At 44.5% G+C, this 268,507-nt stretch overlaps 9 protein-coding genes and 2 pseudogenes across 38 annotated transcripts; 4 read left to right on the top strand and 7 right to left on the bottom strand.

The window, feature by feature from the left end:
- Nucleotides 1-29,833: 29,833 nt before the first annotated feature.
- On the bottom strand, nt 29,834-30,799 carry LOC311596041 (small ribosomal subunit protein uS5-like; annotated as a pseudogene). The gene has a single exon. The product of its transcript is annotated as a small ribosomal subunit protein uS5-like (transcript).
- Nucleotides 30,800-39,596: 8,797 nt separating this feature from the next.
- Nucleotides 39,597-50,314, bottom strand: HBEGF (heparin binding EGF like growth factor). 3 transcript variants are annotated; one of them, XM_084779280.1, is made up of 6 exons: nt 49,977-50,314; nt 49,617-49,784; nt 47,022-47,199; nt 41,966-42,121; nt 41,187-41,277; nt 39,597-40,945 (listed from the first exon to the last, which is right to left on the bottom strand). In XM_084779280.1, exons 1-5 carry the CDS (start codon nt 50,020-50,022, stop codon nt 41,205-41,207), a joined length of 621 nt encoding a protein of 206 aa, XP_084635406.1. In that variant the 5' UTR covers nt 50,023-50,314; the 3' UTR covers nt 39,597-40,945; nt 41,187-41,204. The 3 variants fall into 3 exon arrangements, with proteins under 3 accessions (XP_084635406.1, XP_084635407.1, XP_084635405.1); XM_084779281.1 differs by having other exon boundaries at nt 39,597-40,802; XM_084779279.1 differs by having other exon boundaries at nt 39,597-40,906; nt 49,977-50,313.
- Nucleotides 50,315-61,824: 11,510 nt separating this feature from the next.
- SLC4A9 (solute carrier family 4 member 9) lies at nt 61,825-96,221 on the top strand. Of its 13 annotated transcripts, none has more exons than XR_014778927.1 (22): nt 61,866-62,138; nt 62,573-62,733; nt 63,099-63,212; nt 63,510-63,559; nt 63,702-63,859; nt 64,088-64,175; nt 64,903-65,057; nt 65,303-65,419; nt 65,590-65,764; nt 66,357-66,490; nt 66,647-66,903; nt 68,211-68,269; nt 68,499-68,687; nt 68,797-68,910; nt 70,597-71,021; nt 72,918-72,990; nt 75,750-75,818; nt 76,017-76,190; nt 77,714-77,869; nt 78,210-78,306; nt 95,401-95,596; nt 95,729-96,219. XR_014778927.1 is itself a non-coding variant. In XM_084780381.1 (22 exons), the coding sequence occupies exons 1-21, from the start codon at nt 61,939-61,941 to the stop codon at nt 78,261-78,263; spliced, it is 2,736 nt and encodes a 911-aa protein (XP_084636507.1). In that variant the 5' UTR covers nt 61,866-61,938; the 3' UTR covers nt 78,264-78,306; nt 80,900-81,098. The 13 variants fall into 13 exon arrangements, 11 of the variants coding, with proteins under 11 accessions (XP_084636500.1, XP_084636507.1, XP_084636502.1 ...); XM_084780381.1 differs by lacking the exons at nt 95,401-95,596; nt 95,729-96,219 and adding an exon at nt 80,900-81,098 and having other exon boundaries at nt 70,597-70,758; nt 70,843-70,919; XM_084780379.1 differs by lacking the exons at nt 95,401-95,596; nt 95,729-96,219 and adding an exon at nt 80,900-81,098 and having other exon boundaries at nt 61,867-62,138; nt 70,597-70,758; nt 70,843-71,021.
- On the bottom strand, nt 84,755-100,229 carry LOC311596260 (large ribosomal subunit protein eL8-like; annotated as a pseudogene). The gene is made up of 3 exons (XR_014783617.1): nt 100,113-100,229; nt 99,790-100,029; nt 84,755-85,633 (listed from the first exon to the last, which is right to left on the bottom strand). The product of XR_014783617.1 is annotated as a large ribosomal subunit protein eL8-like (transcript).
- Nucleotides 100,024-212,358, top strand: LOC311596681 (ankyrin repeat and KH domain-containing protein 1). 9 transcript variants are annotated; one of them, XM_084780368.1, is made up of 36 exons: nt 100,024-100,461; nt 114,025-114,175; nt 118,103-118,259; nt 121,638-121,785; nt 122,834-122,981; nt 129,082-129,315; nt 131,428-131,522; nt 135,404-135,641; nt 135,873-136,064; nt 140,485-140,594; nt 147,468-147,555; nt 149,223-149,350; nt 150,013-150,156; nt 150,843-150,945; nt 166,464-167,222; nt 173,935-174,080; nt 174,223-174,334; nt 175,175-175,320; nt 176,771-176,913; nt 177,128-177,341; nt 179,630-179,805; nt 179,980-180,142; nt 184,224-184,319; nt 186,255-186,371; nt 188,936-189,107; nt 190,907-191,360; nt 191,686-191,826; nt 192,906-193,055; nt 193,376-194,988; nt 200,031-200,204; nt 201,614-201,868; nt 202,944-203,092; nt 204,071-204,235; nt 207,013-207,122; nt 211,722-211,895; nt 212,034-212,358. In XM_084780368.1, the coding sequence occupies exons 3-36, from the start codon at nt 118,219-118,221 to the stop codon at nt 212,035-212,037; spliced, it is 7,302 nt and encodes a 2,433-aa protein (XP_084636494.1). In that variant the 5' UTR covers nt 100,024-100,461; nt 114,025-114,175; nt 118,103-118,218; the 3' UTR covers nt 212,038-212,358. The 9 variants fall into 9 exon arrangements, with proteins under 9 accessions (XP_084636494.1, XP_084636497.1, XP_084636490.1 ...); XM_084780364.1 differs by lacking the exon at nt 100,024-100,461 and adding an exon at nt 100,503-100,951 and having other exon boundaries at nt 118,145-118,259; XM_084780366.1 differs by lacking the exon at nt 100,024-100,461 and adding an exon at nt 100,503-100,951 and having other exon boundaries at nt 201,665-201,868.
- A 1,146-nt stretch (nt 212,359-213,504) lies between these two features.
- On the bottom strand, nt 213,505-217,486 carry SRA1 (steroid receptor RNA activator 1). 4 transcript variants are annotated; one of them, XM_084780417.1, is made up of 5 exons: nt 216,977-217,486; nt 216,735-216,860; nt 215,237-215,439; nt 214,018-214,126; nt 213,505-213,908 (listed from the first exon to the last, which is right to left on the bottom strand). In XM_084780417.1, exons 1-5 carry the CDS (start codon nt 217,035-217,037, stop codon nt 213,703-213,705), a joined length of 705 nt encoding a protein of 234 aa, XP_084636543.1. In that variant the 5' UTR covers nt 217,038-217,486; the 3' UTR covers nt 213,505-213,702. The 4 variants fall into 4 exon arrangements, with proteins under 4 accessions (XP_084636543.1, XP_084636544.1, XP_084636545.1 ...); XM_084780418.1 differs by having other exon boundaries at nt 214,018-214,123; XM_084780419.1 differs by having other exon boundaries at nt 213,712-213,924.
- A 152-nt stretch (nt 217,487-217,638) lies between these two features.
- Nucleotides 217,639-224,332, bottom strand: APBB3 (amyloid beta precursor protein binding family B member 3). Its single transcript, XM_084780398.1, has 12 exons — nt 224,198-224,332; nt 223,755-223,918; nt 223,595-223,671; nt 222,689-222,749; nt 222,373-222,519; nt 222,126-222,253; nt 221,617-221,731; nt 221,420-221,504; nt 220,941-221,024; nt 220,573-220,688; nt 220,243-220,434; nt 217,639-218,150 (listed from the first exon to the last, which is right to left on the bottom strand). Exons 1-12 carry the CDS (start codon nt 224,244-224,246, stop codon nt 217,914-217,916), a joined length of 1,455 nt encoding a protein of 484 aa, XP_084636524.1. The 5' UTR covers nt 224,247-224,332; the 3' UTR covers nt 217,639-217,913.
- Nucleotides 224,333-224,694: 362 nt separating this feature from the next.
- Nucleotides 224,695-227,582, top strand: LOC311596699 (SLC35A4 upstream microprotein). Of its 2 annotated transcripts, XM_084780429.1 has the most exons (4): nt 224,695-224,831; nt 225,678-225,776; nt 226,484-226,721; nt 227,395-227,582. In XM_084780429.1, exons 1-3 carry the CDS (start codon nt 224,817-224,819, stop codon nt 226,679-226,681), a joined length of 312 nt encoding a protein of 103 aa, XP_084636555.1. In that variant the 5' UTR covers nt 224,695-224,816; the 3' UTR covers nt 226,682-226,721; nt 227,395-227,582. The 2 variants fall into 2 exon arrangements, with proteins under 2 accessions (XP_084636555.1, XP_084636554.1); XM_084780428.1 differs by lacking the exon at nt 227,395-227,582 and having other exon boundaries at nt 226,484-227,020.
- SLC35A4 (solute carrier family 35 member A4) lies at nt 227,074-228,800 on the top strand (the record flags this gene model as incomplete). The annotated part of the gene is made up of 1 exon (XM_084780406.1): nt 227,074-228,800. One exon carries the CDS (start codon nt 227,074-227,076, stop codon nt 228,046-228,048), a length of 975 nt encoding a protein of 324 aa, XP_084636532.1. The 3' UTR covers nt 228,049-228,800.
- A 1,940-nt stretch (nt 228,801-230,740) lies between these two features.
- On the bottom strand, nt 230,741-243,186 carry LOC311596688 (uncharacterized protein). Of its 2 annotated transcripts, XM_084780396.1 has the most exons (16): nt 242,303-243,186; nt 241,841-241,926; nt 241,719-241,766; nt 240,750-240,869; nt 240,039-240,116; nt 239,698-239,780; nt 238,931-239,017; nt 238,747-238,845; nt 237,379-237,515; nt 234,944-235,152; nt 234,795-234,872; nt 233,874-233,931; nt 232,964-233,031; nt 232,413-232,574; nt 231,197-231,355; nt 230,741-231,118 (listed from the first exon to the last, which is right to left on the bottom strand). In XM_084780396.1, the coding sequence occupies exons 1-16, from the start codon at nt 242,439-242,441 to the stop codon at nt 230,948-230,950; spliced, it is 1,782 nt and encodes a 593-aa protein (XP_084636522.1). In that variant the 5' UTR covers nt 242,442-243,186; the 3' UTR covers nt 230,741-230,947. The 2 variants fall into 2 exon arrangements, with proteins under 2 accessions (XP_084636522.1, XP_084636523.1); XM_084780397.1 differs by lacking the exon at nt 241,719-241,766 and having other exon boundaries at nt 242,303-243,185.
- Nucleotides 243,187-265,454: 22,268 nt separating this feature from the next.
- CD14 (CD14 molecule) lies at nt 265,455-267,686 on the bottom strand. Its single transcript, XM_084779624.1, has 2 exons — nt 267,316-267,686; nt 265,455-267,224 (listed from the first exon to the last, which is right to left on the bottom strand). Exons 1-2 carry the CDS (start codon nt 267,316-267,318, stop codon nt 266,112-266,114), a joined length of 1,116 nt encoding a protein of 371 aa, XP_084635750.1. The 5' UTR covers nt 267,319-267,686; the 3' UTR covers nt 265,455-266,111.
- Nucleotides 267,687-268,507: the final 821 nt, after the last annotated feature.

Here is a 268,507-nt window from a genome sequence, read left to right as displayed (position 1 = left end):
ATAAAGTCCTCAGCTGCGGGCAGACCAGTACACCTCTCGGAAGGTATGGTTGGAATAGTCATCCAAAAAGAACTTAATTCTGCTGACGCCTCCTCAAAGACCTTCTAGACACAGTGCTTCTCACGACAAGCCACGTCCGTTTGTTGAACTCAGACTCCTGGAGGCAGAGTGCTTGCCCAGCACACTTGGAACTCTGGGACTGATCCACAGCACCGCACAACACAGGTGTGGTGGTGCATGCCTGTGATCCAGTGCTAGGTATGTAGAGGCAGGAGGACCAGAAGTTCAAGGTCAGGTCAGAATGGTCCAGGCAATAAAGGTGCTTGCCGCCAAACCTAACTACGTGAGTTCAATTCTGAGAACCCACGTGGTGCAGCGAACTGATTCCCGCCGTTATCCTCTGACTTCCTTCCGTGCCTGTGAACACACGAGTACACTAAATAATTTCAAATGTTTAAAACTGAATTTAAATTAGGAACTGGAGGCATAGGTAGGCAGTTAAAGAGCATGCACTCCTCTTCCGAGGCTAGTGTTTGGCTCTCAGCGGAGGAGGAGGGGTGGGCGGGCGGGGGGAAGATCCAACATCTCTAGCCTCTGCAAGCAGCTCTTTGTTGGTCTGATGTATTTTGATGCTAATTAATAAAAAGTCTTCACACCTGGGCAGGGCAAATGAGATAGGCGTGGCTAAGGTTCCCTATCATTGGGAGACAGAGAGAATCTTGGGAAGAAGAGAGGCTGCCATGGGTTAGATGGAAGAGAAGCGCATGGCCAGCGTGGATGGAGATTTGGCTCAGATGAAGAACATTAGCAAGCATATGGAATCATGGATGGGAGGTAGCTTGATAGAAATTATTAGAAGCAAATGGCATGGGGTTGGGGCAGGTTTAGGGGATTAATATCTGCCCTGCCCCAGGTTAACTAAAACTATTTTAAAATATAACAAGTATCTGTGTCTTGATTGATTGCTATCAGGTTATACTACCATAATAATAATTACAGGCCTGATAATAAACATTATTAGGCCCTACTGGTAGACTAACAAGTGGCGCTCGATGTGGGGCAATTATTAGGCAATACTGATATTTTTAAAAAAGATTTGTTTATTTATTATGTATACAGTGCTCTGCTTGCATGTACTCCTGAAAGCCAGAAGAGGGCGCCACATCACATTACAGATGGTTATGAGTCACCATGTGGTTGCTGGGAATTGAACTCAGGACCTTTGGAAAAGCAGGCAGTGCTCTTAACCACTGAGCCATCTCTCCAGCCCCTAGGCAATACCGATAATTCAACAGCAACACCTCTACTTATATGCTCACACACATGCACACATGTGTGCATAATTAAAAATAAAAAGAATAAATCTTTTTAAACCCTGTCTTGAAAAAAATAAAATAAGGATAAAAATAAATAAAAGGCCAGGTATAACCGGTTAGTGATGACGCACACCTTTAATCCCAGCACTCGGGAGACAGAGGCAGAGGCAGCTGGATTTCTGTGAGTTTCAGGCCAGCCTGGTCTACAAAGCAAATCCAGGACAGCCAAGGCTACACAGAGAAACCCTGTGTCAAAAAACCAAACCAAAAGAAGAACAACAACAAGAACAAGAAAGCTTTTCTCTGGGGGGAAAAAAAAGAATGAGAGAAAGGAGAAAGGCTCCCTCTTCCTCTTCCTCTTCCTCTTCCTCTTCCTTCCCGATAGACTGTGGACATGGTCATGCCAAGTGGTTTGGATCACATGGGTAAGACAGAAGGAGCCTGGACATATTTACCTTACAGTGCTTATGCTTGCATGGCTGTGGCAGAGAGAGAAAGGTTCTATCCTATTTGAGCAGTGACTATTTTGGATACCTGTTACAGCAGCTGGATTTGTATTATACTAATGCTTCTTATTCACAGGGGCAAGAGTTATTATTTCTACAGAGTGGACTGAGACTGCATAGATGCCCTAAGGATTATTTTTTTCCTTGTCAGGAAAGTAGTAGTTTCCAGTAGTTTGACTAGGTCAAAAACTTAGCAGTCCTTCCATTTCGAGACAGAGTTTCACTAAATAGTCCAGGCTGTCTCTAAGAACCAAAACAAACAAACAACAAAAACCCACAACAACAAAACACTTTAAAGCATTAAATGAATAAGAAGAATCACATTAAAATGAGCAGATGAGGCTGGAAGATGGATCAGAAATTAAGAGCACATACTGCTCTTCATGAGTTGGTTGCTTGAACAGGAATGGCCCCCACAGGCTCATATACTGAAATACGGTATATTGAATATTATATATTGAATAGAACTCTTTGATAAGATTAGAAGAATTAGGTGTGGCCTTGTTGGAGGAAGTCTGTCACAGGGGGAGGGCTTTGAAGTTTCTAGAGCCCAAGCCAGGCTCAGTGTCTGTCTTTGCCTACAGATTGGGGTGTGGCTCTCAGGTACTGTCCAGTGCCTGTCAGGATGCCACCACACCCCCATCATGATGTTAATGGAGTAGGCCTCTGAAACTGTAAACAAGCCCCCAATTAAATACTTCTTTTTATAAGAAAATTTTCTCATTAATTAATTGCTCCCTCCTCTCCTTCCAGTCCCACCCTCTCCCCTTCTCCTCAGGAAAGGGGAACCCTCCCACCCCTGCCAACTCCTCCACTGAGGCCAGAAAAGGTAGCCCAACTAGGGGAAAGTGATCCAAAATCAGGCAACAGAGTCCATGTCAGAGACAGCCCCTGCTCCACTTACTAGGGGACCCTCCTGAAGTCTGAGCTGCCCATCAGCTACATACGTGTATAGAGGACTTTGGTCCAGTCCATGCTTGCTCTTTGGTTGGTGCCTCAGTCTCTGTGTGCCCCATGGGCCTAGGTTAGTTTATTCTGTTGGTCTTGTGGAGTTCTTGTCCCCTCCAGGTACCTCTATCCTTCCCCCAGCCCAACTCTTCCACAAGGCTCCCTGAGTCCCACCTAATGTTTTGGCTGAGGGTCTGAGCATCTGTTTCCATCTGCTGCTGGGTGGAGCCTCTCAGAGGGCGCTTATGTTAGGCTCCTGTCTGCAAGCATAGCAGACCGAGGATCATTAATACTGTCGGGGGTTGGCTCTCACCCACGGGGCAGGCCTCAAGCTGGGCCAGGCTTGTTTGGCCCTTCCCTCAACCTCTTCTCTTGCCTTAGCACCTAAGATGATGGTTCTTCTTCCTCTGCCTCCTCCTTCTGCTCCCCCCTCCTCCTCCTTGTCCCTGTCCTCCTCCTCCTCCTCCTCCTCCTCCTCCTCCTCCTCTTCTTCTTCTTCTTCTTCTTCTTCTTCTTCTTCTTCTTGTTTTTTAAGACAGGGTTTCTCTGTGTAGCCTTGGCTGTCCTGGACTCACTGTGTAGACCAGGCTGGCCTCAAACTCACAGGGATCCGATCCACCAGCCTCTGCCTCCCTAGTGCTGGGATTACAGGCGTGTGCCACACCTGGCTCCATTGATTCTTCTGAGAATATATGTTCCCCTTTGTTTGTCACAAACACCTTGTTTTTCTAGGGATGTGTGTAGAGTGATGGTAGAGAGCCTAGCATGAAGCCAGGCTCTGCATGTGACCCCTGAAGAACAAGAAGAGTGTTCTTTTCTATGCTCCTTCCGCTTTCTATTTCCTGGGATTACCTCCTCTACAGAAGAGCTTCATATCATTGTTGTCTGTCTGTCTGCCTGTCTCTCCTCCCCACCCCCCTTCATGCTTAGGGGTTAAGATGTGAGCTCTCAGCTCTTTCTCCAGCACCGTGTCTGCTCCCACGGTTCCCACGGCAACAGTCATGGACTCACCCTCTGAAACTGTGAGCCCTTAATTAAATGGCTCCTTTTATAAGTTAGAAAAAAATAACTAAGGCACATGTACTCTAGCCACTCAGATAAACTGCTCTCACACCGAGTGAGCCCTGGACAGATAGCTCAAAACATGTTAAAAATCAAGTAACACGGGGACAAGGAGATGGCTTTGTAAACAGAAGAACTTAGAACAGAAACCGATCACTTCCACTACATACGTGTCCTCCATTTCTCTCTCACAGTAACAGAACGTGTGGTGTTTGACCCAGGCACACGGTTGCCTATGGTAATAAGCATGACATTTTCTAGCCTGGTTTGGGCAGATGAGCTTTCTTCAGAGACAAGCTTTCTTCATGTTTGCAAAGAGGTGAGTAGTGGGAAGAGCCTGGGCCGGCGAGCATAGCCTGCATGACACTCCAGTGCCCTGAAGACTGAGGCGATATGAACCCTGGGGCTCTGTGATGACATGGAAACTGAGGCACAGAACATTTCAGTGACTCCACGCTTCCTGGGCTTGCTTCTTACAAAAAAGCCACAAATGACAGCAATGAATGAGGAGGCCAGGCTCCAGCTAGTGCTACACGTGTGGAAGTTGTGAGACACTCAGGGACTTGCTGAAGAATGGAAAGATCTGAAAAGGTACAGAAAAGGTCCGAGTAAATGACCCGTTATTACAACTGAGGTCTTGATGACTCAGTGCTCAGCTACCGGTTGTTAGTGACTCAAGAGAAACATTTGAATGCTGGACTCAGTGGCACAAAAAATACCTGAGAGCCAGTGAGTAAATGTGCTTGCCATTGAGCCTTTTGTCCTGAGTCTGATCCTTGGAACCCACACAGTAGGAGAGAGAGAACCTAGGATTCCTACAGGCTGTCCTCTGACCTCCACACTTACACCAACACATAAATATACCCAAATAAATAGATGTAAAGGCTAAAAAATAAAAAAGTAAACAAGAACAAAAAAGCAAATAAGAAAGAAAGAGAGAGAAAAAATCAAAAAGCCAGAATCTGGTAAGATGGCTCAGTGGGTAAAGACGCTTGCCACCAAAGGAGGCAACCTGAGTTTGAACCCATGGAACCACATGCTAGAAGGTGAAAAGTGGCTCCCACAATTCCTCTGACCTCCATATGCATTCTGTCTTGCATGTGTATACACACATGTATACACACACACACAACACATGATACACACAAAATAAAATAAATCAATGCTGTAATAAAGCTTTTGAAGAGAAGTTCAAATCCAACCTGGGCTATATAGTGGGACCATGGTTTGGTGCAGCTGCATCCAGGGAACGTGTTACTATCTAATGGGGGGACACACACAGTGGTGCTAAGGGTCTGAGCTGGAGGGACTTCCAAGCCAAGCTAAAGAGCTCGAGTTCTCTCTTGTGTCACTGACATCACAGAGGGCTGTGAACAGGACACATTACCCTTTGGAAGGTTGCCACAGGTGCTTTATGTTACATGAGTCCCAGAAGATGAGAAACCGGATCAGGAGGTGGGGTGACCACCTAGACACCAAGCGGCCAGAACTGTGGTAGGTAAAAGCAGAGGCCGTCTTCCGGGGTCATCTGATTTTCAAACTTCTGTGCTGTCTTGGGCTAGTGCTCACTTGGTTTTGCCTTACGGAAACTGCTTCTACAGGAGCTAAGTTATTAGGTAAGGGTGAGCAGAGCGGCTCAGCAGACACAAGTATTTAACCTGTGGACCTGACATTGACCAGGGTCCATGAAAAAAGGTCTGAGAGCCAGCAAGATGGGAGGCAGAGACAGAAGACTGACCTGTAATCTCGTGGGCAAGCTAGTCGAGTTTGCAGTATGGCAGAAATTAAAGAGATCCTGCCTCAGCAAGGCGGAAGGAAAGAACCACTCCTGAAAGTTGTCCCCTGGCCTCCATTCATGTACTGTGGTGCCATGCGTGTACACACACACACATACACACACACACACACACACACACACACACACACACACACACACACGAACCCACCCATGCACATGGACCCCCTCCACACACATGCATGCACTCATAATACTACTATTAATAATAAGTGCAAGCCAGTGGAACAGACCTGTAAACCCAGATGCTGAGGAAGCTGAGACAGGAGGATTGTAAATTCATGCCAGCCTGGGAAACTTGAGACTGTCTCAAAATAAAATTGAGAGTCCAGCACAGGAATAGTACGCTCTCTTGTCTAGCACACAGGAAGCCTGTGATGATTAGCTCTAATGGTCAGCTTGGCAAAACGCAGGGAAAGGTGTCTCAATGAGAGACTGTTTAGATGGTTAGCCTGTGAGCCTCTGGGGTGGGGGGGGGCAAGGTTTGTCTTGATTACATAAACTGATGCAGGAAGGCCCAGACCTCTCTGGGCAGCCATTCCCTAGGCAGAGTGTTTTCCCCTCCCCTCTCACCCCCAGCAGCATTTCTCTGGCTGTCCTGGAACACACTCTGTAGCCCAGGTTGGCCTCAAACCCAGAGATCTGCCTCTGTGTCACAAGTTCTGGGATTAAAGGTGTGTACACCACCACCAAATGTGACAAGTTCTTTTCTTTTCTTTTCTTTCTTCTTTTTTTTTTTTTTAAGATTTATTTATTATCATGTATACAGTGCTCTGCCTGCACATACATGTGCAGGCCAGAAGAGGGCATCAGATCACATTATAGATGGTTGTGAACCACCTTGTGGTTGCTGGGAATTGAACTCAGGACCTCCGGAGGAGCAGTCAGTGCCATTAACCTCTGAGCCATCCCTCCAGCCCGACAGGTTGTTCCTAACTATGTTCTTAACTGGAGAGATGGAGAGATGGCTCAGGGGTTTAGAGTGCTTGCTGCTCTGGGTTCAGTTCCCAGCACCCACATGGCAGCTCACAACTCTCTGCTGCTCCGGTTCCAGAGCTTCTGACACCTCACACAGACATATGAGCAGGCAAAACACCAGTGAGCATTAAACAAAAATAAATTAAACAGGGGCCGGTGGGGGGGAAGCAGTGGCGCATGTCTTTAGTCCCTGTACTCGGGAGGCAGAGGCAGGTGGACCTCTGTGAGTTCCAGGACAGCTACGTGACATTAACAACAACACAGGGGGGAAACTGAGCTGACCACAAGGGAGCGAGGGTGGCCATTTCTCCCTCCTTAGGATGTCATGTGACTAGCTGTGTGCAGTTCCTGTCTGTCCCACAGTGATCACCTAACGACCTGGGATGGTATGCAGAAATAAGCCCTCTCTCCTCTGAGTTATTTTTTTGTCAGGATATTTATCACAGCAATGGAAACGAAAGTAGAGTAAGGTCCAATGTTCAACCAGCGTTACTTGAAATATATGTGAGAGAAACACCTTCTTCACTAACACGCATGTATGGTGCGCTGTTTTGTTGGGACAGGATCTCTCAGAGTCCAGGATGGTTCCATACCCAAGGCTACTCGTGAACCTGCCTAGACCTCCCAAGTGCTGGTCTGTCTTACAAGTTGTGCTGACTAACTTTATGTCGACTAAACACAAGCTGGAGTCATTTGGGTAGAGAAAACGTCAATTGAGAAAATGCCCCCAGCTGATTGGACGGTGGGCAAGCCTGTGGGGTGTTTCCTCGATTGATGTGGGAGGGCACAGCTCCCTGTGGGTCGTGCTAGCCCTGGGTGGGTAGGTGGTCCTGGGTAGTGTGAGGAAGCAGGCAGGAAGCAGTGTTTTTCCGTGGCCTCTGCACAGGTCCCTGCACCTTCAGTTCCCTCTTTTAGTTTCCTGGATGTTGGGTTGTAACCAGTAAGATGATATAAATGCTTTCCTCCTAATATGCTTTTGGTCATGGCGTTTTATTGCACCAATAGAAACCCTAACTAGGAGAGCTTCTTTCCTATTGTGTCTGCCTAAGAGTTCCCGTCATAGCCGGGCGTGGTGGCGCACACCTTTAGACCCCAGCACAATGGAGGCAGAGGCAGGAGGATCTCTGTGAGTTTGAGGCCAGCCTAGTCTTCAAAGAGTCCAGGATATCCAGGGCTACACAGAGAAACCCTGCCTCAAAAAGCCAAATAAGTGAGTAAGTAAATAAATAAAGATTTTTTAAAAAAATCATAACTCCCAGAGCTTTTAGGCAGGGGCAGTGTGGCATAATGGTTAAACCCATTCTAGTGCTAGGGCATGGCTCTGTGGGTAAGGTGCTTGCTGTGAAAGCATGAGTACCCCAGTTTGGACCCCTAGAACTGTCACAACGTGGGGTGCAGTAGCATCTGTAACCTCAGCACTCCTATGGCGAGATAGGAGCCAGAGGCAGAAGGATCCCTGGGAGCTTGAGGGCCAGGTATCATGGCGTACATGCTGGCAAATAAGGTATTGATTGCTCTGCACCTCAGTTTCCCCTAGTACCCCTGTGGGGCTTGGACAGATTTGTATATGCCAAGTGATTAGAATGGTACCTGGAACACTAGGTTTGCGTTGAACAGCTTGAAATTTTAGCTGTTATAAACCTTTACCTCCTGGCTTCTTTCTTAAATTTGGTTTTGTGTTGTTGTTGTTGTTGTTGTTGTTGTTGTTGTTAACTCCATTTCCAAGCTCTGGGTTACCTCACCTAAGAACAGTAAGAACATGTGCTCCTGTGGTACTGGAGACCATCTGGCCTGTGAGTAGCCACTGTGTGTTCAGAATTGAACTAAAGAATTGTGGTTTGTAATCCCAGCTCTCAGAGAGGCAGAGGCAGGCGGATCTCTGTGAGTTCGAGGCCAGCCTGGTCTACAAAGGGAGTCCAGGACAGCCAGGGCTGTTACACAGAAAAACACTGTCTAAAAAAAAGAAAGAAAGAAAGAAAGAAAGAAAGAAAGAAAGAAAAGAAAGAAAAGAAAAACAAAACAAAAAATTTAATTTTAAAAAAGAACTGAGGCTTATGCTACTCTTCCCCTGAATAGGCCACCTTCCAACATCAAGACAGGGGCAAATAGCTGGGGCTACTAACAGGTAAAGTATATGCTTAATGTGCATGAAGCCCCAGACTTGATGTCTAGCACCATAACCCACCCACTGCCCCCAAAAGAATGGGGCAGTCTGTACTTATGGAAGTGAATTCAGTACAACAGTATGCCCAATAATAGGCTAGTAAGGGCTGGGGACATGTGTAAGCTTATATGGTAGCTCTCTGAAGGTCTAAGAAATGGCGCTGAGTGGGAGGAATGGGAGGATACAAGGGATGGGATAACAATTGAGATGTAATATGAATTAATTAATTTTAAAAATGAGGGGGGGGGAGAAATGGTGATGAGCAAGGTCCCTTCCCGAGTGACACATTGCTAAGACACTATGAGTTAGACCTTCCAGCTGACAAAGTGAGTTTGGAACTGGCAAAAGCCCAGAAAGGGGTTGTCACTGTGCTTACCAAATAAAACAGTCATAGGAAACTTTGCAAGGAAAGGAAGTGAGTCGTCAATCAACAGGAACTGATGGTGGCTTTTCCCTGGCATCTTGCCACGTCAATCTGTTTGTGAAAATTCCAAAGAAAGTTAGTGTTTTCAATCAGCCCTGATGATTAACCCTGTGTAAGCCAGGAAGGCACGAAGCAGAACAGAAAGACTGGATTTTAGCACGTTGGTCACCAGAGAAAGTAAGGGTATGGAGGCCCGCTAGAGGTGAGAGGCCAGAAAGAGAGGTTCTGCCTGAAAGTAGGAAAGGAATAAATCAGGAATCCTAAGGCCTGATGGAGAATCCATACCCTCCCCTCATCTCACCGGGGTACTCAGCAGAAAGTCCATCGCAACAAGGCCAAGGATGACACTAGCCCTGAAGTGAAAGCCGGACAAACTCCACAGACACTAACTTCATCAGTAAGCGCCAACACATGCCAGCACAGAGGGCCGTACCTAGGACGGGGCGTAGAGTGTGCACGTGTCCGCTTCAAATTTTTGTTGTTGTTGCTTTGGTTTTGCAGTGCTGTGATTGAACCCAGGGCCTTACACATGTTAGGCAGGCACTCTAACACAGAGGTGCCCCCTAGCCCCAGTTGTAAGTGTTTAACTAAAGGTATCTAAGATTGAAAGGAGCTGAAAAGGGGAGGCAGAGTGACTGTAATGCCTAGTAATCAAGCAAGGAACTTAGATAAAATAAGCCCCAGACCCACAGACCCATCAATCCTGATTTTGGGGTTTTGTTGTTGTTGTTGTTGTTGTTGGTTTTTCACTGCAGGGTTTCTCTATGTAGCCCTTACTGTCCTGGACTCTCATTGTAGACCAGGCTGGCCTCAAACACGCTCATTTCAGAACCAGAGACAGGGGATTGCTCTAATCAGCCAGGTAAAGGTCACACAGTCTCATCTGGAAGATTAGGGGTGTCATTTTTTTTTCAAAAATATGTATTTGTTATTATGTATACAGTGTCTGCCTGCATATACACCTGTATGCCAGAAGAGGGCATCAGATCACATTATAGATGGTTGTGAGCCACCATGTGGTTCCTGTTAATTGAACTCAGGACCTTTGGAGGAGCAGTCAGCGCTCTTAACCTCTGACCCATCTCTCCAGCCCAGGGGTGTCATTTTTACACGGAAGGTTTAGTATATAACTCAGTTGGTGGGGCCCTAATCTACTACTCACAAACCCCTGGGTGCCACATTGGGCATGACATAACCTAGACTTGGTAGCTCACACCTGTAATTCCAGCAGTCAGAAAGTAGAGGCAGAGTGATCCGGGGTACAAGGGCACCCTCAGCTACTTGGAGGGTTAGAAGCCCGCAGGAGACTCTGTGTGAAAATAAATTAGCAAATAAACAAAATGTAAGACAAAAATATAAAGTATGCAGACTAAGGGTAAAAGAGAGTTGACTTTTATTTTCCCCCCTGTGAGACAGGGTTCCTCTGTGTAGCGAGAGCTGACTTTTTGCCAGAAAAGTAAAGTATACCTATCGAGGAAGAGGCAGTACATGTCTGCCAGGGGGCAAAGGCCAGATGTCCACTGCACCTCATGCTACCAACATTTCAACTTTCCCCTTGGCCTTTTCTCATGAGCAGAGCAATTCTATCTCAATGGGCACATGAGGCCTGGCATACTGCCTTGCATCTCTCCTCACATAACAGTGGTTTTGGACCTCAGTGAAATAGCCTTGCTTTGTAGTAGAGCCCCTGGATCACTGGACAAGCATCCCCCTCAAAGGAATGGACCTAGGGCTTTATTTATTTATTTATTTATTTACTTATTTATTTCTTTTGTTTCGTTTTTGTTTTTCGAGACAAGGTTTCTCTGTGTAGCCTTGGCTGTCCTAGACTTGCTTTGTAGCCCAGGCTGGCTTTGAACTTGCAGTGATCCGCCTGCCTCTGCTTCCTGAGTGCTGGGATTAAAGGCATGCGCCACCACGGCTGGCTTGGACCCAGGACTTAATGTTTTTCAGCTCCTCTAGCTCAGAGCCCGTAAACACTGTGTCTCTGTTTCATTAAAGACAAATTATAGCTGCATATGGTGGCACTTGCCTGTAATCTCAGCACTTAAGAGACTGAGGCAGGAGGGTTGTTTTGAGTTTGAAGCTGGCCTGGCCTATATAAGAAAGGCTTGTTTAAAAACAAACAAACAAACAAAAAAGTATAAACCGGGCGTGGTGGTGCACGACTTTAATCCCAGCACTTGGAAGGCAGAGGCAGGTTGATCTCTGTGAGTTTGAGGCCAGCCTGGTCTACAGAGCAGTTCCAGGACAGCCAAGGCTAACACAGAGGAACCTTGTCTTGAAAAACAAAAACAAAACAAAACAAACAAACAAAAAAAGTTGGACATGGTGGCTCAAACCATTAATCCCAGCACTCAGGAGGCAGAGGCAGGTGGATCTTCGTGAGCTGGATGCCAGCCTGGTCTACAAAGTGAGTCCAGGACAGCCAAGGCTACACAGAGGAACCCAGTCTTGAAAACAGCAAACCAAACCAAACCAAAACCCAGTGTGTGTAGACATATAGACAGAGGCAGCCACTGATGAGGGGAGGTGGAAGTCCCCACTTCCTTTTGTCCCCGAAACTAAGGTCAAAGGCCTCTGTGTGGGTTTGAGAAGATGGCAAGCTTGGCTGGCTGTGAAAAATACCCTCAGTGAGCTCATGAGTCTTACGGAAAGCCATGCAGAACCATAAGGAAAATTCTCTGAGGGACCATGTCGGGCCAGGCCACATCTCTCTATTGTGTTCTGCTCTCTGAAATATAGGGCTTTACATGAAATTTCTGGGAAGGAATCCTGGACCTAAACAACTGGTAGGGTTGAGTTTACATCTGTAATCCTACTCCTCAGAAGACCAAGGTGGGAGGATTGTCAGTAAAGTCAAGGCCAGTCTGGGCTATCTACACAGAGAATTATATGCCAGCTTGGATGTCAGAGTGAGGAACTTCTCACTCAAGAGAGAGAACATTGACGTCTGTGTAAGGACTGGAGTCCAAGAGCCTCAGATGCTTTTTCAGAGTCCTTCCTGTTCTACCCTCTCGAGAGAGAGGTTTTTTGGTCTTTTTCTAGACAGGGTTTCTCTGTGTAGCCTTGGCTGCCCTAGACTCTCTTTGTAAACCAGGCTGGCCTTGAACTCAAAGAGATACACCTGCCTCTGCCTCCCCAGTGCTGGGATTAAAGGCGTGCGCCACCACGCCCGGCTTGAGGGAGTTTTGATGGGCTGCTGTCTCAATCAAGAAAACTGTTTAGTTGAAACGGAAAATGAAAATGTTTGTCTTGGGTCTAACAGACTCTTCCTTGCAGTCACTTATCCCTGATGGCTCTTAGGAAGGTGGATCTGGAACAGGAAACCCTGAGCCTGGGCCACCAAGGTAAGACAAGACAGACACTCCGGAGATCAGCTCTCTAGAGAGAAACTAACTACTAACTCAATAAGCTCATTCATCGGAAATGTGGATGGGACTGTGGGTACAGGAGCCTGTCCTGTCTCCAGCAGTGTACGCTGTGTGTCTGTACATGGTACTCTGGATCTGGGTGGGCCTGGTCGTGGTCAGTGTCCTATTGCTGCGAAGAGACACCATGACCGCAGGCGACCCTTACAAGCAAGACATTTCATTGGGACTGGCTTGCAATTCAGAGGCTTGGTCCATTATAGTCATGGCGGGAAGCATGGCGGCATGCAGGCAGACATGGTGCTGGAGGGGGAACTGAGAGTTCTACATCTGGATCTGCAGGTATCAGGAAGAGAGAGAGAGAGGGAGGGAGGGAGAGAGAGAGAGAGAGAGAGAGAGAGAGAGAGAGAGAGAGAGAGAGAGAGAGAGAGAGAGATTGGGCCTGACATGTACATTTGAAACCCCTGAGCCCACCTGAGTGACACACTTCCTCCTACAAGGCCACGCCTCCTAACATCATTCCCTAAGCATTCGGATCTATGAGCCTATGGGGACCAATAGCCCCCAGGTTAAGAACTACTAGTCCAGGGGCTGCAGAGATGGCTCAGTGGGTAAGATCGCCGCCATGCACAGGACATACATTCAATTCCCGTGTCCACATGGCAACTCACAACGCAGGCACAGCACCCATACACATAAAATAATAATTAATAATTAAATAATTCTTTTCTGAGCTGGGAATCTCACAATATAGCTCTGACTGCTGGAATTCACTCTGTAGACCAGGATGGTCTTGAATCACAAAGGTCTACTTGCCTCTGCCTCCTGAGTGCTGGGATTAAAGGTATGAGCCATTACACCCAGCTATCCCATAGTTTTTTTTTAAAGTGCTACTTCATAACCCCAGCACTCTGGAGGCAGAGGCAGAGGCAGAGGCAGAGGCAGAGGCAGAGGCAGAGGCAGAGGCAGAGGCAGAGGCAGACAGATCGATATGAGTTCAAGGCCAGCTTGGTCTGCAAAGCAAGTCCAGGACAGCCAAGGCTACATAGGAAAACCCTGTCTTGAAAAACAAAACCAAAAAGTACTATTTCAAAATGAAGTTCCCAAAGATATGACTTGTCATCAATATTACCAAAGAAGTTTTGTCTTATTATTATCATCGGTGTGTGTGTGCACTATGATGGAGTGTGTGAGTGCGTGTGTGCATATGGTCTGTGTGCCACAGTGTGTGTGTGTGTGTGTGTGTGTGTGTGTGTGTGTGTGTGTGTGTGTGTGTGTGTAGGTCAGAAGTTAGCTTGTAGAGTGGGTTCTCTCTTTCCACATTCAGAGGCATAGAATTCAGGTCAGGCTTGAAGGGCAAGTAGCTTATCTGTCGAGTCATCTTACTGACCCAGAAGTGCTGTTTACTTTCATTCTATTTCAAATCGGGGAAAGGTTGGTTGTAAATTACAGTTTCCGTTTGGGCAGGAAAATGTGGAGGAATTTACAGCAGCAAGAGCGTGTGGCACAGTCTCCTTACTTTGTGGCAGACTCAGAAGCCTAGTGTGAACCCAAGAGGTGTTTGAAAAGTGAGGAGCCCCAGCCTCTCTCCTGGATCTGCATAGGGGTGTAGGGCCAGAGAATATGCCATGTATGTGTGTGTATATATATATATATTTATTTATTTATTTTCTGAGACAAGATCTTATTTTGTAACTCTGGCTGTCCTGGAACTCACTCTGTAGACCAGGCTGGCCTTGAACTCACAGAGATCTGCCTGCCTCTGCCTCCTGAGTGCTGGGATTGAAGACGTGTGCTGTCCCCATGCCTAGCTTGAGAGTGTCAGCACTAGAAGAGAATAGTAATAGAGGTGCTTTCTTAGAAAGAAGAATTAAAAATGACCTCAGAGCTTGGCACTTGAAAGTCATTCTGATGTAAATACTTCCGGTGTTTATGACAAGCAGAGGATTAGAATTCTTGGAAAGGGAGCTAGCCCACGAAGCCATAGAAAAAACAGGAAAGCTGAAAAGGCAACCGCGAGCCTATGAAACTGCACTGTGACCACAGCTTCACCCAGGCAAACCAGCTTTCCTCTGACTTGCTTAGCTCATACTTAAGGTTCCTGATGGGAACCATCAGAGACTGCAAATCCTCAACCCGTGGGTGGTAGAGCATTAAGGCAAAGCCCATTACTTCTTGGCAATATCAGTGTCTAAACAAAAACCCATTCATAGTACTGAATTGCTTATTTATGCATGCGACAAGAATGCTTCTTTGGGATGCTAGGCACTGCTGGAGCAATGAACAAAATAGTGTCTTGAGTCTCCTGTGGGCCTTATTGTCCATCACAGGCACAGGCTCATTCATGGAAACCTGGGGTTGAGCCGGGGATGGTGGCGCACGCCTTTAATTCCAGTACTCCAGGAGGCAGAGGCAGGTGGATCTCTGTGGGTTAGAGGCCAGTCTAGACTGCAAAGCAAGTCCAGGATAGCCAAAGCTACACTGAGAAACCTTGTCTCAAAAAACAAAATAAAAATTAAAAGTATATATATATATATATGTATGTATAATATATATTTTCCGTCATACAGTTTCTTTTGGATTCCTAGAACATGTCAAGAAGCTTGTTTTGTTTTGTTTTGTTTTGTTTTGTTTTCAAGACAGGGTTTCTCTGTGTAGCCTTGACTGTCCTAGACTCACTTTGTAGACCAGGCTGGCCTCGAACTCACAGCTATCTACCTGCCTCTGCCTCTTGAGTGCTGGGATTAAAGGCGTGCGCCACCACGCCCAGCTGTCAAGAAGCTTCTTGACTCCATGTTTCCTTCCTTTCTTGTTTATTTTTTAATACAGGGTTTCTCTGTATATCTCTAGCTGTCCTGGAACTCACTCTATAGACCAGGCTGGCCTTGAACTCAGAGATCCACCTGCCTCTGCCTCCCAAGTGTTGGGATTAAAAGTGTGCACCCCCACCCTGTGACTCCAATTTGTCTATATACTGAGTTCTTTGCTAGAATATTCTCTGCATTTGGTCTGGTCACTTACAACTTAACCTGTGGATCTCAACTCAGTGGCCTTTTCATGAAGGAACTTTAGTTGACTCAGTCTCCCAGCTCCCTTCTCGGAAAGCATGGTATAGTTTTCCTTAGTGATGTTTTATTATTGTTTTGCTTTTTGTATTTTGTTTGTTTGTTTGTTTTGTTTTGTTTTTCAAGATAGGATTTCTCTGTGTAGCCTTCGCTGTCCTGGGCTCGCTTTGTAGACCAGGCTGACCTCGAACTCACAAGGATCTGCCTGCCTCTGCCTCCCAAGTGCTGGACTTAAAGGTGTGCACCACTGCCCAGCCTGCTTTTTGTATTTTTGTTGTTGTTTTTGTCTTGGTGGGGGACAGGAATTCATAATGTAGCCTAGGCTGGTCTTGAACTCATAATGTGGCATGGATGGCCTTGAGCTACGGGTCTATCTGCTTGCATTCCCAGGTCCTGTGACCGTAGGCATACACCAACACATGTGGTTTTATGCAGTGCCAGAGGTGGAACCCAGGGCCACATGCATGCTCAGCACCAACCAAGCACAGCTGAGCCACAACCTCAGTTCTACCACTGATGGGTTTGGAGTTTATCTTTTAAAAAATATTTATTTTATTTTATGTGTTTGCGTGTTTTGCCTGCATTTATGTCTGTATACCATGTGCTTGCCTGGTGCCCACAGAGGTCAGAAGAGGGAATCAAACCTGGGTCTTCTGGAATAGCAGTCAGTGCTCCTAATTGCTGAACCATCTCTCCAGCCCAATTTTTATTATTTTTGTCTGTTTGGTTGGTTTTTCAAGACAGAACTCTTATGTAGGCCTGGTTGTCCTGGAACTCACTATGTAGACCTGACTGGCTTCGAACTCACAAAGCTCCACCAGCCCCATCCCCCCAGTGCTGGGGTTAAAGGCCTGCGCCACCACGCCCAGCTGTGTGATTATTTTAAAATTTTATTTGTTCTGTTCGTTTCAGGCTTTACTTTATTTTATTACATTATTGTCATAAATTTATGTAAAGAATTATGTCACTGTGCGTATGTACGTCAGAAGGAGTTGTTCACAGGGCTTGGGTCTCCCATATGGGTAGCAGAGGCTGAGTGCAGCTGGTCAGGCTTGTTGGCAGGCATCGTCACCTGTGGAACCCTCTCTCCTCCCCCCATTACAGGCTTTTTAAAAAGGAGTTCTCTAGGCATGGTGGTGCAGGCCTAGAGGCAAAGCAAGCACTTGATGAACATGTAAAACATTTATACCCATAAATAAAGAAATGGATAAATAAATATTTTAAAAGTTATAAGTAAAAAACAATACTGGGTTTACAGTTTAGAGATAAAGTGTTTACTGAGCATGAACATGTGCAAAGTCCAGTTCATCTCTCGGTACCACATACACACGTACATATACCACATACACACCACACACACACCTGCATACATGCACCACACGCACACCACAACCACACATACATACACACACCACATACACACCATAACCACACATACACCCATACGTACTACACACACACACACACACGCACATATACATACTATACACAGATACACACCACGCACACATATACACCACATGCATACATACATACATACACAACACACACACATAATCACATACACACCACACACACATACACACCACACACACACACATGCACACCTATATATACACACCACACACATACATGCCACACATACATATACACCACATACATATACACATATATACATACCACACATGCACACATAAACACATATATACACACCGCACACACATACACACAATACACACACACATGCACACTTACATATATACACCACATACATACACACATGCATATACACACATGCATACCACACACATATACACACACCACATACAAATTCATATAATACCCACATATGAAAATGCAAACAGTAGCCAGCGGTAGAGGCACATGCCTTTAATCCCAGCGCTCAGGAGGCAGAGGCACCCCACATGGTAGCTTTATGCGTAGTCCTGTGCTCTCCCTTCATCCTGCTATGACAACGACTTCTCACTTCACAACGAAACTGCAGTTCTGGTACCCATGTGTCTCCCAGCACCAGACCACATAGGCCTTGGGGACAGGGACTGTGTTTTTGTGTTTTACTCTTCTATAATCCTGTGCTAAGCAGTCTAGAAGTCCCCGATGAATACTTCCTAACTGCCTATCCATCTGACTATTGGATTCTTTGCAGTTCTCTTCTCAAGCTCTGTCAGTTTGCAGCCTGCCCCTGAAGTTCAGAGTGGTATGGTCCTGATAAAGACCAACAGTTCAAGCCGGGCGTGGTGGCGCATGCCTTTAATCCCAGCACTCCGGAGGCAGAGGCAGGCAGATCTCTGTGAGTTCGAGGCCAGCCTGGCCTACAAAGTGAGTCCAGGACAGCCAGGGCTACACAGAGAAACCCTGTCTTGAAAAACAAAAAACAAACAAACAAAAAGACTAACATTTCCGTAAAGCCCTTTGTACAGAGAAGCACTTCAGCTAATATATCCTGTGTTAGTTACCGTTCTAGTGCTGTGAGGAGACATCATGAACTAGGCAATCTTTAAAAGAAAGTGTATAAGCCGGGCGTGGTGGCGCACACCTTTAATCCCAGCACTTGGGAGGCAGAGGCAGGCGGATCACTGTAAGTTCGAGGCCAGCCTGGTCTACAAAGTGAGTCCAGGACAGCCAAGGCTACACAGAGAAACCCTGTTTCGAAAAACCAAACAAAAAAAAAAAAAAAAAAAAAGAAAGAAAGAAAAGAAGAAAATGTGTATTGGGGGGCTTGTTGCCATTTCAGAAGGTGAGTCCATGATTGTCATAGCAGGGAGCATGGTGACAGGCAGACAGAGTGCTGAAGAAGTACTCGAGAGTTCACTCTGATGTGAAGCCAAGAGACAGACAGACAGACAGACAGACAGGGCACACCATGGCCTTTAGAAGCCTCGAGGCCCACCCCCAGGACACACCTCCTCCAACAGAGCCACCCCTCCTAATCCTTCTCACACAGTTCTGCTGACTGGAGACCAAGCTTTCAAACACATGAGCCTTCAGGGATTGTCTTAGTCAGTGTTCTATTGCTGTGAAGACACACAGTGACTACAGCATCTCTTATAAAAGAAAACATTTAGCTGGGGCTTGCTTACAGTTTCGGAGGTTTAGTTCCTTATGGTCACGGCCGGAAGTATGACGGTGCGAAGGCAGACATGGTGCGGGAGAGTAGCTGACAGCTCTACACCCAAATCTTCAGGCAGCAGGCAAAGAAAGAGACGCTGGGCCTCACTGAACCTGACTTGGGCCCTCAAAAGTTCAAGGTCACCTACCTCCAGTGTCATACTTTCTCCAACAAGGCCACACCTCCCAATCTCTCTCAAGTATGACCACTCTCTAATAACTAAGCATTCAAATATTTAAGCCTATTCAAACTACCACACCTATCTTCATTTCTTTTAACAGTTGATTCCCATGTTTATAATGATGATCTTTCTGAGCTTTTATTTCATCTTCTTTTTTTTTTGAAGCAAGGTTTTTCTGTGTAGCCTTGGCTGTCCTAGACTCACTTTGTAGACCAGGCTGGCCTTGAACTCAGAGCAATCCGCCTGCATCTACCTCCCAAGTGCTGAGATAAAAGACTCGTGCCACCACGCCTAGCCTGAGCTTTTGTTATAATCAAATGAAGTCTTAGAAAAATTCAGTCAGCTGTTCCCCACGCCATCTGTGCTTTTTTTTTTTTTTTTTTGCCATGCATGGTGACTCACATCAGTCCGCATGCCTCTGCCTCCCGAGTGCTGGGATTAAAGACATGTACCACCACACCAGGCTGAGGATAATCTTTTTTTTTTTTAAAAAGATTTTATATATAAAAACCCTATCTGCATGTACACCTGCTTGCTGGAATAGGGTATCAGATTCTAGTATAGATGATTATGAGCCACCATGTGGTTGCTGGGAATTGAACTCAGGACCTTTGGAAGAGCAGTCAGTGCTCTTATCCACTGAGCCATCTCTCCAGCCCCACTGAGGATGATCTACTTCTGCCTCCCCAGTGCTGGGAGGTGTACAGGTGTGTGCCATTGGGCCCTGCTCTTCCTCCTTGTCACATGTGTGGAAATTTGAAGACAACCTCAGATGTCGTCCTCAGGACCACCGTCTCCTTGGTCACAGTAGCTTTTACTGGCCTGGAGCTCATCAATCAGGCTAGGTTGTTGAGCCCCCACAGGTCTTTCTGTCTCTACCTCCCCAGTGATGTGATTCACAAGTATGTGCACCACCACACCCAGCTGCTTGTCTTCTTTAAATAATAGAGACAGATAGACAGACAGACAGACAGACAAGCTGTTACCACATAGCGTAGCTCTCCTGGAACTCATTATGCAGACCAAGCTAGAGTTACACTCAGAGATCCACCTGCTTTTGCCTCCCAAGTACCAGAAGTAAAGGTGCGCACCACTGTACCCATCCTTAAGGATGCATTTATTTATTTTTATTTATGTGTCTATCATTTTCCGCCCACCAGAAGAGGGTATCCAGTCCCCTGGAGCTCATGTTGCTGCAGCTGGGAGCCACACAACATGGGTGCTGGGGGCCAAAACAGCATTTCCACTTGCTCTGGAGCTGAGATTTCAGCTCTTCACACTTGCAGGGTGAGCGCTTTATTACTGAGCTGGCTCCTTAGTCTTTCTGTTTGTTTGTTTGTTTGTTTGTTTGTTTGTTTGTTTGTATTTGGCAGCCAAGGCTGGCCTCAAACTCATGCCAAACTTGAATCCCTATTTTTGAAAAAAAAAAGTCTCTGCATAGGAAGTAGAATCAGGCAGACAGAATTTATAATTCTGTTCAGATATTACTGAGATAATGAGAAGAGAATTACTAGCAAAGTCAAGCTTTTCCTCTGAACAATGACCTCAAATCTGCTGGCTGGGTGTGAAAGAAGTTACAGACCGGACAGCAGTGCTCTCTCCCAGCTGTCTAAGTGTTGTAACCGCAGCTCTTCTATTAACACTTGCTTTCTTCTTTAGCAAAACAGAAACCATTTTGTTTTTAAGTCTCCATTTTGATCATAAGGTAAAATTAAGTTTCGATTGTCAGGCTCTACCTGTCTGGGAGCTTGAATAGCCTTTTACTTACATTTCAACACTTGCTGAACATTCTTCTTGAAATAATGATATCTGTTCTACTTAAACAAAACTGCAATACCCTGTTATGTAATGTTCCCTTCTCCCAGAACAGTGGGAAACTGGAAAGTCACCAAACCCATACCCTAGGCAATCAACTTAAAATGCTTTGTCTAGCTACCTAGATACAATGTACTCAGTACAAAATTGATTCCTCTTGTGTTTAGCTGGTCAAAATGACTAAATCTGCCCTTCCCTTTGCTTTTCACCTGGTTACCTGGTTGTTACCTAGTTACAGTTTTTCTTATAAAAGTCCTGCCATAGAACTTAGAAAAGGCCAGCATCAGTGTTAGGTTCCTGAGTCCATTGTGTCCCTGCTCATGGTCAGTCTTGGGGTATGGTGTTCAAATAAACCATCAAATATCTCAGTGTGATTGGTGTCTATGTGGCTTGTGGGGATATTCTTGTACTGCAACATAAGCTCTGGAACTCTGAACTTTCTTTGTTCGTGTCCCTTTTTTTTTTTTTTTTTTTTTTTTTTTGCTTTTTGAGACAGGGTCTCTCTCTGTAGACTTGTCTTACCTCCTTTTGTAGACAAGGCTGGCCTCGACCTCACAGCAATCTGCCTGCCTCTGCCTCCCAAGTACTGGGATTAAAGACATGCACCACCACACTTGGTTTTTATCCTTTTTTTTAAGGCAAGGTCTCTCTGTGTAGCCCAGGATGGCTCAAATCCTCAGCCTTCTCCCCTCCACCTCCCCGGTTCTAGGGTTGAGGGCACGTGCCAGTACACCCAGCTCACCTTGCATTCTTTTGTATTTGGCCTTTGACTATGCTCTTTCATCTTCCTGTCACCTAGGACTGTAAGCTTAAAGTCCCTTCCCTGGGAAGACATCCACTGGCCTGCTGATGTCACAGTGTCAGCAGCCATTCTCCTGGTACTGTGTTCGTCGCCTTGAATAGCGCTCATTACAGATATGAACTCCCACAGTGGCCCTCATTCACTGTCTACTTGTCTATTTCCCCCAAATTCCTCCCTCATGGTGGGCATTGATCTGGGTACTAGGATGTAGGCTTTGGCCTTTTCCAAACCTTTGAGCTTTTTTAATGCTTATTCCTCCTTCCCAACCCACCTACCTCAGATGTTAGGAAAGAAAGAAGTTAATGGGAACAGGAGAAGTAGACCTTTTTGGACTCGGTTCCTGGGAGCAATTCCCCTGGCGTAATCAGTAGGATTTCAGCAGACCAGCAATTCCACCAAAGTTGCTGCTGGAACCTGGAGCAGCTGCAACCCGGAGCCCCAAAATGTTCTCTGGAGTGGTCTCTCTAGGAGCGTCTTGAAGTGGAGCGATGAACAGCCAAACAATACTAAGACCCAAAAAAGCCCCCGCCTCCTGTTTGGGCCTCATAATCTCCTCTCAGAGTCTGTAGTAAAATGTGTTTCAGCTGGCAAAAACCAAGCCGCCACATGAGGAGGTTCGTCTTCTAGTGGATAAGGCCCCAATCCCAAGGCCCCAAGCATCACCTGATCTCTCACAAGTCTGTTCCCCATCCCACACTTGGGATCAAAACGAAAACGTGTATATCCATTGCATAGGGATCCAGTCATAGGTAAGATAAAACATGAATTCTACTATTTGAGACTGTAGCCTAGGCTAGCCTTGAACTTGATGAATAGCTGAAGATGACCTTCACTCCTGGTCCTCCTGCCTTCACCTCCCAAATGCCAAGGTTACAAGTGTGTGACATCATTCCTGTTTTATTGTTTGGTTTATTTGGGGGGAGGGACGCATACTACAGTACACACATGTGGGAAAAGGTTCCCTCCTTCCACCATGTGGGTTCTGGGAATCAAACTCAAGTCCTCAGGCAGCAAGTACCTGTACATGCTCAGTCGTGTCCGTGGCCCCAGCACACCTGGCTTTTGGTGTTGCTCAGGATGGAACCAAGCAAGGCTTCCTGAATGCTGGATAAGCACTTACCAACTGAGCTACCCAAAGCTTTCCAAACATTGTTTGTTTGGTTTTTTCCTTTCCGTGCTGGGAATCAATCCCAAGGCCCCGTGAATGCTTGCCAAGCAATCTACCGCTCAGTGAGCCATGCTCACAGCCTCCAGACTTCCCTTTTGAAACCTCTAGTCTAGTGAGAGAGGCCAACAATAAACAATTAACGCAGGGATTACTCGTTCTATGGCTACATTTCTAGAGCATTGTGCCCAACACATAGCAGATACTAGTTGTTGTGAGGGTGAATGGCAGGCAGCTGCAGAAGAGCAAAGGTCAGTGATAGCATGGTCAGCACAGCCAGCTCGGTGAAATCATCCTGTCTTGAGGGTCTGCTCAACTTACAGAGGCGCATCAGAACAGCTTGGGACCCTCCCTCGCCTTCTTAGACTTAAAGCCGGCAGGAGAAGGAAGAAGGAGGAAACGGATCTGCCCTTCCTTCCTTCTTTCTGCCCTGTATGGAAATGAGTAGGTGCAAGCCTCAGAGTTCATGTATTCCTGTGGTTTCCTGTGCCAGAGGGAAGTGGCTGGCAAAGCCTTGCCTTCTTTTCCAGGGCTGCCCAGGTAACTGCGGTTTCTCATTCCTTTTGTACAAAGATGTGTGACCTTTGGTGCATTGTCTGCACTCTTTCCCTGTCTGGTGACATTTCAAGCGGTGGAGACAGAAATGGCAGAGAAGAACCAAGGAAGGGCCTGGATGCCTGAGGCTCTCCTTGGGAAAGAGCATCCAACTTGTAACGAGATTTGTTTTATTTTTGAGACAAGGTTTCTCTGTGCAGCCTTGGCTATCCTGGACTCGCTTTGTAGACCAGGCTGGCCTCGATCTCACAGCGATCTGCTTGCCTCTGCCTCCCCAGTTGCTGGGAGTTAAAGGCATGCTCTACTGCACCTGGCTCTTTTAATGAGATTTTTAATTTAATTTAATTAATTTATTTTAAACAAGTTCTTTCTATTATGTAGCTCCAGCTGCCCTGGAGCTCACTCTGTAGACCATGCTGACCTCTAACTCTCAGAGATCCACCTGCCGCTGGCTCCCGAGTGCAGGGATTAAAGATGTACATCACTGCACCTGGCAGAAACACCTTTTTTTTTTTTTAGACATTACCTGCCGGGGAAAGCTTTGCGATGGATCTCTGCAGCTGGGAGTTCTCTGAGACATGCTGGTATTATCTGAATTACCCCCTACCTTGTTCTGCAGGCTAATGACCCTTCTCCAGCCAAAAAGCCTCCCCCCACCCCCACCCCCTAGGCCCTGGACTTAGTATTTACAGCCTGACAGCTATGCACTGGACATCCCAACCTACAAGGTAGTCAGTCACACTCACCACCTGGGACTTAAAGTGGCCAAAGCTGCACTTGTTATTGGGCCAGTGAAACACGCCCCACCCCCAGCCTCTTCCCCACCATAGCCCCTCTCAGTGGATGGCACCTCTTTCCACCCAGGCATACAAGCCTCAAACTTGTATGAGGTCATTCTTGACTCTCCTTCCCCGTCTCTCACCCTCTATGTAGCTTTTATTTGTTTGTTTGTTTATTTATTTGTTTATTTATTTATTTATTTTATTCAGATTACATCTCAATAGTTTTCCCCTCACTTGTATCCACCTGTTCCTCCCTCCCTCCCTTTTTCACCCTACTCCCCTCCCCTAGGTCTGTGACCAAGGAGGACCTCCTCCCCCACTATATGGTCAAGTCTCATCCTGGTAACCTGCTTATGCTTTCTCTGAGTGCCACCAGGCCTCCCCACCGCTGGGAACCCTCTGTGTCTCTTAAGTTCGTACACTCTCTCCTCCAGCACTTCGGCATGAATCATCTTAGCCATAGTGAATCTGTTCACACCAACCCCTTTCCACAATCGCTTAAACACCCTAGGCCAGCTCCCCATCAGTCACCTTGTCAACCCATCCTGACTCTGGCTGCTCAGCCTTGAAGGCCCTGCCTGATGCTGCCTCCTCCTATCTGTAGGCAGAAGTCAAACCAAGCTCCTTTCAGTTCCTCATTCTGTTCCGTGTCCCCTCCGCCTACAACACGCTCAACCTTCCTCTTCACTTGCCCCTTTGAGTCTCAGCTTCAGTCTCACTTTCTCAGAGACACGCCCTCTGACCTCTGACCTCTGACCCAGCACCTCCTGCTTCCCATCCCAACTGTCTTGGTTGTTGATTTGACTGTCTGTGTTCCTTGTTAAAAGACAGAGTCTGGATTCTGGATACAGTCTGTGATCTTAGTCTCTAGGGCAAAGCAGAAATCAGACCGCCTATTAAATGACTACTGGTGAGCAGCGGACTAGAAGAGCCATCCAACAGTTTAAAGTTGCCATGCTAGCCAGTCACAGCGATGCTTGCTTTAATCCCAGCACTTGGGAGGCAGAAGCAGGTAGATCTCTCTGAATTTGACGCCAGCGCTCACCCTCACAGAGAGTTCAAGGCCAGCCAGGGACACACAGTGAGATCTTGGCTAAACAGCAGAAACCTAAAAAAGTGAAAATAAAGTTGTCATACTAGTGCCTCTTGAGAATGTTCTTGGTGACAGTGAATGGTGAATTCTCATTCTCTCTCTCTCTCTCTCTCTCTCTCTCTCTCTCTCTCTCTCTCTCTCTCTCCTCCTCCTCCTCCTCCTCTTCCTCTCTCTCCTCCTCTCTCTCCTCTCCCCTTTCTCTCTCTCCTTATCTCTCTCTCTTTGGTTTTTCGAGACAGAGTTTCTCTGTGTAGCCTTAGCTTTCTTGGACTTGCTTTGTAGTCCAGGCTAGCCTCGAACTCACAGAGATCCACTTGCCTTTGCCTCCCTGAGTGCTGGGATTACACACCCAGCTCATTTTCTCAGTTTCTTTGTGACTTGCTCCACTATTTATTTATTTATTTATTTATTTTTAGGTGTTAGGTAGCTCAGGTGGATTCAAGCCTGTGGCATATCAGAGGATGACCTTGAACTCTATCCTCCATCTCCTGCCTCTGTCTCCTGTGTATTGGGAATACAGGCTTGTACCACTGTGCCTGGCTCATATCCACATAGTCATTTCTTCAGAAAGAGCTCCAAATGAGCAGGTGATTTGCCCCAGGAAGCAATGGAGTGAACCAGTCACCTCTGCCTGCCTAGGCTACAAGACATTCCGGTCCTCCACCTACTTTTCTTGTTCCTGGGCACCAGGCGGAAATGTAATGTCATGACACATTGGGGGATTTCTTTCTTCTACATTTTTCTGATGTGACTCCAGCCTCGGGGGTTGGGGCAACACGGGCCCTGGGAGGAGGGAGGCCAGAAGCAGGCAAGTTAGTTGCTGGAGCATTCCTCGGCGCCTCCGTTTGCATAACTCAGAGAAAGAAGAAAGAAGCTAGCAAGCTTTGGCAGATGTAGTGGACATTCAGCTCCTGTTCCGGCAGCTGCAGAGGCTGCCTGAACACGCTTTCTGCCAAGGCCCTGGAGGCAGGCACTCTCTCAGCCTGGGCTGCCAAGATGAGATAGAAGAGGTCAAGGCCTCTTGGCCTGACATCGGGGAGCACGGAAAGAGACCCCTTCTTTCTGCTTGGCCTCACATCCAGTTGGCCATGAGCCATCTAGTGTGTGTATATAGGGTGGGATTGAAGAGGGATGTCAGCGCTAGAGTATCTTTCCCAGTTGGGGTAGTTCTGCCCCTCCCCCTCCCTGGAGATGTCGGAGGGGGCAGACCCTGGGCAGATGTCCCCACCCAGCTGTGGGGGGGAGTGGTGGGGCGGGGGGGGGGGGGGGGGGGACTGCCATCACATTCCATGGCAGCCTGAGAGCCATAGAGCATGACTCGAGAAAGAGAGCGAGGCCTCCATCACCATGGAAACCAGGCTTCCTAGGAAAAGGTCACATATTTGATGTGGCTGTCATCTGGGCACCTTAAATGCAGCACTGTTTCTGTTTTCCTAAGGACACCGCCAGCAAAGAAGGCCTGAAACAATGGGGGGTGGCAGTTGACCTGCTTGCCTGGCACTAAATAAGCTACAGTCACGATTTCCTTCTCTCAGCAAAGCCTGGGCTGTAGCACAGGCTTGCATGGCCTGACCCCGCAGCTCACAACCTACTGGAACAGCTCTATAGGCTAAGCCTTGAGTCTGGAAAGAACTCAGCTGAGCCATGAGTCCAGAAGAGGAAGTGCAAACAAGACCCAGCATGAGGGTGGAAATGACAAAGGATAGTAAAGTGAAAGTGTGAGAGTGCTTACTTAGTCCACCTGTGCTGTGGGGAGCACTTCGTGTGCACTGTAGTCTCTCAAAACCCTACTGAGAGCACTGAAGCAGGTGAGCACAGTGGTGAGTGCCTTTAATCTCAGCACTGGGCAGCGGATCTCAGTCTGAGGCCAACTTGATCTGTATAATGAGTTAGAGGCCTTACACAGTGAGATCCTGTCTCAAAAAATAAAGAAGAGAAAAAGAAAGCTAAAACTAGAAAAAAATTATATATACACATATTTATTCATCATTGTGAGTGGGTGTGGGTGCTGACATGCTGTAGAGGTCAGAAGATTTTCAAGAGTTTGTTCTCAAGCTGGGTGTGGTGGCGCATGCTTTTAATCCCAGCACTCGGGAGGCAGAGGCAGGCAGATGGACCTTCATGAGTTCGAGGCCAGCCTGGTTTATAAAGTGAGTCCAGGACAGCCAAGGCTACACAGAGAAACCCTGTCTGGAAAAACCAAGAGGGGGGGGCGCAGGGAGGGAGAGAGAGAGTTTGTTCATTCCCACTCTGTGGGTCCTAGGGATCGAACTCAGACCCGCAGGCTTGGTGGCACATGCTTTTACCCACTGAGCCATCTTAACACTCCCAGACTGGCTTGAACTGGCAGCTATCCTACTTCATGAGGCCTCTTCACTACTGATATCGCAGTCAAGATCCAGGACACCCAGCTAGAGCCCGGGCTCTCTTTTCTCTTCACTAATTCATTTATTTGTGTATTAATTTAGTCATTCAATTACCAATTCACTTTTATACAAATAGCCGGGCGGTGGTGGTGCACGCCTTTAATCCCAGCAGTTGGGAGGCAGAGGCAGGCAGATCGCTGTGAGCTCGAGGCCAGCCTGGTCTACAAAGCAAGTCCAGGACAGTCAAGGCTACACAGAGAAACACTGTCTTGAAGAAAAACAAAAAACAAAAACAACAACAACAAAAAACCCCACTTTTATACAAATAAAAAGTTTAGCATGTTTCTATAATGTGCTACAGACTGTACTGGGTGCAGGAGAGCAGATGTGCAAAAGGGCAGCTCCATGGCCTGTCTTAGGGTTTCTGTAATTGTGATAAAACACCACAACCAAAAGTAACTTGGAAAGGAAAGTTTGTTTGCCTATGTTTCCATATCATTGTTCCTCATTGAAGAAAGTCAGGACAAGAACTCAAGCTGGAAGGGGGAGGGGGCAGGAAGAACTCAAGTGGGCAGGGGGCTCAAGCTGGGGATGGGGAGGGGGGCGGGAAGAACTCAAGCCTGGTAGGAACCTGAAGGCCAGAGCTGATGCAGAGACCATGAAGGAGTGCTGCTTACTGGCTTGCTCCTCATGGCTTGCTCAGTCTCCTTTTTATAGAACCCAGGACCATCAGCTCACGGGTGGTCCCACCCACAATGGGCTGGGCCTTCCCTCATCGATTGATGAATAGGAAAATGCCTAACAGGCTTGTCTGCAGCCAGATCTTATGGAGGCATTTTTCTTTTTCTTTTTCTTTTCTTTTCTTTTCTTTTTTTTTGTTGTTGTTTTTGTTTTGTTTTTTTGTTTTTGTTTTTGTTTTTTTGTTTTGTCTCTCTGTGTTAGCCTTAGCTGTCTGGAGGCATTTTTCAATTGAGGTTCCTTCCTCTCAGATGAGTCTAGCTTGTGTTAAGTTAACGTAGAACTCACCAGCACAGCCTCCGAGGGTTCACAGTGGGGGAAATAAGTGAGCAAACCAGGAATGACAGGGCACAGTGTGATGAGAGGCGTGCAAGAGGAGCAGCAAAGCTGCTGTGGGAAGAGGACCAGTTTTATCATGCACTGTCCAGAGAGGTAGGGGACGTGGGGACAAACGGAAGAACGACCAGCTCAGCTGTGGCCGGCATACCTTCTCCATCTGTCCAGGAACACACCGGCAAGAGGAGTCTTGTCTACAGGGTTGGCAAGTCAGGCTTCTTCCACCAGCGCGCACCCCTAAGTTGACTTGATCAGGTCCCCCCACCCCCCACCCATACTGTTTCCTAGTTCTCCTTTTCCCATTCCACCCACTCAGAAAATAAAAAGAAGTCAGACCTTTCGTTGAGCCTTTATCGCCAGCCGATCAGGATCAAGTGTTTCCAGGTTCTTGGCTTCCTCTTCAAGGGACTGAAATAAAAGCTCACAAGCTTCATGTTAAAGCAAAGCAACAGAAGATACTGGAATACAGCTCTGAAGAGACGACTCCTCGGTTAAGTGTGCTGGCTGCTCTGATTCAGTTCCCAGCACCCACACGGCACCTCACAACCAACTGCCCTTCCCACTCTAGGGATCTGACACTCCTCGTCTGGCCTCTGTGTAGGAAAGGCATGCATGTGGTGCGCGCACACACACATGCAGACACTCACATACGCACATAAGATAAATAAGTCATAAAAAGGATCAGAGCACTGCAAGTGCATGGCTGACCACATGAGAGAAGATGTCCAAGGACTCTGGTCATCTGATATTGGGGACTTTTCTTCTGTATGGCTCAAGAGAAAGGGAACTTTGGTGACTGTCATGATTAGCTTTTGTCAACTTGAAATGCCACCATCAGACTGAACTGTAGACAAATCAGCCTTGCTTATGTTTGACTCTTGATTAATAATTGATGTTGGAGGGCCCAATCCATTATGGGCCGTGCCACATCTGCACCCATGGCCCTGAGTCGTATAAGAGTGTAGGATGAGCCGGGCAGTGGTGGTACATACTTCTTTGTTGTTATTGTTGTTGATTTTCCAGAGAGGGTTTTCTGTGTAGCCTTGGCTGTTCTGGATTTGCTTTGTCCCAGAGCTCTGTCTGCCTCTGCCTCTACTTCCCTGAGCATTGGGATTACAGGGGTGCACCACCATGCCAGACTGTGGTGAACACTTTTGTTGTTGTTGTTGTGTGTTTTTGAGACAGGGTTTCTCTGTGTAGCCTTGGCTGTCCTGGAACACGATCTGTAGACCAGGCTGGTCTTTTTTTTTTTTTTTAAACAGAATTAATCCACTTTATTTTTCTTGTAAAAACCCTTATGTGGTAGCCACAGCTGGAGCCTGGGTCCTCTGAACAGACACTCTTGTGTGGGTTTTCACAAGATGATCAGTGAATTTCTGATAAGGAGACTTGGTGAACACAGTTTCTTTCCAGAGGTCGGGTGTCAGGTAGCTGTAGGTCTTGGAAGTGGCATCAAAAGTGGCCTTGGCAAAGTTGCCCAGGGTGGCAGTGCAGCCCCTGGCTGATGTGTAGCAGTCATTAATACCGGCCATCATCAGTAGCTTCTTGGGCACAGGAGCTGAGACAATGCCAGTGCCTCTGGGGGCAGGGATGAGACACACCAAAACAGAGCCACAGCAGCCTGTCACCTTGCATGGAACAGTGTGTGGCTTGCCAATCTTGTTCCCCCAGTAGCCTCTCCGCACAGGGATGATGGAAAGCTTGGCCAAGATGATGGCCCCTCAGATAGCAGTGGCTACCTCCTTGGAGCACTTAACACCAAGACCAACGTGACCATTGTAGTCCCCAATAGCGACAAAAGCCTTGAGCCTGGTCCGCTGGCCACCCCGTGTCTGCTTCTGCACTGGCATGATCTTGAGAACCTTGTCCTTTAGGGATGCGCCCAGGAAAAAGTCAATAATCTCGGATTCCTTAATGGGCAGGGAGAACAAATAAATCTCCTCCAAGGACTTGATCTTCATATCCTTAATCAGGCGGCTTAGCTTGGTGACGGGGACCCACTCCTTGTCTTTGGCTTTCCCTCCACGAGCCCCGCAGCCTCGACCACAGCCACGGCCTCGGCCACCACCGCGGCCCCTAAGGCCGCTGCCGAATCCTCCGCGGAAGCCGCCTCGCCCTCCTAATCCTGGGCCCCCGGGTCCTCCGGGCCCTCCCGCTGCACCGGCGTCATCCGCCATTTGGTGTTTTCCCAAGAAAGAAGAAGCACCAGGCTGGTCTTGAACTCACAGAGATAGGCCAGCCTCTGCCTCCCGAGTGCTGGGATTAAAGGCATGTGCCACCACACCCGGCTGTGGTGACACTTTTAATCCCAGCACTTGAGAGCCAGAGGCAGGAGGATCTCTGAGTTCAAGGCCCGCTCCAGGACAGCCAGGCTACATAGAAAAATCCTGTTTGTGGAGAGAAGATGGGATAAGCAAGCCAGGGAACTGCGTTTCTCCTTGGACTTTGCTTCAATTTCTTCCTCCAGCTCCTGCCTTGACTTCCCTCAGGGGGTATTCTTCTACAGGTCGCTTTTGGTCATGGTCTTTATCAGAGCAGTAGAAATCCAACTAGAGCAGTTACTGAAGGGTGTAGTGAGGGTGGTTCTCTGTTTTGATTGATTAGGTCATATAATTACTTCTCTACTGTGCACATCCCTTCCCATAACTCATCTGGTTTTAATTATATACCTAGTTATGCGTAAGCACAAGATGCTAAATAGGAGGGTCGTCCTAAAAGTTTGAGTAACTGTTTTGCCTTGTGTGTCCCAAACCAGCTCAGGTTGGATGGGCTGCCCCTGCCCTGTACCAGGGGGGATCAGGAATACTTGTGAGTAGAAACTGTCAAAGTTTCATGGTCATTAAAGGAAGGCAAAACTTATCACACTCTTCAGAGAGCTGTGAACATACAGCTAAGTGCAGGTGGGGGTTTGGGGTTGCTAGGTGCACTGTTCCCAGAGGGAGGCATATGCTTAAGTGGTTGTCAAATGCGTTACCAAAAGAGGAGGTGTATACAACCCACACCAAGTACCATCCTGTCCGAGGCTCCTAAACTATCCCCGGTGCCTGTCTGACTCACCTTGAGTAACTGTATGGTTTATGTAGCTTTAAGTTGCACAAAACAAAAAACAAACAAATCACAGGCTGGTAGCTTTTTCCTTCTGTCACATACCCAGGAAAGCCTGCTCACACCCAGGAATAAAATTGCTCACTGGGCAATAGTTAAAATGAAAGTAGGCCCACGTTATAAAGAAACCAATGCAGTGACTTATAGGTTGGGTGAGGAAAGGGGTGACTTAATTCCTCCTGTCTGTCTGGTTCCTACACCCACAGTATATGTCTTTGGGCAACCTCCCACACAGACTCTGACCCACCAACCTCAGCCCTCCAGCTCTGAAAGGAGACCTTTTCCTGAGATTCCCTGCTGGTTAGTAATGGGCAAAACACTGGGAGGGAAAAATAAAGAGCGAAAGGGAGGAGAAGAAGCAGAGAGGAGGGGACAGTCTTTGAAAAGCGAGAGGGCAGCTGGCCTCCTTCACAGCTGTGTGGGTGTCAGTGAGCTAATCCATCAATCAAAGGGGCAATCAAGAAAAAAAAATGTGCAATTTTTAAAAAGTCCAAAAAGGAAAACCAACTGGCAAACAACTACCAAATTCTACCAATTTGGTGGTGGCTGGGGTGGTTCTAACGTCTTCTTCTGCCCCTGCATGGGGTTGGCCTCCAGACAAATTTCCTGCCCTGTGCCCCAACTTCTAGAGGCTTGGCCTGGGTCAGGCACCTCACCACACCAAGGAGGAAATGGTAGAGCCGTGTTCTCTTCTCTCAGGAGAATAGTAGCCAGGGTGATTCATGGTCATTGAGGAGGCTGGCCCCCCCCCCCCCCCGACAAGGTCAGCATTGGGCACAAGTACATTAGCTAATAGCAGCCAAGTACAATTACTTCACCCCTCCAAAGCCCAGGCCTGTCAGCCATTAAATCTGGGCTTAGAGCTACCACCATGTCCCTGGTGCACGTGAGGATCAAATCACGTCATATGGAGAAACCCCCCACAAAGAGCAGAGTATCAGCTACAATGATGGGCATCTGTAATCCTGGTACTTGGGAGGTGGTAGTGGAAAGACCAGGAGTGCCAGGCCCCATATCCAGCCCAGTCCAACAGCATAGCTTAGCATGTGTACCCCAAAATGTGTCCTGCCTCTGAGAATCTTTACCACCTCCCCAGCTGCTATCACTGTCCTCTGCCCAGCCTGGTAAGGTCCTCTCCTAATTTCTAACTCCTGCTTCTCACACTTGCACCCCATAGATCCCGGTCCCCGCCGAGCAGGCCATATTTCTAAGACGTAAGTTAAATCACATCATGCTCTGGGTCAAAGTGCTCCTTGGCTTCCAGGCTGTTTACTGCAGCCCATAAGGGAGGCTCTGTGTGCCCTGGTCTTGCATCTCTTAAACTCTAATAACAGTGCTGCAGCTGCAGGCGCCCTTTCTGTCTCTCTCTCTCTCTCACACTTACTAAATCCATGTTTTTCCCTCTAAGCTTATTTTTAATTCATCACTTGCACATAACTGCTCCCCACTTGTTTCAGATGTTATCTTCTCGGGGAACCCCTCCCTGAGCCCCACCCCATATAAATGAATTCTGTCCCCACCAGCATCAGGAGTTATTACTTATTCCAAAGTCACCAGTTTCTGGAACTACTGTATTTCTTTGCACACATATTGTCAGTCCCTGTGTCAGTGTCTCACTGGCAGGTGATTGATTCTCCATGCACAAAAATAGAACTTGGCATTTGTTGTTGTTGTTTGAGACAGGGTCTCTCTGTGTTAGCCTTGGCTGTCCTAGACTCTCTTTGTAGACCAGGCTGGCCTCAAACTCAAAGCAATCCGCTGTGCCTCCCAAGTGCTGGGACTAAAGGCGTGCACCACCATGCCCGGCGAGCTTGGCATTCTTTAAATGCCCATTTTTAAAAAATGAATAAATGAATGTCCTTGCTCCAAAATGTACCCTCCCACCACCATATCAGGATGCCTTCTTCAGAAGAGACATCTCATTTGCAAAGTTTTAGGGAGGCCTCCACAAAAATTTCCTGAGTGAATGGCGCTAAAGTGAATTACAGCCCAAGGAATGCCACCCTCGGAGGGCCCAGTGACTCCTGGGAATTAGCATCTTCTGCGGGAGCTTGACTTTCAGGCATTGGTGGCAAAGTAAAGAACCTCAGACCAGTGGAGTTGATATGACATGTTTGGACAGAATTGCTGTCTCAAGGAAGGTCCCTTTGATACTTAAATGTGAGACAGTGACTGAAAAGCACTGTTTGCTTTTAAGGTAGAGTGGAGGACTTGAAGAGGCCTGAGTTTCAGTTCTAGATGTGCTACAAATTAGCACCTTGGACAGGTCAAAGAGTTTGAGGCCAGCCTGAGCTATACAGGGAGCTGCGGAACTCTGTCTCAAATAAAGAAAATTCATTAGATAGCTGGGGATGATCTTGAATTCTTTTTTTTTTAAGACAGGGTTTCTCTGTGTAGCCTTGACTGTCCTGGACTCACTTTGTAGACCAGGCTGGCCTGGAACTCACAGCGATCCACCTGCCTCCCGAGTGCTGGGGTTAAAGGTATGCGCCACCACGCCAAGTCCAGCATTTTTTTTTTAAGTTTTTTGAGACAGGGCTCTCTGTGTAATAGCTGTCCTTGAACTCACAGAGCTCTGCCTGCCTCTGCATCCTGAATGCTGGGATTAAAGCCATGTGCCACCAGGCCCAACTATGATCTTGAGTTCTTGATCCTCCTGACTCTCTCTCCCAGTTGCTGGGTTACAGGCATGCATGACCAGGCCTGTCTGTCTGAATCTTTTTCAAATGATTTTTTTGTTACATTATTTCTGGGTATAAAAAGAGAAAACCAAGGATGGGCATGGTGGCGCATGCCTTTGATCTCAGCACATGGGAGGTAGAGAAGGGCACATCTCTGTGAGTTCGAGGTCAGCCTGGTCTACATAGAGAGACAAGGATAGCCAGAGCTACAAAGAGATACCCTGTCTAAGATCCACCTGCCTCTGCCTCCTGAGTGCTGGGATGAAAGGTGTGGGCCACCACACCCGGCTCTAGATGTTCTTTAGGGCTCAGGGTGCCAGTTTCTCCTGATGTCTGATGCTGAGATGTTGATGCAAGTTCAGTAGCTCTCAAGACCATGGTATCAACTACCGAGAAGGCCAGAAACGTGCGGGTAGAACTTCCGTTAGCATCAGGGCATGAAGAGAGGACAGCAAAGAGGCACGGAGCCCTGAGCGTGCAGGAAACATCAAAGTGTGCTCAGAAAGCCCAGATCTGCCCAGTGCAAGGGCTAAGCCTGAAAATTTGGAGGCCAGGAAAAGAGCCCCACAGACAGGCAAAGAAACCCCCTCCCTAGTTATTTCTGCCATCTTTACTATTCTCTGTGATTATCACATTGGGACCCTGGTCCTTCACAGAACTGGACGGAAAGCAACAGCCAGCATCCTTTATCCTAACTGTTGTTTTGCTTCCCCCTACCCCACCCCCGAGACTTTTTGTTTGTTTGTGATAGGGTTTTGTGAAGCCCAGGCCAACCTCAACCTTTTTCTAGAGTTAAGTGTGACGGTGAACTTCCGATCCTCCTGACTATTTCCAAAGTGTCTGTACCAAGCTTGAGGACCTGAGTCTGGTCCCTGGGACTCATGTGAAGATCAGAGAGAGATCTGGAGAGTTGTCCTCTGACCTTCATACCTGCGCCAAGGGACTCCCCTCACGTGCGTAACAGTCACTGAAACTCTTGAGTAAAGTATAACACAGAGAAAAATGTGTAAGGCCATATTTAGTGAAAGTTCTCAAGGCAAAGAGTCCTGGGAATCCAGGCAGCAGATCACGGAGCAACGTTATCACAACACCAGATGTCTTCCCTCTGTTCCTAGTCACTGCTGATCCCAACCAGTATCTCTTTCCAGATTTCTTTCTATAAATTAGTTTTATTTTTAGTACCATGTGTTATTACTGTGAGGCAGCAGGCTCACGCCACTGTTCATATATAGAGCTCAGAGGAGCAATCTGGGGAGTCAGCTCTCTTCCATCCTGTGAGTCTCAGGAATCAGACTCTGGCCGTCAGGCTTGGCTGAACCACCTCTCTGGCCCAGTTTTTCAGTTTTATGTAATTGGATACACACAGGATGTCCTCACTTAGGTCTGGCTCCCTCAGCAATGTTGTAAGATGTATCCACATTGCTGATTAGTGCTTCGTTATCGAATTTTTTTTGGGGGGGTGTGGTTTTTCGAGACAGAGCTTCTCTGTGCAGCCTTGGCTGTCCTGGACTCACTTTGTAGACCAGGCTGGCCTCAAACTCACAGCAATCCCCCTGCCTCTGCCTCCCAAGTACTGGGATTAAAGGCATGCACCACCATGCCCAGCAGCCAGTTTGTTTATGCATTTCATCATCAAATATGAATAGGGTTATTTTGTGTGTGTGTGTAGGGGGTGGCTTTGGTTTTTGTGCTGGAGACCCAGTCTAGGACCTTGCATTTGCTAGCAAAGCACCTTACCCCTGAGTTACAGACCCACAGCCCTATGTTTTTGTTTTGTTTTCTTTCGTTCTGAGACAAGGTGTATGTTGTTTTGAGACAGGGTTTATGTAGCTCAGGCTCAAACTAACAATTCTCCTGCCTCCACTTCCCAAGTCCTAAGATTATAGAGGTATCGTACAACACTCAACTGGTTTCCAGTTTTCAGCGATGGTAAGTGATGCTATGATTAATTTTTTTTATTTACTTACACATTTATATTTCCTGTACCGTGGTATTTTGCCTGCATGTATGTCTGAGTGAGGGTGTTAGATCACCCCTGGAACTGAAGTTACAGATAATTGTGTTGCCATGTGAGCGCTGGTTCAATAGGCCAGGTCCTGTAGAAGAGCAGCCCGAGCTCTTCACTGCGGAGCCATTTCTCCAGCACCCTAAGATCACTCGTTGTTTTAGGTCTCGGTGAATACCAGTATTTGTTTCAGTTGCTTACATGCCTAGGAGTAGGATTCTTGGGTGACAGAGCAATCACACCGCTTTGGCAGTGACTGGTTGTATTAGCTACTTGTCTCACTGCTGTGATAAAATATCTGACACAAGCAACGTGAGGAAGGAAGAGTTTGTTTTGGTTGACAGTTTACACAGTATTTCATGGCAGGGAAATCATGCCGGGAGAGCTCGAGGCAGCCAGATACATCGTATCCTCAGTCAAGAAGCTGAGGGATGAATGATGGAGCCAGTTTGGGGTTCCACTTAGTAGTCAGTCTGGTATTCAGCCATGGGGTGGTGCCACTCACACCTCGGGTGTGTCTTCCTACCTCTGTTAACCTAATCCAGAAATCCCTCACAGACATGCCTAGAGCATTATTCCCTCAGTGATCCTAGATCTTGCCAAGTTGACAGTCAATATAAACCATCACACTGGTGACCAGAGTTTTTAAAAAACACACTCAAAGTGCATACAAGATCTCTGTGTGAGCCAGGTAGAGTGGTGGCCACTCCTAATCCCAGCACTCAGAAGTCTAGGGCAGGAAGGTGGAGGGCTTGGCACAAGCCTGGGCTACACAGCAAGACCCTATCAAAGAGAAAAGGAAAAAGAGGAGGGGAAGAGAAAGGTAAGAAGGAAGGAAGGAAGGAGGGAAGGAAGGAAGGAAGGAAGGAAGGAAGGAAGGTGGGTAAAGGCGTTTGCTGCCAAGCCTGACACCCTGAATTCCATCCCTGGGCTCCCTAGGGTGGAAGGAAAGAACATACTCCCACAAATTGTCCTCTGACCTCATATGTATGTGCCTCCCCAATAAAAATAAATAAACAAACAATTCGTTGTTGGTTTTGTAGTCATGTACCCTTTAGCAACAACTGAGTACTGAAGACACTTTCGTCCAAAGATAGTTTAATCTGCTGGTCACCTTTGCTTTATTAAAAAAGAAGGGGGGGAAGTTAGGGAGGGAGGGAGAAGGAGAGAGAGAGAGAGAGAGAGAGAGAGAGAGAGAGAGAGAGAGAGAGAGAGAGAGATTAGAAGGAAGGAAAGAAAAACATCTCTAATCGCTATTTGGGCTCCCAGAGAAACTTGAGCATTGCCGCTTCTCTCCAAGGAGAGATGGGAAAAAGGAGCGACAACCCAGGACACTTGTACGATGGCTTTCCTTGTCTCCAGCTCACCCAGGACACCGTGCATCATCTAATGGGCCCTTAATTTCACTTTTATCCTGTTGTCCAGCCCACCTTCCCTGGCAGAGGCACCTCTCTAAACCCAACGACTTTCACAGCAACACTAGATTGAATCTGCCCACTTGTTAGTTTTGGATTGGAGTTTAGTTTTCCTACAGTAATGTATGGATGTAACAAATACTGAATACCTCCATCTCGGCTTTATTAGAACAATAAACATCACTGGGCTAACATTCTAGTAGGAACAGATCAACAACAAACAGGGCTGTGTTAGTAGGAATTCAGAACTATAAAGGAATGTAAGCCCCTCGCAGGAGAAAAGGGTATGCTGAGGAATGTTCTGTGTGTAATAGGGCGACCACGGAAGGCCTCCAAAGTAGACAAGATCTGACTTATGTGGAGACTCAAATCTTGGACTTCTTGTAGGCAAAGTTTGTGTTTTACCACTAAGCTGCCGCTCCCAGTCCTGAGTTATGTTTTAAATCAAAGATGGCTAGAGACGGCTCAGAGGTTAAGAGCACTGACTGCTCTTCCAGAGGACCTGGGATCAATTCCCAGCACCCACATGGCAGCTCACAACTGTTTATACCTCCAGAATCCAACACCTTCACACAGACATACGTGCAGGCAAGACGTCAAGACACATAAAATAAAAATAAATACGTGTGGCTGCATAGATACATTCGAAGAGTATCGCTGAGGATAGTGGCTGGCGGATTGGCTGTGGAGCTTGAGAGGAAAGGCCAAAACAGCTTCTTTCCAGGAGCAGTGGCTGCTTGCAAGTACAGTAACCATTAAATCCTGAGTCTAGGGCTTGACAACGGGGTGTCTGCAAGCCTAGCCAACCAAACTTCCTATTCCAAAGGCCCAGGCTTTCTTGTATAGAAGGTTAGTAAACATTAAAACGAAATGGCCAGTCCCAGCTCACTGTGTATTCTTAGTCAAATTACACAACCTAAGACACAATTTCCTCTTTGAGGAAAATGAGATAGTAATAGTCTCCCCACCCCCACCCCCGTCATGGAGTTGTGGATAGTGAGGATAGATAGTATAGACAAACATGTCTGACACTGAGACAGCTTAGAAAATTCCTATGTTACCAGGCAGTGGTGGTGCACTCAAAAAAAAAAAAAAAAAAACAGGAAGAAAGAAACTTTCCATGTTAACCAAGTTCCCAGTTAAAACAAGCAGAACAGGGCTGGGGAATGGCTCAGTCAGCAAAGTGTTTAATACATAAACACAAGGACCTTAGTTTGTATCCCCAGTGCCCATATAAAAGCCAACACACTAGCATGTATCTGGAGTTCCAGATCCTGGATAGTAAAGGCAGACACGGGATAATCCCTGAAGCTCACTGGCCCACTAGCCTAGCCAAAATGAATTGATGAGTCCTGGCTTCAGGAGGAGACTGTCTCAAAAAGTAAGGACAAACCAGGCATGGTAGCTTACATGTCTTTAATCCCATCACTCATGGCGCAGAGACAGGTAGATCTCTGAGCTCTAGGGTAGAGCTATGTAGTGAGACTTTGTAGAAAGAAAGAAACAAAGAAACAAAGAAGAAAAGGAAATAAATAAAAGTAAAGGAGAGCAATTGTGAAAGATACCCAAAGTCAACCTTGGGCCCTCACACCCATGCACATAAAAACAAAACAAACAAGCCAGGTGTGGTGGTACAGGCATTTTCTCCTAGCACTCGGGTGACAAGGCTGACAGATCTGAGCTCAAGACCAGCCTGGTCTACATAGAGAGTTCCAGGATAGCCAGGGATCAATAGTGATACCCTAAACAAACAAAAACAAATGAACAAACAAACGCCAGACCAAAACTAAGCAGACCATGGAGTAAGGGTTATCTTTATTTGGATCACAAAGTATAAATATGAACCAGGTTTTGGACATATAAGTTGTAACAGTTCAGCAATGGCACCAGAAACTTCCATGGGGACTACGATGGCAGACAGCTTGCTTATCCAAAACCTTCCCCACTGCCAAATTTCTCTGTAATAATTGACAGGTAATCAACTACCAAGAACAGTCAACTCCCACATTCCCCGTTCCTCCCCAGCCTTCTTCCTCACTCTAATACCTTCTGCAAACTGTCCTCTGCTTTACCAGCCCTGTATGGAGTAGCACCAGGAGAGCGGCAGGAGTAAGGGAAATGTCTGACACAAGGGAGAGTGGGCCAGGACGATGGAGGACAAGGGGCCAGGGAACTGCAGGCATGGACGCCCAACCTCGAGGACACAGGCAAACACTAAATAACTATTACACGTTGACAGCAGCACCTTGGGCTTCCGAAAACACAAACAGTAGACAGAGATCACCTAGGCAAGACTGCAGTCCAACTTACAGAGTGGGCTCTGCCCAAATCAACCCCCGCTGGGATACTCTGCTCCTGGGATAGCTTCTGAAATGTAGACAGACAATAAATTACTATAGATGGGTTACAGAGCAAATGGGAGTGTGGCGCTGAGCCAGAGGTGGCCAGGACATTGCCAAAGTAACAGTCTAGGCACTTGAAATATTATTGTTAGGTTGTTAAAAACTAAATAAATTAACATACATAGAATAAAATAAATATATAATTTAAGAGGCATTTTTACAAACAAATAACAACAACAACAACAAAAATAGTTGTTATTTTTCCCCTCTGGGTAGAAGTCCCAAAATTCAGAGTTCTTGGGCTTGTGGTATTTCACAGTTAGCTCATCAGATCCAGCGTGCTGGAGGGTCCAAACAGCAGACTCCTTGTGGCTACTTGAACGCATGGCTTTTCAACTCTGTCGTTTTCTTCCAGTCCAATAAATCCTTCATCATTCCTCTCCTTCTTTTCAGTCAATATGGAAACCAGTTGGCACGTCAACCCCAAAGCTAAGTGTTTAAACAAGCCAGTGGGTTCAGTGGACGAGAATCAGAAAGGCCTGAGGGGCCCCCTTGCTTCGACTTCCTTCTGATCCGGATCCCAGTGGGCACAGTCTGTTTGGCACTTGGGAGACTCTGGTATTATTGCAGAGCGATTATGGGAAGCCCAGTCAGAGAAGCACCTGGGAATGAAGACGTACGTGTTCATGGCTGCTTGTGAGGTATTTCCCCTCTGCAGAACTTGTAATGAACCACGGTCTCAGAGGTAGCCATCCCCTGAAGGTTCCTGAAGCACGAGAGGGAGACATTGAAAGCTGAGTCCAACCTTGCAAAATGCAGAGAGCATTAGGACGGGGTGCTGGGGGTGTGGGCACCCTTGTAAGCTAACTGGGAGAAGCCTCACCAGGTCTCTGAAAACAATTTTGCACTAGAACAACTCTGACTCCATAGTCTTCCCGGCCCCCTGCAACCCCTAGTTAGGAGAATTCAAGCACTCACTGAAGCAGACCCCACCCACCCAAGCCTTGGCTCTCCATGCCACCCTGGGCAAAGGTTGGACCATTTACCTAGAGCACAAGTTCTTCTCAGTGGGAAGTACCCATGCCCAACTTCACCGTCTCTTCACTTTCCACGTCATAACCTCCTCGCCTATGGTACCTGAGGAAGATAAGGGTTGTGAGGAAGATGACAAAGTGCAGGTCCCACAGCCAGCCCTCTCAAGGAACTCCTACAATGGCTCTCTATTTCTTGGAAAAGCCCAGAGGGTATGACAAATCATGAATCTCTAGGTAAAATTCAGCTTCCCTGAGGGATTCCTGTCCCTACCAGCAGATAATGTGTGTGTGTGTGTGTGTGTGTGTGTGTGTGTGTGTGTGTGTGTGTTTAGAGATAGCACCTCACAACCCAGATTGGCCTAGCATTTCCTATGTAGCCCAGGCTGGCCTCACACCAGGTATGTACCCATCATTTCTGCCTTTATTTATTTTAACATTATTTGGCCCTCAGACATCCTTATACAGTCCACCCACTGAAAGATTACCATCAATAATATGACCCAGGCCTTAACTACCAACACATGCACTAGTGCTGGGAGAAAGAAATGTTTAAGAGCTATCTCCATGGGTGAGTCACCAGGCCACAGAGGTAGGAAATGAACTCCATGAGGAACTGAGGAACAGAACGTGGCCTGGGCTCTACATGCCGTGTCAGACAAAAGAGCTTCTAGAGAGTACACAGTAACAAGCCCGGGACCTAGGGGCATAAGAAGAGGCTCTGGGCCCTAGGAGGAGAAAGAAGTGAGCGATTCACAGGATGAGGCCAGCCTGCAAGGGCTCCAAACACTCACCTAAACATGAGAAGTCCCGCTATGACAAGCAGACAGACGGACGACAACACTACGGCCACCACAGCCAAGACTGTAGTGTGGTCGTATGTATATAGGGGATTCTCCACTGGCAGGGTCAGCCCGTGACACCTCTCTCCATGGTAACCTGGGTGGCACCTAGAATAAGAATAAGACAGAGTTAACGGTGTCTGCGCCCTCCCTCCCTCTCTCTCTCTCCACCCACCCTGGCCCCAGAGTCCTGCTTCAGGCAAGGAAAAAGCGAGAGAGGAGTTGAAGGTCTCAGTTCGGATGTGTCCCACATGGCTCTCTAATCTATCACATCTGCACTAAGGTGTTCCGCTGAAGTGACTTGGGAGGACTTGGGCACGAGGGAGGGCTGCTGGGTTGCGCTGAGGGGGATTCAGTATCACTCCCTCTAGGGAGGCTCTTCAGCATCCTGACCCAGAAATAAACCCAGCCTTGCCCATCAATGCGTCCAGCATGCAGTCCCTCCCTACCGCTGCTCAGCCTATTAATAGACCCTGTCCCTTTGCCAGGAATCATTTTTTTCTAATTTCCTTCATTGAACTCCTAGCTCCCAACCTGGGAGCTTCGGCTGGCTATATACAGCCCTTCGGCCTCTGAGAGCCAGGCTGTCATCACAGGACAAAGCAAACAAACCCGAGATAACATCTTCCTGCCCAGCCACCCTGTCACAGCATGAAAGAATGTCACAAACAATCCCTGGGCTCTTCTCACTCAAGAAACAAATCACGCGACAGCCCGCCTCTTCAAACACAAGGCATTTCCTTAAAGCTTGGGAAGGCTGCTGAAGGAACACAGTCACATCCCTTCCTTTGAGCACCCCCACCCTAGATCCTTTGATGTAGGTGGCGCCCCATGCTACAGAAAGGTGGTGTGGCTTCCCAAGGCCTGTACCCTCTAACTGCTCACCCAGCAGCTGGGGCAGGGGCCACAGGGTAGGCCTGTCAGCTTGCGGGTGTTAGGCCAGTAGCTGCTGAAAAAGACACAAGAACCCTGCGCCATCTCTGGCAGAGACCTGGGAGGCTCCAGGGAACAGAGCTGTCCACTCAGGCAGAGAGGTCAAGCTGGATAGCACTGCATCCCTGTCCCTCCCTCAGGGCTGCCCTGAGCCTACTTCTGGGTCCAGAGCAGCATAAAGGTTCCTTACTTAAGTCTCTTCAGTATGTCTGGCCCCTGAGTCCAAGTCAGGAAAAATATATCCCTACCCTGGACCTAAAGGAAGCTGCAGGGAGTGTCCCTGGAAAATCATGTGTGCACACAGATAAGGGGCCACAGAGATTAAGTGACCTGTCAGGACTCATAACTGGGAAGCAGCAAGGCCAACGGCAGAAGCCACTACAATTCCGTCCACTCTGAGCAATGCAGGTCTCCCTAAGAAAACAGGTCCTGGGGGCCGCCTGATCTGCTCTCTGACCATAGTATTATTATTATTCACAACTTTAATAATAAATAGCAAATAATAAAGGGCTACTATGAGCCCAGTACTCTGCATCAACTGCTTCACAAGGATGATGATGATGATGATGATGATGATGATGATGATGATGATGATGATGATTATGTTGGTCTTGGGTGCTGAGGCTTGAACTTGGGGGTGGGGGAGTGGGGGGTGTCTTTTGATTTCATTTAATGTTTAAGGTCCGGCCTCCTGTGAAGGAGAAGTTACCACCCCCATTTTGAAGAAACCAAGGCTTAACTTCTGCTAAGTAACATGCCAAGGTTACAGAGCTGGTGAGTACTAGAGCCTGGATTTAACCCAGCAGTCTGGATGACTTCAGCAACTGTGCTATGCCAGAGGGAGGGAAGCTGAACTTGAATCTGTTTTGCACTTCCGAACCATCATTCAAACCCCGCAGGTAGTTACTCAGATGGTAGAAATAAAACTTGGCCTCAGAGTCCTGCAATTCAGTTATATAATCCCCCCTCCTCCCCCCCCCCCCCCGCAACCACCTCCGTCCTGAGTCAAAGGATAATAATGAAAACGTGCTAATGTTACTCAGTTCTCCCTCCCTTCGAAGCCTGGCTTCCCCAGGGAAGGGGGGGGGGCGGGCCTGTGCTCAGTACATTCCAAGCATCCCTGGATGCAGGGCAAGATCACGTGTCTTGCCCCCAGCCAGCACACACACACACATCCTTCAAACTAGGACATGTTTCTCCTCTCCACGTCTGTGACCCACTTCAGGACCTGCATGGCAACAGAAGCTCCTTCAAGAGTCCGGAGCTATCTTCTACGCAATCTTACATGTCTCTGTAGCTACCCCAGCAGGCGGAGGAAGCATCCCGTGATACAGGAGGTCTGAATAAGTGACTTCCAGACTGGCTCTTTCTTTTGGTTTTTCGAGACAGGGTTTCTCTGTGTGGCCTTGGCTGTCCTTGGACTCACTTTGTAGACCAGGCTGGCCTTGAACTTACAGAGATCTGCCTGCCTCTGCCTCCCGAGTGCTGGGATTAAAGGCGTGCGCCACCACCGCCCGGCTTCACATTACTTTTCTAAGCGTTGGTTTCCTTGTGTCAAATCAGAGGTAAGAAGAGCCTACCTCACTGAGGTATCATGAGAAGCTCAGGCCCCACTTTGGTGAGTTCTGATATACTCAAACCAGAGGGGAAAGTCTTATTTCTCAAGGAGTGACACGCTTAAGCCAGATGGAGTCAAGAGAAGTGAGCAGCGTTGCACAGGACAGCTCCCGGCCTCCTCTCTCCCAGCTGAGTCCTTCCCAACCCCAGCTATCCTCGGGTTTGCTCCAGCCACAGGAAACTCTGCAGCCAATTTCTGGGTCAGCAGCCAGTCAGAAGCCCAAGAAGACTGCTCTTTGAGGGCAACTTTTGGCTGATGACAGAGAAAGATTTTCCTGTTCCTGGTGGCTGTCAAGGGTTGGTATAGGAAGCCAGCTAGCCTCAAGTTCACCACAGCAGCCTGGACACGCCCTCGCTGCCAGTTTCTGGGTGTAAAGTAGAGAAGAAGCCACAAAAAGGGACACAGATGTAGGTGCACAGATGTCATGTTGCCCCAAATGAGGAGCTCCGTGTCAAAGAACCCACCTTATGGAGTCTGCCTAGGACGCTAACACAAAGCTTGCGATGCTATTAGACTAGTAAAATCCTAACTAGGATGTTCTAGGGTAACAGCTGCCCCCCATAAAATTCTGCTTGACTCTGTAAGGGGGGGGAAAGCCAACACCCAGTGGGGAGGGAAAAGTTCTGCACCTCCCAGCAGAGGCCTTTTGGAAATCCCAAAAGACCTTCTCTTTTCATTCCTTCACAGTGTACAGCACCAAGTAAATGCTCACCATGCTGCTGGGCTGGCTGAAATTGATTTAAATGTAAACAATGAAGATTTCAGAGGAATAATACCAATATGATTATTATCACTATGCCTAGAGCCACTGGGAGGGTGGCCTTAAACACACTTCTTGGGTTCTCTGAGCTTAGGAGGTGAGGGAGCCCTGCTTCTCAGCTGATCAATAAAAGCCTTGCACATCCATTCACCAAAACACCCTGAGCCACAAACATCCTGAGCCACTGTGGCTAGACAGACTCCTGACTCTATTCCATCTTGACTGCCCTCAGGGTCACTTTCTCCACCCTGAGTTAATGATGCCATTTTACACATTTAAGACAAACATTTCCTGTCCTGGGACACTGGGAAGGAGAAGACAGAGACGTTCTTTTTTTTTTTCTCTCAAAACATGGTTTCTCTGTGTAGCCCTGGCTGTTCTGAAACTCACTCTGTAGGCCAGGCTGGCTTTAAACTCACAGAGATCTGCCTGCCTCTGCCTCCCAAGTTCTGGGATTAAAGGCATGCACCACCACACCAGGCTGATTCTGCCAATCTTAAGCCTCCCCAATATACCAAGTTCCTGCCCATGATGTTACAGGAAAGGACACGCTGACTGTGAAAGGTGGGAAGCAATAGTCTGTCTGCCAACTGCCAAATACAGGACAGCTCTGCAATGTGGGATTAGACACCATAAGGGTGCTTTCAAAAGTCAAAGGACCCCAGCCAGTCTCAGGAGGAAGAGATGATTTATTTCTTTTTCTTTCTTTCTTTCTTTCTTTCTTTCTTTCTTTCTTTCTTTCTTTCTTTTTTTTTTTTTTTTTTTGGACAGGGTGGGAGGCAATGAACATATCACAGCATCCTGAACTGTCCAGAGTCTCCTAGAAAGAGTCATGGGGTTCTGAGAGCCTGTCTCTCCTGACAGGGAAGAGAGGGGATGTTTGTGGCCTGATGTGGGCTGTTGGCCTCAGGCACAGTGGCCACATTATGCCTGCCAGAGAGCATAGCACCACTGTCATCCCTGAGGGGTTGCCACGGTGGCCACTTGCTGGGTTTGGCCTGTAAGAGGATAATGAGCCCACAACCCCTCCATCCACACTCTTTGACAGTGAACGGTGATGCTGCAGGCTGAGTTAGGTTCCACTGTTAATCTTGAGCACTCACGCACGCACGCACGCACGCACGTATGCACACACACTTGCCTGGGTGAAAAAGTTAAGAGGAAGGGCTTCAATTCACTCTATGTATTGACTCCTCTCTGCATAGTCCCGCAGTGCCTTAGGGGCAAGGCACACCTGCTCACTCACACGCGCACACACACTTGAGTACATGTACCTGCACAGCACATAACTTAAGGCACCTCACACTCAGCTGCACTCTGCCATGTTTCCTACCAGCTTTCCTTTCCAGAGAAAGGTCCAAGGGAGAAATTAAGGACCTCCTTCCCAAGTGTCGGCTCTCCCAGACGCATGCTCACTTGTGGGTTACGGGTATTCAGGAGGAAATGTCCTGAAGGACTAAGGAGTAGTGTCACAAACTTAGGCCACAGGACATTGCATCCTTTGGTGGTGGCAGTGGCAGAGGCGGCGGCAGCTGCGGGGACTTCCGCTGACTAAAAATATGTCCCTTCCTTTGAACTTCCTCCCAGAGGTTGAAAAGAAACTGGTGAAATTATGAATTCAAGGAACAGTGACAAAGAGCAAGAACATGTGGCTGGCAGCGTGATAGCGAGACGCCTCCTGGGGATGGAGCACTTACTGGCATGACGGAGTCTGGAGATCCTTCAGGTATTTACACTCCCCGTGGATGCAGTAGTCCTTGTACTTCCTGAGACACGGGTCTCTCTTCTTTCCTAATCCTTTGCCTTTCTTCTTCTTTTTCCCATTCTTTTCTTTGCTTGGCGTGGCTAGCGATTGTGGCTTGGAGGAAAAAGCAACTGCAGGGAAAAGGTACTGGTTGAGCCTTTCTACTGTTCCTTTGAACAAATATCTCCAGATATAAGACAGGTGGACCTTAGATTCCCTTTCTACCCACCCCCACCCCCCCAGCCCACCCCCAGTCTGAAACACGGAGTTACACATGGGTGCTGCCGCAACTGATGAAGTCAGAGGCCTGAGAAAGCTCTTTAAGAACAACCAGAAAGAGGAAACCTTAAGAGGAAATAGATTGGGCTAGGTCCCAAGGAAGAAGGGCCTCATTCTAAGAAAGCCAGAGTAACTACAGCCCAGGGCACAAAGCTACCAGCCCTGCATTCTGCCCACTTTCTACCCCCATCTGTGATTCCCCCTGCATCTGCTTGGTTCTATTGTAGCCTCATTTCCTGATCCTGTGCTCAGTGACCCACTTGCAGGAAGATAGTGTTGCAGACAAAAAAAAAATTGCTTTGGGAGAAGAGACTTGGCTGTTTGGGGGTAGGAAGCTTCTAGAATAAGAGTGTCTATTGATTTGGAGCCTCTGGCGTTCCCATAGGTAACAGGGAACAAGTCTGGTGCAGAACCCAGCTCTGAAACAGCCGATGGGCCATGCCTGATTTAAAAGGCCTTACTCTTTTGAGTGTGAGCAAAATGTCTGCCCCTCCCTGTGCCCTTCTACGTTTATCTACTTTTTCAAACATCCAATTAGGTTTATCCTCAAATGTCCTATTTGTGCCTGGGATGGGGGAGGGGGTGTTACAATATGTAGAAAGAACTGTCCAGGAGGAAGTGGACTATGACAACTGCCCTCTTCTTTCCAGGGTGCAGATATTCAGATTGGGGAGGGGCGGGGACTTGCAGCCAGCTTGGACTGGCCATTAGCTCAGGATGCCAGCCTTTCCCATTCTTGAACCCAATAGTTAAAAGGTGCTTACTGCCCATAGCCACTGCCTGTGTCTGGCAGGAAGGTGAACACCATAGGTTCACTGGGGGCACAGAGTCCTCAAGGTAGATGAGACTCCAACAATGCCAGGGCATTTGCAAGATGAAAACTGTTAAGTCCCAAAAGGCAGGGGCTTGCCCCAGGGTAGTGCAGGATTAGGATCAGAACTGTGTGTGGTGTCTGGTCCTATTCCAGGCTCCTTCAGAGCTCAGAAGGTGATGCTGGTGGCCATGGACAGCCAGTTACCAGGACTCCAGGGAAAGCAAAGCAAAGCAGGAGGACCCAAGGTAATCAGAGAGGCGGGGTGGTGAGGCAGAATAAGATTGACATGCTAGGCTCCTGCTGAGGAGAGGGAGCAGTGAGTCAGGTTTGCAGAGGTATGAAGACCAGCCCTGTGGGTGGGGGGTGAGTCACAGCCCTGCCCAGCCCTGCCCAGCCTGAGAGAGAGAGAGAGAGAGAGCCAGGAGAGTCCAGACTGTCCAGGATATGAGTGACACCCCCCCTCCCACACAAGGGGTCACTTTTGAGAGGACGAAGTGTGGGATCCCAGTCTCAGTTTTTTTTGGGGATGCTGAGAGAAGTACCTAGGGAAGCTTTGGGGGAGAAAGGAGCGGGCAGGCTGAGCAGCAGGTGGAACTGAACAGGTGTGTCTCTTTCCAACCAAACACAGTCACTCCGGGAGGGGCCCCCCCCACAGGGCTTAGGGCTGGCTCCACCTCTGAGAATTGCTGCAAGTGGCTAGAGGCAGGGAGGCCCTCAGGTCCCAGACTTTGTGTTCAGCCCCCGATACAGGTTATAGGATCACACATAGCTCTTTCCTCTTGGGACTCTCCTCAGATACTCAAGTGGGCTAATAGCCTACAAGTTTCAGACCCACCGCGTTTCGAAATAGCATCTTAGGGCCCCAACATCCACCATTCCTAGGCAGCTGCAGGTGTGCTGGCCTCATCAACTAAAGCCAAGAAGAGTTCCTCACTGCTCTCTCCTTCTCTAGCCTGGAGACAGGTGGATGAAGGCACTGCGCACTTTTGATGTTTTCGTTATTATCTCTCTTTATATATAATCATCATATATAGTCAGTCACCAGATAGGACTTGCATCCCCTGCTTTCTTTTCTTCCTTCCTTCCTTCCTTTCTTTTCTTTTCTTTCTTTCTTTTCTTTTCTTTTTTGCATAGACTCTCAGAAAATATCTCCATCATGCCTTCCTCCTACTGCCTAGCTTACCTCAGAGAACAACTTGCCTCTTTCAGTTCGTTCCAAAGTATAAAGAAGTAAGAACACCACCCCAGGTGAGACCAAGGACAAGAAGAACAGCACTACAGTCCAGAACCACCACCACCAATCAGGCCATAAGCTTTTCTTTGAAGTCTTCCATAAACATCCCCCTCAGCCCACCCGGGGGATGGGCGGTAGGATGGGGGCAAAAGCATAAATCTTAGGCCTGTGTATTCTTCAGCAGCGAGCAGCGTCTAAGGTTAGGCGACCCCCACACCCACCTTTGAAAAGGTCTGTCTCCTCCAAGTCCTGGACTTTCTGAACACGATCACTTCCCGTGGGTAGCAGCTGGTTTGTGGAACCAGTGGGAGGGTCAGGGTTGCTGGTTGCTGCCGCCAGACCTCTCCGAAGTCGCTCCAGACTCTCACCCGTCACTAGCGCGGACAACACTGGACAAGAGAAGAGAGGAGGCCGGGTAAGACCCTTCGCCTAGACCCCGCTTCACCACCCCATCGAGGTCCACGCCCGCCCTCCAGGGCACACGGGCCCCACCAAGTGGCCTGTTCGAGGGGGTGGGGGGCGCCGCAGCGACCTTCCCACGCACCCACCCCACCCCCGACCTCGGAGACATCAGCTCTTACCTGCGGCCAGAAAGAGCTTCAGCACCACCGACGGCAGCAGCTTCATGGTCCCGAGCCTGGCGGAGACGGAGAGGCAGCGATCACTTTGGATGCGGCGGCCGCTGGACGCCTGCACCCGGGCCAGGCGGCGGAGGGGCAGCGCGATCCCACCAGGCACCGTCCGCTGCCCGCCTCTGGGTGAGAGCCTGCCAGGGAACCTTGCGGCCGCCGTGCGTCTGTCTGTTCACAGTCGGTCCGCGCGTCCACCCCAGAGCCCTTGAACGTCAGTCAGGCCGACAAGCCGCGTGCTGAGTGCAGCTCCTTGGGCCGACTGAGCGCTCGCTCGCAGCGCGCGGCCGGGAATAAGGCTCCGGGGGGGGGGGGGGGTGAAGGAGTGGGAGCCCCGCCCCACCCGGCACCGCCCCCTCCCCTCCCCCTTCCGCGCCGGGAAGCCGGCCCGGCTGAAGGCGCCGGCAACGCTGCCCCGGACTAGGCGGTCGCGGCGGGAGGACCGGGAGGTGCTCACATTTTTGGGACCAGGCCAGAGCAGCCGGGCTGGGAGTGTGGGTGTAGGGCGAATGACCAGCAGGTGGCGAGACCGGATTCTACCTTTCCTCCAAGCCTGTCGCGCGGTGCAGCCTAGCGAAAAAGCTGATCTGAAAGCTGTTCCTGGCCTTCGTCCCTGCATCTTTGACAAGCTCTCGTTCCACGCTGGGTATCTGCACCCCGGAAATAGCAAGCAGAAAATAATAATTTGTTTATTGTTAAAAAAAAAAAAAGAAAGAAAGAAAAAAGAAAAAAGAAACACGAATGCCAGCTGGTCTCCTGGGCAAAGTGACCAGACACGAAGTTGCAATCATTTGATACCAATCCAGAAACAGCAGAAGAAGTTAGGGCTGGCTTCCACTGCTCTTCCCCAGGGGACATAGTCTACTTTAGGATTTCTGAGCTGTGCGATATAATTCCCAGGCTTTTGCAATCAGAGAGACACAGACCATAATTAAGACCACTCTCTCAAACAAAAACTCTGCTCTCAAAGGACCCAACTAGCTAAACTCCATGAGTATCTGCAACCCGTGCCAGATTGATGCGGTCCTCTTCCAACTGGTGTATTTTTACAGAAGGTGGGGGTGGGGGTCGTCTGGAGTCAATGTCCGGACTCAAATAATGACTCCCTCAGTAAGTATTTCAGCTTCCAGGGACGTGCTGGGTAGGGAGTTTGACACAGGGCTGGGTTGGCATTTAGAGCCTTCAAATTCTGCCAGACAGAGCACTTGCCTGATTCAGCCATGTGTAGGGATAAAAACAGGCCTACTATTTATACACTGTCTATCCCACTCTTTCTCCCCACCCCACCCCCACTTTTGCAGGGGTCAATCTGGCTTCCCCCTCTTAATTTTCCCAGACCTCACTCCCAGGCTTAGGTTTCCACAGTGCACTGTCATGTCTACAGACTTGGATTGCTAGTTTCTGTGTGAAATTATAGGGAGACAATTGGTTTTTCCTTTTTTTGGAAGAAGGTTAATTTGTTTTATTTTATGTATATGGGGATTGCCTGCATGTATGTGTAGAACATGCTTGCCTGGTGCCCACAGAGGTCAGAAGAGAGGGTCAGGTCCCTGGGACTGCAGTTACAGATGGTTGTGCACCCCTGTGTGGATGCAGGGACTCAAACGTTGGTCCTCTGGAGGAACAGCAGTGCTCCTAACTGCTGAGCCATGACTTCAGCCCCTGAGATAATTGATTTTACTGAGCTCCAGTTTCTACATATCTCGGATGGAAATCACAATAGCATCGTTAAGCCCGGTGTGGTGGCGCACGCCTTTAATCCCAGCACTTGAGAAGCAGAGGCAGGTGGAGCTCTGTGGGTTCGAGGCCAGCCTGGTCTACAAAGTGAGTCCAGGACAGCCAAGGCAACACTCTGTCTCGAAAACAAAACAACAACAAAAGCAATAGCGACACTAACAAGCCTACTGTGCAGAAAGACTTTTGAGGACTGAATGCAGAAACAATATAAAACAGACATTGCAGTGGTGGATATAAGCTCCGGATAAATGTGAGCTAATATTGCTGTTGTTGTTGTCCCTAGAGGTCCAACCTTTCCCCTTAGGTACTCTTCTCTCCCTTTCCTAGTCACCAGGTCTGGCTACCTGTCAGGATCCATGTGTAGTCAAAATGGTCTCAGGCGGAACCTTGCCTCTCACCTATTTGGCCAAAAGCCACCTTGGAATTCCACTGGGTGCTCAGTATCGGGCCTAGGCCCTCAGCAGCTGGTCACCACCCCAGCCACACCTCGTGTTTGATCTTAGAAGCCGAAGCCATCTAGGGGTCAGGGTTCTCCCCAGGGAAGGGTGGAGGGAGACACTTCCTGACACATGACCAAGTCACCCCCCCCCACTTCCCCCACCACCACCACTCACACCCTGCTCTCCTGTCCTAGCCTGCTTATTCCTTCCTCTGTTCTTCCCTCTCACCATCACGTCAGCTCAGCCTTGCTGGGGCAACTCCAGGCTTTCATCACACCCAGGAACCTCACCCTATCCAGGTCTGTGTGTCAGGTTTTACGAGGAAGGGCCTGAAGAGAGAAAAGAGGAAAGACTTGAAATGGATTTGGGATAGTCACTTCCCTAGCCTGGGACCAGCAAAACAAAACAGAATCGCGTGGCTGGGGATGGAACTCAGTGGTAGAGACTTTGCCTAGCATGCGCAAAGCCCTGGGTTCCATCTTTAGCTCCTAAAAAAGAAAAAAAAGAAAAAGAAAAAAAAAAGAAAGAAAGAAAGAAAAGAAAAACCATCACCATCACCATCACCACCAATACCAATAATAAAAACAAAAACAGACAAAGCCCTGGGCATGGTGACACACATTTGTGATCCCAGCACCTAGAAGATGGAAGAAAGAGGGCCAGGAGTTCGAGGTCATCCTCATCTCTATATTGAATTCGAGTCCTATCTGAATTACACGAGGATAGGTCTTCAGTCATAATTCATCCTGGGGTGGCCCCTTAGCAGGCTTATCCCACAAGCACGCGCGGAACACTTACAGACGCTAGGGAGTAAATGAGTGCGAAGATGAAAGTTAAAGCCACCTGCCAGAAGAGGAAGTGTTCTAGCACCTGCTTCCACACCTTAGATCTGATGTTGGATTAGCAAAGCCTCATCTGCAAAGCCGGCAGGTAAACTGAGGCCTGGCTGAGAAGGAGAAAGCAGAGGTTTGTTATCCTCTGTGGTAGAGCAGTTCCCAGTCTCACCAACAGTGCAAAAAGAGTGGGTGTAGGAACGAGCTGGATGCATTCAGAGAGCCCCAGCAGCAGGAAGACCAGAAAGGTAGTGAAAGGAAATGACAGCGGGACAAAGGTTAGGGCAGAGGACAGAGGCAGTAGCTATGTCAGGGGAGACGGTCAATTTTATCCCAGGGCAGAGGACGGAGGTGGTAGCTATGTCAGGGGGTCAATTTTAACCTCCATCAATGTGAGAATCAAATGAGATAGCAATGGGAAATCAAGTGATGTGTAAAATTGTTCCGTATTTTTTTTTCCTCCTGCCCAGGTCCCTCTTCCTGTTCTGGCTGTTAAGAGCAAGAGATGCAATCCTAAGGAGAGTTCCAAGGGGCAAGTCTATTGAGCACGAGCAAAGCGAGACTTCTCTGACTAGTCTTTTGCTTACTAGTGAGTCAAAAGGGTGCTGCTAATCTAGAGCAAACCCCATAGCATCCTGTTTCTCAGCACAGGCTGGGTTCCCAGACTGTAAAGGCAGGCTCCTGGGGACTCTGAGTGCTGCTGACTCACTGTTAAAAGCACTGAGTCCTTGATTTGAAGAGAACTCTCTTGCACGCCAGTGTGGAGAGGCTGGGAGAAAAGCAGCCACAAGAGATGGGGGTGCAGCCGGGCGTGGTGGCGCACGCCTTTAATCCCAGCACTCGGGAGGCAGAGGCAGGCGGATCGCTGTGGGTTTGAGGCCAGGCTGGTCCTCAAAGGGAGTCCAGGACAGCCAGGGCTACACAGAGAAACTCTGTCTCAAAAATAAATAAATAAATAAATAAATAAATAAATAAATAAATAGCCAACAACTAAACAAAGGGTTATGTAAAGCCAGGCATGGTGGCACATGCCTATAATCTTAACCCTGAGATCAAGACAGAAATATCAAGATTTTGAGGCCAGTCTGGGCTACATGACGTTGTCCAAACAAAGAACCAGAACCCTCTTAGAATCAGAACCTCTGAGACAGACACTGGCAGAGGAACTGTGGCAGACACACTCACGTGCTCAATACTTAGCTCGTGTTGCCTTACCTGATCCTTACAATGTTAGATGTGCTACCATCACCATCCTCGTTTTAAAGGATTAGAGCTCAAAGATGTGTGTGACAGCCCAAGGTCAACCAGCTGGAATTTCGTGGCTGACCAATTTGCAGCCTTCTCTTTCGTTTGGGCTTTTATCTTCAGTTGAAGGAGATCCGAGCAAGTGGATGAGAAGACAGCATCTTTCCCCTCTGCCTCGGCAGACAGTATCATCACCCGCTTTACAGAGGGAGTCCTGGCGAGTGGGGAGGGACCATCAGCACCGCCTACCTGGCCTGAAAGGTGGGTTGGATGAGGGCAACAAGTGAAATGGATACAGTCTTTGGAATCAGGCAATTGTGAGTTCAATTTTTGATGCTGATTTTTGTGCCTTTGTTTTTGTCTTTTGTTTGTTTTTTTCAGCTTTAGTTTATTTGTTTTGTTTGTTTTATTGACTTGTTAGTCATGAAACGCTTGTTGGAGTCGTTTCCTTCCCCCCCCCCCCAAACAATGTGGGCCTCAGACATCAAACTCGGCCCTACCAGGTTTGGCAGCAAATGCCCTCACCTGCTGAGCCACCTCTCCAGCCCCTTTGTTGAGCTTTCTAACCTGTAGCAAGTTATTCAAGGACTTCTTATATGCAGTTTATACATCTGAAACTGAGGGCAATGACAGTGGCTCTCATAGGGTCCCTGTGATGAATAAGCCAGATCATGTGGATAAACAGAATACAATGCCTGGCATGCAGCAGGTGGCTAGTGTACTGTTGTTACGATGAACAAATTTAACCCCTCCCTTTCGTCCTCCTTTTTTTTTTTTTTCTCTTTCCAAGTGGGGATCTGATACATAGCCATGCACTGAACACATCCTGCACCTGGCCTTGCTTCAAGCCCTAGGTTCCTCACTTGAAAAAAAATTAAGGGGTTGAAACAATTGTGCTATGTCAATGCCCACGGAGGCCTTCCTTGGAGATGGAGTGCCAGACATGGCTGTGTGTGGTGATAAGGTAGTTTATCTAGAAGTCTGGAAACCTCAACTCAAGAACAGCAGTTTGGCTCAGAGTTCATCCGTAAGCTTGTGGGCAGAGGATTTGGAGGTGTACCCTAGGCAGTCTCAGGGCTCTCTCTGTTGGGATGGGGAGAATGGTAGCAAAGGGCATCTCGGCTAAGGCGATTAGCAACCAAGAGGCTACAGGACCCCAAACCCACAGCTCACGGTGAAGGGTCATTGCTCCCTGTCTTGGGCTGCTTCTCCCATCCTATCTGAATCAGCTGGTGAAGCCATTTTAGAATCTTTATCATTTTAGGCCTGTTGAACTCAGGCCTGTCTTTGGGGTCCCCTGCACCTCTTTATGCTGGCCTGAGGTACTTCGTAGTAAATACGCAAAGCACACCTGGCATCCAAGTGAGGCCAGGATTTGACTAGTACAAAGAAAAAGCCTAGATGTGGTAGGGAGAAGCTTTGGTAAAAACATCCAGAAACCCACGGAGGACTCAGCCAGGGAAGGACGTTTATAATGTTCCCAAATCCTTGCTATTCGTTTTTGTTTCCAACTGCATTTCTGTGACTTGGTCAGCCATTCCAGAAGGCTCTCTGCTGGCAGGAACAGAGCAAAGCATTCCCCCTTCTTCCTCAAACAGCCCTTCTCACTCTTCAAGCCTCACATGGGGGGGGGGGGGGGGAAGGAGGGGTTCAAACAACCACGCCATGGCCACGGAGGTCCATCATGTGATGCTTTCTGTGGGGGTGCTTTCAAAGGCTTACTCAGACAATCTCTGCACTGTGTGCGGTGGCCCGTCTTCAGGCACGACAGCTTTCGTCGGTGACTCAGCCGCTTTGCTTGTAAGTAGTGACGGTTAAGAATCTACTTACAGCGTGCTTGGGACAATTGAAGGAGATAGTCTCTGAAGTGCTTAGGCAGGTGCCGAGCTCCACGTGAATAAGTCAGTACTCTGGTTAATTTTTCCAGTGCTTGGCCTTGGAATGCAATCACACCACGCTCTGTACCGGAAGTGTGCACGTTCAGTTCCTCATTGGTATACAGTTATAGGGCAGCAAGGAAACCGTGTAACAACCACTTACGGTGAGGGCTGGTCTATGACAATGGTTTAAGACGGAAGGGATACTGCCCCCTACAGGACATTCTAGGAATTTGAGGGAGAGTTTTGTTGTTTTCAGTTAATTTTTAAGGAATCCGAAAAAGGCAGACAGGTCTACATAGCCAAGGATTGTGCCTAGCCAGGTGTGGGAATGGACATCTGTGTTGTAATCCCAGCACATGGAAAAAGGAGGCAGACTGGGCTCTGTTGAATTCAAAGCCACCCTGGTCTACACAGTGAATTCAGGTCCAGGCATGAGTTCACAGTGAGACTCTGTCTAAACAAACAAACCAAACAAAAAACAAGAACCGAGAGGCCTCAGCCCTCCGTGGGATGTTTAGAGCATGCCCCTCCTTCAAGGCTCAGGGGCGGATGCAGAAGAGGGGCAGAGAGATTTCTGAGAGCCAGAGGTGAATGAATTAAACGAGACAATGTTTTCCAGACAGAGTAGGACGGATTCATATATGAATCAGTAACTGGACAGCGCATATAAAACATGTATAATCTCAAGAAAGACAGACTCCCAGCTTACAGGGAGGAGGTGGACACCGAGTCCTCACCCCTGGCTCAGGAGCCATTGGTGTGTGACTAGTTCTGGGAAACAGAAAGTCAGTTTTCTTTTCTTTTCTTTTCTTTTTTTTTTTTTCTTTTTTTTTTTTCTTTTTTTGGTTTTTCCGAGACAGGGTTTCCCTGTGTAGCCTTGGCTGTCCTAGACTCCTGTTGTAGACAGGCTGGCCTCGAACTCACAGTGATCCGCCTTCCTCTGCCTCCAGAGTGCTGGGATTAAAGGCGTGAGCCACCATGCCTGGCCCCCCATTTCTAATTTATACAAAATATAAACAGAGGTTTTCCTTGAACTTTTGCAGAAAGGAAGTTAGTCATTTTGGTGATATCTGCATCAATGGTTATTTATAGCTGTCACATTCCTGGTGAGCCAGAGTAGATATATGCAGTGTCGTTTCTAGAATAGACAGCTCTGGCCGTCCTGGACTCTCTTGGTAGCAGGCTGGCCTCGAACTCTCAGTGATCCCCCTGCCTCTGCTTCCGGAGTGCTGGGATTAAAGGTGTGCACCACCACCACACCTGGCCTTCTAGAATACTCTTGACTGAGGATTTACATATTAAAATGAGTTTGTTTTGAGAGGGCGGTGGGGTAGGGGTCTTGCTATTATGTCCAGGCTGACCTTGAACTCCTGGGCTCAAGCATTCCTCTGCCTCTACCTCTGGGTAACTGGGATTAAAAGTGTTCCATTGTGCCTGTCTCCTGGTATGGATTTTAAGACTAAGTGTGCAGGTAGGGTATTATCTTTGAACCTCATTTCAGGATAGTGAAAAGAATGTTAGCAGCAGATGTTAGAACAGTGAAGTTTGAGGTGCCTTAATCCCAGCACTTGGGAGGCCCTGTCTCAAAAAAACAAAAACAAACAAACAAAAACAATGAAATTTGGGGAGAAAACTTTTATTTTATTTTTTGTTTGGTTGGTTGGTTTGTGTTTTTTGTTTGTTTGTTTGGTTTTGGTTTTGGTTTGGTTTGGTTTGATTTTTCCAGAACTCACAGAAATCTGCCTGCCTCTGCTTCCAGAGGTTTTGTTTGTTTGTTTGTTTGTTTGTTTGTTTTGAAGTAGGGTTTCTTTTTTGGGGTGGGGGATTTTCGAGACAGGGTTTTTCTGTGTAGCTTTAGCTGTCTTGGACTCACTTTGTAGACCAGGCTGGCCTTGAACACACAGCACTCTGTCTGCCCCTGCCTCCTGAGTGCTGGGATTAAAGGCATGTGGCACTGTTCCCAGTGCCACAAATGCTTTTTAAAAATATACACTAAAAGAGTTCTCTTGTATCCTTTGTGGGATTTATTTATTTATTATTTATTTGCCTGAGTTGGTGTTCTGCCTGCACATATTTATTGTCTGTGTAAGGATGTTGGATCCCAGAACTGGAGTGACTGGCAGTTTATAACTGGGTACTGGGAATTAAAGAGCAGCCAGTGCTCTTAACCACTGAGCCATCTCTCCAGCTCCTCCTCCTCCTTTTCTTCTTCTTCTTCTTCTTCTTCTTCTTCTTCTTCTTCTTCTTCTTCTTCTTCTTCTCCTTCTCCTTCTCCTTCTCCTTCTCCTTCTCTTCTGTCTCTGGCAGCAGCAGAAGGAGAAGCAGGTCGTGGAACTCTGTGTGCACATCCAGGGCTGCTCCCACACACGGCATGCCTTCCTCTAGGCCTGGCTAGGGGACCAAAGGCTGCCCTGGGTTCCTAGGCAGCTCCTTCACCAATCTACTCAGCTCTGAGGTGGAGATATGGTGGCCCCAGGGATTGTAAGGAGCTCTTGGGACCGGGCCACAGAGACGGGGAAGGACAGACCTTCCAAGCTTTGGCATAAGTTATGTGTGTTTCAGGTTATTCATGCCAAACCTTTGATTCTATTCCCTTCAGCTTTCTTGAGTCACTTGCCCCCTAAGGTTTGGGACACATTCTTAAAGGAACGGTCACAGGGGTTCCCCTGGTTTTTCAGCCCCTACGCAGTTTCTGCTCCTTTGAGGACTGAAACCACCTCTCCGGTAACATAGTGACTCCTTTCCTCAACCTTGGACCAACATCCTGAGTCCGAGGAGGTTGGAAGACAGAGACACCCGAAGCCCATTTCCAATGAGGGGTTTAATTCTCATTCATACGAACCTGGTTTTCCTTCCCCTCCCTGTCCTTAGATGCTCCTCCACATGCCACCCCCTGGGACCAGTCTGTGTCGGGCCAGTACTAGGCAGAGATTCAAATACTCCTCCCTGCCATCTTGCCATTTCCGAGCCCTGGCAGAAAAACAAAAACATAACCGCTTGGCCTTAGGGAGCGGCTCCAGCGATTCAGGCGGTGGGGAGCAGCGCCCTCGTGTGGCCCAAAGAAGAAGTGCGGCTGTTGGCCCAACCCCTTCCTTTCCATGAGTTCATCCATGAAGAATTTATTGAGAGCCACGATGTGCCAGGCTGCTCAAGGCTCAGAGGCCAAGTCAAGCAGATACCGCTTCACGGGCTGTACAGCTGTACGCATGCGTGTGTGCGGTGAGGCAGGCAATAAAGCACAAACAAACAGTAAATAAGGTTACCAGGACTGATAACTGCTAGGTAAGAAAACAAAACAGAAAGATCCTAGAATGACCCCAGAGGGAAGGTTCCTAGAGTACTTGAGACGAGACCTAGGTGCGAGGATCCAGGCATGTAAGGGCCCATAGGAAAAGCGTTCCTTGCAAAGAACAGCCCCTTGAGAAGGAGCAGCCTTTTCATCTTTCATCGCACAGAAAGGGGCTGCAGGGTAGGAGGTTAGAAGGAAGGGCGGAGATGTGTTGAGGAGGGTAGGTGGGCCAGGGCTGTCACCAGTAGCCAGAGGTGCAAGTTGTTGCCAGCTGGGAAGCCTGAGACATTCCCCTCACACACTCAGGTCCTCTATTCACGGAGAGTAGGTGCTGCTGTCTTCCTTTTTGTTATCCATGACATTTTGTCGCCGTGGAGGAGACCTTCCTTCTGTAGGCTTGCAGCTGGAACAGGGGGTTGGGCTCAAGGCATAGCTCAGTAATGTGTGGCAATTCCTCATTTAGCGTCCCAGCCTGGCAGTTGGGACTACAGGCTTCAGGTTCAGGTTCAGGTTAGAAAGACTATGTGTGAGTGTGTGTGTGTGTGTGTGTGTGTGTGTGTGTGTGTGTGTGTGTGTGTGTATGTGTGTGTATGTGTGTGTGTGTGTGTGTGTTTATATGAGTGTTTTCTCTACATATATGTCTGCCCATCAAGTGTGTGCCTTCTGCCTGAGAAAAAGACCAGAAGAGGGAGTGTCATAGTCCCTGGGTCCTCTGGAAGAGCAGCAAATTTTCTTTCTTTCTTTCTTTTTTTTTTAATATTTTATTTATTTATTTTATGTCTGAGTGTTCTATCTATATATGCACCTGCATGAGGTCAGAAGAGGGCATTAGATTCTAGTATTGATGGTTGTGAGCTACCATGTGGTTGCTGGGAATTGAACTCAGGACCTCTGGAAGACCAGACAGTGCTCTTATCCACTGAGCCGTCTCTCCAGCCCAGCAGCGAATGTTCTTAACAATTGAGCTATCGCTCTAGCCCTAAAAAAAGATTTGTAAAAGAACCCTCAGCTAGGGGTTCAGTGGCACATGCTGTTAAGCCCAGCAGTCAGGAAGCAAAGGCAGACGGGTCTCTGAGAGTTCAAGACTAGTCTGGTCTCTGTAACAAATTCCAGGACAGCCAGGGATACAGAATGAGAACCCTGCCTCAAAAACACGAGCAAAAGCCGGGCGTGGTGGCACACGCCTTTAATCCCAGCACTTGGGAGGCAGAGGCAGGCGGATCGCTGTGAGTTCGAGGCCAGCCTGGACTACAAAGTGAGTCCAGGACAGCCAAGGCTACACAGAGAAACCCTGTCTCGAAAAAACAAACCAAACAAACAAGCCAACAACGCGCGCGCTCGCTTGCAAACTCCTTATGACTGCTGTATGGAAGATGGACTTGGGAAAGGGCCAAAGCCAGAGAGCTTATTGCAAAAGGCTAGTGGGCTACTGCAACAATTCAGGTGGGAAATGACAGTGGCTTGGATCAGAGTATTGGTACTGGAGCCGCGGAATGTGGCTGGGTTCTGGGTATCAACAGAGTTTGATAAGAGACCACATTATCTTTTGTTCTTTTGGCTCCAGGAACTAACTCCCCTCCCCCCTCTCTCTTCTCTCCTCTCCTCCTCCTCCTCTTTCTTCTTCTTCTTCTTCTTCTTCTTCTTCTTCTTCTTCTTCTTCTCTTCTCTCCTCTCCTCTCCTCCTCCTCCTCTTTCTTCTTCTTCTTCTTCTTCTTCTTCTTCTTCTTCTTCTCTTCTCTCCTCTCCTCCTCCTCCTCTTTCTTCTTCTTCTTCTTCTTCTTCTTCTTCTTCTTCTTCTTCTTCTTCTTCTTCTTCTCTCCCTCCTCTTCTCCCCCCCCCTTTCTCCTCTCATCTCTTGTTTCTCATCTCTACCATCTGCAGTGAGGGTCTGAGTTCAAGGGGGCACACAGCTAAATTGTGGTTTCCAAACACTGTACAGAAGAACTTACGAGATATAGGTATGGTGTTCTCCATGACCTGTCTCCACTTTCCAAAATTAGCCCATGTAACAGGCTGGGCCTCTCCCTTCTGTCTCCTTTGCCCTGCTTAGCTTCCGTAAGCCTAGTTATTAATTAGTTCCTTGTTTGTCCAAATGTGTTTTCTGTGACCTCTTGGGCTATATTGTTGACACCCAAACAGTCCTGGATTTGTGGTGTTAATATTTGATACAGGGCCGCTAGGAGCAACAGAATCTGGAGTGGGTATCAGTTGCTCCTGTATATTTATGCAAAACATAATGAGGTCAGATCTGGCACATAGACACAAGCTGGGTACTTCTGAAAGGTCTGGGAAAGGCTAGATTAGTTTTTTAACAAACAGGCCAGCAGGGGTCAGAGACCAAGTAGAGGCAGAGATGACCAGTCTTTTCTGGAGCCAACAGGCTTGGCTTGGCTTGTGCTGTGTTGTTCTGTGGTGAAGGGTATAAATGCAGCCAGCCGGAGGGCCCCTAGTACTGCACGGCTCCCAAGATCCTGTGCAAGTCTCTTCAAGATGAAGCTGCCAGGCCAAGAGGAGTTTGAAGGTCCTGGTGCTCATGAAAATGTCCTTGCAGAGGAAGTGGACAGTGGCCCCGATGGTCCCTCAGACACGGACAATGGGCAGTCAGGGGTATACAAGGACTCTCTGCTCTTCATTCAACTGAATGAGCTGCTGGGCTGGCCCCACGCTCTGGAGTGGAGAGAGACAGGCAGGTGAGTGGGACTCAGCTAATTCTATAGCATCCTTCTTTCTTCAGATTTGCATTTTTGGGGGCTGGAGAGATGGCTCAGTGGTTAAGAGCACCGCCTGCTCTTCCAGAGGTCCTGAGTTCAATTCCCAGCAACCACATGGTGGCTCACAACCATCTATAATGTTGTCTGATACCCTCTTCTGCAGATAAAGCACTCATATACAATAAATACAATAAATAAATCTTTTTTAAATTTTGCATTTTTTTTTTCCTTTGTGTTCTCACCATGAGACTCCGCTTCCTCTACAATATGGTTTTCAGCTCTTCGAGGTGCAATGAGGGTGACTGGTCAGGGAGGGAGATACCCCGCACAACCAGGTCAAAGGCAGCCAACCGCCCTACCTATGTCCTAGACAGGGGGAGGAGCCTCCCGGGGACACTGTCTATCCATCACAGGTGGTTGCTGTTCGAGGAAAAGCTGGAGATGGACGCAGGCCGGTGGAGTGCCCCCCATGTGCCTACCCTGGCACTACCTAGCCTCCAGAAGCTTCGAACCCTGATGGCTGAGGGTATCATACTGCTGGACTGTCAAGCTCGGAGCCTCCTGGAGCTTGTGGGTAGGCTGGGGAAGGCATTCCACTTCCCAGGAAATTTCTCCCAGTCTTAGAATCTTCCAGAACCCATCCCCACCCCTCTCCTACCCCAGGGACTGCCCATTTCTGTCACAGAGATAGAAATGGTAAAGCAGTCGGGCACGGTGGCACACGTCTGTAATCTCAGCACTTGGCAGGCAGGGGCAGGAGACCACTGGAAACTGGGCAGCTTGGCTTATTTAGTGAGACCTTGTCTCAAAACAAGAGAGGCGGGAGTCCATTGGCTCTTGCGTTTCCTGAGACACATAGAAGGAGACGTGGGGGAAGGGAGCCAGTAGGAGGACAGAGGGTTCTTAGGAGGGGCTTTGAATGTCACATCTGTTTTTCAGAGCAGGTCATCAGTGGGGAGTCACTGAGCCCAGAACTGAGAGGACAACTTCAGGCCTTGCTTATGCAGAGACCCCAGCACCACATCCAGGCCACAGGCATCAGGCCTTGCAGCGGTGAGAGATCCCTCTTGGGGCCTAAGATTAGGACAATAGCAGGTATCTTCTATGTGTTCTTGAGCCAATCCTCAGAAGCTGGTGGTAATGGCGAAGACAGGAAGGTGGGAGTGCAAGGGGCATAACAGCCAGGAGCTCTCCAAAGGGGTGGGCTTGGCAGGCACTCTGCCAGCGCCTTCGCCTGTGGTATCTTTTCATTTCGTCTTCAATAACCCTAAAGGGTTATATTGCAGCTACCCCCGGTTAGGCAGCCCCAGTGGGCCTGGCCTTAGCCACACTGTGTTCCTGTTTTTGCAGGGTCTGCTGCCTTCAGAAACACTTCTCATCATGAGGACGCCCCCCTGAAGGTTTGGGGCCCATCCTTGGGCAAGGCTGGGAGGAAGGATCAGGGATTAACTGGGAACTGGGGCCCCTCCACCAGGTTCCTCAGTTGCTGAGTTTCTGCCAACATGCCCCTCCTTCAGTGACCTCTCCTCCTCTGCCACCCAGCACCAGAACCCTTTGAGACAGAAGCTTCCCGAAGGAGCTGAGGCGGCAGCTGTGTTGGCAGGAGAGCTGGGCTTCCTGGCACAGCCGCTAGGGGCCTTCGTAAGACTGCGGAATCCAGTGGTGCTGGAGCCTCTTACCGAGGTGTTCTTGCCCAGCAGGTGAGGTGACTAAGCCGAAGGCTCTTGGGCCTTTATTGAGGAGAGTGGGGTCTTTGATTCCAGTTCCCTAAGAGTGTCTAGGAAGTGCTTCCTGGGGCTTTTTCTGCACAGCTGGTGTGTACTTGAGCAAGTAGGGAGGCCAGAGCTAAGTGTCAGTCAGAGGCTGCTCTTATGAGCAGGAGTCCTGCCCTGTGAGAAAGCATCCTGGAGGCTCCCTTCCTTCTTCAGGTTTTTCTGCCTCCTCTTGGGCCCTCCCTCCCTGGGAAGGAGCTACCATGAGATGGGTCGGGCAGCGGCTGTCCTCCTCAGTGACCCGGTGAGTGCGGCAGGTGTTCCTCCTCTCTCTCTCTCTCTCTCTCTCTCTCTCTCTCTCTCTCTCTCTCTGTCTCTCTCTGTCTCTCTCTCTGTCTCTCTCTCTCTGTCTCTCTCTCTCTCTCTCCCTCTCTCTCTCTCTCTCTCTCTCTCTCTCTCTCTCTCTCTGTGTGTGTGTGTGTGTTCGTGTATGGAGCACGTGTATAGATTGTGTATGAGATCAGGAATAACAGTGATGCGGAGTGTGGCTTTGTTTCTGTAACATGGGGCTGTAGTTTCCATGGCTACCAATTACTGGCCCAAGGTAGACAGACACACAATAGGCACAGAATGAATGAATGAATGTGTGAGTGAATCATGAATTTGTCGGCTTGTAGCCTGTGTGAGCGTAGTTTTGAGAAAATACAAGTGAGTCGGGCGTGGTGGCACATCCCTTTAATCCCAGCACTGGGGAGGCAGAGGCAGGCGGATTGCTGTGAGTTCAAGGCCAGCCTGGTCTACAAAGTGAGTCTAGGACAGCCAAGGCTAACACAGAGAAACCCTGTCTCAAAAAACAAAAAACAAAGAGAGAGACAGAGCGCGCGCGCGTGTGTGTGTGTGAGTGTGTGTGTGAGAGAGAGAGAGAGAGAGAGAGAGAGAGAGAGAGAGAGAGAGAGAGAGAAATACAAGTGAAAAACACATATAAGAGTCTATATATGCATTTACCGTCCATTCTGTGGCCTTAAATGCAGCAATTCCAGTGGTCAGTTCGTCGGGCAAGCAATATTCATGACCTTCTGGCAGCCCTGGATGCCTTCCTACAGGAGGTGACAGCTCTACCCCCAGGTCGGTGGGACCGGACAGCCCGGATTCCCCCGCCCAAACGCCTACCTTCTCAGCACAAAAGGTACCTGGAGCCATACCATAATCTCACACAAATCTTCCCCTTGGTTATGGGTCTGCCGGTCTGCCAGCTAAGCTTGGCGTTCACACGGTGGGACTGTGACTTGGATCTAACTTCTATCTGACCATTTGAGGGCGCCCTTAGCCGTGACCGCAGTGGCCTCCAGGGGGCGGGGCGTCGCGTACTCTAGAATCAAATCTCAGGTTGGCTGGAGATGTCAGCCCATCTGGGGTTCCCATTCTGCCCAGACTCCCCTCGGAACTGCAGGAGGTCACCGGCCTCTCCTTCCAGAGTGCGGCCCTGTCAGAGGACAAGCACCACCATGCGCCGCACCCACCCAGCCCAGAACTGCAAAGGACCGGCAGGTGAGGGAGGGCAGCTGGGTGGGAACAAGGGTTGGAATCTTCTGGAAGAGTCACCGGGGGGGCATCAAACTGTGCAGGCAATGCGGGAGGGGAGCTCCTGGATACAGAGAAAAGCAGGATGCAGGCGTGGGGTGAGGAATCCTGGATCGCTGACGACCCACGGGCGGGAGGCTCTTTGGGGGTCTTATTCAGGACGTGCGCCGGAAGGCATGCTGGTACCCCAGCGATTTCTTGGACGCCCTACACCCCCAGTGTTTCTCAGCTGTGCTCTACATTTACCTGGCCACAGTCACGAACGCCATCACTTTTGGGGGTCTGCTGGGAGATGCCACTGAAGGTGCCCAGGTGCGTGGGTTTGTATCATGGGATTGGCATAAACTTTGATGTCCCACTTGCCTGACCTCTTAGGACTGTGAGTGGGGCTGAGGCTCCGCAGAAGCTTGGGCTCCTATGCTAGGATGCAGGGTGGTGGTGGAGGAGGATGAGGAGGTGGTGGTGGAGGAGGAGGAGGAGGAGGTGGTGGTGATGGTGGAGGAGGAGGAGGTGGTGGAGGGAGTAGAGGAGGTGGTGGTGATGGTGGAGGAGGAGGAGGTGGTGGTGATGGTGGAGGAGGAGGTGGTGGTGATGATGGAGGAGGAGGTGGTGGTGATGGTGGAGGAGGAGGTGGTGGTGATGGTGGAGGAGGAGGAGGTGGTGGTGATGGTGGAGGAGGAGGTGGTGGTGATGGTGGAGGAGGAGGAGGAGGTGGTGATGGTGGTGGAGGAGGTGGTGGTGATGGTGGAGGAGGAGGTGGTGGTGGTGATGGTGGAGGAGGAGGAGGTGGTGGAGGGAGTAGAGGAGGTGGTGGTGGTAATGATGGTGGAGTAGAAGGTGGTGGTGGTCAAGGTGGTGGTGGTAGTGGAGGAGGGGGGGGTTGATGAGCTCTGTCCACTTGCAGGGAGTGCTGGAGAGTTTCCTGGGCACTGCAGTGGCTGGAGCTGCCTTCTGCCTGATGGCCGGCCAGCCCCTCACCATCCTCAGCAGCACGGGGCCAGTGCTGGTATTTGAGCGCCTACTCTTTTCTTTTAGCAGGTAGGAGATCTCTCCTACCTCACCAACCTATTGCTGGGCACATCCTTGATCAGTCCTAACTGAGTGAAAAGGGGAAGGTGGGGACCGTCTCTGGCTTCATGAGCATCTGACCCAGGTTAGGTGGGGAGCAGACAGCCCTGTCTCTCACTCCCACAGAGATTACAACCTGGACTACCTGCCCTTCCGCCTGTGGGTAGGCATCTGGGTGGCCGCATTTTGCCTGGCACTGGTGGCTACAGAGGCCAGCTTGCTGGTGCGTTACTTCACCCGATTCACAGAGGAAGGATTCTGTGCTCTCATCAGCCTCATCTTCATTTATGATGCCGTGGGGAAAATGCTGAATTTGGTCCATGCCTATCCCATCCAAAGGCCAGGATCTCCTGCCTATGGTTGCTTCTGTCAATACCCAGGAGGTGGGTGAGGGAGACTGGCACCTTGGCCTGGTGAGGTAGGAAAAGGACTAAGTTTGGGAACATGTTGAGTACTTATCCAATAGCCAACAGTCCCTCTTCTGGTTCTGGATCAATTACAAAATAGATCTACGGAGCCCCCAGTGTTGTCTTCATTTCTGACCGCCCTGATGGAAGAGTATGGGTTGTACGTATGGGTTAGTGGGCTTCCTAAGAGTGAAGTCAAGATTAGACTTACCCAGCCAAGGATGGCAGCACTGGATGGGGGGGCTGGGCTGCCCCAGAGGAACAGACCTAAACACATCAACCAGGCAGCTTACTCTAGAGGGAAGGGCAGGACCAGGAGTGCCTAGCCTCACTTCCTAAACCAATCAAACAAATCACACCTGGGTGAGAGCAGGTAACTATGTGGAGAGGTTTCTACTACACCTGTAGAGATCCCTCCACGTTGAAGGCAGCACAGGAACAGGGGAAAGTGTCCTGTGTGGGGAGGGGGTGGCCCTGGGGAAGACAGGTCTCATGTAGTGTGGTACAGTCTCCAATTCGATATATAACCAAAAATGACCCTGAATTCCTGACCCTCCTGCCTCTATCTCCAACTTCTGGGATTTAAAAAAAAATTATTTAATTTTAATTTATGTGCATTGGTGTGAGGGTGTCAGATCTTGGAGTTACAGACAGTTGTGAGTTGCCATGTAGATGCTGGGAATTGAACCCCCAGGTCCTTTGGAAGAGCAGGCAGTGCTCTTAACCACTGAGCCATCTCTCCAGCCCAACTTCTGGGATTATAATTAAGGCCACCAAGTACCTAGCTACAAACCTGTCTTCTCTAATGTGTGCCTGATTCAACTAGTCCTGAATGAGATCAGTTCCTTCTCTGGTTCACACAGATTCCTGAGCTCATGCACTTGGTCAATGTTTGATGCTCGGGTTTGCACTCAGCACCAGAGATACAGATGGGCAGAGAATCTAAGGACATGAGCGTACGGAGCAGCAACTTGGACACACTTAAGTGCAGGAGAGTCAGAAGAATAATCAGAATTAAGAACTTTCTAGTTGGGCCGGAGAGATGGCTCTCCTAAAGGTCCTGAGTTCAATTCCCGGCAACCACATGGTGGCTCACAACCATCTATATATAATGAGATCTGATGCTCTCTTCTGGCCTGCAGGAGTACATGCAGGTAGAGCACTCATATACATTAAAAAAAAAAAAAAGAACTTTCTAGTTTAGGTAGAAGAACAAGTTAGAATCCTGTGGTGAAAAGTTTCTCAAGGAAGAAGGGCTTACACCTGAATTCTCTGCTTCCCAGGAAACGCATCTGAGTGGACAAGTACAAAGCCTGAAGACACAGACGATGTCCTAAGCGTGGTGAGAGAAAGCCTACTCTTAAAAAGGTCTGAGAAAGAATAGTTAGTGGCCTTCAGCTCTTCCCACCCATAGAGGAAAGAAAGCTTCATTGGTTTACGTTCATTTAGCCTATGGTTCATCCTGAGTCCCTGATGTGTCTGTGGACTCCCCTTCCTTTGAGGTGGGTCCAAGCGTGTGGGGCACTTCCTCTGTTGCCCGTTGTGCAACACCTGGTCACTCCTCTCCTCAGCACCTAGGCCTGGTCAACGCATCCTTGCTGCCTCCACCTGACTGCATCCGGCAAGGAGGCTCTCCCCGCGGCCCCAGCTGTCACACGGTGCCAGACATCGCCTTCTTCTCCCTTCTCCTCTTCTTTACTTCTTTCCTTTGTGCCGTTGCCTTCAAGCATGTGAAGAACAGCCGCCTCTTCCCCTCTGTGGTGAGTGTCTTTTTTTCTTTTTCTTTCTGTATGAAAGGTCTGCAAATGGGAAAGGTTAAAAAAGAAATGCGATGGCGGGCCCAGACTGAGCCACCCACTATCTGGCCAGGTGCGCAAGGTGTTCAGCGACTTTTCCTCAGTCCTGGCTATCCTGCTGGGCTGTGGCCTTGACGCCTTTCTGGGCCTGGCCACACCGAAGCTCTTGGTGCCCACAGAATTCAAGGTGAGAGCTGGACAGAAGGAGCAGCGGTGGGGGAAGGGGATGGTGGGGCCAGCAGCTTTGGAGCAATAAGATGCGTAAATTCCATACTTCTTCTCCTCTGAGCTTCTTCCTTCACTCAAGATAGAGCCAGTAGAAATAATGGCTTCACAGAGTTGCTGAGTGAGAAGATGAGGCATTTCAGTAGGCACAAGTGAACCAAGAATGCATACACAGTAGCTATTATTATCGGGTTGGTGTTGGCGGATGGGCTCTAGGTAACAGGCCTTGGGTTTGAATTCCATTTCTGCCTTTTCCTAGCTTGCATCTACTTTTTTTTTTTTTATGATTTATTTATTTGTTATGTATACAGTGCTCTGCCTGCATGTGTGCCTTCAGGCCAGAAGAGGGCACCGGATCTCATTATAGATGATTGTGAGCCACATGTCATTGCTGGGAATTGCTCTTAGACCCTCTGGAAGACTAGCCAGTGCTCTTAACCTGAGCCATCTCTCCAGCCCCTAGGCATCTACTTTATAAAAAAAATAAAACAAAAACAGAGTCTCATGTAGTTCAGATTGACCTCAAACTCCCTATGTAGCTGAGGCTGGCTTTGAACTCACGATCCTCCTGCTTTACCCCTCCCTATCCCCCCACCCCCCTGCCATTTGCTGTGATAACAGGCATGCCTCACCATACCTCCCCTGAGAATTTCTTAGTCTACAAAATGGGATAATAGATAGTAGTTCTCCCATAGGGGTTTATGTATCATAGTGTAAATAGTTACTACAGTGCTTGGCACATACCACCCACTCAGTAAATGCTGCTATTATGGCTTCTCCCTGCCACTGGCCCTACCCACTTCCACACACCCCTCTTTACATCCCTGTCAACTCGGATTCAGTAAATCTGAAGCGCCTTCTGTAAGGCACAGCAGCACACAGTGCCAGACTTTGCCTGGACAATTGGAAACCTTTTCTCCCAGGCCCCACCAGGGCAGAACAGCAAGGGGGCTCTATAGGGTGGCTTTAGGGCTTAGAACCCCAACCAACCACCTGGGCCCCCTCCCCACCACAGACGCTTATAATCAGAGCAGACACACCTAACCCTGCTCCACCTCTGCCCCAAACTGAGGCAGGTCTGAACCTGAGCTGCCCCATTCTGGGTGTGCTTGTGGGTGGGGGCAGGGGGTGCGCCTAAGGAGGAAGGCTGTGAATAAGTACAAAGCAGCGTGTGCAGGTTGTAGTCACCCGCTCTTCTTCCAGCGAGAGAGGGTCCCCCGCCACCCCCTCCCCCCCCCCCAACCAAAGTCTAGAGCTTATTTCTGCTCTTTGGGTTTTTTTTGTGTTTGTTTGTTTTTTGAATTTTTGAGACAGGGTTTCTCTGTTAGCCTTGGCTGTCCTGGACTAGCTTTGTAGACCAGGCTGGCCTCGAATTCACAGCGATCCACCTGCCTCTGCCTCCCGAGTGCTGGGATTAAAGTATTTCTGCTCTTTTAAGGCTTTGGTATACACTAAAGGAGAAGTGTGTGTGTGTGTGTGTGTGTGTGTGTGTGTGTGTGTGTGTGTGTGTGTGTTCCCACCTAGAATCTAAGGTCTTGGGAGTGAGCAGGAGGTGGATTGTGGGAGAGTGCCAAGGTGGGGGTAGGGGTGTGCAGGTGAGGTGTTCTCGAGAGACGTTTTCCAACCTGTCCGTGGAATGTCCCCTCAGCCTACACTCCCTGGGCGTGCCTGGCTGGTGTCTCCTTTTGGAGCTAACCCCTGGTGGCTGAGTGTGGCAGCAGCCTTGCCTGCTCTGCTGCTGTCTATTCTTATCTTCATGGACCAGCAGATCACAGCAGTCATCCTTAACCGCGCAGAATACAGGCTGCAGGTAAGGCCCCAGACTAGAGGCAGAAAGCCCAGGGTGGGATCCAGGCTGCACTTCCAGCTTCAAAACAAGCCCCATTCCCTGCAGAAGGGAGCTGGCTTCCACCTGGACCTCTTCTGTGTAGCTGTATTGATGCTGTTCACATCAGCACTTGGGCTGCCCTGGTATGTCTCAGCCACTGTCATCTCCTTGGCCCACATGGATAGTCTTCGGAGAGAAAGCAAAGCCTGTGTCCCTGGTGAAGCCCCCCATTTCCTGGGTATCAGGTGATGCCTGTAATCTGTAGGCTGGAGTGAGAAGGGTGTGGCAAAACGGTTATGGGATGTGCAAAGTTATTTGGGTAGCTCGAATTCTTAGCTTGTGCCCTCTAAGGACTGCAGTGGGATAAGTGGGTGGTGGCTTCTGCACTCTGAGGTGGGTGAGGAACCTCAGAAAGAGCATTATAAATGTAAGGGTGAGTATAGCCAGGGCTAAACTGGAGGATGAGATATCCCCTAATTGTTTCCACTCAGTGTAGAAGCCTATCAAGGATGTTGCAAAGGAATCCATGACAAAAACAATTTTGTTTTCTTTTAAAGATTTATTTATTTATTATTACATATACAGTGCTCTGGCTGCACATACACCTGCAGGCCAGAAGAGAGCATCAGATCACATTATAGATGGTTGTGAGCCACCATATGGTTGTTGGGAATTGAACTCAGGACCTCTGGAGGAGCAGTCAGTACCCTTAACCTCTGAGCCATCTCTCCAGCCCAACAAAAATAATTTTGTAACTGTTAGAAACACAGTCTACCTGAAATATGTGAAATTGACTAACTTTGTAAATTATGAGATGTACGTCTTTTTTTGTTTGTTTGTTTTTGTTCAAAACAGGGTCTCTCAGTGTTAGCCTTGGCTGTCCTGGACTCACTTTGTAGAGTAGGCTGGCCTCGAACTCACAGATATCCGCCAGCCTCTGCCTCCCAAGTGCTGGGATTAAAGGCATGTGCCACCACGCCTGGCTGAGATGTAAGTCTTTATGGCAGTTTTCCACCTAAAAAAAAAAAAAAAAAAAAAAAAAAAGCAACAGCTAGGCATAGTAGTGCACACACTTAGTTCCAGCACTCAGGAGGCAAAGGCAAACAGATCTCTCTGAGTTTCAGGCCAGCCTGGCCTACAAAGTGAGTTCCAAGACAGCCAGAGCCACAGAGAAGCCCTTTCTAAAAAAAAGAAAGAAAGAAAGAAAGAAAGAAAGAAAGAAAGAAAGAAAAAATCAAAACAAAGAACAACTATGGAGCTGGGGCTGGAACTCAGTACTTAGCCCTAAGTTTGATTTCCAGAACCATTAAAATAAACACTCACAATGGGCTTCTGAGGTGGCTCAGTGGAAAAAGGCAACTTCAGCCATGCCTCACCTCATGACTTGAGTTCAAACCCTAGGACCTGGGTGGCAAGGAAAGAACTGACTGCTGCAAGTTTCCCTCTCACCATCACATGCACACCAAGGCAGGCACATACGTATGAACATGAATGCACATACACAGTATAAATAGGTTGAGATCAATAAAACAATAAAAAACAAACAAACAAGTAAAGCAGGGTGGTGGTGGTGCACGCTTTTAGTCCATGCACTCAGGAGGCAGAGGCAGGTGGATCTCTGTGAGTTTGAGGGCAGCCTGGTCTACAGAGTGAGTTCCAGGACAACCACAAAAACCTTGTCTCAAGCAAACAAACAAACAAACACCAAAGAAAAATAAGGACCGGGGGCAGTGGCGCATGCCTGTAATCCTAGTACTCAGGAGTCAGAGGCACGCAGGTCTCTGTGAGTTCGAGGCCAGCCTGGTCTACAAAGTGAGTCCAAGACAGCCAAGGCTACACAGAGAAACCCTGTCTTGAAAAACCAAGCCAAACCAAACCAAAACCCCCCAAAACAAACAAACCCAAACAGAACAGAACAACTACGAACCTGAACTGCTGGCGAGGCCAGGAGCCCTGGCAGGAGCGCTTTGCCTTTCCTTCCAGTCTTTCCCAGAAGGCAAAGGCCCTTTGCCAGGTAACCTACTGAAGACTCCCTCTTGTCTTCTCTGGCTGCCACGTCTGTACCAGGCCTAGGTATGGTCTCAAGCCTGGGTGCTCCAGGAGCATGCTCAGACCCAGCTAATTCCTCCTTCTCCCCACAGGGAGCAGAGGCTGACCGGTTTGGTGGTGTTCATCCTCACAGGCGTCTCCATCTTCCTGGCTCCTGTGCTCAAGGTACACGTTTGCCTAGGATAAGGACCAGTGTAACCATAGCAATAGGACTGAGACTGGTAGAATACCTACAGTGCGCCAAGAGTTGCATTCTTCTTTTTATATGATTTCAATTAATCCTATGCCTGGTGCTGGAGAGATGGCTCAGCGGTTAAGAGCACCGCTTGCATTTCCAAAGGACCCAGGTTCAATTCCCAGCACCTACATGGCAGCTCGCAACTGTCTGTGACTCCAAGATTTGACACCCTCACATCACTAAACATAAACTCAAATTAAATAAATTGTTTTTTAAAAAATCCTTGTGCCAAGTAATCAGGAGAGACACACATACTCTACAAATAAGAAACTTGGCCCAGTGGTGGTGGTGGTGGTGGTGGCACATACCTTTAATCCCAGCACTCAGGAGGCAGAGGTAGGCAGATCACTGTGAGTTTGAGGCCAGCCTGGTCTATAGAGTGAGTCAAGGCTACACAGAAACTCCTGTTTGAAAAAACCAAAATCCAAACCAACCAACCAAACAAACAAACAAGCCCTCCAAAACTTGAAGGTTAAAATATAAAGTAATTTGTAAGTGCCCATTGATACAGCCATTTCTCAGATTTTAAAAACCCAGACTTCTGGAGCATGGTGGCTTATGCCTGGAATTCCAGAACTAGGAAGTTGAGGCAGGAGGTTTGCTTCAAATTTGAGGTTAACTTTCATACACAGTAAGGCCAGCTTGGACTATAGTGTGAGAGCCCGTCTCAAAAGAAACCAAAAAAAGCTGAGATGGCTCAGCGAATAAAGGCATTTGCTAACAAGCCTGAAAACTTGAGTTTGATATTGGGCCTGGTCTATATGATGGAAGGTGAGAACTGGTTCCAGCAAGCTATTCTCTGACCTCCATGCTCACACACACACACACACACACACACACACACACACACACACACACTTCACTCACTCATAATGTAGTATCAATAACAACAAGCCACACCAAAATAGACCAAGTTTGCATACTTGTAATTCAAGCACTTGGAAGACAGATGATCAGGAGTTCAAGCTCAGGGCTAGCCTCAGGTATATAGTAGGTTTGAGACCACCTTAGTCCATATAAAAAAAAATAAAAAGTAAAAAGAGGTACCTAGTTTCTAGGCCAGTGGAATAGGATGAGGGGATGCCGCCATCCCCTGGGGTTCTACACTGCCTTTGTTCCAGCCCCACAGCAAGTTTGAGGCCAAGTGTATATTCATATCCCAGAGAAACTTTGAAGCAAAAGCTGTACTCTTTCTCAAGGCTTATGAAACTTCTGCTAGGTACCCCAGTACTGTGCTTGGTACCTAAGAGAGGGGAAGAGGAGTACTGAAAAAGGATATGAAACAAAACTTTACACACACACACACACACACACACACACACACACACACACACACACACATACACCCCTACACCTATATAACTAGCTGGCTATAGATGAAAAGGTCAAACAAGCCAAGATAGCAGAGCAGTCAAGAAGGGTGTGGAAATGTCAGACAAGAGCGGCAGGCAGGAGGACAAGAGGCAGGAGGTTAGGCAGGGCCGAGGTCATGGAGGCTGGGGAAGAGCCCTGCACTGGCAGAGCCTGATGGACCGGGTGAACCGCTTGCTAAGTAGGCTGACTCTCATAAATGGTATACCAACCACTGTTCCCTGAGCTGGAGGGATGCAGTGGTGATAACATATGTATGTCTCCATCCTCCTTGGAGTCTGGTGAGAGAGGGCAGACTTTTAGAATTTAAAGCAAGAGGATAACTTCAGATGATAAGTTCTATGAAAAAAAAAAACAAAAGCAGGTAAGGTGATTAAGAGTGCTAGGGCTACCCTGGTGAGACGGTCCAGTGGGCAAAAGCACTTGCCGTGCAAGACCGATGGCTCCTACTCCCACAAATCGACCTTTGGCCTCCACACACAAGCTGTGGCACACATGTAATAACAACAGTAAATAAATATTTAAAAATGTTGCAAACGCTGCCATGGCTACTTCAGAGAAGATCTTTTCAGGGTGAAATGAGATGAAGCGTAAATGGATATGAAGTCCAAGTACTTGATTATTTGATTAACTGACTGATTAATCAATCAGTTGGTTGGTTGAGACAGGTCTCACTTTGTAGCCCCGGCTAGCCTAGAACTTGCCACATAGACCAGGCTGGCTATGAATTTATAGCCATTTTCTTGCCTCTGCCTCCCAAGTGCTGGGATCACAGGTGTGTGCCACCACACACCAGACACGAGGAAGCTTTTAGGAGGAAAGAATAGTAAGACAAAAGGCTTTGAAAGGGTAAGGAACAAACACCAGGGTGTGAATGGAGGGAGGACTGACCTGCGGAGCACGGAGCACGGAGCACGTAGAGCAGAGGGCAGTGTGATGGATAGGACAAGATATGGTGGCGCAGTGTTGTAACCACAGCATTCAGGAGCTAGCGCAGGAGGGTGTGGCGTTCTAGGCCAGCAATACACCAGGATGGGATAAAAAGACTGAAGAGGTAGGGGCAAGTTACTTTGTCTCTCAATTTCCTCACCTAGCTGGAAAAATGCAGAAAATAATGATTGACCTTATGTGATTGACATGGAAAGACTTGATGAAATCAGGCATGTGAAATGTGGGGGGGGGGGGGGAGAGAAGAAAGAAAGAAAGAAAGAAAGAAAGAAAGAAAGAAAGAAAGAAAGGAAGGCCTGGCGGGTTCCAGTCTGGAGGCCTAAGGTGGGGCATCTGAGGCTTTGCTCTCTCTCCTTCTTCCTACTAGTTCATCCCGATGCCCGTGCTCTATGGCATCTTCCTGTACATGGGGGTAGCAGCACTCAGCAGCATCCAGGTGAGCTCGGTACAACCACCTAGCAACCCCAGTCCTACCCACTACCCTGCTTCTCCTGGACACAGGACCTCTGCTGCCGCCCTCTAGATGGGGAGGCCAAGGATGCCTCCTTCCCTCCCCACTGCCGTGCTTGTAGCTAACAGTGACACCCTCCAAATCACCCCACCGCCCTGCCGCCCTGTCCTCTCATCCTCCCAGTTCATGAAGAGAGTACAGCTGCTGTTGATGCCAACAAAACATCAGCCGGACATGCTGCTCCTGCGGCACGTGCCTCTGGGCAGAGTTCACCTATTCACAGCTGTCCAGCTTGCCTGCCTGGGTCTGCTTTGGCTAATCAAGTCTACCCCTGCAGCCATTATCTTCCCGCTCATGGTAACTTGGAGAGGAGTGTTACCTGGTTCTGGGAGACTCTGAGCTTGAGGAAGGGGGGTTTAAGAACATTCCTCTCGCCAGCGACGGCGTGGTGGCGCACAGGCCTTTAATCCCAGCACTTGGGAAGCAGAGGCAGGCGGATTGCTGTGAGTTCAAGGCCAGCCTGGTCTACAAAGAGTCCAGGATGGCCAAGATAACATAGAGAAACCCTGTCTCGAAAAAAAAACCAACCAAGCCGGGTGGTGGTGGCGCACACCTTTAATCCCAGCACTCGGGAGGCAGAGGCAGGCGGATCGCTGTGAGTTCGAGGCCAGCCTGGTCTACAAAGTGAATCCAGGACAGCCAGGGCTACACAGAGAGACCCTGTCTCAAAAAAAAAAAAAAAAAAAAGAAAAAGAAAAAAGAAAAAACCAACCAACCAAACAACCAACCAAACAAACAAAACCAAGAGCCACTGGCTTTGGAATAGGACCAATCTAGTTACCACATGCTAGTGTGTGACCTCAGGGGAGGTACTACTCTTTCAGGGCTTCAGTTGCCTTTTATGCGATGGCAATAAACTACCAGTATACTGTGGTTTTGTGTGTGTGTGTGTGTGTGTGTGTTTTGTTGTTGTTGTTGTTGTTGTTGGGTTTTTTTTTTGGTTTTTCGAGATAGGGTTTCTATGTGTTAGTCTTGGCTGTTCTAGACTCACTTTGTAGACCAGGCTGGCCTCGAACTCACAGCGATCCACCTGCCTCTGCCTCCCAAGTGCTGGGATTAAAGGCGTGTGCCACCACTTGGGAAACTGAGGCAGAAGGATCACATTGTGAGATCTTGTCTTAAAAATCAAAATGAGTGCTGGGGGTGGTGGCTCACGCCTTTAATCCCAGCACTTGGGAGGCAAAGGCAGGAGGATCGCTGTGAGTTCGAGGCCAGCCTGGTCTACAAAGTGAGTCCAGGACAGCCATACACAGAGAAACCCTGTCTTGAAAAATAAAACAAAACAAAACGAAAACGAAAATGAAAAAAAAAATGGATGTGGTTGGTGGTGAACATCTGTAATTCCAGCATTCAGGGGGATCACAAGTTCCAGGCCAGCCAGAGCTACACATCGAGCTACATAGTGAGAATATGTCTTTAAAAAAAAAAAAAAAAATATATATATATATATATATATGATGGGTCACACTTGTAATCCCAATATCTACTTTTTTTTTCTCAAGATAGGGTTTCTCTGTGTAGCCTTGGCTGTCCTGGACTTGGTTTGTAGACCAGGCTGGCCTTAAACTCACAGCGATCCACCCAGTATCAGCTCTTGAGAGGTAGAGGATCACTCATGGACATCCTCAGCTACATGCCAAGTTCAAGGCTAGCCTGAGCTACATAAAACCTTGTTTCAAAAACAAAGCAGTATCAAACAGACAACACAGGACCTACTTCCGTAGAAATGTGTCAGCATCCAGTGAAATAACGGGAGGTGTGAGACTGCCAGGCCCAGCTGGGGTTGCTGAGAGCCCCTGGGTTTACTTCTCTTCCTGCAGTTACTGGGCCTGGTGGGAGTCCGGAAGGCACTGGAGTGGGTCTTCTCAGCACAGGAACTCCTCTGGCTGGATGAGCTCATGCCAGAAGAGGAGAGGAACATTCCCGAGAAGCAGCTGGAGCCAGAGCACTTGTTCAGTGGAGACGACAGCGAAGATGTAAGCTTCGGGCTGAGTCCTAATGGGATAGGGAAGGGTTGAGAGGTTGTGGTCCCCGGCTGTCCCTAAAGTCTAATGTCCCAACTCAACCTTTAGGCCTGATCAACACAGCTGCTCCCTTTGCCTTTGCAGAATGAGGAGGGCCTTCCGGAAAGATTCCTCCCCAGGCAGGGTTCTGGGTTATGAGCTCATGGAGGTAGAACACAGCTCCCTGAGCTAATTCTCAGCGCTGATCTTTGCTTTGTTTTGAATGTCGATCCATAGCCGGCTGCTCAGTCCCTTTATTCTCTCTCTCTCTTTTTGTCTGTTCCCAAATTGTCTTTGGATGTTTCTCTCACAGTCCGAATTGATGTATCAGCCAAAGGCCCCAGAAATCAACATCTCTGTGAACTAGCTGGATTCAAGAGTGTGGAGACCCCGGGAAACACACACACAAGGTGAGCGTGTGAGGAGAGGAAAAGCTCCTGGTGTTGAGGGCGGAGCGCTGTGGGGTCAGGCCGTGAAGCCTCCTGTTTGCTGGACGGATATCCTTGTTTTCCACGTGTATATATACTCTGCAAAAGGAACTTCCCGGAGGGAATGAGTTCCCAGGGGGCAGTTCTGAAGTTTGCCAGTAGAGGGAGTCCAAGCTTATTCCGCACAGATCCCAGGAGGTGAAGGTGTGGAGAGGCAGAGGGAGGGAGGGGTGAGGCGCCCACAAGGAAGGGGAAGGGGAGGGAGGGAGAATAAAGCCTATGTTCCTCTCCTTTGCCCAGGAGCCTCCTGCCAGTTAAGTACCACGCTCCCAAGGCCGGGCGTGGTGGCACACACCTTTAATCCCAGCACTCGGGAGGCAGAGGCAGGAGGATTGCTGTGAGTTCGAGGCCAGCCTGGTCTACAAAGTGAGTCAAGGCTGCACAGAGAAACCCTGTCTCGGAGAACCATGCTCTGTCCAGACAAGCGGAGGGTTCACTGTCCACTGCTCTCTCTGCCTTTCGTCTTATTCACCCATGTAGCCCTTCTGATTTACAGCAACACTGAGTAAAGCAACCACAGGCCCAGATCTCAGGAAACTTAAAACTGTGGTGAGAGAGAGACGGACACGTGGGCAACTTTTAGTGGGCGGAGGGGTGCTGGATAAGGCAAGGAGCACTAGCCACGTGGAGGTCGGGGAGGAGTAAGAAAGGGTTTCTAGTCGAAAGGAACCCATAATTTGAAATCTGAAGAACAGAAGTGAGCCAGGAGGTAGTCTATGCAGAAGCCACACTGTGTGCATGAGCCTAGAAGCTGAGCTTTCCTTTCAGGTCACAGGACCACTCCCCACACCACTGCTATCGGCCCAGTAACCTCCATCACTTGAAATGGACTTTTCCTTTCATTTATTTATTTATTTATTTTTATTTTTTGTTTTTGTTTTTCAAGACAGGGGTTTCTCTGTGTAGCCTTGGCTGTCCTAGACTTGCTTTGTAGACCATACTGACCTCGAACTCACAGTGATTCACCTGCCTCTGCCTCCTGAGTGCTGGGATTAAAGGCGTGAGCCGCCACGCCCGGCTTTCTTTTTTTAATTGAGAGGGTGTTACTGTATAACCTAGGCTGTCCTACAACTTGTGTCCCTCCTTCTACACCCTGTGTGCCACCATGTCTGGCTCTGCATGTTTGAGGGCATAGGTGGGAGAGGCTGAATGGGAAAGGACAATTCACTGGCTAAGCCAGAACAGCATCTCTTTCCAGGTCCCCCTTCCTAGCCCTGCTGTGTCCCTGGGCACTAGCTTTGGGATCACTGTCTTCTCGCAGTTCACAGGTGTTTTACTCAGGAAGTCAGAACACTGGCGGTCGTTGGCTTCATTGCCAGATGTTGTTGGCTGGGCATCTGGAATATACTGATGCAGGACTGAAGGGCAGACGACAAAGACCTAGGTTATCTTTGGAGCTGGGGGTGGGCTGGGCTGGGAAGCAGCAGAGAGCCACTGGTTTGTTGCTGCTTAGGGAAGACGGACAAACAAGAGGGACCAAATCAGGCACCATGCACTCAGTCATTACATACTAAAGGAATCTCTCTCTGAGAGGGTTTCTCTGTGTAGCCCTGGCCATCCTGAAACTTGTTCTGTACAACAGAGCTGGCCTCCAACTCCACCTGCCTCTACCTACCATGTGCTGGGATTAAAGGCATGCGCCACCACTGCCCAGCTAAAATTTTCTATTTTTAAGTCCTCTATGTGAAGTACTCACAAATTCTCTTTTTAATAGCTTGTAGGGATCATCATTTTGTTTGTTTGTTTGTTTGTTTTTGTTGAGACAGGGTTTCTCAGTGTAGCTGTGGCTGTCCTGGAACTCACTCTGTAGACCAGACTGGCCTCGAACTCACAAAGATCCGCCTGCTTCTGCCTCCCTGTGCAGCACCACCACCGCCCAGCAAGGGAATCATCTGTTCTATTTGTAAAAGGGAGGAAACAAATGTCAGGTGTGTGGTTCACACCTGAAATCCTAGTACTTGGTAGGAGGGACGAGGCAGGAAGACTGCCACAGATTTAAGGCCAGTCTTAGTGTGAAACTTTGTCTTAAAAAGGGGGTGGGTGGGCATGGTGGCATATGCCTTTGACTCAACAGAGACAAATGCATTGCTATGAGTTCAAGGCCAGCCTGGTCTACACAGCATTCTAGAATACCCAGGGCTATGTGCAAAGACCTTGGCTCAAAAAAAGAAAAGTGTCCTTTTTTTCAAGAATAGGCATTCTCTACCTGACATTTTTTATGCACATAAAATGACCTTTATTGTTTTTTTATTAAAACAGTAAATGAAGTTATTGGAAAGTACTGAAACATCACAGAAATTTCAGCCAGGTGGTGGTGTTACATGCCTTTTATCCCCACACTCAGGAGGCAGAGGCAGGTGGATCTCTGTGAGTTCAAGGCCAGCCTGGTCTACAGAGTGAATCCCGGACAGTCAAGGTTAAACAGAGAAACCCTGTCTTGAAAAAGTTAAAAAAAGAAAGAACTTGAAATTTACTAGAAATAACCACTGCCCATATTTTTGTGTTTGATTTTAAGATTTATTTCAGAGGCTGGAGAGAGAGCTCAGCGGTTAAGAGCACTGGCTGTTCTTCCAGAGGACTGGGGTTTAATTCCTGGCACCCAGATGGCAGCTCACAACTTAGCTGTAATTCCAGCACCCCCTCACAGACATGCATGCAGGCAAAACACCAATGTACATAAGATAAAAATAAATTTAAAAAATGATTTATTTCAATGACCAAAATGTCTATTAAATTGAACTATACTATGGGGTTTCATAACATACCTGTTAATATATATTGGGTATTTTCTCAACATATATAGTTATCTCATTTTTTTTTTTTACTATCTGTTGTCTTCGTTGCTTTTCTATTGCTGTGATAAAACACCATGAACAGGGAAACTTATAAAGGAAATTAATTTAGGGCTTCCAGAGTTAGAGCTCACGACTGTCACAGTGGGGAATGTGACAGCAGATAGGCAGGCAGGCATGGCATTGGAATAGTAGCTGAGAACTTGCCAGGTGTGGTGGCACACACCCTTAATCCCAGCACTGGGGAGGCAGAGGCAGGTGGATCGCTGTGAGTTTGAGGCCAGCCTGGTCTACAAAGCCAGTCCAGGACAGCCAAGGCTAACACAGAAACCCTGTCTTAGAAAACAAAACAAAAACAAACCAAAGAGACCCTGGCTGTAGCCTTGGCTGTCCTAGACTCACCTGTCTGTTCTTCCAGAGGACCTCGGTATAATTTCCAGAACTTACTGAACAGCTTACAGCCATCTGTTACTCCAGATCCAGGGAATGTGACGCCCTCTTCTGGCCTTGGAGGTTACCAGGCACCGTGGTGCATAGACAAACTTTCAGGCAAAGCACCCATACACATTAAAAACAAAAGCAAAACCAGACCAATGAGCTAAATAGGTAACTGTGCTTGCTACTGAGCAGCTGATCTCTCAAACCATATGGTGGGAAAAAAACATCAATGCCCAAGAATCCTCTAACTTCCAAATACCTGCTGTGGAACACATGTACCCACCTATCCCCAAATAAATGTAAATATTTTTTCTTTCATCTTTAAAAAAATTATCTTTATGTCTGTGTGTGTCTGAGTGGCACATGTGTACAGTGCCGCAGAAGCCAGAAGGGGGGTGTTGAAATCCCTGGAGCTGCAGTTACAGGCATCTGCAAACAACATGGGTGCTGGCAATAGACCCAGGATCCTCTAGCAGCTCTGCAAGCAAGTGCCCTTAACTGCTGAGCCTCCTCTCCAGCTTCCTTTTGGTTTTTTTGAGACAGGGTTTCTCTGTGTAGCCTTGACTGTCCTGGATTTGCTTTGTAGACCAGGCTGGCCTCCAACTCACATGATCTGCCTGCCTCTGCCTCCCAAATGCTGAGATTAAAGGTATGTGCCACCACGCCCGGCTCTACTTCTTTGTTTTTTAATGAAAACAAAAACAAAAACAAAAACAAAAACCTAAGCACTGTCACAAGAAATATAGGCAGACTTACAGGACTGAGATTCCAATGTTAGGCAAACTCTCTACCACTGAACCGTATCTCCAGACCATATATAAATATATATTTTTTTTAAACGAGCCAGCCATGGTGGCACATGTCTTTAATCTCAGCACTGGGGAAGCGGAGGCAAGAGGATCTTTGTGAGTTCAAGGCCAGTCTGGTCTACAAAGTGAGTTCCAGGACAGCCAGAGCTTTTACACAGAGAAACCTTATCTAGAAAAAACCAAAAAACAAAAACAGACAAGGTAATATTGTTACAGCCTAAACTGGTCTCAAACTCAACTAAGAGCTGGTAGGAGTTCAAGGCCAGCCAACAAAGGATAGTGTGAAGCCCTGCCTTTAAAAAAGATACATGTAAACTAGGTGTGGTGGTGCATGCATGCCTGTAGTCCCAGAGGAGGGGAGGCAGACAGGCAGGTCTCTGTGAGTTCGAGGCCAGCCTGGTCTACAGAATGAGTCCTGGACAGCCAGAGCTACACAGAGAGACCCTGTCTTGAAAAACCAAACAACAACAACAAAAGAAACAGCCCATACATATAGTATAGTGTTTGTATACATATGTGTATGTACATATGCATATATATACACACACATATATGTGTGTATACATACATCTATACACACACACACACACATACACACACTCATCATTGTTTTGGGGGAAAGATATTTGGCTTCACACTGCACAGCTCCAGGGATGGACCACTCTGTCTAGGGGCAGCTAGGGAAAGAAGAAAAGACAGACACAGACATAGAACACACAGAAAAGATGGGTTTGGGTGCACTGGGCTCTTTGATGGAGAAACTGCAGCACCCCAGAAGCTCGGTGTGTTTCTTACACAGGGTTGAAGGTGGGGGCCAGGGTTATTTCATGAAGAGAAGTGAGAAGACGTGGGGGGGGCATGTGTATGGAACAGAACTGGATCAGGGGATGGGTTGAGCTAATCTTCATAGGAGAAGACTCCGTAGGGCAGCAGTCTTCAGGCCAGAAAATATCTGGGAGGAGAAAGCTGTGGAGGACACTTTCTGCACCCATAATCAGCATCTACACTTGGACCCACTAGAAAGGCTTTGCCACTTTTCTGAGCCTCGGCCCATTAGGGCAGGTAGAAGGCTTTGCTGTTTCCCTGCATTTGAGGCTAGGGCCCACGTCAACGATACACACTCACTTAGAACTTCACATACCCTAGATGTCCTCCACTCCCTACACCATACTAAGCTATTCAAACCACGCCCAATGATCCTAAGACACATGCTACCATTTTCTGTCAATAAAACAGGGCCAAGAGCATGGGTTTTTAGTCTGGCGTGCTGCAAATATTAATTAATGCCTATAACATTGCTTGAAAACTTTAGATGAAAGACCTACAACTGTATATAGAGTTATTAAAGCCTCCCAAGCTCCAGGAATATCCTTCATATCGGCCATTTAAGACCTCCTCTCTAGTCTGAACTGATGAAAGGATGGTTCTCAAATTTTTGGGGGCATTAAAATCTAGGGTTAGCAGGGCATGGTGGTACACGCCTGTAATCCCAGCATTCAGAGGGGCAGAGGCAGGCAGATCTCTGTGAGTTTGAGGCCAGCCTGGTCTATAAAGCAAGTCCAGGACAGCCAGGGTACACAGGGAAACCCTGTCTTGGAAGCCCCCCATCCCCCAACCTAGGGTTACCTTTTGGATTGCTGAACTCTTCTGTGGTGCTAATTTCCCCCCAAGGTCCTAAATTCTTAGTTTTGTGTTTTTCTGTTCCTTTGTCTAGCACATCATGCTTCTTGATACTTGAATTTTTTTTTTCTTTTGCAAAAGGATCTGAGCATGTATTTGTATGTGCTGGTTGCTTTGTCAACCTGATACAAACTTAGACGTACCTGGTAGCCCTATCTATCCTGGAATTTCCTCTATAGATCAGGCTAGCTTTGAACTCAGACCCACCTGCCTCTGCCTCCCGAGTGCTGGGATTAAAGGAGTGTGCCACCACATCAGGCTTGGAAGAGGAAATCTTTTGTTGTTGTTGTTTTTGTCTTTTGAGACAGGGTTTCTCTGTGTAGACTTGGCATCCTGGACTTGCTTTTTAGACCAGGCTGGCCTTGAATTCACAGCGATACGCCTGCCTCTGCCTCCTGAGTGCTGGGATTAAAGGCGTGCATCACCACCCCCACCACTCCCCCCCCTTCCGCCCCCTCACACCCCCCTCCTCAGCCCTGGCGATTTATTTATTTATTATGTATACAATGCTCTGCCTGCATGTACACCTGCATCCCAGAAGACGGCATGAGATCTCATTATAGTTGGTTGTGAGCCACCATGTGGTTGCTGGGAATTGAACTTCTCGACTTTTGGAAGAGCAGACAGTTCTCTTAACCTCTGAGCCATCTCTCCAGGTCCCGGAAGAGGGAATCTTTTTTTTTTTTTTTAATTTTTGTAATTATATTTACGTACAAAAACTTAGCAGTGTACATTTAACCCAGGTTAGTGGTGAGTTCTTTAGCCTTTGCCTTTTCCAGCTTGGCAATGCCAGCCAGATTTAGGACTCAGGATGTTGCCTCCCCAGTGGCGACGGATCTCATCTTATTTGTTGTTGTAATTGGTCCTAATAGCTTCCACCAGCTTAGCCAGAGCACCCTTGTCTTCTGAGTTAACCTGTGTGAAGGCTACCGTGGTGCAAGTCCTCCTGTGGACCAGCCGCCCCAGCCTGACCTTTCCCTTGAGGATGCAGTAGGGAACCCCATCTTTCCACACAGGGCAGGTAGGAAGACCAGCAGCTCAATGAGGTCTACGTCATGGGCAATCACCACCAGCTGGGCCTTCTTGTTCTCCACCAAGGTGGTGACTGTACTGACCCTTGCTCGAAGGACAGGTGGTCTCTTAGTTGGTACATCCCCTTTCCCGGCAGCTTTCTTCTCAGCACGGGCCAGTAGCCTTATCTTCTGTTTTGTCTCTGGCCTGTACTTGTGGACAGGCCTAAGCAACGGGGTTTGCTGTTCAGAGCCTGGGTGAACTGGTTAATGGCGGGAGGTACTTTGAGCCGCTTATAGAGGATATAGCTCTTTGCCTCTGCAGGCTGACGTAGCGGGGCCATCTGACAAAGTGAGTGAGATCTCTTTTGGGTTGGATGCCCTGCCCGATGGCGAAGTTCTTGGGCCTCTTCTCAAACAGAGGATTGACTACCTTTTGGGCTCCCTGTTTCTTCACCACGGCGGGGGCCGGGGCTACCTTCGTCCCCTTGGCTTTCTTTCCCTTGGGTATCTTGCTGGGCTGGAGGACAGAGGAAGAGGGACTCTTAATTGAGCCAATGCCTCCATAAGATCGGCCTGTGGGTAAGTCTGTGGGTGTTTTGTCTTGATTACTGGTTGATATCACTGTGGGTGGTGGCACCCCTGGGCGGTTCTGTGAGGTATAATAAAGCAGGCTTGTAAGGAGCAAGCCAGTAAGCAGCACTCTTCTGTGGTCTGTTTCTGTTCCTGCCTCTAGGTTCCCACCTTCAGTTCCAGCCCTGACTTCCCTTAGTGACAGACTATTATCTTTTTTTTTTTTTTTGCCATGGTTAGTGAGCCTCAGTGATATCTCTTTGTGGTTTTTATTTTAATTTCCATGATATTTCATAATGATGAAGATATTTCAATGCTTCTAGGTCATTTATTTATCTTCTTTGAATGTCTTTTTTTTTCTTCTCTTTCTTGGGGGGGAGTGAGCCAGAGGGTACCTTGAATCCCAGAATGGCCTTGGACTATGCAGCAGAGGCTGGCTTTGAACTCCTGACCCTCTTACCTGCATCTCCTCAGAGCTAGGATTATAGCTGTCTGACCCCACACCTACTTTTTGCAGTGCTAGAGGTAGAATCCAGAGCCTTATACATGTTGAGTGTGTGTTCTGCCGTGTATCTCCAAACTCAGCTCACAGAGAGACTCCTACTTGAGTTTCCCAAGTGCTGGGAACACTAGGGCCTCAAAACCAGTGAGCTATTTCATGGGCAAGGGTCTTCAAACCTCTGGACATATACAGGTCATACTTTTGAGAACTGTGGTGATAAAGTTGTATGTTTATGCTAAGCCATGTCAAATATTTCTTCCCTAAGTTCCCATTTCTCTAAGGTAAGTGTATTTTGTAGATTTGAGAATTGGGCATGTGGTCCATGCTTGCAAAGGCTTGGAAGGCTGAGGTGGGGGGAGTGCTGGCAATTTGAGGTCAGCCTGGGTTACACTGAGGCCTGGGTATGCCCAGGCTGGAGAGTGAGGCCCTGTAACCAGGAACGGAATGTAAGTTGTTGCCGAAGAGTTGATAAGAGGTAACAAAGATTTCTGCTGGGTGTCTGGTGGTGTATGCCTGCAGTTCTAATACTTAGAACATAGAGGCAAGAGAGTCAGGAGTTAAGGCTAATTTGGGCTGCAGAAGTCTCTGTGAAAGCCGGGCATGGTGGCACACACCTTTAATCCCAGCACTCGGGAGGCAGAGGCAGGAGGATCGCTGTGAGTTCGAGGCCAGCCTGGTCTACAAAGTGAGTCCAGGACAGTCAAGGCTACACAGAGAAACTCTGTCTCAAAACAAACAAACAAACAAACAAAAAACCAAAAAAACAAAAAACAAAAAAAAAGAAAGAAAGAAAGAAAGAGTAGTACATACTCTTAATCACTGAGCTACCTCTGCAGTCCCCCTGGGCTATATATTTTAGGGCGATGACCCAGGTGATTTTAGAGGTTACTGTAAAACTGCCACATGTTTTATAAACAAATGTAAACAGTATATATACAGATGATGTACTGTCTTTTTAAAAACCCAAAGTAAGTCAAGGTTACACAGAGAAATCCCGTCTCGAAAAACCAAAAACCAAAAAAAACCAAACAAACAGGTGGGTCAGAACTGCAAGTCTAGCTTGGGTTACAGGAGACCCTTCCAGCAGCCTAGCGTGGATTGACTTAGTGACTTCTTTTTCTTTTAGACAAGTATATATAGAATCAGGTGATATTCTAGCTGTATCATAAGTTATTTACCATTTCCTAACTGATGGACAAATAAGGCTTTGATGAATAGTCACGTATGTATATAAACACACATATACACCCTGGCTCATATATGTTTTTGTACCACCTGTCCTCCAGAATTTAAATAGGCTTGCTAACGGGAAGGTATATGAATAAAAAATCTGAGGTGGGGCTGGAGAGATTGCTTGACGGCGGGGGGAGGGTGTTGTTAAAAGCACTGCTATTCTCTCAGAGGATCCAGGTTTGATCCCTGGAACCCACACAGTACCTCACATCTATAACTTGTTTCAGGGGATTTGATGCCTCTACTTGCCTCAGTGGGCACTGCATGCATGTGGTATACAGACTTACATGCAGGCAAAACACCCATACATGTAAAGCAAAATCTAAAAAACAAAAAACATACATACAAACAAAAAGCTCCCAAACATGGGCCAGTGAGATAGGTCAGCCATGGTGCAAGACTGAAGTCCTGAGCTCAACCCACATTAAAAATAATAGCCAGGAGGGTGGCCTGTAATCTCAGCACTCAGGGAGGCAGAGGCAAGCTGAGCTCTGTGAGTTCGAGGCCAGCCTGGTCTACAAATGGAGTCCAGGACAGCCAAGGCTACACAGAGAAACCCTGTCAACAACAACAACAGAATAATAAAATGCTGGATGCAGTAGCACATATCCATAATCCCAGTGGCGGCTGGGACAAGAGACACCATGCCTCAACACCATGGAAGAGAACTGACTTGCATAGGAACACTTGAATACACACACACACACACACACACACACACACACACACACACACACACGAAGTTAGCTATAAGATGATCTTACTAAAGACTCTATCCGTCTGCTCTAGTGCTAGTGGCACATGAGAAAAGCACTAGAGAACTTATGAGGCCAATTATTGGACAGGAGATTACAAGGCTGTAAGTAGTGGTCTAACCAGCTTTGTTTTAAATATTTCTGAGTTCTTCTGTCTGTGTAGCCTTGACTGCCCTGTACTCTCTTCTTTGTAAACGAGGCTTGAACTCAGGAACTTCCTGCCTCGCCTCCACTTTCCAAGTACCAGTAACACAGGTGTTCACAATCACACCCAGATTTCCGTTGTTGTTGTTGTTGTTGTTGTTGTTGTTGTTGTTGTGTGTGACGTGAGGGGGCAGTTAGTGGTAAGTGCTTTAACTCTCGGAGCCATCTTGCCTTCTCTCACATTTCCTCATTTAATACAGTAGTAGCATGAGTGTCAATATCTCCTGGGAAAATCTCTTAGATAACACACAGGCTCTAACTTGTCGCACCGTGTTCTGTGAGAATAAGAAGCACTTAGCAGAGTGGAGAAGCAGCAGGTCCAGGACTCCAATTTGAGGAGCAATTTTAACGTGCAGGTGAGGCCTGAGTCATTCTGCAGGCCGAGCTCTGAAACTTTTCTGGAGTGTTTGAACTTAGCTCGGTTTGCCACACCCCTCACTCATCAAGGCAGGCTTGTAAATCAGGAGACGCCTCGCAGGCGTTCACCTGGAGGGCAAAGTGACAGTGCCACCTACCAAGTGTCCTTCTTTAAAGAAATGGCCTGATGTCTACTGTGGCCCCAAGAGCATTTGCACAGAAAGCCTGGTTGAGCCACGAGTCTGGTAGAAGCTCCAGAAAAGTGGTCAGGACTCTATCTGGAACTTTTCATCTAGAAGGCCTTCTTAGACCCTGTGTTGACAATGCTGGTGGTACTGGGGAAAGAAAACTACAGTATTGGACTTTATCAGAGACTCAGAGATAAAGGTTGGTTGGTTAAAGGGAATTAGGTCACTATTACAGTGGTATAGAGAACACATGTCTAAGAAGTGGGCATGCGTTGGGTGGTGGCGGTGGTGATGTAAGCCTTTAATCCCAGCACTCGGGAGGCAGAGGCAGGCGGATCGCTGTGAGTTCAAGGCCAGCCTGGTCCACAAAGGGAGTCCAGGACAGCCAACAGAGAAACCCTGTCTCAAAGAACCAAAAAAAAGAAAAAAAAAGAAATGAAGAAGAAGAAGAAGAAGAAGAAGAAGAAGAAGAAGAAGAAGAAGAAGAAGAAGGCATACTTGTCAGTGATCTCTCAATACCTCTGTTCATAAGTTGGCAGGGGTTTTTGTTTCGTTTTAATTTTTTGATTTTTTGAGACAGGGTTTCTCTGTGTAGCCTTGGCTGTCCTGGACTTGATTTGTAGACCAGGCTGGCCTCCAACTCAGAGTGATCTGAGTGCCTCTGCCTCCTGAGTGCTGGGATTACAGGCATGCACCACCATGCCTGGCTCATGTTGGCAATTTTAAATAGAGATTCCAGAGAAAACAGCAATACTGTCCTAAGCACCTAGCATTTCATGTGAACGTTAACAATTCTGGAGAAGCTGGGCACGGTGGCACATGGCTGTAATCCTAGCACTTGGGGAGGGAGACAGGTGGATCTCTCTGAGTTCCAGGCCAGCCTGGTTTACAAAGTGAGTCTACAGAAGAGCATGAGAGTCGGATGTGGACTCAGACTCGCTACTTAGACATTTTACTTTCTATTTAAAAAAAAAAAAAAACAGAAACAAAAAACAGAGTGAGTCTAGGACAGCCAAGGCTACACAGAGAGACCTTGTCTTGAAAAAACAAAGCCAGGTGTGGTGTTGCACGCTTTTGATCCCAGCACTCTGGAGGCAGTGGCAGGAGGATCTCTGTAAATTCCAGACTAGCCTAGCCTGGTCTACAAAGCAAGTCCAGCACAGCCAAGACTACAGAGAGACCCTGTCTTGAAAACCAAAAAAGAGAGCCGGGCGTGGTGGCGCACGCCTTTAATCCCAGCACTCGGGAGGCAGAGGCAGGCGGATCACTGTGAGTTCGAGGCCAGCCTGGTCTACAAAGTGAGTCTAGGACAGTCAAGGTTACACAGAGAGACCCTGTCTCAGAAAAAAAAAAAAAGAAAACCAAAAAAGAAACAAAGAAAAAACCAACTAACCAACCAAAAAAAGGTGCTGATTCCGTATCTTCCAGGCCACAGGAACCTGTGAAGAGTGGATTCTTGTGTTGAGGTTGCTATCTAACGGCTTCCCCATTCAACAAAGTGTTTATACATTTCATACATGGGAACCCAGGCTACCACTGACCTGGGAATTGTAAAGACTAGCTAAGGAGAGCTTCTAAAGAAATCAGGTGTGGCTGCCTAAGTTGTAGTGTATAGTGTGTAAAAATACATATAAAAGGTGTTCAGAGTGGCTAGCCTCAGGCGTGCGAAGTGGGTACATGAGGCAAACACAGAGGTCTGGACTTTTCCAGGGATCCACTGATTGTAAGCTATTATATATCTGTCTGTCAGTCTGTCTGTCTGTCTACTTACCTACCTACCTACCTATCTATTTTGGGCAATGAGCATAAACCAATGAAGACTGGGTTACGCTCCTATACAGTTGCTGATACACGCTCCTCAGTGCAATGTTTGGCTTTTCCTTTACTATGTACCCATGTGGGGGAAATGTCATGGAATCGCTGCAGGTTCTCATCTCTCACTGAAAGATGCATCTTCCAGGGAAGGCAATACCCACTATATAGTCTTCAAAAATCCTGCAGGGGAGAAGTGTCTTACTCCACATTCTGCAATTTGATGTCTTTTTGAGAAGTGTTTTCTAGTTACTGTAAGGACACAGACTAGTGCTTCTGTTCAGTGGTTTCTCAGGAGTTCTTGACTTTGCATAGATAGGCTAAGTTCCTCCATCTTTACCTCCAGCTGAAGAATGTTTGTTCCCAGCCCAGGCCTGGCGGTGCATGTCTATGAGCTCAGCACTTGGGAGGCCAAGGCAAGAGAATTCCCTAAAGTTTTTAAGGCTAGAATGGGACTATGTCTCAAAAACCAAGCAAAAGAAGTAAGAAATAAAAACACCCCTGCACTCCTTTCCTAACACTGCCTCTAAGACAGTCTCATGTAGCCCAGGCTGAACATGCTGTGGAGTCAAGGATGACCTTGAACTTCTAATTCCTACCTCCCCCTCCAAGTGATAAGATCACAACCAATCCAACTATACCTGGTCTGATGAAATGCTGGGCATCAAACTCAGGATCTTGTTTATGCTAGGCTGACTCTACCAACTGAGCTACATTCCCAATCCCATATATAGTGATCTTTCTCTTACTACATTTATTGAATTTTCGGATTACTCAGTGTAATGTATTACTTACAGATAAATTGAAAACACAACTAGATAAAAGTCACTGATGGGTCGGGCCGGGCGGTGGTGGCGCACACATTTAACCCCAGCACTCGGGAGGCAGAGGCAGGCGGATCACTGTGAGTTTGAGGCCAGCCTGGTCTACAGATCGTGTTTCAGGACAGCCAGGGCTACACAGAGAAACCCTGTCTCAAAAAAAAAAAAAAAAAAAAAAAAAAAAAAGAAAGAAAGAAAGAAAGAAAGAAAGGCACTGATAGGTCAAGATGGCTTAGTGGGTAAAGGGGCTTGCTGCCAAGCCTGCTGTCCTCAGTTCAGTCTCTAGTTAGAATCCACGTGGTGAAAGGAGAGAATTTACTCCTTCACGTTGTTCTGTGTTCTGGCTTCCACATATTCCCCACCCCAGCAATGTACATACCCACTCACACACATTTAAGATAGATAGACAGAGAGACAGAGAGAAAGAGAGAGAGAGAGAGAGAGAGAGATATGGCTTAGTGGTTAAGAGCACTTGCTGCTCTAGAAAAGGACCCAAGTACTGTTCCCAGAACCCACATGTTTTGACTCACCTGTAACTCCAGCTCCAGGGAACACACACACAATGTAAATTTTTTCCAGATTTTTTATTTTTTAATTTATTCATATTACATCTCAGTGGTTATCCCATCTCTTGTCTCCTCCCATTCCTCCCTCCCTCCCATTTTCCCCTTACTCCCCTCCCCTATGACTGTGACTGAGGGGGACTTCCTCCCCCTGTATATGCTCATAGGGTATCAAGTCTTCTTGGTAGCCTGCTATCCTTCCTCTGAGTGCCACCAGGTCTCCCCATCCAGGGGACGTGGTCACACGATGTAAATTTTGTTTTGTTTTATTATTACATGTTGTTTTGGGACTGGAACTATAGTGTTACCATTTAGGGGTTCACCTGAGAGCCTGGGATGGTTTGGGACTCACTATATAGCTCAGGCTGAACTCAAGAGCCAGTGATTTAGCAGGGCGTGGTGGCACACGCCTGTAAAGCCAGCACTCTGGGAGGCAGAGGCAGGTGATTCTCTGTGAGTTAGAGACCAGCTTGGTCTACAAAGTGAGTCTAGGACAACCAAGACTACACAGAGAAACCCTGAACCCTGTCTGGAAAAACCAAAAAGACAAAAAACAAAAACAAAAACAAAAACAAAACAAAACAAAAAAAAACAAAAAACAAACAACCCACCCCACCCCTCTCCCCTGCCGCCAAAACGAAAACCCCAAACTCTCCAGTTTGGAGATTACAAGTGTGCACTTGTGTACCTCCACACTTTGGTTCATTAAATTTATTTCTTTTTTGTCCTTTTCAGGCATGGTCTTTTCCAGGTTGATCTTGAACTTGCCCCTCAGGTTTGCCTTGACCTCTGGATCTACCTGTCTTTACCTCCCAAGTGCTGAGATTACAGCTGAGCATCACTACACTGGGCTTTATTAATTAAAAAAAAAAAAAAGGCAATTGGGAGCTGGAGAGATGCTTCAATGTTTAAAAGCACTTGCTGCTCTTCCAGAGGACCCAGGCTTGTTTCCTAGCATGATCCATGGCAGGCAGCTCACAACTGCCTGTAATTCCAGCTCCAGGGATCAAGCCTCTGTCTCCTCCCCCATCCCCTTCCCCACAGACTAAAATGAAAGACAATCTGTGTGCATGTGTATCTGTGTGTGTGTGTGGGTGTGTCAGTGTTTGCTACTTTGTGGGTTTTTCTTTCTTCCACCTTTTTTCACTCCTTTTCTTCCTCCCTTTCAACCCCCTAGCACTAGATAGGAGAGAAAGGAGGACAGAGGAGAAAGGGGGCGACCTTATTGTTAGACTACTTCCTGCTGACTGGGGCAAGTTTGCTCTTTGAAGGCAGGATACCTAATTTCTTCTTCTCATTTTTTTTGCACATGACTATTTAACAAACCGAGACCACCAGCATCCAACCACCAGGCAGCAACTCATCTCTCAGGGCTCTAGCATATATACATGTATATCCTCTGAAAAGTCTCCAGAATTCCAAATGTTATAGACAATTGCAGAAACGGTCTGCAGATGGCAAAACCATGCCTCTGCTGGAGCGTGAGGCAAATCATAGTCAGCTGCTGCAAAGCAGCCCCATATCTCCACACCTGGGGTTAAAACAAAAACAAAAACATATTCTTATGATACTGTTGTGTGTGTTTTTTTTTTAAAGAAACAAAAATCTCACTACCTGGGGGCACAAACACAGCTTGGTGAGGTGTGAGGTCAGAAGGCAGCTAGTGAGAGTCAAATTCTCTCCCTCTACCATGCGCACGCGTGGGCGCGCACACACACAGAGAAACTGTCTCAAAAAACAACAAAACCAAACTAAAACAAAACTGTATATGAGTATGTGTATCGGAATGCAGTGCGCACAGAGGTCAGAGGAGACTCTTTGAAGCCTGAGTTACAGGAACTTGTGTGGCGTTTAGTATGTTGCTAAGAACTGAACCCCAGTCCTTTGGAAGAACACTAGGCCAACTCTCCTTTCCTCTTACCTTTATCTATTATTTTGAAAAATTTTTATTTTGGTGTATATCAGTTTGTGTACAGGTGTCCAAGGAGTCAGGAGAGAAAGGTGTTGGATCCGCTGGTAGCTAGCTCAATGACGTGGGTGCCAAGAACCAAACCTAGGTCTTCTGAAAGAGCAGCGACAGCCCCACCCTCACCCCACACTTAATCTTGATTTTTTTTTTTAAAGATTTATTTATTTAAGTATACAGTGTTTCACTTTCATATATGCCTGCATGCCAGAAGAGGGCACCAGATCTCACTATAGATGGTTGCGAGCCACCATGTGGTTGCTGGGAATTGAACTCAGGACTTTTGGAAGAGCAGGCAGTGCTCTTAACCTCTGAGCCATCTCTCCAGCTCCCCACCCCTTTTCTTGGTCGCTCTGTATAGCCTTGACTGTCCTGGACTTTGTAGACGAGGCTGGCCTCGTACTCACAGCAATCCGCCTGCCTCTGCCTCCCGAGCGCTGGGATTAAAGGCGTGTGCCACCACCGCCCGGCCTCCACACTTAATCTTGAGACAGGGTCTGACTATATAGTCCTTGGCTGGCATGAAACTCAATATGCAGATCAGGTCGGTCTCAAACTCAGATATCTGCTTGCCTCTGGCTCCCAATGGCTGGGATTTGAGATACACACCACCACGCCTGGCCTAAACAATTTTTGGTTTGTTTACTTTATGTGCACGAGTGCTCTGCCTATATGTATGCGTGGATTATATGCATGCCTGCTGTTCAAGGTCAGAAAAGGGGATCAGATCCTTGGAACTTGGGTTTTTTGTTTGCTTTTTTTTCCCCCCTCCCCGAGACAGGGTTTCTGTACGTAGCCCTAGCTGTTCTGAAACTTGCTCTGAAGCCAGAAATCTACCTGTCTCTATATCGCTGGGACTAAAGGCATGTGCCACCATACCCTACTTATGGATGGTTGTAAACCACCATATGTGTCCTGGGAATTGAACCCAGGTCCTCTGCAAGAGCAACTAGTGCTCTTAACTGCTGAGCCATCTCTCCAACAACAAAAACTCTTAATCACTATTATATACACAGTGGCATGGCTACATGTACACATGCACACCAGAAGAGGGCACCAGATCTCATTATAGATGGCTGTGAGCCACCATGTTGTTGCTGGGAATTGAACTCAGGACCTTGGAAGAGCAACCGAGCCGTCTCTCCAGCCCATGTCCACCTGGTTTTAATAATCTGAACTCAGGTCCTCATGTTTGTGTCAGCAAGTACTTTATCCACCTCTCCCCAGTTCACCTTCAGAATAGAATTATAAATGTTTAATGACAACATCAAAGTGAAACAACTATATTGGTTTTCTTTGCTTTCTTTTTATAGATGGGATGAAGTGTGAGCGACTGGTATGCAGAAATTCATTGTTTTGAGAAAATCCAGGGTCCACATCTAAGAACTACATGTACAAGGTGGAAAGATGGCTCAGTGGTTAGGAGAGAGAGGACCTGAGTTTGGTTCTCATACAGGGAGGCTCGCTGCTGCCTGTGGCTCCAGGGAGATCTGACACCTCTGGGTCTCTGTAAGTACTCCCACTAAACACAGACACATGTATTCCCATAACTAAAAATAATAAAACTAAATCTTTTTTAAAAACTACATGTAGTGAAAGTCCTTGTATTTATGATTTTGTTTGTCAAACTCATTTACGCAGCTGGCAGTGGAGATAACCATCATCAAGAAGGTGGCTTTGCCAGGGCACGGTTCATCTGTTCTTTCTGACATGCCGACCTCTCCAACTTCTCCTTCAAATGTGAGGAACTGCATAATTTGTGTTGGGGAGAATTTATTCAAGCTCTTCTAAGGCAGCCACCACCACTACCACCACCCAGTAGGACTGAAGAGATGGCACAGGGGATAAGAGCGCTTACGGATTTCAAAGAGGACCAAAGTTTGGCTCCCAGCACCAAGACTGAGTGGTTCACAAGTGCCTGTAACTCTAGCTCCCAGGGAACCAACTTCTCTGACCTCTGACGTCACCTGCATTGAAATGCATATACGGACCCACAGACATATAATTAAAAACAATAAAAATAAATCTCCAAAAACCCCTCATAATATGAGCACTGAGCCTCTATTATGTTTTAAGGATTCATTTTTGTGGATGGTGGTGCATGTGATCTTAGGCCTCAGGAGGCAAAGGCCAGGGGATCTCTGTGAGTTCCAGGCTAGCCAGGGTTACATAGACTCTGAGCCGGGCGTGGTGGCGCACGCCTATAATCCCAGCACTCTGGAGGCAGAGGCAGGTGGATCGCTGTGAGTTCGAGGCCAGCCTGGTCTACAAAGAGAGTTCAGAACAGCCAAGGCTACACAGAGAAACCCTGTCTTGAAGAAAAAAAAAAAAAAAAAGAAAGGAAAAACTCTGTCTCCACTTCCTTTTCAATCAAAACAAAACTAAACAAACAAAACCCCTGTAGCAATAGAGCTTACCCCCCTTTCTCTGCCTGTCTAAAAGATGGTAAAAAAGAAATGCATACTCAGACACCATATACTACTGGGGATATAGCTCAGGGGTAGAGACCTTGACTGGTATACATGAAGCCCCGTGTGAGGTCCTCAGCACCCTAAAAATACAAAACACAACAGGAAGTACTCCCTTTAGCTTTCTGTGGGACAATTTTTATTCTAATGCTCATTCTAACAAATTGACTGAGACAAGGTCATGCTATGTAGTACAGTCTGACCTTGAATTCTCAATTTTCCTGCCTTTTATTCTAATGCTCATCCTAACAAATTGACTGAGACAAGGTCATGCTATGTAGTACAGTCTGACCTTGAATTCTCAATTTTCCTGCCTGAATGGTGGAATTACAGGTGTGCACCACTACACCCAACTCAACAAACACATACACACATACACATAGGAGTGGCTAGTCTGGGCTACAGAGATCCTGTCAATAACCACAAATGAGTCAGGTGTGATGGTACAAGGATTTATTCCTAGTATTTGGAAGGTAGAAACAGGCGGATCTCTGTGAGTTTGATGCCAGCCTGGTATACATAGTGAGTTTGAGGCCAGCCTGAGTTACACAGTAAAAACAGACAAAACAGACAAAAACCCAGCCAGGCACAGGAGGTACAAGCGGCAAGATTAGAAGTTCAAGGCCAGGCTCCATTATATCGATAATTTGCAACCAGCCTGGGCTTTGTGAGACCCTGCTTCATAGAATAAAAACCAGGAGCAGTTGAGATAGCTCACTGGGTAAATGTGCTTGCCACACAGGTCTGGAAACACAAGTTGGATCCCTGACAACCGTGTAAAGGTGAAATGGAAAAACCCCACTCAACAGAGTTGTCCTCTGAGCTCCATATGAGCACTGTGGCACATGTAAACACACGCATGCAATATAAGTAAGTAATAAACAAACAAATAAAAGAGGCCTGGAGAGATGGCTCAGTGATTAAGAGTACTGGTTTTTCTTAAAGAAGAACTGGGGTTTGCTTTCTTTCTTTCTTTTTCTTTCTTTCCCCTTTTGGTTTTCAGGGTTTCTCTGTGTAGCCTTGGCTGTCCTGGACTTGCTTTGTAGATCGGGCTGGCTCAGAGATCCTCCTGCCTCTGTGCTAGAATTAAAGGCTGGGCCACCACCACTCCCAACATCCACATGGCAGCTCACAACCATCTGTAATTCCAATTCCAAGGGATCTGACACCCTCTTCTGGCCTCTGTGGGCCCCAGGCACACATGTGGTACACAGACATACATGTAGGAAAACACTTATATACATAAAGTAACACATTTAAAAATAAATAAAGGTACAAAGCTATAGTTACATGAGCTAGTCAATCATTTTGAACTATACAACAGTCACCAAAATCTAGGAAATTTAGTTTCTTAATGATAAACTACTGACAAGCGTTTCAGGAAAAGGTTCAGAGGAAACTGATTATTGCTCAATCACATTGTGCTCTGGGTTAGTTCTTGGCACTGAATGGAGAAGTATGTATTTTCCAAATGGATGGAGGCAATTAAAATACCCCTCTTTCAGTTTTCTCTTTTTCAGATTCACTACATTTGTTTAAAGACTTTAATGTAATTTACTCACGGAGTTGCATCAGAAATTATTTTTGTGCCTGTGGTAGCAATGACAAGTAAGTCCTTTGTAATGTTGCACCAGTCAATACCTGTTTTTGCCTAAGGATGTAACCAAACCAATTCTGGATAATCCAGCTTTGAAGTGGGTTGGGCAGCACTTTTTTTTTCTTCTTTTTCTTTTCTGCTTAGTTGCTTAGTTTGAGTTGTGAGCTAGTCACATATGCCTTGAATATATCGGAGGATGCAGGCTAATTAAAAGTGTACCTGTTAGTTGGGCACACCTTTAACCCCAGCACTCATGAGGCAGAGGCAGGTGGATCTCTGTGAGTTCGAGGACAGCCAAGAGAAACCCTGTAAAAAGTTATGTAAAATATCTCTCCCATTTTCTACAACTTATCTAGAAAGAGCATTTACTTAGAATATTCTCATATAATGAAACGTCAAAGTGTAAGAAATTCTAACAATAATAAAAAATGTTTGCAGAACCAAATGTTGGTATTGCAGGCATGCCTAACCATGCCCAGCACCCACCACCACAAAAAAAACAAAAACAAAAACCACCATATTTTTGACATTTTGGTTGAGCTTGGCCTTTAACGGCACAGCCATCTCTACAGCCCAATTATACTCTTTACAGAATTTTCAAAATACAATTTAATGGCAGTGGAATATTTTCTATTGCACAATTGAAATAGATAATTATATGGGCTTTAAAGAGAAAAATAACAAAGCTTCTGTTTTTAGCTAAGCTGATATCATATGTACTTCTGCTGGGTAAAAGAACATTTGTCATACAAACTTCACCAAACTCCTTTGTCTCACACACACGCTCCCCCCCCCCCCCTTTGGCTGTCCTGGACTCTCTTTGTAGATCAGGCTGGCCTCGAACTCACAGAAATCTGCCTGCCTCTGCCTCCTGAGTGCTGGGATTTTAAAATCATGAATTAGTAAGGAACCGGAACACATTTTAACCATTTTTTTTTTTTATTAATAAAGGGGCAGGGGCGGAGGAGGAAGGGAGAAAATCACGAGAGGGCGATGACTTCCTTGGTCAGAAATTGAGCTAGAATCGCTTTGGCTGGCAGAACTAAGAACTGGCAGAGAAATCTTTAAGGAAGAGGGAGGATCAATTAAGAAAAACAAACCCTCCCTATACGATGGTCACTCTGCTAAACTCTGGGTGCTACCAGCTTTAATTCATAACCACATTCCCATTTTACACCGAGTAACATCAAACGCGCCGAGCGAGGTCACTCAACAAGTAAGTGGCGGCGGCGTCCGACCAGGAATAATAGCCCGCGGAGCACGCCCTCTTGGCCGCGTCCAGCCCGGCGGTGGGATTCCACGCACCGTTCCGTCTCCCTCCGCGGGGCAGCTCCCGGGAGAAGGGACGGCGCTGTCCAGCCGCCTTCCCCGAGAGAACGCAGCCCCGGCGAGAAGGCTGCGGAGCCGCCCGCGCCGGTCCAGCACCAGGCGCGCGGGCAGGCGGGCGGGTCGAGAAGCCTCGGGGCGGCCATCGGGAGCAGCTCCCGGGGTTGCTTAAGCGGGGCGCGCTGGGCTCAGCTTGGACGGGCGGGAGGCGCCAAACACAAGCGGCCCAGCCCTTCGGGAGGCGCGCGGCCGCTCCAAAGTCCCCGATCGCTCCCAAAACAGCCGGAGGCAAACGGGTTAAGTAGCCTCACCTGTCCCAGAGGCGGCGCCCGCCGTGGTGACTGACGTCGCGGTCTTCCAACCAGGATATGGCAGGAAGATGGGGCTTCGCTGAGACTGATCGCTCCTTTTCCGCCAATCCCCGTGCAGCTACTTCCGGCCGCAGCCGCGGCGCCCGTGGGAGAGCGACAGGTGGGAGCTACTTTGCTACCTCGACGTCTCTTGCATCTTGGACGCACAAGACTCTCCAAGAGCAGGGTTAGGCTTCCTTCCTATTTTGCTACTTCTTGCGGGTTCTCACTTCAGCTCTCCTTTTAGTGAGAAATGGAAATTCCCCAGCCCCTTTTCCCGTCACCTCAGCTGGGGGCGGGATGAACAATATTCTCACAGGCCAATTGTACCACGCGACGTCCCGTGACAATACGACCGACAGTGTCGGGCGCCAATCGAGTTGCCCATTGTTAGTTTTCATTTCTGACTGACCGCGAGTGCAACTAATCCACTTTTGGGTCGCGATACGATTGTCACAGAGGCTGACCAATAGGTAGGGAAGAAGACCGGAAGTCAGCTCCGGGAGGAGTAAGAGGCGGGTGTTCACAACCGCCTAGGCCTGCGCGGGTCAACGCAGCTTGGGGGCTGCGAGCCAGCCAGCAGCGCGTGACGGAGAGCGTGAGCGACAGATCTCTTTGGCCAATGGTTTGGAGGTGCCTGGGACTTGCAACCAGTGATGAGTCTAAGGGGCGGGAGGCAGCAGGTTAGGCAGTGAGAAGTTAGTGGCGCTGCTGGGACGGGGTGGGAGGGGGGGGAAAAAGAAGGAGAAGCTTCTTCCTCCTGCTTTGCTCCTCACCTTCCCGGGATCAGCCGCGGCGGTGTCTCCGGCTCCGCGTGAGAACCATGCTGACGGACAGCGGGGGCGGCAGCACCTCCTTTGAGGAGGATTTGGACTCCGTAGCTCCGCGATCCGCCCCAGCTGGGGCCTCGGAGCCGCCTCCGCCGGGAGGGGTCGGGCTGGGAATCCGCACCGTGAGGCTCTTTGGGGAGGCTGGGCCCGCTCCGGGAGTCGGTGGCGGCGCCGGCGCCGGCGGCAGCGCGGCCGGAGGGGACGCTGCGCTGGATTTCAAGTTGGCGGCTGCCGTGCTGAGGACGGGCGGCGGAGGTGCTGCCTCCGGGAGCGACGAGGACGAGGTGTCCGAGGTATAGCTCCCCAGGACTCTTGTCTCTTTAACATTGCGGGAGACGCGAATTCTTTTGGGCCAGCAGCACCCGGCTGGTCCATCCCTCCCGTCTCCCCCGGGTGCAGTGTTCTCTGACAGCAAGTCGCCTGCCAGGGCAGCGGTGGCAGCGGTGCGGGCCTAGTGAGCGCTGGGTTTGCTCTTCGGCGCGCGTCAGGAGCGGGACGGGCTTCTGGTCGCCGTCTGTAGACCCACAATAGGGAGTTCTTTGGTCTGCGAGCTTCGCGCGGGAACCCGGACTCCGCAGGCTACCTCCCGCCCACCCCGGGCTGGAGATGGGGGAGGGCGGGGTCTTGCTAGCCAGAGTCCCTGCCCTTGGTACTGAGGGAGCCTGAGAAACTGGCAGACACGGGCTTCTCCAAAAGCCTGTCTGCGCTTCCGCCTCTGCCTTAGGTGTTGCTTTGCCTGGGCAAACAAGTAGAGCGTTCCTTACTCACTTTTTAGTTTGAGGCAGGTGAGTGAGTATTAAGTTCTCAGCTTTTACTCTGAGGGGGAAAAAAAATCACGTGACTGGCTTTGGGACGTTTTGTGGAGTTAGACAGGAAAAGGAAGTTCCAAGGCATCTGTGAGCTTCGGAATAGCTGGATCGTGAACACTGAGGTTTTTAGCCCGGGAGAGGGAGAGGCATCCTCCAGACACTCTTTTTTTGTGAAGACACGAGTTGAACTCTGGCTTTTCTTTTTAGCACATGTGCACATTTCAGGTGTGAGCGATTTAGGGTGATAGATTCTGTCTTTCGGTCTCTTAGGGAGAAGGTGCCATAAACATACACAGTTGTAGATATGTGCAGCCATACTCACATACATATGCATTTACAAGATAACTATTATTTTCTTTGGCAGTGGTCAGGATGGAGAACTGTTGTGATGTTTTAAGTGCTCAGGATTACTTTTCTTTTTAATTTGGCTATGCTTTATTGAAAGCTTTAATTACTGATATGTTAGCCTGTGAGTTGTTGTGTAGACCAGGCTGGCTGAGCTTTCTGATCTTCCGTTTGCCTTAGTGAGTGCTGGATTCCAAGTGTGCACCACCATGCCTAGCTAAGTATTTTGTTGGTCCTAGCATGCCTGGTTCATCCCTTGTGACTTTAACCTCTGGTCTTGGTGTTAAAGTACAGGAATTTCTGTGTACTAATGATCCTGGCTTGTGCATCTGAGAGGAATAAGGAGAAATTATTACAGAGTACAGTTAACAGCACTGTTTTCCCTAGATCTGAACAGGAATTTGTTTGGATTCAACATTTCACTTAGGAAAAAAGCTGTGTATGTTATCCACTCCATATTTTTGAATTTCACTGTAAGAAAATAAATTCTAAGCCAAGATGAGGGAGGAGTTTTACTTGGCTGGTTGGGAGAGCCTGTAACTCCCTTGCTTTTGGGTTTGTGGAAGGCTTTTATCCTTTCAGTGAAATTTGATGAGAGCTGAATTCAGAACACATGGATGCTTAGCCTAGGAATTAAAGTGGTGGCTAACTTCAAATTCTAAAGATTTGTTTTCTTTGTAACTTGTAAGGGAGAATCTGAAAGGTTGGCTTTATTCTAAATGTTATGGGAAGACAGTCTTCATTATTTTTAAGGTCACTTTGACATAATTGGCATCGGTGAGATTAGAGGTTACTGATTTGCTTTTATATGAGTCGTGTTTAAATTTCTTTACAGATAAAAGTACTAGCGAACTTGTAAAGTTAAATTCACACAAGATGTTAAAGCTATGGGTACAATCCATACTTTTTCTTTTCTTTCTTTTGGTTTTTCGAGACAGGGTTTCTCTGTGTAGCCTTGACTGTCCTGGACTCATTTTGTAGTCCAGGCAGGCCTCGAACTCACAGCGATCCACCTGCCTCTGCCTCCCAAGTGCTGGGATTAAAGGCGTGCGCCACCACGCCTGGCTCTTTTTTTTTTTTTTTGGAGATAAGGTCTTACTGGATAGCCCTGGATGGTCTGGAACTCAGAGATCAAAAAGCCTGCTTCTCTGCCTTTCAAGTACTGGGATTGAGTACATGAGCCACCATGCCAGCTTCATATTTTAAGCATTTTTTGGTTTTGTATATAATGGTGTTTTGCCTATATGTATGTATACCACTTTAGTGTTTGGTGCCCATGGAGTCCAGAAAAGGGTGTCATGTCCCCTGAAACTGGATTTACAGCTGATGTGATCCGTCATGTGGGTGCTAGGAGTTGAACTTGGGTCCTTTGCAAGAGCAGTCAGTGCTCTTAACCATGAGCCATCTTCCCAACCTTAGAAGACCTATTCTTTTTCTTTCTTTCTTTCTTTCTTTTTTTTTTTTTTGTTATTTTGGTTTTTTGGTTTTTTTGAGATAGGGTTTTCTCTCTGTACCCTTGGCTGTCCTGCACTCACTTTGTAGACCAGGCTGGCCTTGAACTCACAGAGATCCACCTGCCGCTGCCACCCAAGTGCTGGGATTAAACGCATGTGCCACCACACCCAGCTCAGAACACCTATTCTTATTCTTCTGTTTATTTAATACATTCTGTGCCCCCAAAATGAATTTAAGTATTGAGTATATGTATTTAGATTTTTTTTTATTTTTATTTTTTGGACAGGGTTGCACTTTGTGGGCCAGACTGGACTTGTGTGTGCTAGGCAGTCTTCTGTGTGGGCCACCACCATTTGGCTTGGCTAGCTAGCCTTCTTCCCTTCCTTTCTCTTTCTTTTAAAAAAAAAAAAAAAGCAAATAACCAAAACAACAAAACTTTAGTTTTGGAAGATCTCTGAGCTACAAGGTTTTTTGGGGGAAGAGTGTAAAGTTTGATGTGCACGCAGATTCTTAACTTTAGAGAAGGAAAAGCTGTTTTTGTGGCTTTTTTCCTTTCATAAAAGAAATTCCTGAAATATGTCATTAAGAGTAGTAGGATAAGCCAGGTGTGGTGGCGCACGCCTTTAATCCCAGGGCTCAGGATGCAGAGGCAGGCACATCGCTGTGAGTTCGAGGCCAGCCTGGACTACAAAGTGAGTCCAGGACAGACAAGGCTACACAGAAAAACCCTGTATTGAAAAACCAAAACAAACAAAACAAAAACAATAACAACAAAGAGTAGTAGGATATATAGTCTGTCTCTTTGAATGAAATGAATTATTTTGTTTAAAGAAGTTATTTAGTTTTTCTGTTTTCTTTTTCATGAGCTGTCTTTTCCTGTTATTCTGGAAGGGATAACAAGGAATATTCTCAGAAAAATACTTACCTGTAAAGTATTTGAATCTTAACAAAATCTTCATGTTCATATTTCCTACATTATTTTAGAGCCGGTAACTAGATCCCTAGAGACGAGTTAGTTGTTACATAGTTTGGGAGAGGAGGTTCTCTTCTTCTCCACGTGTGGCAGGAGAAGGAAGAGACCTAGTAATGTCTCTTGCTGGTTAACTACATCTCTAGCACTTTTTTACTTTGTAAGATTTGAGATAGGGGCTTACTAAATTGCTCAGGCTAACCTTGAACTTGCTTTTTAGCTCAGATAAGGATTAAACCTTTCTTTGTTTAAGACAGTCTCTCTGAGAAGCCCTGGCTATCCTGAGATGAATAGAGATCCACCTACCTCTGCTTCTCAGTACTGGGATTAAGGGGTGGCACATGCCACCCCACTGGACTTAAAACTTGTGATATTTCTGCATCAACCTCAATGTTAATAGGCTGATGCCCCCAGATCCAACTATTGTGTATGGTTTTAAACATGTGTGTGTGTGTGTGTGTGTGTGTGTGTGTGTGTGTGTGTGTGTGTGTTTTGTATTTCTTCAGGGCTATTGAGTCTCTTCCTTATCCATGTAAGTCACTGACTAGAGGAGTCAGAACTTGCATTGCATAATAGAGGTCAGGTTAAATTTTTCTTTTCTCCACCCTCCCCCACCCCCGAAGACAGGGTTTCTTTGTGTAGCCTTGGTTATCCTAGACTCGCTTTGTAGACCAAGCTGGCCTTGAACTCACAGGGATCCACCTGCCTTTGCCTTCTGAGTGTTGGGATTATAGGCATGCCACCACTACGCCTGGCTCAGGTTAAAAATTTCTTAGAGAGCTAGGCCCACAACTATAATCCAGTGAGTTGAGAGAATGTGTCATGAGTTAAAGGCCATCCTCAGTTTCATAGCAGGGCCAGCCTGAGCTACATGAGAACCTGTCTCAAAACAAAACCCATATAACTTAGTGTAAATTATTTTTTAAAGATTTCTTTTTATTTAAATGTATATGTGTATGTCTGTGTGCCATGTGTATGTGTGTATGTTAGAATCCCTAGAGCTGTAAGACAGCTTAGTTGTAAGCTGTCCAGTGTGGGTGCTGGGATTTAACTCAAGTCTTCTGTAATATTATTCTGTGCTCTTAACCACTGAGCCATTTCTCCTTACAAACCAGTACAGAGGCCAGATGAGGATGTCAGACCTCCTTAGGACTGGAGTTACAGATAGTTGTGGACTACCATGTAGGTTCTGGGAATTACCCAGATCTCTAGAAGAGAAGTCAGTCTTCTTAACCACTGAAGTACCTTTCCAGCTTACAAACCATTTGTTTGTTTGAGACAGGTCTCAGTATGTAGCTCTGGCTGTCCTGGCACTCGCTATATAGACTAGGCTGGCCTTAAATGTAACAGAGATCTCCCTCTGCCTCTGCCTGCTGAGATCAAAGGCGTGCAGCACTATTCCCAGTTACAAACCAGTTTTGTTTTTTTAATGTACATTGGTGTTTTATCTGCATGTATTATGTCTGTGTGAGGGTGTCAGTTTTTGTAGTTAGAGACAGTTGGGAGCTTCCATGTGGGTACTGGGATTTGAACCCTAGTCCTCTGGAAGAGCAGTCTGTGCTCTTAACCGCTGAGCAATTTCTCCAGGTCTACAAACCAGTTTTGTTTGTTTGTTTGTGTTGGAATTAAAGGCATGCACCACCACTGCCTGGCTACAAACCAGTTTTTAAGTATGGATTTTAAAGTGATACCTTTCCCCTTTCAGCAGGTTAAAAGAAAAAAAAAATTCCTAAAGGACTTTTTGTTTCATTTTTTTGCTTTTGGTCTTTTCTTTTTAAAGTTTTGTTTATTTATTATGTATACAACATCCTGGCTGCATGTATGCCCGCCAGAAGAGAGCACCAGATCTCATTATAGATGGATATGAGCTACCATCTGGTTTCTGGGAATTGAACTCAGGACTTCTGGAAAAGCAGTCAGTGCTCTTAACCCTCTGAGCCATCTCTCCAGCCCCTGTTTTAGATTTTTCAAGACAGGGTTCCTCTTTGTTATCTTGGCTGTCCTGAACTCGCTTCGTAGATCAGGCTGACCTCAAACTCACAGTTATCCGCCTGCCACTCTCCTAAGTGCTGAGGTTAAAGGCGTGCGCCACCATGCCCACCTCCTAAAGGACTTTTTTAGATTGGCAATTTTTAAAATTTTCTATCATGAGTCTCCATATATACTATATGTGAATAATATGTGACATCTTTTAAAATTATAAAAATGCTGGGTGTGGTGGTACACACATGCACCTTTAATCCCAGGCAGACAAATTTCTGAGTTCAAAGTCAGCCTGGTCTATACACCATACATGAGTTTCAGTCCAGCCAGGGCTACATAGGGAAACCCTATTGGAGGTGTATGGATTACTACAAAGTTATGGGGCTTAGGGTATAGCTCAATGATAGGATAGAATTCTTGTCTAATATGTATGAATCTCTGGGTTTAATCTCCATTACAGGGGACAAAGATAAAAATTATTATAAAACTAGGCTCATGAAGAACAATTCAACAGTGTAGATAGAAAAAGATACTATAGAAAGTAAAAGTTTTTCCCACCTCAGCTCTCATTCTTCAAGGTAGCCAATAATCTTTTTCTTTTAATAAACTTATATTAGATTGATAGGTTCTTTAAAGTATGTGCCATATTTGCAATTATGTAAAAGCACAAAGATATTGAATATGGTCCTGAAAATTATAGCAGAAGCTACATAGGGATTTTTTTTTCCTCTTTCTCTGAAAATTACTTTTAGATTCAAAAGCACAAGCTGGAGAGGTAGGTCTGAAGTTAAGAGTCAGAAGCACAGAGTTGGTTTTTCATCCAGTGACAAGAGACCTAGTTAATTTCTTTTATAGTTATGTTATATATTACAGAGCAGGGTTTTTCAGTAGCATGCGCTGGCATTTTGAGCCAGACAATTCTTTGTTGGGAGGGCATCTGTATCTATCCACTAGATGCCAGTGGAAACCACCTAATTGAGATAGACCCAAGTTCTTCAGACATTCATATGATGCCCCCTGGGAACAAAGTCACTCTTGGTTGAGAATCACTGGTTTAGAGGCCACTCTTGACAGGGATGACAGTTCTGTCATGAATACTACGCATTCAAACTTTAGGTACAAGGTGACTCACTGCTTTTAATAGCATCTCACAGCTTACACATAATTTGAACAAGAGACAAACAGAAAGTACTGAGAAGTTTAATGTAAAATTATCAGAAATGTCCTAAATTTTCTAAAGTAAGTTTATCAGTTAAAAAAAATTAACTTGGGGCTGGGGAGATGGCTCAGAGGTTAAGAGAACTGTCTTTTCTTTCATAGGGCTTGAGTTCAATTCCCAGCACCCACATGGCAGCTCAAAACAGTCTATAGATAACACCCTCCCACAGACATACATGCAGGCTAAACACCACTGCACATAAAGTAAAAATAAAGTATTAAAAACTTTTACTTAAAATATTTTCAAAAACTTTACCTAGTTTTTATTAAAGTAAACATACAAAAATTGTTATGGGGACCTTTAATTTATTCAAGACAGAAGATAAGGGTTTTTGTCAGTGATAAAATAAGAAAACTTGAGCCAAGTCTGCCTTTAATCCCAGCACCCTAGAGGCAGAGTTCAAGGCCAGCCTTGTCTACAAAGTGAGTCCAGGGCAGCCAAGACTACACAGAGAAACCCTGTCTCACTCAAACGCCCCCCCCCAAAAGAAAACTCATCTAGTATGTAAAATTTGGAGATATCAGAAATGTTAAGTGAAAAAAAGGCTATGCACTATTACTGTAACTGTTATATACTTCAATATCAAAGCAGTAAGACAACATATATATGGGTTATGAATTTAGAGCAGTGCAGAATTGCTTAGTGTGAGTGGAAGAAGACCTTATTGTGAAACTTGAAGTATGAGAGTTTTGTTTTCAAAACGGTTTTTGATTTTTTTAAAGAGCATCTTTTTAAAAAAAAAAAAAGTTTATTTATTTTCATTGGTTTTTTTAGCTGCATGTATGTCTGCGAGATGCGGTCAGATCCTCTGGAGCTGGATTTAAGACAGTTGTGAGCTGCCATGTGGGTGCTGGGAATTGAACTCAGGACCTCTGGAAGAGCAGCCAGTGCTCCTAACCACTCAGCCATCTCTCCGGCCCCTTAAAGAGCATCTTTAAACAAATAACATGTAGTTCATAAATCTAATAAAGGAAAAGTAATAAGCTCCTTTTTTCCATTTTTTAATGTTTCTTTTAAAAATTGTGTGTATGTGAGAGTGTGTGTGTGTGGAGGGGGAAAGGGAGGGAGAGGAAGAGGGGTGAGCAAGGAAGTGCATGACCCATTGCCTAAATGTGGAGGTCAGAGGGCAGCGGTTGGAAGTAGGGTCTCCTCCCACCTGGGGAGCCCCGATGCAGGCTGTTGGATTGCATGATAGTGCTTTTATCTGCACAGCCATCTTTGTTGCACCCTTTCCACTTTTTTGAAACACAGTATCACACAGAGTACAGCCCAGCTTGGCCTAGAATTCAGGATCTTTGTGCCATTAATTCCTAAATGCTGGGATTACAGGTGCCTTTCCCTTTCCCCTCTTTCCCTTAGTTCCTTTCTTCCTTTCTCTTGTGTGTGTGTTTTTGAGGGAGGCCCAAGCCAGTTTAAGATGACCTTGAAATAGTCACCCACTCTGTAGTCTTGGAGGAAGTACAGGGTTATGCTGGCTTTGAACTTAAAAATAAACAAACAAACAACCCCCCTCCCAAAACCATGGTCTCTCTATTTAGCCCTAGTTGTCCTGGAACTCTATTTTATGTAAACCAGGCCCACCTCAAATTCAAAGATCCTCTGCCTCCCCAGTGCTGGGATTAAAGTCACCATGCCTGGTTTTGAACTCTTGATCTTCCTTCTTCAGCCTCCAGAATGGAATTATAGGGATATACCACCATGCCCAGCTTTTGGTGGTTGTAATTCTGCTGTGAACATAGGTGAACAAATATTTCAGCTCCTATTCTAATTATGTGTCTATGTAGAGCTGTGTGTGAGTGTACGAGTGGAGGCCAGAGGCATCGTCTGGTGGAGCAGAGATAGAGGCGGGTGCTAGGAATAGAACTCTGGTTCTTTGCAAGAGTAGTATGTACTCTCAACCACTAAGCCACCTTTCTAGTCCTACTGTTTACTCATTCTTTACAGAAGAAACTGTTTAGTGGGTAGGACTTCTTCCTGAACTCATCTTTCATAATAAAATTCTCATAGTTCCAGGCTGGGAATGTAGCTCAGTTGGTAGAATGCTTGATTAATATAACAGGACAATCTAGGTTTTATTCCAATACAGCATAAAACCAAGCTTGGTAGTGCAAGGCTACAATTCTAGTATTTGGGAGGTAGAGGCAGAAGTTGAAGATTGTTCTCAGTGAATACTGAGTTAAGAGTTAAAAGACAACCTGAGCTACAATGGATCCTATCTCAAAAGAAAGAAAAATAAAAATGAAAGGACTCTAAAGGTCTCTGCTTGTGTCTCAGAAGACAGGGAAGCTATCTTGGGGTGCCCAGGCCAGCCTGACCTGTGTATTCAGGAATTAAAGGATGAGGATGGCTGGGGAGACAGTTAAGTTGATAAAGTGAGTTAGATCCCCCAAAGCTAGGAGTGGTAGTGTGTGTTTGTAATTCCATCCTGGAGAGGCCGAGACAGGTCAATTCCCCGGAGCTTGCTGGCTAGCCAGCCTAGTCTAGCCTAACCTAACTGGCTATTCCAGGTCCTTAGTGAGAGACCTTGTCTCAATAAACAAGTGTAGGGTGCCTGAGCAGGAAGGGTGTCTTTCCCCTCTTCTTAGCAGCTGAGGCTGTAGGTCATTTGGTAAAATGCTAACCTAGTGTGGATGGATCCCTGGTGTGATCTCCACATAACCTAGACTTGCTGGTGTACACCTGTAATCTCAGCACTTGGGAGTAGTGGGAGGAGGGTGAGAAATGTAAGGTGGTTCTTAGGTAGATAGTGAGTTACACATGTCTCGAGCTAAAACAAGACAAAAGTTAGTGATTATAGCTTAGTGGTAGAGTACTTTCTTACCCTGTCAAGGCCCAAGGATCTATTCTAAGTACTGCAAGAAGAAAACAAAAGGTCTTTCAGAGAGTTTAGTCCTTGATAACTTATTTAAGACTCTGGTAAAGTGCTTGCCATCAAACTTGATGACCTGAGTCAGTCCCTCAAACCTGTGTAGTGGGAAAAGAGAACGATTCCCATAAGCTGTCTTCTGACCTGCATTTGCCTACTGTGGGGCATGTGTACCCCCGTCCCCTACACTAGCCAAAAATAAAATAAAATAAAGTGAATTCTGGCTGGTTAATTGTTCATCCATTCATTTATCCACCCAACAGGATTGAAACCTGTTGTCTTGGACATCCCAGGAGAGTGCTCTGTGGCTGAGCTGTATTCCCAGTCTTTTTCTCCTCCTCCCCTTCCTCCTCCTTTTTCTTTTAGATATCATCTCATACTGTAGTATAATCAAGGCTGGTTTATAACTCATTGTGTGCAGTCCAGGCTACCCTGGAACTGAGAGCAATCCTACTTTAGTTTTCCAAGTGTTGGGAGTACTGGCATGAATGACAGTGCCTGGCTCCCAGCTTTTTGTCTTTTTCTTTATAGTGCTAAGGATTTCAGTCCTCTTTTTATTTTTTGTGATTAAGAGTCTCAGTTTAAAAAAAAAAAAAAGAGTCTCAATAAATTGCACAGACTGGCCTTGAACTCAGTTCTAACAGGCTTTGAACTTCTTGCCTCTACCTTCTAAGTAGCTGGGATTACAGGATTATACCACCAGGCCTAGCCTGATTGGTATTTTGGAGTAGATTTACTTATTTAGAGTCTACTATTTGTTAAGCTTTATGCTAAGCTTTAGAGGACGAAAAAACTCTTTTCTGTCTTTTTAAAAAGAGGATTTGTTATTGTTGTTGTTGTTTTTATTATTATCTTATTTTTATTTTTTTGTGTATTTATTTTTGCGAGACAGGCCTGGAACTAGCTCTGTAGTCCAGACTGGCCTCAGACTTGCTGGCCTCTGCCTCCTCAGGGCTGGCTAATGTCTTATATACTATACCAGCATGTCCTACCTCTAAGCCTTTGCCATTTTCAAGTCCCTCTGGTAAGAACATTCTCCATTATATCCAGGTGGCTTCCCTCTTCTCTTGATCTTAAGTAATTTTTCAGAGGGGTGAGGGTGTTGCTGGATATTTTTGGCCTGTTGATTAGTGTATTTGACTACTTTGTTTTTCGAGACAGGGTCTCTCTGTGTAGCCTTGGCTGTCTTGGACTCACTTTGTAGACCAGGCTGGCCTCAAACTCACAGATCTGCTTGTCTCTGCCTCCCGAGTGCTGGGATTAGAAGTGTGCACTGCCATGCCTGGCAACTTGACTACTTTTAAAAACCGAGCTACATCAGCAGCCTGATACCTCCTCTTCACCCCTTTAAGCTATTTAAACATTTTCTGTGTAGTCCGTGGCTGGCTTAGTATTCCCTATGTAGTCCAGGCTAGTTTCACACTCTCATACCTTAACCTTTCTTGTGTTGGAATTACAGGCTTGTACTACCATTCCCAGATTTTTTAAAGAGACCTTCAACTATCTATTGTTTGTTTTCTGTAAATATCTCAGGCTCTCCAATTCTAAACTGAAATAACCATTTCCTTCTGTCCACCTCAACCTTTCTTCGTGTGTGTGTGTGTGTGTGTGTGTGTGTGTGTGTGTGTGTGTGTGTTGCTGGACATTAAATCCATGGCTTTGGGCGTAATCCTAGGCTAGCATGCATGGAACTAAATACTCAGTCTCATCATTTTTGTAAGTAGCGTTACCCTAAAACTAGTAACTAGTCAGACCTCATAGCTCACCCTGCTGTTACTTCTCACTGTAGACATGTGACTCCTTCCTTTTCTGTGTTCTCACTTCTGCTGTAAATGGAACTTTTTCATCTATACAATTGTTGTCTGTCTGCCTCTGATCTTGTATCTCTAGTTCTTTCTTTTTAAAAAAAATTTTTATCTATCTTTATTTTATGTGCATTGGTGTTTTGCCTGTATGTCTATGTGAGGGTGTCAGGTCTTTGAGTTACAGACAGTTGTGAGCTGCCATGTGGGTTCTGGGATTTGAACCCCGATCCTCTGGAAGAGCAGTCAGTGACCCCAACCACTGAGCCGTCTCTCCAGCCCCTCCAGCTCTTTACCCTGCTATCAGGAGTATGTTCTCTTACCAAAGTGTTACTCATTTCTGCTGGCTGTGGTGACTTACGTCTGTGGAGGCTGAGGTAATAGGATTGCTGCTAGCTTGGCCTATAAAGTAGATCCTCAAAAAAAGAAAGTTTTAATAGCATACAAGATTATTTAGGAATTTGCTTTTGTTATCTTTCTAGCCTAATTCTCACTGACCTCCATTTGTTCTTTATATTTGAGCCAAACCAAATTGCTGTAGTTCTGAACATCAGGCTATGAACATCCTGGTATATATGCTTTCACTGATTTGGCTTCTAGAATCTTAGTAATAGTTATAATATGCTGAGTGCTCATTGTCCACTAAACTAAAAGGCTTGCTTATACATTCTAAAAATAAATATATAAGGAAAATTATATCATTCCCAATTTGGATATGAAGAAACAAACACGAAATATAACATACACAGAGTTATAGTCAGTTAATGATAGAGCTAGGTTTTTTCTTCATTTAAAAAATATTTATTTATTATATATACATGTATGCCTGCACATGAGGCACCAGATCTCATTATAGATGGTTACGAGCCACCATGTGGGTGCTGGGAGATGAACTCAGGAGCTCTTGACCGCTGAGCCATCTCTCCAGCCCTTTTTTGAGGCAAGATTTCTATACCAACTGGTTCTATAATCTTCCTACTTCAATCTCTTGAGTGATAAATTTTTAAAAGTTTATATAGTATGTGTTTGCATGCTATTGTGTGTGTGCGTGTGCGCGTGTGTACGCCCACACATATGGGTGTCAATGTAGATATTCTGAGGATTCAATTCTCTTGTACAATGTGGGTTCCCATGATCAAATTCAGATCATGAGGCTTGACAGCAAGTACTTTTACTCTCAGGCACTGGCCCACTTAGCCATTTTTGTGTTAACTTAGGACAAGGGACTACTAAGTTGCCTAGGTAAGCCTTGCACTTTGATATTCTTGCCTCGCATTGTTGAGCAGCTAGTATTGCAGGCCTGCATCAGGAGGCCTAGCTGTATGTGTTTGTGTGTGATTGTTAGTTTGCTATGTAGTTCTGAGTACAGCTTCCTAAGAGGTTATGTGCATATACTAAATAAAAAACACATGTGTATATGGAAAACAAAAACAAAAAACAACAAACAAACAAAAACTTTTTTGGGGGGGGGTCTTTTTGAGACATGGTTTCTCTGTGTAGCCTTGGCTGTCCTAGTCACTTTGGAGGCCAGGCTGGCCTTGAACTCACAGCGATCTGCCTGCCTCTGCCTCTGCCCCCTGAGTGCTGGGATTAAAAGTGTGCGCTACCATGCCTGGCTGCGTATATGGATCTTTAAAAAATTTTTTATTTAATTTTTTTGTGTATATGGATTTTTATGCTCTGTGCTAGGAATATAAAGATACAGTGCTCTCCAAGAAAATTAATTTGTCTGCATTATACCTGTCATCATGCTTGAAGATTAACAGAGAATGCTCCCTCAAAGTTCTATTCTCATAGCTCATGTTTATATAATAATCTGGTTATGATTACATTTCAACTAATACTGACTTAGATTATAGTTATTGTGATCATTCTGGCATCAGTTTCATCATTATTCTGTCTTTAATTCGTCAACAGGTTGAATCATTTATTTTGGACCAAGAAGATTTGGATAATCCAGTCCTTAAAACATCAGAGATATTCTTATCAAGTACAGCAGAAGGAGCAGATTTACGTACAGTGGATCCAGAGACCCAAGCGAGGCTGGAAGCATTGCTAGAAGCAGCGGGTACTCTTACTTATTTTTTCTTTAAAAGTAGATCTCATCAGGAATTATGGCACATGCCTTTAATTCTAGCACCTGGGAGGCAGAGACCCAGACTGATCTATGTGAAGAGACCCTGTCTCACAACAACAATAAAAATTAAGTCTCTCTAAGATGTCGTACATGATTATTTCAGGAATATTTGACACCCCAAATGTACAGTCTCTGTGATTTAAAAAAAAAAAGATTTATTTATTGTGTATAAGTGCTTTATCTGTAGAAGAGGGCATCAGATCACATTACAGATGGTTGTGAACCACCATGTGGTTGCTGGGAATTGAACTCAGGACCTCTGGATGAGCAGACAGTGCTCTTAACCACTGAGTCATCTCGTGCCCCCCCATGATTTTTTTCCTTAAAAGTTCATATTCTATATTTTAATTCTTGATTGAATGCAATGAATACTTTTTTTACTCAACTCAAATACTTTTAAGGTAGTAAAGATAACTAGTTACCAAGGAAAATATCAGATGCATAAAAATATAGCAGTTAAGTGTAGCTTATCAAAATTTTACTGTATTTGAGCTGATTCAGAAACCTCTAATGTTTACTTATTCATTTTAATTGATGTTTACTTAATTATAAATAGTTATTTTATTTTTAAATGAGTACACACAGACTAAAATATATCAGGTTGTGCTAAACTACTGGTTTTTAAAGTATAAGGAAAGAAAATCCGTGATAGGCCTAATGTGGTAGCTCACACCTATACTAGTCCTCCTTGTTGCCTATATAGCCTGGGCTACATAGTGATTTCCAAGCTACTTAGAGCTACATTTTGAGATTCTGTCTTTTAAAAAAAAAAAAAAAACTGATTCAAGGGCTGGAGAGATGGCTCAGCATCTAAGAGCACTGGTTGTTCTTCCAGAGAACTTGGGTTCAATTCCCAGAGTTCATATGGTGACTCACAGATACACATAAAAATGAGATACCTGCCGGGTGTGGTGGCGCACGCCTTTAATCCCAGCACTTGGGAGGCAGAGGCAGGAGGATCACCATGAGTTCAAGGCCAGCCTGGCCTACAAAGTGAGTCCAGGACAGTAAAGGCTACACAGAGAAACCCTGTCTCAAAAAACAAAAAAATACAAAACAACAATAACAAATACCTATACACACAAACAGCTGATCTAAATATATGAGAGATAAACTTTCCACTAGGTGGTGTGGTGTACATGTGTAAGGGAAGCTGAGGCACACAGGTCGTGAGTTTCAAGTTGTAGACTATTTTTAAAAAGAAAGCACTTACACAGTGTTTTCTAAAAATAATATATACTTATTATTTTATAACATACAGTCTGCTCATTATTTATTATACAGTTTCCATTGCACTGTAATTAAAGCCTTTTATCGTCTCTAAAATACAGAAATCTAGAGCAGGGTGTGGCAGCGCAAGCCTATAATCCTATTACCTGGGACCCTGCTGAGGCTGGAGGATTGCCTCCAACTCAAGGCTAGTGTAGCTTCCATAGCAAGACTTTGTCTCACAAAAACAAGACAGAAGGAATTTGAGCCAAGTGTTGGAGTGCATGCTTACAAATCTGTCACTTGGGACACAGAGGCCGAAAGATTATTGTATATCTGTGGCCACTCTGGCCTGTAAAGTGAAATTCTGTCATTTACTTCTTTTTTTTTCCCCCTTGACTGTATGTATGTGTAGATAGGTGTGGGGCTCAGCCCTGTACTTGCACACCTGGGAGGCTAAAGTGACAGGATCAGGAGTCAAAGGCCAGCCTTGGCTACATACTGACCCTATCTCAAAACAAATTTTTAAAGAAATTAATAAAGATAAATAAATTTATTGGTTATTTAAATTTAATTTTTATTATGTTTGGTGTGTGTGTGTGTGTATGCATGCACGTGCATATGTATGTGTGTGGGTGATTGTGCCACATCATGAGTTTGGAAGTCAAAGGACAACTTTCAGGAGTTAGTTTTCTCCTGTCACCTTGTAGGTCACTGAGGTTGAATTCAGGTCATCATACTTGGCAGCAGGTGATTTTACTTGATGAGCCATCTCATTTCCTCATATGTTTTATTTTTAAAATAGTACATGTAAGCAGAATACTGTATACATAATAAATAAATAAATAAATCTTTAAAATAGTACATAAAGTCAGGCATGGTAGCACATGCCTTTAATCCCAGCACTTAGGAGGCAGGTAGATCTCTAAGTTTGAGGATACCCTGAGTTCCAGGGCAGCCAGGACCACATAGAGAGACCTTGTTCCAAAAAACAAAACAAAACAAAACTCAAGTAAATAAATAATCAGAACTAGAGAGACCTCAAATAAATAAATAAATAAATAAATAAATAAAAAAGCTACACATTAGGTGCCATACTTTTTCCTTGAATTACATGTTAGCTAGCTTTGTGTTGAGTTTGAGACCAGCCTCATCTACAAAGTGAGTCCAGGAAAGCTGGGACAATCACACAGAGAAACCCTGTAACCTTAGGAGTTGTAGGCAGAAGGAGTAGAAGTTCAGACCGTGACAATATAAAAACCAGGGAATAAAGACTATTAGAATGCTGAAAATTCAAAATAAAAAAATTTTTTTTCACCCCAGACAGGGTTTCTCTGTGTAGCCTTGGCTGTTCTGGATTCACTTTATAGACCAGGCTGGCCTCGAATTCACAGTGATCCACCTGCCTCTGCCTCCCAAATGGTGACATTAAAGGTGTGCATTACCGCGCCCAGCTACCAAAATAAAAAAATCGTAAAGCACATAAGTTAACTCAGCTCCTTAGTACTACTAGGTATGTGTTAAATGCCTATGATCTCAGTACTCAGGGAATTCAAGGCAAGAGAGTCAGAGTTCAAGACCAGCCTGGGCTATGTAGTAAGTCTGTATCTTAAACAAACAAAACGAAAAATGAGGTGTTGGATAGATGTCTCCCTGGTTAAGAGTGCTTGCTATGCAAACATGGGACTTTAGTTTGGTTCACACAACCATGTAAAAAGTTAGATGTGGTAGGCTTAGGCATGTAACTCAGGTGCTCTAGGGGAGGCAAACGAGATTCCCTGGGGCTTACTGCTATTAGCCTAGTTCCTGGCTTTAGTGAGAGACTGAATTTAGAAGGACTAAGGTAGAGAGTTCTAGAGCAAGACATGTGATACCCTTCTCTGGCCTACACAAAAGCATGTGCATCTGCACACAGTGTGCATACACTTTATAACATACACCATACTCTCATGTGCATACATGTACAAATATATGAAATAATAATAAAGATCGGAAGCCAAAACCTCAAACTATACTGTTAAGTAGAGATTCAGAAAGATTGTTAATAGCCTTTTAACATATATCAAAGGAAGGAAAATTTATATTTTACCTATTAGTGACTAGCAAAAAGATATAAAGGAATTTGTTTGCCCTACCCATAAAATTACATAAATTCTTTGGGTGTTGCATAGTTTGGCTTTTCATTTATGGTGTCTGTCAGACTCAACTTAATTTAAAATGTTACCCCAGAAGATAAGTGGGTATTTCACCAAAAGGGGGGAAATGTTGGATTATTTATTATGATCAATTACAGGGTCTCTCCTTCATTACTACTGAAAATAGAATGGGCAAAGGTCCTGTACTAGAGATTTATTGATATGGCAGTTTCAAATAAAATATTACTCATTTGGCATAATAAGGGTCATATTAAATCAAATTCAGGATTAGGTATAGGAAAAATTATTGTATATATTATAAAGATGAAAATACTAAAACATGGTGGTTCCATGGCTTTGACATTAGTGATAGAACTGAAATCATCCTTATTTATCTGCTGTCAGTTTCATATATGGGGACTGTGTTGTTCTTTAACATAGATAATAGTGCTTAAAATATAATTTCAATCTTCACTCTTGCTTTTTCTTTCCCTGCATTACTTCATTGACTAAGGAATTGGCAAATTGTCAACTGCTGATGGTAAAGCTTTTGCAGATCCTGAAGTACTCCGGAGACTGACGTCCTCAGTTAGCTGTGCGCTGGACGAAGCTGCTGCTGCGCTGACACGGATGAGAGCAGAGAACACGCACAGTACAGGACAAGTGGATACGTATGTGTTCAGTACCTTGCTAGTATTAAATGTTTTCTTGAAAAACATGAGGCAAGTGGGTATTTGAAAGGATATTTTAAGTGGATATATGAATGTGTACATATTATACAAATATGAAAATTGATATTTTATTCATTTTTGTGTTTTTTTAAAACAGAGTCTACATAGCCTTGGCTCTTCTGGAACTCACTATAGACTAGGCTAGCTGGAATTCAGAGATCTGGTTGCCTCTGTTTTCCAAGTGCCAAGTACTGGGATTAAAGGCATTTGTGCTTCTGCTGTGCAACCCCCTGCAAACAAAACAAAAACCAACCTGCATTGACCAGGATATGTTTGCTTTGATTTTTTTGAGAAAGAGTCTCACCTGGCTAGTCTGGAATGCTTTCTGTATCTTGGAACATGCCAGATAGACAAGGCTGGACTCAAACTTACAGAGATCCACCTGTCTCTGCCTCCTGAGTTCTGGGATTAAAAATGTAGACCACCCTGCTGGGTACTGGCTTTACTTTTGAGACAGGATCTTACTCTCTAGCTGAGGCAGCCTTTGAGTTCTCAACAGTCCTGCCTCAACTTTCTTAAGTGCTGGTGTTACGTGTTTGTCATCATACCTGGCTTTGTGTTCACTCCCTATTAAACATTTTTGTGGGTGTTCAGTATGAGAAATCCAAACTGAATAAGACCTAATTCCTACTTGGAAATAAGTTACATACTCTAAAGGTTACAGTAGGTCTAACCTGACTACTTGAGTAGTCATAAATGAGATGAATGGATTACTTACTCAATAATCTAGTTGCTGGTTGTTTAATTATTGTCTGTGGAATATGAGTATCACATCAGAGCTTCTTTGAAGTATATAGTCTTAGGCTGTTTGTGGAGGCGTATGTCTAATATTTGGCACTCTGGAGTAGAGGCAGGAGGATCAGCAGTTTGAGGCCAGCTGTGGCTACATGTCTGCACTTACAAAGGTCCTGAGTTCAGTTCCCAGCAATCCCATCACCATATATGCCCTCTAATGCCCTCTTTTGGTATGCAAGTGTACATGCAGATAGAGCACTCACACATAAAATAAATAAAATAAAATAAAAAGGAGGAAGAGGAGGAGAAGAAGAAACTCAGACTATAACCCAGATGTACTGAATCAAATCTGCATTTTAATAGGCAGTATGGATAGACTTGTGGATTTAAGTTAGCTATGCTGGTGTACCTGTAATCTTGGCACCTGTGCTACTAAAATGGGACAATTGATGTGAATTCAAGGCCAGCCTGGGCTAAATACTGACTTGAGGACTGCCTAGACTGTAGTATGAGACTCTTGTCTTGTTTTTTTGTTTTGTTTTGCTTTTGTTATTTTTCCCCAGACAGTGTTTCTCTGTATAGCCTTGGCTGTCCTAGACTCGCTTTGTAGACTAGGCTGGCCTTGAACTCACAGCGATCCGCCTGCCTCTGCTTCCCAAGTGCTTTTATTAAAGGCATGTGCCACCATGCTCAACTTGAGACTTGTCTTAAAAGAACGGAAAAGTAAAATAAAATAAATTCATGGGTTCAATTAGTTATTTTACAGCAATTTTTTAAAAAACCAAGATAAGACTTTTGCCATAGGTAAGTTTTAAAATATCTTTTTTGTGAATCAGTCTGGTAGTAGCCTTTAACAGCTTATCTATCTAATACTTCAAAAGACAATTTTTTTTACAAAGGAAAAGAAATTACTTTTGTAAAAGATCAGTTAATCCAACTTATTTAGGAGGCAGATCTCTTGAGTTCAAGGACAGCCTGATCTATACGATGAATCCTAGGACAACCAGGGACATATAGTGAGACCCTTTCTCAAAGAACCACAGGCCAGTTATTTAGACTCACCATGTGTGGCTTTTATACAGTCTGTTACAGTAGTGTCTGTTAACACAAGTAGTAGAGCCAAAAATGAGATGTCAAAGGTTAATGCTTTGAGAAGAGCTAAGCTTTAACCCACACCAAAAACACCAACAGAAAAAAGATAGTCCCTTTGTACTACACCAGTTACATTTTTAACACTTAAAGCTGAAAAACAAAACTTTAAACAGGCTGACACTGTAATTTTATGTATGACAGTATTACTTTATGTGTGAGAATTCTTGCTACATGTGTATGTTTCCATCATGTATATGCCTGGTGATAAGTACCAGGTCCTTGGGCTGGGGGTGGCGGCGCACACCTATAATCCCAGCACTCAGGAGGCAGAGACAGGTGGATCACTGTGAGTTCAAGGCCAGCCTGGTCTATCTACAAAGTGAGTCCAGGACAGCCAAGGCTACACAGAGTAACCCTGTCTCAAACAACAACACCACCACCAAACCAAAACAAAAAAACTTTCAAAATCTCAAATCTAAAATGTTACAGTGGTACGTGTCTTTAGTTCCAGTACTGGGGAAGCTTGGAAGCTTGAGTTCAAAGGTAGCCTGGTTTACAGAGTGAGTTCCAGGCCACCCAGGGCTGTGTAGAGAGAGACTCTGTCTTTTAAAAAATATTGCTCAAATATTTTTTTCTAGGACCCCAAGTACTGTATTTAAAAAAAAATTCATGTTTTGTAAACTTGAGGTTTCAAAGAATGAAGGCCAGTGAGGGTTGGAACTCGGCTGTCAGGCTCGGCAGCACCTTCCTTTCCCTCCCTGTTCAGCCATCTTGCTGGCCTTCAGTCACTTTGTGCCTAGCTGAGTATGGTCAAATGTGAGTATAGTCCCAGCATTATGCAGAGCTTGGGGAACTTCTGGGCTACATTAGATCTGTGTCAGTCAACAAGCACGGTTACTTTAGTTCTAGACTCTAAAACCTAAGAGTGATTCTGTTAGTTGCCTTTCAGTCTGTAAGCTTTGAGCACTGCTGTTTTGTGAAGTCAACTTCAGATATAAAAACAGTTTACCAGATAGAGTTTGAAAAATAATAACAGCAGTTGTTGGGGGACAGTGGTTGGGAAAGCAGTGGAGAAAGAGAATCAACTGAAATAAAGTATATATGAAAATCTGGTAATGAAACCCATACTGTATATAGGTTTTAAAAAAATTAAAAAAGGACAGAAGGTACAGGGGCAGGGCAGATACAGGGCAGGGGTGCTTGCTGCTCTCACAGAGGACCTGGGTTTGGTTCTCAGAACTCTCATGTCAGCTTCCAATTGTCTATAACTCCTATAATAGTAATAAAAAAAGGTTAGCTATTTTCAAATTTGTGTTTCTGCCTAGTAGAAGTTTGTATATAATTACAGTTGTAAACAGGATGTTTGGCATATAAAATATTCATGCCAGTTTATCTAAGTACATTTTTGTATGTCTAACTCCAGTGTAATTTTGTATGATAGGATCATGAGTCTTTTTGTATCAGTTAATTTTGTGTAATGTTTGATTTCAGTCGCAGTCTGGCAGAAGCTTGTTCAGATGGAGATGTGAATGCTGTTCGTAAATTGCTAGATGAAGGCAGAAGTGTAAATGAACATACAGAAGAAGGAGAAAGCCTGCTGTGTTTGGCTTGTTCAGCAGGATATTATGAACTAGCACAAGTAAGCAGAAATAATCCTTATAATCTGTATTAATTTTAGTAGTGCTGGGGAATCATCAAATACAGGGCCTTGTGCCTTACCCCTGAGCTACACCCCCAGCCCCATAATAATCTTTAGTGTTTAAAGTTGTAGAGGGGTTTCAGTGTTTTAGTTATTTTTATTACTTGTAAAAGAAATTATAGCTCGTCGTGGTGGTGGACGCCTTTAATCCCAGCACTTGGGAGGCAGAGGCAGGTGGATCACTGTGAGTTCCAGGCCAGCCTGGTCTACAAAGTGAGGCCAGGCCAGCCAGGGATATACAGAGAAACCTTGTCTCAAAACAAACAAACAAACAAATGAAGGAATTATAATTGGAAGCCTCCTTTCCCTTTTATAAACATACACAGTTCATTTTTTGTGTATCTGTAGCTAGGCTTGGTTTATTTTATGCCATGTATTCAAAAGCTAATCATGTTGAATGATAATCACTTAATAATCATATTTTAAGCTCTTGTTTTTGAAATGTTTCTATACACATGTTGTGACTGTCTGACTATGTGTGGGGTGCATATGTAAGCTAGAAGTTGATGTTAGGTATGTCTTTTTTGACCACTCTTGACTTTATTTTCTAAGATAAGGGTCTCTTACCCTGGTGAACCTGGAGTTAACCAGTTTGCTACTCTAGCCAGCCAGCTTGCCTTACAGTTCTGTATCTGCCTCTCAAGTGCAGGGAATGCCAACCCTCACTCAGGTTCCCATGGTAAATTCTATTTACTGAGCCGTATTCTCAGTTTTAAACTTGTCTTTTAAGAATATACACTGGGCGGTGGTGGTGCTCGCCTTTAATCCCAGCCTGCCTCTGCCTCCTGCGTGCCGGGACTAAAGGCGAGCGCAAACACCAGCGTCTCATCTGACCTTTCATCTGACCCCTAAAAATTGGATTTTCCTAAAAGGTGATTATTTTTACTTATTTCTCTGTCTTAAAACAATCTTCTTGATTGAATATTTTCTCTTGTAAGTACTACTTATTAATAGTAAGCAATAACAACCTCTTTGTGTGTTTTTAAAGGTCCTGCTAGCTATGCATGCTAATGTTGAAGATAGAGGGAATAAAGGAGATATAACTCCTCTGATGGCAGCTTCCAGTGGAGGCTATTTAGATATTGTGAAATTATTACTACTTCATGATGCAGATGTCAACTCCCAGTCGGCAACAGGTATGTATCAATTGATCTGAAGGAAAAATTGACTTAAGTTTTTATAACATGATGAGAAAAGATTTCATCATGGGATCGTTGGTGGGATGGCACAGTGAGTAAGTCACTTACTTGAGTTTAATTCCCAGGATCCACACGACAGAAGGAAAGAACCAACTCTTCAAAACTGATCTCTTACTTCCACATTCAGGCCATGCACACACATACCCACTTCATGCACATACAAAACAAATAAATGTAATTTAATAAATTAGGTTGATGGGGAAAATGAATGCAAACTTTCTGAAAATAATCTTGACTTTGATATCTTTACAAGTCTTTGCTATAGTTATTGAGTTATGGTCTCAACTAGTGGACCAGGATGGCCCTTGCACTAGAAATCCTCTTTTTTTTTTTCCCCTGTCCTCCAGAATGTTGGGAGTAAAGCATGCACCACCAAGCTTGCTGAAAAGTCTTTAAGCCAGTGTGCAGGCTTCTTGAGTTTAAGGATAGTCTGGGTTGAGAGTAAATTCCTATTTCCAACAACAGCAAATCTTAAACATAAACTTGGACCAGGCATAGTGGCACTTGCCTATTATCTTAGCATTAGGAACCCGAGGCAGGAGGATTGCTCTGTGTTTGAAGCACACTTTAGATACATAGGGAGTTCAAGAAGATTTCTAGTCTGCATACTAAGACTGTATCAAAAACAGTGTAGGTTCTATTTGGTCAAGATGAACAGTTTTTCTGCTACAGTTTCTTTTCTTATGTCCTGGTGATATGTAATACATAAAACAAAAGTTATGAGCTATATCTCCTATAGTTCTTTACCTCATTTAAGTATAGCTCCTTTGACTTTGAATGTGTTTACCCTGTCAGATTTTTCATTTGTAGTATGCTGAATTTGTTTATTAATAAGAGAATTCTACCCATCCTCCACTTCTCCCTATTTATTTATTTATATATTTATTTTTGGTTTTGCAAGACAGGGTTTCTCTGTGTAGCCTTGGCTGTCCTGGACTCTCTTTGTAGACCAGGCTGGCCTCAAACTCACAGCGATCCGCCTGCCTCTGCCTCCCGAGTGCTGGCATTAAAGGCGTGCGCCACCAGGCCCGGCACCTCTTTATTTTTTTTAATGTCACGGATTTTAATAGACTATCTACACACACACATATACATACACATACGTGTATATATATCTACATACATACATATATTATGATTTAAATTTAGATCTGGGTCTAGGGATGTAGATTAGTTGGTATAGTACATGCCAAGGACTCATGAAACCCTGGGTTAAATTACCAGCATCACATAAGCCAGATGTCCTAGTTACATTTCTGTTGCTGTGACAAAACCCATGACCAGAGCAACTTATAAAAGAAAGCATTAAATTGGGTTTATAGTTTGAGAACACTGGAGTCCATGATGGTGGAGCAAAGGCATGGCACAGGAATGGCTGAGAGCTCAAATCTTGATCTCCAAGCAGAAGGCAGAGAGGGAGAGAGAGAACACACAGAGTGGCAGAAGTCTTTTGAAACTCCAAACCTAGTAATATACCTCCTCCAAGACCATGCCTCCCGATCCTTTCCAAACAATTCCATCAACTGAGGACCGTATATTCAGTCATATGAGCCTTGGCGGACATTCTCATTCAAACCGCTGCATTTCACTCTCTGACTCCCAATACTAGGGTTGTGGCCATATAATGCAAAATACATCTAGTCCAAAGTCCTCATGGTATCTCACAATCTCAGTACTGTTAAGTCTTTTCTGAGACTCAAGGCCAGTGTTTCTCAACCTGTGGGTTGTGACTCCTTTGAGAACTGAATGACCTTTTCAAAGGGATAGCCTAAGACCACCAGAAAACACAGGTATTTTTATTATGATTTATAACAGTAACAAAATTACAGTTTTGAAGTAGCAATGAAAATAATTTTATTGTTGGGAATCATCATAACACAAGGAACTGTATGAAAGGGTGTAAACATTAGGAAGGTTGAGAACCATTGGTTTAGGCAATTTCTTAATTGTAATCCTTTCAAAATTCAAAGGCAAATTCTATACTTCCAACATACATTGGCACAGACTATGCATTACCATTCCAAAAGGGACAGATGGGGTTCAATGAGGAAATACTAGACCAAAACAAGATGGAAACCCAGCAGGGCAAACTCTACTCCATCAAAGGCTTAGATGGTTCTTCCTTTCCAGCTTTGTGGCCTGCATCACACTGATTTCTCCTAGGCTAGTTCCACTCTCTGTATGCATCTGTCAGTAACAGACATCCTATAGCTCTGGCCACTGTAATATCTTGGGATCTCCATTGCAATCTAGTGGTCACCTTCACAGCTTTATGAAATTGCTTATCGGGCTGGAGAGATGGCCCAGAGGTTAAGAGCACTTGGCTGCTCTTCCAGAGGCCTGAGTTCAATTCCCGGCAACCACATGGTGGCTTATAACCATCTGTAATGTGATCTAATGCCCTCTTCTGGAGTGCAGGTGTACATGCAAATAGAGCATCTTATATAATAAATAAATAAATAAATAAATAAATAAATAAATAAAATCTGAAAGAAGGAAAGAAAGTTGCCTCTCAGGGCCTCCATGCAAAGACTCCTCTGTTACTAGTTCTCTCTGTAACCCTGGAGGGAGATTCCACAATCCTTTTATTCCTGTATCCTTTATGATTCTAAAGCAATAGCCACATGGACAATACTGTGAAGTTCAGCTGCCTGCTTAGGCTGGAGTCTGACCCCCTTAAATCACACTTGCAAAGCAGCTTTTGTTTGTTGTTGCTTTCTAGGAACAGAAAATTTCATAAGCCTTTTTATAAATTGGAAGTTTAACTGGGTGGAGACTTTATTCCTTCCTTTATTTCTATATGGATCAGGCCTCATCTTGATATCCTTATTTATTTCAGTATAAGCCTTGACTCCAGCATTACATCCTAGTGCTCTTTTTCTCTTTCACCTGTATAAAAATCTATTCTTGTCCCACTTGCTCATTTTCATTGTAGTCCTGTTTAAGAGTGATTACTAATACAGTGCCATTATTAGGCTATCTTTAAAATCTCTGACAAAGAAATTAGTCTGTTATTTGTCAGTTTAGCCTCAGGCAAATTCTTAGGACAAGAACAGAAAGCTGCCACATTCTTTGCCAAAAATATCACTAGCACGGTCCCTAGCCCAGTCACTAATAACTGTTTTTCTCAGAAGCTTCTTGAGCTAGACCTCCATAGTCCACCTTGTTTTCAGCACCGTCTTCCAAGTTCCCACAGCACTCAACTGCTTTTCTAGTCCAAAGTCCCAAACTTCCATATTCCTCCAAAAACCCACATGGTCAGGCCTGTCACATCAATAGCCCACTCTTTCTTACCAACTTCTGTATTAGTTAAGATTTCTATTGCTGTAATAAAACACTATGACCAAGGCGATTATAAGGAAATTGCTTAAGCCTACAGTTTCAAAGGGTTAAAGTCCATGATGGCTGAGCAAGGGCATAGTAACAGGAATATCTGACAGCTCATGTCTTGGTGTCCAAGCAGGAGGCAGAAAGAGAAGACTAGAATGGGTACACGCTTTAAAGCCCACACAGTGACAGACCACCCACAAAGCCACACTTTCTAATACAAACAGTTCCAGCACCTGGGGTCCACATACTTAAATAGGAACCTATGGGGGCCATTCCTGTTTTAGCAGCACATGTCTATAATTCTAGAACTTTCAAGCCTGAAGCAAGAGAAGGATTCTTATGAGTTCCAGGTCAGCCTGGACTACAGAGTAAGAAACTCTGTCATAAAAAAATTTTTTTTTCTTTTGAAAGTGTTAAGCTGTGTCATGTTGTGAATGTAGGTGTAAGATAGTTGTCTTAGGGCGGAGAAATTGTATGCCATTTAAGATCACATAATGCGGGCTGGAGAGATGGCCCAGCAACCACACGGTGTAAATAAGTAAATCTTTTAAAAAAAAAATCACATTCCTCTGTTGTAGAGGACTCAAGATTATTTCTGAATCCTGAGTCAGGTGGCTCACAATCATCTGTAACTGTAGCTCTAGGAGAATCTAACACCTGTGCCTCTGCCAGCACCTGCACACATGTGTACATATCCACATTCATACATGCATAATAAAAACAAGTCTTCTAAGAGAAGATACATGAGTCAGGCATGGTGGCCCATGCTTGTAATCCCTGGTCTACAAAGCAAGTCCAGGACAGCTGAGGTTACACAAAGAAACCCTGTCTTGAAAAAAAAAAAAAGAAAAGATATATGTGTGGTGGAAAATGTATCTAAAGCTGTGAGTTTTGAGTAGATCTGTTAAAAACATTTAAAAATGGATAGAAATAAAATGTTAAATGTTCTAAGTTATGGAGTATTCAAAGGAAGGAATAATTTTGAATAATATTTATGCTTGGGAGTTTTGAGACATGGTCTCACTATGTAGCCTTGGCTGGCCTAGAACTCACAATTTAGACTAAGCTAGTCTCAAACTTAGATCCATCTGCCTTTCCTTCTGAGTGCTGGAATGTAGGAAGAAGCCTGGTATATGTTAGGCAGTAAGTATGTGCCAATGGAATTGTAGTATACTCTGCAGATGGCTAATGAAAATACCTCAGCTCCCCTTTCCACTCAGTTTTAACTCATATTGGAAAAAATAGAGCATTTGAAAAAGATTCATCCTCTCAAGTGATTTCCTAATCAAGTTACTTTTAAAATGAATTGATTCATTTGCTTATTTGTGCATACTTTTGCGTGAACACGTGGAGGCCAGAAGAGATGATCCTGTCACTGTCTGCCTACTCCTTTGAGACAAGGTCTCTCCTTGACCTGGGGCTTTCATTTTCTTGACTAGGCTGACAGTCAGCCTCCTGTCTCCTCCTCTCAGAGCTGGTGTCCAAGGCATGTGCAGGACACCACTTCAATTTTGTGATTTTGTGGAAAGTGCTTTTGACCAGTGAGCCATCTGTTCAGCCTTGAATTTAGACTTTTTTTTCCCAGTAGACTATACCTCCTGTATGCCAGAATCATTTAGGGTGATTATTAAAAATATAGGTTTCCAAGCTGATGAGATGGCTCAGCTGGTAAAAGTACTCAGCATTCAAGCCTGATGACCAAGTTGATCCCTAAAACCTACATAAAGATGGGAGGAGAGGACCAGCTCCTAACATTTGATTTCTGACTTCTACATGCATGCATACTATGGTACATATATGGCTGCACTCTCTGACATACAATATTCATAACTAAATAGAGCATTAAAAAAATGCTCCCAGGAGTCTCCCTTCCCAGGAGTACCACTCACTGCCTTAAGACTCAGTACAAAGGTAGCTGTTTTCTTTTGGGAAAACTAAAGCAAACCAAAACCCAAAATAGGTAGCTGTGGTGATTCATACCTGTAGTTCCAGCAAGGGAGTGGCGAGGTAGGGGCAAGTCTAGGCCCCAAAGATGGATCACCTCAAAAATAAAACAAACAAGAAAAACTGAGCTTTATTGATGACCCATACTGTGGAATTCATGTTTTAAGTATGAAGCTCTAGAGTTGTGCAATCTAATTTCAGGCTAATTCTGTCACAACTGAAAGATCTCTGACGAGGACCTGGGTTCCAGTCTCAGCACCCAATTTTGGGCTCACAATCCTCTGTAATTCCAGTGCCAGAGAATCTAATGCCCCTCTTCTAACCTCCTGCACCAGCCACACACATGTGCATATATATACATGTAGGCAAAACACTCATAAATAAACAGATCTAGTGAGATAATAAGTAAATAAAGTATCTCTACCTATTTGCAATCTGCTCAATTTTAAGTAACCACTATTTTGTTTTCTGAATTTAGATTTGCTTTTTCTACACCTTTTATATTGTATAGACAGTTAAAATATATAGCACTTTGTTTTGGGCTATTAGAAAATAAAAGACATGCTTTAAATTGATGACAGTAAAAAACATGCTTGGCATGTTTGAGACCCTGGGTCGAATCTCTAGCACACACAAACAACAACAAACAAACATTTAACTTGAGGTATAGTTGTAGCTTAAGCCAAGGAATTGGAGAGGTAACTAGAGCAGTAGCCTGACATCTGTTGTCTCATAATTTTGTACTTTTTTTATTCTTTGTTAGGGAACACTGCACTAACTTATGCCTGTGCCGGAGGATTTATTGACATTGTAAAAGTGCTTCTTAATGAGGGTGCAAATATAGAAGACCATAATGAAAATGGACACACTCCCCTAATGGAAGCAGCCAGTGCAGGTCACGTGGAGGTTGCCAGAGTTCTTCTGGATCACGGTGCAGGCATCAACACTCATTCTAATGAGTTCAAAGAAAGTGCTCTGACACTTGCCTGCTACAAAGGTACTTTTTATGTCTGAATATTTATAATTGTTCTTATAACAACCTCATTTGAGTATTTGGGTTATCTTTATATTTGTTTACTTGAGTTTTTGAATTAACTTTATATTTTTCTTGTGTAAATTTACTTTAAAAGACATAAAGAAAGCCCATTAAACCTGTATTTTGTGTACTATCCATATATATAAGCTGTTTGGTTGAAATTAAATATATAGCTTATATATTTAAGGATTTCCATTATTTAATACACTTTATTCTATATGATTTTTTCCTTTAAAAAATTATCCACCGATTACTGATAGTTGATGTAGAAAACCTGAAAAGTAAGGTGTACAACAAAGAAAAATTTAAATGACCTGTAATATTACCATCTAAAGGTGAAAAAGCATGTAAACGGTGTTTTAGTGTATGTCCAGGTTTTTTTAAGTTTTAAAAAAAAATATATATATATATATACATATATGTGAAATAAAACGATTTACCAGTTTTATAGTCTGTAGGTATCATGATTATATACTTATCTCAATAAATGTTCTTGTAACATAATTTTTTATTATCACATAGTATTTCAGTTAAATTTTATAGATTGGTTTGCCTGTGTATATCACAAAACACAATGATTTGTACAAAAGAGGAGCCTAAAAGTAAACTTACTTGTGCTAGTTTTGCCACCAAGATCCATGAGTATTATTTTTCTGTTGTACATCCTAGTATATGGTTTTTGTCCTTAATGTTATCTGTAGTCCAAATGGCAGCTAGAGCCCAGCAGTCTGTACTGTAGGGTGAAGAGGGTAAGAATAAAGTAGCAACTGCCTCCCAATTAAGTAAGTTTCTTAAGAAGTCTTTCTAGAAGCTTCACTTTGTAACTCTCACTGTATTTTACTTGCTTTACTTTACTTACTATTTACAGGAAAATAGTATTTTAAAAATTAGGCATATTGCCACCTAGATAAAATTGAAGTCTTGTTTCTCAGAAATAGTAAGAAAGATGTTGAGTAGGGAAGTCACCATCACTGCCAAATACATGAAATGGATACACCATAATTTCCCATTGTTGGAGACTAATTATTCCATGTTTGCTTGTTTGGTTATTTAAAAACACCGTAATAACATATGTAGACATTTTTGCCTAATCCTCTGATTATTTCCTTAGTAAAACTTTTGGAAGTGGAATTACTGGGTCAAAGGGTAGGAACATTGTTAAGGCTCATTGTACACATTTCCAAACTGCCTTCTAGAAAGCGCAAACCAGTTTACTAGGAGTCCTAGACCCCACTAGGTGTCTGAGAACCCCTCTACCCGCCTCACACCCTCTCCAGTACTAGACATTATCAGTCTCTTTACTCTTTGACATTTTGCTAAAATAATCATGTCTCATTTAATGTCGCCTAAGTTTAATATCCATTTATATATCTTTTGAATTACCATTTTATATCCTGTACCTATTTTTATACTGGAATATTGGTATTTTTTCTTATTGACTATTAAGTTTTTAAAAATTATTATTAAAAATATCAAGAGGATTGGAATTATTTTTAAATGGAATTGGCTTTGTGTGTCTGCTCATTGGCACAGTAGGTTATGGTGATTTTAAAACTGTGTTTCTAGAAAATATGTTCGAATATCCTCTGCCTGGCTTTCTGTTTGATTCCAGTGTTTTCATAGTTCATAAAAATTAAATCAGAGAACAAGCATGATTACTTAACTAGAAATATATGCTTTAGAAAGTCAGTCTTTAAAACTTAGATGATGGGCTCAGAGGTTAAGAGCACTGTCTAGTCTTCCAAAGGCCCTGAGTTCACTTCCCAGCAACCACATGGTGGCTCATAACCATCTATACTGAAATCTGGTGTCCTCTTCTGGTGTGCAGGCTTTACATGTAGGCAGAATACTGTATACATAATAAATAAATAAAATCTTTTTAAAAAAACTTAGAGAGTATAACCTTATTGAAAGTGCACCTACTTGTTTTCAGTTGGCTTTGTAAAATTGTCATTGATTAATTAAATTCAAAATAAAACCTTTTAAGTTGTATATAGACGTTTGAAAATAAAACTCATCAATTTAGTACTCATGCACTTGACTAAAAGTCAATTCTTTAACCTTATTGTTAAGGCCATTTGGATATGGTTCGATTTCTGCTTGAAGCTGGTGCAGATCAAGAGCACAAAACTGATGAGATGCACACTGCCTTAATGGAAGCTTGCATGGTAATTTAATTATGCTCACTTGAAGTCCTGTGGGGGGATAGTTCATGTATTTATCTGGGATTTATTATTGTTATTGTTACTGTTGTATGTGTGTGTCTGTGTTCTTGTGTGTGTGCAGGTACATATGCCTTTAGATGCCCAGAGAACAGAGAGCCAAGGGTGTTTCCTCTGTAGACTTCATCTTCCTTACTTGTTGAGGCAGGCCTCTCACTAGCATGAAACTCCCAAGTAGAATATGCAGTCTGGCTTTGGGCTTTAGTGGTCTGATTCTCATCGTTACCTCATTGTTGTGCACCAACCCACGTAGGTTTGTTTATTGTTGTTTTTTTTTCCAAGACAGGGTTTCTCTGTAGCCTTGCCTACCTTGTAGACCAGGCTGGCCTTGAATTCACATCGCTCTGCTTGCCTCTGCCTCCCAAGCGCTGGGATTAAAGGCGCGCGCCACCACGGCCGGCTTGTTTGTTTGTTTAACTATGGATTCTGGTGACCAAATTAATATCCTCATGCTTTCCAAGGCAACTACTTCAACTAAGCCCAGTCTCTAGTTAATGTTTAACCAAATTCTAAATAAACAGGTAATGCTTTGCTTTAATATGTGGACGTTTAGAGGATGACGGCAACTTGTAATCCTAATGTAATGTTTCTAGTTTTAAAGTTAATATTTCTTTTTTCTTTTTTCTAATGTATACAGTGCTCTCTCTGCACATACACCTACATGCCAGAAAAGGTCATCAGATCACATTATTGTTGTGAGCTACCATGTGGTTGCTGGGGAATTGAACTCAGGACCTCTAGAGGAGCAGTCAGTGCCCTTAACCTCTGAGCCATCTCTCTAGACCCCTAAAGTTAATATTTCGTTTAATTTTATACATTAAATTTTTTCCTTTCTTTTTGTTTGTTTGTTTCAAGTCAGGGTTTCTCTGTGTAACAGCCCTGGCTGTTCTAGACTTTGTAGACCAGGCTAGCCTGGAACTCACAGAGATCCTCCTGCCTCTGCCTCCCAAGTACTGGGATTAAAGGCATGCGCCACCACACCCAGCTAATTTTTTCTCTATTTTTTTATTTTATGTGTATTATAGGTATATTTCCTGCATGTATGTCTGCACCACGTGTGTACAGTGCCAGTGGAGTTCAGTAGAGGGTGTCAGAGCCCCTGGAATTGGAACTACAGCCAATTATCATTGTGTGGGTCTTGGAATCAAATCCAGATCCCTAGGGAAAACAGCCAGCTCTCTCAACTGCTGAGCCACTGCCCCAGCCCCAAAGATATTATTAATAAAACTCTTGGGTTTTTGAGATGTTAAACATATTTCCAACCTGTTTCGCTCTGTTGGTTTGGTTTGGTTTTTTTGAGACAGGGTTTCTTTGTGTATCCTTGGCTGTCCTGGACTTGCTTTGTACACCAGGCTGGCCTCGAATTTACAGCAATCTGCCTTCCTCAGCTTCCCTGAGTGCTGGGATTAAAGGTGTGTGTGCTACCACACAGGGCTTGTTTTGTTTTCTTATTGGTCTCACTCTAGCTCACATTGGTCTGGAATTTACTACATACTATGATCCTCCCTGTCTCAGCTTCATGAGTGCTGGGATTACAGATTGTGAGCTACCGTGTCCCACTCTACATTTTTATATCTTCAAATTAAAATTTTATAAAGAGGGCCAGTGAGTTGGTTGAATGGGTAAAAATTTGACATACAAGCTAAAAGTCCTAAACTGGATTCCCAAAACCCATGATGGAAGGTTCTATTGTGAATCAGAGTTTTAGTTCATTAGCCCATTCATTTATTGACTGGATAATTTGTGAGGTTTTCCCCTTCCAGATAGGGCATGCATCTATTTTGCATGCATGAATGTTTTGCTGGCTTGTATCAGTGTGCAAAACATGCATGCCCCATGCCTACAAGGATCAGAAGATGGTGTTAGCTCCCCTGCATCTAGAGTTACAGGTGATTGTGAGTCACTGTGTGGGTGCTGGGAGGTAAGCCTGGGTCCTCTCTAGAGCAGCAAGTTCTCTAAACCACTTAGCCATCTCTCTAGCTCCAATTTGTGAGATTTTGGTGCTTTAATATTTTTAGAGTTTTTATTTGTTCTTTGTGTTTTGTTTTTGTTGGTGGTAGTGGAATGTTTTTGGTTTTTGGAGACAGAGTTCTGCTGTGTACCCCTGGCTGGCCTGGAACTTGATATGTAGACCAGGCTGGCCTCAAACTCACACAGCTCCGCCTTACCTTACTCTGTTTCCCAAGTGCTAGGATTAATTTTTTAGTTCTTTCTTTTTTTGTCTTTTGGTTTGTTTGTTTTTTGAGACAGGGTTTCTCTATGTAGCCCTAGCTGTTCTGGACTCACTTTGTAGACAAGGCTGGCCTCTAACTCAGAGAAATCCACTTGCCCTTGCCTCTGCTTCCCAAGTGCTGGGATTGAAACAGAGGATTGAGGGTCTTGGAGAGATAGCTCAGAGGTTAAGAGTGTCTGAGTGTCTTAGCCACTGTTCTGTTACTGTAAAGAGATATAAATAAGCAAGGCAACTCTTAGGAGAGAACGCTTCTAATTGGGGGCTTGCTTATAGTTTCAGAGGGTGAGTCTGTTTTCATGGCAGGAGTATGGCAGCATACATGACACTAGGGCAGTAGCTGAGAGCTGCCTCCTGATCCACAGGCAGCGGACAGAGACAGACTCTCGGGCCTGGTGTAGGCTTTTGAAACCTCAGGGCTCATCCCAGTGGCTCCTCCAACAAAGCTGCACCTCCTGATCCCACTCAAACATTCCACCCACTAAGGACTAGGTATTCAAATACATGAGTCTATGGGGCCAGTCTCATCCAAACAACCACAGAGTGTTCACTGCTTATGCAGAGGACTTAAGTCCAGAGTCCAGCACCTATAAGGTGGCTCACATCTGCCTGTAACTCTAGCTCTAAGGGATCCAGTGCCCTCTGGCCTCTTGTCATGCGGTGTCTATAAACTCATAGGCACACAAACATACACATAAATAAAAATAAATCTTTAAAACAAAACAAAAAAAGAAATCTGAGGACTATAATGGAGTTCAGTGGTTAAAATATGGGCTTAGCATTTGTAAGACCTTGATGAATAACTTACACATAAATAAGGTCTTTATTTTACATATTTAAAATATTTTTTGTTGTGGCGCAACAAGTTGATGGGGCAAAAGCAGAACAGTAGTAATCCAGAGGGACTTAGCTAAGTGACATAATCCCAAGTGGTAATGATTTCACAGTTCATTGTTTTTCATTTGTTTTGTTCTGTTCATGTTTCTTTGTCGAGCTTTTGTTTCTAAGCAAGATCTAATACGGTTTCTACATTTGAAAATAGAAACCCTCAAAATTTGAGACTATGGTTATATTTGATCTGACAGTTGTATGAACAGTAACTCTTTTTGCAGTGCTGTTGACTGGATTTGGTAGCTTTTTTTCAAACTTCAAAGAATATAAAAATTCAAAATTAGTTGGAATTGTGTCTATTTGTTACTAGGTCAGATTTGTTTTAGATAATTTTTACCTTGTGCAAATTAAGGTAATTTAAACATTTATTTTATGTGCATTGGCCTGCACATATGCCTGCATGTATGTCTGTGTGAGGGTTTGGATCCCTTGGAACTGGAGTTACAGTGGTTGTGAGCTACCCTGTTGGTGCTGGGATTTGAACCTGGGTCCTCTGGAAGAACAGCAAGTACTCTTAACCACTGAGCTATCTCTTCAGCCCCTTAAACATTTAAAAGATAGTGTTCATGGGCGTTGGTAAGGTTCAGGTGGCCTGATAATAATAATGTATGATATCTAAGCTACATCGATTTTCTTTAGGCCTTTATTTGCCTTACACTTTAAAAAAAAGTCTCTAAAATTCTTTGTTTTACCTTAACATCTGCAGGATGGACATGTAGAGGTGGCACGCTTGCTTTTAGACAGTGGGGCTCAGGTGAATATGCCTGCGGATTCCTTTGAGTCTCCGTTGACCCTAGCTGCCTGTGGTGGGCATGTTGAATTGGCAGCACTGCTTATTGAAAGAGGAGCAAATCTTGAAGAAGTTAATGACGAAGGATATACTCCCTTGATGGAAGCTGCTCGAGAAGGGCACGAAGAGATGGTGGCACTGCTGTTGGCACAAGGTAAAGCCATTGTACTTTATTAAAATTAATCTCCTTGGTGTTTTATCTGTCAGCTGATGTAGATACTGTTTTTGCACTGATGAGAAAATTATTTTTTGTAGCTTGGGCAAGACTTGAACTTTCACTCTTACAAAGCATGAGCCTAAGCAGAGATGGTGGATGCTGGTCATCTCATTTAAGTACTGTATTATATTCTCTTGCAGCTAACTCTGTCTTTTGTTGTGCTTTCAGGTGCAAATATAAATGCCCAGACAGAAGAAACCCAAGAAACTGCCCTTACCTTGGCTTGCTGTGGAGGCTTCTCTGAAGTTGCCGATTTCCTGATTAAGGCAGGGGCTGACATAGAACTTGGCTGCTCCACACCTCTCATGGAGGCTTCTCAGGAGGGGCACCTGGAGTTGGTTAAATATTTGCTGGCTGCTGGTATGTGACTTTAAAAATGCCTTCATCACAGAAAGAAAAACACAACAGTACGTTATGTGTCTCAAATCCAAAAACATTGAACATTGAGTACAGTGGTGGCTGCCAGTGTCAAAGGATAGTGTAAGGGGATGAAGAGCCTACAGCCAAAAGGAGAGTGTTGGCAAAGAATGCCAGAGATCACTGACTTCCCTTCTGCAGAGGGTGATAACCCTGCTTAAGAGTAATGGAGTGTTTTACTGTTATTTTAAAATTTTTACTGAGAGAGAGACGGGGAGAGGGAGGAAGGCGGGGGCAGTGCATGAGGATGTGCAAGCAGGCATCCATGTGCCACAGCACACAGGTGGAAGTGAGAGGACAGCCTTGGGGACTTAATTCTGTCTTTCCACTGCGGCTTTCAGGGGTCACACTCAGGCCATCAGGCTTGTGCCTTAAGTGTTTTCACTCGCTAAGCCATGTTTTCATCACCTAATTCAAAATTTCTAATATGAGCAGACTGGATGTCTTAATCACCAAGAAATAATATGTATGTGAGATGATAGATAATAATTAATGTGATCTGATTATTCCAGTATGTTCTTAACAGTGAACCCCATAAATGTATACAATTATTGTCTGTCTATTAAAAATAAAATTAAAGTTAAGGATGTAGCTCCATGTTAGCGGGCTGCTTAATGTGCATGTATAGTCTCAGGTACTGAGGAAGGTAAGGATGTAAGGTCACCTGAGCCCAGCAATGTGAGGTCAGCCTAAGGAATATTCCAACACCTTGTCTTTAACGGGCTGCTTACTGTTCTTAGTACTTGCTTAGTGATTTGCTTATAAACTCTTCATTCTTTCCTTTTGGAAGAAAAGTTATTGCTTCCTGCTTAGTCTCTTTTTGAAAAGAGGACATGACTATGGCATGATACTTTAAGCCTGTTCATTTCTAAGTTGCACCAAGAAGGGGTTGGGGAGAGAAGATTCTGCTGGTAAAGTACTTGCCATGCAGACATGAGGGTAATAACCTAAGTAGAAGCTGGGTGGGCATAATGGCCACCGTGCAACCCCAGGGACAGGGAAGTGGACACAGGGAATCTGCAGAGCAAGCTGCCTAGCTGGACTATGGGAAGCTTCAGACCTAGAGAAAGACTCTACACTCAAATATGTTCTACACATATGTACACACACAGACACATATACACATTCACTAATGCACATCACAATTACACATAGATCCAAAAAAAGTGGGAAATAATTTTATTGGCAAAGTGCTTGTCTCAAATATTTGTGTTTTATTCTTTAAGTAATATCAAGTGATAAGTATCACTTTTTTGGAATATATGTTGTCTGTAGAATATGCCAGAAAAAAGTTGTAAAAACAGAGATAAACTTTTGTCTTTTAGAATATTGAGTTTCTCGTTTTATTTAGGTCTGTTACATTGTTTTGGTTTTTTGTATGTTTTGTTTTTGAGACAGGTTTCTTTGTGTAGCTCTGGCTGTTCTGGAACTCACTCTGTAGACCAGGCTGGCCACACAGAAGCCACTTAATTAAAGTAACTAAAATTTCAACACACAGAGATCCACCTGCCTCTGCCTCAGATTGGAATTAAAGCACCTCCACCACCCAGCCCTGATACATTGATTTAAAGCGAAATCTAAAATGGTGGCACATGCCTGTAATCTCTGCATTGGAGAGGCAGAGGCAGGAGGATCCAGCCTGGTCTATAAACTGAGTTCTAGGCTCATAGTGAGACATGTCTCAAACAAAACAAAGCAAAAAGAACTTTATGTAGGTGGAAGGAGGAGGACCAGCCTTGCCCACAGCAGAGCACATATGAGCTACATGAGACTCTGTGTCCACAAGCCAAAACAGAAGAACTTACTGAATACTAGATGTTTTACTCAGCTTTTGAATTATCTCTACTGATTGCCTCTAGTCATTGTTTTATAAAAAATAATAGCTGGGCATGGTGATGCATGCCTTTAAGCTGAGCACTCAAGAGCTGAGGTAGGTGGATCTCTGATTTCAAAGCCAACCTAGTCTACATAGCAAATTGCAGACCCAGTGTATAAAGGTGAGACCTTGCCAGGTATGGTGGCACATGCCTTTAATCCCAGCACTTGGGAAGCAGAGGCAGGTGGATTGGTGTGAGTTCGAGGCCATCATGGTCTACAAAGCAAGTCCAGGACAGTCAAGGCTACACAGAGAGACCCTGTCTCAAAAAACAAAAACAAAACAAAAAGATGAGATCTTGTGTGAAAAATAAATATTAAATTCATTCTGTTTTTTTTTGGTTTGGTTTGGTTTGGTTTGGTTTTGGTTTGTTATTTGAGTCTGAGATTCTTTATATATCCCTGTTGGCTCTTAACTCAGCCCTCTGGGGAGGATGCATAGTTGTTACATAATCTCACCAAGCTAGCATTCAATAATTAAACCGGGAGCCCCTGGCATTACTCCTGTTGTATCTTAGTTAACTTTCGTATTTGGCTCCTACTACTGACTTGAAGGATGTAGTTTCCTGAACTTTCAGATTACAATGATGACTCCAGTATCAACCAATCTCTTTCTTTTTTGGCTTTGGTTTGAGTGTGACAGACTCTTATGTAGCACAGGCTGGTCTTGAACTCCTGGTGCTCTCCTCCTGCTTTCACACCCTAATCATATCATGCCTTATTTGTTACCCACACAATTTTAATTCATAGCCAGTCTGATTTCATGTATACACTTTCCTCTTCCCCCATTTTTATACTTATTTTTATTTAAAACAAACATTTATACTTTTAATGTTATTACATATTTATGTGCTGTGCCTGGTGGTGCAGGTCTTTAATCCCAGCACTTGGGAAGCATAGGCAGGTGGATCTCTGTGAATTCAAGGCCAGCCTGGTTCTCCAGGGCTGCACAAGAGAAAGCCTGTCTCAAAATAACAACAACAAACAGGTCCAAGGTCACTGAATAGTCATGGCTGGCCTGGACTCACTGTTTAGGGTCTCCAACTCACAGAGATCTTCCTTTGTCTGCCTCTGCTGTGCTGGGATTGATGGTGTGTATCACCATGCTTGGCATGCAATGAAAATTTTAATCTACAAATTCTTTGTAGTTTTTCATGTTGTTTTTAAGAATTATTTGCTGTTGTTGAACAAATGGTGAGTTTATTCTTTAGGCTTCCAGTATATACATTTTGCTGTTTGTGTTTCTGTGATTACCTTTGATATATTTTCCTTTTCCTTATATTTTCATGAATTAATGGTTAGCTTTAAAGGGAGACTCAGTTGTGTTTGGGTAGAAATGCTAAAAATATGTCTATAACTTCTTCGGTGGGTATCTGTTTGGTTTTTTTTTTCCCAGTGTCTGGTTTTCTCTTTTTTATAGTGTCCCTTATTAACCATTATCATAGTTTATGTCCCTTAGATTATGAGAATTTGCAAAATAGAGGTAGCCTAGGATTATTCATTCTTGTTCATTAGCTGGGACTTTCTGTAAAAAGAAATCTATTCTTAATCGAAATTTGGTAGGAATTCATGTAGAAATTGTAGAATAAGGTTTGTTTGACTTTCTTGCCCCTTTATTTATCCATTTTTAGAAATGATGAGACGATCCCCTCGTATCCTTAAAAAGTAGCCAGTGTAACGGTGGAGAGAGCTGTTTATTCTTTTTTCTTTTGAATTATTGTTCTGTGCATATTCCTGGATGTGTGTGTGCATGCACTCGTGTGCAGTGTTCACAAGTATACCACAGTGGAGGTCAGAGGACAACTGTGTGAATTCAGTTTTCTTCTTCTGTCTTCTGCTTTTCTGTGGATTCCACAGGTCAAACACCTGTTGTCAGACTGGGGTGAGCACTACAGAGCTATCGTACTAGCCTTTGCTTTTAGGGTCCTTTGGTCTCCATGACTTTTTAGTTGGTCAGGGTTAGCGAAATACATATTTTTATTTTTTAAAACATTTTTCATGAACATTTAAAAGAGATGACATAAATTAATGTTTATACTTCCAATTTAGAACTATGAGGTTTTTATTTAACTTAAGTAATTAATGTGTTTCTCTTAACAAGAAAAATTACTGTTTTTACCAAATAATTACTCACTTGATTTGTACCATACTATCCTTACAACTGTTTCAGTACCCAAATCAACATAAATGTCAATATAAATATCCACTGTTTAAATTTTTGTTTTTGTATCTATTTCTTAAGGTATATTTTGTCAGATATACAGGCAAATGTTTCTACTTTAAAATCACTTGGTTTATTGCTTTGTTGTAAGGCAAAACACATTTTTATGAATTCAGTTAAAGGAAATAAGAAAAGACAAAAGGGAAAATACAAATACCTAACTATATTTTGATTTCACACTTTGAATTCTTCAATTTCACCGTATTGTAAAATTGGACTAATATAATTCTGCAACTGGAGGGTAAATGTGTGATTTTTTTTTTCTAGGTGCTAATGTGCATGCTACCACAGCAACAGGAGACACAGCTCTCACCTATGCTTGTGAAAATGGACATACAGATGTTGCAGATGTTTTACTTCAAGCAGGGGCACATTTAGTAAGATATTTTAAGTTTCAAATATTTATGCATGAATATTAATATTTATTCATTTGCAACATTTAGAAAATATTGGGTAAAGGCCTTAGTGCCAAGGCTTGACAACTTGAATTTGATTCCCAGAATCCACACTGTAAAAAAGATAACCAACTTTCAAAAGTTGTCCTCAGGCCTTATGTGTGCATGTGGTCGCACACATTTATTCAATTGAATTAAATAAGCCTCTGGCCACCTGTAAGTTGTTAGATGTATAAATGCATTTGAAAGTATGTTTAGTAGAAAATATTGTTTGTTTGATTTTTTTTAAAGCAAAACTTAATTTCTCATCCTAGTCCCATTTAACCTGTACTTTTTAAACTGCTGTTTATTACATATATCACAAGATTCAGTGATGTATTCACAGAATAAAATAACTTATCAATTCACTTGGGTAATTCACTTTCTCTGACTGCAAGTATTTAAAAGCAAAGCTGCTTCTGAAGATGTAGTTGAGTGGTAGAGGATCTACCTGACATGTGCAAGGCCCCAGGTCCAGCCCTCAGCATGACAGAAGGAGACAAGCTGATACTGCTAACCATCCTCCTGACAACATTAACATGTTCTTTTTTTTTTTGTCCTTTTGTATTTGGCTCTTCATAATATCAAATTTGCCAAGTTCATATGTATTATAAAGCTTAGCGCTATGGAAAATTAAAAATAATACAATGAATATAATACTTGCATGCGTGAGACATACATAGCTAGAAATGTAGAAAATTTTAGTAGTTTCACTTATTTTGATAAACTGATATAGATAGATACCTTTTAATCATTTCTATAACAGACATCCTCTAATAGATATTTGAGAATATTATTGCAAAATAATTGAATAAAATGTATATATGGTTATACTATTATCGTTTCTACTAACATGAAATGCTGTGATGATGACCGTGATTCACTTTGGCTCGCTGAGACAGGATTTTGAAGTATTTTTTTCTGGCTGGCCTGATGCTATGTAGACCGCAGATTCTTTTCTTAGCCTACCACATGCTGGGATTACAGGAAGGTGCCACCACACCCCTCGTACTCATTCTTTTTTTCCTAATGTTTTTAAATTTTTTAATTATTATTGTATATGTGGTTGTGTTAAGTGCACAGCACATATGTGAGGGTCAGAGGACACATTTGGGGAGTCAGTTCTTCTAATGGGATCTAGAGATTGAACTCAGGTTATCAAGTTTGTGAGACAAGCATTTTTACCTGTTGGGCCATCTTGTCAGCCTACTGTGGGTGTGGGTGTGTATGGATGGAGGCCAGAGGCTGATGTTCATGTCTTCTTCCATAATTCCCCACCTTTTATTTTGAGATAGTCTCTCAGTTAAGCCTAGAACTTAGCAATTTGGTTAGCCTAGCTAGTTGGCTTCCCCCGACTCTCTCATGTGCTAGGAGAATAAGCACATATATGTGCGTGCTGTGTGTCTGAACTCTGGTCCTTACAATTGCTAGCAGACTCTTTCCCTCCTAAGGCATCCATCAGTGCTAGCATCCATTCTTACTGAGCAGGATCTGCTGTATCAGGTAACATTTCTGGGAGATACTTGGGATTTACGACAGTAGATCTCAGTATGCTGCCTTTGTGTTTGTTTTCCTTTTCTTCCTTTATCGTGCGTGTGTGTGTGTGTGTGTGTGTGTGTGTGTGTGTGTGTGTACTGTCTGCACACATGTGCACAGAGGCCTGAGGAGGAAGTAAGGTTTTCACTCCATCACTTCCATCTCTTCCTTGATATGTTCTCTCACTGACTCTGGAGCTAGACTGGGAGCTATCAGGCCCCAGCAACCTCCTTTCTCTGTTCCCACAGCCCTGGGGCCACACTCAGCTTTTTAAAAGCAGGAACATGTGTGTGTGTGCGCGCGCGTGCATGAGTGCATGTGTGTGATATTCATTCTCTTTCTGGGGGGAGCTGTATTGAAGAATGTAATTCCTTGGGTTACTTTTTGTCATTTACAATTAATATGACTCGGTTTCAGAGTGTTCAGTTCAGAATTGCTTGGTCTTATTTGAGCAGAGCATCATAGCATGAGGTGGAGGGCTCTCTTTACTTCTTGGCAGATATTAAATGAGTAGAAGCTTTATTTTCATATCCATATTATTGTATAGCTATACTTAATATATTTTGCCTATTTGCATTAATACTGCACGTGCGGGGTGGGGGCACTGGAGAGATGGCACAGTGGTTAAGAGCATGGGCTGCTCTTCCAGAGGACCCAGGTTCAATTCCCAGCACCCACATGACAGCTCACAACTCCAGTTCCAAGGGATCTGATACCATCTCAGAGTCACACATGTAAGCAAAACATCAATGCACATAAAATAAATAACTTTAAGAAATATAGAAAAAAAATAAACTCAGGTCAGTGTTTAGTATGTGGGTTTCTAAAACTTTCTTATCTAATATTTTTATTTTATTAGCATTCATTATACACAATAAGGGGTTTAATTATGACATTTTCATACATATAATATATTTTGATCATGTTTATTCCTCCTTTCATTACCCTCTCTTGTCCCTTTCCCAGTTTTCACTTACTTCCTTTTTCTTCCCAAGTAATTTCCCTTCTCCCTCTGTGGGGTTTTTTGTTTTTTGGGTTTTTGTGTGTGTGTGTGTGTATGTGTGTGTGACCCTGTTGAGTTTAGTTAGGGTTGCTTATAGAAGCTTAGATGAGGTTATTTATGGGAGCGCGGGCAACTTACCAGTAACTACACCAGAAGAAAATGTGTCTCCTTCACTCAGCAACCATTAACTGCCTCTAGGTCCTCAGGGAGGGATGGGGCCTTGTGAGGCCCTACCCCCAAGCAACTGTTAACTGCCCCTCCCCCTTCCATGAGGGAATGTTGAGAAGTCATGTGTAGGTCTTATGTAGGTAAGCATAGCTGCTCTAAGTTCATGAGTGTAGTGGTCTCATCCTGCCACAGAAGACAGCATTCCATAAGACTCTACCCCTTCCTCCAGTTCTTACATTCTTTCTACCCCTCTTTTGTGATATTCCCTGAGCCTTGGGGTTGATGGTACTAGTGTCATTTTAGGGCTAAGTATTCAACAGTCACTTATTCTCAGCACTTTGCTGTAACACCAACCACAGCAGAACGAAGTGTCTTTGGTCATAGCTGTCAGAGCAGCAGCACTAATCTATTGACATAAATGTAGGGGTTTTGTTTTTTGTTTTAAATGTGTGTGCTGTGTATGTGTAGGCACCCCTGGAGGCCAGAAGTGCCTGTCAAAACCTCCTGAAGCTGGAGTAAAAGACCTGATTTGGTGCTAAGAAGAGAATTCTAGTCCTCTGAAAAAGCCGATAGCCCTTTTAACCCCGAGCCATCTCTCCAGTCCCTCATCATAAATATCTAGAGGGCATTTTGATCACCTACAACATGTCCATATAGTAAAACAACAGTAGTTGCTTTCTCTCTAGAGCTTGTGACCAGGATGAGTCACAGGTAGGCTTGAGTAGGTTTTTGTTGTCTTAAAGACAATCCCTGCCTTCTAGAGTGCTGGAGTCATAGGCATAGGTACAAACCATTTATTTAAACAGCTTGTTCTTTTGAAGTTATTTGATAAACAGGAATAGTAGATTGAATTTTTGTTTCATTTCTTTTTTCATTTCTTTTTGTAGGAACATCATAATAGGTTCTATGATGGATACTTTGTACTATAATGTTTGAACTGGGTTCGCTATTAGTTGAGATTAATATGGAAGGGAACAGGGAGAGAAACTGAGTACTTAACAGTCAGCTTCAAATCATATAATTATCTCAATACTTTCCTTTCTTTCTTTCTTTCTTTCTTTCTTTCTTTCTTTCCCTGAGACAGAGTCTCTCTGTGTAGCCCTGGCTGTCCAGGACTCGCTCTGTAGACCATGCTGGCCTTGAACTCACAGAGATCCGCCTGCCTCTGCCTCCCAAGTGCTGGGATTAAAAGCACGTGCCGCCATGTCTGGCCTCATCTCAGTACTTTTCACACTAGATCTGTAACATAGGAGTATGTATCCCCTTACAACAAACACATCACTAGGGGGGTGAAGTTACTCAAGTGAACACTTTTCAGACCACATTTCTTTTGGTGGAGATTCCATTGACTCTAGCCAATGACTGAAGAGCACTAAATACATCTATAAGGGAAGGGAAAGCTACATAACTGATTATTTAAATAGCATTTAACTTTTCCTATACTTCTTGACATCTTCATTATCCTTGGTTGGATATTTTATTTATTTATTTATATTTATTTTTTTAAAGATTTATCTATTATTATGTATACAGTGTTCTGTCTGCATGTACACCCACAGACCAGAAGAGAGCATCAGATCTTATTATAGATGGTTGTGAGCCACCATGTGGTTGCTGGGAATTGAACTCAGGACCTTTGGAAGAGTAGGTGGTGCTCTTAACCACTGAGCCATCTCTCCAGCCCCCTTTAGTTGGATATTTTAAAATGTTACTCCTGCTTGTAGCTTTAGTTTTCTTTAGAGAGCAAGTCAAGTGTGCCTATAATTTAGTATAATTACTTCCTTACAAGATTTATATTAACATTTTACTGAAAGACCATTATCATATCTTTTAAAAAACACTATATTGCTGGGCACACATTCTTATAATCCTAGCACTCTGGGAGGCAGAGGTAGGCTGATGTCTGTGAGTTCAAGCCCAGCGTGGTCTACTAAGTGAGCCCAGGACAGCCAAGGCTACACAGAGAAACCCTATCTTGAAAAAACAAACCAAAAACAAACAAACAAACAAAATTATATGATTTGAAGTTGACTGTCAATGCATGTAATCCCAGTACTTAGGGGCAGAGTCAGGCTGATCTTTGTGAACTTGAGGTCAGCTTGGTCTACAGAGTGAGTTCCAGGACAGCTAGAACTAAAACAAAGAAACCTTACCTTGAAAGAAACAAAACAAGCCAAAAAAAAAAAAAAAAAACCAAACCAAAATAACAACAACAACAAAAAGTAAATGTACCTGAAATGCCAGTGACAAGGTCTTCATGGCCAAATGTAATTCTCAGGTTTAGAATAAGATCTGTAAGGTTTTTGTTGTTGCTGTTTGTTTTCTTTTTTTCCTTAGGACAACAGGAGGACATGAAGACTATTTTGGAGAGCACAATTTCAAGCCAAGGGTTAGATTGCAGTGGCCTTAGATGCTTATAAATTGCTAACACATAGGATAGATTTCATGCGCCTGCCTCTATCTCCTTGAATGCTGGATTTCGTGCGTGCGCCACTGTGTCCATCTTGTATTTTTTTGAGATGGAGTCTCAAGTAGCCAAGGCTTGCTTCGAATTCTATATACAATTGAAGATGACTTTGAATTGTTTGTGTGCCTCTGAGTGCTAGGAAGACAAGCACAGCTTAAAAGATAGTAAATAAAATGTGCAATATAGAAAAACAAGAAAACAATTTGGGTAGAAATGCTGGACAAAGTCCTCTATCTAGGCCATTTGATGTCTTCGTCGTGTATATATTTTTAAATCTAGATTGCCAGAAATGCTAGTGGTCTATATGTAAACTCAAAATCCACTTTAAAACTGGATTATTTTAGCATTATCTATAGTTACTCATTCTGTCATAACTTAGAGTTAGTAAAAATTGTTACCTAATCAACATGTGTAACAATAAAAAGTCAAACTAAACTAATTTTTATCAGTAGTCCTGGAACAATAATATATGCAATCTGGACTTTATAGGCACTTCTTTATCAGATATAGTAGGGTGTACTTGAGACAGAACAATTATGATTTTGAGGCCTGCAGACCCTGTCTGAGAATAAAATTTAAAAGAAAAATGTCTTTTCAGATTGGAATTCCTTTTGCTGTAATCCAGTTTAAACTTTCCACTTACTTAATTTTTAAAAAACTTTTTATTTACTTAACGTGCATATGTGTTCTGTATGTCTGGTGCCATCTGTGTATTTGGGGCCTGGGGAACCAATAGAGGGCGTTGGACTTCCTGGAACTAGAGTTAGAGAAGCCTGTGAGCCACCATATGGCTGCTAGGGATCAAACTTGGGTCTTCTGGAAGAGCAGCAGCTTCTCCTAAGTGCTGAGCCACCTTTCCAGCCCCAACCATCTCTATATCTTAAATTGTAATGTAGATTAAAGTTTTCTTTGTGTTCTGTTGACAAAGTGCCTTTTTAAATTGAATATGGCAACTAAGTGACTTTATGAGTTAAGTTAAAAGAATGGTGAAATAAGCCTGTCGTCATCACCTTTTCAACCTTTTCTTAGTAATAAATCAAGTGGAATAGCATGATTCACATTTACATACTTAGTATAATTTAAACACAAACCTGGAGGATAGGTAAGAAAACTTCATAGAAGCAGTTATCAGCAACAATTTTAGTACTTAGGTGAATGTATTAAGAGTGTGCACACTGACCATACAAGTAAATTCTGTTGAGTGCTGTTTGATATGAGGCCTTGTTAGAAGCTATTTTTATCATTAATTCTTGTAGCTGGCAAACTTCCTAGAGAAGAATAATGAAGAATAATGCTAAAACTATCGTTTGCCTCGCCTCACAGGATTTAAGTCCTTGTCCTCGTGCCCAGCCCCTCCTCCACAGTTCACACAAATAGTTAATCTAAAAAATGAAGTTACTGGAAACCCATCTAAATATGAGCTTCATTATCTTTAATGACTATCGTTGGTTCTGCAAGGTTGAACTTGCCCATGATAAGTTATGCTATCCAGTGTAACTGAGAAGAGACTGTACGTTTGAGGAATTGAAATTAGCATCCACATGAGTATTAAGTCCTCATTGTTTATCATATCATTAGTATTAAGTCCTTAAATAAATGTTTAATTAGTTGACTCTGATTTATTTTTCTCTTTCTTTAATAGGAACATGAATCTGAAGGTGGAAGAACACCTCTGATGAAAGCTGCAAGAGCTGGGCATCTGTGCACTGTTCAGTTTCTTATTAGCAAAGGTAAAACAAGCTCAGAAAGTTATTGTCTCCAAAAGCCTTCCATTCCTGAGACACTTGGTGGTTATAAATAATCAGACTTTTTTTTGTCAGTATATTTTATGTAGTAAACACAGTTTGTGAGGTTTACTGGAAATTTCCTTATTAATCTTGGGGTTTTTCATCTAACAGTATATGATTGTTCTTGAAAACTAGAGAGGGTAAATGTAACTAATCACTGCTCTCTAGTGAATATTGAACACTTACAAGGTGGGAAGTGCTGTGCCTTTTGTTACACAGTTGCACTAACAGTGTACAAAGGTCTTTTAAACAATGTGCCTTGAAGGCTGTGTGTGATGATACATACCTTTCCCAGCAGGCAGAGACAGAGGCTGAGTTTCAGGCTGACAGTCCAGGCAGGGCTATACCGTGAGAGCCTCTCTCAAATAAACAAACAAATGAATAAATATTCTTTGACCTACACAGTGATGCTACCAACAGGCATCCCAATATGGGCAGGGAAATATTTGGTTTTTGTTTGTTTTTCAAGACAGAGTCTCTCTGTGTAGCCTTGGCTGTCCTAGACTCGCTTTGTAGACCAGGCTGGCCTCGAACTCACAGCCATCTGCCTGCCTCTGCCTCCCAAGTGCTGAGATTAAAGGCTTGCGCCACCATCGCCTGAAGGGCACGGAAATCTTAAAAGGCTCAACCCCCAGGTCAAGAGCTATAGGCAGTTAGTGGCTGCTGGGGCGAGGGGCGACTATGAAGCAGATGAGTGACTTCTAGAGTTCTCTTCCTCTTCTTTAGTTAGATAGAACACCTAGTCATCCCCAACAACAACCTGCTAGGAATATAATTAGAATTGCCAGGAATTAAGAACACATTGAAGCCAGGTGTGGTGGTGTAGCACTTGGAGGCAGAGACAGGTGGGTATCTGTGAGTTTGAGACAAGCCTGATCTACAAAGAGAGTCTAGAACAGACAAGGTTATACCAAGAAACCCTGACTTGAAAACACAAACAAACAAAGAACATATTGAGTAAAATAACACAACCTTTCCAGTTTGTAGGAATTGCTAAATAGTTTCATTGTCTAAATTAACTGTTAAACAACATAAGTCATAATTTCTGTTGTAATGTGAGATCATTCATTATTTTTTCTTTCTAAAAAGGTTGTTTTTATGCTATTTGATATTATTTTTAGATGAAGATTAAATAAAATGCAATGGTACTTTGTTTTTTGATAGCAGTTTGGCTAGGCGTGGTTGAGCACGCCTTTCATCCCAGCACTTGGGAGGCAGAGGCAGGCGGATCACTGTGAGTTCGAGGCCAGCCTGGTCTACAAAGCGACTCCAGGACAGCCAAGGCTACACAGAAACCCTGTCTCGAAAACAAAACAAAACAAACAAATAACCAAAAACATGATAGCAGTTTGGAGTCAGGGTTAGTAGTTACCAATTTGGGGGTGACTGAAAAGGGTGCATACGATAGAACTTTTGCTTTGTGGAGAGTGTTCTATTTCTTGATCTGAGTTCTAGCTACACAGGTGTGGTCACTTTGTGAAAAATGTCAAGCTATATACCTATGATTTATACACTGCTTTGTATCTATATTATACTTGAGGAAAATCTTTAAATGATATTAGAAACTGGCTTGGTTTCACCTTTGTTAAGATTACTGTTTTTCTTTAAAGGTGCCAATGTAAATAGGGCTACAGCCAATAATGATCACACTGTAGTGTCACTGGCATGTGCGGGAGGCCACTTGGCAGTGGTTGAACTACTCTTGGCCCATGGAGCTGACCCTACTCATCGACTCAAGGTATTGTCCTTCCTTCCTTCCTTCCTTCCTTCCTTCCTTCCTTCCTTCCTTCCTTTATTGAAACAGGATTTCTCTGTGTAATGTTGGCTGTCTCTGGAGCTCATTATGTATATCAGGCTGGTCTCAAAGTCACAGAAATCCTCCTGCCTTTGCTTCACAAGTGCTGGGATTAAAGTTGTGAGCCACCATTCCCAGCCCAAGGTATTCATTCTACTTAACTATGGCGTGTAAATAACACTAGCAGAGTATGGTGGCATATGCCTATAATCCTATCAGTAGGCACGCAGAGGAAGTACTGATGTCAGTTTACAGCCAGCCTGGATAAATATTGAGACTCTGGTTCCAAAACAAAAAACAAGCAAATGAACAAAAAACACCAAATAATAAGATATATTATTATTAAAGGCATGCCTGGTATTTTAGTGCTTAATATTTATTACTATTAATGAGATTTGAGCTGCCTGTGGTAGCACAGTATTTGGGAAGCCAAAGCAGCAGGATTGTCTTGAGTCCAAAGTAAGTTTTAGGCTAAATAGTAAGACTGTGTCTCAAAACCTGGAAGTAAAAGTAATACATTTAATTTTATATGACTTACTAAGTAACTTCATCAGAGTATAAGAATAAATTTTATAAAGAATTAACTATGATCAATTCTTTCTTAGGATGGATCAACAATGCTTATTGAAGCTGCAAAAGGTGGCCATACTAATGTTGTTTCTTATCTGCTGGATTATCCAAATAATGTTCTGTCGGTTCCCACCACAGATGTGGCTCAGCTTACCTCTCCTTCACAAGATGAATCTCAGGTAGAATAAAATAGACTATTTCTTGATATAAGTATTCTTTGAAAGTTTTTGTTTAATGAAAGCAGTGGTTACTTTCTATTAAGTTATCCTGGAAGTTCATAGTACGCTCCAATTCAATAAATAAGGTAGAATTTAATTTTCTCTTTTACTCAGATAGAGTTAGAGCAAGAGTAAAATGACCAGTATATAGTGAGTATGTGATTTGTATTTGTCACTATAATTAGGGTTGCAAGGCTCTCATTTCAGCAAGAGACACTAATATTAGTATTATTTAACCTAAATCTTCTTATTCAGTATTCCCAGAAATTATTTTTGGTGAAGGCTTAAAAAGTTTTAAGCTCTAATAAATAAAGTTGAGGGGGCGGGAGGGATGGCTCAGCAATCAGAAGCACTTGTCCCCCTGCAGAGAGCCTGGCTTTGGCTCCTGCACCCACAGGATGCTTCACACACATCTCCAATTCCAGGGGATCCTGTGCTTTTGTTTTCTTGACTTCAAGAGCACCAGGCTAACATGTGGCATACATACATACATTTAGGCAAACACTCATGTACATAAATAAATCTAAAAAGAAAAATATGAACTTGATGGTATATGAAGAAAATGTAAAACAATATATGTGTTTTATTTATGGACCTTTGTTTTCTTCTGCGATCTGAGATGACTTTTTTCTGAGTTGACGTTGTAGGTCCCACGTGTACCCATACACACACTTGCCATGGTTGTGCCTCCCCAGGAACCTGACAGAACTTCCCAGGAGACGTCTCCTGCCATTTTAGGAGTCCAGAAAGGTTAGTTGTTGAATTATTTTCCTTAACTTGATACTTTTTCAAGTAATTAATGAATTATACTTTAATGGTGCATAGGTACTTAATATACCTGTAGCTAGTTGAGGTGCATTACTTTGACAGATGTCAGTAGTGTTAGAGGATGCTTCAAATAGGAAAGTCCTGGGTACTACAGAATGTCTTACTGTTTTCCTGTTAACATGTTGCTAGATGTAGTTTTCCATTGGACACAGGTAAAATTACTTAAGAAGTAATTAAGGTTTTTATTATATTAATGCGGAAAATTTTGTCAAGCCCTTTTTTCCCTACCTGATAGGTCTTTTTTGTTGTTGCTTTTCAAGACAGGCTCCTGCTCTGTAGCTGTGTCTGGCCTGGAACTCGCTCGTTAGACTGAGCGCGGCCTGATCGTGTGGCAGTCTTTCTGCGTCTGCCTTAGTCCTGGAAATAGAGCGTGTGCTGCCACACCCAGCTTCTATCTGACTTAGCCAAACTATAGTGTAATCATAAGAATTTGTGTTGGCTGCCTCGTACATCTTTATAGTATCAATTTAATTAATGAGAAAGAGGTTGAAGAAGTTTCATTCAGTTTATGTAATGCTGGAATATAGTGGGTGAACTGAACAAATAATCATCAGTCTATGAACTTAGATCATTAATTATCAAAATGTTTGTGATTAAAATCCAGATGACTTTGTTAATGAGTTAAACTTTTTGGCGTTTAAGACAGGGCTTCACATTGTAACCAGCCTAGTCTGGAACACTCTATGTAAGCCAGGCACCCTCACTCATGCTTATGGCAATCCTCTTGCCTCAACCTCCTGAGTGCTAGAATTATAGGCCTGAAGTGCAAATGATTATTAAGTGGAGTATACACTGGTTTTTTTTTTGGGGGGGGGAGTGTTTCGAGACAGGGTTTCTCTGTGTAGCCTGGGCTGTCCTGGACTTACTCTGTAGACCAGACTGGCCTCGAACTCAGAGATCTGCCTGCCTCATGCATCCCGAGTGCTGGGATAAAAGGCGTGGCTGAATGTACACTGTTGAAGGACTCAAGCTTATTAGCTCTGATTTTGTTCTCTTATCTTTTGATTTGAAGATATAAAGTATCTTCTCTTGGAAAATAAATGTTGTAATATCTACGTTTGCTGAAGTAATTTCTTAGGATAGTAAAAGCTACATAGGAGTTGGAACTATTGCATAGTAGTGAAACATTAATGTAGCATACATGAAGTCCTGGTTTTTACCACCAATACCCTCTGCCCAAAAAGTTTAACGTAGCCACCATGCCTGGCTTCCTGTTATTTTTAATCTTAGCCAATAAAACATACATTTTTAAAGAACTCTGAATATCATACCCAACTAAGACGCTTTTCTAAAATATTTTGAACTGCCTCTGTACTTGTATTTTTCAGATTAAAAAGATATTACTATGTTCATGTTTACATGATATGTGTGTGGGAGTACATGTGCCACAGTACATGCATGGAGGTCAGAGGACAACTTTGTGCAATGGGTTCTCTCCTTCAGTTTTACTTGGATTCTGGGGACTCAAACGCAGGTCACCAGGCTTTTCCTTCTGGGCTACTTTACTGGTTCTGTTTTTCTGTTGTTGTTGTTGTTGTTTTGGTTTGTTTTGTTTTTAAGCTAGAATCTCATTGTGTGGCTCAAGATCGCTCCGCTGTCCTTGTTATGTCTCTGCTTCCCAAGCACTGGGAGCACAGGCTCTTGCCCCCACGCCGTGTTTGCTTTTGTGTTTAAATGGCTGAACCCTATAAAAGACTGTAAGAATTTGGGCTTCAGAAGTTCAATATTTAACAGGAAATCACTTTTAAAAGTTCACACAAAATTACAAAACAACCGAAAAACAATCTAGACAAACTGATCAGAGAGGAAATAGAGCACTTTAAACCTAGAGCTAATGTGTAAGAAACAGAAAATCTTGAGTGGTGACCGTTACATTGATATCCATGAGTACTGTTTTTGCTTAGAAACTATCTTATACTCAGAATCCACTTATTTCTTCCACTCTGGTTTGCTGTTTTACCGAATAGAATAAATATTAACTTTCTAAAGACACTTTAATTTTCTAAATTATTAAGGAAGGAAAATGATTAACAATTATAAAGGATCAAGTCCAGGATGGCCAAGGCTACACAGAGAAACCCTGTCTCGAAAAACAAAAACAAAACAAAACAAAACAAAATTATAAAGGATCAAATTGTGATAATATATTGGTTAGGCTGTCAGGTTAGTTTTAAAAAAAAATCACACTCATCATAGACTGCATGTCCCTGTAAATTCTGTTTTGTTTTGTTTTGTTTTTTAAGTCACCTGAGGGCTGGAAACTGGCTTAGTGGTTAAAATTGCTCCTCTTCCAGAGAACCTGCATTTGCTTCCCAAGACCTATGTTGGGAAGCTCACAGCTCCTTATAACTGCAATTCCAGGAGATCCAATACTCTTTCTATCATCCATGGGCACGCATACACATAAATAAAAATAAAATCTTTCAGAATGAAAAAGTCATTTGGATCAGTTATAGTGATACAAGTCTTTATTCCATCACTTGGGAGGCAGAAGCAGGTAGCTCTCTGTGAGTTTGAGGCTAGCCTGGTCTATATAGCAAGAGCTAGCCACTAAGGGCAACATAGCAATTGTCTGTCTGAAGACCAAAAAAAAAAAAAAAAAGTATCTGATGATATAAAATTAAACAATAAACATGGGCAGTCAGATTAGATATAAAACTCTATCTTAAAACAAAGATGTATTAAGTTGTTTGTTTTTTGTTTTGTCTTTTGTTTTTTAAGACAGGGTTTCTCTGTGTAGCCTTGGCTGTCCTGGACTGGCTTTGTAGACCAGGATGGCCTCAAACTCACAGCGTCCCACCTGCCTCTGCCTCTGCCTCTGCCTCCTGAGTGCTGGGATTAAAGGTGTGCGCCACCACCACCTGGCATGTATTAAGGTTTTTAAAATTAAATTGTAGTTATCTTGTGTATACGTGTGTGGTCACACTCATGGTGTGTGTGGGGATGTTGGAAGACACTTTGCTGGTTGCCTTAATATATAGAAAGCCCTGGATTCACTTCTTAACACTGCAAGTTTGAATTTTGTTATCACTCTTCATTTTCTTTGTGGTGCTGAGTATTGAACCCAGGACCTCACCCACAGTAGGCAAACACTCTACTACCCCTAGCTCAACATATATTTTGTGTAATTCAACCTTTCTTGGGAAGTAATTCTTTCCTATGAAATTTATAGTACTTGAATGTCTCTTCCTTCTGACTTGTCACTTGCTTCTCTTTCAGATTTCAAATGTAAGGCTGAATTAATCACACTCAATTCCTAGTATTTTTGTCTTTATGACTCTTCTGTTTTATTTTCTTGTATTATATTTCCCTTCCATTTTCCCCCCAGTGTGTCTGAAGTCCATATTCTCTGTCCTATAAATTTTTATAAAATGTTACTGTTTTTCTTTGTGTGTGTGCATCTCACGAGGCAAGATGGCGATTCCGTGCTCCTCCGCATTTATTTGAGGCAGGGTCCGTCACTGAACGTGAAGCTCACCGGTTAGCTAGGCTGGCCGGCTAGTAGCCCCAGCAGTCTTCCTTCCGTCTCCCCCCTCATTGGTGAGGCTCCTGGCCTGGGCTTTGTACCTAGCTTTGTATGTGGATGTTGAGGATCTACATTCAAGTCTTCATTACTGACTGAGTCATCTCCTCAGCCCTGCTCTGTCTCAAAACAAACTAACATTATAATTAAAGGATATATATAATATATGTTTAAAATAATATAATATATACTTCAAAAAATCTAGATGTAGTAATGAATATGGCATGGTAGCACTCTTTTTTTTTTTTAACAGTGAACTGGGTATGGTGGTGGCACATGCCTTTTTTCTTTTTCTTTTTTTAGAGATTTATTATGTATACATGGTTTTGCCTACAAATAGGCAGGGTGTGGTGGTACTTTTGTTTTTGTTTTTTTGGGGGGGGGCTGGGTTTTTTTGTTGTTTGTTTTTTGTTTTTTGTTTTTTTTTTCAAGATAGGGTTTCTCTGTATAACCCGTGGCTTTCCTGGTTCTCACTCTGTAGACTAGGCTGCCTCAACTCAGAGATCCACCTGCCTCTGCCTCCCGAGTGCTGGGATTAAAGGCGTGCGCCACCACATCTGGCTGGTACCTTCTTTTAACTTAGCACTTAGGAGGCAGAGACAAGTGAGTCTCTAAGTTAGTGAACAGCCTGGTCCACATAGGGAGTTCCAGACTAGCCAGGACTGCACAGTGAGACCCTGTCTTTATAAAAGCAGTTGTAAAAGTTGTACTTCAAAATGATGATGTTTAGAGAGACCCAGTCATAGAAAATGTGTGCCGCCTCTCTTCCAGAGTTGTTTATTGGAGACAGTGTCATGAACTCTTTCTTTTTTTTTAGATTTATTTATTTATTATGTATACAGTGCTGTGCCTGCATGTACACCTGCAGGCCAGAAGAGGGCATCAGATCACATTATAGATGGTTATTAGCCACCACGTGGTTGCTGGGAATTGAACTCAGGACCTCTGGAAGAGCAGTCAGTGCTCTTAACCTCTGAGCCATCTCTCCAGGCCCATGTCATGAACTCTTATCTTTTTATGGGATATTGTTAAACTATATATCTCTCTATGTACATGTATGGTGTAATTCAAATGGAATGTTCTTTTGTAAGCTACTAATATCACTACTAATTTTTAATGGTGTAATCATGCTTATGTAAGTTTATGCAAGCCCAAACTTAACAATATGCTTTCACATATAACTGTTTTTAATAAAAAGAAATAGGTTGGATGAACCTGTTACCATGTAACACAGATGTTCTATCTTTGGATATCTTGGTTAAGAGATTTCCACATTAAAACTGTAGATAATGAAGCTGTGCATGGTGGTACATACCTTTGATCCCAGCACTCTGGAGGCAGAGGCAGGGGGATCTCTGTAAGTTCTAGGCCAGCCTGGTCTACAAAGAGAGTTACAATATAGTTAGGGCTACACAGAGAAACCCTGTCTCAAAAAAATCAAAATGGGGGAGGGGGGAGTGTAGATAACGAATGTTTTCCTTTGGTCATTTTTTTTATTGCACATTGTACTAATTAATTGATAGACCCAAAAATAGTAGGGTTAAGCTCATCTTACTAATGCTGAATGTTTAGCAAGCGCATACCTCACTCATCTATTCATAAAATTAGACCTTTTTTGTTTGTTTTCAAGACAGGGTTTTTCTGTGTAGCCTTGACTATCCTGTACTCATTTTGTAGGCCAGGCTGGCCTCGAACTCACAGAGATCTAGCTGCCTCTGCCTCCCTAAGACCTGGGATAACAGGTGTGTGCCACCACGCCTAGCTTATTCATTTAAAAAAAAAAAAGCTAATTAATGTACATTATTGGGGGAGATGTAGCTCAGTGTTAAAATAGCTACTATGCAGAAGATGCCCGTCTTCCCTTTCCAACACTAAAAAGTCTTGGGATATAACTCAATGATAGAATACTTACCTCTCACGCACAAAATTCTCAGTTCATCCCCAGCAACAACAACAACAACAACACAAAATCCCCCAAACACAGTAAAGGTGATTTTTAAACTGCTATAGGCCACAATTTATAATGCATACTTCTTTTAGTGTTGTCACTAGAGAGGGGGAAAAGGCTTAGGGGACGGGGAAACCATAGCAAAGAAGCCAAACCAAAAGAGATGGTGCCCACTATTTCTAAATTGTACTTGCTATGTCAATTTCATGATATTCATTTACAGTGTGTGTGTGCGTGCGTGCGTGTGTGCGTGCGTGTGTGTGTGTGTGTGTGTGTGCGCGTGTGCGTTTGAAGGAGTAGGAAATCCTATTTTCTGGTGTCTTTTAATACTTATTTCACATTAAAATTTTATCGTCAATGAACCATTGTCAAAATTTTTATCCACTAACTTGTATTTGTACTGCTTCAGGAGGTTTCTGTGTTTTTCCACCCTTGATTTATGGAGAGATAGCTTGTGTTAGTGCTCTGATATGTCCCTATCGAGGCAGGTCTATGAAGTATCACTTCTAGTTCCACATACAATTCTAATATGGTTGAGCATGCTGTTACTGTGGCTTTCTGACCTTAACATTCTTGTCTTATTTTGGATCATCTTACCTGTGTGTTGTTTTTTAAACACAATCCCACATGTTTGATTTTACCAATACAGAGTCAGGAGCCATATGCTCAGAAAGCCTTCTAGCTCAGAGAGGCAGAGAAAACACCCAATGGACCTTCCTACTGAGCCAGCATCTCAGAAGGAAAAAGCCTCTTCTCCATGCTGTCTTAAAGACCGCTCAAGCTGCAAAGGCCTCCTTTCTACTTCCTGCGTTTCTCTTTGTCCATCCTCTGGTATTTTCTTATGTTCACTCCCTGTCAACTGGTTGCTTGCTCATCCTCATGACCTATGGTTGACTTTATTTAATACAGTTTACAGAAAGTTCTTGGATTAAATGTGTGTGCTAAGGCTGAGCTGCACCACAACTAGAAACAGGATTTTCCAGGACACAGTCTCAGGGTTCACAATGTGATCAAATATTCTGTATCATTCCTCCCCCCGCCCCTTTTTTTCTAAATAAAAGACTCTTTCTCTAACATCAATAAACTGTATGCTATCTGGTGAGACTTACATTTACAATGTCCAATCTATTAATATTTGGTAACCTTGGAGAAAGTACTCTACTATCTAACCTATCTTGGTGAGTCCAAAGTTCTGTACCTAAATTACTTTCTATCATAACTTTCATTTATCAACCTGGAAAAATTCTTTTTATACCTTAAAACATTTCTGTAAATCCTAAACAACTTAAATTTAGCTATCTAGTCTTCAACTCCGTCAGAGACCTGAGAAGGTAAATATTACCTGAGTAAATAGGAAGTGCAGAGCAAGCAGCTTCCAAAACTAGAAATGACAGAGACTGCTGGCTGCCTGGACAGCCACCCAGGATTCCTCTGCAGCATTGGAGCATCTGTCTCTTCGGCTGCTGGCCCAAAATACTGACAGGTTTTTTCTGTGAAGCAGGAATTATGAAGGGCTTGTACACCTTTTCCTGGCAAAATCCAGCAGTCCACTTTGTGTTTTGCTTGTCCACAGCTTGCACAGCATACTGACAGCAGTTGAGACAAAGACAGCTTTTTGCCCCATGGCTAGCTTTGCCACACTTGACGCAAGCTGCATATGGAGGATCTCTGATGCCTGTCAGCTTTGAAGTAGTGTGGGGGTGCTGCCAAGAACTGACATGTCTCATTGTCAAAAAGCCTTAAACTAATAAGACATCTTTAAATGCCGTATTTTTTAGATCTCTGAGGTTTTTGAAGATCACCTGTCTACCCCTGGTCTATCTGAATTGCGTGTTTCTAGCCATTTGCTATCTGTTCAAGCTAGGAAGCATATTTCTGTAATTAACTACACTACTACCTAACAAGACTGAAAGTTTGATTGACTATTAACTTGCACTTTTTTAGTTATCCGAAACAGTTTGTAATAATAAGAGTAGAACTAAACATTACATTTTAAAGAATTACATAGGTACAATACCAAAATATAACCTTAATATTATATCACTATACAAGATCTGTATTCCCTTTTTTTTTTTTTAAGTAAAAAGGAAAGATTTTAACTCTAACACAGTAAAAGTATTTACAGTAATCAAGCTAGTTCTGTTAACTTTCCACAATGTTCAGCTTGGTTGTATTTGGCAGCCTTAGGATTAAGTATTTTTGAGTTCAAAGTTCTGTAAAATGTTCATGTCAGTCTCCTGCCAACTCAGCAATCTGAATGTCCTGTGCAGTTTGTTGTCCGAAGTTGACCTTGGCATGGTGTTTGCCAGGTTAGTGGCAATTCTGTCTAGGTAGAATATAACAGTCAACCCAACAGTGTCCACTGTTTATGCAGAACTTGGCAGCAGAAGAGGCACGGTCCAACTTTTGCCTGGTGATAGCATTGGCACATCCAGGTGGACTTGTTGTTGTGGGGTCCTGTCATCTTCTTGGAGGCCTAAAAGTTTGCTATTAGGAACAGTAGAAAACTTGAACATTTTAATTGCCATGTTCAGCAGATCTCCAAAAGGTTTGAGTGCCATAATCTATTAGGTACATCTATCTGAGTTACACAAACTGTTCCTAGTTACCTGCTCCAGACTCAAACCTGAAAACATGTACAGGAAGTTAGATGAAGCTTGTTTCTAGAATTAGTTAGTACTCTGTATGCCTGACAGTATCATGACAAACTTTTTATATATATACATAGTAATTTTATAGAATTTGAAATATTTATACCTTAAGAAAAGTTTTAGAGACTCAAATGAAAGCCAAAAGATTATGAGATTAGCAACAATAGAATAGTCCTTTTTTTGTTTTTGTTTTTGTTTTGTTTTCCTCTTTTCCATATAGGTGGCTCTTCTGGTATGAGACAGATTTGGGGTGTGGGTTTAGAGAAGGAGAGAGCTGTGCTCCAACCTCAAAGCCAGCTTTACTTTTCAATTGAATTGGGATCACATTAAAAGTCATGTGCAACTTACGTCTGTAGAGGGCAGCAGAGACAGGCTGGAAGTGGGTGATACCACTTGGCAAACATAGTCTTTTCTTGGGACATTTCCCCCTGATTATCTGTCCTTTTTCTTCATATAGTTCACTTCTCTAGTAGTCTCCAGATTCCTTAATTGGATGCTTTTATTCTTCTGGAAAAATAAAAGTTAAACCCTATTCCAGCCTTAACTCTGAGGGGGGTCCTTTTTTGCCAGGTCATATCTTTCCTAGGACAAAATGGTTTTTTGGTAATAGAAAAAGTATATCCTTTAAATTTAAATCACTGTAATCCTTATGAGCCTGCCTCTGCCTCCCAAGTGCAGGGGTTGAAGGTTGTGGACCACCACCACAACCCTGTTCTTTGTAACTCTAAAATTTAGAAAACAACTAAGTTATAGAGATCCACCAGTCTGTGCTGGGATTAAAGCCATGGGCCACCATTGCCCTGCTGAAATATTTTATCTTAGCTCCAACTCACCCAATTCCTAGAGATTTAGAAACAGGTTTGAACTGTGGTAACCCTTTAAATTTATTCAAAACATTTTAACTCTTTTAACTGCTTTTAATACCAAACAACAAAAATATTTCTTTTATTTAAGAAGTAAATTCAAAAGCTGATGTCCAAGATGGTGTGGGCCACTACAGTCTAACATTATAACATGGAATTAAGACACATGGTTTAAGGAAATATATTTTTCATTTCATTCCAGTAAGGAAAGTGTGCCTTTGGTTAAATTATCATTTGATAATCTTATTATTTTTTATTTTTATGTTTTCATGCCTGATCAAATGGAAGGCACATATATATATGCCTGAATGACCAACCTATCTGATGAACTATTGCCTCTCCTTATTCAGAAGGTCTCTCCTATTCAAATCTACATCTTCCTCCTTTCTGTTTAAGCAAAAAATTGTGCATGGTTTCACTTTTACAATAGAAACAATTATTGATCCAACAAACATAATGGTCCAGATGTCCTGATGAAAATCCATTGCTGTGATGATCCTTGATGTGATGATACTTCATAACTGTTGTCCCTGATCATCTGTCATTCCATAAATGTTCATTTTCAGCTTCAAGATTTTCCAGTCTGCCCTTAGACCACCACATCTTTATCAATTTTGATGGAATCTATAGTCTTTCATCACATGTGGAAATACAGATAATACCTCTTCTCCAAAGTAACACATTCCAAGTTCCATTCTGATGTTAAAACACCTTTCAGTTATACAGGTTGATCTAATTCAGTAGCGTTTTCCTACAATCCAGTCTCTTTCAGCTAATCTTATTCCCCCTTTCTGTTATATCAACATACAGTTAGATCTTTGAATCCACACATAAACTAGACACTTAGGCACTTGCATCCCATACTCAGCTACATGATAGTGAGCAGGCCTTCATACCAGAGAACCAGGCTTCAGTGGGATGTCTGTCTTGATCCTTAATTTCATTAAGTACCATATGTTCACAATTAAGCATTTCCTGTTTTCTTAGTTCCTCTCTCTCTTAAGCCTTTGTACCATCAAAGCTAATTTTTCTTGTTTTAGAGCTATTTTTTCAACCTTTTTTGAGAGAAAAATTTAAAAATTGCAATTGAAAGTAGGGAGGGATTTACTTTCGTAGTCACAGTTGCAATAAGTACTGCTATGGCTTTTGCAAGTAATGTTTCAACTCCTACTCTTGGTCTTAATGGATCTGAAATGGAGTTTCCCAGTTTAAAAAAATTATTTATTTAATGTTCTGCCTGCATATACACCTGCATGCCAGAAGAGGGCATCAGATCTCATTATAGATGGTAATGAGCCACCCTGTGGTTGCTGAGAATTGAACTCAGGACCTCTGGAAGAGCAGCAGGTGGTGCTCTTAACCTCTGAGCCACCTCTCCAGCCCAAGTTTCCCAATTTTTAATGCAGGAAAAGTCCATATATATCATTAAAATTGTCTTTTGCATGGCTTACGTGATTTGATGACAATTCACTGTCTCAGAGGCCCCTGTGTCATCGGTCTGTGTTCTGGGCAAGAGGCTCCCGCTACTTCAAGGTTTCCCAAGTCTCTTTGGGCATCCAGACAAACTGATGCTTCCCCTAGAGATGCTCCTAGACCAATATCTTGTCTGGGGCTTTCTGTCAGATGTCTCCTGTCCTCTGCCACATTTCTGTCAAATGTCCTCTGCTTTCTGCAGTGTTGGTGAGCTTTCTTCTTTTCCTTCAAACCAGTTTTCCTTCAAACCAACCCTGTTAATCACCAGATGTTAAGGTATCTTTTATTTGACTGGTTTAATTGTATCTTAGAGGCTTACTCTCTCCTCTGCTAACCTCGGCCCAGTCCTCTAAGCTTCTAGCCTCCGTACAGTCTAACCTAGGCCTAGAGGGTTTTCAGCCTCTGAGACTTACTGCTGAATAAGCTCACCCTTTCTAGTTCTTTCTGGACTCTGGCTTGCTGGTTCAACTCAGCTGTTCTGGCTCAAACTCCTCCCCAAGCTGACTGGTTCAGTCTGGCTTCTTTGACTTTTTGCTCTGCTGGGGCTCCAGCAACCTGTTCTAGTCCTCTCACTCATCATTCTCAGGCTGATTCTGTCTTTACCTGTGTCTAGTGTGTTCTCTCTTCAGCCTGGCTCTGTTAAGCTGTCCTTGTAAAGCTGCCTCTGAATTCCATGAACTGAACTTCCACCAACTATTCTCCACTGCACTGCTCTCAACTCACTGACTCAACCAAACTGCTTGAACAGAACTTACTAGAACTCAGAGGTCTCATGCCTCTGTCTCCTGAGTGCTGGGATTAATGACTTGCGCCATCACCCCTGGACTTAAACTTTTCTTTACCTGAAACTTGCTCTATACCAAGCTGCCCTTGAACTCAGAGATCTGCTTACCTCTGTCTCCTGGGATTAAAGGCTTTTCTGTATTTCAGCTGGATCACACAGACCTAGAAGGTCTTTGGATATGAACCCTTGCCTGAGCAGCCATTTTCTGAATCAAAATTCCTCTGTACTTGTGAATGGCCAATGTGGTTATAATACAATTATCTTCTGGTCAGCCTTAATCCTAGGGCAAGAACAGCTATATTAGGAAAGTTTGAATGAAAATTCAATCTATGCTGAGCCTTTACATTACTCTGCTTATGTCATTACATTTATTCATGAAAGTGACATTTATACATTGCTATTTGTAACAGTTTTATCTCCTTTTCTGTTAAAACATTTGGCTCCTGTAAGGCCTTATAAAAGTAATAATCAAATTGTCTCTCAAATCTAATGGCTTTTGCTCTGAAGCAATAATCTTTCCCACCATTTTGTTCAAGTATGAATATGAAATTAAATATGACATGCTTTACAGAATTTGTATTAGGGAGTAAACAAGCCTATAGTTAGTAACTGCACTGTGGTGCTGACACTGGTTTTCTGACCTTGCAGAAAACAGTATCCAGAGGGAATCTTTGGATTCTTTTAGTAAGTTAAAGCATATATTGCATATCTTTGAACTACCTAAGTTTATTTAATTTTTAAAAGACATAATCTTAATTGTTTTGGCCTTGAATTCCATATCCTCTTCTTTCAGTTCGCTAAGAAACTGGTATTATAGGTGTGCGCCACTAGGTCTGTGTGGTGCTAAAATCTCTCATTTATTTTCCTTTGGTGTGTAAGTCCTTTACACTTGAGAATGATTTTTAGTACAAGATTATTTTTCTTTTTAAAATTTTCATGAGGGGGCTGGCAGAATGGCTCAGAGGAAAAAGGCATTTGCCGCCTAGCCTGATGACCTAAATTTAATCCCCGGGTCCTACATGGTAGAAGGTAGAAAACTGACTTTTACACGTTGTCCTCTGACCTCCACAATATTCTGTGACATGTGAAAACATACACACATCCTCTCTCTCTTCTCTCTCTCCCTGAACAAACAAACAGACAAACAAACAAATAAAATGTTTTAAGAAATGTCCTTGGGGGCTGGAGAGATGGCTCAGTAGTTAAGAGCGCCACCTGCTCTTCCAGAGGTCCTGAGTTCAATTCCCAGCAACCACATGGTGGCTCACAACCATCTATAATGTGATCTGATGCCCTCTTCTGGCCTATAGATGTACATGTAGGCAGAGTATTGTATACATAATAATTAATAAATAAATCTTAAAAAATAAAGTCTAAAATAAAAAGATAATTTTGGGAGCTAGAGAGATGGCTCAGAGGTTAAGGGCACTGACTGCTCTTCCAAAGGTCTTGAGTTCAATTCCCAGCAACCACATGGTGAGTTATCTATAATGTAATCTGATGCCTTCTTCTGGGGGTGTAGGTGTACATGCAGGCAGAGCACTGTATTAATAATATAATAACAACAACAACAATAATAATAATAATAAAACGTCCTTGGATGTGGTGATGTATACTTGTAACTATAGCACTCAAGATGCTGGGGCACTGAGATTGTGAGTTTAAGGCCAATTGAAACTCAGTCTCACACAACACAAAAAAGCAAACTTAAATTATCTATGTTTTTTATATGAAAACTACAATTTAGAAGAATAATGCTATTTTACCCATTTCTCTTTAAAAAAGAAAAGGTTTTATTGGGGACTGGAGAGATGTCTCTATGGTACAGAGCAATTGCTGCTCTTGCAGAGGACCCAGGTTCGATTCCCAGTACTCATACAGTTACTCAGTTCTGATAACTCCAATCCCAATGGATCTGAGGCCTTCTTCTGGCCTCCATGGGCATTTGTAGACATACTTGCAGACAAAACATCCACACACATAAAATGAGTAAACAGAATAAAAGCATTAAAATAGCTTTATTGTTTTTAACTGTTAAGTTCACTCATTTTAAAATATGCTGTGCAGCATGTTCTGATAAACTGGCCAAGTTGTGTGAGTCGCCACCATCAAATTTCATGGGGTCCCCATTTTGTTTTTCTGGAGACTTTGAAACAGTCTTACTGCGTAACCCAGACGGGCATCAAAGTTCTCATGCTCCTGGTTGCTGGGATTTCACTCTTACACAGAGCTACCACTTATTTTAATGGTTTTACTGTCTCCAAAAGATCTGTTTGCATTTGGACTTATTCTCATTGCCTAACCCACAGCCACTACTTTCTTTTCTATCTGTATGTTTGCCTTTTAGCTGTAAATTTTGTGTTAAGTGAAATTTTACAATATATAATTTCGTGTCTGGCTTCTTTCATTTAGCATGGTATTGAAGTTCATCTGTGTTGTTAGATTCATCAGTAACTTGTTCCCCCTCTTCCACAAGTAGTCCTCTTTATCCTGAATAAGATGCAGCCCTGAATTTTCTCAGATAAATCAAGTATATCAAAACTTTTATTTATTCCCTCTATGGCTGTTAATAATTACTTTTTAGCCGACTTGTTATAAGGAAGGGACAAATATATTTAATAACCTTAAATAAAGTATTACCTCTTAAAAATATGTTGTCAACATGAGTATTCCTATATAGAATATCTAATTTTTCTCCCTATTAGCATTTATTGTTTCTCTCTTAGGTAGATATTATTTGAAAGGCTTATTAAAAGTTAGGTTAAATTATCCTTTGTTGTATAATTTTAATTTGCTGTTTAGGTACAAAGATGTTAGAAAAAAAATTTTTTTAAGATTTGTTTATTTATTTATTTATTATGTATACAGTGTTCTGCCTGCTTGTACTCCTGCAGGCCAGAAGAGGGCCTCAGATCACATTCTAGATGATTGTGAGCCACCATGTGGTTGCTGGGAATTGAACTCAGGACCTTCAGAAGAGCAGTCAGTGCTCTTAATCACTGAGCCATCTCTCCAGCCCGATGTTAGAAATTTTTATAGAGAATTTTATAACGCTAAATCTTTGGTTTATTGAGAACAAGGTCCCTGGAGCTTAAGCTAGCCTCAAACTCAGCTATATAACTGAGTATAGTCCTTAATCCCTGATTCTTCTGCCCTGTACTGGAGTGTTAACTTTATAGGCATATGGGCTACATGCCTGTCTAAAGAAGACAATGTCTTAAGAAACTGATTTCACATTGTATTTGAATGTAAAAATAGAAGCTATTTTGCCAACTTAAAAAGTATTTGCCCTGTGCCGGGCGTGGTGGCACACGCCTTTAATCCCAGCACAGGGAGAGGCTTTGCTGTGAGTTCGAGGCCAGCCTGGTCTACAAAGCAAGTCCAGGACAGCCAAGGCTTCACAGAGAAACCCTGTCTCGAAAACAAGCAAACAACAAAAACGTATTTGTCCCATTTTGTTCTCTTGAGTAAACTTATATATATAATGAGTCCTAAAAGATTGTTCTGAAAGAGCAATTAAGCTAATATTAATACTGTTTCAAAGAACACCATTTTGATTTTGGTTTATATTTAACACTTTGGCTTGTTTGTTTTTTCTTTGAGCCAAGATACTATATAGCCCTGGATAACCCAGAATTTACTATTATTATAGACCAGGCTGCCTGAAACTCAGATCTCTCTGCCTGCCTCTGCCTATGAGCGCTGGGATTAAAGGTGTAGTAACACAATCAGCTAGATGTAAAAAGCCCAACCTGATCAGGAAAATTCTGAGGTTCTTTTTTTTTTTTTCTTTTTCTTTTTTTTTTTTTTTTTTTTACCCCTACTTTTCTTTTTGTACCATTGTAATTTCCAAAGTTCTCCTACACTTAAAAGTAGTTTTTAAATTCAATTTTTTACTTGACAACATTCCAGTGTATGCTGTGTGAAAACAGATGAGTTGGTACAGGGTTAATCTGTCTGTCACACTGGTGTGACTTTGAATCATTCTAAAGCATTACCTATATTTATTTGGGGGTAGAAGTCTGGGAGAGGGGAGGGATATGTTTTATCTTTTGTGTGAGTGTCAGTGAGTGTGTGTGTGTGTTATTTTTGTTTTGTTTTGGGGTTTTTTCCTTTTCTCTCTCTTTTTCTCTCTCTCTTTCGCTCTCTCTCTCTCTTTTTAGCATGGCACATTTTCAGACATTTTTCATGTGCTTAGGTGCATCCAAGCAGAAGTCCAGTTCTCTGCAGGTAGCAGATCAGGACCTGCTGCCGCCTTTTCACCCATACCAGCCTTTGGAGTGCATAGTAGAAGAGACTGAAGGCAAGCTGAATGAACTGGGACAAAGAATTAGTGCCATTGAAAAAGCACAGCTCAAGTCTTTGGAGTTAATTCAAGGTGAGCCCCTGAACAAGGATAAGATAGAAGAGCTTAAAAAGAACAGAGAAGAACAAGTCCAGAAGAAGAAGAAAATACTGAAAGAACTTCAGAAAGTGGAAAGGCAGTTACAGATGAAAACACAGCAGCAGTTTACCAAAGAATACTTGGAAGCCAAAGGTCAGAGAGGCCCAGACTCTCCACACCAGCAGTGCTCTCATGGAGGAGTCTCCGTGTCAGGGGAGGAAGATGGCAGTCTCCCAGAGGATCATGATCCAGCATCACCCCAGGTTGAAACAGTCTTATTTAAAGATCGTGGTGTTGATGATAAGCCACAGTTGCCTCCATCGGCAGAACAGATTGACTTTGTGCCACTCCAGCCACTGTCATCTCCACAATGTAACTTTTCCAGTGGCTTAGGTTCTAATGGAACAAATTCTCTTGTGCTTCAGAAAGTATCAGGTAACCAGCAGATTGTAGGACAGCCTCAGATTGCGGTTGCTGGACATGAGCAGGGGCTGTTAGTTCACGAGCCAGATGGACTCATGGTTGCAACTCCAGCCCAGACGCTTACCGACACTCTTGATGACCTGATAGCAGGTGGGTTAAGAAATATATCTAAAATACTTTGTCTTTAATCTGTGTGCTCAGCTTCTTTAAATGCCCCATCAGAAACACAAGACTTTGCTCTTCTCTATTATAGAATTGTCTTGTAAAATTACTGATTCCTTAAGAATTTTGGAAGTGAATTTAAGTAAGCCCAGTGGTAGTCATGCATTAACGGGGTTTCCCCTTTCTACTTCTAAACAAAACAAAACACATTTCAAAGACAAATAAAGTTATCATAATCCTTTAGAAATTCGCTATCAACGTCACTCTGTTACTTCCCAGGTAGGAACACTCAGTAGAATCTCTTGTAGGGTTTAGAGGTATGCAGGTAAGGCCACCCGTCACATTTCCTTGCCTGTAAATTTCATGTTTGGACATCAGAATTTTAAATGACATTGCTCTTTGATATTAGACCAATTTAGCTATCTCTGAATAAATGGGGAAAACTGAACAGTTCCTGGCATAGAGTTTGTGTTCAGAAAATTAAAGTACATTTAAACTATTGTACTTGGTGTTTGGAGATTGGAATTTTTGTGTTAACTTTTGATGAACGAGCATATAGACACACGTGAGAGCGTGCGTGCACACGTGCACATTCGCACATACACCCGAAAAGAAAAGTAACTGATAATCTTAAAGTGTATGATTCTGTTTATTGTTGTGTGGAAAATTACAACTAGATATGAAATGAGGTGCACAAGTTTACTTTCCCTTTCATTGTCCTTGCAGCAGTGGGAAAACAGTGCAATTAATCATTTACCTTCCTAAAGATGGCTGGTGAATGTATCAGCTCCATGAGAGCCCAGTTCAGAACTGCAGCCAGAATGGCTGCTGACAGTGGATGAAGACCGAGAACTAAGCTGTAGCTGCAGTGATATTCAAAGGCAGGCCAGTCCTCTGTCTCTTGGTTGCAACATTTTCCCTATTGTTGTCTGTTTCCTCTTGTCATATTCTCCTTCCCCTTCCCACCCCAATTATACTGTCCCAGTTTCCTTTCTTCTTTTGTGAGCCTCTAGTCTTCCTAATCTTTACTGAATCTTTAAAAGTGTGGAATAAGATTAAATCAGGAATTTTACTGGGTATATGTGTTACTCCATTGGTTGTAGATGTAATTTTGCCATTGTGGCTCCTCTGCCATGTAATAGATAGCACAGTGAAGAAGAGAAATGTCTACTTTTCTTAAAATTCAAATGCTGGGAAATATTTTAAGGAGTTATTCTTTAATCTAAATTTTTATATTTTTTGGTCAAGTTTACTTTAACAAAAACAGCTCTAATGAAAACTTGTAATTAACTTTATGCTAATTTTTACAGATGGTTCTTGAAAGTGTTTATTTCACTGAATTGTCTTTAAATAGAAAACATCTTTTACAGAGTTCATGTGACTTTTAAAAATTACCTTACAAAGCATCTTTTAGTGTTATATGTTAATTGATCATAAAACTTAATATATTTTGGACTTAAACATTAAGTGCTCATTACATTCTAAATAAGTTTTAACTTTTAAATTGATAAATAAAAGTTATATTTTATAAAATTTATCTGTTTTGAAATACTTGGTGATAATTGTATCCTCTGTTCAAGATGATAGCTCACTTAAAATTATTTTTTTCCCAAGCCTAATTTTCTTAATTAATGCTGACAAAAATTACACAAGGTTAATAACTAACTCTATTGTTGTAAAACATTCGACATATCAGTAGGGCTATGGAGCAAGCCACAGACAATTAACTCTATTTAAATTTGTTCTCATTAGTGAAAGAGGAAATAGTGTGTATCTTAAAGTTTCACTTGGGAGAATGCAAATATATATTTCTCTCCATAGAGAATATAAATTTTCCTCTTTTAAATTTTTTTTCATTTTTGCTGTTCTACTCTCAAAATATTTTCATGATAATTAATTAATTGTTTATATAAATACCTTATTAATGTCAGATCGTATTAATTTACTCAGCTTGTAGCATGTAATCTTAGCTATGTTAAATTCTTTACAGCCCTAATCTTGATTAGGAACATGGTATACCACACCTCTCTCTTCTAAAAACATAAGGCTTTTATCTGTTTTCACAATAGCAAGTGATCTCAAAAGTTAAAATGTTTATCAAATCAATATGAAATTGCACATACTATGTAATGGAAGCAGTTATTAGAACTTTTATTTCTAATTTTATATTTGTATTTTGTCAATTTCTTTAGTTTTAATAATAATTTATATTTTTTCTTGAATTTTTCAAAAATCTCTTCTTGGTTAGGCCTATTAGCCTGTAGGCATGTGTAAGCCTGCACTTGGGAAGCAGGAGCAGGAGGGTCGGGGTCCAGAGTTGTCCTCATTGCACACCAAGTTCAAGGCTAGTCTGGGCTACATTGTCTCAAGTGAGCAAAAAGGAAAGGAAGGAAAATATACTTAGATTAGAAACAAGTTTTTAAAAAAAAGCACCTAGAAATTCAGAGCAGTTCAAAAATTCAAAATAGTTTTGACTGTTGAGCAGTTGTAGAAAACATTTAAAATTTTTATCAATATATAGAGGGTTGGTTAAAAATCAGTATCAGCTTATCACCTGTGGAACACTAACAGTGTCCCAGGCTTTGTGGTAGCTGCTTTATTTCAGCCTTCTCCGGCTGTTTACAATCATCCCCTAAAATACCTCCAGTTCCACTGGGAACTAAAGCTTAGAGAAGAGAAGTTGAGAATATCTTTTCCTGTATGTTTCCCAGACTCAGGAATTCCTTCTCAGCTTTTAAAGATAAATCTACTATATTCATTTGCTCTGTAAGGGGAATGATACGGGGAGCCGCTAGGTAGCTCAGCCATACTTAAGAGCCTTAAGTTGAAGGGGGGCGGTGGGAGGGGCGGGGTAGGGGTGGACTACAGGCCTTAGGTTTGGGAACTCTCGAAGTAGAAGGAGTCAGAGCCCTGAGTTCCAGTCCAACGAGAGCTACATAGTGAGACTCTGTGTGTTTAAAAAGAAGAAGAACCACCTTAGTTGTCATATTATGCATCTGATTTAAATAAAAGTATTACATTTATCCTTAAAATAGTATCATTTCTTATACCTCTAAGTCCTATTAGATAATAGTTGCTCTTCTTTCTATATTAAGATTTGATATGTAAGTGAGTTTTGTGTCTAATACAGCATTACTGTTGGTACTTTGATGTACTAGTTTAAATTATAGTTTTAACGTATTTGATTTAAGGGACACTGCAATGATCATTGTTAAGTTTAAAAATAAAAAATTAGGGCTGAAGAGATGGCTCAGAGATTAAGAGCATGTGCTGTCCTTCCAGAGGACCCAAGTTCAGCTCCTAGCATCCATAATCACCAGTAGAACTTGGCATGGTGGCCTTTAATTCTAGCATTCAGGACACAGAAGCAGATGGCTCTGTGAGTTTAAGGCCAACCTTGTCTATATAAGAGTTCCAGGCCAGCCAGAGCTACATAGTATGACCCTGTCTCTCACATATGCACACACAAAGATCAAGCAATCCAGTTTCATGGGATCAGAATTCTATCTATGGGTACCCCAATATACCTGTGACACAACATGTACAACATACATACAGTAATTAAAAATATTTTTTTTAAGAATTAGGAAATCCTCTTAAATCATATTTTTATAATTACTTCTAATGTTAATATTTTATTATTAGGCTTTAAATTTTGGTTTGCTTTTCAAGACAGGGTTTCTCTGTGTAAACCTGGCTGTCCTGGAACTTGCCCTATAGACCAGCCTGGCCTCCCCCACAGAGGCAGAGGCAGGTAGATCTCTTGAGGTCTGCGTCCTTGAGTGCTAGGATTAAAAGTGTGCACTGCCTGGGTTAGGCTTTAATTTAAATGAAAGTATTTTATCATTACTATGACATATACTAGATCATAGTAGTAAATTTCTGCTGTTTTGTCACAAATGTTAGGGAAGCCCTCTGTGTTCTCAGCCCAGCCCAGTTTGTTTTTTATGATTTTGGGATAGGATCTCACTCGGTTGCTTAGTGTCCTTGCATTCACCCTGTAGCCAGCAGGCCTTGAACTTGTGCTCCTCCTGCCTTGGCCTTTGGAGCAGCTGGGTTATAAACTTGTACCACCAGGCATGGAACTTTGTTTTTTTTTAAAGACAGGATCTCATGGAATCCAGGCTAGCCTTAAACTCCTTAATACTCCATCTCCCAAGCACTGTAATTTACAAATGAGGAGCACCATATCCACTAAATGATTAAAACCTTACAACATATTTTGTCTATCTAGTAGCAATAAAATTTTTATGTTAAGATTTGATATTATTCCATACTATAGATAAAATTTTGCTTGGTTTCATAAAAAGTCAGGCTAAAGTATTATACTTGGTTCTATTGCCCTACTTTTGAACAATGTAAATTTTTTATTTGAATTGTATATTGAGTTTTTGTTGTAGTTGTCTGCTGTCATTTTAAGAGACATTTTGTTCAGAGATAGGAAATGTTTTTAAATTTATGAAAATGTCATGGTTTTAAAGTAAAATGTTTTTATAATACAACCTTTATAACTTTTCATTTGTAATTCTATTAAAGTCACTTTCCACGGAATGGTTCTGATTGTCATTATTACAGAGGAAATATCTTAGAATAATGTAGTATAAAAATGTACAAAACACAATACCATGTTTTGGGTAATAGAGCTGTTAAGGACACAGGAAGTGTGTGGGGTTTTTTTGTTTTGTTCTTTTTTAAGTAAGTCCTGTAAAGGAGTCTTTCATAGCATCACATTATAGCATTCTACTCTAGTCAAATACTTTAAAAAAATTAAATACCTTGCTTTTCAAAAACACTAAGAAGAGATGACACAAACTGATAGAGATATAATTATTTTCTAAGGTATATGTTAATTGTAAGACCTACCACTGTAAATCCATCAGTGAGGTGTTACATATCAATATAGTATGTTCGGCAGAGTGGGGAGAGGGTGTGTTGGTTTTTAGAGCTGTCTTCTAAACATATTAGATATTTTGAGATGTAACATTATCTGCTGCTTTCATTGAACAACAACAAGTTTTAAAGATTTAAATAATCATTCCTATTTATAGCCGGATACTTAGGAATTATTTTTGTGGTGAATAAAATTGTCGGAATTTATATTGCCAAAATGGTTTTATATGTTGGTGGGGAGAAGAGGGGATGGTTCGTGAAGAAGTGAATCCAGGCATCTTAAATTTTGCTGAATTATTTTAACTACTAAGTTAGACTGGGAGTGGCACACATACCAGGAATCCCAGTACTGGAAGGTGGAAGCCGGAGGAGAGGATCAGGAGTTCGGGGCCAGCTTCACCTTCACATCAAGTTGGAGGCCAGCCTGCACTACACAAGACTCTGTCTTAAAAATATTAAAATAAGAAAAGAAAACTAGTAAATTTTTTATAAGTTTATTGCCATCATGGAAGCTTAATTTTTTCTATACTATTGCTTATTTTTTTCTGAGTTTTTTCTTTCTTGAACAGTAATGTTTTTGTTTTTGTTTTGTTTTTTGATTCGCTGAATAATAATACGGAAAGTATTTTAAAATGTCTCATTTTACATTTATTGAGCACTTACCTTGTGCCAGGCACTGTTAGGTCCTTTCAGTACATTCTCTCACAAACTACTAATATCTTTTAAAGATTATTCCCACTTTACTCTTTGTAAACCAAAACTCCATCCTCTATGAAGCAAAACAGACATAAAATACAATTTTCAACTTTCTGTTTTTAGACAGCACATTTTTGGATTTGTTGTTGTTTTTCTGAGACCAAGGTCTCATGAACCCCAAACTGGCCTTGAATTTGCTGTGTAGCTCGGGATGACTTTGAACTCCTAGCCTTCTCCCTGTCTCCACCTCTCAAGTACTAGGATCATAGGTGTGTATCACCATTCAAAACCGTAAACTCCAAATTTTGAGATCTCATACATAAATTTCTAGTATTCATTTTAAAAATAGTTTGACCTTCAGAAATTGGTTTTACCTAACTTTAAAAGTACATTACTAACTGGGTATGGTATTGGACACCTTTAATCTCAGCAGGCATGGTTGAGCTTGAGGGCAGCTTGGTCTACATAGAGAATTCCTGGAAAGCCAGGGCCACATAGTGAGACCCTGACTCCAAAAGTAAAAAAATAAATGCTGAATTTTAAAAACACATTCCTTGCTGTTTGTTTGTGTGAGAAATTATCTAATTTTTGCCCCACCCATTTTTGTTACTTACAGAATATTTTTGTCTAATTTTTACAAACTAAATTAAACAGTCTTTTGTTTGCTTTTGGCCCACTCTGGCCTTGAACTTCTAATCCTCTTATCTCAGAGTTCTCAATCCTAAAATTACAAATATGGATCATCATATCTGGCTAAAAACTCTTAAATTACAGGATTGTACCCTGTTGGTATTGCAAAATGCCATCATTTATTATATGTCCACTAACAACAGGCCCCGAGCTCAGTTACACTTACGATCTTAAATTGTCTTCCCCAAAACTTTAAAAGGCGGGCCCTATTCTTATCCTCTTTATACATATAAATTGAGGCTCAAATAATTTAATTGAATTGCATGAGTTCAAAAAGTCACTCAACATAGGTTCTTCTGACTCCAATACTTGTGATTTCACTATAGAATGTTACTCATCGACATTTCTGTTTTACATGTTTTTCTATGTACAAACAATATTATTCATTTAAGTGGAATTTAGTAATATAAATTTTATTTTTCAGCTGTGAGTACCAGAGTGCCTGTTGGTTCAAGCAGTCCCCCTCAGACCACAGAATGCCCTACAACTGAGCCCTGTTCTCAGACTCAAAGCAGTATGGTTACCCCATCTGTACCCCCTGTGTATCCTTCGGTTGACATTGATGCACACGTGAGTAGATCCTAAGCAAATTTATTTCACATGTTTTAGTTTATTTTGAAAGGGGAAATTGCCATTGTCCATTTATGAGGGAATGAAATATTATTCGTGGAGAACAGTTATGTATAAACTAATATTTTTTTTCTCCTCTTAGACTGAAAGCAATCATGACACAGCTTTAACACTGGCCTGTGCTGGTGGTCATGAAGAACTTGTATCTGTTCTTATTGCACGAGATGCTAAAATCGAGCATAGAGACAAAAAAGGTAGGAACTATTACTCACAAATAAAATGTTAAGTATTTACACCTCCCAAAACTGTAGAATTTTCACTATAGTTTATATGTATATTCATGTTACATATATATGAATAATGAAGGTTTTTCTAGACAGGGTTACTGTGTAACTGTCTTGGTACATATTCTGTAGACCAGACTAGCCTCAAACTGAGAGATCCACCTGCCTCTGCATCCCAAGTGCTGGGATTAAGGGCTCCTACCTGGCTCCTACATTCTTAGTGGTAAAATAAAGAGGCAGTCTCCAGGCTCATTCATCTACAGAACTAAATAATTCTCTACAATTTAGAAGGTAAAATAAATTATTATGGAAAGTGATAGAGTAGCAAGGCTGTGCTCTTGCCTTGCATGCTTTAAGCCCAGTCTCAAAAAACAAATTGTGAACAGGGCATGGTGATGTGTGCCTGTAATCCATATGGAGGAGGGGAGAAGACAGGGGCAGAGGCAGGCAATGGCTGTGAGTTCCAGGACAGCCTGCAATACAAAACAAGTCTAGGACAGCCAAGGCTGCGCAGAGAAACCCTGTCTTGAAAAAACAAAACAAAACAAATTGTGGGTTGTCTTTTTCTTTAATCTTGATGTGGTTTGTGAATATAAATTTTAATGGCTTTTATTGATTTAGCATTTCCTTTTGCCAGGTGTCTGTGTGTTTTTTCATCAACAAATTAGGATTTAGAACAGTTTGATGCTAAATTGTCAGTATCTGCCCTGAAATCTTTTAAATTAAAACAAAAGCAGATTGAAAACAATGATATTAAAGTAAACTTGAAAACCCACACATTTGTTAAAATTTTTTTATTTTCTAATTTAGGTTTTACCCCATTGATCCTGGCGGCAACAGCAGGGCATGTTGGAGTTGTTGAAATCCTTTTGGATAAAGGTGGAGATATAGAGGCACAGTCTGAGCGAACTAAAGACACTCCACTTTCTTTGGCATGTTCTGGTGGACGCCAGGAGGTTTGTTAATACTAACTTTCTTTTGCAAATGTTTTGCTTATATTTTTACATATGTATGTGCTTAGTACTCATTAGAGATTTTTTTCTTTAAAAATAAATATGTTTATGTACATATGCACATGCATGTGTATACCTATAGAGCCCAAAGATTTTAGATCCTAAAGCTGAAGTTAGAGATGGCTGTGAGTGTCTTGATTTGGGTGCTAGGAATGACTGAACCCGAGTCTCCTGCAAGTGCAGTAGGTTCTCTTAACTGCTGAGCTGTGGCTTTCAACTTTCCTACTAAGACTTCCACCCTTTAATACAGTTCCTATTGTTGTGGTGACCCCAACCATAAAATTATTTTCATTGCTACTTCCTAAATATAATTTTGCTACTGTTATGAATCATAATATAAATGTCTGACATTGCAGGATATCTGATATGTGACCCTGTGAAAGGGATATTCAACCCCCAAAGGGGTCGTGACCCACAGCTTGGGAACCACTGCCACAGACTTTCTGAAGATTGAAATACGTTTATTAAGTATAATGGGAAAAGCACATACCTTTTAAAGGAATGGTTTTACTCATAAAGACAAATAACAGTTGTCTTTATGTCTACATTTATTCACCTTGAGTTGAGTGCAATTCTAACATGTAAAAATGCAAATCCATTGCTTATTAATTAACAGATGGAAAGTGTCTTGTATTAATATAACTAGGATTTCTTTTCTCTGCCTGGCCATGGGTTTTTAGGACAAGGTCTCATTAAGCACAGGCTGGCCTTCAACTCATTATAGGCCAACTTTGAATTCCTCATCTTCCCTCTTTCACCTTCAAACACCAGAATTACAGTTGGGAGCCCATGCACAGAGCACAACACTCTGAATTTCGTTGTTTGAGTTGGGGTCTCTTAGGTAGCTGAGGGTGGCCTTGAAGTTGAGCCAATCCTTCTCACTCACCCTCCAGAGAGCCAGGATTATAAGCATGAGCTGCTATGCAGCTCACAGTTTTCAATCTCTTAATATGAAATTCAGCAGAATATGGTGGTACAGTTCCCCCCCCCCCCCAACAGGGTTTCCTTGGCTGTCCTGGGCTCACTTTGTAGACCAGATCACAGAGATCTGCCTCTTCCTTGAGTGCTGGGATTGTCAGCATACACTACCACGCCTGCGTGGTGGTGTATATTTATAATCCTAGCATTTAGGAGACTGAGGCAGGAGAATTGTTGCCTGCCTTGGCTACATTACAAGACTGTCTCAAAAATAAATATGACCAAAATGAAATAAAATAAAATAAAGATTCCATTTATCTAGTCCTGATATTTTAATACTTAAAGCCTAATAAATTAAAATATATTTAACATGTCAGCTATTCAGACAAGAAAATTAAGGTCCTATTTATTTGTGTTTCCTTTAATTTGAACACTAGTGTAAACTTGGTTTTTCTGCCCATATTTTGCTTTGTAGGTGGTAGATTTGCTGCTGGCCCGAGGAGCCAATAAAGAACATAGGAATGTGTCTGATTATACACCACTGAGCCTGGCTGCATCTGGAGGATACGTGAATATTATTAAGATTTTGCTTAATGCTGGAGCAGAAATTAATTCAAGGTATTTTATTTTATTTCATCATTCATGATTGCTGAGTTTTTAAGTGTCTTCTTAAGAAGGAATTATGTTTTAAATTATGAAATTTTTGACTTTGCTGATTTAGACAGGTCTGTTTATCTATGTTAGAAATCTTTCTTTACTGACATTTTCATCTGTCGTGCTTTTTTAGAAAACAAGTTAACATACTAATTTTCTGAGCACATTTCTTCCTTAGGACTGGGAGTAAACTAGGTATTTCTCCACTGATGTTGGCTGCAATGAATGGACATGTTCCTGCAGTGAAGTTGCTGCTTGATATGGGTTCAGACATTAATGCGCAAATAGAGACCAACCGGAACACAGCTCTCACCTTGGCCTGTTTCCAGGGCCGAGCAGAAGTAGTCAGTTTGCTTTTGGACCGCAAAGCCAATGTTGAACATAGGGCGAAGGTAAGATTTTTATAATTTGTCAACTTTTTCTTTTAGTTCTATAGAAACAAATAGGGCATCCCCAATGCAGGTTTAGGGAATTAAACAGTTAATACATACTATTAACATTTTTAAAATGTCCTTCAGTGAGACATTTTTACCATTGGTAAAAACCCTAAACAAAAAAAGTTCATAGATTATAAAATTTGGACAACTAAAGTCTTGTTGAACATGACAAATTCTGAGAGATTTGTGACTATGGAATTTAGAAAAAGTAGTTAGTACATCAGTACTTTGAATTTCTTTACCTTGAAATACTAGATACTTACATGGGTAGGTGAAAGTTTTTTAAATGAGACAGCTGAAACCTTAAGTCATTTAAGATTGGAAAATATGAATAGAAGTTTCATTTGTCCCTCAATTCTAACAGCTGTTTGTTTGAGACATGTGTCTGTATGTAGTTATCTTAGAACTTAGTCTCTTTGTAGATAAAGCTAGCCTCATTCTCTTCAGTGCTGGTATTAAAGGCATGCCCACCACTCCTAGCCTTTTAATTTTCAAAAAAAAAAATATATATATATATATATGTATGTATGTATGTGTACCATGTGCACGTCTGGTGACTGCAGAGGCTCGAAGAGCATTTCAGATTTTCTGAAACTGGAACGGAAGTTACCGGTGGCTGGGAGCCATGATGTAGTTGCTGGAGCTGAGCGTAGATAATCTGCAAGAGGGCCAGTGCTCCTCACTGCTCAGCTGTCTTTTCAGTACCTCAGTTAATATTCTTAAAATGTGTGGTGCACACCTGTAGTCCCAGCACTCGGGAGGCTGAGGCAGGCGGATCACTGTGAGTTTGAGGCCAGCCTGGTCTACAACGTGAGTCCAGGTCAGCCAGGGCTATACAGAGAAACCCTGTCTCAAAAACCAAAAACAAGAAAAGAAAATACAAACAGTTCAATAATTTGTAGAAGTTCTATTAGCAATCACACATGTCCCCAAAATAAAAGCCCAGAATTGGTGGTTACCCTGGTGGACTCTACAAAGAAGTTGAGGGATAATTGTTTCACACTTTCATGTATATATATATAATTTGCCTTGATCATATTTCCTCCCCCCATTAAACCTCTTCTTCCCATAAAGTCCCTCTCGTATTTTCTTTTTAAATAGTTTGTATTACATTCCTTTTATTTATTGTTTGTTTGTTTGTTTTGTTTTTGTGAGTGTGTTCCTGTGTGGAAGTCAGGATAACCTGAGTGTGTTGGTTTTCTTATTCCACCTTGTGGATTTTGGACTCAGTCTAAGGTGATCAGGCTTGTCCTTATTATCAATTTCAAGTATTAATTGTGGTCTGTTCACAGATGAAAAGCCCTAGAATGATACGTACTGTCTGGAGACTAGAGTACCAGTGGCAGTATTTGTTTATTTTGTTTCATTTTGGTTTGGGGATTTCCTCCTCCCCCCCCCTCCCCCTTTTTTTTTTGAGACAGTAACCCAGGCTGGGCTTGAACTCAACATTCTGACACTACCTCCCTCATGCATGCATTACAGAGACCATGCCTGGCTTAACAAGTTTCTTTTGGTGCAGCACACCTTCAATCCCAGCACTCAGGAGGCAGAGGCAGGTGGATCTCTGAGTTTGAGGCCATCCTGGTCTATAAAGCAAGTCCAGTCATCCAGGGCTACACAGAGAAAACAAACGAACAAAAACAAAAAAAAGAGTCAGGCCAGGCATGGTGGCATACTCTTAAAATTCCAACATTGTAGACTATGGAGCAGGAAGACTTCATGTTCAAGAGCAGGGTACTCTATATAAGTAAGACGCTTTCAAAGGGATGGAGGTGAGAGAATGAGCAAACTCTGTAATTCTAGCTCCCTTCAACTCAGTCTCTCTGCCTCAGCATCTTGAGAGCCGAGTTCAGGCATCTCCATACCTGCCTTTACTTTTCTTCTTGCATAACATGTGAATGAGTGTACTCTGGCATGTCTCATTAAATGTTAACAAATTCACTTGTTACTTAGTCACTTTTTCATTTATTTTGGGAGGCTGCTGTTGGGATAGGTTTCACATGGCTTCCACTAGAGATTACCTGGAGATGCTGATCCTGTTCTTCCTGATTCCACCTCCCAGGAGTCGGGATTACATGAGCTACCACCTAGCTAATTTAGTACAATTGAAAACAGAAAAGAATTGAATTATTGTTGTTTTAATAAGAAAAAAAATCAGAAATAGGGTCTACTTAAATATGAATTTGTTTAGCCTTTTTAAAGAAATTACATAATTTCATTACACTCTTTACTGGTTTAAACAGACTGGCCTTACCCCCTTGATGGAAGCAGCTTCTGGAGGGTATGCAGAGGTTGGGAGAGTGCTCCTTGATAAAGGAGCAGATGTCAATGCTCCTCCTGTGCCTTCTTCAAGAGACACTGCTTTGACAATAGCAGCAGACAAAGGCCACTACAAATTCTGTGAGCTCCTGATTAACAGGTGGGTAAATTTCTGTTGATGTATGTGAACTCCTATAGTCCATTTCACGCTCTTTAAAAGTAACTTTAACAATGTTTATAAAAACAAATTGTTCTTTGGTAAAGAACACTATAAAATGTCGGCCTCTTATAGCATACAGATTGTTGATGGGTTTTTTTGTTTATTTGTTTGTAGGGGAGCTCATATTGATGTTCGTAATAAGAAGGGAAATACACCACTTTGGCTGGCATCCAATGGTGGTCATTTTGATGTAGTACAATTACTAGTGCAAGCAGGTGCTGATGTGGATGCAGCAGACAACCGAAAAATCACACCTCTTATGTCAGCATTTCGCAAGGTAATGTGACATATGGGGAAAAGATAAAATTTAATAATTTAACAACAATTCTAAGCTGAAATCGTGTGCAGAATATAAATTTGTACTGTGGAATTAAGTGTGTCTATACATAAAGTCACTGCTTATTTCTGGACATGGTATTTCATGCCTTTAATCCTAGCACTCAGGAAAGCAGAGGCAGGAATACCTTTGAGTTCAAGGCCAGCCTGTTCCACATGAGATTCAGGACAGCTGAGGCTACGAAGTAACATCTTATCTTTTTTAAAAGAACAAACAAGCAAACAATACTATTACCATGTATGGTGGCACATCCTGTAATCCTAGCACTCAAGAGGTAAAGGCAGAAAGATCTAGAGTTCAAAGGCAGCCTGGGATACATGTGTCCCTATCTGAAACAAAACAAAACAGAAAACAGTGCTGTCTTTCCATTCTTTTGTGGCTAAACCTAAAAGTTATTTGGTAGTTCACTGTAATTAGCCTTTTTTTTTCATTCATTCGGTCTCTTGATTAGCTTTTATTATGTCATATTACTGAAAACTTAAGATTTGGGGCTAGGGAGATAGCTCAGTGAGTAAGAATCTGTGCTCTGCAGGAGGACCTGCGTTGGACTGACTAGCACCAAAGTTAAAAGCCAGGCATGGCTGCACCTGCCTGGGGCCCCATTATTGGGATTAGAGGCAACCTAGCCAGAACGGCAAGGTTCTGGTTCAGCAAAAAACCCTGTCTCCGTCTTTCTTTGGCTTCTGCAGGCACATATGCACACACCATGCAATTTTTATTTTTGTTTTTGTTTTTTTGGTTTTTTGAGACAGGGTTTCTCTGTGTAGCACCATGCAATTTTTAAAAAGTGTGTGTGTGTGTGTGTGTGTGTGTGTGTGTGTGTGTGTGTGTGTGTGTGTGTGAGAGAGAGTCTGTCTGTCTGTCTGTCTGTCTGTCTGTCTGTCTGGTTTTGCATGCTCATTTTTAATTACTGACAAATCATAAGGCCTGTATTGTATGAAGCCCACCGTAGTTCTGTTCTTGCTCACTTCCATGGCCTAATCGCTCAGGTTGCCCTTCCCCCTTTCGTGTACTATATTGCGTTTTCACTGGCCTGGAATGTACTAGATTTTTAACTGTTCATAGGCTTTTGCTGATTTATTTCCCTTTTTTGAAAATTTACATCCTTTATTTCTCATTTTACATGACTTTTCAGAGTATTTCTCTAATACTCATTTGAGAAAACATTTTTGGTCAAAATTTTATTTTTCTTTTAATTTGTAATTACATGTTCAAACATATTTTTTACCATATTATTCCCACAATAGCTAACAAATATTACTATCAGTTTCTTACTGTTTATTCTTAGTTTAAGGTTTTGTTTATATCTATTGCTGTTTTATGGGACTTAAAAAAAATAACTTATTTATTTTATATGTACTGGTTGGTGTTTTGTCTGCATGCATGTGTGAAGATGTTAGGTTTTGGAGTTACAGACAGTTGTGAACTGTCATGTAAGTGCTCGGAATTGAACCAGCATCCTCTGGAAGAGCAGCCAGTGCTCTTAACCACTGATCTATCTCTCCAGCCCCAGTTTTATGTTTTTTGAAGACAAGTCTCACTATGTAGCCTTGACTGGCCTGGGACTGGAAATGTAGCCCAAGATGGCCTCAAACTCAAAGTCTCTCCCTTTCAAGGTCTGAATTTTTTTTTTTTTTTGACACGGTTTCACTGTGTAGCCTTGGCTGACCGGGACTTGCTTTGTAGACCAGGCTGGTATTGTACTTGCAGTGACCTACCTGCCTCTGACTTCCCAAATGTTGGCATTATAAGCATGTGCCATCACACCTGGCTTTTTGTTGTTGTTTTGTTGTTGTTTTGTTTTGTTTTTGAGACAGGGTTTCTCTGTGTAGCCTTGGCTGTCCTGGACTTACTCTGTAGACCAGGCTGGCCTCCAACTCATAGTGACCCACCTGCCTGTGACTTCCCAAGTGTTGGGATTACAGACATGCACCATCGCACCTGGCTATTATTGTTGTTGTTATTAATTAATACAGTATTCTGCCTGCATGCCAGAAGAGGGTACCAGATCTCATTATAGATGGTTATGAGCCACCATGTGGTTGCTGGGATTTGAATGCAGGATCTTTGGAAGAATGGCCAGCTCTCTTAACCCCTGAGCCATCTCCCCAACCCCTAGTTTTAAGACTTTTAAAACCAAAGTTTATTTTATGTGTGTGAGTGTTTGCCTGCATGTATGTATGTGCACCATATGCATCTTTGGTATTCAAGGAGGCCAGAAGAAAGCATTGGATCCCATGAAACTGAAGCAACAGGTGGTTGTAAACCATCATCTATACAAAGAGAACCAAAACTCTAGTCTTCTGCCATTTCTCCTGCCCCCTCAAAAATGTTTAATTTGTGTATGTGTTGTATATGTCTGATTGGCATATTTTATATGGGCATACAAGTGCAGATGGAGGCTAGAGCTTTAGGTCCTGGATCCTGAGAATCAGACTTGGGTCCCCTGAAGAGCGGACAATCATGCTTAACTACTGAGCCATCTCTCCAGTTCTGTTAAATTAAAGAACATAAATCTTGTACATGGTTTAATGACTTTGTATAAATGTACATACCATGTGCTTCATAGTCCATTAAGGTAAAAAGTTACCTTATAACCCTAGAAGATCATCTAGTACTTGTTTTCAATTAATTTCATATCCCAGAAGTAACTGCTTTCTATTTTTTGTCTTCCTCAGAGACACACTAATGCCTTTTGTTGTTAAGATGAGTGTTTGTGCCAAGTGGTGGTGGCACATGCCTTTAATCCCAGCACTCGGGAGGCAGAGGCAGGCGGATCACTGTGAGTTCAAGGTCAGCCTGGTCTTCAAAGAGAGTCCAGGACAGCCAGGTTCACAAAGAGAAACCCTGTCTTGAAAAAACCAAGCCAAAACAACAACAATATTTTTTTGTATGAGAATTGGCTTTGGGTGAGTGTGTGTGTGTGTGTGTGTGTGTGTGTGTGTGTGTGTGTGTGTGAGAGAGAGAGAGAGAGAGAGAGAGAGAGAGAGAGAGAGAGAGAGAGAGAGAGAGAGAGAGACAGTGTGACAGTGTGTGAATGGAAGTCCGAAGGATCATGTTGGAGGTGTCAGTCTCTGGCAAGTGCCTTCACCAGCTGAGACAGACACTCTTGAGGATGTTTCAGGACCTTAGTAGGAAGGGAAAGCTTTGCTATATAAAGTAGATGTGCTTAGACTTTATTATCTATTTGCTAAAAACATTTAGCAAAGTGTTTTATCAGTTGGTTTGTGGTGATGCACACCTTTAATCCCAGAAAAGGCAAAAGCAGGTGAATCTCTTAAATTCCAGGCCAGCCTGGTCTATAAATGAGTTCCAGGACAGCTAGAACTACACAGAGAAACCCTTGTCACAAAACCAAAAACAAACAAACAAAAAAACAAAGAAGGAAGAGGAGGAGGTGGGAGGGGGAAGGGGAAGAGAAGAAGGTGTTTTAGCTATATTCAAGTATAAAGCTCAGAAAAATGTAATAGACCACCTTTTTTATTAGTAAAATAAAACCCAAATAATGCTTTAAAACCTAAAAAAAAATGGTGTTTACAGACTTATTACCCTTTTATACTAGGATTCATTTCACATTTCCCTTTTTTACCTTATTAGTAGATTTATTATATAAAAAGCTATTTTCAGTAGCTTTTCTGCTTTCTGGGGGAAATAGAGAAATTAATGTCTACCATATGCTGTTTGTTTGCTTGCTTGTTTTTTTTTTTTTTTTTGAGACAGGGTATGTCTATGTAGCCCTGCTATCCTGAAACTCACTATGTAAGTGAGGCTGGCTTCAAAGTTACAGAGATCATCCCTCTGTCTCTTGAGTGCTGGGATTAAAGGCATGTACCACTGTGACCAGCCTACCACCATATATCTTTGAGCATGTTCTACTTACCTTTTTCTGTTGATAAACTGAACAGTGTCCAAATTTTCATAATTTTAATTATAAATTTAGTAAACTGTTTAAAAATGTTAACTTTTCACATTATGTTGTTAAACATGGATAAAATTGTGGTTTTTGTTGTGCTTTTTATAGGGTCATGTAAAAGTTGTTCAGTATTTGGTGAAGGAAGTCAATCAGTTTCCATCTGATATAGAATGCATGAGATACATAGCAACAATTACAGATAAGGTAAGCTTACTATGTTCTTGAAGCACATTCTCATTCTTTGTGGCATTATATGCAAGGCATATAATTAGGAACTTGTTTCCACCAGGCCTGTCTTCAGTGGTAAGAGTATATGTTTATCTGGCAAGAAAGTCAATAGGTCAGTCCCTGCACCAAATAAAGAACTTGTGTTTTGTTTTTGGTTTGGTTTTGTTTTGTTTTGTTTTGTCATCTAAAGATTAAGAACATGGAGCTGGGCGTGGTGGCGCACGCCTTTAATCCCAGCACTCTGAAAGGCAGAGACAGGTGGATCTCTGAGTTCGAGGCCAGCCTGGTCTACAAAGTGAATCCAGGACAGCCAAGGCTACACAGAGAACCCTGTCTGCAAAAAACAAAAACGGAAACAAAACAAAAGAACATGGGGGCTGGAGAGATGGCTCAGTGGTTAAGAGCACCAGCTGCTCTTCCAAAGGTCCTAGTTCAATTCCCAGCACCAACATGACTGCTCACAACTGTCTATTGCCCTCTTCTGTATAGATGTAAATGCAGACAAAGTACCCATATACACAAAATACATACATAAATAAATCTTTTTTAAATAAGATTAAGAACATGGGTTTTGCTGGGTGGTGGTGGCACATGCCTTTAACACCATCACTGTGAAGGCAGAAGCAGGTGGATTCCTGAGTTAGAAGTCATCCTGGACTACAGAGTGAGTTCCAGGACAGCCAGGGCTACACAGAGAAACCTTACTAGAAAAAGAAGAGGAGGAGGATGGGGGGGGGGAGGAAAGAAGACCATTGGTCTCTTTGCTAATCCATTGGCAAAGTACTTGGGTATGATACTTTTGATAACATATTTGAATTTACCTTCCTCCTATGCATCATAGTGGTAGTGACGTCAGCTAAGGTTTAATTACTAAGTTTTGTTGCCTGATTAGAAGATTTTTGTAAGAATACCTTTTAAAAGAAAGATAGCAAGCCAGGTTGTGGTACAGACCTTTAACCCCAGCACACAGGAGACAGAGGTAGGTAGATCTCTGAATTCTAGGACAGCCAGGACTACACAGAGAAATCCTGTCTTTAAAAACCAAAAGAGAAGATAAAGATGCCTTTGTCTTACATGGTGATGCACACTTATAATCCTAGTACTGAAAGACAGAGGCAAGATTACTAGATGTTCCAGGCCAGCCAGAAGTACATAAGGTGTCTCAGAACAAACAAACAAACAAACAAACGCAGGCCACATGTGGTAGTTGCGTGCCTGTAGTTCCAGTACTTGGAAGTCAGAAGAAGGAGGTTCAGCAACTCAGTTAACTTCAAGGCCAGCCTCAGTAGTTTAATGAGTTGGAACCTAGTTTGGGCTGAGATGCTATCTATAAATAAATAAATTAAATAAATAAGTAAATCCAGGTGGTGATAGTGCACTCCTTTAATCCCAGCACTTAGGAGGCGGAGGCAGTCGGATCTCTGAGTTTGAGGCCAGCCTGGTCTACAAAGTGAGTTCTAGAACAGCCAAGGCTACAAAGCCTGTCTTGAAAAACAGCAACAACAGGGCCGGAGAGATGGCTCAAAGGTTAAAGGCACTGACTGCTCCTCCAGGGGTACTGTGTTCAGTTCCCAGCAACCACATGGTGGCTCACAACCATCTGTAATGTCGTCTGATGCTCTCTTCTGGCCTGTAGGTGTACATGCAGGCAGAGCACTGCATACATAGCAATAAAGAAATAAATTAAAAGAAAGAAAGAAAAACAACAACAACAAAACCAAAGAAAAATTTTAAAGGTGCTTCATTCTTGTGAAAGATTGATACAGGGCTGAACTCAAAGTTTAAATTAATTTGATTTAGCCAATTCTTAGTTGTTTGAGGTTTAACTTGACCTTTCTATTCAGCTCCACGTATACTGGACTCTTTGTTTTAAATTTTTCTATACTTACGTAAGTGTACTTTGCCCTGCAGGAACTGCTGAAGAAGTGTCACCAATGTGTTGAGACTATTGTGAAGGCTAAAGACCAGCAGGCTGCAGAAGCAAACAAAAACGCAAGCATTCTCCTAAAAGAGCTGGATCTGGAAAAGGTGAGAGCGGGGTGAGCTTCCTGGAAAAGGTGAGGGTGGGGTGAGCTTCCCGGTTGAGATCACAGTGGGAGTACTTTGTTGCCTGTAGGAATTTAGCAGTCTTTAGCAAAATAGGACTAAAAGGTAATTGTTGGAGTTTTCTTTATAGGGCTTTTATTTTTGTCTGGTGTTTAGGGAAACCCTGAGTTCCCCAGCACTGTCGAGGATGTGTAAAACAGTGGGGAAAGGTTTCAAAATTTTAAAAAGTTTGCCTTTCTTTCTTTCTTTCTTTCTTTTTTTTTTTTGGTTTGTTTTGTTGTTGTTGTTGTTTGTTTTTGCTTTTGTTTCTGGAAACAAGGTTTATCTGTGTAACCTTGGCTGTCGTAGACTTTGTTGACTAGGCTGGCCTCAAACTCACTGAGATCCATCTGCCTCTGAGTGCTGGGATTCAAGGCATGCACCACTGTGGCTGGCTTTTGTTCATGATTTGAGATGGAACCATACTCTCAGCCCAGGCTGGCCTAGAACTTACTATGCAGCCTCAGCTGGAATTGAATTCATAGCAATATGTCTACTTTGTCCTCTCAAGTACTGGTATTGCAAGAGTGTACCATAGCCATCTCATTTTGTTTTGTTATTTTGTTGTTGTTGTTGTTTATATTTTAACTGTCTGTGTGTGGTGCTGGGAATTAAACCTACAACCGTGCATGTCCTAGGCAAGTATTCTACCCTCAGGCATGACAGGCAAGCACTCTACCCCTGAGCTATATCCCAGCCTTCACTTTGCTGTATTTCGAGACAGCATCTTACCAAGTTTCCTAGGGTAGTCATATAACTTACTTTATGACTTAGGATGGCCTTGAACTTGTAATCCTCCTATCTTATCCTTCCAAGCAGCTAGAATTTTAAATTGGTATCACCAGGCTTGGCTGGAATGTCCTTTAATTCTGATGAGCCTAAGGTAAAGAAAAATCATTTATTAGTCTCTTAACATTTTTATAGTGAAAGCTGACAGTCCTTTGTAAAGATCATGATAACTGCATTTTACTGAGACTTAATTTTTTTAAAGATTGATTGATTATGTATGCTGTGGTCTGCATGTACACCTGCAGGCCAGAAGAGGGCATCATATCTCATTGTAGATGGTTGTGAGCCACCATGTAGTTGCTGGGAATTGAACTCAGAACTTCTGGAAGAGCAGTCAGTACTCTTAACCTCTGAGCCATCTCTCCAGATTTAATTTCTACATTATAGAATTTATCCATTTAAGGTTATACAAATCAGTGTAGAATAGTCATTGACTTGTGCAGTCATTAATCACCACAATTTATTTTAGACCATCTCCTTTCCCCCACTTCCTCTATTTATTTAAGACTTCTCTGTAAGCCCAGGCTGGCCTATAACTCAGAAATATTCCTGCCTCTGCCTCCCAAGTACTGCGATGAAAGCCATGCCCACACTGGTTTTTGTTTCCTTCCTTCTTTTCTTTGTAATTATATGTGTACACCGCCCTAAGCATCAGATCCTACTAGAACTAGAATTACAGGCACCTGTGATGCGCAACTGTGGGTGCTGGGGACCAAACTTACGTCCTTTGCAAGGGAGTACATGTTCTTAACCACTGAGCCATCTCCTTAGTCCTTCCTATTTATTTTAAATGGCCCTATTAAGGAATAATTGACAAAATTTTTATATACTAATATATGGTTTTATTTATTTTGAAATTTAGTTTAGCAATTTAGATTTTACTCAGTAGTTTACTTCAGAGGCAGGATCTCATTGTGTTGTTCACACTGGCCCTGAATTTTTTCAGCCTCCTGAGCTCTGGAATTACAGGTGTACACCAGCACATCCAGTCTAACCTGGTGTCTTGTCAGCTACTACCACAGTTAACAAGTATTCTACCACTGAGTTGTAACCCCAGCCTGATAGTTCATTTTTCATTTAAGTTATTTGACCACTAGTGAGTAATAAAAGATGTCTGTATGTTTTAGGTGTACATGTTTCTTATCAGATAAATTATGTATGTACTTTTTGGTGTCCTATATGTTCTTTCACATTATTAATATTCATTTGAATTATAAAATACTTTTTATTTATTTATATGTTTTCTAGTTTTTTGAGGCAGGGTTTCTCTGTGTAGCCTTGGCTATCCTGGACTCACTTTGTAGACCAGGATGGCTTCGAACTCACATCGATCCACCTGTCTCTGCCTCCCGAGTGCTAAGATTAAAGAAATATTTCATTTTAATGACACCCAATTTAGTTTTTGTTGTTGTTGTTGATTTTACAAGTGTGTTTGAGACAGACATCCATGGGAAGTAGAGAACAAAAATGTCATTTCATTTAGTATTTTAAATGACTACACTATTGGGGCTGGAGAAATGGCTCAGCTTGAAGAACACTTGTGTTGTACTTACAGAGAACCTAGATTCAGTTGCCAGCACTCACACTGGTGCCTCACCACCACCCACAGCCCCAGGTGCCAAGCATGCCAGGTGGTGCATACACAGGCAGACACCTATCCACAAAATAAGTATAAATGTTTCTACATTACTGAATTAAATGATACGCTTTATTTGCAGTCAAGAGAAGAGAGCAGAAAGCAAGCTCTGGCAGCTAAAAGAGAGAAGAGAAAAGAAAAGAGAAAAAAGAAAAAAGAGGAGCAGAAAAGGAAACAGGAAGACGAGGAGAACAAACCAAAAGAGAACTCAGAACAACCAGAGGGTGAAGATGAAGGGGAGAATGATGAAGATGGTAAAAAATGACTCATCTGAATTTCATATAAAATTGTCTTTTGTTAGAATGGAAGAGTAAATCCCATCACTTAAGATGCTGAGACAGGAGAATTGCCGTAATACAAGGCATAGAAAGACCCCGTTTCTAAGTAAATAAATAATAAGTAATAAGTAAAATTAATTAACATTTTAGGCCACAATCCTGTTAAAGATTTCATTATTTTAATCTGAAATTGATAGTTGGTTTTTATAGTAAATAAAACTAAGTGCTTTATAGTATAAACTAGTAGAGAAAACAGGAAGGTGAAGACAAGCATGATTGAAAGAGATGGAGTGGGTTTTTTTGTTTGTTTGCTTTTCTTTTGTTTTGTTTTGTTTGAGACAGGGTTTCCCGAGTAGCCCTGGATATCCTGGAACTCTTTAGACCAGGCTGGCCTCAAACACACAGATCCACCTGCCTCTGCCTCCCAACCTTTGAGATTAAAGGCATGTGCCACCACTGCTCGTCCAGGTAGAGTATAGTTTACGTCACCCTGTAAAGCACCTTGTATATATTAAACGAGTATAGTAAAAGGTTTGCCAACTTTCCTGAAGGTTCATCTCTACCTCTTAACTTCCCTGATTACAGTAATTCCTCTGTAACTTCTTAACTAAGGTTAAGACTTTAAAACCATGGATGGTGGATGTATCAGTTGAGATGTTTATTGTGCTGCCCGGCAGTTCTTGAAGGAGACAAAATGTGTGTTACTTGAATTCTAGTTCCTCAATAGTATTCCAAATTTTTCCTAAATTCAAAGTATATACTGGTTTTTGAATAGTTCATAGAACTTATACTATCTATATTTTTTTAATTTTTAAAAATTTATTCCTATTTCACGTGCTTTGGTGTACTACCTGTATGCAAGTCTGTGTGAGGGTGTCAGATCTTGGAGTTACAGATAGTTGTGAGCTGTCTGTATTGTGGGTGCTGGGTATTGAACCTGGGTCCTCTGGAAGAGCAGTCAGTGCTCTCAACCACTGAGCCATCTGTCCAGCCTCATACTACCTACTCATCTTAAGAATTCTAGGCTAGCAGCACCCGGGAGGCAGAGGCAGGCGGATTGCTATGAGTTTGAGGCCAACCTGGTCTACAAAGTGAGTCCAGGACCCCGCCAAGGCTACACAGAGAGACCCTGTCTCTCTCTCTCTCTCTCTCTCTCTCTCTCTCTCTCTCTCTCTCTCTCTCTCTCTCTCTCTCTCTCTCTCTCTCTCTCGGCTAGGCTCGCAACCAAAAATATACTAATGGTGCTGGGTGTTGTGTCACACACCTTTAATCCCAGCACTTGAAAGACATAGGCAGGAGGATCTCTGTGAGTTCAAGGCTAGCTTGATCTACAAAGTGAGTCCAGGATACCAGGGCTACACAGAGAAAGTCTGTCTCAAAACAAAACAAAAAAAAGAGTACTAATGGTAGGGTTGGAGAGATGGCTCAGTGGTTAGAGCCCTGGCTACTCTTCCAGAGGACCCATGTTCAGTTCCCAGCACACACATGGCACTCACAACTATCTGAAAACTCCAGTTCCAGGGCATATGATACCCTCACACAAATATACTTGCAGATAAAACACCAGTGCACATAAAATAAGAATAAATAAATCATTTTTTAAAAACACTAACTTAAATATTAGAATACTCTAACAACATTAAGGAATTTTTTATTAGTAAAAAGGAAAATATGACCTAAAAGATGGGTTTATTATGAATTATTGAATGTGTTCTGTCATAATTTGTTTTGAAGATCATTGGCCCTCATTGTGATTTATTTTTTAATAATTTCAGTGGAGCAAGAAGTTCCCATAGAGCCTCCGAGTGCAACCACCACTACCACAATTGGAATCTCTGCTACGTCTGCCACATTCACAAATGCATTTGGGAAAAAAAGAGCCAATGTAGTGACAACCCCCAGCACCAACCGGAAAAACAAGAAGAATAAAACAAAAGAGTCCCCTCCCACAGCACATTTAATTTTACCTGAACCACATATATCTTTAGCACAACAAAAAGCAGATAAAAATAAAATAAACGGAGAGCCTCGAGGTGGAGGTGCGGGTGGGAATAGTGATTCGGATAACCTAGATAGCACAGATTGCAACAGTGAGAGCAGTAGTGGTGGTAAAAGCCAGGAATTAAATTTCAGCATGGACGTGAACTCCACCAGTGACAGGAGGTGCCCCACAGTTCTCGGCTCTCAAGAAGAAAAGGCAGTTACGGCCACCTCCAAGACTCAGACACGGTAAGTTTTTCTGTTTTGTTAACTCTATACTCACCCTTCTTATTTCATGCCTGCCATAAAAATTATAAAGATTATTAGATATTCTTACAAGATTCTTAGTCTGAAGTTTAAAAATATTACCATGCTTTATTTTTATTTAACGATATTAATTTTATTGAATAACCTATGTTGATAGACTCTTTACTTATTTTGTTTGTTTTCCTGTCTTGATTATTGAATGTACCAAACTTTAAAAAGTATTTCATTATAACTTTATATATGTAGTCTCTTGAATTTTTGTCTTAAGATGTATTTTTTATTAAACTCCATAATTCCCTTTTCTCAGCCTTGAAGGTGAAGTAAATGCTAATTCCATGTCAGCAAGCTACAAGCCGTTGCCGTTAAGTTCTCCAACCATGAAACTGAATCTCACTAGTCCTAAAAGGTGTCAAAAAAGAGAAGAAGGGTGGAAAGAAGTTGTTAGAAGGTAAGACCAATCCCATCTGCTTCTTTGTTTGCTTCCTTGTTTTCGATTTTCTGATTAGGCAATTTCTTTTTTCTCATTAGTCAGTCCTGGCCTGCCTACAACTCAGTCAGTAAACCACGATGTCCTGACATGTATGGCAGTCCTCCCGCCTTTGCCTCCCGAGTGCTGGGAGTATAGGAACATGCCACCCCAATGGCTTTTAGATTTTTTTATTTATTAGTTGATGCAGCCCAAGCTGACCTTAAATTTGATATACATCCAAGGCTAACGTTAAATTATTGACCCACTTCCCTCCACTGTCCAAGTAGAGGATACAGGCTTATACCACCATACCTGGCTTAAAATTCTTCATCTTTTATGGTATGTTTACCTATTTAATAATTTGAATGTAACCATTATTATAAACTACAACATCATATTAAATCTAGAATATGCTAAAACAAAGTTAGAAACTATATACAATTTACATGAATATCTTATATAACAAAGTAATAAATTACATTTTATGTGTGCCAAATTTGAGACTTTTAAAAGTTGCTAAATATGAACTGTTTATAGTCTAAAATTACAAAGTAGCATATACTACTAAGTGTAGATTTTGTTTTGTTTTTGAGACAGGCTTTCACTGTGTAGCACTGGCTGGCCTGGCACTAGCTATCTATACCAGGTTGGTCTTGCATTCATAGAGCTCCAAGTGCTGGGATCACATGTGTGTGCTGCCACCAGCATTCCTAGCCCAATGGTATGCTTTTGTTTTTAGTTTAGAAAGAGAAGCAAGGTGCAGTGGTGCACGCCTGTAATCCCAGCAGTCAGGGAGGCTGAGGCAGGCAGATCGATGTGAGTTTGAGGGTAGCCTGGTCTACAAAGCAAGTCCAGGACAGCCAAGGCTACACAGAGAAACCGTATCTCAAAAAACAAAACAAAACAAAACAAAACAAAAAGAATTTAATTACTTAAGGTCCAAGAATATTCTACAAAATTCCATCAACATACTTAGACATTTTTATCTTTTTATTCTAAAGCTTTATTATTTAAAGACATCTGATTTCATAAGCTCATGTGTAGACTTTATTTTATAGGTCAAAGAAATTATCTGTTCCAGCCTCAGTGGTATCCAGAATAATGGGAAGAGGAGGATGCAACATTACAGCAATTCAGGATGTTACTGGAGCCCATATTGATGTGGATAAACAAAAAGATAAGAATGGAGAGAGGATGATTACAATAAGGTAACCATAGAAATAGCATATATATTACAAGCTCTCCACCAAAATTTTACAAGAAGCATACTTTTATTAGGTAGGAATTTTATTTGAAAGTTGGGATATAGCTCACTGATAAATTGCTTGCCTAGCATATATTAAGCTTTAGGTTCACATGGGGAGGGATGGGGGGAAGGGAGGGTGCAAATATGTGATTCATAAGATTATCTGGGGAAAAACAAAATCAAAATATAGTGTATGAAAAAAATTTTTTCAATGATAAAAAAGATTACCTAAGGTGTGTTATTGTTGGTTATATTGTTCTTTTTATTTCATTTATTCCCCAGGGGTGGTACAGAATCAACAAGATATGCAGTTCAGCTTATTAATGCACTTATTCAAGATCCTGCAAAGGAACTAGAAGACTTAATTCCTAAAAACCACATCAAGGCCCCTGCCAGCACCAAGGCCATTCATACAAGCTTCTCGTCTGGAGTAGGCACCACGGCATCTTCCAGCAAGAGTGCATTTCCCTTGGGTGCTCCAGCTCTGGTAACTTCACAGGCAACAACGTTATCTACGTTCCAGCCCACTAACAAACTCAGTAAGAATGTGCCAACAAATGTGCGCTCTCCTTTCCCAGTGTCTCTTCCCTTAGCTTATCCTCATCCTCATTTTGCTCTGCTGGCTGCTCAAACTATGCAACAAATTCGGCATCCTCGCTTACCCATGGCCCAGTTTGGAGGAACCTTCTCACCTTCACCCAACACCTGGGGACCATTCCCAGTAAGACCTGTGAATCCTGGCAATACAAATAGCTCTCCAAAGCATAATAATACAGCCCGTCTACCTAATCAGAATGGACCTGTTTTACCATCAGAATCTCCTGGGCTGTCTACTGCTGCTTGTCCTATCACTGTCTCTTCTGTAGTTGCTGCCAGTCAGCAACTATGCATGACTAATACCCGGACTCCTTCATCTGTCAGAAAGCAGTTGTTTGCTTGTGTGCCTAAGACCAGTCCTCCAACAACAGTGATTTCCTCCGTGACAAGCACTAGTAGTTCCTTGCCCTCAGGCTCTTCCATATCCACCACCGGTGGACAAGTTACTACCACATTTATGCCTGCAACTACTCCTCAAGTACAACTTTCTTCACAAAAGGTGGAGTCTTTCTCTGCCATGCCGCCTCCCAAAGAGAAAGTATCCACACAGGACCAGCCCTTGACAAACCTATGTGCACCAACTCCAACTGCAAACAGTTGTAATAGCTCTGCCAGCAACACCTCAGGAGCTCCAGAAACCCACCCATGCAGTAGTCCTACTCCTCCCTCCAGTAATACACAAGAGCAGGGACAGCCATGCAATGCGTCTGACTTAAATCCTGCGTCAATGCCTTTTGCCTCTAACTCAGAACCTGCTCCATTGACTTTGACATCACCCAGATTGGTTGCTGCTGATAATCAGGACACCGGCAATTTACCTCAGTTAGCTGTACCAGCACCTCGAGTTTCTCATCGAATGCAGCCCAGAGGTTCTTTTTACTCAGTGGTACCAAGTGCAACTCTACACCAGGATCCCCAGTCAATTTTTGTTACCAATCCAGTTCCTTTAGCACCACCTCAAGGCCCACAAGCTGCAGTGCAGCTTTCATCTGCTGTGAACATTATGAGTGGTTCTCAGGTGCACATAAACCCAGCAAATAAGTCTTTGCAACCTACATTTGGCCCAGCCACACTTTTTAATCACTTCAGTAGTCTTTTTGATAGCAGTCAGGTGCCAGCTAACCAAGGCTGGGGAGACGGTCCACTGCCTTCAAGAGTTGCTGCAGATGCGTCCTTTACTGTACAGTCAGCTTTCCTAAGTAACTCTGTACTTGGACACTTGGAAAATGTACACCCTGACAACTCCAAGGCACCTGGCTTCAGACCGCCCTCACAGAGAGTTTCTACTAGTCCAGTTGGTAAGTTGTCATTAAGTATTGTAGCTAAATGTGGGGCTATCATAACTCACCGTCCAAGCTAATAGACATTTATTTTGTACCTAATTCTATCTAACCTCAAAAAAATACCTTTTAGTTATTGCTACTTAAATGGGCTCCCCAAAAGTGCTGTATATAAAGCACATAAAATAAGGTATTTTATATTTTTTTCCTCTATTTCTGTACCTAACAGTTAGGAGATTATACCTTGTATTGGTCCAGTTTTTTTGGAAGTTGATGTTATATTAATAAAGAGGATTCATGGCATGCTTCAAAGATTTCAAATTTATAGACTTTTAAAAATGAGGGCAGGGCATCGTGGTGGTGCACGCCTGTAATCCAAGCACTTGGGAGGCAGAGGCAGGCGGATCACTGTGAGTTCAAGGCCAGCCTGGTCTACAAAGCGAATCCAGGACAGCCAAGGCTACACAGAGAAACCTCTCAAAAAAACAAACAAAAGGATAATGATTATTTCTTTTTCTGACTGAAACCACTGGAACTGCACACAGCTTAAGTACTGCTCCATAGTTTATATTACTTTATATTACATTGGTGGTGTTCAACGTCAACTCACATTAAACGGAGCTGCTTAAAGAGATTCTGGTCATGTGCTAACTTGTACTAGACTTTTTTTTTGTTAGAGACAAGGTGCCATTCTGTAACCACACAGTAGCCACAGTGCTAGGTTTGTAAGTTTGAGCCATCATGGGTGGCTTTGACTTCTTGGCTTAGAAGTTAGATGCTGCTCTGGCTGGAGAAGGGGCTCTCAGAGCTCCTTACACTTACTGCCATCTATTGGCAACTAACATCCTAAGAGACGAGTAGGCCTAGTATCCAGTTGTGTGCCCACTGGAGAGCCCACCAGGCTCAAGTGGTTCCAAACACAGGGTCACCCAGATGGCCCTAGTAAAATGCCACAGGACACTAAACAAAACCCAGTGAACATGGAAAAGAGATTTGTACGGAAGAAGAGGAACTAGGGGTAGGAGCAAGTGATTGTCACAGGGGAAAGTAATCAGAATGTATTATGTAGAAAGATAGAGATAGAGTGGAAGCCAGTTTTGCCTTGGAGATGTTTAGAAGAGGAAATCTATTTTGTAGTAAGAGCAAAATTTTTATCCAGTCTGTACTATACTGAAGAATGAGATTTTTTTTTTTTTTTAATTTCATGAGTGTTCTATCTGCATGTACACTTGCAGGCCAGAAGAGGGCATCAGATCACATTATAGATGGTTGTGAGCCACCGTGTGGTTGTTGGGAATTGAGCTCAGGACTCTAGAAGAGCCGCCAGTGCTCTTAGCTGCTGAGCCATCTCTCCAGCCTGAGAAATTCTTGTATGTCTGAAAATTATTTCAAAACTTAGGATAAAAAAAATAGTGCCATGTTAGAGCTGGGCACAGTAGCATACACCTGTAATTGCAGCACTTAAAGGCTGCGGTAGGAAGATCACAAGTTCTGGGGTAACTTGAACTACATAGTAAGAATCTGTCTCAAATGAAAAGGTGGGTGCGAGAGGGAGCAGTTACAGGAGGACCCCAGGACCTGGGGTTCAGTTGCTACCACTCACGCGGCAGCAGCTCACAACTGTCTATACCTCCAGTCCCAGGGAATCTGACACAATTTTCTGGCCTCCACAGGCACCAGGCATGTATATGCATACATGCAGACAGAACACCCATACACATAAAATAAGTAAATTAAAAAATCATTTTTAAAAAGAAAAGAAACACTGTTGGTGGCTGGAGAGATGAGCCAGCTGTTAAGAGCAATTTCTGCTCTTCCAGGGGACCTGAGTTCAGTTGTAGCCCCCACATCTTGTGACTCACAACTGCCTATAACTCACTCCATGAGATCTGAAGCCCTCTTCTGAATTTAGATGCACATACACAGACACACACAAACACATAATGAAAAATAATTAGAAAGAAACACTGCTGCCACGTAATATTTCTCTTCCAATTGGAAAACTGCTCTTTAGCTCATGCCCTCCTTTTGCTGGTTGTACACTACTTATTTATGTTGTTCTGGATATGGTGTCGCCTCACCTTTTATGTCAGATATGTTTAGATGTACTTGTCTTTTCAGACATAGCTCTTGTTTCTCAAATAGAGATCTAGTCCTGCAAGACTATTTATCGTCCAAACTATTGTCTGCACTTTTTTCTTTTCTGTAAGTAAACATCTATTGTGAGTTCATTTTGGGAAACTAGTAGACAGTTTCAGAATCCTCCGTATGAAAGAACTCATTGTTAGTGTGCTCAGACCTTGATAGAAAATATTTTTGGCTTTTCTTATGGGAAGAAGATGGGGTAAGGTGTTTGCACCTGGAGGCTGGGCTAAGTGTCAGGTGTCCTCAGTGATTCTCCAGCTATTAGGTCTTTTACTTTTATTTTTATTGTTGTTGTTTTGTTTTGTTTTGTCAAGACAGGGTTTCTCTGTGTAATAGCCCTAGCTGTCCTTGATTCACTTCTTAGACTAGGCTGGCCTCGAACTCACAGAGATGTGTGCCACCACTGTTCAGCCCTTTTTTTTTTTTTTTTTTTTTTTTGGTTTTTTCGAGAACTGTGTAGCCTTGGCTGTCCTGGACTCACTCTGAAGACCAGGCTGGTCTCAAACTCACAGCGATCTGCCTGTCTCTGCCTCCCGAGTGCTGGGATTAAAGGCATGCGCCACCACACCCGGCTCTTTTATTTTTAATGTTTGCATATATGTGCTTTTTTTTTTTTTTTTTTTTTTTTTTTTTTTTGGTTTTCTGAGACAGGGTTTCTCTGTGTAGCCTTAGCTGTCCTGGCCTTGCTTTGTAGACCAGGCTAGCCTTGAACTCACAGAGATCCACCTGCCTCTGCCTCCCTGAGTGCTGGGATCACAGGCTTGCACCACTGCAGCTGGCACGTCTGCGTGTATACTTATGTGCCTGTATGCCAGTGCTCTCAGATAAGAGAATAGAGTCATCTTCCCTGGTGCTAGAGTTATGGGCAGTTATGCGCCACCACACATAGCACTGGGAACCAAGCTCAGGTCTTGAAAGAACAGCAGAATGTTCTTAACCTCTGAACCATCTCTTCAGTCCTCCTCTACTTTATGTATGCTTTACAGTGTGTGTGTGTGTGTGTGTGAGAGAGAGAGAGAGAGAGAGAGAGAGAGAGAGAGAGAGAGAGAGAGAGAGAGATGTATGTCTACATATAGACACACAGCACAGCGTGCATATGGGGGTTAGAAGACAGCTTGCAGGAGTGAGTTCTCTTTCCCCAGCATAGGTTCCTGAGATAAAGCCTTGGATCATTAGGCTTGATGGTGGCAAGGCCCTTGCCTGCTGACGCACATCACCAGTCCTTCTCCACCTTGTTTTTTGAGACAGGATCTCTCTCTGAACCTTGAGGTCACCAACTTAGCTAGACTGGCTGGCCAGCAACCTCCTGGGCTCCTCCCGACTCCCCCTTCCCAGCGCTGTGTATAAATGTACAGACTGACCCTAGGTGCCTGGGATCAAGTCCAGGTCCTTTTGCTTATACAGCAACTGCTTTACCAACTGAGCCATTTCTCCACCCCATTTTATACTTCTTTTTTCCTTTAGCAGAACAAAGTGAGTTTATTTAACTTAGTTAAGTAATATTATTATTATTACTTATAATTATTAAGCTGATGATTAACCTTTTGGTTAGGCATGGGGACATATGTCTCTAATTAACACCTGGGAGGCAGAGGCAGGCAGAGTTCAAGGTCGTCCTGGTCTATCTTATGAGTTCAGGCCAATCACAAAAAAATAAATTAAAAAAAAAAAAAGCTGGAGGGATGGCTCAACAGGCATCTGTAACTCCAGCTTCACACTCAGCATTCAACATATTCCTTTTGGGTTTGTTTTGTTTTGTTTTGTTTTGTTTTTTGTTTTTTAATTGAGACAGAATCTCACATCTATAACTCTAGCTGGTCTGAACTCACAGAGAGCCACCTGCCTCAGCCTCCTAGTGCTGGAACTAAAGGTGTGCACCACCACGCCCTCTTCTGGCCTCTGGAGGGACTAGGTATGTATGTGGTCTACATACATACATGCAGGCAAAACATGCATACATATAAATAAATAAAGTTAAAAAATAAAACAATAAGTATAAAGCTGGACATGGGTGTAACTACTTGTGAGCTGCCAGGTGGCCTATCACTATGCCTGACCACCTGAGTTCAATCCCCAGACCAAGAGAACCAAATCCCAAATGCATGATGTCTACACATTTGTGTGGTATGTACATAAAAATAAGTAACTTAAAACAACAAAAACTACTTATTATGGACTGGAAATGAGCACCTACTAAAATCTTTTTCTAGAACTTTGTGTCATATTTCTAATACACTCACTAGGAAAATCAGTAGAATTTAAGGAAAGTGCTCTAAATTCAGATTTATACAAACTAATAGAAACTATGATATAGTTTATACTTTTTCTTTATGACAACACTGAAATGAATGTTGTTTTAGTGGGTTTTTATTTTTGTGGTGAAAGAGAAACATTGATAAATTTATTGTTCATCTTCGTTGGAAATTACTATATCTTTATAACTAACTAACTATACTTAAAAGATTTTCCTCAGAAGGAAATGCAGGCATTATTGGGCAAATACCACGTAGACATACACAATATGGTCTTATTTTATGTTCCATTCAGTAACAAAAGCTGGAAGATTTATCCAGAACATTACTTCAGATGACTTCCATTTTTAAAATTGAATATGTATATGTGTTTTGCTTGTGGAATTTTCTAATCCAAGTTTTATTTCCTGTGTTTACATTCCTTAAGATTTCCGTTTTTAAGCACTGCACTCACTTTCCTATAGTTAGAGATATTGGATGATAGTCTTCTGATTATAAAAGATTGGGGTTTGGCAATATAGTATCATATACACAAGTTCATTTTTCTGTAATTTATGAAAAATAAGCCATATTTCTTTATCTTGAAATATATATTAAGTAAACCTTTGACTTTCCATTTTAAAGCCTCAGCTAATTGGTTTTCTTAAACCTGTTTTATTTCAGGGTTGCCATCCATCGACCCTTCAGGCAACTCCCCGTCTGCTGCTGCTCCTCTGACAAGTCTCTCTGGCATACCAGGGGCAAGGGTTTTCCTGCAAGGGCCAGCACCTGTTGGGACGCCTAGTTTCAACAGACAACATTTTTCTCCCCATCCTTGGACAAGTGCCTCAAACACATGTAGGAATCCTAGAGAAACTCTTCCAAAGAATCTTGAATAAGTTGTTAAGCCATTTGTTTCTATGTGGTAGTTTTAGCAAAACAAGCAATGTGCGAATACTGGAGGTTTATATGCGATCAAACCAAAAATGTTTCCACTGGACTTTGGATCAAGAATTAGTAATACACAGTAGTTTTCAAAAGGCCCTTGTGAGGGCAGTGTTGTGAACTTTCTCAATTCTGAAAAGAAGCAGATTGTAGGTGGTATGACTTCCCAGTTATTTTTACATTTTATGAAAGAATTATTGCCCTTTATAGATACACCTTTATTTTAGCATATTTCAGAATTTAGGACATGTGAATTATTTGGTGTCACATAATATGCAATATTTTCCCTGACACACCTTGTTCTAGGAATTGAGCTCTGAGCCTTGCACATAACTAGGCAAATTGTTTAGCACTAAGCTACAGCTTCAGCTTTGATTTTTGTTGTTGTTTTGTTTTTAATGAAGTAGTTCTTACTTTTTAATTCCATTGGGGTTTTGTTTATTTGTTTAATGTATATTATGTATGAGTGCTCTGCCTGCATGTGAGTCTGCATGCGAGAAGAGGGCATCAGATCCCATTATAGATGGTTGTGAGCTGCCATGTGGTTGCTAGTACTTGAACTCAGGACCATTGGAAGAGTGGCCAGTGTTCTTAACTGCTGAGCCATCTCTCCAGCCCATTTCCTTGGTTTTTTGAGACAAGGAATTTTAATGGTAGACCTGACTATCCTGGAACTTACTTTTTAGATTAGATTGGCCTCAGACTCAAAGAGCTCCTCCTGCCTCTGCCTCCAGAGTACCATGATTAAAGGCATGTGCCACCACACATGGTCTGTATTAGTCTTTGTGACAAAGAGAACTACACGTAATACCTAAATCCATGGGAGAATTAAATCTATCACTTAAGTTCTAGAATGAGTGTAACATTTAACAGCCTGAGCTACAAAGTGAGGCCAGGACAGCCAGGGCTACACAGAGAAACCCTGTCTTGAAGAAACAAAAACAAAAAAGCAGGAGAGAATTAGCAAATTCACAGGCATTTTCCAGACAGTAATCTAAGTCCTTTTAAAACACTGTCTCAATAAATGTAAGATGTAGTTAAAGATGTTTTCAGAGGATTATTTAGTATAATAGCAAATTCTTTTCTAGCTTTGTCCAGTTCTGTTGGGGGAAAGTCTTATAACCGCTTTATACTTAATTTCAGGCAGAAGTAGACTAAACAATAGTTTTGTTTTGTTTTGTTTTGTTTTTTTCATTTGAATTGTCCTTTTAAATGAACTTTTCTTTACAGAATCTATGTTATAGGTATAGATCTTTACTAGGTTTCTCATATTCTTTTAGTTTTATGTGTAATAAAACAATAGAGAAATATTTTGCCACCAGGTGACTCTCCTATTCCATCTGTTTCTTCGGGATCATCTTCACCCCTTTCAGCCACTTCTGCGCCTCCAACATTGGGCCAGCAACCAAAAGGAAACAGTGCCAGTCAAGATCGAAAGATACCTCCTCCTATTGGAACAGAGAGACTCGCCAGGATTCGGCAGGGAGGATCTGTTGCACAAGCCCCTGTAGGGACCAGTTTTGTTGCTCCTGTTGGACACAGTGGGATCTGGTCATTTGGTGTCAATGCTATGTCAGGTACAGTTACCTTATTCTGTCTACTGAGACATTTTGAGTAGGTTATTAGCGTTTGCCATTAAAGTTTAATTCCTAGGGGTGGGGGAGAAGGGCTAGGGAGATGGCTCAGTGGTTAAAAGCACTTGTTGCTCTTGCAGAGGACCTGGGTTCAGATATGAACCCCCAAATGGCAGTTCACAGTTAGCCGTAACCCTAGTTCAGAGCATCTGATGCCCCTTCAGGCCTCTGGGCTCCTGCATGTGGTACACACATACACTCAGGCACGCACATATACACCTAAAATTTTTTTGCCCAAAAACTGAATTCCTTAAGCATATGTATATTGGTACACACTGTAGTTCCAGCACTCAGGACCCTTAGGCAGGAGGGTCACCAGTTCCAGATCAGCATGAGTTACACAAGGAGTTCAGGTCCCAGTCTGTGCTGTTACACAAAACCAAAGACTGGTGATACAGCCTTGGCTACACAACGCCATGAGCTGGCTTTCCAATAGCGCACAGAGGTAAAAACTGTAGTTGTTTATCGGCACACAGACATAACGTACCAAAGTATAAAAGAAGAGAAATCTTTAGTTTCTATACTGAACATTTAGTGAGAGAAATGTTTTCATATCTCTGAAGGATTCATTTCTATCCTAGTCTAGAATGTTTTGGAGGTAGGAGGTGATCTATAGAATTGATCAGGAGTAAAAGATTTTGCTGAACATGGTGGCTCAGGTGGCTGATGCAAGAGTTCCAGGCCAGCCTGGGCTACCACAATGGGTTCCTTTCTCAAACAGAATATAACTCAAAGTATAATTCCTTTCTATCTTAAGGTTTACAGCGTAGAACAGGATTGTTTGGATTCTCTCAGATAAGGAATTAGGAATATGCAGGGGCATTCACCTATTTTCTAGGAACTTGTTTTTTGTTTGTTTGATTGATTGGTTGTGGCTTGCCAGATTGTGATAAATGTTCTTGGAACTCTTGAGAACAATTATTTTGATAAAATTTGATACAAAGAAATTAAAAAGTGGTAATATTTTATTGTTTTATGTAAATAAACACTAGACACTATTTTCAATTCTCTTTTCCAGAAGGCTTATCAGGTTGGTCACAGTCTGTTTTAGGGAACCATCCAATGCATCAACAATTATCAGACCCAAGCACATTCTCCCAGCATCAGCCAATGGAGAGAGATGATTCTGGAATGGTAGCTCCCTCCAATGTATTCCACCAGCCCATGGTGAGTGCTCTGTGGGCTTTCTACAGTGAGTGGGCAGGCATTGCCAGCCACAGGAACCGCGTGTTAAGTAGTACTTTTATGTGGAGAGGTCACCCTTTTGCCTCTATGACTGTCGAGTCTTCTGTTCAGTTTTAAGACTGGATCCCTCACAGGACTGTGGCCTCAGTTGTCCTGAGGATGTCCCCATCCTTATATAAAGACCTGAGAAATTTGAGTTCTCCTTTGCTTTCTGTGCCACAATTTGAGGGAGGCCTCTACCCTCTAAAGAACTGCCTATTGAGTTTGGTGTTCTTCTGTGCTCTTACAGTTTCCTGGGTGCCTAATAGCCAGACTATCGCTATAAACACTCATATAGAATTACTCTTACCACCACCACCCCCCTTTGAGATAGGGTCACACCATGTATCCCTTGGCCTAGACCTCACAGAGATATGCCTGCCTCTGCCCGGGATTAAAGGCGTGTACCTCCACACACAGCTACTCTCTTTTTCTTTTCCTTTTTTTTAATTTTTAATTTTTTTACTTTTTTGGAAGAGAGTGGGCAGGAGGGAAGTTTGAGACGGGTTTTCTCTGTGTATCCCTGGCTGTCCTGAGAACTCACTCTGTAAACCAAGTAGACTCAAACTCTGATCCACCTGCCTCTGCCTCCCGAGTGCTGGGATCAAGGTGTGAGCCACTGCCATCTAGCGAGTATTTTATATTTTATAGTTTGATCCATTGTGGGAAAGTTTCTAGTAACTTTTTATTGGATGAGTTTTGATTTAAATTTGTTCTTTTTATTTTGTTTTCTCCTCTTTCTCTTATTGAACAATATTAAAATGCAAATGAAACACTTGATTTTTTTCAATACTGTGCCATGATGCACTAATAGAATCTTCTGAAGTTATTTGAATAGAGTTAGAGAGGTCTCAGCTGGAATTAATGGAATTGTTATCTGTCATCATCTCATGAATAAGACTTCTTTTTCTGCTGTTTTAGGGTCTTCCTATTTCCATGTATGGAGGCACCATTATACCCTCTCATCCTCAGCTTGCTGACGTACCAGGGGGCCCACTGTTCAATGGCCTTCACAACCCAGACCCTGCTTGGAACCCTATGATAAAAGTTATCCAGAATTCAACTGAATGCACTGACGCCCAGCAGGTAAAGCAGGCTTAAAGCTCTTCCACTTTTTAGATTTGTCATGTGACTCTTTGAATTTGAGGGGAAATGTGAGGTCCGAATAATGACTGTTAATCTAAAATTGTTTTTCATTATCAAGATGATGGTACTAAACATTCTATTTCTTGTATGTGTATTCTTCCTAGGCAGAAACAGTGAATTGCCATTGAATTTATATATTCATTTCACAAATGTGTAAAGATTCCTAATTAGAAATTCCAATTTTTCCTCCCCCTTTTCAGATATGGCCTGGCACGTGGGCACCTCATATTGGAAACATGCATCTCAAATATGTCAACTAAGTTAGAAGGTCTTTCCTCTTTAGCCTTGTTTGGGAAACCTATGACTATGGAAGAACTCTGGGGTTTTTTTTTTGCTTTGTTTTTTTGTTTTTTTAATGTGCCTAACTAAAATATTCTCTGAGATTTTAGCAATGGAAATTTGATTGCCCATTGTGTAAGAACAAATTGACTTCCTATCCACCTGAGTATGTTCTCTGGTTAGTTTAGCCATTTTTGACTTGAGATCAAATGAACCTAGTGCTTTTGGCTAAACATACTGAATGCTACTTGTATGCAGAAGAGAATTAGATGATTACATGTTTCAACTTTTTAGAATGGTAAATATATGTATAATTGTTTACATACTTATAAGGAAAAATATAAGTAAATTTCTTGTCATATAGCGGCTCTACTTAATGTAGCCTGTATTAATGTGAAATATTTACCAGAATATTCAATAAAAAAAATGAACAGTGTTTAGAAGTGGGGTGTGATCCTTTCAGTGGTCATGAGGATACCAGTCAATCCAAAGTCATATTGAACTAGATTCCTAATGCTGTATTTATTTGTAGCTTGTTTTTTTCACATTTAATGCTCTAGAGTCTATTCTCTGACAGCCATAAAAGCACTACTAAAGCTTGTTAGCTATTTCTTGTTCTCCTGTCTTTCACCTTTTTAAATATGAGGACACTCAAGCCCTGACAGTTTATCTTAGCTGACATTAGCAGATAGGCCACTTGGTAGGTTTTGCTCTTTATGGATCATGACTGTGTCGGGAAGAACCTTAGGCTTTACTCACTTAACACTAAATAGATTTAGGGACACCCAAATCATTTACTTTGTGTTCCTTTTATCCTTCTTGGCATTTGAATTGAGACATAAGAAGTAGGGGAAGGGGGACTTCTGTTAACTTACGGTGGATTGTGACTAATGCTGGGTTTAGTTCAATGGCCTCAAAAATGAAGAGCCACTACATTTAACAAATTAGTTACAAAAAGCCTGGAATAGGTTGGCCAAACCATATGCTGTGCCAAGAATCTGACAGAGAAAGGAAATTCTCCTACTAAAGCATCTGGCTGTCAATTGTGTTTTAGTTAGTTCAGTATTCCAGCTTTATAAACAGTATTTAAAAAAAAAAAAACCAACAATGTTTCTCGGACTGAGAGAAAGCAAAAGAGAATGTGTGAGTGTGTGTGGCACCCACGTGCACCCACCCAACAACTAAGAGCAAAGGATCACGCAAGCAGCACTGTTCTACTCTAATCATCTCTGCCTGTGTCCTAAGCCATCACCAGGTCAGAAATGCCATGTTAGCTCTGTGTGAGAACTAACACGTGTGGGTTCTTTGATATCCCATACCATTTTACATATGAGAAAGCCTCCTTAACTCATTTCTTATGTTTTTGGTGAGTTAGGAAAGTATCACTGGTGGAAGTTTATTGCCTTTATCATGGTCAGATCAGATCTTCTCAGGGAGCATCTCAGTCTAGAGCAGAATGGTCCCTTTGCTCATCTACGTATCTTGTAAAGTATTTGAATGATCTGAAGGAACCCTTAAATTTATGTTTAAACTTTGAATACAACAATAGAAGAAAATCTGTCTCGGGAACTAGAACCCACAAAAGAAAGGAAGGAGGAACTCCTAGAGACTTAGAGAAGATGAGGGTCTGTGCAGTAGAAGGAGCTCCTGGGAGACCCTCCTCCCCTCACACCAACATCGCCCTCCTTTCTATTTGGATCTTGGTAGCCTAATCCCAGCCCTATTTTACCTGCTATAATCTCTTCTTCCTCTTCCTGCCTCTTCCTGACATAACTTTACTGCTATTTTACCAACTTGAACATTGGATAAAACCTAGCTCAGGTAAGAACTTGATTATTTTCAAAACATACCAGGGATGGAGGGAGGCAGTATGGGTGCAGTGGAGTGAGAGTTAAGGACTAAACCCTATTTCGTTTCTGTCACTTTCAACTGTGTGACTTTAGGCAAGTCATCTCATTTTTCTGGGCTTCACATTCCCCATCTGAATATGAAATCAAACTTAAATTAACCCAAAGGAGTCTTGTAGTTCTAACACAGATTTTCTTCTTCCTCTCTTTTTTTTTTTTTTTCCTGGATGAAAACGGATGGTGGATAGCATTGGGAATACTAGAAACAAATGTTTACAGTTCTGAAGTTTGGTTCTGATCATTAGAATCAAAAGCCTTCTATTCTAGAGACCAGTATTGCTTTGGAAGTTAGTGGAAGCAGAAGAAAATGTTATACATCTATAGTGAGCCCTTAAGTTTTTAAGAAATATCCTGCTAAGTAAGGTACATGTCAAATCACATGAGAATAATAGCTCTTTCAAGGAATAAAATTCTATTTTCAAGGTTTCTGGATCCACTTCTTTCAAGTAGTGTTCAGTGTAATAAAATTATTGATGTTTTAAAACACTTTAAAACTGTGTGGCTACAGTGTGCTGACTTGCCCTTTTATAGGCCAGTGTGCTTTCTTCAGTCCCTGCTCTCAAGGGGGAAATTCCATCACCCCAGCTAACCAGACCAAAGAAGAGAAATGGACAGCTAATGGTGGCCTCTTCTAACCAGAGGTAAGAAGTCTTAAACCTTATAGTTTCTGTTCATCCTCCTCCCGACCACAACACTACTACACAAGAGGTCTGTCCTCAGCTTACGTTAGCTTGTAGAAGGGAAAGTGAGGCCTATGAGTTCCAAGCCAAACAGAGTCCAGCATTGTGGTGCACCCTTGTGTGCCTTGCACTTACTTGCACTGTGGGAGTTTGGATTTTAATACCAGCCTCAGCTCCATGAGATGGTTATCTCAATACCTGCTACACCTCCCCAGCAAAAGACCAAAAGGGGAGGACTTGTCATGCATGGCTCTATCCTGGTGTTGAAGACCTTTGGACCACGTTGTAAACCCAGAAGAGACAAACAAGCCTGTAGGAAAACAGCTTCTGAACATCTTGTTCTATGACGAGCAAGAAGTACTTCTACCAAACAATACAGCTGGTCGGTCATATCGTCCCAAGGACCCTGTCCTGGGATAAGGGCTGTGATGACGTTGTATTTCCTATTTACCCTCAGTGATTTGGCAATTGAACACAGACAAGGTCTTTCACCTTCACTCTACTTTAGGAAATGAATGTGGAAAAGAGGTTTAAAGTATCAAAATCCTAAGTGTGTTAATGCCACATCCCATAAAGGTCATGAAACCAGGCATAGAGGCATTTACCTGAAAGTTCCTCCTGAGGCAGGAGAAGAATCACCAATCTGAACAACGTAATGAAGTCCTCCATATCAAAATAATAATAATAGGGGACATGAGCCTGGGCTTCAAGACCTAAATTAGAGGACAAGATCTTAAAAACTGACTAGCTGATTTTAAACCTGTCCGTGAGTACTTTTCACTTATAGACAAGATCCACCTGCCTCTGTGTACCTTTGCTGGAAGTAAAGATATGCCCCCGTGCCCATTTTTGTGTGCTTTATTTTGGTGGCACTACTGGGAATTCAAAGGTGTTTGCTTAGGTGGTAAGGGCCTGGTATTTGCCTTTCAGGCTTAATTGTATCTCCTAGGCACAATTTTTGTTTTGATTTCTGGTTGGTTGTTTTTGCTTCTGTATCACTGGTAATTAGTGTTGAGCCTGTAACTTAAACTTCTAATGCTTTATCCATGTTGTGTAGATGTGGAGTCTGGCTTTCTCTCTAGTTTTCCTAGCCCTGACAGCCTACAATATGTTACAGAAAAGTAATCTAGGCCGGGCGTGGTGGCGCACACCTTTACTCCCAGCACTTGGGAGGCAGAGGTAGGCAGATCGCTGTGAGTTCAAGGCCAGCCTGGTCTACAAGAGTCCAGGACAGTCAAGGATTCACAGAGAAACCTTGTCTGAGGGGGGGGGGGGAGAAAAAAGTAATTTAAGAAAAGCAATAGTAGTCGTACTGCCTGCTGTTTTATAGTAGAGATTCAAAGAAGGAAGACCTCAGTTCACATCAAGCACCTTTCTTGAAATCCTCTAGATTTGGTTTGGGTTTTGTTCTCAGTTTGGCAGTGCTAGGGATCAACCTCAGGGCCCTGGGCTGCTGCACAAGCCCTCTACCAGCTGAGGTGTGTCTTCAGCCCCCGTAGTTTTTGTGTTGTTTGTCTCACCATGTAGACCACGCTGGGCGCACACTTGGGGATCTGCCTGCTTCTGCATTCACCATGCAGGAGTAGAGGAGTGTGCCACCACATACAGCCAGCCCCGATAGTTAACGCTAGACCTCTTCTTGCACTGTGTCTACTCGTGTATTTCATTCTAGTCATATCTAGACAAAGTTCTCCCCTTGAACATTTATTACCACTCCTTACAGCACTGTCTTGTTATTCTGCATGCCCCCTTTTGTTTTCCCTCTTAAGTTCCAGCTACCAAGACTCTCAAACCAGAAAACTGGGAGTTACATTTATTGGGGGGTAGGGGTGGGGAAACACACATGCATGTCACTGTGCCTGGATTGCTTGCCAGAATTGGGTCTCTCCTTTTTTTTTTTAAATTCTTTTTTTTAATATTTTATTTAGTTTTTTAATTTATGTGCGTTAGCGTGAGGGTGTCAGATCTTGGAGTTACAGACAGTTGTGAGCTGCCATATGGTTGCTGGGAATTGAACCCAGGTCCTTTGGAAGAACAGACAGTGCTCTTAACCAGTGAGCCATCTCTCCAGCTCCTCTCCTTCCTCTTTATGAAGTCCCAGGGATCGGATTTAGATCATCAGGCTTGACGACAAGTGCCTTAATCTGCAGAGCCATCTCACTGGCAGCCACTTTGTCCTTCTGTGTATACGGATTTCATCCATTTCTCTGTCTGCATTGCCACTGTCTGATGGACTCATCTTCAGTATCACCATACTCTACTCTAGGCCCCCACTCTTAGCCTTTGGGCTGCTTTCTCAGTTTGCTTAAAAGCAAGGTTGTCAGACAATTAACCAGTCTGCTTAGATATGCACCACTTTGTAAGAGACTCCAATACGTTTTTGGGGAATAATAAAAAAATACATGTACACTTGCTTCCGAAAATCTGCAGCTTCTGCATTAACACGAATTGCCTGTCATAACACTGTTTAAATATTTTTTTAAAATTCAGTCTTAGGTAGGCTTGGTTGTGCATACTTTTAAGACCAGCACTCAAAGGTAGAGGCAGCTAGATCTCCAAGTTCAAAGCAAACCTGATCTTCTATATACCAAATCCAGGACAGCTACGACTGTGAGATCCTGTCTAAAATATAATCTAGAATAAAATAAAATGCACTGTCTAAGGCAAGCCTGTCTTTGATGTTCCTTTTCAGAGAGCTAGCAAGCTAAGCCTTCCTTATCCTCGACAAGCCCTTAGCTAGCTATGTCTAATCACAGGGCTGGCCTCTGTACACTTGACTACAGCCATCCCCTCCTCCATCTCTTAAGTCTAAACCTTAAGTCACAAAGCTTCTGACCATCCTCCTGTGCTCAAGGGCAAGTCATCAGGACACTGTGTGACCAAGTCCAGCAAATTGCTATCAGAGGCACTACAAAGCTGGGCTAAAGTCACTCAAGTAGGTTCCTGTCTTCCCCTCTTCCACACAAGATCTGTGGGCATATTTTTTATCATAAAATGTAATTAATAATATACTGCATTACTCCTCCCAACATCCAGGTGTAACTAGTAAATAAATAAACTCAACATCTCTCAGTCAGTGCAGAGCCTGAGAGGTCTCTGGGCGTGTGGGCGGAGCCCACAAGTTGAGTGACTGGCCAATGGCCCGCCCCGGGTGTGACGTATCCTAGTGTTGTTGCTTGCTGCCACACGTGGTCAACTGCGACTCCCTACACCCCAGAGCTGATTTCTGCGCTTTCAAGGCACCAGTTGTTAGCTTCCTGCTGCTCGCTATGTCTACGTCCACGAGTTGCCCGATCCCCGGGTGCCGGGACCGGCTGCCAGACAGCTACAGCACCACGCCGGGCGGCACACTATACGCCACTACCCCGGGAGGTCAGCCGGCAGGGCAGCGGTCTGTGCTTTACCGGACAGTATGCGGGTGGGGTGGGGTCGACCCTGGAATTGCTTTCTCGGGCATCTCTTCAGATTTTAGCATTGAGGGAAACTATATGAAACTTGTTTCTCAAAAAAAAACAAAAAAACAAAAAAACCTAAAGCAGTGCTTTAACCCTGCTTTGTAGTGCTTCTTTGCTGTGCTCCATGTCTATGCTGCGCCAAATCATTGATAGTAGGGAATAGTCTAAGTCCCAGTAGAACACTGGTTCTCAACCTTCCTAATGACCCTTTAATAGAGTTGCTCGTGTTGTGACCCCCAACCATAAAATTACTTTTGTTGCTATTTAGCTGTAATTTTGCTGTTATGTATAGTAATGGAAATATCTGTGTGTTTTGATAGTCTTAGGGACCCCTGTGAAAGGGTCGTCTGACCCATACCTCCAGTGGGTAGCAACCTATGGGTTAAAAACTGCTGCAGTAGAAGGTAACCTCAACAGAAAGCAGCAAGTGTTATGTAGTGGTTACAGCATTGGGTCATGAGCTGCTACGCTGGCAAACAGGTTTCTGCCATATGGAAGCAGAACAGGGCAGGGCTCTTTAAGGACACTGCTGGCTGCATTCCCATGGGTGAGGCTAGCCAACCCTAAAGGACTTTTGCACCTCCCTTTGCAAGAGGTGAGAGCCCAGGAGGCTAACTGGATGAAATTCTTTTGCGGGGGGGGGGGGGGGGGGGGGTCATGACAAGGTTCCTCTGTGTAGCCTTGCCTGTCCTAGACTCGCTTTGTAGGCCTTGGACTCAAAGAACTGCCTCTGCCTCCGTGAGTGCTGGGATTACAGGCATGCACCACCACACCTGGCTTGGGTGAAATTCTTAAGTATTATTGAGCTTTTTAGGAGAGAGGTTAATCAGTTAGGCCCCACTTGATACACCAAAGCAATGAATCTCTGAAGTATAGACTAACAGCATCAAGTCCGAGCTTAAAGTGTGGTACTCCTTCTCAAGACTGTAACTACCACCACCACCATCCTAGCCTGAAGCACTACTTGGACTAGCTAAACTGTTCAACTTGCGTTACTGATGACATGCTTAGACTGAACTTGGTTGGGTATGATTGCCAACTGAATCCTAGCTGGGAAGTAATCTGTGTTCAGGTTCCTGACTCTTGAGTGCTAACTCCTTCACAGGCACCAGGATCACCTACGACCGAAAATTCCTGCTGGAGTGCAAGAACTCACCCACTGCCCGGACGCCCCCCTGCTGCCTCCCGCAGATTCCCGGGGTCACAACTCTCCTAACAGTACCACCCTCCAAACTGGAGTTGGTGAAGGAACAGAAGCTGACAGAGGAAGAGATAACCGGTGAGAAAGTAGGAGCAGCTATTAACTGCCTTTGTGAAGGAGCATTAGGGTTCAATTCCAAGAGGGGTTCCTGTACTAGCTGGGCTTACAAAAACATAGATGGGTAAGTAACTGTGCTCTCTTGCCTTCTCTCCCCAGATGACGAACAATTTGAAATGGACATGTAATCCAGTGCAGGATGGCCTGTGTAGAGTCACGGAAGGAACCTTTATGCCACTATTGCCACCATCCCTTCTAGGGGATCTGAAGGCCAGCGGGCCTCGTCTAATCTGGAAAACAGTGACTTGTTGGTTCTGGGCTTCCTTTAGTTCTGAGGCAGCTAGACCAGGGACAGCGGTGGGCAACCTGCCAAGCCTTTAGCTTTCTCTGGTCTATACATATATCCCTCCTGGCTCTCTCCTCAGGGCTGGCACTGGGGAAAGAGGATGTCACCCTCTGGCTGCTTAGTAAACCGTCAAAGAAATGTCTTGGCTCCGTTATTCTCCTCAGTACTCAACGCTCAGCTGCACAACTGAGCTACCCAGCAACCCTGACTGAGACTCCAAGTCTGTTCCCAGCTCCCACTGCCCACTTCCAGCAGCATTTAAGACTCGAGGCAGGCCATGAGGGAAGGCTGCTGGAACTGCCCTGCCATAAACAGCAATAGTCTGAGCCTTTGCCAAGGGCTGGCTGTTCCTATCTTTCCAGGAAGCAGCCATCCTGGAATTGGACCTTTACAGCAGCCCCTCCCTATCCAGTTGTAAAATGGACTCCTGGAAGAGATACAGTTTCAGTTTGTAGCCATTCCTAATCTCTCCTGCATTTCCGTTTCCCACCTCTAAGTATCCATCCCTGGTTCAATGATGGAAAATATGTATCCTCTCTTCTCAGCACAAACCACCATATATTTCTGGATTTGGCTGTTTGCTTTTTGCAGGGGGTTGGGGGAGTTCGAGACCAGGCTGATCTCGAATTCAGAGAGATCTGCCACTGCCTCCGAGAGTGCTGGGATTACAGGTGTGGACCATTGTATCTGGGTGTCCCCCCCCCCCTTTTTTTTAAGTGTTAGCAATGTCTCAAACTATGTAGTACAGGGTAACCTTGAACTCCTCTTCCTGTCTCCATGTCTCACGTATTAGGACCACACGTATATGCTATTATAGCCAACAGAAACGCAGAAATCTGGTCTTCTTTAAACAGCAGAAATGCCCATTACTGGTTCTATCTCTATAGCAATACACCAAAAGGAATGGTTTCTTCTGACAGGAAAGTTTCCAGTTCGAATCTGTTCTCAGGCTAAAATCAAATTAGACAGACACCAGGCCACATTACAAAGAATATGCTTTTCAGTCTCATTGTGAAAAAAGCAGGTAGCAATCTGGATGTGCCCACCAAGCACCCCCACCCCATTTTTTTTCGAGACAGGATTCTCTGTGTACGCCTGGCTGTCCTGGACATGTTTCATGGCCAGGTTGTCCTCAATCTTAGGAAGATCCACCTGCCTCTGCCTCCCGAGTGCTGGGATGACAGGCGGGCGCCACCATCAAGGCCCTTCTTGATGAATGGAACTAGGAGTGGTATTCATGAAGCAGGGAAGCTGACACCAAGAAGAACCAGTTTGGCATCAGAATTGGTTCACCTTTCCTACCCACTTCTCACCATTGAGATGTTTATTGAAATGTATGTATTATAGTAACAAGTGACCTTGTGGTGGCTCAGGTAGGATCTTTGGTCAGGCCCAACAGGACCAGTAGTCTCTCTGGTGGTGAAAGGGAGGCCCCACCAAGGCATAGCAAGTCATGTGGAGTGAGTCTGGGGAGCCCCGGGATTATGGAGCCTGATAGAAGCTTGGTATTGTCTGATTCTCAGGTGCCACTGTCGATTTCTCTTCTTTGGCCTCCTCTGAAGACAGACTCCTCTTTTCTGCAATTAATCTTTTAACTCCCACCATCCACTGACTGACCTCAGTCACATGGTCAACCATGAGTGAGCGGTGAATGTCGTCTGCTGCGTCCCACTGGTGGTGTAAAAGTTCTGAGGAAAGACAGGGCTTAAGCAAGCAAATGGCAATAAAAGGCATGTCTTCCATTTCTTCCCTCCCAATCAGGTAAAACCTCATCTCCTGTGTAGTCCCCACCCATACCTTGCACTAGCAGCGCCATCCTCTTCTTTACAGGGGTTGACAACTTCCCTCCAGCCCACTGTTCTTGAAGCAGTGCCAAGCGCCGGCTGATGTCATCGCACACCTGCTTCTGAGACAGAAGCCCATCCAGCTCAGCCACCACATGTGTTTTCTCTGACTCAAGAGTCTGGCTCTTGGTCATTAGAGTTCATACTCCTTTTCCAATATTAGGAGGCCCGCCATTACAAAAATGATGGAACCCATGGATCTCCCAAGACAAAAGACACACATTGACAAGATTCCTCTCTCCCCCCCCCTCCCCTTTTTGTTTGTTTGTTTGCTTGGTTTTTTGAGAAAAGGTCTCTCTGTGTAGCCTTAGCTGTCCTGGACTCACTTTGTAGACCAGGCTGGCCTCGAACTCACAGAGGTCTGCCTGTCTCTGGCTCCCTGCATGCTGGGATTATAGGCGTGTGCCACTGTACCTGACTAGAATTTTTAATGACTCCTCAGCCCCTCAGAGGATTATCTTAAAGTTACTGTTCAAACTAGGCGTGGTGGCACACACCATTAATCCCAGTGCTCAGGAGGCAGAGATAGGGGCATGTCTTTGAGTTCAAGGACAGCCAGAGCTGTTAAACAGAGAAACACTGTCTTAAAAATACAAGTTACTGTTCAAATAAGGAAAGCATGACCAACAATGGGACTGCTATGCTGCTTTCCTGTTCTTCAACCCTTTGTCCACAGCTTGTCTCTCCCAAATGAAGAACAAAAGGAACAGAATAGACTCTGAAGGGCCTTGTTACAAAAACAAGTAAACTTTTAATTTATACTATTAAGAGTTAAATACAAGGTCTAGAGAGATGGCTCAGAAGTTAAGAGTACTGGCTGTTCTTCCAGAGGTCCTGAGTTCAGTTCCCAGCAACCACATGGTGGCTCACAGCCATCTATAATGAGATCTGGTACCCTCTTCTGGCATGCAGGCACATGTGTAAACAGAATACTGTATAAATATTAAATCTTTTTTTAAGCTAAATAAAAGTTCAAACTGGATCAAGCAACATCTCCATAAGGCCTCTATTACTGGCCCTTAAAAGTCCTGAGACTCCCCCTGACATCAGTGTTCATTTTCTTGTTAAGACTTTGAGAGATTCCTTAGGGGCCCACCAGATCTATGTTCAAGAACCACATTTGATTTGATTGGATAGAAGTCCTTTGCACTCCTTGAAGTGCCAGGGCCTACCTTCGTGTGGCCACGGCAGTCCTCCAATGCCTGTTCCAAAGGTCTCAGCACATCTTCTACCAGAGCCTCAGACTCAATGGCTGGGGAATTTGGGGGCTCCACACCAGAAGCAGGACAACTCCCCATAGGTGGAGGCCCGGAAGCCCTACTTGGCGGAGGTGGATGGTCCACTGGAGGTGGTCCAGAAGTTTCTGAAGTTGGGGCTGAAATGTTCATATTGGGTCAAACAAGAAGACTTGGTACCCGCCAGGGACATTTTATTCCCATCTTCTCATTTCTCTTTACTTTGTTCACATTGAATCAACTATAAAATATCATCATCATCATCCCATGAATGTATAAATAAGCTCTAGTATTTGCTATCAAAACCCCTTCACAAACCAGGCATGGTGACCATGCCTTAATCCCAGCACTCAGGAGGCAGAGACAGGCAAATCACTGGAGTTCGAGGCCAGCCTGGTCTACAAAGTGAGTCCAGGGCAGCCAAGGCTACACAGAAAAACCCTGTCTTGAAAAACCAAAACAAAACCTTGACATTCTTTTTCTTTATTTATTTATTTACATATTTATTTAAAGATATGTCTGTGCTACATACCCCTGCCTGTCTTGGAACTTGTTTTGTAGACCAAGCTGGCCTCAAACTCAGAAATCCAACTGCACTGAACCGCTAAGTCTACTGGTCCCTTATCTCTAGCTTGCTTGAACTATATTCACTGTTGATTTAAGATTTAATTCTCAAGTCTTCTCTATGCAATCTTTAGGTGCTGGAGACCCCTTGGGTTTTGTCTTGGTTCTTCTTTAGGTCTCTATCCACACCCTCTCCTTTGGGGATGTTCAAGCATGTTACATCAAGTCAAATGCAGCTTCCAACCCTCCATTTTAAAAAAATCCGTTTAGAGCACTCTACTTCAGTCTCTGAACTAAGCAAGTTGTTCTCATAGCTGGGACTTTGCTCTTACCTGTTTCTTGTGCTTGAAATGCTTTTGCATCGTTTAGAGCCTAACTTGTAGTAGTAGTTCCACATTGACTTAAATAGTCCCCCAGTACCTAGGTTACCAGGAAACTGTCTTCCCCGTCTCTATCGCTCTTTCATATGTCATTTTACCTCGAGTTAATGAGGACTGCGGATTCAAAGACCTTTTAGTTTGTTCACTGCTTTTTTAGTTTGCACTCAGACCGTTCCTGGCTCTTGACAGGAGCTCAGTAAATACCAATTAAACAAATGAGTAAACAACACTTAGTCTGACGTGCTTATAATACAAAGGATCCTGGGGAGAGATCTAGGCAGGAAACATCTGAAAACTGTCTAAATGAGAGTATAGAATCCTTTTGTTCAACATACCACTTACTGACCAGAGCTGCAGAGAGAACGGGCTCGAAAAGCACTGGCGCTGAGCCTCTTATTGGAGCCCACCCCTCTCCTTATGGAGTCCTTGGGAAAGGAAAGCAGGTTTATCCCAGGTTTCCGTACATGACTCTTCCCACTGCTCTCACGCACCTCTAGGGGATCCATCCTGCGGGGCCGCGACCCTCTTAGTAAGGGGCGTGCGCTTGGGTCCACCAGTCTGAGTCTGCAGCCCGTAGGAGAACTGCGGCGGGTCGTTCCAGCCGCGTTCCTTGTTGCCTGCGAAGACGAGGAAGTGTGTGAAATGAGACTGGGAACCCAGCAGAGGTTACAATGGGGCTTTGGGGGTAGGGCAGAGTACGCCCGAGTACCCACAGGCCGCCGGCTGTGCTCACCGGGCTTCACATACAGCTCCGCCATCTCCACTTCCGCGCCGCCAGCAGGGCAGTGCGTCATTTCCGGGGCGGGAATTCACTCTATCCAGCCGCTGCGTGGTCTCAGAGCTGCCTATATATAGGGCCAGCCACCAGTTCCTTAAAGGAAAACTGGCTAATGATCTGGGGGCCTTGTCACAAGGCATCAAACAGGTAGGTTTTTCTAATGTCTCCTAGTCTGCTCTCAGATGCAAATTCAAACACCAGAAGTTCCTGCCGAACCTAACCAGGTCAATCTCTGGAAGTTCATGTATCAGTAGACTGCCCTGAACAATCTTTACAGCATTTTCTCTAGGCTTGCTAACAAGGGCTCATCTTCAGTACTCAGATGTGTCAACTCTTCAGAAATCTTCTGAAATGCCTTGGACAAATCTCATCCAAGCTCCCTTAGTCCTCTGGCAATTCTCTGATTTGGTTGTTTCTCCTCTGAAAGTCTCAGAAGGTAACTTTACAAGTATAGAAAAGCCCTTAAAAAGCATTTGCTGGATGAATGTAGTCATATTTCCATTATGAACCATGCCCTCGTTACTACAGACAGTCACCAACACCAAGCCTACATACATACCCACCTCACACAGGCTGATGGCCCCATTCTTATCCCAGGTTAATATACTCACAACTAGTGAGGTCACTGAGGGACTTTTATTTGCACTGATTCTGCTATAAAGTTGCTGAGGTAGAGCCAATTGTCCAGGGCTGGACACGGGCAAGGAACAAAAGGAACCAAGGGAAGGGGCGCAGGGCCTAAGTCTAGTGCAGGGCCTCTCAGCCATCCGTATAAAGAACGAACTTGGTCATAAATACAGGGAGGCAAGGATCAAGGATGGGCAGGAAGGTAAGGCTACAGAGCCCTGGGGCTGAAGGAGTACAGCCTCTTTCCCCACCCCTCTAGATCAATTTAGGACATATGGAGAAGAGAAGGTTTTAGCCTGAAGGCATCAAGAAATGAGAAGACGCCACGCTTTCGAGGAGCCGCTCCAGCACCTCCAACCCCTCCTTTGAGTAGCGGGGGAGGCAGGGGGCCACCTGGGGAGTCCATGGAGCTGGTCCGCTTGAGCCGGAGGCGAGCACGGGCCTGGGCACCCCAAGCCTTGCCCCGAGCTGCTGAGGCCACTAGACACTTCTGGTACTGAACCTAGGAAGAAGGGGTGTATGAGCATCCAGCTCTCTGCCCCTAGACACCTGAAAGCTTCTGTAGGGCAGGTAACTGGCAAGAATTCTGTTTGATGCAATACCCATAGTCATGTCTCTGACACCTGTAGCATTCCCAGTACCTCAACAACAAAAACATAAAACTGAGCAAAAGCTAGATACTATTAAGTGCTTTGTATGATAATTTATTTTAGTCTAGTTATTTATGAGGTGTTACTATACTCATTTTGCAAATAAATATACCAAGATTCAGAGCCAATAAATGATTTGTCTAAGGCAGTGGTTCTCAACCTGTGGGTCGCAACCCCTATGGGGTCACCTATCAGATACCCTGCATATCAGATTATGATTCATAACAGGAGCACAATTACCGTTATAACAACAAAATAATTTATGGCTGGGGTCACTGCAACATGAGAAGCTGTATTAAAGAGTCATAGCATTAGGTTGAAAACCACTGGTCTAAGGTCTCACAAAGAGAAAATGTTTGAACTGCCATCCAGCCATAAGTCTGTTCAGCTGCAAAACTTGCACTCTTTTGTTATTGTTTTTCAAGATAAGGTTTCTCTGTGTAGCCTGAGTGTCCTGGAACTCACTCTGTAGACCAGGCTGGCCTCGAACTCATAGAGATCTACCTGCCTCTGCTGGGATTAAAGGTGTGCGCCAAAACTAGCCCAAACTTACACTCTTAGCTATACCTTCCACTATGAGCCTCTGCTCCGTCTCTCACTCTTCTGTAGCAGTCTCTGGCAAAACCGAGGCTCTAGTGAAGAGAAAGTCTATAGACCCAGCCCACTCCCAAAATAGCTGACACTTAGCCTCCCTACTTCCTCTTGTTAACCTGCAAGGTAGCTTCAGACAAGATCCACAGATCTCAATTTACTGTCCTGCTTAGAACCCTTCAAGGATGCTCAGTACCCCAGGCTCGTCTATAAGGGTCTCATGACCTGGTTTCTGCCATTCTTCCTGTTCTCTTCCGTACTACATCCTCTTGCAGGCCATGCATGCCATGTTCTTTCAGGGACTGTAAACCACTAACACCTCTCTCACTTCCACTCCCAAGGTCCTCTGCTCTGGTACACTTCTTTGTGTGCCTGTTTTACCCCCCTACAGGTAGCCCTCCTGACTCCTGAGGAAGCATCTCCACCATGATGCGGTGTGTAAGTTATTTCTGATGTTTCTGTTCTATTAGACTGCTCTGTGATGACAAAGGCTGCCTGTGCCTTCTACACCAGTGAATTCTCAGGACTAATTGTAGTAGTTGGACCCGGCAGGTACTCGTTTGTTGAATTAATAAGTGAGCTAAATTAAGTGACCCGAATAGTGTAGCTTAAGCATCTTACATTTGAATGCTGAATGAGTCAAACAGTGCCCACTCTACATAGCACAACCTCACCTGAATACTGAGGTGTCACATAAGTGTGTCTACAAGTGTGTCTATGTGTACATGTGTGTGTGCCCTGTATTAGCATTTGCCATAATTTTTTTCTTGGGGGATGGAGGGGGAGCAAGGGGGTAGGTTTTTCAAGACAGGGTTTCTCTGTGTAGTCCTGGCTGTCCTGGGCTCACTTTGTAGACCAGGATGGCCTCAAACTCACAGGGATCCACCTGCCTCTGCCTCCCTAAATTCTGGGATTAAAGGCGTGCACCAGTACGCCCAGCTGTATTTCCCCATACTTTAAGAAAAGCAGGGCGCAGTGGCATAGGCCTGTAATCCCAGCACTCGGGGAAGCAGAGGCAGATGGATCTCTGTGAGTTTGAGGTCAGTCTGGTCTACAAATCGAGTCCAGGACAGCCAAGGCTACACAGAGAAACCCTGTCTTGGTGAAACAAAACAAAAAAAGGGAAAGAAAAGAAAAGCAGAAATAGCAATTATGTGGGATGCCCTAAACTTCAAATATTAGTCACCAACACAAAAATAGCATTAAGGATCCAAATGTATTTATGAGCCAGATTTGGCCCTGGGATCGCTGGGCTGTGATTAAGTGGAACTGCCCATCTGGAGCCCACTCCACAGTAGGGAGGAGCCGCAGGGAAAGCCTCCTCCTCCCATTCTCATTGCACTCCCAACTCACCATGCAGGCAGCTTGCACAGCTTCGGAGAGTCCCCCAGCATGAGGCTGGCACCAGAAGGCTGCACACTGGAAGCTCTGGCAACCGAGGTCTGCGATGAGGCCAAAGGTATGTGGATCACGGCCGACACCAATAAAGGTTACAAGGCGCACAGGGCACTGCCATAGTGGCTCTTCCTCTGCACCAGCCTCTGCCTGCCCACACAGAGCCTAATCACTACAAAGCTACGCAATGGCAAGACCCAGTACTTCCAGAACCAAGTAAAGATGCACGCCGCCCCTCAACATGCCTGCCCACGCTCCGAGATCCCGGACTTCACCCCCTTGTGGTACCTGAATGGAATGTGCAGTCATCAGAGAGTCAGACACACTCAGCATAGCAGGGACCCAGGTCTTCCGGTCCCCCCGGGCAGTGAGGGTACCAATGGCCTCGTTCAGCACATCCATACCTGAGGAGACATGCCCATTGCGCTGTCTGGCTTGGAGAGGACGGGTCTGCAGGGAATTTCTAGGACCCTTTCATTAAGAATCATTGAGATTCAGAGAAGGGAAGAGAATGGTTGAAGTCTGAGTAGTGGATCACAGGCTGCCTGCGGCCATGCAAGAACTCTTAAGATTCGTTTGCTTCAGCACAGATCTCACTTCACCCGGGTCCCCTTTTCCTAACAGGCCCATGCCCACCCAGCCCCGTCAGTCCTCACCCATGGCTTTGGTGACTGGTAAGATGCCCATGTACAGTGCCTCATACTTCTGAGCAGCCTGGCTCACAGCATCCAGCAACTCCACTGAAATAAGACATATCAAGCACTAAGCTAGCACAGAAACTCAATTACCCCTTTCCCCACCCTTCCTGTGGGGTAGTATGAAGACAGGGTGTCACTATGTAACCAGCTCTGGCTGGCCTGGAACTTTCGATGAAGAACAAGCTGGCCTTAAACGTATGGCTTTCTCTGCCTTTCACGTGCTGGGATTACAGGCATGCCTCTTCACGGCCGGCTTCCCCACACTAGTGAATGTGCCGGGATTCCAGCTAGAGCTGTTGCCAGTAAAGGAGAATCCGCAGCTGCACCTCCAGTTCACTGCTTTGGATGCTAAATAACCAGGAGCCCTGCCCTCCTTCCCACCACCATCTCTCACTAAAGCAGCCCGAGGTGGCAATGCAGCAAGCCTTTCCCCGTACCTTGCCTTGGGAAGTCTTCAGGGGAAATCGGATCTGGGGAAGAGCAAGCAGCTTCTCCACTGACTCCTACCCTCTCTGACAAGATCTAAACCGCAGTGCAGCCAGCATGAGGCCCGCAGAAGGAGAGAGAAAGCAGGGTAAGGGGCCAAGCCCACCCCATCCCAACTCCATAGTCCCTGCCCGCCACCGGCCCTCACCTGTGCACAGAGCCCCTGCAGAGCACTTGCAATGGCCTTTGCAGGCACATCACAGCGAAACACATGACACTTGAGCATGCAGCTGTCTTTGTCACCCGCAACAAAGGCAAAGTCCCTGGCAGGGGCAGGAATAACGCTGGTTAGGAGAAGGGGCTTCCAAGTGCCTCTAAGAGGTTTCTAAAGTTAGGCCAAAGATATGACAAAGTTGGAATGAGGAAGTCAGGAGCAGAGCTCAGAGTACCTAGTTGTCACATACCTGTCACTGTTCCAGAAGCATGTGGGAGCACAGGAGAAAATCAGCCCAGCCTCTCAGACTCTCCCCTATCTGTCCCTGCTGAGCTGGGTGGCCCACCCACCCCAACCAGGGCTGAACCAGGCAGGGAAGGCCGTGCTGGGTCCACATCAGAGGATCTGTGTCCAAAGGGTTCAGCATCAGAGGGGATCACAGCCTGCAAGGGGTGGGGGGAGGGTGAAGCAACTCTCGCTTGGGGAGATGCAGAAGTCCTCACCGGCCCTTGGAGCTGCCCACACCCCATACGCGGATGTGAACCAGAGGCTGACAATGGATCAGACTGTGGTCCAGGGGATTCACCAGGCTCATGGCATCTTTCTTCAGGATCATCAGCATGTTCTGGCCCTGCCAAAGGCAGAGAGTTGACTGTTGAAAACGGCTAGCATGGCAAAGAAGCCACTCAGGGAAAAACCCACCTCTGCTGAGCCATAGGCTGAAACCCCTGGGGAAACCAGGCAGCTCACCTCACCCCAAGCACCATCATGGGGCTGGCTCCGGTGGCGAGTCTGGGCCAGCTGCTGGATGCAGTTATTGACAGCAATACTGCTCTTCCCTGGTGCTAGATCCTCCTCAGGGACCTCTACCCAGCCCAGAGAGCGGACTGCAAAGCACTGACAAGACAGGGGAGAAGAAGTGACTACATGCGGAGTGGTGGATGACACAGGATCCACAGGTGGAAACTCTGGCACACTTCATCAACCCCACTCTTTATCCTCTGCCCCGAATCTTTCCCTTGGGATCTCCCGACGGCTTACGCCGGCCATCCGGCCCATTCACTACCTTAGCTCCTGGCTCCAAGCTCCGGACATAGGAGTCTTCCCCATGCCATGTCAGAGAGTTACTGGAACAGAGAGCAGAGCCAGTCAAAGGGTTAGGATTCCTACATTAGGGGCAACCGTAAAACCTAGCCTACCTGAGCAAGCACAGGATTTGTGTGACCCAAGACCCAAAATATGACACGACAAATGCAAAAGCCAGAAAAAAAAAAAAAAAAGGTAGGACCCAGAATATAGTAAATTAACCAAGAGCAGTTTAAAACTTGAAGAAATTCGGGCCACAAGACACAGGCATAAACTGAAAAGACGTGAGTATGGATATGAATTTGAAATGTGGAGAAGAGCGGCAAACTTGAACAAGGGAGTCTAGAACACAGAATAGGAACCCTAGAAGGAATGACGCCAGCAGCTGGGGTCTGTTAAACCCTGATGGGTCAGGACAGAGAACACAGAACATAGACTTAATGATAAGGACTTGCAACAGACAAAATTCAGAATACTCTAGAGTCAAGGGCAAGAGACAAAGCCAAGCACAAATGGAGTCCCAAACTGACAAGAGGCCAGAACCACAATTTAAAAAGAAATTGTGCACTCAGGAGGCAGAGGCAGGCGGATCGCTGTGAGTTCGAGGCCAGCCTGGTCTACAAAGTGAGTCCAGGGCAGCCAAGGCTACACAGAGAAACTCTTGTCTCGAAAAACCAAAAAGAAAAAAGAAAAAAAAAAAAAAGAAATTGTGGAAGCAGGCACGATGCCACCTCTCGATCAGATTTACAGTGAGAGCTGAGACCCTGTCTCAAAAAAAAAGGGGGAGGGTGTCCAGCTGGTTTCTTTGGCGGGGGTGGGGGGGGTGGGGGGGGAGGGAGTGCCACAGTGACTCCAAGGTTTTCATTTGGCCTGGGCCACCCGTTACCTCCGGTTCAATGAACTGTCCAGGCTGGAGAAGGATCTCCCCTTGGGAGGTCGCAGTTCCCAAATCCCCTCTGTCCCCTGTGGAATAGAGATTGGTCACTGTATCCAGCAGGCCTAGGTCCGTTCACGAGTGCAGGCCCCCTCTTCACGGTCCTACCTACCGTCCTTGGGTCCTCTGCACCTCCTAGGTCCCAGGTCGGGCGCTGCCACTGAGTGCTACCGCTGGGAACGTGCCAATAATAAGTACCTGCAGCATCACGGATCTTTCTCCAGCCTGGAGGTAGGCCTGTCTCCCCTTCCAGATTTTGGTCCCCCCACAAGTCATCTACGGGAACAAGGGATTAAAGGGCGCATACTATGCGTGAGTTCCCAACACTGCCGTTATAACCTCGCTCCACCCTATAGGAGACAGCCCTAAACCTAGATCTCAACTCCCCAGTTTTAAAGATAGCACATGCAAAGATCAAGGTTCGCTTATCCTCTGTTTCTCATTCCCGAGACGCCAAACACCACCACCACCCCGTGTCTGAACCTCGAGTAACCTTCCTTCATCCCTCATCTCCCCTCAGCTGTTGGTCCTCCCAGGCGGACCCCCGGTGCACACCATCGCAGTTGACCAGAATGATGGCCAACATATAATCCTTGCCCAGCATCGCCTCTGCGGCTTGCGCTCTCAGCCCAAGACGACCTCCGGAGCTGCAGGGCCCACAAGGCCAGCCTCTGCGCCGGAGACCGCCGGGCCAACCGGCTCCGCGCAAACACTGGGCGGGATAAGGCGGGCCTTGGGGGAGGGCGGAGGCGGGCCTGAGCTGGCGGAGCGGCGGCGGCTGCTGCTTCCCCGGGTGCTCGCGCCTTTCGGTGCGTGTGTCCTACGAAACGCACTGACACTACGAACTCCGCACTGGCCCGCAACTATGAGTTCCTCGGACGGCGGAAGACGGGCGAGGAGAACGTGCACGGTGTGCACACCAGGACGCGAATAAGATCATCGCGTGGAGCGTGAGATCATCACGTCCCGACCTTTACCCGCGCGCACACCGCCTAGGACCGGATCGGAGAAGTCCCGGGGCGGTATCTAGGATGACAGCCTTCCACAATTTAGCAAAACGCCCCGCCCTCTCCCGAAATGCCCCGGAAGTGCCTCTGCCCTCAATAAAGATGGACGTGGCCTTTGACATGGGGAGGCGGGGTTGCGCACGCGCAACAAGTTCGTCGGGGGGAAGATGGCGGATGACAAGGTGAGTTGAAAGCGAGGACTGCTTCAGTCGGCGTGGTTTTCACATTCCTTAACGTTTTTAGTTCTGAACCGAGGCGATAGGGATAGTTCTTGTTTTCTTGGGGAGGGAGCTCCTGTCAACATCCTCAACAGTAGAGGGCTTTAGGCGAAGGGGACAGACACGGTGCCTAACTATGAGCACACATTCAAATATATTTACTCCAACAGTCCTCACTCTGCTCGGTTCCCTAGCCCCTGAAGTCTCCCTTACAGAGACAGCGTTTCCCGCCCACCCTTACCACAACCCTCACTCAAACACTTCTTGCTCACTCTTGAATTCTTCCACTTATCCATGTATCCTCATTCAATGTGGGATGGCCAAAGCATATGTCAGGTTAACCCCGAGTAGCTGTAAAAGGACTGCTGCCGCCCGTTGTTCACGTGTCTGGAAGGCCAGCATCACCCGCAGACAGACAAATAGCCTGCCAGTTTCTGTCAGATACTGGGTGGGACACAGCAGTTAAAGCAGACTAATGGATTTTTACAAGCTTTTCAGTCTCTAGTATTTTTTTTTCCCATAAAGTAAAATGGAAGTTCCTCTGCTTGCCATGTGATTCTGTGGCAGTCATTTTGAGTTTCTGGTGCACATTCCATTCTGTCACCTCTCTGTCCCCCGTGTGAATGCTTTGCCTCTCAGTGTCTTGTCTTCCTTTGTCACTGCCGTCTCAGGAAGGTTTTGTAGGAAGAGATTTATTTGGATCTTCCCATCGTCCCTCCCACAGCTCACCTAGTTCCTAGCCTCTGATAAAATTGAGCAGGGCATGGGACTGGGTCAAGCCTGCTGGAGCCAGCCTCTCCCTTGTCCTAGGATTCTCTGCCGAAGCTTAAGGACCTGACATTTCTCAAGAACCAGCTGGAGCGCCTACAGCAGCGTGTGGAAGACGAAGTCAACAGTGGTGTAGGCCAGGTAAGGGCGCCATTGCTCTTAGGAATGTTGAGTCGGAGATAAGAGTTTTATTTTTAGCAAATGGATATTGAGGGCCCAGAAAAGTCTCCCTGAGAAAAATAGCACCTTGGACTGGCTATTGTGCCACACACACAAGTTCAAGGCTAGCCTGGTCTACCTAGAGAACTGTAGACCAGGCTACACACAAGAGACCTTGTCTCACAACCAGAAGGGGGGGGGGGGAAATAGCGCTTGAGCTGAGATCTTAAGTTGGTATTGAATAGGTGAAGTGGGGGGTGGAGGGTGGGGGGAGTGAACGTTCCAGGTACTGCATAGACAAAGCCTTGGTGATACGCACAGTTATGAACACGAAGCAGGAGTAAGGTGGTGAGTTTGTAGTTATCAGAGAGCACGCTAGGAAGTGAAAACGGGGGAACAGGAGGGGCTCAGGTTCCTTGAAGCCTGTGTGGCATTCTGGCTGAATGGGGTTGTGGTTAGAGCCCTCTGAGCCCAGGTTCTGGGATGGTGTGTTTGGGACCCCCACCCCCCACCCGCATCCCTTTTCTAGCTCCAGAACTTGGAGATAATCTTTGGAGAAAAGAGCACAGCTGTCGGCGGTTGGAAGGAACAGATGGCCCAATACTCTAAGCTCAGCTCAAATCCTTCCGAGGCAGAGAAAAGGAGAGCACACCTGATTCCCTTCTGTGGTTTTTTTTCCCCCCCTGCAGGATGGCTCACTCTTGTCCTCCCCGTTCCTCAAGGGATTCCTGGCAGGCTATGTGGTGGCCAGACTGAGGGCATCGGCAGTGTTGGGCTTTGCAGTGGGCACTTGCACTGGCATCTATGCGGCCCAGGCATATGCCGTACCCAACGTGGAGAAGACACTGAAGAACTACTTCAAGTCACTACGAAAGGGGCCTGACTAGACCCTCTGGGGAAAGCAGGATGAGCGTGTTGGGCCTGCAGGTAGAGACCTTTCCGTCACAGACACTCTATCCGGCTCCCCTGGCTATCGTCCGTTTGCTGTCCCCGCCTGTTCTGCCTCTTTCGTCCTTGCTTTTCTTCCTGCAGAGAGTGGACAGTGGTTCGTCAGCCTGCACCCTACACTCCTTCCCTCCCTAGTTCCACGGGACTGACCCCAAAACTGTGGGTCATGAACCCCCTTTTCAGTACCTAACTGTGGAATGTGCAGCTGGCTCTGACACTCAGTATTCTCTCTGGTGATGTGCCACAGATCTCTACTTAGTTTCCTTCCAGTGTGTCCCGGTCCCTCTGTCCCTTGCTAGCTACACAGGCCACACGGGGTCTGGTGTGGGCCATGAGTGTAGAAGATGGGGGTACGCCAGGCCTAGCCCGACCAAGACAGGCTCGCTGGACCCTGATGCTGTTCCTGTCCACTGCCATGTATGGTGCCCATGCGCCATTCTTAGCACTGTGCCATGTCGATGGCCGAGTGCCCTTCCGGCCCTCCTCAGCTGTGTTACTCACTGAGCTGACCAAGCTACTGTTGTGCGCCTTCTCCCTCCTGGTAGGCTGGCAAACATGGCCCCAGGGTGCACCGCCCTGGCGCCAGGCTGCACCTTTTGCCCTGTCTGCCCTGCTCTACGGCGCCAACAACAACCTGGTGATCTATCTGCAGCGTTACATGGACCCCAGCACCTATCAGGTCCTGAGCAACCTCAAGATCGGAAGCACAGCTCTGCTCTACTGCCTCTGCCTTGGGCACCGCCTCTCTGCACGCCAGGGCTTGGCACTGCTGCTGCTGATGGCTGCAGGGGCCTGCTATGCATCAGGCGGCTTTCAGGAACCTACGAGCACCCTTCCCAGGCCCCCATCAGCGGCTGGAGCCCGTCCCATGCCCTTGCATATCACTCCACTGGGACTGCTGCTGCTCCTCTTATACTGCCTCATCTCCGGCTTGTCATCCGTGTACACCGAGCTGATCATGAAGCGACAGCGGTTGCCCCTGGCTCTTCAGAACCTCTTCCTCTACACCTTTGGGGTGATCCTGAACCTAGGACTGTATGCCGCCAGTGGCCCAGGCCCGGGCTTCCTGGAGGGTTTCTCCGGATGGGCAGTGCTTGTGGTGCTGAACCAGGCTGTAAACGGACTGCTCATGTCGGCTGTCATGAAGCATGGCGGCAGCATCACGCGCCTCTTCATTGTGTCCTGCTCGTTGGTGGTCAATGCTGTGCTTTCAGCGGCGCTGCTGCAGCTGCAGCTCACAGCTGTCTTCTTCCTGGCCACCATGCTCATTGGCCTGGCTGTGTGCTTGTACTACGGTAGCCCCTAAGTCCTTGGCCACCTCCACTCTCACTTGTGGCTGTGTAGGATAGATGCAACCGCCAGAGCCACCTGCCATCTCCCCACCCCCACTCAGCAGCCCTGTAACAAGTGCCTTGTAAGAAAAGCTGGGGTGGCCAGGCTAGGCTTTGGATCACTCGGGTGGGTGGGTGGGTGGGACTTACCCTGAGGTGATATAAAGAGCGGACTTGGCTAAGGAAACGCCTAACTGCACCCCCGTATTCCTTCACACTAAAGAAAAAAGCTAGGAGCCCCACACCCAGGCCCGGGCAGCCTGTCCTTGAGGAACCCTGCCTTGTCCTGCATGTACATGGCTGCTTCAAGTGAAGTTTTCCTTTGCCTGCCCGCTGCGGTCACTCCTGACCCTTGGTGCTGGCTGCTCCAGCCCAGCTTGACTTCCACATAAGAGATCCCTCATCTGCCCCTCCACCGTGCTGTTCTCCTTCCCCAGCCGGTATCTGGAAAGGTCATAAGGGGCTGGGGCTTGACTCGTCTCAGGGAACATCGCCCCTGGGCCCTGGCTTAAGCCCACACTCCCGAGCCCTGTGCTAACTCGAGGGCCCTGTTGAAGCCCACTCTTGCCCCTTCTTAGTCGTGCTCCAGCTTCCAGCAGCTTGGGAGGGCGCTGCAGAGTCGCCAAGGACCAGGGACAGAAAACGTTCATAGGTAATCAGTGTCTAACTCCTTAAGCAATAAGGTCTTAATAAAGTGTTCTGGGGTGTAGGGTGCCTCCTACAACCATCCTGTTGTCTCCTGTCTTACGTGTTTCCTGGCTCCCCTCAAATAGGAGTTTCCTAAGTAATTTTGGAGTAACACCTAGAGTAGGAGAAAATGGCTCTTCAGCTGTTATCCATGGTGGTGTTTCTTTTGTGAGTTCTGTGGGCCTGAGCCAGTGTTGGCCGGTTAGGGCGAGGCACACCTGTGATCCCAGCCATCCAGGAGGTGGAGCAGGAGGACCTCAGGCTTAAGGTCAGGCCAAGCTGCTCCCTGAGCCCCTGTCTCAGAAAAGGAAGTTCTGAGAGGGTGTGGTGATGCAAGCCTGTAACTACTTGGATCAAGAACATAGATGGAGTACTGGAGAGATGGCTCAGGGGTTAAGAGTGCCGCCTGCCATTCCAGAGGTCCTGAGTTCAATCCCAGCAACCACATGGTGGCTCACAGCCATCTATAATGTGATCTGATGCCCTCTGCAGATAAAGCACTCATATGCAATAAATAAAATAAATCTTTTTTTTTTTTTTTTAAAGAATGCAGATGGATCTGACTTAGTGGTTAAGATTGTGTGCTGCTCTTCTAGGGGACCCAAGTTCACTTCCCAGGCAGCCACAGTCACCCACAACTCTATCTCCAGTGGGATCTAACACCTCTGACCTCCATGGCAGTCATAGACCTACTCACAAACACATAATTTGTTTTAAAGTGAAAGGCCAGCCTAGGCTACGTTACATTAGGTGGTTTTTTTTGTTTGTTTTTTGTTTTTTCCGAGACAGGGTTTCTCTGTGTAGCCTTGGCCATCCTGGACTCACTTTGTAGACTAGGCTGGCCTCGAACTCACAGTGAGCCACCTGCCTCTGCCTCGTGAGTGCTGGGATTAAAGGCGTGCGCCACCACGCCCGGCTGTTACATTAGGTCTTAAAAAAAAAAAAGAAGGGACCTGGAGAGATGGCTCAGCGGTTAAGAGCACTGTCTGCTCTTCCAGAGGTCCTGAGTTCAATTCCCAGCAACCACATGGTGCTTCACAACCATCTATAATGTGATCTGATGCCCTCTTCTGGAGTGCAGGTAGAGCATTCATACATAAAAGTCTTTTTTAAAAAATGAAAGTAGTTAAGCACTTGCCTACATGTACGAGGCCCTGTGTTTCATTCCCAGCACTGAAAAAAGGTTTTAAATTTTTACTTATTTGTTTTTCGAGACAGAGTTTCCCTGTGTAGCTTTGGCTGTCCTGGGCTCGCTCACTTCGTAGACCTGGCCTCAAACTCACAGCGATCCACCTGTCTCTGCCTCCCTGAGAGCTGGGATTAAAGATGTGCACCACCATGCCCAGCCCCCCAAAAAATTTTTTTAAATTAAATTACCTTCAGCTCTGAGGAGTTTAGGGATTCTTGGGACTAAAAAGCCCTTTATCCAGCAGAACAAATTAGGCTAGAAAGCACTCAAGGCCACAAATGTGTCTTGAGGCAAGGCTTCACATAATAATCCATGCTAACCCGGAGTAAATCATATAGCTTAGGCTGTTCTCAAATTGCAAGCAATCCTCTTGCCCCAGCCTCTGGAGTGCGGAGTTTATGGGCACGAAGCGGCATACCCAGCCACCATTTTGGCTCCTATTGCCTCTGGTTCTGTCACAACCAATACCTGTAGTCATCTGTCCTTTGGAATCCTGGCCAGAGGAACCTCAGGCCCTGCTTTCAAGGTAGACTACTGGGTGGGCTTTTCAAAACAAGAGCTGGTTGTCCTGGTACCAGCCTTCAATCCCAGCACTCTGAAGTTGGAGGCAGGAAAGCCAGTAATTCAAGGGCATCCTTAGTTAAATAACAAGTCAGGTCAGCCTGGGCTGTATGAGAGCCAGCGGGGGGGGGGGGGGGGGGGGATGCTGCTTCTGCTACTTAGCTGACTGTCCTTGGGCAGTCACTAGGACAGGTTATCTCTGAAATGAGGGTCTAATGACACAACAGAGCTGAGAAAGCAAAGTGAAATAATAGGTATTGAGCACTTAGCAGAGGCTGGTACAAGGAGGCATGGTGAATGGTGGTAGTGATGATCTGAGTAGGAGCCAGCTTGGTCAGTAGGCCTTCCTCTCCCTCCCCGGGCCCTCGTGAACGAAGACAAAGGAAATTAGCCCCAAAGTGTTCCTGACCAGTCTTCTCTCCTGGCGGGACTCCAGCTCAGCTGGTCCTGCCTGCACTCTGCTCAAGCTGCTGGTTCTGGGCCTGGAGTTCCTGGTTCTTCAAGGCCAGATCGACGGTGTCTTGGAGGACTCCAGCCAGCAGACTGCGGTACTGATGTTCTGTGGCCACGGCCTTTTCCTCCCACAGCTCCTGCCAGGCTTGGAATACCTGTGTCCAGAGTCAGAGGTGCCTATTGGTCCATCAGCCTTGGTACCAACCTCAGGCCTGCCCCCTGTCGCCACTGACCTGCAGCAAGTGGCATGTCCGAGCTCGGGTGGCCTGCACATACAAGTCATAGAGGGCCACCAGATCTTGCTCCGCCGTATCCCGCTCGGCCTGCAGGGCTTCCACCTGAAGTTTCAGCACCATCTGCTCCTTCCGCCGTCTCCCTTCCTCCTCACAAGCCTGCAAAGATTTAAGTTGTGCCCTCGGCCAGGGCCCGCGCTATGCAAGGCTTTTGTGCTACGTACTTCATGCATTCGACCTCATTTTATCCCTAACGACCTTAGGATGCGTTTTTCCCTTTTCCAGGTTTGTAAACAGTGCATCAGGGAATTAGTCTAATTGACCAAACTCCCATGGCTACTGGGGACAGAGCCGAAATGGTATGAGCTTCGGGAGTTCCCTATCCTTACTAGAGTGAAATCCAAACCCAGAGAAGTGACCTGCTGTCTCTGTAATTTCGCCTCTGACTACACACTCGCTAGGTAGCCTCTAGCCAGACAGAACAGTTTCTTTCTGCTGTACTTACAATTTTGCCTTATTTGAGTTCCCACCACATACATAATTAGTTTTTGTTGTGTTTCTGTTTGTTTGTTTGTTTGCAGGGAAAAGACAGGGTCGTCTTTATATGCCAGGCTGACCTTGAACTCTCCTGCTTGTGCCTACTGGGTGCTGGGAGGCCTGACCATTGTACCTAGCCACGTGTTTTATTTCTTTTCTTTTTTCTTTCTTTCTTTCTTTTTTTATTTTTGTTTTATTTTGTTTTGTTTTGTTTCGTTTCTTCTTGGTTTTTCGAGGCAGGGTTTCTCTGTGTAGCTTTGGCTGTCCTGGACTTGCTTTGTAGACCAGGCTGGCCTCGAACTCACAGAGATCCACCTACCTCTGCCTCCTGAGTGCTGGAATTAAAGGTGTGTGCCACCACTCCCAGCTCATTTTTCTCTTAAATAGTTATTCACTGAGCACCCTCCAGGAACTGACTGCAGTGAACTCCTGGGATGACTCTAGTTTTCCTCTGAGTCCCTCCTTCAAATCCATATCGGCTGATCCAGTCCAGCCTGCATTGTTCCCTCCTGCCTATGGCTGCCCATCGTAGCAAACAGCACTGAATATGGCCTCTTCTGTCTCACAAGCCGAGAAGGGCGTGGAGTGCGCATGGACCAGTCTGCTACAGTTTAGAGCCTTGCCTCAGTGTCTGGCCTGTGTACAAGAAGCTTTAAGCCCCATACATCTCCCTCCTCACCTCTTCTGCCACCGTGCCTTTGATCTGTTTACGGGCCACTTCCTCCTGTCCTTCCAAATGTTCCAGCTCTTTCTGGATCCGAATCTGGTGTTCCTCTCGAAGTCTCTGCCTCTGGGCCTGGGCCAGAAAGAACTGCAGGGCCACATCCGGTGCCTGATGGGCCTAAATGTCATCGTTTGAGACTTAGTCAGAATGCAGGGTCCGTCTAGAACGCACACAGCAACCTTTCCAACAGAACTTCATTGCCACAGCTCTTCCCAGAATCTAACTGTCCCGGGAGAGTCCGTAGACTGAGCGGGGACTCGGGAGGCTGCAGGTGGAGAAAGGAGTTCCTGCTCTGCCAATGGGTACTGTAGTAGTACAAGGGTCCCATCACTATAATTCATCCCAATAAGACAGCAGCTCCTCCTCAGGATCCCCCCTAGCAGATCCAGGCAGCCTTTAGGGCCTTGTCAGCAGAAGCCGCATTCCTCCCCAGTATCAGCACAGGGCACGAGGACTAACTTATTCCCCTGAGTTTTCCATTTTGGGGGTATGTAAAGTGTTATTACCTGTCCCTCAGAGTGCCTGAGGGGATGCTTTTGGTGGAGGCCAGACCCCAGAAATCCTCTTCCTGCCTCTAGAGGGAAATGTCATTAGTCACATCAAAGTGTATATACACACACACACACACACACACACACACACACACACACACGCACGCACGCTGTAGATGGGATGAATAACATAATGCAAATCCCAGGGCAGTAACACACTTGCCAAAGAAAAGAGGAGGAGGAGGAAGAGGAAGAAGAAGAAGAGGAGGAGGAGGAGGAGGAGGAGGAGGAGGAGCTAACAACCCTATTTCCCTAATCCCAGGTCAGTAAACATATGTTGTGAGTAAGCAACTATAAAAATGGAAAAGAGGACAGGCATGGGGGCACATACCCATAATGCCATCACGCAGAAGGCAGAAGGAGTAGGACCTCTTTGAGTTCAAGGCCAGCCAGGGCAACACAGTGAGACTCTGTCTCAAAACAAACAAACAAAAATTGTTTTAAAGAAAGAAAAGAGAAGAGAAAGGAAGGAAGGGACTGGGTTCAACCATCCTACAGGAAACCCTAGAAGATATTGTCCCATTTTGGACAAGAATGGCTTTGTGTAAAGCAGTGGTTCTCAACCTGTGGGTGCACACCCCTTTAAGGGTCAAAGGACACTTTCACAGGAGTCACCTATGACCATCAGAAGACAGAGGTGTCTACGTTATGGTTCATAACAGCAACAAAATTACAGTTATGAAATAGCATCAAAAATAATTTTATGACTGGGGGTCAGCACAACATGAGGAACTGTATTAAAAGGTCGCAGCATCAGGGAGGCTGAGAAGCACCTGACTCTAAAGGGCTCAAAGCATCACATCCCAGGGCCTGGAGTGAGGTCGTCTATAGCCCTGGGATACTCACATCTCATCAGTTTGCTCACCTGATGAATGAGTGGAGAGTCTTCCCTGTTTGCAGTAGCTCAGTGGCTCGCTCTTAACCTTCAAGAGACAGTCCAAATGTCACAGTAGATTTACAAAGTCTGTGTGCCCTGGCTGCCTCCATCTCCACTCCATTCCTGACTCTCTGACTCTGTCTCTGTTCTTCAGCAAATTAAGTTGCTTAATTTGCAATATCAAGTATCTGCTGGAGCCGAGTGTGGTGACGCACTCCTTTAATCCCAGCACTCAGGAGGCAGAGGCAGGCAGATCGCTGTGAGTTCGAGGCCAGCCTGGTCTACAAAGCCTGGTCTAGGACATCCAAGGCTATACAGAGAAACCCTATCTCAAAAAACCAAAAAGAAAAAAAACCAAGTATCTGCTGGTTTGAGTCTCTGTCTAGAATGTTCTTCACTGTCTTTGTAAACGTCCATCAGGAGTCACTTCCTGTGAAGTCTTGCTTTCCTCTATTTTTCAAGGCATATTGATACCTTATAGAGTCAGGTGTTCCCAAGCTTTTTTTTTTAAAGATTTATTTATTTATTATATATACAGCAGTCTGCCTGCAGGCCAGAAGAGAGGACCATATTTCATTATAGATGGTTGTGAGCCACCATGTGGTTGCTGGGAATTGAACTCATGACCTTTGGAAGAGCAGTCAGTGCTCTTAACCTCTAAGCCATCTCTCCAGCCCTCGTTCCCAAGATTTTTAAGAGCATTGACCATGGCAGTGTAATTGTTTCTTCTCAAACTAAACTCTACCAGGGCAGGGAAGTCCCAGGGCTAAAGCTGCTCTGTACCGAGCAGGTGGTACATGGTGAATACATGTTTGAGAATCAACATAAATAAGTGGAATATTCTGTAAACAAAGAAGAGGAAAGGTGGACATATATGGAGCCTCCAAGAGTTAAGATGAGAAAATGTACCTGTGGTTCAGGGAGCCCCACAGACTCAGCTCTAGCATCTTTGGGTGCACGGCTTCTTGGGCCCCAGGCTTTTACCACCTAGAAGGAAAAGACTCAAGCGGGCACTGGCCACTTCTGACCCAGGTGCCCCCAGATCTCATCTTGCTTACCTGTAGCTCCCAGAGGGCTCTGCCTAGTTTGTTCAACCCACCGGCTGTCAAGGTGTCTCCAAGGAAGCCTAAACGCAGCATCTTCAGGGTGGCCCTGCGGGCCCTCATCTCCTCTACTGCGTTCCACAGGGTGGGCCTCACCTCTTTCTCCTGCACCCTCTTTCGTGAGGCCCCCAACAGAGCATTCTGGAGCAAACTCAATGGGCTACCTAGGAAGAGACAACACAGTAGACGATCCCTTCCTGCACTCTAAATTTCCATCAAGGAATGTTTATCAAAACACCTAACCCTTGCCAGGTCTGGTAGCTGAGGCACAGTAGCAAGTTCAAGGCTTGGTTTTTCTCAACGCAGTGAACCCATCTCAAAAGAAAAAGTGGAAGAGGCTAAGGATGTAGCTCAGTGGTAGATGTTCCTAGTTTGTGTTGGGTTCAATCCTAGGTTCAATCTCCAGTCCAAAATCATCATCTTCTTCTTCATAGTCGTCATCACCACCATCATCATCTTCAGCAGTGGCACCACTACCGTCATCATAATCTTCATCATCTGATAACTCCTATTTGACTTTCATTGTGTGCTTGGATTTATCTTTTCATATATATATATATGTATATATATATATAATATTATATATATGTATATATTATATGCAGGTTTATTGGAAGCAGCTCTTGGCTGCCATGCAGGGGGAGTCTGGGAGAGAGGAAGAGAGAGAGAGAGAGAGAGAGAGAGAGAGAGAGAGAGAGAGAGAAGTGAGAGAAGAGAGCCACTTCATCTTTTTATCCACAGCAACTCTAAACCACCTGCCACTGAAAGCCTGAATCAGAATATAAGACTAACCCATAGATAAACACACATCTGCCCTCTCTGCAGACATGTCTTTATCTACAGGTTAGTTTTATATTCTGAGTAATATCTCGAAGTTGTGAAATGCTTCAAATTATCTTCTTCCATTGAGCTTGGTACAAGGGGAAGTCTAAGAACTTCTGGTCAAATGAATGTTTGTTGGTTGTAGAGACAGAGAGTCAAGACTTTTTTTATTTTTATTATTATTTTTTTTTTTTGGTTTTGTTTTGTTTTGTTTTGTTTTTTTGTTTTTCGAGACAGGGTCTCTGTGTTGCCTTGGTTGTCCTGGACTCACTTTGTAGACCAGGCTGGCCTCAAACTCACATTGATCCACCTGCCTCTGCCTCCCAAGTGCTGGGATTAAAGGCGTGCGCCACCACACCTGGCTCAAGACCTTTTATTAGCTTAATGGAAAATTTCAAACATATACAAATACAGGAAATCTATCTAGCTACATCCAGTTCTAACTACTGCTCCCCCTGCCCGCCCCCCCCCCAGATGTTAGGAATCAACTCCAAGGCCTTAAGCATGCTAGGCAAGTGCTTTACCACTAAGCTGTACTCCAACCATTCAGTATTGTTATTTTCCAGCCTTTTTTTTTTTTTTATTGTCTGAGACCTCTGGCTGTGTAACTCACTATGACCTTGAATTTGCAGTACTCCTTCCCCACTGTTCTGAGGGCAGGGATTACAGGTGTGGGCCACCATGTCAGCTTCATTGTCGTTATCTATGTCCCCCCAAATCTCAGGTGTTACTGTATCAGAGGCCTCATTCATAATGGCTATGTAAAAACAGGCAAGTGGTCCTTTCCTCATCTATAAATTAGGCCTGTCTCCCTCTCACTTGTGAGTTAGATCTGCACTCTCAGATGTGCTGCCCACTCTTGCTGTCCCAGGAGTTCAGAGCCAGCGTGGGCATCAGTGAGACCCTGCTGAAGAGTAAAAGTGTTAAAATCCTGGGTAAAGACCCTGAATGAGGTGGCAAGCAACTATAACCCCTGTACTGAGGAAGCTGAGACAGAAAGATGCTGAGTTCTGGCAAGCCTGGGCTACATACATATTTCAAGAACAGCCTGAGCTACATAGGGAGACCCTGCCCCAAAATGGGAGAAAGGAAAAAAAAAAGTGTTGAAAAATCTCTGAGGTTAAGGGTTTGATGCCTGTTTTGGGATTTGGGGTTTTGTTTTGTTTTTATTTTGGGGGGAGTTTTTTGTTTGTTTGTTTGGTTGGTTGGTTGGTTGGTTTTGTTTTGGTTTTTGGTTTTTTTGAGACAATTCTCTATATTGCTCTGGCTGTCCTGAACTCACTTTGCAGGCCTTGAACTCACAGTAATCTGCCTGCCTCTGCCTCCCAAGTGCTGGGATTAAAAGCATGCACCAAGACCGCACAGCGGCAGCAGTGGTGGGTTTTACTTTTAGCATTGCCTTTGAGTCTTCTTACAATGGCATGCTTCGAGAAGCGACGTTCCTGAATGCTGACCCACCCAGAGAATCAGGCCCTCTCTCTGGCCTATAATTGGGCAGAGAATGGTTGAAGTCGAAGCATGAGGCAAGCCTAAGCTTTCCAGAGGACCCCAGCCCAACTCTCAGGCACCTTCTGGGTCCAGGCGAAGCAGAAGGCTACTGTAGCTGTTTCCCTCCAGGAGCCAGGAGACTATCCAAGGCAGAGAGCCCTCCACCTCCTCCTCAGCAGCAGCTTCGCCAGCCAGCACTCGCAGCAGGGGGCAGTCTCTGCCAGAGGGAGGGAAAAAAAAAACAAAACAAAAAATGAAAACGGCAATGCCCTGTGGTAAGTGAGGAGGAGTAACGCTGTCCAGAATCACCCAACCACGTTTATTTTCACAACTTTTTTTTTATACGAGAAGTTAACAGGACTTGCTGCTCTTACAGAGGACCTGGGTTCAATTCTCAGAATCCATATCAAGTGGCTCAAAATTGCCTATAGCTGGCCACTGGTGGCGCACGCCTTTAATCCCAGCACTCAGGAGGCAAAGGCAGGAGGATCGGTGTGAGTTCAAGGCCAGCCTGGTCTACAGAGTGAGTTCCAGGACAGCCAAGGCTACACAGAGAAACCCTGTCTCGGGGGTGGGGTCGGAGGGAATGCCTATAACTGCAATTCTAGGGGATCCAACATCCTCTTCTGGCCTCTGTAGGCACTGGACATATATGGTGCGCATATAGGCAAACAGATACATACACATGAATAAAAATAAGTGAATCTTTTGAAAAAGAATCTTACACAATAAAAGAAAGAAGAAACCAGCTGGGCATGGTGGCACACCCCTGTAATCCCTGCACTCCAGAGGCAGAGGAGGCAGGTAGATTCCTGTGAGTTCCAGGCCAGCCTGGTCTACAAAGTAAGTCCAGGACAGCCAATCCTGTCTCAAAAAACAAAAACAAAAGACAGGAAATACATTTAGGTTACTCCGCCATTTGTTTCTATTCTGTTTTTATTATTTATTAATTTAATTTAATTTAATTTTCCAGAGCTGAGGACCGAACCCAAGGCCTTGCACTTGCTAGGCAAGCTCTCTACCACTGAGCTAAATCCCCAACCCTGTTTTTTATTTTTTTTTTAAGACAGAGTTTTTCTGTGTTATCTCAGCTATCTTGAGCTTGCTTTGTAGACCAGGCTGGCCTCAAACTCACAGCATTCTGCCTGTCTCTCTGCCTCCTGAGTGCTGGGACACCTGGCTTTCTATTTTGGTTTTAGACACTTCTGAATTTGGCAATACTCCCATGATACTGCACGTTTCTCAAATTGGCCTGAAATGATTATCTGCGGTGGCTACCTGGAGCCTTCATTATTTTGAGGCTTCATTATGTTTGAGGGCAGTGGGTGTGAAGATGTGCTGGCTGCTTGGGGGTTTTCCAACGTCAGCTTTGAACATTTAGATTCACATCTGTACTTTGGCCTCCACCTCATTTCTCCGGAGCAACCAGGAGGCGCTGTCAGACTCACGGGTCTCCCGGAAGCTGCATGATCCTCAAGGTTCCTCGCCACAGTTGCTGGGTCTCAGGCCCAGGGCAGGACACAGTAAGAGTGAGCAGAGAGCAGGCCCTGCAGAGGACAAGATGGGCTCAGGAATAAATCCAGGGTTGTGTAGGGACTCGGGGTGGGTAGGTGACAGGTGTCATGTCCTCACCTGCCGCCACTCCCAGCAGCCTTTAGGTACAGCTCAGAGGCAGCTTGGGCATCAGACACTTCCACTTGACTGGCGTCTTTCACCACCCTGAAGGAAGGGAAAGCTGAACACCGCCCTTCAGCCCCTGTGCAATGCAGCGACCTCAGGTGTCTCAACACTGTCCATAGGACACAAGAATCATCCCGAAAGGCTCGGGGCTCAGTCTAATCTCTCTTTCCCCCCCCCCCCTCCTGTGGTCTCCCCAGGAAGGGAAACAGGTTAGCTAGGACCACTTTAAAGATGAAAAAAAAAAACAAAACAAAACTGCTCAGTGATGTGTTCAGAACCACTTAGTGTGATACTGAGCTATTCAGGCCATGAGGTGGGATAAGAGTTGAAATAAGCCGGGCGGTGGTGGCGCACGCCTTTAATCCCAGCACTCGGGAGGCAGAGGCAGGTGGATCGCTGTGAGTTCGAGGCCAGCCTGGTCTACAAAGTGAGTCCAGGATGGCCAAGGCTACACAGAGAAACTCTGTCTCGAAAAACCAAAAAAAAAAAAAGAGTTGAAATATATTTGATACGAGGGCAATAAGACGTATATATGTGGGATGAAGGAAAGAGAATAGAAAGGCGTTCCAGGAGCCCACCTAGGCCCAATAAGCATGACTCCAAGCTCAGGCCTTCATTCTCCTAGAGTGGCAGAGTAGACACCTTCAACAGCTTATCTTGAAGGTGTCACTGTGACTTTAAGGCAAGCACCCTTAACCCCATTGGGCCTGAACACTTACAAGCCCAGAGGGGCCACATCCAGGACTGGCAAGTCCTCCAGGCATGGGGAGAGCAGGTCCCGGGTCTGCCCACTGGGGCTAATCTGGAATCACACAAACACAGTTGTCACAAGCTAAGCCTTTTCTCTCCAGCAGGCCCATGGGCTAAGTGAGGTCAAGACTTCCGCCATTGGCAGTTGGCGTGTAAAGATGACCCCAGAGCGTCAAGCCCCAGCTGGAGTAGCAGAGTGGGACTGGACTCTTCTCTCTTCTCGCAATCTACAAGCTCAGTGGGGGTTCTGTGGTGTCACTTAACTTGGCCCTCCCAGTTTTCCCTTGCCCCTCCCCCACCATGACCTTACCTGTACCAGACTGAGTGTGCAAAGCACAGGACCCGAACTGCAGAGAGGCAGCGCTTCCTCAAACAGCGCATGCAGGACCTGGAGTAGAGAGAGAAACTCAGTGTGTGCTGGTTTCCCACCCCACCCCTACCTGCATCTTGGGAAAGCAGACAGCAAGCAGGTGTCTTTGGCAGGCCTTACTATCACTGGGCAGGGGTGTGGTAAAGTTCTGAGACTGCCATTTTGATTTGAGGGATTTGGGGGGGGGGGGCAGGTGTTTTGTTTTTGTTTTTTTGTCTTTTGTTTCTCTGCGAAGCCCTGGCTGTTCTGAAACTCCCTCTTAGACCAAGCTGGCTTTGAACTCAGAGATCTGCCCGTTTCTGTCTCCCGAGTGCTGTGATTAAAAAAGTGTGCACCACCACTGGCCCGCAGATTTGAGGGTGTTTTAATGAAACCCTCATAATAAAGCTTTCAAGTGTAGTATCTGTGGTATTAGCAAGGAGTGTGGAAGTTAGAGCTCCGGGGGACCCGATCTGTGTGCGTCACTTCTCCCCCACGAGCTGCAGCTTCCATCCTGTCTCCTCAGCTGCATGATGCGCCTTGGTAAAACGTCCTTCAAGAACCACAGGATGCCACGGGAGACCTAAGCTGTCCCTAGCCTGGCTGGGGTGAGCAGGTGACCGTTTCCCAATACTCTAATGTCAGGATGCCCGTGTGCTGATGGCGCCTCACCTGAGGCACAAACCGGGGTGCCTCTGTTTCCCGACCCTGGAGCAGCAGGGCCATGTTGTACCCTTGTCCCACAGAGGCCAGTATAGGTTGGACTTGTGTCAACAGCTCCCTCTCTGCTTCCTGTAGAAACACACAGGCACCGGGCGGTGGTGGCGCGTGCCTTTAATCCCAGCACTCAGGAGGCAGAGGCAGGAGGATCTCTGTGAGTTCAAGGCCAGCCTGGTCTACAAAGCGAGTCCAGGACACAAGGCCACACAGAGAAACCCTGTCTCGGAAAAAAAAAAAGGGGTGGGGGGAGGGAGAGTGTTGGGGGATTGTCTGATGTATTTTGATGCTAATTAGTGCTTACTGTCTCTGTGGCCAACCTTTTGCTTAATAAACAGCCATCCCACCTGGGCAGGGCAGAGGAGATAGGTGGGGCTAGGAGAGAGAGGAATTCTGGGAGGAAGAAGGACCACCACCAGGAGGGAGGAGACCTGGAGTGAAGAGAGGAAGGCTGCCATGGGTCAGATGGAGGAGGAACACATGGCCAGAGGCGTGGATGGAGAATTTGGCCCAGATGAAGAACATTAGCAAGTAATTTGGGATTATGATTGGAAGGTAGCTTGATAGACGTCATTGGAAGCAGATGGCGTGGGATTGAGACAGGGATCCCGTGCCTGCCCCATTATGGGAGGTAGAGGATTGATATCTGGCCTGCCCCAGGTTAACTAAGGCTACCTTAAAATATAACAAGTGTCTGTGTCTTGACTGATTACTAGCTGAGCCTACAGATAATACTTGTAATTTTAAAAACAATAAGGGAGAAGGAAAGAAAGAAAGAAGAGAAACACACAGGCACATTCCTCTCTGTCAGGTGACCTGTTACGGCCTGCCCAGAGCAAAAAGACTTGGTCTAGTCAGAATCCTGGGGTGCAGAGGCCTGGGAGCTTCCATTCTCCTCCTTGTCCCTTTCTCAGACACCCCTACCTGAGCAGCTTCGGGGCCCAGCACCGCATCGAAGGTGAAGCAGAGTTCCTGTGGACACACGCAGGGTCAGTAGTGGCACTGTCACCTTCCTCTGCTCCCGCGATCCCACACCCCCCATCTACCTGAGGCTCCAGAGGGCCTGGCTGAAGCAGGCGAAGGCTCTTGGATCCCTCCAAATGAAATGTAGGGCCATGGGTCTCTTGGAGGCCTGAGAGAGGTGGGGCTTCACGTCAATTTTCATGAGACAAGATGAGCTCAGGGGCTCCTCAGTCTTACCCTCACCTGGCTCCTCCCACCTGAGCTGGCTTAGCTCCACCTCTTTCAGAAGGCTTGCCCCCGGCTGCCCTGCTCAGGCCTTCTTCCCCCTCCACCCCCCCCCCGCCCCCTTTTGAACGTAGTTTTGGGAATTAAACATAGGACCTCTCACATCCTAGGCAAGTATTCTACCACTCAACTATGTTCCCAGATCTTTTTCTCTTTTTCAGACAGGTGTGTGCACTGCTGCGAATAAAACCCAGGGCTTCGTGCATGTTAGGCAAGCAACAACTGAGCTACATCCCCAGACCCCCCTCAATAGGTCTCACCTGATCCCTGGGCCGGCTCCACTTCTACCACCACAATCAGTTTGGCAGGGGGGATGGGAGAGATGGCGTGAGGCCCTGGAGGGCTCAGAGCTGCCTGGTCCACAGCAGGCCCCGTGCTCACTGCCTCTCCCGGCTCCATGGCTTCTGAGCTTCTCAAATTCCCCTTAATAATTCATGTCTCTCATCTGTGGTCCGAGGGGCGGGGTGGTCAGTGGCTCTGGTCAGGCAACCTCTCAGAGGAAGCGGCGGCACTCCCTTCTCTTTGGTGTGGTTTTTCCTCCCTCTTTGTAAAAAAGTTCAGACATAATGTGGTGGTAGGGGAAACAGTGTCACGGGCCCTCAGGTGACCAACTTCATCGGTTACTAACTTCTGGCCTCCCCACTAAATGGGCTAGTTTGAAATGATTGTTTTTTTTTTTCTTTTTCTTTTTTTTATATTTTTATATTTTTTGGTTTTTCGAGACAGGGTTTCTCTGTGTAGCCTTGGCTATCCTAGACTCGCTTTTGTAGACTAGGCTGGCCTCGAACTCGCAGCGATCCACCTGCCTCTGCCTCCCGAGTGCTGGGATTAAAGGCGTGTGCCACCACACCTGGCTCTTTTTTGTTTTTCAAGACAGGGTTTCTATGTGTATCCCTGGCTGTCCTGACACTCACTCTGTAGGCCAGGCTGGCCTCAAACTCAGAGATCTATCTGCCTCTGCCTCCTGAGTGCTGGGACTAAAGATTTGAGCCACCCTATCCCCCCACCCCCAGCTTTGAAATGATTCTTTAATATCATACTTCATAACTATTTCTTTTTTAAAAAGATGTATTTATTTATTATTATGTATACAGTGCTCTACTATATACAGTGCTTATGCCTTTAATCCCAGCACTTAGGAGGCAGAGTCAGGCAGATCTTTGTGAGTTCAAGGCCAGCCTGGTCTACATAGTGAGTTCTGGGTCAGCCATGGCTAAATGCAATCCTGTCTCTAAATAAATAAACTGGTTGAAATAACTCACTGTGCCAGCTTTAAAAACTATCCTCTCTATATATAGGCTCCTGTACTTGAAATATTTGCTCCCCAGTCAGTGATGTTAAGGTGGCTCTGAAACCTTTAGGAGGGGAAGCCTTGCTCCAGGAAGCATGTCACTGGGGGTAAGATTTGAAGGTTTATGGTCTTGTCCCACTTCTAGGTCTCCATCATTGCTTCTTGTGTGTGGAAGAAATGTGATCAGCCAGCTTCCATGCTTGTGTCACACCATCCCCATTCACCCATGCCTCCCTCCACCCACCCCCTCTGCAACCATAAGACAAATTAAATTTTCTTCCTTAATTTGTTTCTCCTCATGGTATTTTATCACAGTAACAGAAAAGTTACTAATACTCTAAGTAACAAATAAAGAAAGAAAAGATGAAAAAGCAATTGAGGAAGATGCCTGCCCTCAGCTCCTGGCTGGCACACACCACCCCCATATATACACAGAGAGGATAAAATGTATGTCGTATGAATTATATCATATCAAAAACCTGACATTAAAATAACAATGGTTGTCTTTTAGAAACATGTACAGTAGCACATGCCTATAATCCTAGCCCTTGGGAGTGGAAGCAGCAGGATCAGGAATTCAAGGCCGGTCTCAACTACCTAGTGAGTTTGAGGTTAGCATGGGCTATATATGACACAGTTCCAAAAAAAAAATAAATAAAAGAATAAGAAATAAACCAGAAATATATATTGAAATAGTTATGAAGGGGCTGGAGAGATGACTCAGAGTTTAAGAGCATTGGCTGCTCTTCCAGAGGTCCCGAGTTCAGTTCCCAGAAACCACATGATGGCCCGCAACCAGCTAAAATGAGATCTGGTGCCCTCTTCTGGCCAGCAGGCATACATGTAATCAGAACACTGTATACATAATAATAAATTATTATGCAGACATACATGTAATCAGAACACTATATACATAATAATAAATAAGTCTTTAGAAATAAAAACAAGCAAACCTCCCTTGCAACTACAAAGAGAGATAGCAGGATATAATTTTTGCCTTTAAAAGTCTCTTGCTCTAAATACCCGGGGCTACACTTGGGTCCCCAAATACCTGAGTGTAGTCCCAGCGTCTGGAAATAAAGACTTTCAATCGGCTATAAACTATGTCTGAGTGGTCATCTCTGGTATGTGGTCACACCACAAGGACAATAGTTATTGATGATATTTTACTTCTCAAAAGGAGAAAAGGCAATATTCGTGCTGCTTCGGTGACTGCTACTGAAGGCGTCTCGAGGGGTCCCACGGTGCCATGTCCAGGTTCTTTGTGTCTTGAACAATGAATTGATCGAGATATTGAGTGGTAGTGTAAATATAGACTCAGGAAAAGTGAGAGTAAACTCACAGGGACCGTGCTACAGGACAGGAGCGGGCCCTAACAAGTGTTCTTCTCTGAGTTCCTTTCAACAGATTTAGAAGAATGGAAGTGAGGCAGAGGGAATTATGGGAACAGGAGGAGGAGGAGGAGGAGGGTCCCTTCAGGCAGGAACCTGCTTGAAGCCTCTGGACACCACAGAAACAAGAATTCCAGCCCAATTAGCGACTGAGTCTCTCTGCACAGTGGTACACCTGCATTGCTCCAGAATCTCATCAGAAACTCTGCTTACCGGGAAAGAACGGATAGTAAACCCTCCTGCGTGCCTCCTGACCTGGTGTGACTGCTCTTCCAGAGGTCCTGAGTTCGATTCCCAGCAACCACATGGTGGCTCACAACCATCTATAATGTGATCTGATGCCCTCTTCTGTCCTGAAGGTGTACATGCAGGCAGGGCACTGGATACATAATAATAAATAAATATTAAAAAGAAAGAAAACCTTTTCTGCTTCGAAGCCACCAGTCTGGTTTGATGTAAAGTCAAGGTCTCTCAAAGATCAGGGGTACTCTTCAAGTCACTGAGGGTGACAGGATAGAACTTGATCTCTGACGCATCACTGCTCACAGAAGGAGGGGTTGACCTCTACAGGAGGGAATTGGATGCATCCTCACCTTGATTGACAAATGAGCTGTTACATAGCTTTGGATGATCTGTGCATACTTAAACATAAAGCTCATACATTTTAAAGACATATACACCCACTCACTCATACTGTATAAACTGGCCATGGTATGACTGCTCCATGGTATAATTGGGGAAGGTTTTTAGTTGTAGATATGAGAGGAAAGGTTAGGGCTTTTTTTTTTTTTTTTTTTTTTTTTTAAGATATGAGAGAGAAAAGAGCCAGAGACATCTGGAGGAGTCCAGAGCTGAGAGAGAAAGGCTCAGACTGGACCTGGCCAGGGCTCTCTGAGAAAGAGAGGGAATAGTAGAGGGTAGAAAGTGGAGAAAGTGGAATGTAAACAGTGAGACTTGGGGCGAGGGGACAGGGTGGAGCATTAACTGTATGACAAGTAGCCAGGCAGTGTGTAGCGCCATCTTTGATTCCAGCACTCAGGAGACAGAGGCAGGCAGATTTCTGAGTTCGAGGCTAGCCTTGAATACAGAGCGAGTTCCAGGACAGCCAGACTACACAGAGAAACCCTGTCTCAGGAAATAAATAAATAAATAAATAAATAAATAAATAAATAAATAAATGTATAACAGGTACTTATAAGTATGAACTGAGGAAGCTCGGAGGTTAGCACGGACCTTGGTTGCTGAGTGGTGCCACAGGTTATGTTAGTTGGGAGGTAAGGAAATGACTCCTGAGGAACGCTGGCTTTTGTCTAAACGCCAGAAATCCTGCTATGACTCAGGTTGAGCTCACTTCTGGCTGCTTGGACTGGCTTTTGGAGTTTGGGGAATTGAAGTTTCCTTTGGACCTGACAGTGCAAACAAGAGACTACAAATAGGGGTTTGTTTCGCTTTGACAGGCTGCTTCTAGAACAGACTGACCCCTCACAGCGTTTGGGCCAACGTTGTCTCAGCCTGTTTATTCTCTCCCAACCGGAAGTGCCTGACCCTAAATTACACAGTTGCTGGGAGCTGGCCAGCGGGAAGAGGCCCACACATTTCTGCAGAGGAAGTTGCCCCAGGGAACTGGGCTGGTTCTAAGTTTGCCAACCTCTGTGCAGCCACGCACTGCATGCTCCTTGCTACACACTCACCTCAAGTGAACATGTTGGGAAAGTTACTCCCAATTTTAGAAACTTTCTCTTCTGGGCTTCCTTCTACTTTCTACATTCTCCTTTAAATTTTATTTATTTTTATTTCATATGCACTGATGGTTTTGCCTGCATGTATGCCTGTGTGAGGGTGTCAGGTCTTTTGGAACTGGAGTTACAGACAGTTGTGCGCTGCCATGTGGGTGCTGGGAATTGAACCTGGGTCTTGTAGAAGAGCGGCCAGTGCTCTTAACCACTGAGGCATCTCTCCAGCCCCTCCTCATGCTATTTTAATCTTTCAGAATTAAACAGAGAGGCGTTTGTTTGTTTGTTTGTTTGTTTGTTTAATTTTTTTTTTAATGTAGACCAGGTTGTCCTGGCGACTCCTAGAGATTTGCCTGTCTCTGCCTCTTGAGTCCTGGGATTAAGGCTGCGAGCCAACAAAACCTGCCGTTTGTCTGTTTTGAGGCAGTGTCTTGCTGTATAGCCCTGTACGGCCTGGAACCTGCTGTGTAGCCTCGGTTGGTCTCAAGCTTGACGTAATTCTACCTCGTGTGCCCTGGTGGGGGTTTGCTTCTAATAGGCTAGCTGTTCAGTCTTCTCACTGTCTGGCCCTATGAGCAGGGCATCATTTCCAGACCAGGAGTCAGTAAAAAACAAATGTAGGAGCAAATATTAGTTCAGCCCTCTGAGTTGATGCTGAATGCTTACTTTGGAAGTGCTATTAGAAACTGACTGCTTGCCAGGCATGGTGGTGCACGCCTTTAATCCTAGTACTCGGGAGGCAGAGGCAGGCGGATCTCTGTGAGTTCGAGGCCAGCCTGGTCTACAAAGCGAGTCTAGGACGCCAAGGCTACACAGAGAAACCCTGTCTCAAAAACAAAACAAAACAAAACAAAAAACTGGCAGCTCTTTGCTGATCCGAGAACATGGCCAGATGGTGATTGAATCCGGCAACATCTCAGTCCCATTCCAATTTTAGGAAAAAGAGAGAGAGAGAGAGAGAGAGAGAGAGAGAGAGAGAGAGAGAGAGAGAGAAAGCCTGTCTCTTTTCTAGAGAACATGGTGAACACAGTTTCCCTGCAGTTTCTCCCCAGCATGGTCTTACACAATCATTTGCATTTTGATAAAGAATGGCTTTAGGTTTATTCTCCACTAGAGAGTTTCCCCAGCACCTCTAAAATATACACATGTTATAACTAAGTCTTTTTTTTTTTAATATTTACTTATTTATTTATTTTGTATACAATGTTCTGTCTGCACACCAGGAGAGGGCACCAGATCTCATTATAGATGGCTGTGAGCCACCAGATGGTTGCTGGGAATTGAACTCAGGACCTTTGGAAGAGCAGCCAGTGCTCTTAACCTCTGAGCCATCTCTCCAGCCCATGACTAAGTCTTTTAGCTCTAGGGAAAGTGCCGTTTAATGTCTAACAGCCAACTAGGAATTTCTCCTCAATGGAAATTCTCTGGCCCAAATCCCAGCAGTCACGGCTGGGTGATATGCACCAGCTCTTGCTATGAAATCCAGACAGCACCTCATGCAAGCCACGATTTATCTTTATCAGCTCTTCTTTCCTCTCTCTCTTCTCCTCTCTCTCCATCTCCAACTCCCAGTAGATCTGAGGTTCACCTTGAACTTCTGATTCTCCAATTCAGCCCCCAAGTGCTGACATTATTGCTGAGGGCCACCATGCTTGGTGCGTGGGGTGATGACGATCAGCCCTAGTTTACCCTCCCTCCCTCCCTCCCTCCTTTTCTTCTTTCTCTCTGCTGGGATCAAAGCCAGGGGCTTTACCCAGGAGCTATGTGCCCCAGGCCCCGCCCCACCAACACTTCAGCTAAGCCATCTCTCCAGCCCTTTTTGCTTGTTTTTTTTTGAGACAGGGTTTCTCTGTGTAACAGCCTTGGCTGGCCTGGAACTCTGTAGACCAAGCTGGCCTCAAACTCACAGAGATCCCCTGTCTCTGCCTCCCCGAGTGCTAGGATTAAAGGTGTGCGCCACCACCGCTTAGCTTTGACAACCTGTTTAAACAGTCTGCTTCCATCCTTTAATCTACCAGCTTGCCTTTGTATGTGGTCCTGATCTAATTGTGGTCTCCATTAGAGCTTCACAGGTGCGGGGGTGGGGGTGGGGTGAGGGTGGAGTGCTGTCATGGCTCCGATGTCAGGAAGTCCCCAGAAGGTCTCTTTTGCACTCCCTGGCTGTTCTCTTCAGTCATGTGCATCCCATGCGTTGGCCTGAGGTTTGAACTGAAGGACCCTGGCCCTTTGCCATCAGCCCTTGTGTTGATTTCATTGTGGGGCTTTCCCAGGGTGATTCGGGTCCTGTTTCTTGAATTCCTCCAAACAAAGATAAATACATCACACTGAGAGCCCCATAAGCGGCTTGCGTTGGTCCATCTACCCTCTCAGAGCGCGCTCCTCAGCCTATCTGGTCTCTTCGTTCTGAGGCAGGTGGAACACTAAAGGGCAGGGTGTGGGAAAGAAATGGAGCTCCTCCTGGAATCTTAGATTTATTTTCTGCTGGCTGAGAACCAAGACAAACATTCATTGTGCAACATAAGCCAACGGGGCCTACAGAGATTGAGCATGTTTTCCTAAAGCCACTGTTCCCTGAGTCATTAGGGACAGCGCCAGGGGGCCTTGGCAGTGCCGACAAGCTGGGCATGGCCAACTGTTCTCAACAGGCCAGTTAAACAGACACATAATAGTGGAAAGCTGAGAAAAAAAGGTATATTCAGTGAAACCGCCTTGGGGCAAGGAACAAATAAAAGTTCTAGTGACCACCGCCCAAGTCTATGTTGGCATTCTGATGTGGGGTTTGGTTTAAATAGAAGGCAAACCGAACCAATCTTGCTCCAGGTGCAGCTGGCTTTATCACTGACCCATGGTCTGGGCTCTAGTACTTCCTGCAAGGGGGTCTAGCAAATTGCCAAAACTATGAGAACTCTTTCCCTAAGAGACAACTTTCTCCCAGCTGGCATCAGGCCTCAGTCTTTTTCTTTTTCTTTTTTCTTTTTTTTTTTCTTTCAGTCTTTTTCTTTTTCCAGCAGGAGATTCTTCAGGGGGAATTCCAGTTTATTTGGGGGACCATTCTTTCGGTAATCTGAAAGCCAAAGAGAGAGGCCACAAGTGTCCCTTTAGAATATTTTGATTGGGCCAGGATGGTTACAACACCTCAAACAAGAAGTAGCTCTCTCTTACTGTCTCTCTCTGTCTCTCTCTGTCTCTCTCTGTCTCTCTCTGTATCCCCTCTTCCCTTTCCCCCCACCTCCAGAGGGCGCTTCCCCTTCCTCCTCCTGTGCCACTTCTAATAAACCTGCATTTATATATTTTTTTAAAATTTAAAAAGAGAGCCGGGCGTGGTGGCGCACGCCTATAATCCCAGCACTCGGGAGGCAGAGGCAGGTGGATTGCTGTGAGTTCGAGGCCAGCCTGGTCTACAAAGCGGGTCCAGGACAGCCAAGGCTACACAGAGAAACTCTGTCTCAAAACACTAAAAATAAATAAATAAATAAATAAAATAAATAAATAAAATAAAATAAAAATAAAAAAATAAAAATTTAAAAAGAGATGGGCCTGGTGGACCAAGCCTGTAATCCCAGCAGAGGGAGGTGGATCTCTGTGAGGTTGAGGCCAGCCTGGTCTACAAAGCAAGTCCAGGACAGCCAGGATTGTTACACAGAGAAACCCTGTCTCAAAAAACAAACAAACAAATAAATAAATCTCCCTTAAAATTTTTTAAAAATGGCCCGGCGGTGGTGGCACACACCTTTAATCTCAGCACTTGAGAGGCAGAGGTAGGCGGATTGCTGTGAGTTCGAGGCCAGCCTCGTCTATAAAGAAAGTCCAGGACAGCCAAGGCTACACAGAGAGACCCTATCTGGAAAAAACAAAACAAAACAAAACAAAACAACAACATAATTAAAAAGAATGTTAAAAATACCAAACTTGAGCCAGGCTATGGTGGCACACGTCTGTAATTCTAGCACTTGGGAAGCAGAGGCAGGTGGATTTCTGTGAGTTCGAGGCCAGCCTGGTCTACAAAATGAGTTCAGGACAGCCAGGGCTACACAGAGAAACCCTGTTTCCAAAAAACAAACAAACAAACAAACAAACAAAAAAACCACATTTTTTTGCTCAAGTGGTGGTGGTGGCCCACGTCTTTAATTCCAGCACTTTGCAGACAGAGGCAGGTAGATCTCTAAGTTCAAGGCCAACCTGGTCTGCAGAGTGAGTTCCAGGGCAGCCAGAGAAACTCTGTCTTGAAAAAAGCAAACTTCCTCAGAGCCAGAATGTTTCTGATTTACTTATTAGCTTTCTTCTCTCTAGGTCTCAACAGTGTGCCTCGTAAGACATCTCACAACTGAACTTGTAGAAGGAAAGCCTTCAACAAATAAGGGCTGTTGCTGTCAGTCAGTACTAGAATGTTCCCTAGCATGCACACGGTCCTGACTTTGATGGCTGGCACCACAAACACCTTTATATTGATGAATTTGGTTTTGCCTAGTATGGTGGTGGTGTGTGTTTGTACGGCCAGCACTTGGAAGGTGGAGGCAGCAAGAGGGACAAAAACAAAAAGCCAGGTTCAGGTATACAGTGTAACCGAGGCGGGCAGTGAGGAAAACACAAAAAAGGTCATCCTACCGTTAGGGAAAGATTTTTATTGCCATTGCGGGTAAGAGAGAGAGAGAGAGAGAGAGAGAGAGAGAGAGAGAGAGAGAGAGAGAGAGAGAGAGAGAGAGAGAGAGAGAGTGTAGTGGCATCTGGGAGTCTGCCGTACCTCTCAGGCAACGGGAGGAGGAGCAGACTGCCAGGGCTGTCTCTAAGGCACAGAGGATAGCAAAAATGGCGGAGAGGCCTGCCAGTTATAAAGGGTTACGTTGAGGCAGGAGGAGGGTATATTAGCTGGAACAGCCTGCTAGCTAGCCTGGGGCTTTGATCTGCTGGAGGCTTGCTTGAGTTAATATGGAACTAGAGCTCTCCCTTCCGTAGGGGGAAGGGAGGGGGTGAGGCGGGAGAGGGGCAGGGAGGGGGGTGAGGCAGGGAGGGGGTGAGGCGGGAAAGGGGCAGGGAGGGGGGTGAGGGAGGGAGGGGTAGCAAGGCTTTTCTTGACAAACAGAAACCCGGTTTAGGATTAGAGGTTTCTGAGGAATACTGAAAGTTTCCTGGTTCAGAGTCTAGCCTGAGCTGAGTGCAAACTCCCATTTTAGGGCATTGAGCCCTAACACATAGGTCTAAGCTTTCTGGGCTATATAAGAACCAGAGGGGAGGGCTGGAGAGTTGGCTCAGTGGTTAAGAGCACTGTCTGCTCTTCCCAAGGTCCCAGGTTCAATTCCTAGCACCCACATGGCAGCTCACACCTGTCTGTAGCTTCAAGATCTGACACCCTCATGCCAGGGCACATAAATTGAAATTAAATAAAGATATATCTTTAAAAAAAAAAAAAGAACTGGAGGGGTGGGTGGGGGGTGGGGGGAGGGGGGATGCAGAGGGAAGGGCCACCTTGTTTATTTTTTTATCTTCTCCCCCAATGTTAAACTTTGCTTAATATTTAAGCCTTGCTATAAATGACATCATTTAAACAATATAGCTTAGAGAGCCACAACATAATGTACATAGCCACTGTACAAATATCTAAGGAAGACCCTCGCTCTTGAGAGGCCACACCCATGCTTCAGGTGTGGCATCTGTTTCCTAACCCTGCCCCACCTCCGTCCTCGGACAACCTACACTTAAACCTAGAGCAGCTGTTTCCCTTCTCCTGTGTAATAAATTCGCTAACGCTGTTTTGCTCCGAGCCATCCTAAAACTCTCTTCTGGGACATGGTCAATCATGTGACCTCATCGCAGTGACGGTCATGAGGGAGGACCCCCTGCGGCTACCGACAGCAGCGCTGGCCTGCGTCTTTCTGCCGCGTCTCACAATCCCTTTTTATTTCATTTCCGAGACAGGGTTTCTCTGTGTAGGCCTGGCTGGCCTGGAACTCTCTTTGTAGGCCAGGCTGGCCTTGAGCTCACTGAGATCCACCCGCCTCTGCCTCCCGAGAGCTGGGAGAAGAGGCGTGTGCCACTACCGCCTGGCTGACAGTTCCATTTTATTAATAACTAACTGCTCAAAAATGCATGCATTCAGATCTAGCCAACGGACAGCACATTCTCCACAGTTGTGCGGAGAGCGGGGACTGACTCCTACATGAACTCTGGTGCCCCCTATTTGACCACTTCCCCTTGGTGGGGAGACCTGGTGGCACTCAGAGGAAGGGGAAGCAGGCTACCAGGATGAGACCTAATAGGCTGTGATCATATGGTGGGGGAGAAGGTCCCCTCCTGTCACAGAGCTAGGGGAGGGGAATATGGTGAAAGAGGGAGGGAGGGGTGAATGGGAAGATACAAGTGATGGGATAACAATTGAGATGTAATCTGAATAAATTATTTAAAATTTAAAAGAAGATGGATTCCTTGACCCTTCTCGTCTTCCATTCTTTTTCTATTCTCTTCAGACTCAGGCTAACAATCTTTGCTGTTGCCTCAGTAATCTGCTTCCTTTTGGGAAGGGCTCTGAAGCCATACCATAGCTCAGGCCAGCCAGCATCTAAACATCAGAAGCTTCAACCGATTAGTTTCTTCAGTAAAATCCTGAGACCTGAGACTAAAGGCTGGAACTCAAGCTACCAGCTGACAGTGTGGCTCATTTAGCCTATCATTTTAGTTGTTACAAATAACAACCATGCAAAAGCAACAACAACAACAACTAACAACCATGCAATTGTATACTTTGCTTTTTGTTTTGTTTTGTTTTGTTTTTTGTTTTTGAGACAGGGCTTCTCTGTGAAGTCTTGGCCATCCTAGACTCACTTTGTAGACCAGGCTGGCCTCAACTCACAACGATCCACCTGTCTCTGCTTCCCACGTGCTGGGAGTATACTTTGTTAATAATTTCATTGTTTAACAAAACAAAAACAAAAACAAGCCAGAAAAAGAAAAAAAAAGGGGGATGCCGGATGGCGGTGGCTAGAGTTCTTAATTCTCAGCACTCGGCAGGCAGATCTCTGTGAGTTCCAGGACAGCCAGGACTACACAGAGAAACCCTGTCTCGAAAAACAAACAAACAAACAACAACAAAACAATAATTTCGTAGTTTAAATTGTGTGTCTATGAGTGATCATGGGCACGGTTGTGCTAATACCTCTGGAGGCGGAGGATGGAAACACTACTCTTTGAGGCAGGAGTGTATACATCTCCTTAGAGACAGGATCTTTCACTGGCCTCAAGCTCACCAATTGGCTATTTCTTGTTGGCCAGCGAGCCCTAGGGTTCTGCCTCCACAGCACTGGGATTCCAACTGCTATCAGACCCAGGTGTTCTACAATGGATGCTGAGAATCCAACTCAGAGCCCTGCATTGCAAGACTGTCAGCCGAGATGTCCGTCAACACCAAGTTTAAATTTTCCTACACATGAAGCAACCCAACTCCTCATGAGTTGCACTGGTCACTTCTAAATTCCACCCATGACTTTATTTCTAGCAACTGATTACTCAGCACATGGCTGCTCCTCCGTGCTAGGGTGAGAACCATGGCAACCAATCCAGGAGTTACAGTTCCTCATTCTCTGCTTTTATTCTTTCTCTTCGAATACCACGCACGGCAGTCTCCCCTTACTCACAGCCTCAGTTGCCTAAGGTCAACTGCCGACAGGAAAAAGCAAATGGAAATTTCCAGTAATCGTTCATAAGTTCTCAATCGTGCTCCGTTCTGAGTAGCATGATGAAACTTTGGGCAACTGAATCAGAACTGGGATGTGACGCATTCCTTTGCATAGGATATTGACACCGCATGCCACTACCTCTGAGTCTCTTAGTAGTCAGAGCCAGGCTGTAACAGCACAGTGACTGTGTTTGTCAGAATCTATAACAAGTGCATCAGCTTTACCTTCCAGGATCCTCCTGTTCTCTTTCCCAAGTGATGGGATTACAGGCACGTATTTCAGCATAGCCTTGGCTGTCCTGGAACTCACTCTGTAGAGCAGGGTGGCCTCAGACTCACAGAGATTCACCTGCCCCCTCCCCCAAGTGCTAGGATTAAAAGCGTGCACCACCACCTCCAGCTCTTTTGATTTTTTTAATTATGGTAAACACATCATAAAATGTGTCATTTTGATCATATTTAATTAATGTTGAGTTAATGTTTATATTGAGGCAAAGACTCAATACAGTATAAGGTAGTGACATTTTTTTAACTTCACAGTGTCATGGAGCTAGCAGCATTGTTAAGAATGGTTTCCCCCACTCTAAACAGAAACTGTTTTCATCAAATAACTTTCCCATTTACCTTGAGTCTAGACTGAGGTAATCTTTAAGCTATTTACTATCTAATTTAATTTTTTGTTTGTTATTCAAGACAGGGTTTCTCTGTGTAGCCTTGGCTGTTCTCTCTGTAGACCAGGTTGGCCTCGACCTCATAGAGATCCATCTGCGTCTGCCTCCCGAGTGCTGGGATAAAAGGCATGCCCGGCCTCTAATTCAATTTTTATCTTCTAAATGTTTAGTGTAAGTCAAGCCACACCATATTTGTGTGTTCCTTATTTCATTTAGCATATTTATTTTCAAGATTCATCTTTGCTGTAGCATGTATCAGAACTCCATTGCTTTTCTGTTGCTGGATAATATTTCATTGTGTTTCGATGGAATATTACTCAGCTATTAAAAACAAGGATTTTCCAAAATTTGTGGACAAATGGATTGAACTAGAAATGATTATAATGAGTGAGCTAACCCAGAAGCAGAAAGAGTCAAATGGTATATACTCACTTATTACCGGACACTAGCCCAAGGGACAGGTCCCATGAAAGTCTGCACCTACCAGGAAACGGGGATGGAGGTGAGGACATCCTATTGAGACTCTAGATGAGGAAAATATAGAGGATAGGCAAGTAGGGGGACCCAGAGGGTCCTAGAAACCTACAAGAAGAACATTATGATGGCTAGATCTGAGCCCAGGGATTCTGCTTGATCTAAGGCACCAACCATGGACAAAACGGGCAGTCATCATCAAACCCCTACCCAGATCTAGCCAAGGGACAGAACATTCTCCACAGCTAAGTGGAGACTGGGGACTGACTTTCACAGGATCTCTGGTGCCCCATATTTGGCCATGTCCCTTTGTGGGGGAGGCCCAATGGCACTCGGAAGAAGGATAGAGGACTACCAAGAAAAGACTTGGTACCCTAGCACCATATTCAGGGGGAGGAGGTCCCCCACAGCCACAGTCATAGGGAAGGGGGATTGGGGTGAAAGTGGGAGGGAGGGAGGAATGGGAGGATGCATGGGATGGGATAGAAAATGAGATGTAATAGGAATTATTTTTAATTTTCAATAAAAATGTGATAAAAAAATATTTCATTGTGTTCATAGACTAGACTGCATTTCACAGGGCATTCAGCTATCAATTGGGCCATTTCCAAGTTTTTGCTACTGAGAATAATGCTAACATGGGTGGGAATGTTTTTTCCCCCTGAGAAATGCTTTTTAAAATTTGCTCTTACAAATCAAACTTTCACCCAACCTATTTCAAGTTAGTCCTGGGCTTTCAGATCATTTATAATTAAGTTCTTATGCTGTTTACATACTATGTACTCAACCTGTTCAGAATTATCTGGCCTTTAAAAAAACCAATGCAACCAGTCTTACTGCATTTTGGACTTCCAATGTAATTAACTCCTCCAAGCTCTGCGGAGCACACAGCTCTTGTTGTACCATATTCTGTGTTTTTCCTTTGTCAACTATTCACGTCCCTGGTTCAGAACAATGTGTATGTGTGAGATGTGGTGACAACCAGGTCTGAGACCTGGAAGCAACCAGGCATTGAAAGTGATGTCCCTCAGCATCAAAAAATGTTGGAAGTAACATGTGGTACCAGATGTTTCAGAGTCAGTAGTTTCAGAAGAATTATTTTTCCTTGAGATGCCTTTAACCTTGAGTAAGAGAAAAGTTCCTCATTTCTTTTCTTTACTGTGTTTGCTATGCCTGATATACAGAGAGGATGCCTTTGTTTAGGACTTCCTCTTTCTATCAGACATCTCTTAGATTAACACACTCTCTTCCAGACTAGACTTCTTTTACTGTAGAATACTGTTAAATGAGAACAGGAAAGAGCAAACTGCCCACTCTTGGGGAAACGACACCAAGAGTCAACCTCTTTTCTTTTTTCATTGTTTTGGTTTTCGAGACAGGGTTTCTCTTTGTAGCTCTGGCTGTCCTGGACTTGCTTTGTAGACCAGGCTGGCCTCCAACCACAAGAAATCCACCTGCCACTGCCTCCCAAGTGCTGCAATTAAAGATGTGCGCTAGCACATCCAGAGTCTTTTTTCTTTTTCTTTTTCTTTTGTTTGTTTGTTTGTTTGTTTGTTTTTGAGACAGGGTTTCTCTGTGTAGCCTTGACTGTCCTAGATTCGCTTTGTAGTCCAGGATGGCCTCGAACTCACAGCGATCCGCCTGCCTCTGCCTCCTGAGTACTGGGATTAAAGGCGTGCGCCACCACGCCGCCCGGCTGCATCTTTTTTCTTTTATGCAGCACAAATATGAACATGTTGGTACAAAATTTAGTTTGGAAACCCTTCATCTATTTAGAGATTCTCCTGTGGCCTGAGATAGCCTTGAACTCGTTATACAGCCGAGGACGACCTTGAACTCCCAACCCTTCTTCCTCAGTTCCTCTAGTGCAAAGATTACAGACATGTGTGTGCTCAGATTATATGTTGGTAGGGACCAAATCTAGAGCGTTTTGTATGTTAGACAAGATTTGTAGCAAAAGAACTATATCCCTAGACTTTTTCAGAGACAGGGTTTCTCTGTGTGGCCTTGGCTACCCTGGACTCACTTTGTAGACCAGGCTGGCCTTGAACTCACGGAGATCCACCTGCTTCTGCCTCCCGTGTGCTGGGTGGGATTAAAGGTATGTGCCACCACGCCCAGCTACTTTTTTTCCTTTTTTGAGACAGTTTTATGATGTATCTCAGGCTAGCCTTGGGACTCATGATCACTTCTTCTATCCCAACTTTCTTTTTTTCTTTTTTTTTTTTTTTGAGACAGGGTTTCTCTGTGTAGCCTTGGCTATCCTGGACTCACCCTGTAGACCAGGCTGGCCTCGAACTCACAGCGATCCACCTGCCTCTGCCTCCCAAGTGCTGGGATTAAAGGCGTGCGCCACCACCGCCCGGCTTTATCCCAACTTTCTGTGTGTGCTTTCCGTGCTGGCTGAATTAATTTTAAGATATAGTCTGAGGAGAGCACCCAACCTCATCCATCTCCAGGAAGATAATCTAGATGTCTCTACACCGTTAGCTGAGACTGTAGTGTGTCCTCATTTAATGTGACCCACACCGTTTCAGAAATGGACATGCTGAGCTCTCCAGTATTTTATACTGAAGTCTGCCACTACCTTCCACTATTTATCACATTGTCTCGATTACTGTTGTTTAAACAATAGGATTTGAAACTAGGAAGTGTGAGTTTTCTAGGTCAGTTCTTCTTTTACCAAACTCTTTCCTTTCATGTTGACATCAGGCTGCACCCTGATGCTCTTACTCCGTGTTGCGTAAACTGTGGGATTTCAGGCTGTACAAACAACATTGGCTGCATTCTGTGGGCAAATAAAGAAGCCGATAACTTGGTACCTTAAGCAACAACGTCTGGTGGGACCCACAGAGACTGAGACCAGTAAGTAACTTGCCCATGAAGGATGTCACCCGGTAATGTATCAAAGGAACCAGGGCCCATGGATGTATTAAAATCTTAAAAGAAAAACCAAAGCCAGGAGTGGTGGCGCATACCTTTAGTCACAGCACTCAGGAGGCAGAGGCAGGTGGATCTCTGTGAGTTCAAGGCCAGCCTGGTCTACAAAGTGAGTCCAGGACAGCCAAGGCTACACAGAGAGACCCTGTCTTGAAAAAACACTGCTGGCACAGCAATCAACAAGCCAGAACACAGGGACATACCTTCATAGCCATATGTGTAGGGGTGGGTTACCCCAACGGAACACTGTAGACTGAGATAGGAGTGTAATGCCAGGGCCAGAGAGATGGCTCACCTGTTAAGAACACTGGCTGTTCTCGCAGAGAATCTGGTTTAGTTCTTACAACCCACACGGTGGCTCAAAGCCATCTATAACGTCCTAGAAATCTAAAGCTCTCCTCTTACCTCCAAGGACACCAGACATGCACACGACAGGCAAAAGTGCAGGCAAAAGACCTTAGACATTAAAATAAGAAGTGTAGCTGGGTGTTTGTGGCACATGCACTCGGGAGGCAGAGGCAGGTGGATCTCTGAGTTTGAGGCCAGCCTGGTCTACAAAGCAAGTTCCAGGCCAGCCAGGGCTATACAGAGAAATCCTATCTCCAAAAACAAAACAAAACAAAACCAAAACCAAAGCCCTTACCTGGACCCCATAAGAGAAAGACACCAAACACTGACATGGTGATGGTTACCACTGATCTGTCATTGGCCTATCTGATACATATGCCAGCGGAATAAGAGACAACTCATATCTTGTCTAAGGGTTTCTGCTTGGCTTAGCATACATTGTCCACGTGGCCTATTTGAGTGTCTGTCCATTTGCCTGGGCATTTGTTTATCTAGACCTGGGTTGGCCAATAGGGATTGGAGGAAGCCCTGAGTGAAGTCCTGGGTGAATGTGTATTGTTGACATGGGCACAGCCATAACTAAGACCTGGGCCCATGGGAAACTGGCAAAGACATTCACCATATGGGTCAAACTCATAGTTAGCAAAGCAAAGGGTTATTACTGCAATGAGGAAACATCATGACCAAAAGCAATTTGGGGAGGGAAGGGTTTATTCGGCTTGTGCTTTCACGGCACGGTTCATTGTTGAAAGAAGTCAGTCAGGACAGGAACTCAAACAGGGTAGGAACCTGGAGGCAGGAGCTGATGCAGAGGCCATGGAGGGGTGCTGCTTACTGGCTTGCTCCTCGTGGCTTGCTCAGCCTGCTTTCTTATAGAACCCATGACCACCAGCCCAGGGGTGGCAACACCTACAATAGGCTAGACCCTCCCTGATCAATGACCAATAAAGAAAATGCTCTACAGGCTTGCCTGTAGCCTAATTTTATGGGCTCATTTTCAGACAGCTACAGCTTGTGTCAAACTGGCATAAAACTAGCCAGCACACTTTTCTCTGATCCCAAGTATGAGTGTTTACAGATGACTGATAAACGCAACCTACCAAAATCTTTAAAAGCTAGAAACTGAAGCTTCCTCCTCCTATGGAGACCAGCTAGCCCCTCCCTGTGAGTGGTTCATAAGAAACATGCTGAGGCTCTAGGTTTCAGCTGCTAGGCACCACTTCATTAGAGTGTGCACAGCTCACCTGACCCCAGTTTTCTGCACCTGTGGCTGTGTCCTTTGATGCCCCTAGTCAGGGCTCTGGGTACCTGCCTTTGATTTGGCTCAATGGCTTCCATTGGCACTGCAGCTTATTTTGCAGTTCAGCTTACTTCTGAGCCTTGTCTCAACTCTGACCCCTGTGGTCTTGACTCTGCAGCACCACCTCCAGCATACCTCAATCAGGGTGCCATATCCACCCACCCACACCCCAGAGGTCTCGATTGCATCCTTGTCAGTTTTCTGCTTACCTACAGTCATGCCTCGCCTCTTTAGTCTATTTGAATCACACTTTTTCTATAACTTAAATATTAATATATTTAATATCCATTTGTTTATGTGGATACATATATATATATATGGAGATTTGGTCTATGATGTGCAATGTGTGATCTAAAAGTTAGTTTTAGTACCTAAAATCAGAATAAAATAACTTGTCTTAAAGCCAGGCATAGTAGGCTGGGCATGGTAGTGCACGCCTTTAATCCCACACTTAGGAAGCTGAGGCAGGCGGATCTCTGTGAGTTTGAGGCCAGCCTGGTCTACAAAGCGAGTCCAGAACAGCCAAGGTTACACAGAGAAACCCTGTCTCGGAAAAAAAAAACAAAAAACAAAAAAACCCAAAAAATCCAGGCATAGTGATGCACACCTTTAATCCCAGTACTTGAGAGGGAGAAAGAGATGGATCTCTTGAGCTCAGGGCCAGCCTGGTCTACATAGTGAGTTCCAGGATAGCCAAAGCTACATAGTGAGTTCCTGTCTTGATAAAACGAAACAAAGAACCAGTGTTTACCTCAGCCAATTATCAAAGAAAATCAGAGCCAATGAAGCTGATGGGGCTCGTGAATGTATTGTTAATAAATTCTGACAGCGTGAAGAGACACAAACATGTATTCTATGTTTTAGTGTGTGTGTGTGTGTGTGTGTGTGTGTGTGTGTGTGTGTGTGCATGGATGGGCTGTCCCATGTATGTGGAGGCCAGAGGTCAACATTAGGTATATTTCTCTATCAGTTTTCATCTTTTATCTTTGAAAAATATGTATTACTATTATTTTGGGTTTTTTGAGACACAGTTTCTGAGTGTAGCTCTGGCCGCTGGCACTCATCTGTAGACCAGGCTGGCTTTGAACTCATTGAGATCCACCTGCCTCTGCCTCCTAAGTGCTGGGGTTAAAGGCGTGTGCAAGCACCGCCCAGCTATTTATTTTTATTTTATATGTTTAAGTATTTGCCTGCAAGTGTGTATATGCACCCTATGTGCGCCTGGCAACCAAGGAGGCCAGAAGAGGGTGCGGTGGGGTCCCTTGAAACTGGACTGACAGAAGGTTGTGAAAAGATGTGTGGGTGCTGGGAAGTGAACCTTTGTTTTCTGTGGGAGCAGCAAGGGCTCTCTGCTGCTGAGCTGTCTTTCCAGCTCCAACTTGTCACATTAGTTTTTAAGTCTCTCTCTCTCTCTCTCTCTCTCTCTCTCTCTCTCTCTCTCTCCTCTCTCGATGAGCCTGGAGCTTACTGGTTCAGCCAGGCTGAGTGACCATTAACCCTCTGCTGTCCACCGCAATGCTGAGGTTGCAGGCATCTGCTGCCATGCCCAGCTTCCACGTGGGTGCTGGAGGTCTGAACTTAGGTGTTCCTGCTTGTTCAGCAAGCACTTTACTTACTAAGCCATCTCCCCAGCCTGCTTTTTTTTTTTTTTGAGATAGAGTCATACTTTTCTTTTTTCTTTTTCTATTTTAAAAGAGATTTATTTATTTCATATATACAAATGCTCTGTCTTCATTGCACACCAGAAGAGGGAATCAGATTCCATTACAGAGAGTCATGAGCCACCATGTGGTTGCTGGAAATTGAACTCAAGACCTCTGGAAGAGGAGACATCTCTCTAGCCCCTTAAAGTCATATTTTTTTTCATGATGAATTATCACTACCAGAGCTGTAGAAGGAATCTCTTTTGTGTTGTCTGGATGCAACACCTGACAGTTAAAAAAAAAACCAAAAAAACCTATGGCCTATAGCTTAAGCAGGAAATAGGTGGTAGGACATCCGGTAGGCAGAGAGGATTTGGGGATAGAGCCAGGCTTGGGAAAATCGAGCCAGCGAGATGTAAGGAGGATGGATGCATGTTGCCTGAACTCAGCTAACCAGCCATGTGGAAGAATTTAGATTAGAATAATGGGTTAATTTAAGTCATGAGCTAGTCAGACAAGAAACCAGCTTTATGGCTTATATATTTGTATAATATTCAGTGAGTCTCGTGAGTTTATATTCCGGGAGCTAAAGGATGGAAGGAAAAACACCCACAACATAATGTTATGCCCAAATTCTGAGAGAAACCCTGAACAGACCACCCAAGAACCGAGTCCAAATGCAATTGCAAGGAAGTTTTTATTGCAAGTTCCAGCTTGGGCCACACCCCCTATGCACCGACACAGCAGATGCAGGGAAGTGGCCCCGAGTCTCAATTGAGAGGGGTTTTTACGGTATATGAGCTTTACAGTGTATGATTGGATGACATTTATGCAGAAAAGCTGCAAGCAGGGAGTTACAAGCCTTAGCATTTTGTGGTTGGGTAATAGGTAGGGACAAGTTCACCTATAGAAAGACTGGTTGAAGCAGTCATGGGGGCATTGGGAACTTTGGCCTGGCTTCTCCTAATTGGTTGTTGCTATGTGCCAGACCACCTGCTGGTCAGCTTGACCAGCAGAGTATATCTGGACTTTCCCAAGGTAAGCTGATTGTGTTGCTAGGGAATATTTTTCTGTTTAGGCTAGTTTGTGGTTTTCCTGGAATCTAGGTTCAGCCCTTGGCCAGGCTAACACAAAATGGAGTTTCATTTTTAAAAATAGAGTTTGTCTGGTTCTTACAATAAAGAGCACTACTACACCAGAACCTCTCATAAATTGCTGACTAGAGGCTTTAAAAAGATACATTCTTGTGTTGTTGATGATCTTAGGGCAAAGATACTGAGTTTTTCTGCATCAAGTATTGTCTCAGCTGACATTTTTCTGTACACTTCATGGCCATGAGAGGGAACTCCATAGATTTCTCTTTTGTTCAGTGTTTTTGTGAAGTGTATTGGATTCTGCCACATTTTTCTTTTGAATCTCTTCAAACAACCATAGAAAATATTGTAATCTTTGATGTGGGATATTACATTGGTTTGAAGAAGTTAAACCAGTGTGAGTGTAGTGGTGCATGGATATAATCCCAACACTAGGGAGGCAGAGGCAGGTGGATGTCTTAAGTTTTAGGCTACCTGGTCTATGAGTGAGTTCCAGACAGCCAGGCTACACAGAGAAACCTTGTCTTGAAAACAACAACCAAGCAGGGCATGGTGGTGCATGTCTTTAATCCCAGCACTTGGGAGGCAGAGGGAGGTGGATTGCCGCAGAGAGATCCTGTCTCAAAAAACAAAACAAACCAAACAAAAAGTCTTAGCCTGGTGGGCATGGTGGTATAGCCTTTAATCCCAGGAGGGGGATGGAAGGGTGGGGGGTGGTGTAGTTGGGCGCAGAGGCAGGTGGATTGCTGTGAGTTTGAGGCCAGCCTGGTCTACAAAGTGAGTCCAGGACAGCCAGGGCTACACAGAGAAACCCTGTCTCGAAAAAACGAAAAAGAAGGAAATGTCTTGCATCCATCTTTTTCACAACTTGCTGGGGAAGTGGTGACACCCAGCTCCCTGGGTTTCCGCTTTGAGGGCTGCCTGACTACATAACATAGCCTCAAAAAGTTTTGCCACACAGTTTAAATCAGGGCTCAAATGTTCTTTATGGAATATGATAGCAAGTGGATTTAAAAAGTGGCTGGAGTGTGTGGGTTGGAAGGGATAGAGTGAATAAGAGAGTAGAAAAAATGAATTTGTTTCAAAGCTACACTCTTCTAGAAGTTGAGAAAAAGACCTAGGGTGTGCTTAGCTTCAGATCCAGACAAGCAGAAGAAGAAGCTAGAAGGAAACAGATTTTGGCTCAGAATATCCCTATGACCACATTTCACCCTTCAGCAGAAAAAAAGCCATTCCGCATCAGATATCTGACCACAAAGTACCATGTGGAACCCTCACTTCTCTTAATTCTGTCCTATTCCTTTCTTCACTTCCTTCCGTCTTTCTGAGAGTGAATTGCTCAGCCTTGCTCTATCAGGTCAAATTTCTCAATCTTGGATTTTCTCTGGGATGCCTTGTACTTCTCATTTCAGCCTTAGATGACTGAATTTTCTTTCTAGCCTGCTGGGTGCTGTGCAGAAACACACATACACCACACATACACATATGTCACATATCTTAACACTGGAAGCAAGACACAGAATTAGTCTCTAGCCTCTCTAATCTCCAAAGTCAGATGGGAAAGACTCTTTCCACTTATGTGGAACGTCTGTGCTATTTGGTATGGTTTTCCTTACCTATCTTCCTGAAAGCAATACCCAGCCCTAAGCCCATCCTCATTCAATCAATCTTCTAGGAAAGGGTGGAGCACTTGGTGGTATTCATACAGACAATGGGGTTCATAGAGGCGCCACTTTGAGGGCTGGGGATCCGAGCTGGATAAGGGAGACTCCTAGTCTTGTTGAGCTTTGTTGTTTATCATAGCTGCTTGGCCACTTTATTTCCCCCATTGATGCAGGAGCTAGCTCTTGGTTCATACTGAAGGAAAACTGCACAGAGAAAACTGCAAATAGCTCACATGTGTTACAGTAAAAATCGATGCTGGGGAGCAAGAGAGAAGGCTCAGAGGTTAAGAGCACTGACTCTGCTCTTCAGAGGTCCTGAGTTCAATTCCCAGCAACCACATGGTGGCTCACAACCATCTATAATGAGATCAGGTGTCCTCTTCTGGTGTGCAGGCACACATGCAGGCAGTACACTGTATACATAATAAATAAATCTTTAAGAAAAAAAAAGAAAAACAACAACAACATGATCTCATATATTTTAGGCTCACTATGTAACCAAAGATGACCTTGACCTTTTTGTCCTTTCACCTCCATCTCTGAGTGCTGGGATAATAGGGTTTATGTGGCCCTAGTGCAGTGTGACATAGAATGGGTACTTACACAAATAAATATGCTCGGCTTCCATCGCAAGGATCTTTAGCTCCTTCTAACCAGGTGAAACGTGGCTTTGTTTGTCTCTTCCAGGTTCTGAGCCTTGAAACAGTGGCCGTGTTTTGCCTGGGATGTGCTTTCTGAGGAAGTGGTGGTGGGCGTGCCGTAAGACTCAGATTAAATGTTTCATCTTCTGCAATTCCTTCCAAGGTAGAGTTTGGTTCTTCCCTCTCCTTGAATTACAACTTTCTTTTATGTCTGCCAGTCTAACTGGAGAGGGGGTTATACAGGAGCATACATTGTATGTATCTTTTGTATACTGGCGAAGTGTGAGCAAACTGTTCAAATGCAAGAAACTGTCTTGAGATGGTAAGGCATGAGCTGTTATCCTGTTTGCAAAAATGCAAGTCAGTTTGGAAGGGTCATCCTCACATTTATAACCAGGAAGTGTCACAGGTGGACTCAAGGCACATCCCTTTAACCAGAGCACTCGGGAGGCAGCCACCGCAAGCAGATCTCTGTGAGTTCGAGGTCAGCCAGGCCTACATAGCCAGACTCGGTCTCAACAAACAAACAAAGAAACAGCCCAAACCAACAAGCAGATTGTTATTTTAGAAATCTTTATTTTGTGAGCACCTTTGTGTGCATTACACATATGCGAGCACACGCCTGTGTCACAGCACGTGCGTGGAGCACAGGTGGACAGGTTTCAGGAGCGCATTTTTTTCCTTCTATGTGAATCAATCCTGGGGATCAAAATCAGGTGTCAAGCTTGTTAGCTTTTACCCATTGAGCCATTTTGACTGTCTTCCTTCACGTCGTTGTTTAAGATTTTAATAAATGAGGCTAGAGAGATGGCACAGCCTGTTAATAGCACTGGCTGCTCTTCCAGAGGTCCTGAGTTCAAGTCCCAGCAGCCACATGGAAGTTCACAATGTCTATAATAGGATCCGATGCCCTCTCTCTGGAGTACAGATGTACATGATGACAGAGTACTCATATACATAAATAAATACATCTTTGCCGGGATGTAGTGGCCCACGGCTTTAATCCCAGCACTCATGAGGCAGAGGCAGGTGGATCTCTGTGAGTTCAAGGCCAGCCTGGTCTACAAAGAGAGTTCCAAGACAGCCAAGGGCTACACAGAGAAACCCTGTCTCAAAAAACAAACAAGCAAAAGATTTTAATAAATGCAAGGCAGAGGATTCGTTGGTCAAGAAGCCTGGACAATGTAAACGTCCCCTTTCTCTCTCTTAGGCATTAGTCAAAGAGGCGAGCTACTCCGAGTACAGCCAGAGTTCCAGAGATACCCACTGCCAGGGATGAACACGTTCGGGCTGTGGCTATGTCAGAGTTGTACGCCTCCGAGTGGGATTCAGTGTCCAAAAAGGGATTTCCTTTAAACGACAGGTTACCCACCTCGGGGAGCTCATCTGGCCTAGGTTTCCTATCCAGTCTGTTGTAACTGAGATCCAGCACGCTGAGCTTGGCTGGCAACCCCTTAGGTACTTGCTTCAGCTCAGTGAAAGACAGATTAAGCGAGTTTAGCTTGCTAGGCCAGTCACATCTCTGAGCGCCTGCAGTCTCCCTCAGTGAATTGTGACTAAGGTCCAGTTCTTGCAGCTGCACGCTTGCTACAGCGGCCAGCGCAGAGCACACGCCGCTGGGCGTCTCCATCCCCGCGTTGCGCAGCGCTAAAACTTGGAGTGCCGGAAACTTGTGCGGACAGAGAGCGGAGCTCAGTCCTCTCTCGCCCAGTTCGGGGTTATCAGACAGGTCTAAGGTGACAAGGCCCGGGAACATGTGGACCTGTTCACAGGAAAAGTTGAGTGTGTGTGCGTGGGCAATACGCAGTACTTTGAGTCCAGGCTTTAACCACTGTTGCAGTTCTGCGAGCCAGGTATCCCTTGTAGCCCACGACACGTTGCGGAGGCTCAAGGTGTTGAGATCGGGTCCCGAGGATTCCACAAGCGGCGGCAGCGCTGTGCCAGTTACCTCGAGGTTTTCAAGAATCAGTTCCTGGAGGTCGGAATACCCAAGCACACGCAGGACTCCGAATAGAATCGGAGCAGGAACCCTCGCTGCCCGCACGGTAAGCCGCTGCCAGGGCAGAGCCCTGACAACGTCAGCGTACTGCCCTAGGCTTGCTTCCGTGTCCACACGCTTCAGAAAGTGTTCCAGGCTACGGCCGCCCCCGTAGAACTCTACGTCCACCGCCCCGGTACACAGGAAAGCGCTGGACCAATCCGGCGACGGACCCGAGAAGTCGCAGGCGCAGCGGATGCTGTCCTCATCCAGCTCGCAGGGCTCTGGGGTGGCGGGAGAGGCATGCGCCAGCGACAGTAGCAGCAGCAACAAGCCGGGCACATGCTCCTGAGGAGACAGCAGGGGTCAGAGAGACTCCAACCAGTCCCTGAGTTTCCTTGGGGTGGCCCCAGTTCCATCCCAAGACCGTCTGACTCACCATGGTCGGTAGATTCGGAGCGTTCCAACAGCCCAGACCCTCTCAGAAAAAAGGCTTCAGTTTCTTTGCTGTACAGCCGTTCTCTGATTTCCAGGTTCCACACGCTTATTTGACCAATTTGGCAGCCCCTGTGATTTTATGTAATCCTGGGGTGTCACCCTGTCCCCTCCTCTGTGAACTCTAGTCGCTTCCCCACTTCTCTTCCTCCTAACAGCCCTACTCACTTCTAGTAAATATTGCACTGAAGTATTTTGCAGGGAGGGACCAAAGCAGGAAGAATTCTTCATAGCATTAGGGCATTCTGTGCCAGAGGAATGACCTAAGCGCCTGGAGTTTGTCTGGTACATACAGGAAAAGGATGAGCCATACCGATGGCTTAGATCAGCACTCTGTTGACAAATCCCGGGGTTTGAGCCCCATTTCCCCCTAGTCTTAGTTACTAGCAAGTTCCCACCATGCAAATCCAAGCCCTTGGTTTTCCTCTTCAAGAGTATTGTGAACTTATTTATCTATTTATAGGGAATTGTGAACTTTTTTTAATCTATGGATTTCAGAGGGGAATAAAGCTCAAGACTGAAAATTAGTGTAAGAGCAATCCTCCCGTCTCCCCATCTTATTCCCTTGTTTAATAATTTGGTCTCAAAAGCCGGGCGTGGTGGCGCAAGCCTTTTTTTGTTTTTGTTTTTGTTTTTGTTTTTCGAGACAAGGTCTCTCTGCGTTAGCCTTGGCTGTCCTGGACTCACTTTGTAGACCAGGGTGGCCTCGAACTCACAGCGATCCGCCTGCCTCTGACTCCCGAGTGCTGGGATTAGGCCGGGGGTGGTGGCGCATGCCTGTAATCCCAGCACTCGGGAGGCAAAGGCAGGCGGATCACTGTGAGTTCGAGGCCAGCCTGGTCTACAAAGTGAGTCCAGGACAGCCAAGGCTAACGCAGAGAGACCCTGTCTCGAAAAACCAATAAATAAATAAATAAATTTAAAAAAAATAATTTTTGGTCTCTTCCCACCCTCTCTCCTTCTCCTTCTTGCCCATGTTCTCTCACTCTAGTAGCCCAATCTGGCTAGGAACTCACCGTGGCGTAGCTGGCCTTGAACTCATGATTTTCCTCCTGCCTTTGCCTCCCAAATGCCAGGATGACAGGTAGGAGACTCCATGCCCAGCTGTTTAATAATTTTCTTGAAAAAGCTAGCTA

The sequence above is a fragment of the Acomys minous genome (assembly GCF_964271855.1).
Source record: "Acomys minous genome assembly, chromosome: 4".
NCBI lineage: Eukaryota > Metazoa > Chordata > Mammalia > Rodentia > Muridae > Acomys > Acomys minous.
Note: the sequence above shows the minus strand (reverse complement) of the source record. Positions and strands in the feature narration are given on the sequence as shown.

Excerpts from the sequence above, each read along its gene's own strand:
- LOC311596699 (XM_084780429.1), top strand. Across the intron at positions 225,777-226,483 it reads TCAACAGTGGTGTAGGCCAG|GATGGCTCACTCTTGTCCTC; the intron begins GTAAGGGCGCCA and ends CCCCCCCTGCAG.
- APBB3 (XM_084780398.1), bottom strand. The coding sequence starts at position 224,246 with ATGCTGGGCAAGGATTATATGTTGGCCATCATTCTGGTCAACTGCGAT. Across the intron at positions 221,732-222,125 it reads GTGGGCAGCTCCAAGGGCCG|GGACTTTGCCTTTGTTGCGG; the intron begins GTGAGGACTTCT and ends TGCCCCTGCCAG. Across the intron at positions 221,025-221,419 it reads TGAAGACTTCCCAAGGCAAG|TGGAGTTGCTGGATGCTGTG; the intron begins GTACGGGGAAAG and ends GTCTTATTTCAG.
- LOC311596688 (XM_084780396.1), bottom strand. The coding sequence starts at position 242,441 with ATGGAGCCGGGAGAGGCAGTGAGCACGGGGCCTGCTGTGGACCAGGCA. Across the intron at positions 233,032-233,873 it reads ACTCTCCACTCATTCATCAG|AGGCAGGAAGAGGATTTCTG; the intron begins GTGAGCAAACTG and ends ATTTCCCTCTAG. Across the intron at positions 231,119-231,196 it reads GGACATGCCACTTGCTGCAG|GTATTCCAAGCCTGGCAGGA; the intron begins GTCAGTGGCGAC and ends CTCTGGACACAG.
- SRA1 (XM_084780417.1), bottom strand. The coding sequence starts at position 217,037 with ATGACGCACTGCCCTGCTGGCGGCGCGGAAGTGGAGATGGCGGAGCTG. Across the intron at positions 215,440-216,734 it reads GCAGGATGGATCCCCTAGAG|CCCCAACTTCAGAAACTTCT; the intron begins GTGCGTGAGAGC and ends TGAACATTTCAG. Across the intron at positions 214,127-215,236 it reads ACTGCCGTGGCCACACGAAG|AAGCAGGTGTGCGATGACAT; the intron begins GTAGGCCCTGGC and ends CTTCTGTCTCAG.
- SLC4A9 (XM_084780376.1), top strand. The coding sequence starts at position 61,939 with ATGAAGCTGCCAGGCCAAGAGGAGTTTGAAGGTCCTGGTGCTCATGAA. Across the intron at positions 63,213-63,509 it reads AGGCATCAGGCCTTGCAGCG|GGTCTGCTGCCTTCAGAAAC; the intron begins GTGAGAGATCCC and ends CTGTTTTTGCAG. Across the intron at positions 68,688-68,796 it reads GCCGCCTCTTCCCCTCTGTG|GTGCGCAAGGTGTTCAGCGA; the intron begins GTGAGTGTCTTT and ends CTATCTGGCCAG.
- HBEGF (XM_084779280.1), bottom strand. The coding sequence starts at position 50,022 with ATGAAGCTGCTGCCGTCGGTGGTGCTGAAGCTCTTTCTGGCCGCAG. Across the intron at positions 49,785-49,976 it reads GAAGCTCTTTCTGGCCGCAG|TGTTGTCCGCGCTAGTGACG; the intron begins GTAAGAGCTGAT and ends TCTCTTGTCCAG. Across the intron at positions 42,122-47,021 it reads CTCCAGACTCCGTCATGCCA|GTGCCACCCAGGTTACCATG; the intron begins GTAAGTGCTCCA and ends TTCTTATTCTAG.
- LOC311596681 (XM_084780363.1), top strand. The coding sequence starts at position 100,652 with ATGCTGACGGACAGCGGGGGCGGCAGCACCTCCTTTGAGGAGGATTTG. Across the intron at positions 131,523-135,403 it reads CCTTAATGGAAGCTTGCATG|GATGGACATGTAGAGGTGGC; the intron begins GTAATTTAATTA and ends TAACATCTGCAG. Across the intron at positions 201,869-202,943 it reads TGGTGTCAATGCTATGTCAG|AAGGCTTATCAGGTTGGTCA; the intron begins GTACAGTTACCT and ends TCTCTTTTCCAG.